Source organism: Thrips palmi, unplaced genomic scaffold, assembly GCF_012932325.1.
Source record: "Thrips palmi isolate BJ-2018 unplaced genomic scaffold, TpBJ-2018v1 HiC_scaffold_3, whole genome shotgun sequence".
In the NCBI taxonomy this organism is placed as follows: Eukaryota; Metazoa; Arthropoda; class Insecta; order Thysanoptera; family Thripidae; genus Thrips; species Thrips palmi.
The window spans coordinates 2081638-2354539 of record NW_023144630.1 but is presented as its reverse complement, the minus strand read 5'-3'; the positions used below and the strand labels follow the sequence as shown (position 1 = coordinate 2354539).

At 55.5% G+C, this 272902-nt stretch overlaps 17 protein-coding genes, 1 long non-coding RNA gene and 2 other non-coding genes across 40 annotated transcripts; 9 read left to right on the top strand and 11 right to left on the bottom strand.

The window, feature by feature from the left end:
* Window positions 1–30530: 30530 nt before the first annotated feature.
* Window positions 30531–69466, top strand: LOC117648027 (insulin gene enhancer protein ISL-1). 3 transcript variants are annotated; one of them, XM_034390169.1, is made up of 8 exons: window positions 30531–30942; window positions 39579–39617; window positions 44080–44269; window positions 47762–48045; window positions 54860–55164; window positions 60939–61145; window positions 67488–67718; window positions 68250–69466. In XM_034390169.1, the coding sequence occupies exons 1-7, from the start codon at window positions 30864–30866 to the stop codon at window positions 67713–67715; spliced, it is 1332 nt and encodes a 443-aa protein (XP_034246060.1). In that variant the 5' UTR covers window positions 30531–30863; the 3' UTR covers window positions 67716–67718; window positions 68250–69466. The 3 variants fall into 3 exon arrangements, with proteins under 3 accessions (XP_034246060.1, XP_034246059.1, XP_034246061.1); XM_034390168.1 differs by having other exon boundaries at window positions 60924–61145; XM_034390170.1 differs by lacking the exon at window positions 39579–39617 and having other exon boundaries at window positions 60924–61145.
* An 843-nt stretch (window positions 69467–70309) lies between these two features.
* Window positions 70310–71835, top strand: LOC117648030 (pyroglutamyl-peptidase 1). 3 transcript variants are annotated; one of them, XM_034390175.1, is made up of 5 exons: window positions 70310–70527; window positions 70658–70862; window positions 70959–71191; window positions 71281–71499; window positions 71598–71835. In XM_034390175.1, exons 2-4 carry the CDS (start codon window positions 70659–70661, stop codon window positions 71483–71485), a joined length of 642 nt encoding a protein of 213 aa, XP_034246066.1. In that variant the 5' UTR covers window positions 70310–70527; window position 70658; the 3' UTR covers window positions 71486–71499; window positions 71598–71835. The 3 variants fall into 3 exon arrangements, with proteins under 3 accessions (XP_034246066.1, XP_034246065.1, XP_034246064.1); XM_034390174.1 differs by having other exon boundaries at window positions 71581–71835; XM_034390173.1 differs by having other exon boundaries at window positions 71281–71835.
* LOC117648031 (dolichyl-diphosphooligosaccharide--protein glycosyltransferase subunit DAD1) lies at window positions 71834–72991 on the bottom strand. 2 transcript variants are annotated; one of them, XM_034390178.1, is made up of 3 exons: window positions 72677–72991; window positions 72400–72537; window positions 71834–72175 (listed from the first exon to the last, which is right to left on the bottom strand). In XM_034390178.1, the coding sequence occupies exons 1-2, from the start codon at window positions 72882–72884 to the stop codon at window positions 72407–72409; spliced, it is 339 nt and encodes a 112-aa protein (XP_034246069.1). In that variant the 5' UTR covers window positions 72885–72991; the 3' UTR covers window positions 71834–72175; window positions 72400–72406. The 2 variants fall into 2 exon arrangements, with proteins under 2 accessions (XP_034246069.1, XP_034246067.1); XM_034390176.1 differs by having other exon boundaries at window positions 71834–72154.
* A 252-nt stretch (window positions 72992–73243) lies between these two features.
* Window positions 73244–76277, top strand: LOC117648028 (G2/mitotic-specific cyclin-B2-like). 2 transcript variants are annotated; one of them, XM_034390172.1, is made up of 9 exons: window positions 73244–73442; window positions 73913–74079; window positions 74156–74340; window positions 74415–74536; window positions 74612–74770; window positions 74847–75086; window positions 75164–75282; window positions 75362–75506; window positions 75588–76277. In XM_034390172.1, exons 1-9 carry the CDS (start codon window positions 73416–73418, stop codon window positions 75696–75698), a joined length of 1275 nt encoding a protein of 424 aa, XP_034246063.1. In that variant the 5' UTR covers window positions 73244–73415; the 3' UTR covers window positions 75699–76277. The 2 variants fall into 2 exon arrangements, with proteins under 2 accessions (XP_034246063.1, XP_034246062.1); XM_034390171.1 differs by lacking the exon at window positions 73244–73442 and adding an exon at window positions 73456–73542.
* A 1337-nt stretch (window positions 76278–77614) lies between these two features.
* Window positions 77615–101442, top strand: LOC117648647. 2 transcript variants are annotated; one of them, XM_034391294.1, is made up of 7 exons: window positions 77615–77872; window positions 86345–86639; window positions 96079–96186; window positions 96355–96519; window positions 97200–97297; window positions 97414–97642; window positions 97776–98455. In XM_034391294.1, exons 2-7 carry the CDS (start codon window positions 86471–86473, stop codon window positions 98048–98050), a joined length of 1044 nt encoding a protein of 347 aa, XP_034247185.1. In that variant the 5' UTR covers window positions 77615–77872; window positions 86345–86470; the 3' UTR covers window positions 98051–98455. The 2 variants fall into 2 exon arrangements, with proteins under 2 accessions (XP_034247185.1, XP_034247186.1); XM_034391295.1 differs by lacking the exon at window positions 97776–98455 and adding an exon at window positions 99307–101442 and having other exon boundaries at window positions 77616–77872; window positions 97414–97573.
* On the bottom strand, window positions 101435–104409 carry LOC117648650 (ADP-ribosylation factor-like protein 1). The gene is made up of 5 exons (XM_034391297.1): window positions 104225–104409; window positions 103612–103711; window positions 103419–103535; window positions 103224–103335; window positions 101435–103129 (listed from the first exon to the last, which is right to left on the bottom strand). Exons 1-5 carry the CDS (start codon window positions 104226–104228, stop codon window positions 102920–102922), a joined length of 543 nt encoding a protein of 180 aa, XP_034247188.1. The 5' UTR covers window positions 104229–104409; the 3' UTR covers window positions 101435–102919.
* Window positions 104410–106364: 1955 nt separating this feature from the next.
* Window positions 106365–143235, bottom strand: LOC117648651 (ion transport peptide-like). The gene is made up of 5 exons (XM_034391298.1): window positions 143163–143235; window positions 138114–138132; window positions 109140–109405; window positions 108843–108963; window positions 106365–108166 (listed from the first exon to the last, which is right to left on the bottom strand). The coding sequence occupies exons 3-4, from the start codon at window positions 109403–109405 to the stop codon at window positions 108843–108845; spliced, it is 387 nt and encodes a 128-aa protein (XP_034247189.1). The 5' UTR covers window positions 138114–138132; window positions 143163–143235; the 3' UTR covers window positions 106365–108166.
* A 6952-nt stretch (window positions 143236–150187) lies between these two features.
* LOC117648648 (peroxisomal leader peptide-processing protease) lies at window positions 150188–151953 on the top strand. The gene is made up of 5 exons (XM_034391296.1): window positions 150188–150339; window positions 150530–150639; window positions 150751–150916; window positions 151202–151549; window positions 151672–151953. The coding sequence occupies exons 2-5, from the start codon at window positions 150568–150570 to the stop codon at window positions 151758–151760; spliced, it is 675 nt and encodes a 224-aa protein (XP_034247187.1). The 5' UTR covers window positions 150188–150339; window positions 150530–150567; the 3' UTR covers window positions 151761–151953.
* Window positions 151954–153528: 1575 nt separating this feature from the next.
* On the bottom strand, window positions 153529–181029 carry LOC117647974 (guanine nucleotide-binding protein G(o) subunit alpha). The gene is made up of 8 exons (XM_034390005.1): window positions 180433–181029; window positions 170965–171007; window positions 169867–170008; window positions 166910–167070; window positions 160595–160723; window positions 159727–159856; window positions 157220–157373; window positions 153529–156973 (listed from the first exon to the last, which is right to left on the bottom strand). Exons 1-8 carry the CDS (start codon window positions 180548–180550, stop codon window positions 156786–156788), a joined length of 1065 nt encoding a protein of 354 aa, XP_034245896.1. The 5' UTR covers window positions 180551–181029; the 3' UTR covers window positions 153529–156785.
* A 2869-nt stretch (window positions 181030–183898) lies between these two features.
* LOC117647913 (ran-binding protein 9) lies at window positions 183899–189372 on the bottom strand. Of its 2 annotated transcripts, none has more exons than XM_034389888.1 (11): window positions 189180–189372; window positions 188063–188227; window positions 187787–187977; window positions 187490–187674; window positions 187292–187404; window positions 187027–187178; window positions 186707–186938; window positions 186460–186633; window positions 186224–186375; window positions 186002–186113; window positions 183899–185918 (listed from the first exon to the last, which is right to left on the bottom strand). In XM_034389888.1, the coding sequence occupies exons 1-11, from the start codon at window positions 189370–189372 to the stop codon at window positions 185785–185787; spliced, it is 1803 nt and encodes a 600-aa protein (XP_034245779.1). In that variant the 3' UTR covers window positions 183899–185784. The 2 variants fall into 2 exon arrangements, with proteins under 2 accessions (XP_034245779.1, XP_034245780.1); XM_034389889.1 differs by lacking the exon at window positions 189180–189372 and adding an exon at window positions 189036–189053 and having other exon boundaries at window positions 185785–185918.
* Window positions 189373–189807: 435 nt separating this feature from the next.
* Window positions 189808–191580, bottom strand: LOC117647916 (SAP30-binding protein). The gene is made up of 5 exons (XM_034389893.1): window positions 191435–191580; window positions 191036–191213; window positions 190676–190957; window positions 190394–190600; window positions 189808–190317 (listed from the first exon to the last, which is right to left on the bottom strand). Exons 2-5 carry the CDS (start codon window positions 191192–191194, stop codon window positions 190078–190080), a joined length of 888 nt encoding a protein of 295 aa, XP_034245784.1. The 5' UTR covers window positions 191195–191213; window positions 191435–191580; the 3' UTR covers window positions 189808–190077.
* Window positions 191581–192017: 437 nt separating this feature from the next.
* LOC117647915 (DNA-binding protein D-ETS-4-like) lies at window positions 192018–212559 on the bottom strand. Of its 2 annotated transcripts, none has more exons than XM_034389890.1 (5): window positions 212344–212559; window positions 203289–204003; window positions 196059–196213; window positions 194127–194340; window positions 192018–193840 (listed from the first exon to the last, which is right to left on the bottom strand). In XM_034389890.1, exons 1-5 carry the CDS (start codon window positions 212389–212391, stop codon window positions 193473–193475), a joined length of 1500 nt encoding a protein of 499 aa, XP_034245781.1. In that variant the 5' UTR covers window positions 212392–212559; the 3' UTR covers window positions 192018–193472. The 2 variants fall into 2 exon arrangements, with proteins under 2 accessions (XP_034245781.1, XP_034245782.1); XM_034389891.1 differs by lacking the exon at window positions 212344–212559 and adding an exon at window positions 206310–206421.
* A 2049-nt stretch (window positions 212560–214608) lies between these two features.
* Window positions 214609–226179, bottom strand: LOC117648284 (mucin-5AC-like). Of its 7 annotated transcripts, XM_034390728.1 has the most exons (12): window positions 221848–226176; window positions 221290–221346; window positions 221140–221205; window positions 219394–219474; window positions 219108–219320; window positions 218869–219024; window positions 218581–218712; window positions 218082–218270; window positions 216420–216560; window positions 216064–216330; window positions 215783–215872; window positions 214609–215022 (listed from the first exon to the last, which is right to left on the bottom strand). In XM_034390728.1, exons 1-12 carry the CDS (start codon window positions 225232–225234, stop codon window positions 214912–214914), a joined length of 4890 nt encoding a protein of 1629 aa, XP_034246619.1. In that variant the 5' UTR covers window positions 225235–226176; the 3' UTR covers window positions 214609–214911. The 7 variants fall into 7 exon arrangements, with proteins under 7 accessions (XP_034246619.1, XP_034246620.1, XP_034246617.1 ...); XM_034390729.1 differs by lacking the exon at window positions 218082–218270 and having other exon boundaries at window positions 221848–226175; XM_034390726.1 differs by lacking the exons at window positions 214609–215022; window positions 215783–215872; window positions 216064–216330; window positions 216420–216560 and adding an exon at window positions 216643–217130 and having other exon boundaries at window positions 217353–218270; window positions 221848–226179.
* LOC117648398 (uncharacterized protein PB18E9.04c-like) lies at window positions 226138–227531 on the bottom strand. Its single transcript, XM_034390905.1, has 6 exons — window positions 227523–227531; window positions 227273–227470; window positions 226819–227040; window positions 226616–226741; window positions 226205–226357; window positions 226138–226155 (listed from the first exon to the last, which is right to left on the bottom strand). The coding sequence occupies exons 1-6, from the start codon at window positions 227529–227531 to the stop codon at window positions 226138–226140; spliced, it is 726 nt and encodes a 241-aa protein (XP_034246796.1).
* Window positions 227532–229558: 2027 nt separating this feature from the next.
* On the top strand, window positions 229559–229630 carry Trnah-gug. The gene has a single exon. It is a non-coding gene; the product is annotated as a tRNA-His (tRNA).
* Window positions 229631–231409: 1779 nt separating this feature from the next.
* Window positions 231410–231481, top strand: Trnah-gug. The gene has a single exon. It is a non-coding gene; the product is annotated as a tRNA-His (tRNA).
* Window positions 231482–232194: 713 nt separating this feature from the next.
* LOC117648520 lies at window positions 232195–255501 on the bottom strand. Its single transcript, XR_004587905.1, has 3 exons — window positions 255323–255501; window positions 234582–234719; window positions 232195–232291 (listed from the first exon to the last, which is right to left on the bottom strand). It is a non-coding gene; the product is annotated as an uncharacterized LOC117648520 (long non-coding RNA).
* Window positions 255502–256328: 827 nt separating this feature from the next.
* LOC117648010 lies at window positions 256329–257856 on the top strand. 5 transcript variants are annotated; one of them, XM_034390083.1, is made up of 5 exons: window positions 256329–256426; window positions 256634–256712; window positions 256821–256967; window positions 257079–257216; window positions 257331–257856. In XM_034390083.1, the coding sequence occupies exons 2-5, from the start codon at window positions 256662–256664 to the stop codon at window positions 257484–257486; spliced, it is 492 nt and encodes a 163-aa protein (XP_034245974.1). In that variant the 5' UTR covers window positions 256329–256426; window positions 256634–256661; the 3' UTR covers window positions 257487–257856. The 5 variants fall into 5 exon arrangements, with proteins under 5 accessions (XP_034245974.1, XP_034245978.1, XP_034245975.1 ...); XM_034390087.1 differs by having other exon boundaries at window positions 256353–256426; window positions 256634–256698; XM_034390084.1 differs by having other exon boundaries at window positions 256357–256423.
* Window positions 257857–258423: 567 nt separating this feature from the next.
* LOC117648044 lies at window positions 258424–260147 on the top strand. Its single transcript, XM_034390200.1, has 5 exons — window positions 258424–258629; window positions 258704–258828; window positions 258967–259113; window positions 259228–259362; window positions 259443–260147. Exons 2-5 carry the CDS (start codon window positions 258802–258804, stop codon window positions 259605–259607), a joined length of 474 nt encoding a protein of 157 aa, XP_034246091.1. The 5' UTR covers window positions 258424–258629; window positions 258704–258801; the 3' UTR covers window positions 259608–260147.
* Window positions 260148–261321: 1174 nt separating this feature from the next.
* On the bottom strand, window positions 261322–270529 carry LOC117648043 (1-acylglycerol-3-phosphate O-acyltransferase Pnpla3). Of its 2 annotated transcripts, none has more exons than XM_034390198.1 (10): window positions 270021–270528; window positions 264222–264334; window positions 264018–264137; window positions 263746–263934; window positions 263567–263650; window positions 263121–263473; window positions 262527–262769; window positions 262248–262431; window positions 261996–262155; window positions 261322–261803 (listed from the first exon to the last, which is right to left on the bottom strand). In XM_034390198.1, the coding sequence occupies exons 1-10, from the start codon at window positions 270178–270180 to the stop codon at window positions 261565–261567; spliced, it is 1845 nt and encodes a 614-aa protein (XP_034246089.1). In that variant the 5' UTR covers window positions 270181–270528; the 3' UTR covers window positions 261322–261564. The 2 variants fall into 2 exon arrangements, with proteins under 2 accessions (XP_034246089.1, XP_034246090.1); XM_034390199.1 differs by having other exon boundaries at window positions 261670–261803; window positions 261955–262155; window positions 270021–270529.
* Between the last annotated feature and the right edge of the window lie 2373 nt (window positions 270530–272902).

Here is a 272902-nt window from a genome sequence, read left to right as displayed (position 1 = left end):
GACCCCACCTATGCATTGCTCTCCGAACGAGGAATCCATTGGTGGGGTCACACGCTCGGTTCCAGTCCCGTTTAGCAACTCTGGAGCTCAAAACGCGTCTAGAGTTTTGGCCGCCTCAGCCGGTCTTCTGGCCCACTGGGCAACGCGGCCAAGTGACAGCATTGGCGGGACATTTCAAACGGCCACCAAACTCGATTTTAAATCGTCGACCCACCATTGTTGACGTGTAGCGCGCGAGTGTGTGTGTGCGTGCGTGTGTGTGTGTGCGTGCGTGCCGTCTAGGTCCAGGCGCCAGGGCCAGGGTCAGGCGAATGGGGCCCAGAGGGGCCGCTCTGATAAGGACCAGTTCACTACACGACTCCACCCGTCTGTCCGACTGTCTGTCTGTCTGTCTGTCGTCTGTCTGTGCCTTGTTCTCTACATGCTCCTTTGCCAATGCACGTCTCGGTGTCTTCGTCCCGATACTCAGGTCTCGGCGCGCACAGAAAAAAAAACGTCCAAGAAGAATAAAACCACAAATTCGCTCTGGTTTTAAAGAATACTGGCCCATTTCGACTCGCGATTTTTAATGCAATCGACATTTATTTTCCGAGTCCTGTGAATGTGGAAACATGGAGAATATTCTCCATGCACGAAATAACGAACAATCGCGTCTACACTGTGAATTCGATGTATCGATAGATCGATTCGATAGATCGACTTGATAGATGGATGTGTGTGGCGCGCACACGCCAGGCGGCGGTGATTTGCCATTCCGTGTGTGTTGCGGGGCTGCGGCCTGGCTGTGGCCACGCGGCGGCACGGCGAGGCACTCAGGCTGCCCGAACAACGGCCGAACATCGTTCCGATATTCGAACGACGTCCCAACTTAAGCTCGCACTGATCAGAGAGTAAGAAAAGTAAGTAAAAAAGAGTAAGCTCAAAGAAAAGTAAGTAAAAAAGAGTAAGCTCAAAGAAAAGTAAGTAAAAAAGAGTAAGCTCAAAGCACAAGGATGGACCAGGTGAGTCGAAAGTACATAAGTACTCACAAGGTGGTTGAAAGCACGTGCATGAAGCTGAATGTCGGAAAGTAAGTAAGGCCGGGAAAAGGTAAGTACTTACAGCGCACGCCGCGTCTGCCTTGCCCGGCGCCTCAATCCGAACTTACATGGTCGTAATTTTGGTGCGTTCAGTGCAGCTGGAATGCAGCTTATCGAGGCCGGGCAGTGTCCGTCCACACGCCTCGCACACGCCTCTCTGACGGCCGCGCTGCAATCGTAAAAACGGCCAGGTTATGACGCCTCTGGCGAATGTTGCCTTGGCGACAATATGCGCGCCGCCATCTTGGCCGCGGCTCCGCCAATGGCACCGCCAATGGCACCGCCAATGGCACCCATGGCACCGCCAATGGCACCCATGGCGCCGAGGGAGATAAGGCCTTATCTAGCCTGCGAGCCCGCGCAAGGCCGGCGGAGGCGGCCAAAGACGCGTTTTGAGCTCCAGAGTCGCTAAACAGGACTCGAACCGAACGTGTGACCCCACCAATGGATTCCTCGTTCGGAGAGCAATCCATTGGTGGGGTCACACGTTCGGTTCGAGTCTCATTTAGCGACTCTTTGCATGAGATTTCTGCTGATGCGCGCCTGGCGTTGGGTGTACACACGCTAAGTGTCAGGTCGAAATGACGGAATCGTTTTCGAGATCTCGAGGCGGGGTTCGAGGTCCTCGTGGCGCCAGCTGGCAGAGCGGTCTAGCCAGCGGTCCACGCGGTGACACCAGAAGATCGACCGGTGACAACACACAATGAAAACAAATACGATTCCGGGAAGGCGGCGCGGCAAGTATTAGCGGCTTCAAAAAGTGTTTGTAACTCTACAAAGAATCGGAGCGGACGGTGCGGCTGCGGCGACAGCGCGGCGGCAGCTGGACCCGTTGGGTGTGCAGTGTGCACCCGAGCGCGCTGTGGTCACAACAGAGCTGTCCTCGCAGCGACGCAGCGCGGCAGCGCCAGGTGAAAAGGGAGCATCAACATGCAGGCTATCTGCAAGGCCATTCAAAAGAAACAACGCGCAAGCAACCGATCCTTGGCGGCCCCAAACTGGCCAGCGCTCTCAATTACAAGTTGAATTGATGATCCGTGAAAGGGAAAGGAAACGTAGAAAGCCAAAAACTAGTATTCTCCCCGAAACGAAAAAACTTAACTTGAAGGTGATTTTATGAGACCAAAATTTACTGTGATTTTCTAGCGGGCAACGAGGTTTCCATTCGCACACCCGGGGCTTTGAATGCCACATAGACACGTGTAAACTAAAGTTCTAACGAGTGCGATATTTTCCAACAGGGTAGGCCTCGCTCGCTATAACACACATCATGCATCCAACTACAGCGCTTTGATCGACTGTTTACTCGAAGCGCGCGCGTCCCGTATGTCAAAATGATAAACTCGTGTCTCGGCCGGGCCGTCCGGTACAGCATGTTGACAGAGTGGCCGTGGTCGACGACGGCGCGAGGGGGCGGGGCGGGGCCTGCTCGGAACGCCCTTTGTCGCCGTCGTGGCCAAGATCGAGTCGAGGCGAAACATCTCGGTCGTCATTCGGTCGCCTTATTGATCGTCCGATAGCCCCGATAATGCATGAGGAGTCCCTCGAAGTTACAAGTCAGCGACTAATGCAGGTCGTGACAGGCCGCTCTGTATTTTGGCAACAAAGCTTTTGCGGCTGAACGTTGCGTATGCACGCCAAAAAAAATGGGGGGGCAAACTAGCCGCGGGCACAGAGGGCCGCCTCCGCCGGTCTTCTGGCAAATCCACTGTGCATCGCTCACCGTTAGGACACTTGAATTTGACTTACGTTTTCAAAAGTTGGTACTCGAGGATTTTTTTCCCCGCCTGTGGAGGGAGCAGGGCGGCTGTGTGGCCGCGGTGTTCTACACGGGCTGCGTGCGCGGCGGTGGGGCGGGGCGGGCGGGCGGGGCGGGGCGGGGGCGGACGCGGCCCGCGGGGTGGCTGCGAGACGCTGTTTATGTTCTATCGTCCAGATAAGACTGGCGCGCTGGCGCCCACTTCGGGGTCGTATAAAGGCCCGGCCGGCCCGGCCAGCCCATCGGGCCAGCCTCGGCTTGCCTGCCCGGGCTTCAGGTGGAACCTGTTCCGAAAACCGTGGAACAGTAAAGCCTGACTGTCAGAGCGGCCAGATTGCGCGTCGCGACGCGTCGCCACGGCCAGTCTTTTGTTTACATGTGTCGCGCGGCCGGCCGGGGCGTAATTGCGCCTTCTACAATGTTGCCATCAAGGCCGTGCGATTAGGGCGCGATTCGCTGAGAGAGAGAGAGAGAGAGGAGAGAGAGAGAGAGAGAGAGAGAGAGAGAGAGAGAGAGAGAGAGACAGGTAAGATAATAAGAGGAAAATTTACTCCGACTCCCGTACAAGTAAACTTTTCCAGCCGATGCGGAAAGTGGACGAAGAAAAGATGGCCCCTGCATGGTTGACGCTCGGATCGCTCTTGAAACGGCGGGGCAGTCGACGCGAGCGAGCCCCCCTCTCTCTCCCACGCCGGGCAGCCCGCCGGCCAGGCCCCTCCTCTCGCTAGAACCCGCCCAGTTGCGTAACCCGCCCAGGAAAAGAGACCCAAAAGTGCACAGGTGTTAATTTTTAATAACGCTCCCGGTCGCGACTGGAACCGGTGAGAGACTGCTTTGAAAGCTTTATGTTAATCCCCGTGTTTTGTTGAAATAATAAGGCGTTGATTGGTTGGCGCGGCCTTGCACAGTGGGTCCAGAAGACCGATGGAGGCGGCCGAAACTCTTAGACGCGTTTGGAGCTCCAGGGTTGGTAAACAGGGCTCGAACCGACCAAGTGACCCCACCAATGGATTGCTCGTTCGGAGAGCAATCCATTGGTGGGGTCACACGTTCAGTTCGAGGGTCATTTAGCGACTCTGGAGCTCAAAACGCGTCAGGGATTTTGACCGCCTCCACCGGTCTTCTGGCCCACTGTGCCTTGGGCGTGGTCCACCGCCTTCCTCGGCGCGATGAACCCGATCGAGATATCGAAGGGATTCCGGTAGCAGTCGCCGAAAAGGCGAAAAGGCGGTGAGGTGGACGCGATTAATTGCTTCGCTTGAGTAGAAGCGTGCCCGGCTATCGGATCATGCCCGCGTTTTCACCCGAGTGACTTGTCTGTCTCCCTCGCACTCGCGCGGCGACCCGCGTGCGTGCGAGAGAGACAGCGTGGCGTTCCCGAAGCCCTGGCCAACATGCCGGCCGTGATGGTGGCCAACACGTCACAGGGGGCCCAACCAACCCGGCCCGACCCGGCCTGGCCCACCGGGGCCACTGGAAATGGATTTTGTGCAAATTCGCATTCGGCGACGCTGACGTGCTGACAGCTACACGTACTGCTCAAAAAGTTTCTACTCAAATTTTTTTAAAATTGAGAAAATTTGAAATAAGTGGTGCTTTGCAGTCCGCGGATGGCGCGGTGGGGATGGGCCCCGAAAAGCGAAGAGTCTGACGGATGGAAACTGCCGACTAGTCGGACAGCCGGTCTGCATCATCGATTCCTCTCTAATCCAAGTCCAATCCGTGGCGGGCAGAGCCCGGCTCTGTATCGGGCTAGCCCTGGCGTGCCTCTGGCTGCCTCGCTGGCTGCTCTCCCTACATCTCTCGCCTCTGCTCTCTCTCTCTCTCTCTCTCTCTCTCTCTCTCTCTCTCTCTCTCTCTCTCTCTCTCTCTCTCTCTCTCTCTCGCACTCACGCGGCGTGGCGCACAGGTGCGAGAGAGACTGCTCCTCGCGCCGCGTCATTGCCTGTCAGTCACGAGCCGCCACTTACAGTGCAGAGGCTGCGTGGCCGCGCCGCCGCGCCGTGCCCCAGCTCTCACCGCGAGCATGCCCAAAAATGCAAGCGGGAAAAAAAAATGCGGCTTGCGCTGTGCTAAAGGTCATTCGGTCCGCGGCTGCGGCCGAAACTCCAGACGCGTTTTGAGCTCCAGAGTCGCTCAGTGGGACTCGAACCGAACGTGTGACCCCACCAATGGATTGCTCTCCGAACGAGGAATCCATCGGTGGGGTCACACGTTCGGTTCGAGTCCTGTTCAGCGACTCTGGAGCTCAAAACGCGTCTTTGCTTCGGCTGCAAGTGGCGCCCAGCCTTTGCCGAGGGGGAGCGGAGCGCATCCTCGTTGACAGAGCCACTTACATCTCCGTCGACACCGGGCCGCTCCACGCCACTGCTGGCGCCACGGCCTTCCACCCCTCCTTTCCTACTTCGGCGTGTGTGAGTGTGTGTGTGTGCGTGTGTGGTTATTCGGTGTGGTGATTTATTTCAAACACAACGCGGCGGCTACCAGCGAAAGCCGGGTGCGTCGTAAAAAGACGCGCCAGGGATGAGCGGAAGGAGGGGGGGGGGCTGCTTGACACTCGGAGAAATAAAATAAAGTACACGCGTAAGGCGCGAGGCCGCGACTAATACGCCGTTGAGGCGCCCCTCGGCGTGTGTGTGTGTGTGTGTGTGTGTGTGTGTGTGTGTGAATGCGCCGGCGAGTCCAAAGGCAGGGTTTTGATGCAGTGTGTGCGCCTTGCGACAGCCTTTGCGACAGTCTTGCGTGTCTGCGGACGGCGGCGTCGCCGATTTTCTCCTCTTTTCGAGGCCGCACTCTTCCGGGTCTGCGAAAGGGTGCGCGGAGTAGTGAAAGCCTGGCCGGCATGCCTCTCCATCTACCCATCCATCTGTCATGGTACTCGGAGCGTTGCGTCCCTTGGAGGGAGGAGGGCAAGGGCACACGCTTGTGCAAGGGATATTTAAAGCGTTGAAAAAGTTTGGCTTTGGGTGGCGCTAGGGTGGCGGCCCCTCCCGCTGCCCCGGGGTGCCCCCGCAGCCCCCGCAGCCCCAAGACACAACACACACTTCAAACACGGCCCGAGACGCCACCCCAGAGGCCGCCACAGGCCGCCGCAGGCCCAGGCGACCGACGCGTTTTCAGCTCCAGAGTCGCTACAAAGGACTCGAACCGAAGGTGTGACCCCACCAATGGATTCCTCGTTCGGAGAGCAAGCCATTGGTGGGGTCACACGTTCGGTTCGAGTCCCATTTAGCGACTCTGGAGCTCAAAACGCGCCTCGAGTCTCGGCCGCCTCCACCGGTCTTCTGGCAAATCCACTGCGGCCGTCTCAATCGGAAGGATGGGTAATTGAATTGTGCGGTTTGCGTTTTGATTGTGTTTGTGGGACGTAGGAGCCGTGGACAATGGCTCAGCGGGGGTTGGGGGTGGGGAGGGTGCAGTGTAGGGTGGCTCGACCGGCGCTGCGCTGCACTGCACTGCACTACAGTGCACCCCCGTTCCCACAGCCATTGAGACTTCACGGGGATCACGCGATTCGGACCGTGTCGGGACGGTAACGCGGAGGGCGGCCTCGCTCTGTCTCTCTCGCACACTGCCGGAGCGCCCCGCGAGTGCGAGAGAGACAGAGGATCTCTGCACGGCGAACGCGTGGGAGTGTCCTGTTGAACTCGGTTCCGGCTTGCGTGTACTCGGTGCTCGTTGTGGGGCCAACCTCAAGGCATGCACGCCGGCCCGGTCCCTCAGGGGGTGTCGCGACACTGTCGGGGCCTTGTCTTAGAACGCGCACCGCGACGCTGGGGCCGCGACACCGGGGCCACGGGGGCACGGCAACACGACGCCTTGAAGAGCGTGCCCCCGACGGGACCCCGACCTCACCACCGACTTATGCCTCCCTGGGGCCGCATCAGCAGGGCCAGCCTCGCCTAGGCAATGACAACCACACTGGATTTGCCAGAAGACCGGCGCAGGCGGACAAAACTCTAGACGCGTTTTGAGCTCCAGAGTCGCTAAGCAGGACTCGAACCGAACGTGTGACCCCACCAATGGATTGCTCTCCGAACGAGGCGGCGGCCTCCGCCAACCCTAACCCTTCCTGTCAGTGAGCCCTGTCAGCCCCTTAGCAGCCCTGCCCTTGAGCATCAGGAGGACAGAGGGACGACCAAACGCTCCCCAACCGTTGCCTACTTACTGGGGCACAAACTGGGACCCTGCGCCCACCTTTCGGGGGACACACAGACGTATACACGCGCGCACACACACGCTGGATGGCTCGGAGTGGCTCAGAATGGCGCTCGGTACAAAACGAGCGCACACATTCGCTACTGAGTGCGTATTTATTTTTCACGCAGTGCACACACAGCGTGTGCTTGTGTGTGTGTGTTATATGATGATTGCGCGTACTTGTGAATTCATCGCGGTGTCGAGCCAGTCTGAGCACTCTGATGCGGAAAATGCGCTTCTTTGGCCGCGGCCGCGCGCGGTTTGCGTGGAGGGTCCGCCGTTTCCGACCGGCCGTATGGCGGGGCGGGGCGGGCGGCGGGGCGGGGCGGGGCGGGGCGGGGCGGGGCGGGGCGGGGCGCGCCTCGGGGCGGGGCGGCGCGTGCCTCGACTCGTACGCCTCAATACAGCGGCACGGCCGTGGCTGTTCTCCGCTCTGCTCCGGTGCCGCCCGCCGCGTGCGCACGCGTGCACGCCGAGCCATCGACAAATTCAGTCGTTGATAGACTTCCGAGAGCGATAAGGGTGACCGCTGTAGTAGTGGCCCATCCGATGTATGGCGGCAGTGTAGTGGCCAGCCGGGAAGCGCCCTGCCTCTGTGTGTGTGTGTGTGTGTGTGTGTGTGTGTGTGTGTGTGTGAGTGAGTGAGTGTGTGTGGCGTGCGTGTGCGGTACGTTTGACACAGTGCTGACACGAGTCGACATGGCTTCCGAAAAATACAGCGAAGATTTCAGTAGCGCTGACGGAAAATTTTGAAACATTCAAAGTTATTTGAGGTCGAACTGCAGCATTTATGTGTCAGCTGATCAGAGTCTTTTTGATTGCGGTCAGTATAGGTTTTCACTGGTCTGCCTAGCCCGGGAAATTTTTTTTCCAGTGTCTGTCATTTTTCACCGGCGCCATTGAGCGCCGACACTGGAATGTGCCACGCCACGCCGCGCCACGCCACGCCGCGCCACGCCCCCGCACGCGGCACGCCGGCCCGGCCACGCGCAGCACCGCGCAGCACGCATCACGCGACGGCCGCACGCCAGTGTGTTGGCACACAGCGCGGCGGGGTGCTGCCTGCCTGCCGCCTGCCTGCCGGCGCGCGGAAGGGAGGTTAGAAAGTTTTCCGGAGGGAAGACCGCTTCCACTGCACTGTGGGCCAGAAGCTAGGCGGCCAAAACTCTAGACGCGCTTTGAGCTCCAGAGTCGCTAAAGAGGACTCGAACCGAACGTGTGACCCCCACTTATGGATTCCTCGTTCGGAGAGCAATCCATTGGTGAGGTCACACGTTCGGTTCGAGTCCCGTTTAGCGACTCTGGAGCCCGAAAAGCGTCCGGGGTTTTGGCCGCCTCCACCGGTCTTCTGGCCCACTGTGCACTGCCCTGCTCCTAATTGAGCCATTGTGCTGCACGCGACCTCGCTGCGTCGCTGCGTCGCGGGGTGCGACATGGATACCCTGGGAGAGGGTGGTTCCAGGACTCGAAATAATCGGCACCCTCTCCAGCGCCCAAGTCCCTCGCAGCCTCCGGGCGGCTGCTCTCACGGCGCCTGTCTCTCTCGCTCTGTCGGCCGGCGAGTGCGAGGGGGAGCGAGAGGCAGGGTGCCTTGCTCGGCCTCGCTCGGCGCGCGGGGGGTGGCGGCGCGTGGCGGCCAGCGTTCTCTGGGGAGTGCAGCAGGTGGCGGCTGCGGGGTAATCACTGGCGACTTGCTTATTCGCACGTCGAGGCGGCCGCTGGGCCATGAAGGGCTTATTGGCAGTCCCACGGCGCCCGCCACGCACAGTGGGCCAGAAGACCGGTGGAGGCGGTCAAAATCCCGGACGCGTTTTGAGCTCCAGAGTCGCTGAACAGGGCTCGAACCGAACGTGTGACCCCACCAATGGATTCCTCGTTCGGAGAGCAATCCATTGGTGGGGTCACACGTACGGTCAGGCTTTCGCAGAAAAATTCCCAGGTCAGATCGGTCTTGCGAATTTGAAGCTTGATGGGCGGTGCGTGCGCGGAATGCGCGTCATTTGATTAGCCTGCCGCCGCCCCATTTCTCAAGGGGTGGCTGGCCTGGCCAAGCCAAGCTCGGGGTTCTCGGGGTGCGGAGCCCGGGCCGCGCGGCACGTGACTTTAATGATGAACCTTGTGATGCGGTTTACGATCGGATCACAAGTTTCACAACAACAATGCCTCTCTGTGTGTGTGTGTGCGTGTGGGTGGGGGAGAGTTCACACAATTCGATTGCCAGAACAGGAAAAGAGCAAGGCGCTGTGAGGATTCGACCCCTAACCTAGTGAGACAGTGTCCTGTTACAAGGAAACTCACTTTTCTCGAGGCATTCACCCTTTTTTTTCTTGTCTCCGCATTACACTGTAAAAAATTAGTTCGTAAATTTACAAACAATTTATGGGTAATTTCGTAGCACAAATCAATTGTCTGTACACTGTAAAAAATTTTTGTGAATCGATTCATACGAGGTTCTTCGCTTTGGCTATGCAACTTATTTTCTCTCAATAAGCGTTTCCCTTTCACATTCAACTCAAATTATTTTCATGGTTCGGAAGTACTCTCTTGATTTGCGTGACGTCAATTAGTTCGATCCGTCCGGTATGATGACACATTACCTAAACTGCTGTGCCTGAACTCCTTCTACGTTTTTTTCTTTTTTTTCGGGAAGTCTAGTGGCGGCCAGTCATGCGCTGGCGGTGATGGTTGGATGTGTGCTTTTACAGTGAAGCTGCAGTGTCACGAGGCCCTCGCCGCCTTGCCGATGGCAGCCACTCGGGGCCGGACAATTTGGTGCGGCAAGAAGCAAGAAAGCGATGAGGCGTGGCGGCTCGGCCCCAAATGTGGGTGTGGATCTCGAAGAGCTCTCGGATCGCGTCAGGGGTGTGTGTTATTTTAAGGAAGAAGCCGCACTTACCTGCCTTTGCGGGGCTAGCGCCGCGCAGTGGGCCAGAAGACAGGCCAAAACTCTAGACGCGTTTTGAGCTCCAGAGTCGCTAAATGGGACTCGAACCGAACGTGTGACCCCACCAATGGACTGCTCTCCGAACGAGGAATCCATTGGTGGGGTCACACGTTCGGTTCGAGGCCTGCTTAGCGACTCTGGAGCTCAAAACGCGTCTCGAGTTGGCCGCCGGCGCCGGTCTTCTGGCCCACTGGGGCTGATTGAGTTTTGTCATAGAGTGAGCCAACCCTGGCGGACATGTGGGAACCGTAAGAGAGTGGCGCGACTGGGCGGGGCGCGGCGGGGCCCGTGATTAGCCTTATTGGGGTAATTATAGAGGTCCGAGCAAGCCAGAGTGCTACTGGCTGGGCCGGCCGGCGGCCAAAAGAGGACCACGGCCTGCTTTTAAAATAATGGATTCGAATCGGCTTTTACTTGCCGCCTTTGCCACTTGTGACGCGATGCGGGGCCGGGCGGGCACACATGCACTCCGGCAGGTTGAAATGCTCAGGCTGTAATCAAGCGTAGTGCACGTTTACAGCCATTTCAGGCCGAAAAAAGCTCAAAGTAACTCCCTCATCGGTTCGAGGCTCTCAAAGAACTCGGGTCCAGCACCATGAGCTGGTCCTCGTTGAAAAGGGGCTGCATTGGTACCAACATAGGTTTTCGTCCAGCGCTTTCCGCGAGAGGGAGTATTCAGTCTTATTCTCCATATTCACACTTGGTCCAAATCTTTCCAAGTATTCGGAAGTTTATCTGGATTGGGTGCAGTAGCCGCTCAAAGTTAGCGAAAAGCCGCGCAACATCACCGAAACCTGGTGGAATGGAACCGCCGTGACAGTCCACCTCACTGACGCCCCGGCGTGGTGGGGCCCACGGGCCCACACTGCTCGAGGAGGCGGGGCCACACGCGCTGTGATTGGCTGCGAGTCCGCGGGCCGGCCAACGGAAGTCGCCAACGCCTTTCACACTCAGAAAAAACAATTTATGCGGACGCCTTTTACACTCAGTAAAATAAATTCGTTGAAATAAGAAAATCTTCCTTGGAACGAAGGGAATGAATGGTTACTTGATGGCGACGCAAATAAAAGTAAATTTGCTCTTTTCCATGTAAATTTCTCTTTTTCCAAGTGAATTTTAGCATTTCAAGAACTTTTTTTGCCAGTGCTCTCTCTGCTTTGCGCACAGGTCACTTGATGAGCATTTCTTGGCGGCGTGCTTTGAAATCTGGAAAGCCCCTCGGCGACGCGTCGAGAGTTACAGTGATGCGTGCTCGCGGTTTCGGGAGCTGAAGTGCGGCCGGGGGGGGGGGATCTAAGAAGTTTCTCAGGCGCACACACTCGGCTGTAGTCATAAATCGTGGCGTCTTCAGTCGCTGGCGCCGCGCTGCGCCGCGCAGCGCCAAGCGGCGTGGTTACAGGCGCCACCTCGGGCGCCACCCAGGCCCGCCCGGCGGCCACGCCACTAGAAGGGCCGCCTATGCCGGAAGGTGTATCCGACACAGGAAGCCCCGACCGTCGCACAGGCTGTCACTTCTTGCTGCGCAGTGGGCCAGAAGACCGGTGGAGGCGGCCAAAATCACGGACGCGTTTTGAGCTCCAGAGTCGCTAAGCGGGCCTCGAACCGAACGTGTGACCCCACCAATGGATTCCTCGTTCGGAGAGCAACCCATTGGTGGGGTCACACGTTCGATTGGAGTCCTGTTCAGCTCCTCTGGCCCCGAGGCCGGTAGGCAGTCCTGTCGAACAGGGCTGTTCCAGACTGCCTACCCCGCAGGCGGCAGCCCAGTCTCCAGTGGAGCAGCTATTGCTGTTGCTGGATCACATCACTGCGGAATTCTGCGATATGCATGATATAACTTGCCAACCTTTCAAAATTCTGCTTCCCCAAGCGAACTACTTTGGCACCAGGTTGCGACTCCTCGTAATCACCTCAGATATCCCGGCGTTGAGTGAATCGCAATACGAACCGACTCTAATCAAGTCATAAACTGGTGTGATTGCTGCTGTGGAAACGGGGAGCCGGAGAGCTCGCGTGCCCGTTTCTACATTTTCTTTAAGAAAAACACACTCTCCGGTTTGGGTCGCCTTCTTCTTCTTCTTCTTCTTCTTCTTCTTCTTCTTCTTCTTCTTCTTCTTCTTCTTCTTCTTCTTCTTCTTCTTCTTCTTCTTCCGGCCCTGCTTGTGAGTGACACTGATGCAAAATGGTGCGGTACGTACTTCCTTTGGATCGTCACCGGCTGTGCAAGCGCTGCTGTATAGCTCTGCTAGCGCGACCGTTTGTCATGACACCGTGTGTGTTTTTCCCAGACGTTGCCACCCCGCGGGCCCCTCAGGCCTCACCTCCCCTGGATGGACCTGTTTGATAAATATCCGACATCAGCGAGCCGTTTGAATAAAGAGGGGCGGATGGGGGGGGGGGCGAGCGGAGTAATGTCCCCCACTTGCTTGGGCCGATGCAAATGGGGGGGGGGGATGCTGCGGTGCTCCCACGAGCGTGACGCCGGCGTGGCAGTGCGTGACACGCCGGCCACTGTCACACTCGCGCCGTCTTTCTCACAGTGGGCCAGAAGACCGGTGGAGGCGGCCGAAACTCTCGACGCGTTTTGAGCTCCAGAGTCGCTAAATAGGACTCGAACCGAACGTGTGACCCCACCAATGGATTGCTCTCCGAACGAGGAATCCATTGGTGGGGTCACACGTTCGGTTCGAGGCCTGCTTAGCGACTCTGGGGCTCAAAACGCGTCCAGAGTTTTGGCCGCCTCCACCGGTCTTCTGGCCCACTGTGAGAAGGCGCGCTCCAGTTGGAGTGGCGGCGCCGAGTCACGACTCGGCTCGCGACGCGCCGCGGCCAGGCCCCGGCCGGCTCACGACGGTCACGTGACCAAAAGTCATCCTCATTTGAATGGGCGCGTCAGCCAGGCGTCAGCCAGGCGTCAGCTGGCAGGTCCTTGCCCCGAGGCCAGCCGGCGTGACGACTGCCCGCCACACCATTTCTCCACCAAGTCCGTCCAGGTTGACGGAATTTTCAAAGTTTTCCCTCGGACCATTTTCTGTGTATCGCGGTACAGCCCTCCATGTTCCCAGTTGTACCTCCCAGGCAAATAGGCCTGGACAACCGGAAGTCCCGCCAATGTACCGCCGCTAATGGACCTCAGGGCTGTAATTTGCCCTCGGATGAGGTAAGTTTTTTTTTTCGGCCCGCCGCTACCGTGTAGGGTGAATAGTGCGGCGCGATACCACTCATGACTGGCCACTTTTTCCAGTTTTAATTACTGTAATTTGGATTCGATCGCACTCTGGTCGTGTGACGCAGCACCTGCCGGCCGCGCAGCCACTTCCCTGCGAATAGTGCACCGCGGAAAGTCGCGGCCTTTTCCCGCCAAAACTGAAAAAAATTTCGCATGCAAACCCTGCGAAAGAGATTCATTTTTCGCTTTGCACGGCGAGTGTGCCGCGAAGGGGAACTGCAAAAGTATAGCTAAACGAGATAGTCGGGGCGTGGTGGGGCGTGGCGGGGCGTGGCGGGGCGGGGCGGCAAGGTGGAGTCAAATGGGGTCTGCGCGCCATTTCACGGCTAAAAGGCGGCACCTCAAGTTCCTCCAAACTGCCCATTCCGGGCGGCCTGTGCCTTTGGCCTGGCTTTGGCTGCTCGGCCGACGCCCCCGCACTCCCCGGCGGGGCCGGGCGGGGCGGGGCCCCTCTCGAAAGGAAATTTTTATAATAAAACAACACAGCGGCCGCCATTTTGAGCCAACGCCGTCTGCGCACAGTGGGCCAGAAGGCCGGCGGAGGTGGTCAAAATTCTGCGACTTTAGTTTTTTTTTTTGAAGACGTGTTGGTACGCGCGTCATTAGGTGAAGACAGTCCGTGGTGTGAGGTGGCTGCAATGTCTTTCTCTCGGAATGGTGGTCGGGCTGGTCGTTGGGTGGAGTGGCTCTACTCGTGTCTGGCCGCTGATTGACCTTGGTCGTAACGCCCTTGTGAGGCATTTTGTCGCTACATGGATTGGGTAGTTCACTCTGGTCCACCCACCCGGCCGCCCACGGCACACCTTGCCGGCCGGGCCGGGCCCCTGGTGGGGCCTGGGCGGGCCCCCCGGCCCCGCCGGCCCCGCCCCGCGCGCCTCGACCAACCGAAAAAAAGCTTTTGGAGCGGCAGAGCGGCCGGCCGCCAAATTAGAAAGAGGAGGCGCGCGATGACTGCCCCGTCATGCCCCCATGCTAGAGGGAACACACAGTGGGCCGGAAGACCGGTGGAGGTGGAGGCGGACTAAAGCCTAGACGCGTTTTGAGCTCCAGAGTCGCTAAATGGGACTCGAAGCGAACGTGTGACCCCACCAATGGATTCCTCGTTCGGAGAGCAATCCACTGGTGGGGTCACACCCTTCGTTCGAGTTCCATTTAGCGACTCTGGAGCTCAAAACGCCCACCTGTGCGCAGGTGAAACCAGGATGTCGCCACTTTATTTTGGCCCTGGTTGCAGGCGCTTTGCACACTCGTCGACGTCCTCCCCGCCCCTCTTTTTCGACGTGGACGACGGCGAGTACACGCCGACTCCGCGCGGCGGCGCGGCCGTGTCAAAAATTCAGCAAACAACACCTGAGGTGCCGGGCGGTCTCACCTGCATCTCATAGTGCAGGGCCTGGGCAGGGCGGCCCGGGGCTGTGCTGGCCCTACACAGAGTCGGGTAAAAGCTTTTTTATACTCGGGGTATATGGCCGGTGTGTCATCTCACACCGCGACGCCGCCGCGCTCTACGTGCCCACGCTGTGATGCAAAGTCGGCGAGGCGCCTTTTGAAAAATGGATCGAGTGCGGTTTTGGGAGTGAATAATTTTGGAGCTGCGCAGGTGTAAAGCCGAGGGGCAGAGCCCGGCAGAGCCCGGCAGGGGAGAGAAAATATAGGCTGGTCGATATTTGTGGTCCGGCCTGGCGGCTTTTCCAAAATGACTTCTCAATTAGGTTATTTATTGTCTCTCCTGCCTCGTTATTCCAGCGACCAACGAAAAGAAGAGAGAGTCACTGATAAGGCGAATACGGCCTCTCTCTCTCTCTCTCTCTCTCTCTCTCTCTCTCTCTCTCTCTCTCTCTCTGTGTCTCTCTCTCTCTCTCTCTCTCTCTCTGTGTCTCTCTCTCTCTCTCTCTCTCTCTCTCTCTCTCTCTCCCCCCCCTCTCTCTCTCGACGGACAGTCCCTGGACCACCTGGAAGACAATGAATTTGATGCCCCATATCGCGAGGCCAGCGCAGACAGTGTGCTGGAATCAAATAATCCAACTCGTCGGACGGGCCGAGACGGGGCCTGCTGGTTATCGGGTGTCTCCGTCCCTGTGTGAGTGAGCTGTTAAACCAACGACACGGCCTGGCCTGCGAGTGTAGCGGCGCTTGCTCTGGGTTCGAAAATCTGTGCGTGGCCTCGCGCCACGCGGCACAGTGGGCCGGAAGACCGGGGGAGGCGGCCAGAATCCCGGACGCGTTTTGAGCTCCAGTGTCGCTAAATGGGACTCGAACCGAACGTGTGACCCCACCGATGAATTGCTCTCCGAACGAGGAGTCCATTGGTGGGGTCACACGCTCGGTTCGAGGCCTGCTTAGCGACCCTGCAGCTCAAAACGCGCTGTGTGGTGCGTGGTTCCGCGGTCGTCGACAAATGCTGCAATTCACCGTGATTTCACTAAAATGTGTGAGTAGGTAGCTGCCATCTGGTGGCGGGGAGCCTTCCCCACACTCCCCACTCAGAGTCCCCACCGCAGACTGCAGCGCCACAAAGAATATAATTAATGGCGTGTGTGGACATTGCGTCAGGCCCCGCCAAATGAATCGGGATTATTTACATTTTTTGGTAGTTTGTCTGTTTGCTTGGCGTTGCAATTTTACGCCGAATAAACCCGAAGAAAGCGCGCGTCGTGCGGTCTGCGGTGCTGGTACACTGGTGAGGCCGAGAGACGCGACACTGTTGCTCTATCCAAGGGAATAGCTAGAAAATCTCGTCCATTTTGGGAAATTTCGACTTTAACGAATGCCGTTAGGCCTACTGTAAGGTATGTAAATTGATGGCATAAAAGTCCATAGCAAAGAAAAAGGAGGGAATGGCGCCTGGGAAATCTATCCACGACATTGACCCCAAACCCGGCCCCAAATTAGCTTCATTCTCTGTTTGTTTGGCCCGTTTGATTGATTGACTGAGCACGGCTTCACTCCACTTTATACTCAGCATGTGTTTTGCACTCGGTGAACTTGGTGCGGCCGGGCCGGGCCGGGTCTGGCCTGACGGGGAAGGCCCATGTCGCGTGCCGACTACACTGGCTGCCGCTGCTGCCACTGGCTGCCACTTGGGGTCACATATTGGTCGCTTCGTCCGCTCCGATGCACTGCACATAATGGGGGTAATCGCATGAGACAAGTACCGAGCCGGAGCGTGCCGGGCCGGCAAGGGGAGGGAAAAAGTGTGACGGGTCGGCGGCGGACAGTAGCTTGTGTAACTGCGAGTTGAAGGAGTACAAAGCGAGAGACGTGCTTTTTATTGGCGTGTCTGCGAGTTTAGGGCATACGGCGATGCACTTCCTCGTCGACTGAAGAGTCTCTGATGACAAGGTTTCAATTTTGGTTGCGGTGCGGCCCGCAGCTAAATGGGACTCAAACCGAACGTGTGACCCCACCAATGGATTGCTCTCGGAACGGGGAATCCATTGGTGGGGTCACACATCCGGTTCGACCCCTTTTTGGCGACTCTGGAGCAGGCTCGGACTGGCCCCCAAAAGGCCCCAGCAGATCAGACCGCAAAAGGCCCCCGATCATCATTATATTTTTACCCTTCATGACCAACTTTGTGAGGCTACCGCTCCCAAACTAGTTGCGGTCAATAGCCTTCCCGATACAGGGCATGAAAGAGTAGGGTCTGAAGAATACTAGGGCGTCGAGGGAAGCCTTTTACGGCGACTAGATTGGACACAGTGGCCGCCCAAAGTCAGCAAATTCCCGAGATTCGACCACTTTTTGTCCAACTTGGTCGGAAAATCGTTGCTGTCAAAGCCAAAATCGTTGTGGTCAACGTCTTCCCGATACAGGGCATGAAAGAGTAGGGTCTTAAGAATACTAGGACGTCGAGGGAGGCCTTTTACGGCGACTAGATTGGACACAGTGGCCACCCAAAGTCCGTAAAATCAGCAAAGTCCCGAGATTCGACCACTTTTTGTCCAACTTGGTCGGAAAATCGTTGCGGTCAAAGCCAAAATCGTTGTGGTCAACGTCTTCCCGATACAGGGCATGAAAGAGTAGGGTCTTAAGAATACTAGGACGTCGAGGGAGGCCTTTTACGGCGACTAGATTGGACACAGTGGCCGCCCAAAGTCAGTAAAATCAGCAAATTCCCGAGATTCGACCACTTTTTGTCCAACTTAGTCGGAAAATCGTTGCGGTCAAATCCAAAATCGCTGTGGTCAACGTCTTCCCGATACAGGGCATGAAAGAGTAGGGTCTTAAGAATACTAGGACGTCGAGGGAGGCCTTTTACGGCGACTAGATTGGACACAGTGGCCACCCAAAGTCAGCAAAATCAGCAAATTCCCGAGATTCGACCACTTTTTGTCCAACTTGGTCGGAAAATCGTTGCGGTCAAATCCAAAATCGCTGTGGTCAACGTCTTCCCGATACAGGGCATGAAAGAGTAGGGTCTTAAGAATACTAGGACGTCGAGGGAGGCCGTTTACGGCGACTAGATTGGACACAGTGGCCACCCAAAGTCAGTAAAATCAGCAAAGTCCCGAGATTCGACCACTTTGTGTCCAACATGGTCAGAAAATCGTTGCGGTCAAAGCCAAAATCGCTGTGGTCAACGTCTTTCCGATACAGGGCATGAAAGAGTAGGGTCTTAACAATACGAGGGCGTCGAGGGAGGCCGTTGACCGCAATTTGATCGGACGCAGTGGCCGCCCAAAATCAGCGAAAACGGCTACTTTCTTCCTATATATACTAGGACTCTTTGACCAACTTTGTGACGTTGCTGGTCCCAAACCCGAAAGGCCCCGGCAGATTTTTCTGCCTGTCTGCCCTGGCCAGTCCGAGCCTGCTCTGGAGCTAGAAACGCCTCTAGAGTTTTGGCCGCCTCCACCGGTCTTCTGGCCCACTGTGCAGCCGGCCCAGGCCGGCCCAGGCTGACCAATCGCACTGCAATCAACCCCAACTCGCTTAGCTCTCACGAGCTCTCCGTGGCCACTCCGCGCAAACGCAGTTAGGCCCGCAGTTTATGCGAAACACGGAACCAAATTGTATTAAACGACTGAGAGGCAGAGGCACGCCCTCCCACAGCGTGTTATGTATCACGGCAGCGGTGGCAAGTCGCACTGCCGGAAAACCGCGGAAAACTCTTGGAAAGCGGAAATGCTGGTTTTCGTTGGCCGGCCGCGGGGGCCACTCGAAATGTAGGCAAGGCCAGGCTTTTCACAGTGTGCTGCTGATCTGGGTTTAACCCGACAGCAGCCGTCGCTGCCGAGAGATGAAATTGGAGCATTCAACACCAGCAGCGGCACCAGCGGCGAGTTGAGGTGGAAAATCTGTGTGTCGTGCGCGCGTTCTGATTTGAATAAAGTAATCAGACACGAGGCGCCTTCTCATGTTTCTCGCAGCGCTCTGTCGACCACACACACACCTACACACACACTGACGTTTTTCAGTGAACTCGAAGGGGGAGGTCGCTGGTTCAAATCCAGCTGCAGTCCCGCTGTTTTTGTTTCCAGGAGGGGACTCGCGAAACTCACCTTTTGGACGGGTGTTATTTTGTTTTCGGGATGCGCCATGTGAATACGATGATTCCGTCTCGCTGCACCCTTCCTCGTGTTGGCGTGGCGTGGCGTGGCGCGATGCTCCCCTCCGGACCTTCCTCCCCTCGCAGTCATCATTCCACTTCGTCGCGATATTTTCGGCCGAATCCGCGGCGTTTTACGCGGATTATTCAACCGTCACCGATTTTCACCAAGTTGTCATAATGATGAAAAATGTGTCGCCCGATTCCCGTTTTTGTCGCGCATCGCGGGTCCTTCGGGGTAAGTGCGCGGCAAAGGTGCGAGCTGTTTGCGCAGTGGGCCAGAGGCCCGGTGGAGGCGGTCAAAATCGCGGACGCGTTTTGAGCTCCAGAGTCGCTAAATGGGACTCGAACCGAACGTGTGACCCCACCAATGGATTCCTCGTTCGGAGAGCAATCCATTGGTGGGGTCACACGTTCGGTTCGAGTTCCATTTAGCGTTTCTATAACGCGTCTAGAATTTTGGGCGACTCCCACTGTGCATCGTCATGTACTAAATAAAGTATTAGTCCACTTTTTAAAAAGAGCTTAAGGAACACTCTAAAAAAAAAAAATTTGCGCTTGCGATTGGAGTGACGGTGGCAGTGTAGGTGACACTTTTTGTAGTTTTCCCGCCGGGGTGTGCGGGTGTTCGCGGTCGCCCGATGAGGCTGCGTCGCTATCTCGTTACGGTAACTAGTTGTAGCGCTTAATGCGCGGGAAATGGCAAGTTGGCAGGCCTGCCTGGCCCCGCCTGGCCCTGCCTGGGCTGGCTGGATTGCCGGGGGTTGATTCTGGGGGCGGCAGGGTGGCAGCCCTGGCCCGGCCCAGCCCGGCCCAGCCCGGCTAAACGGGACTAATGCCGCTGGTGTCACGGGGGAAACTCTATAGCCACTACACCCTGTTATGGCCTCAAGTTCGCCGTGGCTTGCGCCTCGCTGCGCCTCGCTGCGACGGTCCTAAGTGGCGCGCCCCAGCAGTAACAGTTCCGTACCTCGGCGGACGCGCCGGACGCAGTCGCCTTGGCTTCGAGGCAGCCGGGCAACCCGCCTGACTCGAGCAGCCAGGCAACCTGCCTCACTTCGAAGGAGGAATACGTAGACGCGTTTTGAGCTCCAGAGTCGCTTAATGGGGCTTGAACCGAACGTGTGACCCCACCAATGGATTGCTCTTCGAACGAGGAATCCATTGGTGGGGTCACACGTTCGGTTCGAGTCCCATTTAGCGACTCTGGAGCTCAAAACGCGTCTGGAATTTTGGCCGGCCCTACCGGTCTTCTGGCCCACCGTGCGGTGTGTGCCTGGCCTGCCTCCCCGGATGTGAAGCAGTAAGTCAGCCAGGAGTTGACATGATTCAATAACACATGGCGCTGGAGGGTCGGCTGGCCGGCCGCGCTCGCCACCACGGTCACCCCATGGCCGCCACCAGTCTCGGGGAGCGGCCACTGCAAAACGAAAGCACCGAGAAGCTGAAAACAGTCATCGCGGGAAATTTTCAAAAACGATTTCTGAATAGGCCGCGGATGAAAAACTGACTTTCTTGCACCATAAATTGAAGGAGAGTCGCTCCGGGTCGCCCACGCCGCCGTCGCCACGCCGCCCCTGCAAAAGCCACCCTGTCCTGTCCGTGCCCGCCCCGCCTGGCTACGCGGCCCCACGCGCCGCCCTCCCCGGCGCCGGGCCCGCGACGCTCGCTGCGGTAAACTCGCGCTGACAAGCGTTTAGCGCGCTGGTGGTGGGGCACCGTCGGACGCCCGGGGGGAGAAGGGGCACAAATTTGATTTACAGTCCGTTAAAAAATGTCTTAAATAAAATTGGTCCCAATCGAGTTACGCGATGAGCATTTTGCAGAATGGGTGGTCGAGTCGCGATGGCTGCTACTTCCATTTACGAATTCGGTTTTAACGAAATACTGGAAAAGCATGAAGAGAAAAAATAGCAAGCCAAATTGCGGCATTGACAGCACAACGGTGAGTGTCCACTCTAAATGTTGCACAGTGAATATTCTTCATATTATGGTGGAGCCACGCTGTTCGAGGCTCAAACAGCCACGCTGTTCGAGGCTCAAACAGCCACGCTGTTCGAGGCTCAAACAGCCACGCTGTTCGAGGCTCAAACAGCCACGCTGTTCCAGGCTCAAACAGCCACGCTGTTCGAGGCTCAAATCTCCACCATAGTTGGTGCAGCCTTTCACCGTAAGACATTTACAGTGCCGTCGCGAGCGAAGCTTCCAACAGGACCATTTTCGAGGTGGTTGTTGTTTTTTGTGGACGGCTGGAAGTGAGCCTTGTGGTGACCAACAGGCTCGCCTGGACGACACAGCTTCGGACACACTGGCCAGCACAGCCCGGCCACCGAGGCCCCAGCCTGCCAGCCCCGCCAGCCTGGCATAAGTGCTGCGCGGTAACGCTATTATCATTTTTCTTCCCCGGGGGTTGTTCAGACAGGGAGGGGGCTGGTGCGCTGGAAAAGAGAGCGCTGCCCGGGAGGCACCATGAGGCACCACAAGGTGGCCCCAAATTTTTCTTGGACCGTTCGAAATAGTTTTCTGCCGTTGTCACACCGCCGCAGCCTACATCGCGTAGACACGCCTCGTGCACCCAAAATAATATAAAATGAATTCAAACCGTCGAAATGTTTTACGTTGGAAATTATTGTCGTGGTATTTCCATTGTAAATAGACACCCAAAATTTGAGTGAAACTTTGTTTATTCCATTGTCACGCAGCTGGAACAGTGGCTTCGCGATTTTTCAAACCATTTTTTACCCAGCCCAAGGGTCCTATCTTGTTTCAACGGCCCTCGCGCTGCTCCACCTACAGGGAGGCTTTCCCCGGCCCGGGCCGGACCCGAGTGGATCTACATGAAAGTAAACACAAATAACCCGGTTAAGGGTCGCCGGTCCAGTTAGGGATGGTGGACGTCGCAGTCCCCGACGCGGTCCTCGCGCACCTCGCGGTCACCTTCCCTTTTTCCCTTTCTTCTCTCGCCCCTTTGGCGGCCTGGGGCTGCCCTTTTGGCCCTTCGGTCGCCACTTGGCAAGGGCAGCGACGGTGTCCGCTGCGACAAGTTACTGGACGTGGTGAGATGTAGGGGCGCGTTGGCGGCCTCTCTCTCTCTCTCTCTCTCTCTCTCTCTCTCTCTCTCTCTCTCTCTCTCTCTCGCTCTCTCTCTCTCTCCTCCCCCCGCCTTCTCTCTGCCTCCCTCCCGCCCCAAAGTGGCCAGAAATGAGAGGGAAGAAGACTTGGCAACGGCAAGAAATGAGAAATTTATCGGTGCCGAGGCCGTTCTTCAGAGTTTTGGCATGGCAGTGCGGTGTTGTTTGAATTAGCCGCTCCGCCCCGCCGTTTGTACACGACACTGGTGTGTTTGGGGAGAGTTTTTTTGGCAGTGTGGGGACCAAGTCGCCCGCCAGGCGTTATCAATCCACGCGCAGTGGGCCACGAAGACCGGCGCCGGCGGCCAAAACTGTGGACGCGTTTTGAGCTCCAGAGTCGCGAAATAGGACTCGAACCGTACGAGCGACCCCACCAATGGATTCCTCGTTCGGAGAGCAATCCATTGGTGGGGTCACACGTTTGGTTCGAGTCCCATTTAGTGACTCTGGAGCTCAAAACGCGTCTACAGTAGAGTTTTGGCCGCCTCCACCGGTCTTCTGGCCCACTGTGGCTGCATTTCTTACATCTTTTCGGGGGGGAAACGAAATGATGTCATTTCCGAGGCTTGTTTGCAGTGCACTGCATGACCCCGTTTCACACAACGCGTTTGCACAGCGGGTGGGGATGAGCAGGCCGCGACAATGTGAGCTTGTTTGGTGTGTATAGGTATTTAGGGATTATAGGCAGGCAAACGCGGCGCGGCTCGGAACATAGACGTGTGTGCCCGCTTAGCCCGCCGGATTGTGCTTTTCGGTGTGTGTGTGTGTTGCGGCGCTCGGAGGGTGAATCCATGTGTGTGCCTGCGGCTCTGGGCGGTGCCACTTGCATATAATGTTTTGATTGTGATGAATACCGCGACTTGGCATGTAGCAATGGCAGCCACTACAGCGAGAACAAGAATAGTTTCTCGTATTTTTCGCGTCCCCGTTCCGCGCAGGTAGTTTCCCTGAGTCATTTCAGGTGCGGTTCAACCCCTTATGGAGGAAACTCAGGTTGTGTGAAGAAGAGGAGTTTCAGTGGTAACACAAACTCGCAGTCACGAAACGATTTTTACCTAATTCGCTGCTGACAATGGGGATGGGGGCTTCCGAAATGTTTTCGATTTTGCCGAACGGGTCACATAGTTGTTTTTTGTGTTGCTTCTTTTCGGCCGGGGATGCACGTCGCGTCGCATGAAGACGCCTGACTGCACGCCACGCCACGCCACGCCACGCCACGCCAAGCCGCGTCGGATCAGCGACAAGCAGGCCGCCGAACTTCCACGAAGCCAGTCTATCGCAATGTCGCACTGCCGAAAAGGCTGCTGCGCGACGTTTTCGAAAATAAAAATAAAAATTAAAAAGCAAACAGGACAATAACCACACCCAGAAAAAAATTTACTTTTCTTTGGTTTTTGTAAGAAGGAAAATTCTTGACAAGAAACCAAAACTCGTAGGCTCTCCCGACAACTATATTTCATCTAGTTATTCGGTTGTTTTTTTTTTTTTTGCTACACCTTGCGACTGATTTTTCAACCCCTTTAGACTGAAGGACACGGCGGGGTCTCCTTGCGGCTTGTTAATCCGACTGTCGGCACTTCTGCGGCATGAAGTGCTTTGAGGCTCCTGTTACAATTGGGCCGCGGTCTAAACGGACACCTTTGCCCGGCCGGCCTCTCGGTAAATGAAGGGAAGGAAGACGTAAGGCGATCTTTGCGCGTGTGTCGCTGCTCTTTCGTCTTTTGGCGTGTCGTTGCGTGCAATGAGACCGTGCAGACGCACAGTGGGCCAGAGGACCGGTGGAGGCGGTCAAAATCCCGGACGCGGTTTGAGCTTCCAGAGTCGCTAAATGGGACTCGAACCGAGCGTGTGACCCCACCAATGGATTCCTCGTCCGGAGAGCAATCCACTGATGGGGTCACACGTTCGGTTCGAGTCCCATTTAGAGTCTAGAGTTTTGGCCGCCTGCACCGACCTTCTGGCCCACTGTGCGACGCCGCTTTGCGAAGCATTTCTCACACCGCTTGTTGCTCATGTGTGCCTTTGACAGCTGAAGGACGGGCGACAGGTGCTTTCCTCGCTGTGTGTGTGTGTGTGTGTGTGTGTGTGTTTCAAAGGGCGCTAGCTTTGTGGCCGCAAGGCTTTGCGAAGGGCCAAGGTCTCGTCGGCACACTGAAAAAGGCTCGCGCCGAATCGTCGCGGCCGGCCGCCACCTTTTTTCTATCTTTCTCTATCGGTCGCAAAAAAAGAGAGAGACAAACGATCTGATAGTGCAGCGCGGGTGCCGAGCTAATGACCTTGACATTTCGCAACGGCAGATAGCATCTGCGGCCAAGTACGACGTCCCTCCGCGTCTTTTTTTTTTCATTCTCTTCCTGAAGCGCTTTCTCTGAACAGTGACCGTCTTTATTTTGTAGTTTTGACGTGCAATGGACGTGGGGGCGACGGCGGGCGTGGCCGAGGGCGTGGCGGGGCGTGGCGGGGCGTGGCGGGGCGTGGCGGGGCGTGGCGGGGCGGGGCCTTGTCCAGTCCCACCAAAACAAACAGTGCGATTGTCCGATAACCTGCGATGCTGCACTCGCGGTCGGCTGGCCTGGACTTTCTAAACCGAAGCCTAGTGATGCTGTCTAAAAAGTCGATACAGCGGCGACTTCTCCTGGGGGGGGGGGAGACCTCGGACCCTGCGGGTTGCCCGAAGGAGTCAGACGCCCCCGACACTCCAGCGAATCATTTCTTTCCAGTCCAAATCAGAGGCACCGGCGGCAAGCAAAAAGCGTAAATAAGAGGGACTTGCTCGCGAGGACAGGCTCGGCCTCTCCTGGAGGTCCAAGGACCCGAGTCCTCCTGCCAGGTTGATGGCTTGGCCGAGCACTGCGCTGCCTTGCGCTGCCCCGCACTGTGGTGGCCGTGTACGGGTTGGCTTATCGTGTAGTGACGACCGGGACCCCACCGGAGCCCCACGAGGGGTCCACCAACCGGCGCCACGCAGCCAGCCCGTCGCGACGCAACAAAAAAGACCGAAATGAAAGCGCTCGTTAAAAAGATTGGGAAGGTCATTCACATACGAAATGAGGCTATTTTAAAAGACTAAAGTTTTGAATTTTTCAATGAAAGTGCCTGTTTTTTTGTGAAAGTTTTCCTCATAGATTGGAGCTACACAGTATTACGTACGAACGCAAGGAGGAAGACTGGCTAGTCGAGGTGACGATGAAACAGATGACCTTGACGATGGAAAAGATGACCTTGACGATTGGGCGCACGGCTGCCGCCGCCTGCAGCCTTCAGAAAGGCCCAGCTCAAGCGGGCTGCTTGCGAAGAGTGCGTAGCGGTGCCGGAGAGACTGGGCGACGAAAAGACTCTCCGGGGTCACTGCGGGTCAGGCGGATTTCGAAGCATTTGTTCAGGCGGTTGAGTTTACTCTAACATTTTTAGGTTCCTAACCCTTTGTCATTTTGTGCTCCTCCTCCTCCTCCTCCTCCTCCTCTTCCCCCCCCCCCTCCCCTCCGCCGTGATGTCCACGCAACCTCGCGTGAGGCAAATGGAGCTACAGCCCAAAAGTTGACTGAGATTGCAAAGCCAATAACCACCGTGGACAGGGCGGGGCGGGGCGGGGCGGGGCGGGGCGTGCAGCGATTCGGGGTCCGTCGCCGTGGCAACGCGGCCACAACAACGCGTAAACAGGGAGAAAGATGGCGCGCCGTAACGCCCTGCCTGGCCCTGCCTGTCGCGATGTTACGCCCCACGCCATCGCGTGATTTGTCACGCCTGCGGTAATTGTGCCGCACTTTGTGTGCGAGTCAAGCATTTCGGCCGGCCTACAGTGCAAAGACACAGTGGATTTGCCAGAAGACCGGAGCAGCGCGGCCAAAAACCTAGACGCGTTTTGAGCTCCAGAGTCGCTAAATGGGACTCGAAACGAACGTGTGACCCCACCAATGGATTGCTCTCCGAACGAGGAATCCATTGGTGGGGTCACACGCCTGATTCGGCTTCGATTGCGCATTCGGTTCATTCGCCGATGCCGCGCGACACGCACGCTCGACGCGCAGGCGGTGCCATCCCTTGAACGTGATTAGCATGACCAGATCCAGATAGGTGGGTTGATTGATAGTGCGGAAGGGAGAGCGTTAATAAAGTTTTATCATGCTGCCGTGAATTAGATTAGCCGCGGCGATACGAAATGGGACTCATCGTATTTGTCCCCATTCCCCGGTTTACAGGTCGCCCGCCCCAAACTGCGTGCGTGTGAGTGATACAGCAAAGGGCCCTCGGCTTGCCGCGGCTAGACGATCGATATTCTTCATTTTTGATTGGTCATTCCATGCCCGCGGTTGGGAATATAATTAGTTAACGATGTAATATTGTTTTCTCCTTTTTTGTGGTTCGGTTTGGTTGAAAAGAGGTGCTCCCGTGCGTGGTTGCGCTACGACCTTGTAAGTACATTGTAGGACCGACCGCCGACGGTGCGGAATAAGAGAAAAATAAAACTATTTTTGAATAATTTTTTTTTAGGGTAGCTGCCTGCACCGCTGCACCACCTTGATGGTTACTTCATATCACCATGGAAATCTATGCGGCACGGCACGGCACGGCACGGCACGGCACGGCACGGCTGCCAGGCAACATAATGACATCGGCTGGACGTCGGGCCTCCTCATCCTCACCTCGCCGGTACAAAATGGCTGACGGGACTCAACTTTTTTCATTGTGCTCCCTCCTTGTGTTGAGCCGCGCTCTGCTTTATTGTGAGCCGCCAGCTCGGTCTGTCCGGCCTGCCTGCCTGCCTGCGAGGGGTCCGACTCATCCTCAAGATGGCGCACAGTGGGCCAGAAGACCGGTGGTGGCGGTCAAAACCCCGGACGCGTTTTGAGCTCCAGAGTCGCTAAATGGGACTCGAATCGAACGTGTGACCCCACCAATGGATTCCTCGTTCGGAGAGCAATCCATTGGTGGGGTCACGCGCCCGGTTCGAGTCCCATTTAGCGACTCTGGGGCTCAAAACGCGTCTAGAGTTTGGCCGCCGCCACCGGTCTTCTGGCCCACTGTGTGGCGGCGTGGTGTGTGAAATCCCTACCACCGCTACGCCAACCGAGCGACCCGAAGGCAGAAGGGTCGTTGTGTCGCCTGTCTCTCTCGCACCCCTACGGGGCGCTCCGCGAGTGCGACAGAGACAGACGAGACACCCTTTGATCCGGGGCTCCTTTGTGCCGTTCAAAAGAGCAACACGTTGGCAACAGTCCGTACAAGCGCTCCGCCGTGCCAGAGCTTCAACGTACCAACCGCGCTCTCCGCCAAGGTTCCACCGCGAGTCGCGGAAAAAAAAAAGCGGTTTCGTCTTTTGCGACGTGTGTTTACTCCGTGTCACAATTAACAATTTACTTGCGGTGAATTAGGGGAGTCTGCTAATCCATCTCCGCTACTCATATCTCATGCAAATGAGGCTCAAGGCGGTAGGCCTACTTCCCTCCTGCTTCCCCCAACCGCGAGGACCTCAACAACCCTTTGACGATCTGCGCATGCAGTGCCTAGGCAGTAGCAGGCAGTGCCCCCAACGAGGAAATGTATGCCTCGAGCAGGTGCCAGTGTTCTTCATCTTGCTGGTTGAAATCAAGCAGTGTAGCTGTCTCTCTCGCACTCGTGCGCCGCACGGCTGGGGAGCGAGAGAGACGCACCAACTCACGGACCCAAAAACAAGGCCCGGGATGATTTATCTGTCTCTCGAACTTGAGCAGGGCCAGCACACTGGTTCCGATGAGTCGTCTCGGCTGCGGCTCTGCCTCTGTCGCGCTCACGGCGCTCTTTGGGCGCGAGGGAGACAGAAGGCCTGAGGCCGAAGGCTGAACTTGACGAGGAAGCTCCTTTGAATACGGCGCCCTTTGTCCGTCGCCCCTTCCGCCCGCCCCGCCCCGCCCCGCCCTTGCGTCCTGGCCCACAGTGGGCCAGGAGACCGGTGGAGGCGGACAAAACTCTAGACGCGTTTTGAGCTCCAGAGTCGCTAAATGGGACTCGAACCGGGCGTGTGACCCCACCAATGGATTCCTTGTTCGAAGAGCAATCCATTGGTGGGGTCACACGTTCGGTTCGAGTCCCATTTAGCGACTCTGGAGCTCAAAACGCGTCCGGGATTTTGACCGCCTCCACCGGTGTTCTGGCCCACTGTGTGGCGGCCTGGCCTGGCCCGGTGCAGCGCGGCGTTGGCGCGGCGCGGGCGAGCGCCCACCGCGGCCACCCCGCCCCACCCTGCCGGCCGCTCCCTCCCCTCCCGCGGCGCGCCCACCAATGGCAGGCCGCGCGGCCGGCGCGTGGTGGGGGGCGGGCCCGGGCGGGCCGCCTGGGGCCTAGGGCCGGTGTCGGCGGACAAGTGTACCCCCCGGCCCAGGGAACCCTCGGGTACAACTCGCCTAGGACCAAGGTACCCGGGGGTACACAACGCCTAGGCTCAATGTACCCCGGGTACCTCAGGTCTGGGGGGTACACTGAGCCTAGGCGAGTTGTACCCCGGGTACAAAAAGCCTAGGCGAGTTGTACCCGGGGTACAAAAAGCCTAGGTGAATTGTATCCTCCCTCATCCGAGGGGAGGATACAACTAGCCTAGGCGAATTGTACCCCGGGGTACAAAAAGCCTAGGCAAATTGTATCCTCCTCCATCCAAGGGGAGCCCGTTAGGTTTGGTTAGGAAAGGTTGTACGATTTCTTTTGAGAATCAGATCTGTCGCGAGTAGAGTAAGATCTGTCACGAGCCCGTTAGGTTTGGTTAGGATTGGTAGGACAATTCAGTTTTAGAAGTCTTCCGTCGGTTCAATTAAAAACCAACCATTGACGCATCACAATCCTGCCGGGGAAGAATATAAATCCCCTCGTCTTGTTGCATCCTCCCTCGGCGAGAGAGGATACAATTCACCTAGGCTTTTTGTACCCCGGGTACAACTCGCCTAGGCTTTTTGTACCCGGGGTACAACTCGCCTAGGCTAGTTGTATCCTCCCCTCGGATGAGGGAGGATACAATTCACCTAGGCTTTTTGTACCCCGGGTACAACTCGCCTAGGCTTTTTGTACCCGGGGTACAACTCGCCTAGGCTCAGTGTACCCCCCAGGCCTGAGGTACCCGGGGTACATTGAGCCTAGGCGTTGTGTACCCCCGGGTACCTTGGTCCTAGGCGAGTTGTACCCGAGGGTTCCCTGGGCCGGGGGGTACACTTCGCCGCTTACACCGGCCGTCGAGCCGCGCGCCCGTCGGGCGGGGCTGGCTGCCTGACTGACTGTCTGGCGGCGGCCCCGGCCACACCGCGTCCCGTCGCGGCCGCGGTGTGGGGACACGGTGTGGGGACTGCCTCCGACGGTTTGGCACTCTCGCTTTTTGGACGCGTCGACTGCGTGTTTGCCGGGCGCACACAGAAACCAGAAACACAGGTGGCTTTGCGGAACACTAGTTGAGCAATTTGCCGCGTCCTTCTGACTCGATCCGACCCTTCCTACCCGTTTCCGCGACCCTTTCTGTTTCCGTGGCTTTTCCTACCCGTTTCTGCCACTTTTCCTACCCGTTTCTGCGACCCTTCCGACCCGTTTCTGCGACCCTCCCTACCCGTTTCTGCGACCCTTCCTACCCGTTTCTCCGACCCGAAATGATGAAAGGACCGGACGCTGAGCTTGTGTGAACTGTTCGGAATCGAATCCGATCAATTTCAAAGCGAAAGTGAAATAATCGAATCAGTTTCCGCCTACGAATCTTTGGTCGCGAAATGGCTTAATCCGATTCGAGTAGAGCCTCCTGTCCAGGAGGCCCTGAATAAGAAACATCGCTCGCCAGGCTTATACTCCTTCCGGGTCACGTAGTATGCCTCCTGCTCTCTCGTACTGCATTTTATTTTTCCAATGTTTCATTTGGGATTTGTTTGAGTGTTGAAAAAACTTCGCCTCCGGTGGCAAAGTGATTCAGAATCGAACTTGGCGATGCACTTCGGTGCACTAATTTTACGAAAGTTTTACGTTTCGAGTGGGGTGGAGACAGGGAAGACCACGGGCGTGAAAATAGTCCTGATCGGAACGAAACTTCAACGCAGAGTGGGCCAGAAGACCGGCGCCAGAGGTCAAAACTCTAGACGCGTTTTGGGCTCCTAAGTCACTAAATGGGACTCACTCGAACCACCACCAATAAATTCCTCGTTCAGAGAGCGATCCATTGGTGCGGTCACAGGTTCGGTTTCAGTCCCATTCAGCGACTCTGGAGCTCAAAACGCGTCTGGAGTTTTGGCCGCCTCCTTCGGTCTTCTGGCCCACGGTGCAATGGGAAGTGACTGAAGCAGGAAGGCAAGCGAGGGGTAGGACGCACATTCCACGCGGCATGCCAGCCTCGCCGCCCCATTTGACTGCTGAGCGTGGCGGGGCGTAGCGCGGGGCGTAGCACCCTCACCCCTTCCTTGGCGGCGCGTGGGGCGTGGTGGGGCGCGCAGGGCCCGGCAGGCGCTTGCGCACAGCTCCGCCCGCCGCGGTGGTGGGGGTGGCCATCGAGCTGGCCGAGCGGCGACGGAGGGGAGGGGGAGCGGCGTTGGAGGAGAGGGGGTGGCTGGCCTTATGCGCGGCCACGCCCTCCCCTCGACCCCCACCACGGCGTGCCGCCTGCCGAGGCGCCGCCGCTCGCGCGCCCAGTAGCCGTGGAGCTGTGGTGGCGGACGCACCGGCCGTGTCGCCCCGCGCCGTATGCCCGAGCACGTCGTGTAGTGCAGTGCGTTGCAGTGCGTTGCGGTGCGTCGCGGTGCAGTGAACCAACAAGAAGGTCCTGGAGGCCTCCACGCCGGCCTCAAGCTGCGGAATCCGCGGAGGGGGAGCCATCGGAGGAGGCCGTCCCTGACGGGGTCCCTGACGACGACCCTCACGACGTCCCTGACGGCGTCCCGGTGCGGCGATACGGCCACCCTGTCCGTCCAGCCGTCGGCCCCCTTCTGCGAGCGGGTGTCCCCTCTGCTGGGGCTCCCGCCAAACCTGCCCTCCTCCATGGTGAACCTGGGCCCGGTGCGGAGCCTCAAGATCTCGCCGGTGAAGGCCGAGGTGCTGATGGACCGGCCCCACCAGGGTGAGTTCGAGGCCGGCGTCGTCGGCGTGCCGTGCCGTTGTGCAACGGACCGTGTCTCGGAACAGTGGAGTGGCGCTCGTCAGGGACTGATACACCGCGCCGAAGACAGCCGAAGCCCCGCCGAAAGACTCAGGAATGGGCCGAAACGGCAGGGAAGGGTTGGAGTGGCACGCTGTGCAAATTGGGCAACATCCAACTTGGTTTCTTCTCAATCACCTCTGACTTGTCATCGTGGAACACACACCGCTCGAAGAGTTACTTGTCGTACAGTTGTAATTCCAAGAGAAGGCCTCAAATTGCACTGCCGTTTCACCCCGCGTGACTGACTGACAGACGTCCCGGGCAAGGGTTGGTTGTCCGGCCACCCAGACGGCGCGCTTCTCTCTCGCACCCCTGCCGCCGCCCCACGAGTGCGACAGAGACGGAGCGACACTGTGCCTGGTACCGCCTAATGTGATGTCCTGGTCCCCGAAACAAGGAGCCGGTACCTCAGACGGAGAGAGAGGGACAGCCAGCCTCGGCGCCGTGGGGCCGGGCCGCCGCGTCGCCGGGCACCCTGCCTTGTCTCCGGGAGAAATAAAAAAAGACAAAGCCTATAAGAAAACGTGTCCACCGAAATTCATTGAGGCTCTCGAGATTTGGCCCAAATTCACGACAGACGCGGTGGAGCAACCTCGAAAGCATAACCTCGAAATAAGTCGACTGACGAAAAGTTTCTGCACACCAGTTTGTTGCGTGCGTCGCCGCTCCCTTGTGCTGAAAACTGGTGTGGTTTTCGACGCGCGCACAACGGCGTCTAGTTATGCAGTGCTGTAGCCGAGCTTTTCGAAGAGGGAATGCAAAGATCCTGATTATTAATAGTAATGTCCCGCGCGTGCGTCGAGGCGATGTCTGTCGTGGGTCTGGGGATTTACTACACAGCGTAGTGGCTGCCGAGTAGGACTCTAATTAAGCAGCGCGGATAATCAGTACAGTACTTAGAGTGGTACCGAGAAGCGTTCGGGGTTTTGATGTCGAGAAATGGGATGGATGAGTCACACAACCACGCCCATTTTGCGTTTTATCTGTAAATAAAGGAAAGGGAATGTTTCATAAAATCGTTCTTTTGGTATTGTGTTGGGATTGACGGGAGCCGCGACGTCATCTTTGAATTAAAAGAACGAGAAACTCGTTCTCGTCTCCCCTTCCCTCCAGTGCCCTGAGTGATTACTTTTTTAATTGTATTGTTTAATTTCCCTCCTTGCGAGCTTTGCGTTTCCCGATATACCGTGCAAATACGCGTCTCTTGATGTCACCGCCGCTTGCAAACTCCGTCTCTCTCGCACCCCCGCCGCGGGCACGCCGCCCCGAGAGTGCGAGAGAGACGGAGACACCGTTTGGTGCGCAAATTGGCGGGCGTGCGTCAAATTGGCTGAAGCCGCTGGTTATTTGTTTTTCATTAGCGATTCCGAAGGAGCGTTTCGTCTCTGTCGCACTCGCGGGGCGTCCCCTAGGGGTGCGAGAGAGACGCCACGGCCCTTCGCTAACCCCACGACCGCCCACATAGGGTTGCCACCAACCCTCTCTCTCGCCCTTGGCGCCGGGGCACGCCGGGGCACGCCGGGGCCGGAGCTAGAGTTGCCAACCGTATCCTCCGCGGCTCGGCCTTGACAACCCCCGGGTCACCCCGGGTGGGACAGCAGGCTCGAAATTGTGGCCACCCTATAATGACTCCCCCCGGGCGTGCCGCGTGGCGTCGGCGTGGCGTCGGCGTGGCGCGCACGAGTCCCGAATCGGGAAACCAAAACAATAATTCCGCCCGATCATCCACTCGCACAGTATCGCTTCTTTTTTATGTCGCACTTCTTTCGCAGTGTCTTGTGCGGTCCTCAAAAAACAATATATATTTAAAAAAAAAAATTGGTGTGTGTTTGTGTGCCCGCTGAAAGTGACGGCATGACGGTTTCGTTTCGCAAGATAGTTCGCAGTGCTACTACGAGTGCTTGAGACGGCAGTCGCACTGTGCGTGCACTGCAATACATCCGCCGAAAATTTTTTCTCCCACGATCCGTTTGGAATCAAAATAAATTTTAGTGTTAGACGCACCCGGCCTTTTTGGAATATTTTCGTTTCGAAAAAGAGTGAGAGGTCGACATCTTTTCGGAAAACGACGCGCGGCGCGCCCGGCGAGAGTTGCGCTTCCGGGAAAGCTTTCGCTGCGTTCGGTACGTTGTCCGTCAGTCCGTCCGTCCGCACGGTTCTAAGCTTACAGGCGAAAATTGGGGGTGTGGTGGGCACGCTTGGCACGGCACACAGTGGGCCAGAAGACCGGCGGAGGCGGCCAAAATTCTAGACGCGTTTTGAGATCCAGAGTCGCTTAACAGGACTCGAACAGAACGTGTGACCCCCACCAATGGATTCCTCGTTCGGAGAGCAATCCATTGGTGGGGTCACACGTTCGGTTCGAGTGCCATTTAGCGACTCTGGAGCTCAAAACGCGTCTAGATTTTTGGCCGCCTCCGCCGGTCTTCTGGCCCACTGTGCAGTGGCACGCACACACGCTTGAATGTTGTCGCAGACGTCGCTGACCGGGCGGCGCTGGCGGCGCGCCCCGGCCGCCTCGTCGGAGGGGGAGGGGGAGGGGTGTCGCTAGGCGCCAGTCTGCACGCCCGGCACACCGGCCGGCTCCCCGCCACCGGACATCTTCCGACCAGACGCGCATCCCTCCGGCAGGGAGAAAAAAAAAGATAAACAAAAACAGGTCGACTTTGGAATTAGGTGATGTGTTCTCTGGACAGCTCAGTGAGACGGCCGCCCTTGGGTGTCTCGGGTCGGGGCGCGAATAAAAAAGGATGGACTCCGTTGGGCCGGATTCGCAACGTAAATCGGCATTTTGGCACGGCGGCCTCAATTTTATTGGTTCAAACCATTTTGCTGTAACGCGCCGCCACCTCACGGCCCTCCTCTCGTCGTCCTTGTCCTCGTCCGGGAACATCGCCGAGCTGCAGGGTGCTGCAGGGTGTCTGGCCTTCGTCACGCCGGCGTGCTCAACAAGTGCACGCCCTCGGAGAGGAGCTGCTTATCGCCGCCACCAGGCTGGCGCACCTCGGTGGGCCAGAAGACCGGTGGAGGCGGCCGAAACTCTAGACGCGTTTTGAGCTCCAGAGTCACTAAGCAGGACTCGAACCGAGCGTGTGACCCCACCAACGGATTGCTCTCCGAACGTGGAATCCATTGGTGGGGTCACACGTTCGGTTCGAGTCCTGTTCAGCGACTCTGGAGCTCAAAACGCGTCTAGAGTTTTGGCCGCCTGCGCCGGTCCTCTGGCGCACTGCAAGTACAGCAAGTAGCCAGGCAGGCGTTCGGCGAAGGCGCGCGCAGCAAGTCCCTGCCTCCGGGAAGGCGTACCGCGCCCTGTCCGTCCGGCCGGGGTGTCCCGGCGCCCCGGGTCGTCGTCGCGGTGCTCGTGGAGCCAGGCAGGTCCTCGTCGACCGCCAGCACCTGGCCGTCGACGGCCGGATTACGCTGCGATCAGTGAACCCAGCCGGCTGGCCGCACGCGTCCCGCACACTCACTATCACTCTCGATTAGCGAAGGCGCTTCCGCGGACTCGGATTCGAGTCCACCGGTTTCGGACCGTCGCTCTCGGAAAGCGCTTCCCGGATCAGTCTCTCCTCGAGCAGACGCATTCTTTCTCGCTATTTTTTCTCCCGTTGGCTTGTTACAAGGATCTCACGCGGTCGTAACGGCGCGTCTGGAGGCTCGTCTGGAGGGTGGGCTGCGACCTGGCCGGCTGGCTGGCTGGCTGGCTGGCTGGCTGGCGGGCCGGCTGGCCGCGGGGGTGGCGGGGTGCGTGTAGCTGGATAAGGCACCGGGCCGGCATGCCTGGCGAGGCCCGGCGAGGCGAGGCACTGCGCCGCAGTGGCGCCTGCTTTTACAGCTCTACTCGGGACGAGTCCGGCTTGGCTCCCGTTAGTGTCTGGCGAGGCCTGCTGCCCCCGGGCCGCCCCCGGGGGGCCGTCCACAAAATGTCACCGGCCACGCCCGCCCCCGGGCCGCCCCCGAGCCGCCCCCGGGCCGCAGCCCCGTCTCTCTCGCACCCCTGCGGCCCTGCGGGACGGCCTGCGAGTGCGACGGAGACGGAGGCCCTGAATTATTTGGCTTCCCAGAAGCGCGAACTTGAGACCGACCCACATTTCCGAGGCGAGGGATTCGACCCGGGACGAGACACGGACGAGACGAGGTGACAAGTGTGGGTGTTCGGGAAGGCAGCATGACTACGCTGCGGAAAAGGATAAGGGCTGTTTCGCAGGAAGCATAAATTTAAATTGCACCAGAGTCGCTCCATGGGACACACGTGTGACCCCACCAATGGATTGCTCTCCGACCGAGGAATCTATTGGTGGGGTCACACGTTCGGTTCGAGTCCCATTTAGCGACTCTGGAGCTCAAAACGCGTCTGGAGTTTCGGCCGCCTCCACCGGTCTTCTGGCCCACTGTGCGCTGCCCCTCCGCCAGGTTGCGCGCCGCGGGGGGTCACGCCTGGTCGGGCCTGGTCGCGCCTGGTCACGCCCTGGGAAAGCGGGCTGCTGATTGGTCAGCCAGGAGATCGGCCCGCCAACCGCGAGTCACTCGGCAAAAAAGTCGCTGCTGGTAAAATAAAAATTGACGTCATTTTTGTTGGTTCCTATCTTTGCTCTTTCTGAACATTAAAAATAGAATACTGTATTGTGCTAGCCGTGCAAATGGATGGGAAAGGCGCATGTCGCAATCCGGAGAAATCGGGCAAAACTGCATATTTTTCGGTCGAAAATGAACCTTGTTGAGCTTCCTGCAGAAAACATGGTCCAAACAAGACAAAAATTGAAACTTGTTAAAATTAAAATTTGGCGAGCGTTGCAAATTAAAAACGAAACCCGGTATCCAAAAAATGAGGATTGAAAAGGTGTTGGTCTGTTTCGCGTGTAGCGGTCTCATTAGGCTGGATTGATGGGTCTCTCCACTAATGAATTCTTACATTGCCGGCTTCCGGTCAGGGCGCCTCTAAGCCGCCCCGCTCCGGAGACGCGTTCCGTCGCTCTGTCTCTCTCGCACTCGTGGGGCGTTCCGTAGGGGTGCGAGAGAGACAGAGCGACGTTCCGGCAGCCCGGCCGGTCGGTCCCGGACGGACCACCGGCAGTGCGGCGGCGCGGCCGAGACTCGAACCCGGGACGGGACACCTTGGGGGACACTGCGACCATGTCCGGGACGGTCCGGGAAGGTGTCTGGGCCTCGGCCGGGGCCGGAGGCAGATGCGCGTAGAAGGGGGCTTCCGTGGGGCCGTGGGGCCTCGTGCGTTACCTGCCCGGGGGCCCCACCCACCCGGCGAGGCGAGGGCGAGTTTTTCCCCGCCGCACAGTGGGCCAGAAGATCGGCGGACGCGGTCAAAATCCCGGACGCGTTTTGAGCTCCACAGTCGCTAAATGGGACTCGAACCGAACGTGTGACCCCGCCAATGGATTGCTCTCCGAACGAGGAATCCATTGGTGGGGTCACACGTTCGATGCGAGTCCCATTTAGCGGCTCTGGAGCTCAAAACGCGTTTAGAGTTTCGGCCGCCTCCACCGGTCTTCTGGCGCACTGTGCGGGGTTTGGCTGGGCCATCAATCAGTTCCCTTTTGGCGTGGCCGCGGCCTCGGCTGTCTAGCAGTCCTTCACACACTCGTCACTGCGCGGCGGCGCGCGGCGGCGCGAGGCGGCACCGGGAGGGGTGGGGGGCAGTTCATAAACCGAAGGGGTAAGTAAACAAGTTGGGCGGTTAACCACGTGTGGCTGTGTGTGTTCGGCAGCCTCTGTTGCATCAACGCCTATTTCCAATGACGTTGGAAAAAGAGAGGGGGGAATCGAGGGAGAACCGAGTGTTTCTGCAGAGAAGCGCAAAAACGAATAAACAGTAAACATAGATTCATGTCCAAAAAATAAAGTAAAATACAAAAAAAAAAATACAGAAAATTTTTAAGAACAGTGCTTAGCGCGGAATAATTTTGGCCGTGCACGTGCAGAATGGATGGACGGCTTTACTGGGCGATGCGCTAAGGGTGTGTGTGTGTGTGTGTGTGTGTGTGTGTGTGTGTGTGTGTGTGTGTGTGTGTGTGTGTGTGTGTGTGCGTGCGTGTGTGTGCGTGTGCGTGCGTGCGTGTGCGTGCGTCGCCTGGCGGCGGGCCTCCAGCCTTTGGGTCCAGTCCCTGGCGCCTGGCTTGCCTGGCTCCACAGGTTGAGACGATGTCACTGCCCCCCTCCCCCCCTCCCCCTCCCCGGCGCCGGGTGCCGCCGGGTCACACCTTGCCCGCGTCGCCACACCTTACTCACGCCGTCTCGATGTTGTTGTTGTTTTTGTTGTTGATCATTTTGTTGTTGTTTTTGTTCCGTGTTTGCCTTTTGTCCTGTTCGGCCGCGCCGCCGCTGTCTTTCGGTTCACTCCCTTATTTACATTTTTTTATCCCCTTTCTTCGTTGCGCCTCCTCGCCGCCGAAATGAGTTTGCCGCGGTCCGTTTGTCTGTTGCGTTGGTTTGGCGAGTCAGGGCGCCGCCCAGCGCGGGCTTTTCTAGAAGTTGGCTGCAGACGGCGTGTGTAGCCGAGCATTTACATATCCTGTGCCCCCCCCCCCTTCCCGGCGCTCCCCTTGCACACGCACAGTTAGACAGACAGACAGACAGACAGACAGAGGGCCGAGAGACGCCGCCGCCTGTCGCCCGGTCGCTGATTAAATTGAAACATCGAGATCTCCGTGTTCGCCGTCGATTGATCGCCCTCATTACACAATCTGGCTCATTATCAAAGTCCGGCCCGCCCCGCCCTGCCCCGCTCGGCGCGGCTCCCGCGTGTCACATTTGTTCTCGCTGCGTCAGGGAGGCGGCCCGGCCCGGTCCAGCCTTGGTCGCCAAGGCTGGGCAGCTGGACCGGGCCCTAATTACGGCGTGGCCAAACTGGCGCCAGCGTTTTGGCTTCCGTCGGCCGCCCTCGAACCGAACGTGTGACCCCACCAATGGATTCCTCGTTCGGAGAGCAATCCATTGGTGGGGTCACACGTTCGGTTCGAGTCCCATTTAGCGACTCTGGAGCTCAAAACGCGTTCGGGGTTTTGACCGCCTGCGCCGCGACGCCGCCTTGTTCGGAGACCTGAACGCAGGTCGCGTCGGCAAGCGCTGTCTGTCCCCGCCGCCAAACTCCGTCACGAACAAACGGAGCCGAACGGCCGAACGGAAGGAGTGTTTGGTTTTCTTGTCATTCCGGTGCCTTGATAAGTAGCCGGATCGCTCGGCGACCACTTGGACTCACACCTCTCCTCCAGTCTCTCCAGCGGGCGACCGTCGGGCGGGGCTGTGGCGGGGCCCGGTGGTGGTGTCCTCCCGGCCGCGCCGCCGCCTGGCGCCGTACAGTCGGGGCCAAAAGAGCGCTTCAAGTGGAGCGGCATCGAATCTCTGACTTGACCGTCCCGAACTCTCCTGCGGGCAAGCCAACAACCGCCTCAGGAAAAAAAAAAGAACAAAAAAAAACACCTCCCAAAAATTTAATAAAAACTACAAGAAAAAGAAAATCAACTTTTAACTGTCGTCAATAAATTGCAAAATGACGAAAAATGATGAAATTTGAAACGTCTAATAAAACTGTTTGAAAAAGTCAAGGTGTGAAATGTGACGGGAAGTGCCTTTTAAAATGTTGCACAAAATTATTTGAAACCGTTATCCCCTCGGGTCGTGCCCTTCGGTAGTTCTTCGAGATGCCTTCGAGAGCTCTTCGAGATCCCTTCGAGATCCCTTCGAGATCCCTTCGAGATCCCTTCGAGATCCCTTCGAGATCCCTTCGAGATCCCTTCGAGATCCCTTCGAGATCCCTTCGAGATCCCTTCGAGATCCCTTCGAGATCCCTTCGAGAGCTTTTCGAGATCTCTCCGGACGCGCAGCACGCGTCGCGGCGGCGCCAAGAAAGGGCCGAAGCGGGAATAAAACGACACGACGACATGGAGATTTTAATCTTTTATGTGAAAACTTCGGCTGGGGCGACTTTGAGGCCTGGGGGCCTTGCCTTTGGTTGTTGTTGTTGGTCTTGTCTTTTATCCCTGTGCGCCTGCTATACATAGAGCCGGATTCGAAAAGAGTCTGAATGGAGCGAGGAATGTTGTCGCGATGTGCGCTGGCAAATGATACCTCATTAAATACGAGTGTTGATGCCACCCGAAGCGATCCCGAGCGCGACCCGAGGCCGCCCGAAGGTACCCGAAGGTACCCGAAGGTACCCGAAGGTACCCGAAGGTACCCGAAGGTACCCGACTCTTCTCCACGTCAAGGCGGCCTCGACTCTTTCAGGAAGTGCAGTGGGCACACAAAAGAAAGGAAAAATATGGTATGCAAAAGCCAGTATTTGAACCCCGGACGGCGGCGGCGCTCTGTTTGAAAATTTTATGCGCGATGTAACGGCATATTGACATCGGCGGCGCGGGCAGCATTTCTGCACGCTCGGCCGTAAAGAAGCGTCGAGAGGGCGGCGCCTTGGCCTCACAGTGGGCCAGAAGGCCGGTGGAGCCGGACGGCCGCCTCCACCGGTATTCTGGCCCACTGTGCCCCTCGCCGGCGACGCAACGCGTGGCAACGCAGTAAAATTGCTCTCTCTGTTCCAGGTAAGGACGTGACCTTGTGCCTGTCCGACAATTGGCCCGGTGAGTTGAACCTTCTTCCTGCCTTGTGTGCACACTGCTGAAATCGCGGAATCGAACCGGCGAAAAACGTCGTCCCGTTTTCCATCCGCCGTTCGTGCCAAGTGAAACGCACTACAGTGTAACTGATCCGCAAACCTTTCAGGCGTTCGTCTTTTTGATTCTGCTATTTCAGCAGTGCACTGTTTGTACTACGTAATATCCAAAATTTTAGTTTCCAATCCAAAATCGGGCAACGTTAAGCGTCACTGCTGAGCTGCTTTGCCATTTTTTTATTTTTTTATTTAACCGTTTCGATTCCTATTGTCCCGTGGAATAAATGGGGCGTGCGACCAGCGTCCTTAATTATTTGGAACAATTATTAGCCGGTGTGGAAAGCGCGGCGAGCTGAGAGAGAGAGGGGGAGGGAGGGGAAGGACCTCGCGAGGTCGATATTCGATTCGAGATATCGACGGGAAGGCGTCCTGGTCGTCGGCCACCTCGAGAGGCGGCGGGGCGGGCCCCGTCATTCACACCGCCATGATGACACGTAATCGAATATGAATATATTAGGAGCCCTTCGCCAGCGCGCCAGCGCAGTGGCTCAGGGCCTCGCCGATCCAAAATGGCCGCGGCCTGGATTTGAACAGTCCGAGTGGCCGACTTCCAACGCGTTTTGAGCTCCAGAGTCGCTAAGCGGGACTCGAACCGAACGTGTGACCCCACCAATGGATTGCTCTCCGAACGAGGAATCCATTGGTGGGGTCACACGTTCGGTTCGAGTGCCATTTAGCGACTCTGGAGCTCAAAACGCGTCGAGAGTTTGGCCGCCTCCGGCCCTCTGTGCCCTGGCGGCCGGGGCCGCGAACCTGGACCGCGACGCGCTGCTGCGCTACAAGCTCTGCCCGACGGGCGGCGACGGCGATCGACCCTCCCGGAGGTCATGTAAAGCTCTCCTAATAGACCAATAAAACTGCTCTGGGCCCCTGTGCGGGGAAGGGGGAGGGGGGCGTTTAGTGGCCCGGCAGTCCATGGGCGCGGCGGGACGGCGCGGTATCGGGAGGGGCGCCGCGCCGGCCGCGGCGGACGACCGAATACATGAAAGTTTTATTCAGTCGGAAGGACGGAGACAGAGCAACAGCAGCCGAAGGGCGGCCTATAGGGCCCTTGGAAATGATCGCGCTGTCTCTCTCGCACCCGTGCGTCCGTGCGCTCACGCCCCGTGAGTGCGAGGGAGACAGAGCGCAGCGCCGCGACACGCCGCCGGGGAGGTGGCGCCACTGCGTGAATCACTTCTCTCGCTCCAACATTGCTCCGGAATTAGTCGGGAGATTAATTTTGGTCGCGAGACTCCCCATGTGTGTGTGTGTGTATTTTTTTCTGATTTCCCCCTCGACGAAGATTATTTGACAATGTCGGCGCCTCGGCGCACGGTGTCCACTTGAGCCCCATGGCGCCCTGGCGGGGCGGGGTGGGGCGGGGTGGGGCGGGGCGGCGGTTTCCTGCGTGCCAGCGACGCCAATAAATGGAGCCGGGTTGACTGGCGGCCGAAAAAAAGAAGAAGAAGGAGAAGGGGAACACGTTTTGCTCTCTTTGCGGTGTGTCTGCGTCCTTTTGGCCTTTCGGCCTTTTGGCGGGGGAAGTCCGAGTTGCCTACTGCGGGACAAGCTTCGCCTGGCTTGCCGTCCACAGTGGGCCAGAGGTCCGGTGGGTGGTCAATACTCTAAACGCGTTTTGAGCTCCAGAGTCGCTAAATGGGACTCGAACCGAACGTGTGACCCCACCAATTGATTGCTCTCCGAACGAGGAATCCATTGGTGGGGTCACACGTTCGGTTCGAGTCCTGCTTAGCGACTCTGGAGCTCAAAACGCGTCTAGAGTTTTGGCCGCCTCCACCGGTCTTGGCGACTCCAGTGCGATGACTCATACAGTGTAATGCGGGCGAGACACTGCAGTGTCATGCGCTCTGTGCGCCACTCCGCGCGCGGCGCCGCGGTCAGCCGTCTCTCTCGCACCTGGGCGGGCCGCGGCGGTTCGCGCCGAGAGAGCGAGAGAGAGACGGAGCGAATCGGCCGGCGAGCCCTTTGAGAGCGCGCCGCGCCGCCACCTTGTCTCGGTACACTGTGCGCTGTGCCGCCGTGCGCCGCCGTGCGCCCCGCGAGAGTGGCAACTTGACATCGAAAGTCGAGGTTCCATCCGCTTCACAGTCGATTTCCTAACGATTCAAAGCCAAATCGATGGGATTCCCATTTGAAACGCGCACGTGCTTCCACTGCCTCAGCCTTGGTGGACCGAAACGAAACTAGAAGTCGGCGCACAGGTGCAGGCTCTGTCTCCGCGGGTGTACTAGCACTGCGTGGCACTGCGTAGCACACGCTGTCGGACAGTGCGGGACGGGACCGGCTGGGCCGCCGGCCAGCCAGTCAGTCGTCGGAATGTGTACGGCGCGGCGGGCACCGCGGGGAGAGGGGCATTATCATATGGATTCGGCAGCCAGGCAGCCGCAACCACCGCGCCGAGGGAGGGGCGTGGCGGGGCGGGGCGGGGCGTGGCGGGGCGTGGCGGGGCGTGGCGGGGCGTGGCGGGGCGTGGCGGTCGAGGCTGGTCCCCCATCGACCAATGAACTGTGGGCGCTGGGCCGCGCTGGCTTCACCGGCTTCGCTGGCTGTGCTGCGCTGGGCTGGGTGGCCCCCGGGACGCGTTGGGGGGAGGGGGTGGGGGACTCCGCGGGGCACTAAACGGCCTCAGCGCCCTTCTAGTGCGGAGCGCCACGGAGCGCCACGCTGCGCCGCGCCAACGCGGTGGCCTTGAGCATCGGCGACCTGGAAAAAAAGAGAAATGTCGCACTTGTGCCAATATGCAAGAGATTGCGTCCGCGAATCGACCGATGCGCGATTTATCAAGGTGTGTCGTCATCGACTGCTGGGGCATCTTTGTCCTCTGGCGGCGTCCTCTGACGGCGTCCTCTGACGGCGTCCTCTGACGGCGTCCCTCTGACGGCGTCCTCTGACGGCGTCCTCCGACGGCGTCCTCTGACGGCGTCGACTGCGTCCTTTGAGCACGCCGCCGATCCGCGCCGATTCACGCGCGTTATCGGAAATCTGTGAAGACCCCGTGGTCAGTCTTGATTATGGGCGTCGTCGCGCGTCGCGTCAAAGGCACCGCTATCGCTGTTGACACGCCGTGTGTTTGCTCCAACCAGATTTGTCCCTCCTCCCCTCCCCCTTCCACGTCTAGGCCAGCCCGGCTAGCCCGCGGCCGGCGGTGTCTTGAGGCCGTCCCAAACTGGCCGGGCGGTTCGCGGACGAGGGCCGTTGGCTGATTGCGAATCGACATCATGACTTGCGTCTCCGCGGGCTGTCTGTGTTGCGCCTTCACGTGCCGTTGTGCGAGAGAGACTGAGCGGTGCCCTGCCAGACCGTCGGGCTGCACCTATTTTTTATATATCTTATCAGAACCCCCTCCCCCTGCTCAAACTGACCGACAGTGTGGGCGTGAACGGAACGGGACGCTTTTTGCGGACTACAGCACGTTTTAGGAGATTGCCAAAAGCCTCTTCGGGTCCCAAAAGGGCTCCCGGCGTGTTCCAACCGTCCAGCCGTCCCGGTTGCACTACTCTTGCCATGCCCTGGACGCCCCTGATCCTCGGCGTTTGATTTGCAGCACTGGCCTTATTGAAATGGAAAGCTGTTTATTTGACACCTGATAGCTGCAAGTGGCGGTGGCCTGAGCCCTCGTCCTGCAGGTTTTATTGGCGGGAGTGCTTGTACCAAAACGCAGAAGCAAGCGGAGCGAGTGCCTTTTGGGAGAGTCTAGTTTCAAGTGTCGCCTTGGCTGGAAAGGCTGGTGCACTGTAAGTCCTTTGCCCGGTGGCGCGAAATTCAGAATCCCTGCGGCCCTTTCCCCATCCCACGTCCATTATAGATCGAGAATATCGCACGGCAGTAAACGCCGTTTACAACCCTTGAGGGACGAGTTGGCCTGTTGACAACATTTGCCTGGCGAAGTACCTCTGGGAATGTCTCCCGAGGCGGATCAAGGCGACGTTGTTTATAGTGTCGTGTCGCGTTACCTCACCTGCCAGTGCCTGCCTTGATCCGCGCTCTTGGCAGATGCCGTTTCAACAGGTTCATGACAGCATAGTTGCAGTTTTGACGCAGACTGAAGGGGGATGAAATTTTGACTGTTCTCATGTGTTTCGTCTGACAGACAGCACAGTGGGCCGGAAGACCTGTGGGCGGCCAAAACTCTAGACGCGTTTTGAGCTCCAGAGTTGCTAAATGAGACGCGAACCGAACGTGTGACCCCACCAATGGATTCCTCGTTCGGAGAGCAATCCATTGGTGGGGTCACACGTTCGGTTCGAGGCCCATTTAGCGACTCTGGAGCTCAAAACGCGTCTAGTATTTTTGTCCGCCTGCACCGGTCTTCTGGCCGACGGTGCGCAGGGGAGTGAATTTTGACCGAGTCCCTTGCTGTTTTCCAGAGAAGCGGCGCATGTCCCTGTGCGTGGGCTGCGGCGCGGGCATCCACGACCAGTTCATCCTTCGAGTAGCGCCCGACTTGGAGTGGCACGCGGCCTGCCTGCGCTGCACCGAGTGCCAGGTCTTCCTCGACGAGAACTGCACGTGCTTCGTCCGGGACGGCAAGACCTACTGCAAGAGAGATTACGTGAGGTGAGTCCAGACCGCTCAGCGTTGAGGCTGATGGGAATGCACAGTGGGCCAGAAGACCGGTGGAGGTGGACAAAATTCTAGACGCGTTTTGAGCTCCAGAGGCGCTAAACAGGACGTGAACCGAACAAGTGACCCCACCAATGGATTCCTCGTTTGGAGAGCAATCCATTGGTGGGGTCACACGTTCGATTCGAGTCCTGTTCAGCGACTCTGGAGCTCAAAACGCGCCTAGAGTTTTGGCCGCCTCCACTGTTTGTTGTTTGTTTATGACAACATCGTCGATGACATTTTCATCATTTGAAAATGAAGGCAATAAATTGCTCCTATGGCACTCACTACGCCATTGCATGGGCGCGACAATTATGCCATAAACTGGTTTGATGGCATTCTTTGCGCGCGAGACGAGCCTTGAAATCGGCATGAGGTGACAAAGCCCAATTTTGACAGTGGGGCGCCAGGCCAGTCGAAGGACGAAGGCTGTGGGGGTTACTGTCCTCTGCTAAGTGGCTGCCTGCCCCGTCTGCCCGGCTTCGGTTCGGAGGAGATGCGACCGCGCCATTTGCAAATCTAATTCGCTCGCGCGGCACCACGCCGTTTCCGGCGCTGCGAGCGCGCCGAGCGCGGCGCCAGAATTGTTGTTATTTTTGAGTAGATTTCATCTTGGCGCGCTTTTGCCGTGATAAGCCGGAGTGGACTGCTCCCATTATGTCGAGATGTATTTTTTTACGGTGCTCCTTTGCGGGAGTAAAATTGCGATAGTATAACATGTGTAAGCACTGGCTCGACCTGTGTGTGCGTGAGGCTCTCTTTTAAAAAAATGCGCGCCGCCGGGAAGTTTGCTTTTATTCTTTTTTTATTCGTCTTTGCTATCGGGGTTGGCGGGGACGGAGGTTTGAGGTGTCCTCGAGGATGTTTGGGTCCCACGGTAAGGCCGTGCGCACACAGAGCGCCGCTCTGTCTCTCTCGCACTCGTGGCGCGTCGCGGAGGGGCGCGAGAGAGACAGGGCGACGAGGGCCCGCCCGTGCCCTGCCCAGCCAAAGGATCAGCTACTTACCAAATCGGCGCTTTGGGCCCGGTGGGAGTCACAAACTGTCTCAGCTGAAAAAGTGTCAAAAATTCAAGTCTCTGTGGTGCTGTGCTCCTTCAGGGATGCCACCGTACTGTACGAGAAATCACGAAATCTCAACGATGAATTTCTCATCCAGTTGTTGGTCGCTTTGCGCGCTTTGCGCGCTTTGCGGGGGCTAATTGATTCTGGCTGAAGTGAAGACTATGCCGCTCCCCCTCGTTGGGGTGCTCCAGGGCCTCCAGACCCTCCCCTCCCTAAATCATCCCGAAATATTATCGGCGGCTGAATTTTTCATGGCGGTTTGTCTGTTTTGGGGTGCCGGGCAGTGCCGGCAGTATGCCGTGCAGTGCCCGGGCCACCCCCTGCGGGACCTATCAGGGGGTGGGGGAGTGTCACTTCGGCCATACTTAAAGGGGAAGGCTCGTTATGCCTGCCCGGGGCGTGGCGGGGCGGGGCGGGGCGGGGCGAGGCGGGGCGGGGCGCGGCGCCCCCACTACGCCCCGCCACCCAACGGCACCGCCCCACGCCTCGAGTGGTCGATAGCGCGACGGCCCCTTCTCTGTCTGTCTGTCCGTCTGTCTGTCTGTCCGTCTGCCCGTCCGTCTGTTTCCATATTTGTTCCTCCGCTCCACCAATACCGTGGCCGCCCTTTGCGCCCTGCGCCTCGCCCTGCGCCTCGCCCTGCGCCTCGGAGCGGCGAAGGGCCGAAGGAAGGGAGCCAACAGAGCGGCCTCCTCGCGCTGGCTTCCATTTAGACACCCTTTCACAATGTAATGTGGCTTCAGATTGCACTGGGATGGGAGCTTTATTTTTGACGCTCCCTGTTTCCGTATTTTTTGTTTGCAAACTTTCGCTTACGCCAAACTTGCTGCAAAACTGGCAGTTCTCAAAAGGCCCCCGATCATCATTATGTTTTTACCCTTCATGACCAACTTTGTGAGGCTACCGCTCCCAAACTAGTTGCGGTCAATAGCCTTCCCGATACAGGGCATGAAAGAGTAGGGTCTTTAGAATACTAGGGCATCGAGGGAAGCCTTTTACGGCAACTACATTGGACGCAGTGGCCGCCCAAAGTCGGCAAAATCAACAAATTTCCGAGATTCGACCACTTTTTGACCAACTTGGTCGGAAAATCGTTGCGGTCAAAGCCAAAATCGTTGTGGTCAACGTCTTCCCGATACAGGGCATGAAAGAGTAGGGTCTTAAGAATACTAGGGCGTCGAGGTAGGCCTTTTAGGGTGACTAGATTGGACACAGTAGCCACCCAAAGTCAGCAAAATCAACAAATTTCCGAGATTCGACCACTTTTTGACCAACTTGGTCGGAAAATCGTTGCGGTCAAAGCCAAAATCGTTGTGGTCAACGTCTTCCCGATGTAGGGCATGAAAGAGTAGGGTCTTAAGAATACTAGGGCGTCGAGGTAGGCCGTTGGCCGCAACTAGACCGGACGCAGTGGCCGCCCAAAATCAGCGAAAACGGCTACTTTAGGAGATTCAGTCACTCTTTGACCAACTTTGTGACGTTAGTGGTCCCAAACCCGAAGGCCCGGCAGATTTTTCTGCCTGTCTGCCCTGGCCAGCCCGAGCCTGGCCGGGGCGACGCGTGCCGGCCTCTCGTTCCGATTTAAACGTTCTGAATGGCCGAGCAGGCAGTGCTTTCGTCGCTCTGTCTCTCTCGCACTCACGGCGCGCCCCGTGCAGGTGCGAGTGAGACACGCGAGGTGGTTGCATCCTCGTGACGTCGTCCCGTAACTGTTCCAAGGGTCCCCGTGGGGCCCCGCGGGTCGAGGGGTCGGGGCCCCGCAGGGGGGTCCCCACAGGGGGGTCCCCAACGTCTCGTAAACAAGACGGGCTAATAAGGGGCGTCTTGTGGCCACATTCAAGCCCAAGTTTAGCCCGAATCGCGGAGGGGGTGAGCCGAGCTGAGCCTCGTCACCCTCCCACCTTCGCGGCGGAACGGAAAATAAGTTATTTAATTATTCTGTTAAAGTTTGCAGCCGCGGTGCTGCGGTGTCTGCCTGCCAGTCACCCTCCCCCTCCCCTTCCCCCTTAGACACACACACACACACGCACACATTCACATACGTAGAGGCGTTATCATGAAATCGACCGAGGCTTGACGCAAAATGAGAGTAAAAGTTGGAGGCGCAATTTTTCATCCTCTTTCTCCCCGTAGGATGGCAGGGCCGTTTGCAAGTTGGAGTGAGATGGCGCGCGGCAACTCCGTCAGGGCTCATAGCAGTGTAGTCCCGCCGAGGCAGGCATTGGGAGCGCGCCGAGTAAATTACGCCGAGTGTCCGAAAAGCGGTTCAGAATTGAGAATTTTGACAGCAAGTCACACTGTACTGAAAGTTGGTCCTACTCGAATTGGCTCAAATGTTTTGTTTTTCGGTCTAATCTAAGGGGAATGGTTTGTGTTGCAGACTGTTTGGCACCAAGTGCGACAAGTGCGGGCTGTCCTTTAGCAAGAACGACTTCGTGATGCGGGCCAAGACGAAGATCTACCACATCGAGTGCTTCCGGTGCACGGCCTGCGAGCGCCAGCTCATCCCGGGGGACGAGTTCGCGCTGCGGGACGACGGGCTGTTCTGCAAGGAGGACCACGAGCACATGGACACCAAGCCGCACCCGGAGAGCAACAACAACAGCACCACCGCCAACAACAACAACACCCTCAACCACCACAGCAACGAGGGCTCCAACTCGGGTGAGTGCGAGTTGCATGCAATGCAATCGATCACGGTGGAGGCGGCCAAAACTCCAGACGCGTTTTGAGCTCCAGAGTCACTAAATGGGACTCGTAACCAACGTGCGACCCCACCAATGGATTGTTCTCCGAACGAGGAAGCCATTGGTGGGGTCACACGTTCGGTTCGAGTCCCGCGTTTAGCGACTCTGGAGCTCAAAACGCGTCCGGGGTTTCGGCCGCCTCCGCCGGTCCACTGTTGTCGTAGGCGTCGGGTGCGCAGCCCTCGCCGTCCACGAGATATGGGACTCTTGACATTGCAACTTTTGTCGGTCGCTCCGGGTGGGGGTGGGGGGTGGGGGGTGGGGGGCTCCGCGCGGCTCTTGCGCCCCTGACCGGCCGGCCAGCGGGCCGAGGCGGGCCGAGGCGGTCCGAAGTGGGCCCAAGCGTCTCCTTGCGACCGTCTTTTCCACGGCACGGCCCGCCGGCCGCCCAGTCCCATCCGCACCGTCCGCACCGTCCACCAAGGGGAGATAATATTTGCTTTCTGCCCGCAAGGACAGGGGGCCGCGCCGTGCCGGCCGTGCCGCTCGAGTGTGTGTGTGCGTGTGTGTGTGTTTACGTGCGCGCATGTGTCGCGGCGGGCCCCTGCTAGATCTTCCCCGCCGGCGGCCCTAGGCCACCCAGGCTGGCTAGAACGCGGCTCCGAGGCGGCATCGATAAGGAAGGGCTCCTCCGAGTCGGGGCACACGCCCGCCGGGTGGGGCTCAGAGGGCCGGTGGAGGCGGCCAAGACGCGTTTTGACCTCCAGAGTCGCTAAACGGGACTCGAACCGAACGTGTGACCCCACCAATGGATGCTTGTTTGGAGAGCAATCCATTGGTGGGGTCACACGCTCGGTTCGAGTCCCATTTAGCGACTCTGGAGCTCAAAACGCGTCTAGAATTTTGGCCCACTGCGGGGTGGTGGCCCGGCCCGGCCCGCCCACCACATCGGCCACCCCGTCTCGGCTAATGGCGGCCGCAGGTGGGCTGGCTTGGTGGGCGCTGCGCTAAACGGGCTCGGTGCGCACCTGAGTTCGCCCTTCCCGTTCGGCCCCCTTGCCTATCGTGCCCATCATCGGTACGATAGGGGTTGCCTCCCGGGTGTTTGTCGCGCTGTCTCTCTCTCTCTCTCTCTCTCTCTCTCTCTCTCTCTCTCTCTCTCTCTCTCTCTCTCTCTCGCACTCACGGCGAGAGGGACAGCGGCGCCGCTAACGACTGGATTATTGCGACACTTCTGGAACACCGCGAGGGTGTGGCCGCTCTCGCTCGCTCACTCGCACGCGCGGCGCTCTCCCTCGCCCTCAAGCAAGCCTATGGGCAGGCCTACGGGCAGGCCGCCCCCTCTCGGTGATCAGTAGCGCCTACAGCGAGTACACCGTCAGGCAGACAGGCACTGCCTTTGTGGGCCGGCGAGTTTAATCTCTTTAAAAGCCGACTTGGCCGGGCGGTGGCGGAGGGTGGGCAGTGGCGTGGCGCGGCCCTTCCCTCCCCCCGGGTCTTAGTCATTCGGCGACACGCAACAGAGCCATGCCGTTATGCTTGGCGGCATTGCTGGGCAGCACTAGTCAATGTCAGACCGGCGGAGGCGGCCGAAACTCTAGACGCGTTTTGAGCTCCAGAGTCGCTAAATAGGACTCGAACCGAACGTGTGACCCTACAATGGATTCCTCGTTCGGAGAGCAATCCATTGGTGGGGTCACTCGTTCGGTTCGAGTGCCATTTAGCGACTCTGGAGCTCAAAACGCGTCCGGGATTTGGGCCGCCTCCGCCGGTCTTCCGGCCCACTGTTGGAGGAGCACGGACCCTAGGAACAGGCTCGCTGGGAGTGTGACAGAGACAGATGCATGGCTGCGCGTGGCGCCCTGCTCGGGGGTCTCGGAGGAGGGGAGGGATTGGCGTGGCGTTGATGCTGCCTGAGTCGTTCTCGTCGCTCTGTCTCTCTCGCACTCATGGCGCGTTCCGTGTGGGTGCGAGAGAGACAGCCGATTCCGCGCGGGTCCGTGTCCGCGTCGCACCCCACGGCCATTCCATCGCCAGGCCTGCACGGTGGCGGCCCGCCTGGCTCGCCCCGTGAGTGCGAGAGAGAGCGACGCACCGCGGCGCGACGGACCGTGGCGCTGTAAATTGAATTAGCGCGGCCCGTCCGACTATTGGGCGATTACAAGGCGGTGACAGAGTCGGCAGCTGAGCCGAGAGGGCGGTGCGCAGTGGGCAGGCGGTCCAAATCCCGGACGCGTTGTGACCTCCAGAGTCGCTAAATGGGACGCGAAACGAACGTGTGACCCCACCAATGGATTGCTCTCCGAACGAGGAATCCATTGGTGGTGGGGTCACACGTTCGGTTCGAGTCCCATTCAGCGACTCCGGAGCCCAAAACGCGATGAGGATTTCGGGGGTCGGTGCGCGACGGTGGCGAGGCGTCAATCAAGGGAGTGTTTACTGGCGATTATTTTGGTGTGGTGTTGGTGGGTGGCCGCCGAGCCGCGCCATGCCATGCCTCCGGCCCTCGTTGTTGCTCCACTGAAAATAGCGCCCTTGCAGGCCGCCGCGCTGCCGCGCAGCCCTGGCGCAGCCACGCGGCGGACTGCTGCCGAGCGGACCCTCTCTCTCGCTCCCCGCGAGAGAGGAGAGGGAGAGAGAGGGAGAGAGCGACGCCGCTCGGAGGCAGCCCGCGCCGCGTGTTGCAGCACTGAAAGGCTTTTGACGGCCGCAAACGGGTGCCCCCCTTCACGCCTTGTCTCTGAATCTTTTAGGCGCATCCCCTGCGGAGCCCCGAGCAGGCGGAGCAGGCCCCGAGCCTGCTTAGCGCCACCCCCTCCACCGCCCGGCCAGCCCAAGCCCCGCCACCCTTTAAATCTAAGCGCGCGGGGAAGAAGGCGGGGCACAGTGGGCCAGAAGACCGGTGGGGGCGGCCAAACCTCTAGACGCGTTTTGAGCTCCAGAGTCGCTAAACAGGACTCGAACCGAACGTGTGACCCCACCAATGGATTCCTCGTTCGGAGAGCAGTCCATTGGTGGGGTCACACGTTCGGTCCGAGTCCCATTTAGCGACTCTGGAGCTCGAAACGCGTCTAGATCTTGGCCACTTCCACCGGTCTTTTGGCAAATCCACTGTGCGACGGGCGCGTCGAGCGAGGCGCGACTGTGTGACGTCATTTTGAGAACGGCCCGGCTCCTCTATTTGCACAACGCTCGCTCCAGCCGCTTCTGCCGCTTGCAGCCGCCTGCCCGTCCGTCTCTGTCTTTCTCGGCTTTTTCTCCCTCCTCGTCCTCCGTTTCGTTTTCGGATTCTGTTTGGACCCCCTGTTTGAATACCCCTCGATGGCGGGCCGCCGCGGCGGAGGGGCTGCCTCACTGTAAGCAAGGGACACTGCGAGAGCGAGAGAGCGACCCTGCCAGGAAGAGGCCAAAAGTCAACTGGGAACGCGCTCCGCCGCGCCAAAACAACGGCCTCTCAACTGAACCACTGCAAAAATAAATTCTGTGTGAAAACAACTGCCCAAATATTGTTAGTTTTTAGTCGTGTGGAGTAATCATCCGTCTAAGTTCAAGAAAGGGCAACCTAGTACAAAGTTCTCGTCGGTTGCACAGTGGGCCAGATGACCGGGTGGAAGCGATTAAAACTCCGGACGCGTTTTGAGCCCCAGAGTCGCTAAATGGGACTCGAACCCAACGTGTGACCCCACCAATGGATTGCTCTCCGAACGAGGAATCCACTGGTGGGGTCACCCTTTCGGTTCGAATCCCATTTGGCGACTCTGGGGCTCAAAACGCGTCCGGGACTTTGACCGCCTCCACCGGTGTTTGCTTGCGTTGCGCTGCCGGGCTTTGGCCCGTGTTATGGTAATGCCTAATCACTTTGCGATGACCGGAGGACCGGAGGACCGGACCGCGAGAGCGGAGGGGAGCTTGGTCCGGCAAACCGGGCAGGCCGGGCCAAAGCCACGCAAAGCCACGCAAAGCCAGGCCGAAGTGTGAACTACTTGGTAAGTGGGGTCACGGGGTAGTTAGCGGCTTAGCGTTCGGTGCACCGTGAAAAAAGATTTCGCGCCACTCGGTGAATTACCCAGGTACAGCAGTTGGGGAAAATCTATTTACTACTTACTCGGAAACAAGGTCAAAGCGGGTCAAAATTTTTTCGCAAAATGCTTTTGCGAAATTAATAAATAATCGAGTGGTTTGAACACTAAAAGCGATTGGTGATTGCGAAGGGAAGGGGTGGGGCCGGCTATACTAGTGCGAGCGAGGGAGAGAGAGAGAGTGCCAAGTGTTGGCCAGCGGGCTTAGTTATGCACAAAGCTTGGCCGGGGTTGGTCTGGCTTGGCCCGGGGGTGCTGGACATTACATTAACACATACACTGGCAGTGTTTTACTGAATTTGAAATTACGCCGCCTCGGACCAGGGAGGTTGGGGGGGGGGGACCCTGTCGCGTGGCAGACACCGCACCGGGCGCCTCGCCTCTCTGTCGCCGCATTCTTCGGACCGACGGCCTCTCTCTCTCTCTCTCTCTCTCTCTCTCTCTCTCTCTCTCTCTCTCTCTCTCTCTCTCTCTCTCTCTCTCTCTCTCTCTCTCGCACACACACACACACACACAGCGAGCCGGTCGCCGACAAAGCTTCGCACCTGGGCGTCAATGAGGCTCATTCCCTCATAAAAGCGAAGGGCTGCCGCACGCTGCCGCTGCGGCGTGTGGCTACACTGGCTACCGCGTCTTGCAGTGTACGGTACAGCCCGCGCCAAAAGTCGCATGGCGCGGTGGGTCGAAACTCTAGACGCGTTTTGAGCTCCAGAGTCGCTAAACAGGACTCGAACCGAACGTGTGACCCCACCAATGGATTGCTCTCCGAACGAGGAATCCATTGGTGGGGTCACACGTTCGGTTCGAGTCCTATTCAGCGACTCTGGAGCTCAAAACGCGTCTGGAGTTTCGGCCGCCTCCACCGGTCTTCTGGCCCACTGTGCGTCGTCCTTTTCGCCGTGGCTGATCGGCGAGGCGGCGAGACACTGCACTGCGAGCGACGCAGAGCGACGCCCCCTCGCTGGACCATGTGACAGTTCCCAGGCCCGGCTGGCGTTGCCTGGTTGTTCCCTCGTCACGGGGAAGGAGGCTCTGGCAAGGCGGTGACGCGGAAGGGTGGGTGGCCAGGCCCGGCACGCCACTGTGAGTGAGGGTGAAGCAGAAAACGAGCTTGTCGTTAGCACTGCAGCCAGTGCAGGCACGGTGCAGGCACTGCCAGGGCACTGCAGCCAGCCCAAGCCAGCCACCACGGCCAGACCGGCGGCGCCCGAGGTGTTCCGCCTCACAGCCCGACCCTACACTGCCACAAGTTCGGCCAGGAAGACTCCACTCTTTGGAGAGGGAGAGACGAAAAGGCAGGCGTCTTGCAATTCGCAGTAACCAGTGCAGCGGATGGCCGCCGAAGCTGGGACTGCAATTGAAAAACAAAGTCATCTTTCCTTCGCTGCTTCCAGGAGCGGACGCAACCTCGTCAAATTAGCGGTCTCAGGGCCGAACTGGGGTTCCGCTTTAGGGACGCTCCCCGCCACGCGTCACGTCTCAATCCACAGAGTAATGCGACAATCCGACGAGGGGTCGCGCCCCGCCCCGCCCCGCCCCGCCCCGCCCCGCCCCGCCCCGCCCCGCCCCGCCCCGCCACGACACCGTGCGCCGGCATGCCCAGTGGCGCTCAGCTGCCGACTCGCACGCCCTGCGTCGGAGGACCGATTCGGGGCAGCGCCTTCTGTCTCCCTCGCACGCATGGGGAAAGCATTGGCGGCCGTCTTAACCACCCTTCCGTAATCTCTCCCCGCGCCGCCCCGCCGCCCCGCGTTGCACCCCATTGCCACCACTATGGCGGCGATGGCGTCCCTCCGCCGCGCCGAGAGTACTTCCGGGTCATTCATTGATTCATTGGTTCATTAGTGCGAGTGATTCATCCATCCCGCGTGCATGCGGACCGCAGCGGATTTGCCAGAAGACCGGCGCTGGCGGCCGAAACTCCAGACGCGTTTTGAGCTCCAGAGTCGCTGAACAGGACTCGAACCGAACGTGTGACCCCACCAATGGATTCCTCGTTCGGAGAGCAATCCATTGGTGGGGTCACACGTTCGGTTCGAGTCCCATTTGGCGACTCTGGAGCGCAAAACGCGTCTGGAGTGCCGGTCTTCTGGCCCACTGTGCGTGCGTGCCGTCGATGTTGTTGTTGCCGCCTCGCAAACACGCGGCGTGCGTCGCCATGGCGTCGCGTGGCGTCGCGCTGCGCGGGCTTATGCAGATTATACACGTGACACCGTCGGGCCGCGGAGCCGTGCAGGCGTCGGGGTGGTGCTGACCGCACCGCCCGGCCACGCCGAGCCACGGCGAGCCACTCATTTGCCCGCACCCCGCGCCACGCCGGGCCTACCGGGCCCGTGGGGGCAGGGGGAGGGGGAAGGGGGTGACATTAGTCCCGAACCTGTTGCCGCGCCGACCGAGGAGGACGTCGTCGGTGGATGATAACCAGCAGGGACTCGCGCGGTAATCCAGTATCGTATTACCTGGAGTACCATAATATTGTCGTCGGTCGTGATTTTCTGTGTGTGTGTGTGTGTGTGTGTGTGTGTGAACGTGTGCGCTCTCTGTCTGCCTGTCTGTCTGCCTGTCTGTCTGTCTGTCTGTCTGTCTGTCTGTCTTTATCTGTCCAACCCCGTCCTTCTTATCACTTCGATTTTTTTTAAAAATTTTGCATTATTTTAGATTTTTCTCTCTTTTTTTTAGTCGTTTGACAGTGTGCTAACTGTGTGTCCGCAGATTCCTCCGAGTCGGGGTCCCACAAGACGTCGCACGGTCGCGAGTCCGGGGGCGGCGGCCGCGGCTCGGGCAAGGCGCCGGGGGACGGCAAGCCGACGCGCGTCCGCACCGTGCTCAACGAGAAGCAGCTCCACACGCTGCGGACCTGCTACTCCGCCAACCCCCGGCCCGACGCGCTCATGAAGGAGCAGCTGGTGGAGATGACGCAGCTGTCCCCGCGCGTCATCCGGGTCTGGTTTCAGAACAAGCGCTGCAAGGACAAGAAGCGCGCCATCGCCATGAAGCAGCAGCAGCAGCAGGAGAAGGTAACGGATCGAATCCCCGCCAACGCCGGTGGAGGCGGCCGAAACTCTAGGCGCGTTTTGAGCTCCAGAGTCGCTGAATGGGACTCGAACCAAACGTGTGACCCCACCAATGGACTCCTCGTTCTGGAGAGCAACCCATTGGTGGGGTCACACGTTCGGTTCGACTCCTGTTTAGCGACTCTGGAGCTCAAAACGTGCCTTGAGTTCTGTCCGCCTCCGCCGGTCTTCTGGCCCACTGTGCACTGTTCGCTGTCACCGAGTTTGCCTCGAAGCGTAGCCGAAAGCCCCTACCGCACCTTGATTAGTGATTAATCGTCCGCCTACCACTTTTACAGTGGCGACGCTAGACAGCGCGAGCCACTTGCGTGGCCGGGCGTCGCATCGGGGGATGCTAGGAAGGGGTAGCGACGGCCCGACGGCTATCGGGTGTTGGGCGGGGCGGGGCGGGGCGGGGCGGGGCGGGGCGGGGCGGGGCGGGCGGGGCGGGCGGGGCGGGCGGGGCGGGGCGGAGCGGGGCTATTTGCCCAGGCGCCCACACTGCTGTATTATCCGTGCAGCCAGCCAAACAGGGTAACCCTATCTGGCGGGGGGAGCAGCCGGCCCAGCCCAGCCAGCAGCCGCGCTGGTCCAGGTTGGGTCCAGGTCGGGTCCACAGCCGCGGTCCAAAATGGGTCCGACCTTGAGGGAGGCGGAAGCGCGGCACAGGGCTGCCATGCCGTCTCTCTCGCACTCGCAGGACGTTGCCTGGGGGCGAGAGAGACAGCGCCACGAAGCAAGGACTGCTCGGAATGGAAGGCGCAGTTCGCCTGTTTTTGGACCAAAGTCTTGTTTTGAACATTGTTGGCGACTCGAGGAGGTATTTGGGCTGGCGGGCCGTTGGTGCCGGAGCATGCCGGCTTATCGGGGTCCGCCAGGTCGAGCCGGGTCGAGCCAGGTGCACCACAGTGGGCCAGGAGTCCGGAGGAGGCGGCCAAAACTCTCGACGCGTTTTGAGCTCCAGAGTCTCTAAATGGGACTCGACCCGAACGTGTGTCCCCATCAATGGATTGCTCTCCGAATGAGGAATCCATTGGTGAGGTCACACGCTTGGTTCGAGTCCCATTTCGCGACTCAGGAGCACAAAACGCGTCTGGAGTTTGGGCCGCCGCCTCCGGTCCTCTGGCCCACTGTGCAGGTCGAGCCAGTGCACCACCTGTCCGGAGGCGCGGCCCGCGGTCCGCCCAGCGGGTCCGCCAGTGTCGGGGATTTGGTCGTTATCTCCCCTCCAGGCCGTCCGGCCTGGTCTGGCCGCCATGACCGTCGCTCCGTCGTTCCGTCGTTTCGTCTCGTCACGCATTCTTTTATTTTTGGCCGCGCGCTCATTCGCGAGGCAGTCTTATCTCTTATCAGATCGTTTTGTTTTTGTTCCGGGGTTCCGGGCCGCGCGGCTGCCACCGCCTGCTACCGCCGGCCGAGACCCTGGCTGCCCCATGGGCCGGGCCGCCGGGCCGCGCCAATTTTCGCGGAGAAAATGGCCCTTTTCGCAATTTTTTGGCGGTCAGGAAGCGTCTTTTATTGACGGAATCAAAGTCCACTTTCGGTAGAGAAAGTCTGTTTCCCGCCAGTTTCCCGCGCAAAAATTACCCTCAAAAAGCCCGTTTACATTTTTTTCCCCGCGCGAGATCTTTGGAAAAATTGTGATAGCACCGTTGTTCTGACGGGCGTCTGAATTTTTGACCAGCACACTTTCGGGTCGCTTTGACGGGGCCTTCCGGCCGCATGCACGCCCTGCACCTGCCAATAGCGCGCGACCAGTGTAGTGGCCGAACACGAACGCTGCTGCATTATTGGCACGGCACTGCCAGTGACGTGGCCGTTGACGAGTCAATGACGTGTCAGTGACGCTGCCAGTCACACAGTGTGCCACACAGCGCGCCACACAGCGCGTCGCGCCGTGTCACCGGCACGTCGGCAAACATCGCGCGTGGGTCGCGGGCCGCCCCCGCCACCCCCCGCGCCGCCCCCGCCGCCCCCAGCCACCCCCAGCCACCCCCTCGAAGGCCCCGTGCGCTTTAACGCAGCCAGAGTTTTGGGGGTATAACAAGGATGCTGAGGCAAACAGACTTCTGTGTGTGTGTGTTTGCGTGCCCCTATGTTTGTGTGCGAGTGTCTGCGGGCGTGCGTTCACGCGCGTGAGTGTGTGCGTGTGTGTGTGTGTGCGTGTGTGTGCGTGTGTGTATTCTCTTGGGTCGCGGCGATCCCTCACCCCGCCTCGCCTCCCTTCATAACGGTTCGTGGCCGAAATTGGGTTGTAAGCGGCATGTCCCCGCACACATCGGGGCAAAATAATAATGCTGCTTTTCAAACCAGCAGCGCGCGCGCGATGCGCATGCTACTCCCCCGCTTGTGAGTGATAAAAAAAGAGTAAATTGAATTGACCGAAATTATGTATTCTTCAGTATAATATTAAAAATTTGTCAACAACAAAAACAAAAAGTCAAAAAAACGTGCAAAAACGCTGCAGCAGCCATTGCACGGTGGGCCAGTAGACCAGGCCGTCGGTCAAAACTCTAGACGCGTTTTGAGCTCCAGAGTCGCTAGTTGGGACTCGAACCGAACGTGTGACCCCACCAATGGATTCCTCGTCCGGAGAGCAATCCATTGGTGGGGTCACACGTTCGGTTCGAGTCCCATTTAGCGACTCTGGAGCTCAAAACGCGTCTTGAGTTTCGGCGAGTGCCTCCACTGGAGTCCTGGAGTGCGTTGTCCAGCCGGAAAGGCGCCCCGCTCCAGGCGCTCCAGGCGCTCCAGGCGCCATGTCCTGTCATGGGAGACTTGCCACCGACAAAGGCCACGCCAGGCAACGCGCTCCGGGACGACGGGGACGGTGTTTTCTCGGTGTAGCAGCGCACAGCGACGCAGCCCGCATATCGGCCGGTGCGGCCGGACTTTGAATTGGTCCACGAGTTTGTCGCGTTTTTCTGTTCCTCGGCGAGGAGGTGGCCTACTGTCAGGCGCGGATGATGAACCTCTGGGCTCATGTGTCAGTTCGTGTGTGTGTGTGTGTGCGTGCGTGCGCCGCAGCCTTTCTCCCCGAAGCGTGTCGTCTGCAACATTGGATGAGTCAAGTCGCCGCGTTTCAGGAAAAGACGCATTGCGGCGCTTACACTGCACTTCCCAGTAAAGCCCGGAGAGAGGCTCGCACCTGTCTCGGTGCGCCCAGTGGCGTGGCCAGGCCAGGCCGTGCAGGCCATGCGGGTGGAGGGACGCGAGGGAGCGTAAAGGACGTGGAATGTGGGTCGCCGTGCGTTGCAGCCAGTGCATCCAGTCCACAAATTTTGAAGAGAGACAGAGGGGGTGAAGCCATGCTTTTTACCTACCTTGACGCGTAGCCACTTGCCTACCTGTCGTACGCAGTTGCTTACGTACAAAGTTGCTGGGACTTGGTCCGTTCCGACGATTCGCGGGCGGCGGCATCATCGCTAGCCTTGCTGGCATGGCCCGGACGGACTGCGTTCGGAAACTCGTCTTTTCGCTCTCCGAACGCGCCCCGCTGGCATCCCGTCCGTCAGGTTCGTCAAATCCGCCTTCATTTGGTCTGGCCCGCCTGTCTCTCTCGCACCCCGACGGAGAGGGGGAGAGAGAGAGAGAGAGAGAGAGAGAGAGAGAGAGAGAGAGAGAGAGAGAGAGAGAGAGAGAGAGAGAGAGAGAGAGCGTCGACAGCGCAGGCACGGCTACTGGTGTTGCCTCACTGCCGTCCGGACGGTCCGGACTCCAGGCGCCTGCAGCCTCCAGCCTCCAGGACTGGACTGGGCGGACAGGGGATTGGCTGGATTGGCACCGGGAGCACCGTGAGCAGGAAGGCTGCAGCAGACCGAGAGTCGTTCTCGTCGCTCTGTCTCTCTCGCACTCGTGGGGCGCGCCGTACAGGTGCGAGGGAGACAGAGCGACGAGTCTGCAGGCAGGTTCGCACCTCGTAGCGACGGCTCGGGTCAATCCCAAGGGGCAGGCACTGGAATAAAATGGGTATACAGTACACTGGAGCCAGCGGAGCCAGCACACTCGAAGCTGCTTCATGAGTTCATGTAATACAAGGCTGTCTACCAGTGTCCGTGCAGGCATGCTGTACCAATCCAGTGTGCTGCGTACCCTCGAGTAGAACTGGCTCTACTTTCGTGAGTTCGTCCAAGCTCACGATGCATGCAGGGTGGTGGTGATGCTTTGTTCTGGAAAGTTGAAAAATTTGGATTTGGCCGCAGCATACCTATTGATGAAACAAAGCATCCGTTTTCTCTGTCTGTCTGTCTGTCTGTCTGTCTGTCTGTCTGTCTGTCCGTCCGTCCGTCCGTCCGCCTGTCAGTGGCCGCCTCGCCCTTTGCCGTCATGTCTTTACCTCGAAGTCCAGACCGTCCAGACGACGTTATCGAGACATCGGTGTTCACGTCGAGGGGCGGGGCAGGCAGTGGCATTGCCTAGCTACTGGGCCCGGACGTGCGTCTGTCAGAGCGGAGCCGAGTCGAGCAAGCCCCTGCACAGTGGAGGCGGTCCAAAATCCCGGACGCGTTTTGAGCCCCAGAGTCGCTAAATGGGACTCGAACCGACCGTGTGACCCCACCAATGGATTGCTCTCCGAACGAGGAGTCCATTGGTGGGGTCACACGCTCGGTTCGAGTCCCATTCACCGACTCTGGAGCTCAAAACGCGTGCGGGATTTTGGCCGCCTCCACCGGTCACCCGACCACAGCCAGTAGAGAGCCGGGATCGATTCCCGCTCGAAGCGTGAAAAACGAGGCCGTTTTCGAAATCCGTTTGTTTGGCGCGCATGGTTTTCATTCGTCGGCGTTTGACTGATGGTCGCCTTCCGGTCGCGCGGCCACCTTGGCAGTGTGCGAGGCGCCCCCCTCCCCCCCCCTCCCGGCCTGGCGTAATGATTTGTCTGGTGCGACACGTTAGGCCCCTCGATCGCCTCGCCGATAGGCCGGCCCCATCAATATCCCCAGTGCGCTTCGTCGCTCTGTCTCCCTCGCACCCCCTGTGGGACGCCCTGAGAGAGAGAGAGAGAGAGAGAGAGAGAGAGAGAGAGAGAGAGAGAGAGAGAGAGAGAGAGAGCGTCAGGAGATGCACCCCTGGTACCCTCCTGGTAATGGAGCAGTGATGGGCAGCGTCACCGAATGTCGCCCTCATTAGGCCTTGGGGCGCGTGCGGACCTTGTTGTTGTTCTTGTTGTTGTTGTTGTTGCCGCCGCGTCGTTTCGGCCCTAATGGCCCGCCCCATCAATTTGTCCCATATTTTGACTCCCCTTTTATTTCACTACCTTCCCTTGTTGCTGCTGATTGGTTTCGCTCCTAGACGCGCCGCATCGCGGCGGTGGCATCTGGGCAACGACCCTCGACGATTTCCCCCCCCCCCCTTTTTTCTCTGTTTGCTCGTTAGGAAAGAAACACGGGTTTCCGAATTAGGAAAGCAGAGATTACACTGTGGCGGCTTGAAGCGCTTGGAGTTCCCACGCGGAAGCATTGATTTCGGATCTAACTTCTCGGTGTTGTTCGAAAAGGTGCTTGAAAGGGGTTTTCGGCGAACCTTGTGAGGCTGAATGACAAAAGAAAAATGACTTCTTAGATTTAAAAAAATAGCCTTTTTTTTTAAAAGAAAATGTTTCTTTATCCAAACTTTTTTTCTTGTATGCAGAAAAATTTTCTTGTGTTAAACTTTTTTTTTTACAACAAGCAAGAAAATGAAAAATGAGGAAATGAGGGCTTGCCAGTGTCTAACGTGCGTAGTGCTGGGTGCTGCAGGACGGCCGCAAGATGGGCTACGGCTCGATGCAAGGCATCCCCATGGTGGCCAGCTCGCCGGTGCGGCACGAGTCCCCGCTCGGCATGAACCCCATCGAGGTGCAGTCCTACCAACCGCCCTGGAAGGCGCTGTCGGACTTCGCGCTGCACACGGACCTGGAGCGGCTGGACCCCACCACGCCGCCCTTCCAGCACCTCGTCAACCAGGTGAGCCACTTTCCAGGACACCGGCGCAGGCGGCCGAAACTCTAGACGCGTTTTGAGCTCCAGAGTCGCCAAATGGGACTCGAACCGAACGTGTGACCCCACCAATGGATTCCTCGTCCGGAGAGCAATCCATTGGTGGGGTCACACGTTCGATTCGAGTCCCATTTAGCGACGCTGGAGCTCAAAACGCGTCCGGGATTTTGACCGCCCCCACCGGCCTTCTGGCCCACTGTCACGGGTTCTTCCACCCCCACTGCATAGGGCGGCCTGCGACTTGAGTCGCGACCGCAGCGCGCACACCCATGCCCCTGTGCCCCACACTGTCACTCACACACACGTGCGCACACACCCCTTTGGCCCACCCCGACATATGATCCATCCCGGCCATCCGCGAGACCCACCGGGACTTCTGCCCCTCCCCCTCCCCGTCACCCAGACCAAAACAAACACACGGCTAAACAAACTCAGCATGGGCGCGGTGCGGGGAGGTGCGGGGAGGTAGCCCCCACGAGGGGGAAAGGGAGCGAAAGAGAGAAAGAATCTGCAGAACACAGCCCTAACTCAATAATTCACCATTTATATCTGATTCACAGAGGGGAGGAGAGCTTCTTACCGCGCTAACTAGAACACGGTCCGCGCTGTCCCCTGCATATTTCAGGGGCCAGTCTCCTCGGCTCGGCTCGGCTCGGCTGGCTGCATTGCCGTTCGTGCTTTGTCGAACACGGGACAGACGTCGCGGCGTCGCAGACAGACGACGGAAAAGCGAGGAGGCCCCCGCACAGTGGACCAGAAGACCGGTGGAGGCGGCCAAAACTCCAGACGCGTTTTGAGCTCCAGATTCGCTAAACGGGGCTCGAACCGAACGTGTGACCCCACCAATGGATCGCTCTCCGAACGAGGAATTCATTGGTGGGGTCACACGTTTCCCCAGCGCGTTCGCTCGGCCTTCCCCCTCCCCCTTTCATTCGAAAATGTGATTTTCCGAGGAAAGCGAGGTGGCCGCGCCGCCGGAGCAAAGTAGTACCCCAATCGCACATCGCGGCATTTTAACAGCGTTTGGAAGAGCGCCCGGAAAACTTTGGACCTGCGAAGGCAGTTTTCCGGCTTCCCGAATCGAATTTCCCGGTGGAAATCAAACGAATCAGGGGCGGCAGGCAGCCAGACCAGCAGGCAGCCAGGCAGGCAGCCAGGCAGGCAGGCCCATCTCTCCATTAGAGAATGACGGACAGTCTTCTTCCCTTTGGCTCGTCTCGATAACCCCTTTTTCTTTTCGTTTTTTCTTTCTTCTCTTTTTTTTTGCTTTTCTTTTTCTTCCGTCGGCCCGGGCCGTCCAATGAGTGACGGCCTTTCACGACGGGAACGAATGGGAGGCCGGCGAGGTTAGGTTAGGCGGACAAACTCGCGCCAGAATTTCTTAGTTACTTTTTGATTTGTGCTGGGCGTTTTCAAAAAATTGTTTCAGTTGTTTTCTCTTTTTTGTTGGCCTTTTTTTTCTGTGTGTGTGGAGGTAACCTCGCTGTCAATACTTCCCCCCCCCCTTTTCCCCTTTTCGGCGGCGCGTCGCGAGACTGAACTCGAGGCTGTGTGCTCTGCTCGCCACACAAAAGCCCGACGAGGCTAGCAGCTCTAGGCCTCCGTGCCGCGGAGCCTGGCGCACAGTGGGCCAGACGACCGGAGGCGGACAAAACTCTGGACGCGTTTTGAGCTGCAGAGTCGCTAAATGGGACTCGAACCGAACGTGTGACCCCACCAATGGATTCCTCGATCGAAGAGCAATCCATTGGTGGGGTACTCGTTCGGTTCGAGTCCCATTTAGCGACTCTGGAGCTCAAAACGCGTCTGGAGTTTTGTCCGCCTCCACCGGTCTTCTGGCCCACTGCCGGAGCCGCGGTCCAAATGGCCGCTCTGCGCCGCCCCGCGCGTCACGCTCACGTCCCCGGCCTCTGTCTCTCTCGCACTCATGCAGCTCGCCGGCACCGGCCGGCACTCCCCAGGAGTGCGAGAGAGACAGCAGCCGGGCCCCTTTTTCGGAACGTGAAGGCGATTCGTTTGAGGCTGTGCCGCCACTGCCGCCCGGGCCGGGAGGGCCCGCCGGCCTACCAGTACCGGTACCGGCCTACCGGGCAGGCGCGGCACGGCGCGGCAGACTCGGCGCCGCAGCGGACGGCGGAGGCGTGACCCGAATGCACCCGACGGCCAAAACTCCCGACGCGTTTTGAGCTCCAGAGTCGCTAAATGGGACTCGAACCGAACGTGTGACCCCACCAATGGATTCCTCGTTCAGAGAGCAATCCATTGGTGGGGTCACACGCTCGGTTCGAGCCCCATTCAGCGACTCCTGAACTCTTCTCCCCGCCGTGAGAGGGCGCCACTGGCGGCGCGGCGTGCGGCGGCCCGTCCACCAGGTGCAGGGCACTGGCAGGGCACTGGCAGGGAACTGGGTCGCGTCTTCCGCCGAGGGGGTGGCTGGCGCTGCCACACTGCCTGGCTGCTGGGTCTGGCCGGCTGGGTCGACCACAGGGGCGGCAAAGAAGGGGAAGGGGGAAATCACCCTCACTCTGTTTGCAATACCCGCCCAAATTAGATCGCCTCGCTGGCGTGGCGTGTTGACTGTCCGTTTTTTGCCGTTGCCGCCCTTTTTCGCGACGGACAGCCCGGCGCGGCCCGGCGACGCGCTGCGCCGCACGATTAGTCTTTCATACCGGAAACGGAACGGCACGGCCCACGCGACGGGGCGGCCGACGGACTGACGACTGACTCGCTGACACGCGACTGACACGCGACTGACGTGCAGCTGACAGGCCTCCAAGCGACCCACTTGCGCCCTGCACCGGCAGTGCTTCCGTCTCTCTCGCACTCACGGGGCGGCCCGCGTAGGTGCGAGTGAGACAGAAGTGGTGACCGCGTCGACCAGGAGGAAGTCTCGACGCCGTGGGGGCGGGGCACAGTGGATTTGCCGGAAGACCGGTGGAGGCGGACAAAACTCTAGACGCGTTTTGAGCTCCAGAGTCGCTGAATGGGACGACCCGAACGTGTGACCCCACCAATGGATTGCTCTCCGAACGAGGAATCCATTGGTGGGGTCACACGGTAGATTCGAGTCCTGTTTAGCGACTCTGGAGCTCAAAACGCATCTAGAGTTTTCTCCACCTCCGCCGATCTTCTGGCCCACTGTGCGGGGCCCTGTGACGGGGTGGTTACCTCGCTGTGACGCTGCGTGACTGTGCGGCGCGGCTGACGGGGTGGTGACGGTTTCGGACACGGCGGGGCGGGGTAGTCCGTCCTCGCGGGGTGTGTCTGTGAGAGTGAGTGTGGGTGAGGGGGATGCCCGTGTGTGCATATGCATGGGCTTGAGGGAGGGAGGGGGGGGGGAATCCGCCCTGCCAGACCTTCCAGGGTGACTGCGGGTTGCAGCCTCCCTCCATTAGGCATGAGCTGCCCCGGGCGTATAGCATCAAGCCTCGGAGTTGAATTCGTGCTTCGACGGCGCTCCATCGGTGCGCTGACACCACAACAGACGCGAGTACTTCTGGCCAGAAGGACACTCGGGATTTTGAGCGCCTCCACTGGTCTTCTTGCCCACTGCGCGGTGTCGCGGTCACGCAGTGGGTCTTGCAGTGAGTCACGCGGCGCGCGGGGCAGCCAACACCTGGGCTTGGGCGTGGCACCGCGGGGCGGGGCGGGGCGGGGCGGGGCGGCCGTCTGGCGGCGTCTGGCGCGTGTGCCTTTTTTCCACCAGCCACCCTCGCCACGCTCACCTCGCTCTGCCCCCCTCGCACCCTGGCTGCGAGTGCGAGAGAGACGGGCCGCACGCGCGATGCATTATCGTATTCTGTTTCGGTTAATTGTTGGCCAGTAGCTCTGTCTCTCTCGCGCCGCCGCGGCCCGCGGGGCGTGGTGGGGCGCCCCACGAGTGCGGGAGAGACAGAGCTAGGCCTGCAGACAGATGGCGCGGCAGCGCGGCAGCACGCGGTGTAGGGATGGATGAGTCGACCGAGGGTGGAGGTCGGGGTTCAAGCCGGGATGGATTTTCTCGCAGGAAGGCAGCCAGCACCAGGCCGCCCTCGGGCAGGTGGTCCTCTACGCCTTCTCCCCTCTCACTCGCACGGCGGTGCGCCTCGCGAGCAGGATTTTTGGGAGTTTTTCGTTCCGTGCTACGTTGTTTGTGGACGGCCATCACTGGCGACGGTGATGGCGTCTGGCGCGGCTCGGCGCCCTTAGGCCCCTGCGGCCCAGACGGCCTCGGAGCCAGTCCTGCGGAGCCCCGTCCGGCCGGCCGCTCTCCAGACCGCCTTATCACTGTTCAAGTGGCTCTGGTCCCGCCGGTCGCGCCGGTCGCCGCGCTGGAGCCAAGAGAGCCAGGCAGGCAGGCCTGGCTAAGTCAGGCCTGGCGCAGCCACACTCCAGGCTCGCTGGCTCGCTGGCAGAGGTAGAGGCGCCTGGAGCCTGCGCTGGAGAAGTTGGAACGCCGCCAGGACGGGTCCCCCACCCACCCCCCACCCGGCCGCTCCGCCGCTCTCCCGCCCCCTCGGACGTCGCCGCCGCTCGAATTTAACATGACGCCGGCCAGGCCGAGGGCGAGGCCGAGGGCGCACAGTGGGCCGGAAGACCGGTGGAGGCGGCCAAAATCCCAGACGCGTTTTGAGCGCCAGAGTCGCTAAGCAGGACTCGAACCGAACGTGTGACCCCACCAATGGATTGCTCGTTCAGAGAGCAATCCATTGGTGGGGTCACACGTTCGGTTCGAATCCCATGAAGCGACTCTGGAGCTCAAAACGCGTCTCGAATTTTGGCCGCGTCTTCCAAATGAGGCCCTACTCTCAGAGTGATCCGTTTTTCCTTGGCCGTGCGGCGGGTGCGGCGGGGCGGCGCGACGGGGCTGCCGCAAAGGCGGCCGTGTCTGTGTGTCCACGCCGCCTGGCTGCCCGCCGCACCGCCGCCCCGCCGTCCGCGAACGCATGTCGTCGACCGCACACGATGCGCGCACACTCACACACACACAGACACACACACACTCGCCGTCTGCCCTTCCCAGGCCGCGGAGGCCGCGCTGGAGTCAGGAGGCGGCCGGTCAACGAATTGGTTTAACTCGGCGACTACTAGAGGCTGCATGCATGCTGCCCTCCCCCCCCCTCATTCCCCGCGGGTTTAGCCGCCGCCGCGCCGCCCTTGTTGTTTTATGGAAGCAACTGATAAGCTTGGCGCCTCCGAACGTCTCACCTGTCTGTGCCTTGTGTCGGCCGGCCCCGTCTGTCTGTCTGTCTGCCTGCCTGTCTGTCTGTCTGTCTGTCTGTCTGTCTGTCTGTCTGCCTGTCTGTCTGTCTGTCTGTCTGTCTGTCTGTCTGTCTGTCTGTCTGTCTGTCCGTCCGTTGTGCCCTGCTGGCCGGGGTACCGCCGCGCCGGCGTCGCCTTTGCGTCCCGCTTGGCTTCCAGTCCTTCCAGTGCACTACCAGCCTTTTCCCGCGCTTTTCCCTTTCGGGCCGAGGACCCCGAGGACCGGGGAATGACCTGCCAGCGCCTGCCAGACCGACGGCCGTTTTACAGTGCAGACGCCGACACGACTTTGCCGCGACAATACGTCTTGAAAAATTTTGAAAACAAGCCCAACCTACTACGTAGCGAAAAATCGAAAATTGGACTGCAACTCTTTTTTTGCAGCGATTGCTCGGCGGCAAGGTGCGCACACTCACACACACGCACAGTGTGTCGCATGTCGCCGTGTACCGTGACGCGCACGTGCGCGCGGCACCACGCACAAACACACGCACACACTCTCACACACGCACGCACGCTGAGGGTCTTAAGAGTCGAATAAAAAGACTAAAAGAAAAGAGGCGGGGTGGAGGGGGAGGGGGTTGGGGAGTAACGGCCGTAAAAGAGCAAAAGAGGGAGCGGTGCGTGGCGGGCAGGGCCGGGCAGGGCAGGGCAGGCCGCGGCATGGGCGGTATGGCAGCCTTCGCGAGATTCCCCCGGAGGGAAGGCGCCGAGAAGCCCTCTTATCTTTATGGCGCCCACCTCCTACCCCACCTCGCCCCACCTCGCCCCACCCCCACCCGGGCCATTCCACCGGCAAACCGCCCCGCCGCCCGCCGCCCCGCCCCGCAAGGCGTCCCGCCGCAACCCCACCGCGCCCCGCCGCCACACCCTCGCTGGTACAGTACGGAGTACGCCCTGGTGGGCGCCCGCCTCGCCCCCCGCCCCGCCCCGCCCCGCCCCGCCGCCCCAAGCCACGCCCGAGCCGCCCCAGCCCCGCGCCCCAGCCCGCGCACCGCCCGCACCCACGAGTACGTGCTCCACTCCACGCCACACGCGCTAACGCCCGGTCTGTTCTCCTTGTTGCAGATGCACGGCTACGACGTGCACGGAGGGCCCCCTGTCCACGGCCCCCCGCTGGGCCACGCCCCCGTCCCCGGGCCCCCGCCGGGGGACTGCCGGCCGCACCCCCTGGGGGGCCCGGGGCCGCACGGGCCGCTGTCCGCGGACATGGCGCACCCCGACTCGACGGACTCGTACGTCACCTACCTGGAGAGCGACGACTCGCTGGGGCAGCACGAGGCCGCCAGTCCATAACAGGTAAGCCTCGGGCCTAACCTAACCTAACCTAACCTACCTGGAGAGCGACGACTCGCTGGGGCAGCACGAGGCCGCCAGTCCATAACAGGTAAGCCTCGGGCCTAACCTAACCTAACCTAACCTACCTGGAGAGCGACGACTCGCTGGGGCAGCACGAGGCCGCCAGTCCATAACAGGTAAGCCTCGGGCCTAACCTAACCTAACCTACCTGGAGAGCGACGACTCGCTGGGGCAGCACGAGGCCGCCAGTCCATAACAGGTAAGCCTCGGGCCTAACCTAACCTAACCTAACCTACCTGGAGAGCGACGACTCGCTGGGGCAGCACGAGGCCGCCAGTCCATAACAGGTAAGCCTCGGGCCTAACCTAACCTAACCTCGGACCTCGCACAAGTTGGCTCGCGCAGCAGCCAGGCGCTGCAGGGAAAGCCCTGCGGCTCGCCAGAAAAGGCTAGCTGAAACACCTCTCGGTTCTACCATCTTGAATAATTGTGTGGTTTTCCACGTGTAACGTTTGTGCTTTCGTGTTGCAGGCTGTCGAGGATAAGGAGATGCCATGCTGCCCTGGACGACCATCCACAGCAGAAGCAGTTTCGGAAGATGTTAATTTATTATTATTATTTGAGAGAAAAAATGTGTGTAATTTTAAATTGGGAATAGAGATATTCTGAGTGATGTATAATTTATAGCAAATTCTTTCAGTTGAAGAAACAGATAGTGATTCAGCTCTGAAGAGTAGTGTGAACCAGTTTAAAAGTTGCTAAAATATTTGTTGGATTGATACTTGTTTAAAGAGTTGATTTCACATGTCATCATCATACCTTTGACCAAAAATTGCGGCGATGACATTTTGTTTCTCTGAAAGGAAAATTTCTGTGATGCCTTGAATGTAAAATGTGAAGAAGTTTATTTGTTAGTCTTTACTTGTACAGGGGATCTCGTCCCGTGAACCTAATTAGTTAGGAGTGTGTAGCCTCTGCAGTTTGGCTGGTGATGTTTCTGAAGGCTCCCTTGTTTGTTTCTTTGTTTGTTGGTTTGTTTGTTTCCTTTTTGTTGTTCAAAATTATTGTTTCACTTGTCTTACAACGTGGAGTACCTTGGTCTATCAATTTTGGGCAAGGCCCACCCGTTTTGACAAACCCTGTTGAAAGCAATGCTAGCTACATGTATTACCCCTTTGAAAGTTGCTCCATGCTTGGCGGCTTGGCTAGTGTTGAAATTGGAAATGTTTTGTGCTACGTGATACAGTCTGCTGTCCTATCAAGTAGAGAGGGGCTATGAGGCCTGATGAAGACACCTCAGTGCAAATGTTTGCCTGTCATCAATATCATGTATGACCATTCTTACTGGTGCTTGTTTCAAATGCTGCTCTGTTGTTGGGATTTTATAGCAGTCTATTTTGCACATCCAATTCCACATCTCCAGGGAAAATGAACCTAAGTCATGTGAGACAAATGGGCTGTTAAGACTATATCAGAAACTTTCAACAGCTATTAGGGGGAAGCATAGAAACTCATGTAAATATGTAAAGATGTACAAGCAGGTGATTACGAGTGATGAAAAATTCTTTGAGTTGTTGATCACTCTTTCATTTTTGTTGTTTTTGTTGCTCTCTATTCTATGCGGACTTTGTAGTGTTGGAGTTACTGCAATTTGTTACCACAGTTATGTCATTTCTCCTTTTTTACCCTATTGTCTTAACACATCACGAGTTATGGCATGACCCTTAATAAATGTTGCAGAAATTTAATCATTGGTTGTTTTTATTCCTACCCTAAGTTACATGCAAAGACAATTTAGAAAAAAAAGTGAATTTCCGTCGGGAGACTATAGGCAACCCATCGAACAGAGTGGCACGGTGGGTTGCCTGCCCGTTAGGGATCCTTTTCTGTCATCCCAATTCATTTAAGAAGTGCATACATCTTAGAGTGGCACCTTTTCGAAATTCCTAGCTTGCACTAACTATGGGTATCCTAAATAGGACCCTCAAACTTCCCCGACCTAAAGAAAAGGGGGATCGTCAAAGCCAAGAGAGCAAAACACTAGTTCGGGAGGTGGCCACCAGAGGCAGCACCTCCCGGCGACGGCATGTCTGCCAGGGGCCATTGGGCACCGGGACTCAGACCATTAGCAACCATTTTCGTCGAAAAAAGGCTAAGGCTAATACATCATGCTTTTTTCACGGTTTGGGCAAAAATTTTAAAATACTCCAAATTCGAGTATATTGGGCTGGAGCACTCCCTGAGCACTCCTGACACTATTTTCAGGGCCATCACGGCCCTAAACAGTCTTTTCTGGGCGAAAAACTATTTGTACCTATGCCGGGTAGGTAGGCAACACATATATAGTACGGCACAACGTAAGAGTTGGATCGCCGCCGAGGTAGGCAACCCATCGTCGCGTGAGTACGTTGGGTTGCCTACCTCATCGGCGGTTGTCAGACTCTTACGTTATGCCGAGTTTCTCATATACGACTGCAGAATAGCCTCGTAGCATGGAGCACTCGGTAGTTGTCGGATGGGATGCCTACCTACCAGGCGGCTAAACGTTATCTAACGAGTGCGGAAGGCTTGGAGGCTAGTTTAACGCCGTCGGTATGAGAAGTTCACGTGGCAAAAGATTTTGCCACTTGCTCCTGCTAGCTACTATGGTGGGTGAGGGAAATGTAAACATTGGCAGACGAACAGAGATCAAAGTACAGCTCTTAAAACAAGAAACTTATTTTGCCCAACCTGAAATTTATGAAATCATCGCTGATAATTCCCGATAACTGCTTTAACTTGGGTAGCCAACCTTTGCGGTTTCGCCCAGGTTTGTTATCTGTCAAAACTTTTATGCTTTAATTTTGTGTCTTATCTTTTGAATGGCTCATAGTCCTCAATGTCTATTTAATTCCTTAGAAGTTGAGGATATCCATGCATTTGTTAAATTTCCCTTCCAGCATGTCTGCCAATAAGAACACTGTCGTTGTAACTGGTTTTGGACCTTTCGGACAGTACAAAGTCAATGCTAGCTGGGAAGCTGTCAAGTTAATTCCGAGTCTCTTGGACGAGACAGACATCAATCTCATTATCGAGGAAATACCAGTTGAATATGAAGAAACGTGGACCAAAATCAGTCAACTTCAAAAAGAACACACACCAATCGTAAGTGCTTTACCGTTTTTGTACTTTGAAGTTTATTTTTTTGCAAATATTCATTCTTAATGCACATTATCCTTATCTTGTAATTCAATTTTTTAGTTGATGATTCACGTCGGGGTATCTCACAAGGCAAAAACGCTGACTTTGGAAACCTGTGCTTCTAAGAATGGATACAGTAAGCCTGATGTAAAAGGGAACATGCTACCTGAACAGGAATGTTGTATTGGGAGTGAGCAACGTGTTTTCACAAAACTTGCAGTAGAAAGGCTTGCTGAGGACCTGAACAATTTAAGACTTGGAGTAAATTTTTGCACATCCAATGATGCTGGTTTGTAAGTAATCTTTGTTAATTTTTTAGTCATAAACTTTTTCTATTGGCTATCACACTTGTTTACCTTCCCTTTTGGTGTTTATTTTTTAGGTACCTCTGTGAATTTTCTTACTACACATCATTGTGTGTGAATGGGCAAAGCAGTTTATTTGTTCATGTCCCAGACATTGGCAAGCCTTATTTTCCTGAACAAACCGCCCAAGGTATTTGTGAAATTATTCGCCTCGCTGTTGCCCAGATTAATGAAAACAACTGTGATAATTGTAAAGATGTCATTAACAATATTATTACATGATCATTCTGCTACTTGTAAGTGTTCTGTTTTAGTTGGTACATACCTGAGGCATTAGTTATTCTTCAAGGACCACTTTTCAAAAAATTTTGAAACAGATTTTATCGCATTGTAGAGGTTTTACTGAGACTGCAGCAGGTGGTTCCACAACTGCCCAACAGATTGCAAGTGCCAGCCTGCTGAAAGTACTTGAGCTGAATCACATACCATACTTTCAATCTGTTGCTAGATTTTGGAGCCTCCTCTCCATGAAGGCAGGCTTGAATGTACAGCATCTGGTTTCCAAGCTTTCTCAACAATGTTAACAATTTTTTTTAAATAAAAAAGGATTTTTATGAATATTTTACAACAAATTTATGTATGTTTATTAATTCATATATATATTTTCAAGCTTTACATACACATACAAAACATTCCACAGACAGAGCACATTAACAGAAATCAAACTGTCAAAAAATGCTTTTATATTTGACATGGTATATCACAAAGCGCCAATGCATCACATGTGCCTCTATAAATCTAAATGTGTTGATAAAAATCGCATTTGTGAGGTGTGCTAAGCAATTAATTAGTTATAGAAAATTTTTTTCTCAGAATGGCTGCATGTCCAGAGAAGTTCAGCACCAGTATCAAATAATCTCTGTAGTTATATCCTTAAGTATTCCATTTTCCCTACAAAGGAAACCAAAACATCTGTATGAGCAAGACAAAAATAAATGTATTGCTAAAACAGAAACTCAATAAAATCCAACACAGATCATGTAGATGTTCATGATGGGCATGGTACTGCATAATAACTGGGCAAATTACTCTCTTTTGACAATCTTACATTTGTCAAAGATAAGGGCAAATCAGACAAAGTACCAGGAGCAAGAGCCTGTCCTGTGAATGAGCTTTAATAACATGCGAAATCTTACCTCGGTATCAACCAATGAAATTCATAACAACCAGATGCAGAATAACATGGGCAAAAATGAAGTCTGCAAAAGCTCTCTCTGGGCTCACGCTGTAGAACTGATTTTTGTTTTCAGGATTGACTTGAAGTCTGAGACACACTGTTAAACAAAAAACAAGAGTATCATACATTATGTCGAGCAGAGAGAGGTTAAAACATTAGACTTGACTGAAGCAAACTGAGCTAGAAGAACGGTTTCAGACTGTAAAACCACGCATTGAATTTTAAAAGCAAGTTACCTCCGAGCACGAAGCAGCTCACTGTTGATATGAAACCACTCAAGAAAGAATTAAATGGAAAAGTTCCAACTAAACAGCAGTAGACAAACTGAATGATCCCCGTGAGGAGTACATAAAGCAAATAGGCGTCGATTATTTTCAACTTCTTAGATGTGTGGCCAGTGTACTCATTATAGAACTTGGTCAATACAGAATTTAAATTAGCCATCGTTATCTGTAGTCTAAAACTGCTTTAGAACTCAATTTAAGATCTTTTCACGAGAATAACACTGTGTTTGCCGGCTGCTCTGCGTGGCACGGACGAAAACTGACAACCTGACAGACAAATGACAGCTCCACATCACCAACATGGTTCTCGTCAGTAATTTCAATTTTACGTCAACTTACAGTCCAGTTGCACATCTCCTTATTGTCTCATCTAGTTAGTTTTCAAATTCCCTTTTAAATGTCTTCTTATTTTCTTTGGCTGATTTAAATTCAAACTCACCCCATGCACGTCCGAGATTTTGTGCGCGACTGTTGGCTAAACCTACCCTCCGTCGATCGTGTTTTGTTGAAGAAGAAAAGAAGAAGCTCTCGGCCAATAAGAGGGCGAGTTGACAAGCTCCTTTTAAATTTTGGTGTAACGACTTCGGGAACGGGACCGGTTCACGTTGAGACTGCCTGAGAAGCGAACGGGGATCAACAAGCTATCCTTCGCGAATTTCAATCAATTTACCGCGCCCCTTCAAGCCCCAAAATGTCTTGGCACACTCGGGTAACGCAGGTACGTTCCGATTCGGTCGTTTGCACTCCGGGTGGCGATGACCCTCCAAGTCTCGACTGTGCCTCAGCGCGCCACATTTGGCTCCTGTCGTGTTTTTGCTGTGGGTTTTAGCTTTCACGTCCAAGTTTTGCTGCTGGCTACTCTTTGTTTGTGCGCCGACACTGCAATTTGTCTTTGGCGGTGTGGTGGCCTCCCTCGCGCGGAGTCTCTGCCAGCCCTCACGTCATCTTCATTTTCGTCTTGTTTCCATTTTTTTCGCTCGCTTGGCGTTTTCCTTAACATAATCTTCTGTTTCGGAGGGCAAAATTATTCAGCTGCCATCTCGAATTTTTCTATTTTCCGCTGTCCCGGCATGATGCCTGAGTCACTAGTATGCTCAGCTGATTTGTCAACAATGGAGTCAGTGACTCCTAGGCCACTTGCTTCTGTCGGGTTCAACCTATTTCACTTTGTGTTTTTGCTGTTTTCAGGTGAACGGTCAGTCCGAAAACCTCAATGGTATCAGGGTTAAGAAGGCTGTCACGTCAACAACTACCCTTGGTGTCAAGCGCTCGGCTTTGGGGGAAATTGGTAATAAAGTAGTTGGGCGCTCCAATTCTGTGGCTACTTTGAAGCCTGGTGCCCTCCCAGGGCAAGGGTAAGTGTTAATTTCATACTCAATTCACTTCTCGTGCTTATAAAATTAATTTCCCTTGATGTCTCTGTTTGTGTAGGGAATTTGTCAAACCTATTCAGAGATCCAACTCAACTCGTAGTATTATAAATGTAAAGCCTCCCAAAGATTTTGTGAGACCGCTGCCCAGACCTAACATAACATCAAGAGTCAAGCGCACAGTCAGTAACACCTCAGTGGCATCGGTTGTACTGCCTGCCCCTCAATCCCAACCGTCTGTCAAAGGTAAGCGGCCACAAGCTTGTTTTTGCCTGGAGTAAGTGCCTGTTAGACTGACATTACCTGGATTCTGTTTGCAGAGGAAGATGCTGCAGTGCAGCGTGAAGATTTCATTGAGGATGTTGACAAAGCAGATGAAAACAACCCATTGTTAGTTGCTGACTACGTATTCGAAATCTATGAGTACCTGTACTCCCTAGAGGTAACTTCTTCCCCTTCTTTGTATATTTTTCTTGCTCTTAGATATGTCACTTACATTTTTTTCCTGTGTCTGTAGGAGAAGTATCCTATCAAAAAAGGCTTCTTGCACGAACAAAGTATTTCACCTCGAATGCGAGCTGTATTGGTTGATTGGCTTGTAGATGTCCAATTGCAATATCACTTGTTACAAGAGACACTTTACCTTGCTGTTCAAATACTTGATAGGTATCTTCAGGTGAGTTTTATACAATTTATTGTCCATTATTCCTGTCCTGTTTCACCTAATTTTCAACTCCTTTTTTGAATTTTAGGCCGTCCCAACTGTTGGCAAAAGGTACTTGCAGTTAGTTGGAGTAGCTGCCATGTATGTGGCTTGCAAGTATGAGGAAGTGTATATGCCTGACATTGGTGACTTTGTTTTTATAACCGACAATGCTTACGACAAGCAACAACTTCTTTCCATGGAGGTTCAGATTGTAAAGACTTTGGAATTTCAATTCAGTCGTCCTATTTCTCTTACCTTCCTTCGCCGGTTTAGCAAAGTTGTAGAGGTATACATCTTTCAAGATAATATTGATTGTTTTACCTTGCAGCAAACCTTACGAATTGCATTGCTTCTCTGCTGCAGGCCAACCCCATTCATCACTGCTTTTCCAAGTTCTTCCTTGAACTTGCCATGATGGAGTATTCTCTCTGCCACGTTCGGCCCTCTCTTATTGCTGCTGCTGCCCTCTACATTTCTCTGTGGTAGGATTTTTGAAAATTTGCTGCCTTTTCTTTCTTTGCCTCGCGACTTCTACTACTACTTTTTCTCCTTGCATTGCAGCATTTGTGAGTTGAACAAAAAGACTGGCCCGCAGAATTGGGATGCCAAGATGGTACACTACTCCACCTACAAGTTGCCACAGGTGGAAGAATGTGCAAAGGCTTTGGCTGCTGTGATTGTGCAATCCTCAACCTGGAAATATGAAGTGAGTAGCCACACGAATCTTGGAGCTGACTTTGGGCCTATAATCTAACCTTGATGTTAAAATTATCTTTTTTTCTTTCAGGCTGTTAAAAAGAAATATTCAAATTCTAAAATGATGAAGGTTGCTTTACGACAAGAGTTAACATCAGAGTGCGTGATCCGTCTTTCAGAGGGCAAGAGTCCATTCCCTTAACTCAATTGACTCATCCTCATTTGCATGTTATGTTCATGTCCGAACTGTGTGATAAATTTTATTTTAATTGTGCTCTGCACAAAGACATGCATGTTCTTCAAGATCTCGAGCAAGACTGAGGTTTTTAAGTGATAAATGATATGTTTCATTAAGTTTTAGTGTAGTGATGGTAACCGAATGTTCCACTTCAGTGCTCCATGGTTTTTTGTAATGCTTTTTAATCACATTGACAGTTATGCGTTGCCTGTTTCGTGCAGTGTCTATCTATACTGAACTTATCAACTGATTCTGGACTTAAAACTGTACTTCATATTAATATTTTTCTGCATGGTAAGATTTCAATCAGTGAACATTGTCAGCTATTAATATGTAGGTTTGTAAGAGATGTCAATTGTTTGAAGACTAGATTAAGATTGCTCAAATTTTATAAGTTCAGATCCCTTCTCCAAAAGCTACATTAGGTTTTTTTTTGTATTGATTATGGTGTGATGTCAAATAATTATGTAAATTATCCAATTACCTTGGCCTTGTAAGGTGTTTTTCTAGCTATTAAAAGCTTTTATACTAATTTTATAAATCTCCTCTGTAGTTTCTTTTTTACTGTTTTTAATTTCACCCTTGATGTAGCCTTCTTGAAGCTGTGTGATTCTGGAAGTTTGTACATAAACTGCAGGAGGGTGAGCCCAGTTCTGGCTTCCTGTGGATGAGGTGTACATATGACGCTTGTTGTTCCCCGTAATTTAGCGTAGTGATACAAATTAATGTAAATTTCTCTTGCAAACCCGCATGGACCTCATGAATGTGATTCATTGCAGTATAGTGTAATTGTGTTTGTTACAAAATAAAAAGTCTTTGACAGTGTATCTTTATTTTTCATTTGAAATTCCTTATCAAGACCTACGGTACTTTTGCAACTTTCGCCTCCAATTAGATCAGGGTAACATTATGAATTTTAAACTGAATAAAAGCAGCACTGCTTTTAGAGGATCGGCACTGAACAGTGGGCCAGAAGACCGGTGGAGGCAGTCTGAATTCTAGATGGCTGAATGTGACTCTGGGGTTCGAAACGCGTCTGGAATTAGGGCCACCTCCACCGGTCTCCTGGCCCACTGTGCACTGGAGGGAGGAGTTGGATGGTAAGGCCTGGGTCTGTCCGCCGGTGGGCCGGAGTCGACGTTACTCCGCGCGTGTGTGCAGGACGTGGTCATCTGGGCGGTCTCTTGCGCACGGAGTATCGCCAGGGTGGTTCTGTGAAAAGGCAGTACCCCGTGCGATGAGAGTCTCTCGCGCGGAGTATCGCAGGCTGCCGGCTCACTCCCCCCGCTCTCCTGAAAGCCAGTAGCCGCCCCATTCGGACAACGAGGCAAGGGGGTGTCGCGCGAGCGCGAGGACCCACTTTCCCGGTTTCCTCACCGGAAGAGGGAAAAAGGGCGGGAAACGCGTGGCGGGAAATTCGCTTTTCCTCCTGAATGTCGCGCCGCGTTCGCTGCGCGTGTTGCGCCTGAGAGCCTCGCGCTCGGCGCGGCCGCAGCGAGCGGGGCAAGCGCGCGAGCGGTGAGAAAGAGAGAGGGAAGAGCCTCCTGTGCCGCCATGCGCCGCGCCGTGCCCGCCGCGCCCCGCGCCTCGCCGCCGTGCTCCGCCGCGCCGCGCCTCACCGCGCAACGGGTACGGGACGGGCCTGGCCTACGGGCCGAGCCGCCGTGCCCGCGCCAGTCAGTCGACCGCCGCACCGTGCCGCCTCACGTCGCGTCGCCCCGTGTCCGAAGCGCCGTCGCGCCCATCCTGGCCGAGCAGGACGTGGAGGACGTGCAGGGCGTCCACCTGGCGGCCCCAGCCTCGGCCCCAGCGGCACCAGCCCGCCGGCCACCGCGGCGCGTCCTGCCCGACGCACTTGTTGACGGCGCCCCCGTCCCGTGCCGCCACCGCGGCGAAGCGGCGACGCGGCAGCCAAAAGCACAAGTGCCGCCATGTGCGTGACAGCGCGGCCGCCGCGGCTGCACTGGTAGCACCGGGCCTGGAGGTCACCGGACAGGAGCCGAGCTAATAACGCTAGTGGAGTGTGTAGTTGGCGTACGCTAGTGTGTGAGTGAGTGTGTGTGAGTGTGTTCGCGGACCAACGTGGATATAACGCATCGCCCGGATTGGCCACCTGCCTGTACCCTGCAGTTACCCGGGTAAGTCCCGGAAACGACGCACTAGCCAAACGAGCACTTGAATTAGCGGTGTGGCGGCGGCTTGCCTGTGTCCAGCGCGCCGAGGCCCCCCGGCAGGTAGGCAGCCCGTGGGGCCTCGGTGCCCGGCGGGCCTGGAACGCCAGCAGCATGCAGCAGCACTACGCCCTTTTTGCGTGAGGCCGAACGGCCGGCCGAAGGGCTCCCGTTCCTTCGGCCGTGGACGAACCGATCCAGGTTTTTGGCAGTGGCTCGGCGCTGGCCGCCCCGACTGTCTTGACCGGCCGGCCGGGCATCGCCTTGCAACTCCCTTCTTTATTGCCCCGATTATGCTCGCCAAGGACTCATTGAGATCGATTTATTAAAAATCCATGCGCAGCGCCCCGGCCCGGCCGCCCCGACTAGAAACCATTTCCAGTTTGCGCGGGAAAAGCTCCCCTAGCGGCCGGGCAGACGCCTAGACAACACCGTTAGTCAGCTTTCCAGGACACTGGAAGGACTGGAGGCACCAACGTGACACCGTTCGGCCCAGTGTCGCGTCGGGGAGCCTTCCCGGACGAGCGGAGGGACGAAAACAAAAACGCGGACCGGCCCACAGTGGGTCAGAAGAGTGGTGGAGGCGGCCGGAACTCTAGACGCGTTTCGAGCTCCAGAGTCGCTAAGAAAGACTCGAACCGAACGTGTGACCCCACCAATGGACTCCTCGTTCGGAGAGCAATCCATTGGTGGGGTCACACGTTCGGTTCGAGTCCCATTAAGCGACTCTGGAGCTTAAGACGCGTCCGGGATTTGGCCGCCTCCGACCGCCCACTGTGGGGCGTGCGGACGAGCGGGCGAGCTTGCCCCGCCAATTGGCTCAAGATTCCCGCAGCGTTTTTACCGCGGCTCTGCGCTGCCGCGTCGGCCATTTTGATTTGCTGAATGTCACCTCACCTCGCTGCCACGCTTACCACGCTTGCGACACCGCGACACCGCCCTGCCTGCTGAGAACGCGTGCCGCCGTGCCACATTTGCAACGCCACTCTGTCTCTCTCGCGCACACGGCGCTCCGTGGCGTTCCGCGGGCGGTGGGAGAGAGACAGAGCGACCGAAGCGCTGACGACTCGCGAATACTCCTCGCTGCAAGCGGGCGTATCTGCTGACGGCCTCCGCCTCCGGGGCAACGACTCCCACACTGCCAACAACAACAACAACACCAAAGGGTTGGAGCCACGGGCTACGCACCAGACACCCGGACTTCCCCCGCGCGCGTTCCAATGCCATGCCGCCGGTGGTCAGCTGCCGTCGTCGCTCTGTCTCTCTCGCACTCGCAGGGCGTCCCGAAGGAGTGCGAGAGAGACTGCGCCCAGACTGCTCCGGACCGCCACAATGCACGGCGTACGTGAACACGCCCGCCGTAGTGGGATTAGGCCGTGGGCGAGCTTACGGTGTAGGTGATCCAACCCCGCCGAGCCACGCCGAGCCACGCCCCTCCTTCGGACCATTCACACTGAATACTGAATACTCACCGGTGCACAGTGGGCCAGAAGACCGGCGGAGGCGGCCAACTCCCAGAACGCGTTTTGAGCTCCAGAGACACTAAATAGGGCTCGAACCGAGCGTGTGACCCCACCAATGGATTCCTCGTTCGGAGAGCAATCCATTGGTGGGGTCACACGTTCGGTTCGAGTCCCATTCCGCGACTCTGGAGCTCTGAAACGCGTCTAGAGTTTTGGCCGCCTCCGCCGGTCTGGCGGTCTGGCCCTGTGCAGCCAGGTTGGCCACTCGGCCGGCTTTTCGTCGCCTTTTCGAAGCTGCTCGCCGTCTCCGGCCGCCTCGCCGCGCTCTAGCTGTCGTGGCCGTGGCGGCCGTGGCGGGCTGCCGGGCCGTGGGCCGGGTGCATCCGAGTGAAAGTTGTGGCCGGGCTGGCTTCGCTGGCTTGCTTGCTTCACGGCTGGAGCAGCTCGTGGAGCAGCAGGGGGCTCGGGGCACTGGCAAAAGAAAAAGACGGGCGGACCAGCGCGTTTTCAGCTTAACCGTTCCTCCATTGATTTTCCACACGTCTCTCTCTCTCTCTCTCTCTCTCTCTCTCTCTCTCTCTCTCTCTCTCTCTCTCTCTCTCTCTCTCTCTCTCCTGAGAAGCCAGTCGCCTTGCGGCGCCTCTACGGTGTAGTGGTGGACTCTGTGTGTTTTATCGACCGCTGAATAGGAAAAGAGCACTGCATCGGAGCAACGCGAGGCACGCGAGGGGAAACCAATCATTGGGCAAGGTTAAGGATGGCCTCCACACCACGCCAAACACGGCATGGTGCAGTGCGGAAAAACAGCGACCACATTGTAAAAAGAAAACTTTACTCGGATGAAAACCGCTCTACGTGGCTGCTTTACTGTTGGAAAACTTTTGTCGCATAAACTTTTGACGTGTGCAAGAACAACCATTTTTTGTTGTGGTGTAAAATGTTGAGTGAGATGATTTCGATGGCGCTTGGTTGCTTTGCCTTGCAAGTGCTCCCGCTGGGCGCGCGCTCACGCGGCCCGAATCGAATCCCAGTGACGTCGTGACGAAGTCGAACCGAAGCCCGAAACCGAACACGCGACTGGCTTCGGTACGTGCCTTCGGTAGCGCCGACGGGCCGACACTGCCGAGGCCCGACGTCCGAAGGCCTGACGGGGAAGCGAAATTCTCAAGTGCCTCCGCGAGCCCGTTGGGCGTTGCTGGTGTTTGTCCTTCTTCCAGGTGCCCCCCCCCTTCCCCCTTCCCCCCTTTCCCCCCTTCTTGCCCCCAGTGACACGGGTCATTGTTTGCGCCCCAACATGGTGTCAACAACGTCTCGCTACACGCCTAGAAGTAAGCGTCCGATGCCATTTGTTGTTGCTGTTGTTGTTGCGAATTTTCGTCCGTGATCACAGTGGGCCAACAGACCGGAGGAGGCGGCTAAAACTCTAGACGCGTTTTGAGCTCCATAGTCGCTAAATGGGACGCGAACCGAACGTGTGACCTCACCAATGGATTGCTCTCCGAATGAGCTATTCATTGGTGGGGTCACACGTTCGGTTCGACTCCCAGTTAGCGACTCTGGAGCTCAAAACGCGTCTAGAGTTTTGGCCGCCTTGCGCAGGGTGTGCGGGAGTAGGGCAGGCAGGGAAATCCGGGAATGCCAGATTTCGTTCTCTTTCTGGGCGTGTCTTTTAAACACTTCCAGCGTCGCTTGTTTTCCTCATTGGAGGCCGGCCGCGCTCCCTGCTCCCCCTTCGGCCTTTCAGCGAGCGAGAGAGAGAGAGAGAGAGAGAGAGAGAGAGAGAGAGAGAGAGAGAGAGAGAGAGGCGGAGACTGAGACGAGGCGGTTGACCCCCGCGGCCGGTGCGCGCTGGGGCTCGCGGATGGGATGGGCGACTGGGGGGGGGGGGGGAGCTACGCTGGATTAACTTCCAGTATGCCCGCGCGTCCGCTGCGCCCACTGACCTGGGTCACCCCGGCGACCGACAACACCTCGGAGAAAAGTAGAGTCGAAGTGGTGACTCTGTGACCTCACGTCGAGCGACTGCACTGCTCAAAATTCGGCCCATTTCGTCGCGAGAATGGCGCGTCATGACGTCATTTCGCCGTGATTTTGACGGGTTTTGACTTCCGTGTTCTCCTCGGGCTTTGCACTGCACGGTGTGTCGGATACTCGGACGGTGAGTCGGTGCGAAATTCAACGAGAATGCAATGCGGTGCAATGCGGTGCAATGGATGCAGTGGGTGCGATTCAATGCAATGGCTGCATCCGGCCGAGCCGCTGGCTTGCCGCTGGTGCAATGATGCGCAGCGAGCCCGGGCTGCCTAGGCTCCAGCCGCTCCAGCCGCTTACACTGCAAGCGGCCCTCGATTCGCCCAGACACTGCCTAGTTCGTCGAGTGCGGCCCGATGTCTCGCGCGCGTGGGGCTTCGGGTTGGCGGCGGTGGGACAGTGCAGGGGAAACTAGCCCAGGCTTTCCTGGAAGTGACTTTTGGGGGAGGCGTATGAAAAATGGATGTGCGGGGGGGCCTTCATTCATGTCATCCACCAAGATAGACGAACACACGCACACACGCACACACACGAGTGGCACCTGTTCCCACGCGAACGCACGAGCCACTCTGAATATTACCGTCCTTTCTCTAAGAAAGTTAGTGGTGATGGTAGCGGTAGCGGCCGCTCCACGGTGGGCCAGAAGACCGGTGGAGGCGGCCAAAACTCTGGACGCGTTTTGAGCTCCAGAGTCGCTGAATGGTACTCGAACCGAGCGTGTGACCCCACCAATGGATTGCTGTCCGAACGAGGAGTCCATTGGTGGGGTCACACGTTCGGTTCGAGTCCCATTTAGCGACTCTGGAGCTCAAAACGCGTCCGGGATTTTGGCCGCCTCCACCCGTCTTCTGGCCCACTGTGCGCCTCGCCCCGGTGTCGCAGGCGGCTGACAAGTGCGAAGTGGACTCGTGCTTAGTTAGCGCTGGCGCCATGTGCCACTAGAGCAGAGCACACGGACTCACACACTGCAGCTGTGCTGCGAGAGGCTCCAAATCCCGACTCGCCAAGTCCCTGCTCTTCTCTGCTCTTCTTGACGCTCAAATCGTCACTCATCTCACAAAATTTATAGAAGGTTTAAAAATCTTTTTGAAAACACCTCCGGCCAAACGTTTGCCAAATAAATATCTAAAATTAAAAAAAAAAAAATCGAGAGAAATGAAGGGAGCGAGGAGGAAGTGAAAACTTAATCGACTATAATAAAAGGAAGAGGAGACAGAGAAAAAAAAATTAAGGGGACAGGAAGGGGAAAAGACTTGTAAAGATTGGGGCGTAGTAGAAGTGGCACGGAAACGTAAACACGTCGAAGGTGTCGTTAATGACCCAGTAATTGTGCCATCTCGACGGTCTCGACGGTCTTGATGGCGACGATTGGCAGGTCAAGGTCCGTCCCGCCGTCAGTGTGTCACAGTGTGTGCGTCGCCGTGTCACTGCGTCGCCGCGTCGCTGTCCTCTGCCACCGCGTCGCCACCGAGGCGTCCCTTGCACTGGCCCTCTAATAGCCAGTGGGCGTCTCTCTCTCTCTCTCTCTCTCTCTCTCTCTCTCTCTCTCTCTCTCTCTCTCTCTCTCTCGGATGGCGGTCCCACCGTGGGGCTCACGCCAGTGCAGCAGTTAGTGTGTGTTGGTCAGTGCGCGCGTCGGCGCCAAAAAAGAAACGCCGCGTGAAACGCACGGCTAATTGCGTTTTCTTGTTGTTGTTGTTTTCTAGTTTTTGATGAAACACACTCCCGAATGGCATGGCCCCTCCAATCCACCGCCTTCCAGACGTGCCTCGCAGTGCCTTTGCAGTGCCCCGCCGCTCGATGCGCGCCGCACGCCACTTTTCACGGTCGAGGGAAGGAATTGACCGAAACATTAGTCGGCCGCACAGTGGGCCAGAAGACCGGTGGAGGCGGCCGAAACTCTAGACGCGTTTTGAGCTCCAGAGTCGCTAAATGGGACTCGAACCGAACGTGTGACCCCACCAATGGATTCCTCGTTCGGAGAGCAATCCATTGGTGGGGTCACACGTTCGGTTCGAGTCCCGGTCTAGCCTTTCAAGTGCCCGCAACGCACTGCTGTTCGGCGGGGCGGTCTACCCGGCCGACGACGGGGGCTCCGAGACCTGCAGTGCAGTGGTGCGGTAGCGCCGCCAACACCCTGCTAGTTTGCTACTCACCTGTGGGACTGGCCATCTGTCTGTCTGTCTGTCTGTCTGTCTGTCTGTCTGTCTGTCTGTCTGTCTGTCTGTCTGTCTGTCCGTGCGGCGCCTCACGGGCCGCTACGCTGCGCTCGCTGCGCTACGCTCGCACGCCGCCACGGTCCGTCGACCCACATTTTGGCCGTGTGCAGTGGTGGGCCTGGTGGGCCCAGTCCCTCGCAGTGGGCGCGCGCGTTGGGCCGTGGCGTGGCCGCCGTGGACTTCCGTGGGCGCAGTGGAGGCGCCGAGGCCCAGAAAGCAGCGGGGCACGTCCGAGACACGGCCCCAGGTCCAGGCCCTCACCACAGTGGGCCAGAAGACCGGTGGAGGCGGCCAAAGACGCGTTTTGAGCTCCACAGTCGCTGAATGGGACTCGAACCGAACGCGTGACCCCACCAATGGATTCCTCGTTCGGAGAGCAATCGATTGATAGGGTCACACGTTCGGTCCGAGTCCCATTTAGCGACTCTGGAGCTCAAAACGCGTCTGGAATCTTGACCGCCTCCATCGGTCTTCTGGCCCACTGTGGCGCAGGCTCCTCGTTCGAAGGGCCTCCACGACCATCGCGAGCTTGAGTCCTAATGGAGGGCGGACGCGTCCCGGCAACGGCCCTTGAAAAATGTACCAGTGTAACTGGGCTCCGTGTCGATACCGTTGGGCCGTTGGAGGATATAGCACGCGTTCACACACTGCAAGCGAAGGTAACGGCGAGGACGTGGGAACCGTCGCCGTCCCTCCGCGTCTTGCTGCCCGAACGCTCCCCGAACGCCCTCGCACCGTGGTATGAGGAATTGGTGCAGGGGGCTCCGCGAGGCGAGCGCGGCTCGGCGCGGCACGGCAGCGCTGGTGCACCGTTACACTTTTTAAGGGGCCAAAGTCGGAGTGCAGTGGGACATCAGTGAGCCGGGCCGTGCCACGACACTGCCAGGACACTGCCAGGACACTGCCACGAAAAGGAAGGAAGAGGAGGCAGCGAAGTGCGGGACGGACAATGGAGCGCCAGGCGAGGAGGGTGACAGGACTTTATTTTTCCACCCGTTTCGTGTTACAAAATTATCGAAACGCCGTTTGAAAATCGTCCGCGGGGTTTGGGGGCTGCGGAAAGGCAGAGCCGAAGGGCCCCAAGGGCCCGAACGCTTGCCGGAGCGCCTCATGCATATGGACGCTCACAGTGTGTGAAAAGGGACGTCTTTATCCAGGCCAGGCCCTCCGTCGCCCTCCCTGCTCAAGGCGGCTCCCACGGCCCTAGCCGATGAATTTGTCGGATTCGCCCTGACGGCGGCGCGGAGCAGCGAAGGGACAGGCCTTCCCGGCCCCAGCGGTGTGATTGCTGGTGAATGGCAGCTTATATTGAAGGGATCGCCTCCCCCCCCCCTCCCTCTCCACCGCTCACCGTGCACCGCCTTCGCTACCCAAACCGCGCGACACCTGCCGTCGCCTACACCGCAAACCAAGCAGTACCCGCCACAAAATCTCGACTCTCCTGTTTCTCACCGACTAGCGCACAGGCGCCGGAACTGCGCCTCAGAAAACGCCGTGCTGTACCGAGTTTGTGTGTGTGTGTGTGTGTGTGTGTGTGTGTCCGCCCTTTTCTGGCTTCATAACATTACTGAACCGATCGAGACCGTTTCCGGCGTTTGACGCTCGTCGAAAGTAGTCCCACCGTCCTTTCCACTCACACACTCCAAACTGCGTTTGTCGTTCTCCGCTTTTGCTGTCATTGATAGTGAATCCGAGTTTGTTCTTCCGTTTTTTCCGCCGTGTTTGCCTCGTCACACGGCGCTGCTAAATGGGTCAGTAATTAAATTGGCCTCCTCTTGCCGCGCCGTGCCCCGCGGGTTCCCCTCGCCGTCATGCAACGCTGCACCCTTTTGAACCCCTTTCGGACGACGTCGCCGCTCTTGTGCACCACACTGTGCACCTCGTGCGGGACGCGGCCGGCTGGCCCGCGGCACCGTGCCTACAGGTGTTATGGATCCGGCCGGAGTACAGTCTGCGCAAAAGTTTTTATCCAGCGTCGCTAATTCGTTGTTTTTTGTGCGGGTGAGAGAGGAGTTGTTGTTTAGTTTGAAGTTGTTCCCCGGCTCCGCTTTCCCGCGCAGTTAGGCGGACTGTCAGTGCTTCTCCTTTTTATAAGAGTTCTGAAACCAACAAAGTCAAAATGCGGACTATACTATAGCTGGTTTTTACCGCAGTCTGTACCAAATGAGGACCAAATTTTCAAATTCGGCCGTGCACAGTGGGCTAGAAGACCGGCGCAGGCGGCGAAAAACTCTAGACGCGTTTTGGGCTCCAGAGTCGCTCAGACCGACAGTTTGAACCCACCGGAACCCACCAATGGAATCCTCGTTCGGAGAGCAATCCATTGGTGGGGTCACACGTTCGGTTCGAGTCCCATTCAGCGACTCTGGAGCTCAAAACGCGTCTAGAGTTTTGGCCGCCTGCGCCGGCCTTCTGGCCCACTGTGCGGCGCACGACGCGGAGGAATGCCCGACGACGCCGTCCTCGTGGATGCAGCGCCCCTCACGAACTGGCCCCGCCCCGCCCCGCCCCGCCCCGCCCCGCCACAATGCACGTGTCGACGTCGTCCCCGAAATAATAATAATGACCGCGATAGGAAGACGGGCCGAGCCCTTTGTCTCTGTACACTGCAACAATCCTTTCTTCATACCGAGCTTTTTAGTGCATTGTTTGTTTTTCAAGATTGTTTTGATTGACTGTGTGTCTTGCCAGGAGTGGTCCGCCAAATGCCCGTCTCTGTGTTGCAGGCCGGGGATGCGCGGCCCGGCGGGGCGCTGGCTGAGCGCTGGCTGACGCCAGGCTGACTGCCGGGCCGAGGGCGCGTTGACGGCGTTGACGGCGTTGACGGCGTTGCCGCTGACGATGCGGTTACGATGGCCAGCCCACCGCCCCTGTCCCTGCCCGGGCCGCCCGGCTCGTCCGGCAAGGCCCAGAGCGGCAAGGCCCTCTACTCCACGGGCGTGGCGTGCCTCGGCTTCGTCTGCTTCGCGATGGGCGCCACCGCGGTAGGCCTGCCGCTCTGGGGCTACTTCGACAATGACGGTGAGTCCCGGGTTCGACTACCAGCGTCTTCCCACATTTTTTTTCTCGTCCCGTTCGCAAAAAAGGGTAGGGTTGCATATCTCAAACTGCCTCTGGGCTTTGCTAGTTACTGGTACATTGCCGGGAATTTTCGCCTACTAGTGTGGCAACACTGCCCGTTCGCAGTGAATGCGCTTGCCCCGAGCATCCCAGCTGTTGAATCCCCCCCCCCCCTGAAACCGGAGCCCCCGGCCCGTCCAGCCCGAGTCCAGCCGCCCCGCTTCTCCGGTGGCTCGTGCGCGTCTGGAGTCTCCGGACTGTTTCCGGCCAGCCCAGCCCGGCCCAGCTGTCTCCACCGAGTGAAGGGTTTCTTGTGCCGCTTCCAGTGGCGCACAGTGGGCCAGAAGACCGCTGGCGGCGGCCAAAACTCTAGACGCGTTTTGAGCCCCAGAGTCGCTAAACGGGACTCGGACCGAACGTGTGACCCCACCAATGGATTCCTCGTTCACGTAATACTTGAACGGTTCGTCGGTGCGGAAATGAGCAGGCAGCGTCTGCACGTCTCGACGGCGTCGCGGTGCGTCGCGGTGCGTTGTCGTTTTCGTTTCCCGGAACGCGGATTCCATAGCGCTCCAGCGCGGCTCCAGCGTTCCAGCAGACGACCCGTAATTGTTTCCTGCACACCGCGAGGATGTTGTGTCTGCCTCTCTCTGCCTCCAGACTCGCCGCGCTGGACTCCGGGCCTCTTCCAGCAGTGGTGGATGCAGAGCTGGCCTGGGGGGGGGGGGTAACAGCAAAGTAGCACCTCGAGTAGCACGTTTCGCGCACTTACAGGGGGCAATGGGTTGCCGTTTGCCTACCTGTCAGGCGGCTATCGAGGTGAAAATTGACCCCCCCCTTCCGCTTCCTCCTGGATCCGCTCTTGTTTATCCAGCGGAGAATAGGTTCGCGGCTACTGTACCGTCCCTGAGGCGTTGTAAGGCAACTCCACTGTGGCGTCCGCACGCACACACACACACACACACACACACACACACACACACACACACACCACCAGCAGCAGATGTGGGTGACGTCTAGCGGGGTGAACGGCTGCCTTGAATTGATTTTTCGCTGCTGTGCGAGCTGACGGCGTGTCTGTCCGTCACTCCAGCCGCAGACAGCTGACAGACAGACAGACAGACAGACAGACAGACATTGATTCCGCGGTGCTGCGCGAGTCGCTTGTAGTGTACTGACGCCTGTTCCCGAGCGCTTCTGCCGGTTGAAAAGTTTTCAGCGGCAGCTCTAGGGCGCGTCGCGTCGCTCTCGGGACGTTCCCAGGACTCTCTCCCAAACGGATGCATCCTGGAGGACGGCCGGGAGGACCTGGCCGGCGCGGCGTGCCTGGAGCCTTCCTGGAGGGGGCGGGGCTCCGATGGGAACATCTCTTGGGAAGTTGCTCTGCTAGCGTGCGCGCCGTGCGGTATCGCCAGGAAGCCTTGATGGCAGCCCGGAGGCCCGGCGCACAGTGGGCCAGAAGACCGGTGGGGGCGGCCAAAACTCCAGACGCGTTTTGAGCTCCTGAGTCGCTAAATGGGACTCGTACCGAACGTGTGACCCCACCAATGGATTGCTCTCCGAACGAGGAGTCCATTGGTGGGGTCACACGGTCGGTTCGAGGCCTGTTTAGCGACTCTGGAGCTCAAAACGCGTCTGGAGTTTTGTCCGCCTCCACCCGTCTTCTGGCCCACTGTGCGGGGGCCAAGGCGGCGGCCCCGGGCAGGATAGTGAGTGCTCCGCGCAGCGTATCGGCTTCGCGTACTGGGGGCTGTGGGCCACGGCGATAGCGACACACGTGAGTCGTTACAACCTCCCACACCACAGTGGGCCAGAAGACCGGTGCAGGCGGCTAAAAATCTAGACGCGTTTTGAGCTCCAGAGTCGCCAAACAGGACTTCGGAACGCGTCGCGCGGGCGCACGTCCGGACGGCGCGTCGAAGAAGCGGCTCTCTTTTAGTGTGGTCCATTGAGGAATGCCGTTGGGGAGGGGGGGGGGGAGGGCCGTGCCTTACACATCCTGCGCCGAGCGGGGGAGGGGACGCCTGCCAGGCAGGCAGCCGCGAGCCATGCGTGTCGGTTGGTTGCCTATCCACTGTCGGGACAGGGGCTAAGACCGGTGGAGGCGATCAAAGTCCCGGACGCGTTTTGAGCTCCAGAGTCGCTAAATGGGACTCGAACCGAACGTGTGACCCCACCAATGGATTGCTGTCTCAACGAGGAATCCATTGGTGGGGTCACACGTTCGTTCCGAGTCTCATTCAGCGACTCTGGAGCTCAAAACGCGTCTAGAGTTTCGCCCGCCTGCACCGGTCCTCTGGCCCACTGTGGGGCATCGGCCGGCATCGGCCTACCGAATCTACGCGGTCGCCTCTCCCACCGCAGCGCCGACTTTGACCTCCAAACGAACCGGAAAAAACAAACAGCAACCGAATTCTCAGCAGTGTATTAGTGTAAGGTAACGGGATGTGGCGTCGTGCGCTTACCTGCAGCCACACCGCCTGCACGGAAATTTATTTTGCATTCACGGAACGAATTTGGAACGCGGAATAAACGCTCTGACGGCGGAGAGAATCTACTGCAGGGCAAGTTCCCCCGGGGTCGTTCAAATTGAGCTATGAGCCAGCAGGCGGTGGCTATCGAACGGTGCATGTAATAAAATACGGACTATCGTGGCAAATAATATTTAACGCCTTTCTGGGCGGAGTGCACTTCTAATCCTTGCCATCGCCGTCGTGGCCGGAGAGAGAGAGAGAGAGAGAGAGAGAGAGAGAGAGAGAGGGGGGGGGGCAATCCGATCTGGATGCGAGAGCCGCCCGGCCGATGCACGCACCGAGATCACCTCGTTTAGAATTACTCAGCCGGCTTATAAACGACTTTGTCTCTGGCCGCGCGAGTCGGCACCGCGTCGATACCCCGCGCTGCAGGCAGGCGCTCCCCGTGCGCCCGGCGTTCAGGCTCCCTCGCGCGAGGGGTAGCGGCAACCAGCGCTCCGCGGCGCTACCCCGCGCGCGAGCGACCCCTGACGCTGTCCCGGCAGCCAGTCCCTGGCGCGCGGGGTATCGTTTCCTCCGCTTGCGCACGCTTGCGCGGCCGCTCGCCACGTCACCGCGTGTGGACGCCGAGAACGGCGAGACCGCCAAGCAGGAAAGCAAGCATCCCAAGGTCGCGGCGCCCAGCGCTGATGCACTGCAAAGTGCACCGCCTCAAGCAGGGACGCCGAAATGAGAGAGGAAAGGCGGAATCGGGATCGGGGGCTTCGTGTCCGCGTCGTGTCCGCGTCGTGGCCGCGAGGCAGGCCCCACTTACGTTGCATAAGTCGAGGCGAATCCGTCACAGTGGGCCAGAAGACCGCTGGAGGTGGCCTAAACGCTAGACGCGTTTTGAGCTCCAGAGTCGCCAAGTGGGACTCAAAACGAGTGTGTGACCCCACCAATGGATTGCTCGTTCGAAGACCAATCCATTGGTGGGGTCACACGTTCGTTTCGAGTCCCACTTGGCGACTCTGGAGCTCAAAACGCGTCTAGAGTTCCGGCCGCCTCCACCGGTCTTCTGGCCCACTGTGCAGCGCGAGGCACGGCCGTCATGGCGCCTGTCGCACACCGCGCACGCCCCCAACCTGCCACAAAATAAAATAATATTAATTCAGAAACAAACGTTGTGTTTTAGAAGGGAGACAAGGAACACACTCCGTGAGACAGAGTACTTCGGCGAGTTGCCGCGGTAGCGACTGCGTGCGTGCACGTGTGTGTGTGGAGCATGCTCAGCCAATTACCAACACACCGACACGAAATTAGAGCGGAATGCGAGGTGGCGTTCTGGCTCGGGCTAGGCATTGCCTAGGCAGCCCTGCTTAGGTCGTCTTTTAAGTCGAGGATTGAGGCACAGGCCCTGCGTGAATGGCAGCCGGGCCGGGCGTGCCGTGCAGAGGTACCAACTTAAACGAGTTTCCAAACTAAAAATACTCAAACAAACTCCCTACCATCTTTTTTTTTTTTTGCCAAGTCGAAGCGCAATTTCCTTTTGATAAAGTTTTTAGCGAGAGACTCTCCGCCGCCGGCCCCCCTATCCTGTCTCTGACAGTGGATGCAAAATATTTGGCAGCCCACCAACCAGTCCACTTCTCCTCCATGGAGGAGTCCGACCTACGCGCCTCTGCGGCCCCGGCAACAACAACAACAACAACAACAACAACACCACCAACAACAGCGAGCGGCATGCACCGGTCGACCACCTCCCGGACTGGCCTCGGCCACGGCCACCTCCACTGCTAAGTAGTCCGATTGGAGCCGGCGACTCGAAACACGAACCCTTGCGACCGTCAGCCCGCTGAGCCGCACTCAGTACTTCAATTAAAAGTAATTGAACGCGAGTGCGCACGAGCGATCAAAAATTAAAAATTGAAAAAAAAGGAAAAAACGGAGAGAGATATTTTGCCGTGTGCAGTCCGCGCAGCAGTAACGCCCTTTGGCTTTGCTTGCGACCTCACGGCCCGGGCCGGGCCGAGCCGAGCCGAGCCGAGCCGAGCCATAGTCTTCCAACCGGTTCCATTTGACTGTCCGCCTTGCTACGCCTTGCCTTGCCGCCGGCTGGACACTGGAGGGGGAAGTGGAGGGGGGAGTACCCGCGCCGCTCCAGTACCCGCTCGGTGGGGTACCAGATGTACCCCCCTCCCCTCCCCTCCCCCTTCCCCTCCTCCTTTTCCTCATTGAGGCGCTCAGGTGAGCATTTTGCCGTTCTTGCATAGAAGGACCATTATAAGGCCGTCGCGCGGATTCGCTTGGCTCCCTCCTGGAATCTCCAGGACCTCGTTTTTTGATTTGTGATTTTACTGTAACGCTAAAATCTTGGTTAAGTGTGGACTTTTTTTCTTTGCAAGATCAGGCATGTTGTTTTTGTTTTTTGTTTTCATTTGAGAATGAGCTGCTCATCGAAATAATTTTTCTCTTTACATCCTCGTTTATTATTAAAGAGTGCACCCCGAGCAGCTCTTGCGTGACCTCACATCGGACACTGGCTTTCCCGCCAAGACGGAAAGAAAGGGGGGGGGGGGGGAGCGCCCAGTCGAAGAGGGAGGATGCTCTGCAAAAGGAAACAAAAACACAAACAGCGGACTGACCTTGACCAAAAAATTGGCGGGAGAAGCTGAGAGGAGCCGGCAGTGGACCAGAAGACCGGTGGAGGCGGCCAAAATTCTGGACGCGCTTTGAGCTCCAGAGTCGTTAAATGGGACTCGAACAGAGCGTGTGACCCACCAATCGATTGGTCTCAGAACGAGGAATCCATTGGTGGGGTCACACGGTCGGTTCGAGTCCTGTTTAGCGACTCTGGAGCCCAAAACGCGTATAGAGTTTTGGCTGCCTCCACCGGTCTTCTGGCCCACTGCGCGGCGGGCAAGCAAAGCAAAGATGGCGCGTCTCGAAGGGGCTTGGAGGAGGCGGGAAACAGTTTTGGCGACGGTCTGAAAGGCTCAGTGCTGCTGTGTTGGCTGCCGCTGAAACGGAGCCTCGGCCAGGTCTGTCAACGCCACGCACTCTGCCGGCACTCGTCGCTCTGTCTCTCTCGCACCCCCAGGGGTCCTGCGGGGCGCCCCATGAGTGCGACTGAGACGGCGGACGAAGAAAGGGCGCTTCGGGAGTCTGCAGCTGGCTGCATCGAACGGCTGGCAGAGTGGCGCCGCTACAAGAATCTCTCTCTCCCTCTCTCTCTCTCTCTCTCTCTCTCTCTCTCTGTCTCTCTCTCTCTCTCTCTCTCTCTCTCTCTCTCTCTCTCTCTCTCTCGATCGCAGAATAGATAGCAAGTCCGCCCGCCAAAACGGCCATTTGGTTGTTGTTGCTTCCGCCGTTGTTGTTATGCCTTGCTAGCTCCCGGCCCATGCGGCCCATGCGGCCCATGCCCTTCCCGTTTTCACCTGATGTACCGTTCGAAATGTAGGCCAGGCCGTCCAGGCTCTGGGCCTGGCTGCTCTCCTGCCACCGAATCGGCACCAGGCTTGCAGTGGGCTAGAAGACCATTGGAGGTGGCCAAAATGCCGGACGCGTTTTGAGCTGCAGAGTCGCTAGATGGGACTCGAACCGAACGTGTGACCCCACCAATGGATTGCTCTCCGAACGAGGAATCCATTGGTGGGGTCACCGTTCGGTTCGAGTCCCATTTAGCGACTCTGCAACTCAAAACGCGTCTAGAATTTTGGCCACATCTACCGGTCTTCTGGCCCACTGTGTCTGTGTGGCACCGGAAGCAAAAACCGCATTTCCGGTGGCCGGCAGTCATTTCGAACGAGGCGAATAGACAACACAAATTGGCGCCTTATTTCGGTCTGTTCGAACGGGGGAGGGTGGTGCCTATTTTCGGGGTGTGTACGGAAGGGTTGTTCCCGCGCGTAATTCTCCCCCCTCTCCACCTTTCCCTCCGCCGGTCGCCATAGTCGCGTCTGATTGGCCAGGGTCAATATCACCCCGAAATAGACGGCACGGCGTCGCGGTCGCCTAGACGTCACGCCCAAAGTGGTAAGTAAGGTGCAAAGTGGGGCAGGGCTGCCAACCCAAGCAACGCCCAAGCGCGGGACGAGGCGGTCTTGCAGGGCTGCCAACCTTGCGGGAAGCAGGCCCGACCAAGCGACGAAAAAGAAAAACACTGAGAGGGAATCAAAAGACTGTTTGATTTGGCGGTTCTGGCCGTTTCTGCTGGGCTCCGTTCTCCTGCCTCGAGTAGCGCACCGAAATATCCGATGCTGCAGACTCATTTTCGTAGCCCTGCGTCTCCCTCGCACCTATGGGGGCTCCTTATAGGTGCGAGAGAGACAGAGCGACGACTGCTGCGCCACGCCACGCCGTCTCAAGAGGTACAATGGCCAGCAGGCCCCTCGCCCCCGGGCCCCAACGGCCGATCAAGCCAAACGCAGTTGAGCGTCACAGCTTCGGGTTCGCAGCTGGGAAGCGACGGCTTGGGCGAATTGAACGAATTGAACGCGCGTTCGGACAGTGTGTCTGACAGTGTGTGGGGCTTTTGCGGGGCCGATTCCGAGACTCGTCGCTCTGTCTCTCTCGCACTCATGGGGCGTCCCGTACAGGTGCGAGAGAGACAGAGCGACGACTCTCGGAATGCGGTGGCGGTAAAGGCACGGCCATTAGACGTGGAGTGGACGACTGCCGTAACGAGATACTATAGCCCCGCCATTTCGCGAGTCCGGAAAACTTAAAACCGTACTGCAGTGTGGCAGCGAACCGACTATATCGGGTACACTGTGCAGCATCGCCCCAGCCAGCTGCAGCCAGGCCGGGCTGGGGCGACCGAGAGGGAGGGAAAGAGAGAGAGGCTCATGGCGATACGGACACAGCCGAGGTCCGTCACGAGCCACCTCGGCACCGTAAAACACCTTCCCAGTGCAGGCGCAGATACGGGGATGGACGGGAGGGAGAGGGAGGAGAACGAGTGTGGGGCTGTGCTCCCTTCTTCGCGATCTCGCTGCAGTGCATCAGATATCACAACGCGAGCCGCAACGTGACGACGCGCCATCGCTTGACGAACGTTAAGGGGTGCCGTCTGTCTGTCTGTCTCTCTCTCTCTCTCTCTCTCTCTCTCTCTCTCTCTCTCTCTCTCTCTCTCTCTCTCTCTCTCTCTCTCTCTCGCCCCGATGGGACGCCCCCGTGAGTGCGACAGAGACAGCCGGGTGTCGCAGCGTGATCCCCACCTAGCGTCGCATCATCTGATAGGTGTGTTGTGCCCCACATGCAGCAGCTGCTGCCCTTAACAAACTCCCTCTGCCCTGCCCCGTGCCCGTCCCCGTCCTGTCCACTGCCCAGCTGTCCAGCCTGGTGACCGTTTCCCGTCCATTTTTACGCGTCCAATTTCCTCTATGACAAAAAAAGAAAAAAATGCTTCTAATCCTCTGCTTCTCCCCCCCCCCACTTTTTTTTATTCCTCCCTCTCGCATTCCCCTGCAACACCCATACCCTTCGCCTCCAAGCCTCGACGCGGACAACGACGTGTCGCATTTCGACTCGCCAAGTCATGGCGGGGCGGGGCGGGGTAGGGCCGTGAGAAAGCAGGTTGCCATGACAACCATTCCCGTTGCGGCTTGGAACACACACACACACACACACACACACACACACACACACACACACACACACACACACACACACACACACACACACGAGATCCGAACCGTCTTATCCAGAGCCGCCCCCCGCCCCGCGAGCCGTTTGCGGATGATGGAATCATACGGTGCAGGCCCACCTAGGTCTAATTATGGCCGTCACACGAGGTAACAGCGATCGTCGGGATGCCCAGTGGTGCGTTACCTGCGTTACCGCGACGCTGTGATTGCGTTTATTTTATTGGGTATTGTCAGCGGGGCGTGGCGGCGGACGGGCGGACAGACAGACAGACCGACAGACAGACAGACAGACAGACAGACAGACAGACGTGCAAAGCGCCTGCGAACCCCAGGGTAGGCTGCCACGCAGCACAGCACAGTGTTGCGGCGTTGCCGATGCTCTCCATCACAGGGGCTCCCTCCCTGCGCTCCTCAATTTCAAATTTACAACTTTGTTTATTTTTATAAATTTCCTTTTTTTTTAACGTTCCGTCGGGACGGGGAGTCGAACCTCCGCGCTCGGCATCGCCGCGGCTCTGACCTCTCGCGCGAGGCGCGTGTGGAGTGTAGTGTCTGCCCCGCATTCCTGTCGCGCGGCGAGCGAGCGAGAGAGACAGAGAGGGGGCACCAGCGGACACTTGCCAGAGGATTCAATTTGTGACAACCATGGATGATTGGTCCGATGCGAGCGCTGGATGCGAACAGTAAACCGACCCATTTTGCAGACGGACAGACAGGCAGACAGACGGACAGACAGGGAGGCAGACAGACAGACAGACAGACAGACAGACAGACAGGTGGCAAGACAAACGTCCAGGGAATCAAAATGGCGGTTGATTCAGCCCGTGTGCCGGATGTTTATTTCGTTCGTCTAGCTGGCCGGAGTCCAGCCAGCGCCTCGCTGCGCAAGCGCACAGCGCCTAGCCTAGCCGGCCTAGCCTCGGAGCCTACCGAGTCGAATCCTCTTCGTGAGTCACTGCGCGTCGCTCTGCGTCGCTCTGCGTGCGTTCCAAGTCCCACTGACGCGCTGCACTGCAGAGGGCTTGCCCACTAGGCAGCATGGGGCTTTTTCTCCCAAAGCCAGGCAGGCTGAGGTTGGCAGCCCTTTTCGGCGCATCGTGGCAATTTTGGCCCACTTGTGTGGCAACACTTTTGGCCGCCTCCACCGGTCTTCTGGCCCACTGTGCCGCGACCGGAGAGCGGCAAGGTCGTGGCGGTGCTTGGCAGTGTGGGTGAAGGACGCTGCGACTCTGTCGCGCTTCGCCGGGCGGGTAGGCAGCCCACCGTACACTCACGCAGGATGGTCTGCTGTGTCCGCAGGTGGCTTCGCCGTGGAGAGGGGCTACTTCGGGCCGTGGCAGGTGTGTCGGCAGCTGCAGTACGAGCGGGAGCGCTGCGGCCGGAATGTCTCCCGCTTCCAGCCGAGCGGTAAGTCCTGGGTTCGAATCCTGCCTCATTCTTCATTTTTTTAAAATTTTTCATTTTTTTAATTTTTTTTTGATAATTTTTAAAAAAATTAAAACATTTTTTAAATTTTATTTTTAAATTTGAACTTTTTAGATTTTTTTTTAAATTTTCGTCTTTTTTTCTCTGCAGGTGCGGTGTGGGCTTCCGGCGTGGTGGCAGCCTTCGGCGTGGCCATGCTCGCCGTCTTCTGCTTCCTGTCGGTGCTGCAGCTCGCCATGGTGTCCTCCAAGGACAAGGTCCTGCTCAAGTACAGCTTCACCGTCATCATCAAGCTGGTCCTCGCCCTCATCGCAAGTAGGTTCATTCTCCATTTTTTGGAAGTACTCGTGCGAGTATACGTTTTTGACAGTGCGTTGCCGGGCGGTCCTTGCCCGTGGCTGCTGCGTGCGTCGGAATCGACGAGTCTCAATTTCGCTTCATGTCAAGGACCGCGTCAAGGGCCACGCAGGAAAATTTCCGAAGGGTTAGCGGATGAGGGGGACCACAGTGGGTCGGAAGTCCGGTGGAGGCGGTCAAAATCCCGGACGCGTTTTGAGCTCCAGAGTCACCAAATGGCCTTAGAACCGAACGTGTGACCCCACCAATGGATTCCTCGTTCGGAGAGCAATCCATTGGTGAGGTCACACGTTCGGTTCGAGTCCCGTTTAGCGACTCTGGAGCTCAAAACGCGTCTCGAGTTTTGTCCGCCTCCACTGTGTAGTGCAGTGTGGGTCGCGGCGTGACACGGCACGGCACTGCGAGTCGGCTCGCTATCGCCGCGCTGCGCGGAACGAGCGCAGTCTCGAGCAGTTCGGAACACGACGCCAACGTCCGCCTCTCCGACGTTACTTTTCATGTGCCTCGGCCGCCACTTGGGTTCAGCTAGGTTGCATTGGGCGGCAGTCGGGCCGAGTCAGGTTAGGTTAGCGTCTCCAGTGCCCTCCCTTTGGCTCGCTGACTGCCCTGTCCGTGACGCGACTGGCCCACTGTTGCAGCCATCCTGGCCATCGTTGCGGCCAGCCTCTTCGCGGTGCAGACGGACGACCGGGGAGCGGGCTTCCACGTCAGCCGGGGCGAGGCGTTCTACGTGCAGGTGAGAGAGGGAGAGAGAGAGAGAGAGGGAGAGAGAGAGAGAGAGAGAGAGAGAGAGAGAGAGAGAGAGAGAGAGAGAGAGAGAGAGAGAGAGAGACTGATGCCCTTTTCCGGCAGATCATCCTGATCGCCCTGGACTTCCTGCTGTTCGTCATGTCGCTGTACGACGTCATCTTCTCGCGGAGGCTCGGCGGCGACCCCACCATGTCGACGCGCGACCCCCGCGGCGACCGCGCCACCACCTTCAACAACCCCGGCTTCCAGGAGCGCATCAACGGTCAGTTGAAGAGGCTTGGCCACACCACGGGCCAAACAGTGGGCCAGAAGACCGGTGGAGGCGGCCCAAACTCTAGACGCGTTTTGAGCTCCAGAGTCGCTAAACAGGACTCGAACCGAACGTGTGACCCCACCAATGGATTCCTCGTTCGGAGAGCTGTCCATTGGTGGGGTCACTCGTTCGGTTCGAGTCCCATTTAGCGACTCTGGACCTCAAAACGCGTCCGGGATTTTGGGCTTGGCGCCTGCCACACGCCGGGTAGGCTGTACCGCCGCACGCGCCTGTTCGGCAGGCCGGCCTACCTCGCACTTCGCAGGCGCTCCCCCTTCCTCTCTTCTTCTTCTTCTTCTTCTTCTTCTTCTTCTTCTTCTTCTTCTTCTTCTTCTTCTTCCTCTTCTTCTTCGTCCTTTTTCTCGAACCGTTTCTGGCGCCGCAGCGAATCGATCTGCAGGCGACGTTATCGGAAAACACACCTGACATAAACCGAGGACAAAGGAGGCGATACGCACACACACACACACACACAATGGCGCCATCAGCATGATTGGAGCGGGAGGCGGGCGCTATCGCGTTTCCTTCCGAGAAGCGCGTTCCGTTCCGTTCCGTCTTGGCGCCAAAATTTGAAATCGAGACGCGTGCTCCCGGTTTTCTGAAGACGCGCCATTTGTCTGAAAGAAATTTTCGCGTCTTCAGCTTTCCGGTTATTTATTTAAGTTTGAACTTTTTTTTTTTTGTGGCGCTCCTTGGACGTGCGCCCTGCCATGCCTCTGCACGTGTCCGCACGTGTCGGGCCCGCCCTGGCCGTGCCTTGGCAGTGCCTTGGCCAGGGTGTGGCCCCGTCCATGCCGCGCCCCGCCGCACCTCCCACCTTCCCGACGCGACGCCCCGAGACAAGGACGCACAGTGGGCCAGGAGACCGGTGGAGGCGGCCGAAACTCTAGACGCCCGAGCTCCAGAGTCGCTGAATGGGACTCGAACCGATGGACAGCTCTCCGAACGAGGAATCCATTGGTGGGGTCACACGTTCGGTTCGAGTCCCATTTTGCGACTCTGGAGCTCAAAACGTGTCTCGAATTTTGACCACTCCACCTGTCTTCTGGCCCACTGTGGGACGGGGCGCGACAGAGACAGAGCGCACACAATCGGCCGCTGTCTCGCTGTCTCCGGATGTAGCCCTAAAATCTTTAGCGCGAGCGGCTTAACCAACCAATGGCACTTCCCCCTCCCCCTGCACCTCGTGACCTTGCTCTCCAAGCAGACGCTCATTCCGAAAGTCGTTTTCGTCACTGTCCCTGTCGCACCTATGCGACGCGCCGTGCGTGCGAGAGAGACAGAGCGACGAACACCACTGTCGGAATGGGTGTGCGGAGGCCCGCGGCCCGCGGGTGTCCGGGCACGTTTCGTGTGGCCGCGGCAGTGCGGGCCGCGTCGGCACACTTGTAGGAGCGCGGCGCAATGGGTAGGCCGACCGCCGCGACTCCGACGCACAGTGGGCCGGCCGAGGCGGCCAAAACGCCAGACACGTTTTGAGCTCCAGAGTCGCTAAACGGGACTCGAACCGAACGTGTGACCCCACCAATGGCTTCCTCGTTCGGAGAGCAATCCATTGGTGGGGTCACACGCTCGGTTCGAGTCCCGTTTAGCGACTCTGGAGCTCAAAACGCGTCCGGGATTTTGACCGCCTCCACCGGTCTTCTGGCCCACTGCCCGACTAACCTGTGTTGTTGTTCCAGGAGGCGGCGTGTCCGTGACGGACGCCAGCGGCAAGCCGTACGCGCGCGGCCACGGCGGCCACGCCAACGGCAGCATGTCCTCGGTGCTGACCGGCCACACGACGCTGTCCTCCAACGGCGGCGGCTCGTCGGTGGGCTCCGTGTCGGGGGTCTCGGTGACGCGCAGCCCGCTGAGGTCGTCGCTCAAGAAGCCGCGGCCGCGGCCCGCCGACAACGGCATGGGCATCCAGAACCCCGGCTTCAGCGGCACCAGCCCCACGCTCAGCCGCAACGGCAGCGTCAAGAAGGTGCGCATCCAGACCCACAGCACCGCCGTGTAGGCCAGTGTAGGCGCGTCTCGCAAACCCTCGCTGTGGAGGGCGAGGCTGGTTCCAGAACACTCGTCGTTGTGGTTGCTCCCGGCTGAGCTCGCGATGGAGGTTCGAACACCGCAAGAGCGTGACTACTTTCGCCCCTGCTGGCCCTGCTGGCTCGAGCGTTGATAAGGGGACGCGGCCCCAAGCGGGCGTTGCGTTGCCCGCCAAATCCAGCGACGCTCGGATGAGTGTGTTGGACCGACCGCTGTGTTTTCAAACAAATGTTGTACCACCGTGGCGGGGGCAGGCTTTCTGGCAGCTGATGAAAGCCGCCGAAAGCAGCCTTGCTGCATGGACCGTGGAATGGGTGGCTGTGAATTATTATTGTGTAAAATAACTTTATTTTGGGATGCCTTCTGTTGCAGCCGTTTGGCATGCAAAGCTGACTTAGAAAAACACAGCTCATTTTGAAGTGTTTTCATTTCTAGAGTAGCAACTGCAAATGAAAACAATTTCTTGCAGCTAGTTTTTCCAGCTTTGAACTTGGAGGATATCATCTATTTAAGCCCCCTTAAAGTATTATCAATCAAAAATCTCAGTCATTTTGCGCAATCTGTGGGTATTGTACTATGTATTTTTAGAGATTGTGTTTTAACTTTGACTCGAAAATGGTAGCTATTGAGCAGATAGTTTTGATTATTTTGTTAAATACTCTATGTAATATGAATGTATTATTTACTGATAGCCTGTGTATATTTTTATATTTTTTTTCGTTTTCAAGTTATTGTTGAATTGATGTACAGTATTCTCAGATAGTTGATGTTATTGAAAATCAATTTAAAGATAGAAACATGAAATGTTTATTTGGGATGTTTGATACAAAGGCAGTAGCTTGGATTACATTGTAATTGCATCATTCTGCAAACGTCAGCATTACTTATGTCAGTGGTGTACCAAAGAATCAATTAAAGGAACTGCCTAATCAAAGCCAGATATGGACAGTCCTTTTGGTCATCTGTGTGTTAATGTAGTGTCACTATGTAAAACAAAACTTCTTGAGGAAACTGCACTGAAGAAGTAAATGTTGATGCCATATGTTTTCCTTGAGTTGAGATCTAGACTGCATCTGGCTAGTAATTAGTTCAGTAAAGCTTATATTTGGACTTGTGTCAGATATGCACTAACAATAGAAATCAAGTCACCGCAGATCTTTCCGTCCTACCAACATTGGACATTATTTAAAATGCCTTTGTAATATAGAAATAAGTATATCATGTGAGAAGTGTAGTATTGTAGGATGAATGTAGATTTTTCATAGGTAGTAATGCAGTGCCAGGTAAATTTTTGAACAAGCCCTGAAAAATGTGTATGACAAAAAGACACTGTGATTACATAACTCATTGTATCAAGCAAACCTACGCTGTCCTGTTACCCCACTCAGATTTTAAAACTCTTGGGCTTTTTGTTTCATTTTACATCAACTGTCTTTAGTCTCAAAGCCAAGCTGTTGACAGTTCGTATTTATTTAGTAGTGTATGCAACCTCTTCCATTAATTTTGAAGTGAAGTTATGACAGTAACCATTGAGGAAAAATTCTAAATGAGTTTGTATATTTTTGTGTACATGCCATGTTTTGTTAAATTGTTATCAGATTTTATGAATTTTATGGAATGGAAGAATGACAAATGGAATAACATGACTGGTTTCAACAGGTCTGGCCTTTGTCATTTAGTTATGGTAGCTATTACCTTGTCCCTTCTTGCATTCTTTCCACTTCGTACTTGCGAGTGCAAAAAGTACCTGCATTTGATCTGTTGAATAAAGCTATTATATTTATGTTTTCATCTTGAATTTATTTTCCATACAAATTAGATTATTGAACAAACCACATGAATTCTACAGCATTTCATACTGTAGAATATTATTCTGTATTTATGATTCACTCTCAGTTTAAGATATCATTGACAACATTGGACTGTGAGGATTAGAAACTGCTTCCTTACATATTTCAAGAACACAAAGAGAAGGCAACTGATATGCTAAAAAGAGAAGTCTATTCCATAACCCATAGCAAAATGATCAGCTCTGCATTGTGAAAGAAAGCTGTATACATGTACAGTCCAAACAAACAGCTATGAACCTAGTACCATAGAAAATTGAAGAGAGGGAAAGAAAAGATTCAAAATTTACCTAGGCTCTTCAAATTTTTCCCGCATCCCCTTCCAAGCATAGAAGACAAATATAACTCACAAGCTCTATGATAAACGATCCATCAAACAGTGTTCTCAGATACTCTTGCCAGTAAAGAAGGTTGAATAAGAATTCAAAAGAAACAACAATTTCACCGAATCGTGTCAACAGATCTCAGTGGGTTTGCATAATACCAGAGTACTCCACGAGTACCAGATTCATTACCTGTCAGCGACAAACTGAGATTTGTTCTTGGTATTTTGAGAGTCGAGTTTGTACAATAGGATGACTTAGATATTTTTTAAATTGTAACAATGAAGTGAATACATTAAAATTCTGAATGTACAAAAGGCACTCAGTATATTTTGATAAATTAAACTCAAATATTTACAACAAAGTCAATGAGACAGTAAGACCGCTGCAGAACAGGTTTTAGTCTCTCACAAGGAGCACATATACCACAACTTCAAAACAAATCAATTAAGAGGCGAATCTTGAGAAAAGTTCCATAATTTTGAAGTGCAATTCATCAGGGTACCTCATAATAGTAAGCAGCTCAGATAGATTTACAGCAATGATAAAAACTGGGTAACATCTTTAACTTTGGAATTCATTTGTTTCTTAATTCAAGTTTCCTTAAAACTTCCAGCACACACATTCCTTTTAGATATTTGCACAAAGTCCCAACCAGTTTGACATATACTGGTAGATTACAGTTTCAGCTCCCGATTTATCCCAAAATAAAATGTTTAACTTGAGCATAGAAATAAAAATGCACCATTTGCTGCACTAAATGCACTTAGGTATTTCTGGCAACCAGAAAACAAGACAGACTTTTAAATTAGTGAATTCTAGTTTAACTGAAGAAAAGTTGATAGGTGTAAAATTAATACATTCACATTTGCTAGTCAACAGAGCTTACCAAACTACAATCACTTTGATTAACTTCTATAGACCAACACAAGAATAACACCAAAGTACATTGAAAGAAATTTGGTAGTTATAGAAAAACAGGTCTCAATAGAGTCAAAAAATATTGGTTGGTACAGTTTAGTGAGAAATAGACTCACTTGATAGGTATTTCCAGTCTTAAGGAACTTAGTGCAGAAGGCTTTTGACCATTAAAATTATTTACGGTTTTGAAGAGCATTGGATAGCCAATCCATTGCTGAATCTAGCCCCTCACCTTTGGTAGCAGATGTCTTGAATATCTGGAAAGTACGGTTTTTTAGAGCTTCTAGGCCAAGGGCTTGATGAACTTCCGCTACGCTTAGGCAGCCCTCCATGTCTTGTTTGTTGGCAAGAACCACCAGGATTGCTCCTTGAAGTTCTTCTTCCTGAAAAATTAAGAAGTAGGTAAAATCAAAATTTTTGTGTGCAAATAGACCATTTGAGATGAACCTAAAATTTTTTGAAAGGTAAATTACTTACTCTGAGCATAGCTAGGAGTTCATCTTTGGATATACCTATTCGGTCGCGATCAGCTGAGTCCACAACATAAATAATAGCATCTGTGTTGGAATAATAGCAACGCCAATATGGTCTGCAAGTCAAGTGTTACCACAAATTAGTCCGATATAGGTAACTTACAGCTTGATGATGTATTCCATTATTTTCAAAACATACCTTATACTTGTTTGTCCACCTAAATCCCATACTTGGAATTTGAGGTTTTTGTATGTCACCTGCTCCACATTAAAACCGATTGTCGGAATTGTAGTAACTACCTCACCCACTTGTAATCTGTAAAAGGATTGGAAGTAGATGGAAGAGAAATGTAAGCAGCATAATTTATAATGCAATGGATTTTAGTTCTTACTTGTATAATATAGTAGTCTTTCCTGCTCCATCTAAACCTAAAATGAGGATTCTCATCTCCCGGCTCCCCAACAAATTTCTGAAATAACTTAGTAGACCACCTGGAAAAAAAAATTTGCATTTGTATTACATGTGATACATCCTACAAAAATTAAAGCAGTTTCTGGAACATAGATACACAGTGAAATAGGGGTCTGACACTAGAACAGAAAGTTCAATCAAATCAAAAACAAATAAGGGCGATATGGGGTGGTGAGTCATATGCTCATCATGTGCCGAGCAATCGCATGTCCAAAGCCATACAGTAAGAGTAGGCAAACTGTAAGTAACAATGTTTACAATGTATTTCTTTAAAAGGCAAAATAATGATGGAAAATATTGATAGCATAAGGGTTACATGGGTGCAGTCTAAGGTAGATAACCTTTCCAAACAAAATATTCCAACACATACATTATGTGGCTAGAAGAATTTTAAGCCGGTTTAAGTGATTTGAGCACTCCCGCATAATGCAATAGAATAAATAACACAAATTGGCGTCAAGTTTGACATTATTGCAAGACATCACCGTTGTTGACAGACACACTATGACGTAAGTACTTCTGAAACTACTCACCCATTGTGGTGTAATCTGGTTTTAAAATAAGGTAGCTCCTTCCAGAATTCAATCACAAGAATTCAATCCGGGATTTAGGGCCTGCCGGTAGCCTAAATTCATTCATAACATGAATTTGACGTGTACCTTATGCGCCCTATCTCTTTCTCTCTCTCTACTCCTCTCTCTCTTTCACGTGGTGCGCCTTGTCGAAATCGCCAGTTCGAACTCTAGCGTGCGCCATCTGGCGGTGGAAGAGCGAAGTATATTTGTAAACACCAATGTCATCCTGTCGTCTGCTCCACATATCTTTTCTCCGACTGTTTCCCATTTTCCCAGTTTGTTGCGTGTCTTGCCAAGCCTTTCATGTTCCCTTCTCACCCCGGTGCCTCGCGCTTTCTCCATTTAAAGGGATTTCAACCCGTGTAAGTAGAAATTAAATTTGGTTCGCTCGGTTTGGTTAGATAACAACTAGCGGCTGCAAACGTTTGCTGTTTTCTTGTTAAGATGAAAAGGGAATTTAAATGAAGGAAAATATGCGCCGGTTCCCGGTTAGAAACTGCGCTTTTCACCATCCAAGTCAACTCAATTGCCAACAAATTGTCTTTATTTTCTTTCGAAAAGCGGGAGTTGACCAGTGCAATGTCTCATTGATAGGAGTACAGTACTCTTCAAAAATAAAGGGCATTCAACCAAAAACAATGTAAAGCAGACATTCTTGAAGAGTTGTTTGTCTTGTTTATCAAGTAAAGATAAGTACCGGGTCTTTCTCTTCAGACGTTTTGTGTGGATGCTGTGCAGAACTTGTGTTCAACTTGTCGTGAAAGGGAATTTTCAGTAACTAGTAAGTTTACGTGGGTACCCAGACTCATGCTTCTCGCTCTGACCTTGTTTGTGTCTGTCATTAAAATTTCATACCGAGGTATTTTTTACCGCAATACTCTAGCCAGTTTTCCGTTCTTCATATCAATGCACTGGCTTCTCATGAACTGAGTTGAGTGCAGCCTGGTGCAGCCTCTTTAACAACGCTATTTATGTTCCAGATCAAGACCTTGCCAGCATCATTGTCGCTACTCTAACGCTGCTGAAGCTGCTACTTTTCTGGCCTGGGTGAGTGTAGAGTGTCACGTCATTAAAGCCTCTTGTTGTGTTGGTGCTGGTGATGGCATTTTTGTCCTCTGACCTACTACAACATGCAAATGGCATATGTCTGTGTTTCGTCTGCAAACTGTTACTCCATAATGTGTCGTTATAAGTTAGAGTTTAGTCAGAACTTGGAAAAGCCCAATCTCCTTCTAATAATTATTACGTGCTAATAACTTAAAGATTTCTATCCGTTTATCATCAATTCGTTTCCCAAGCGCCATGTCAAAGAACCTAGAACTTAGAAAGCCCTGGTGCAAATTTGAATTTGTCATAATCGATTGTTCTCTCAGTGAGCTTGAGAGTCTCTTTGCCGGGTCTGGCGTGGTCTGGCCTGGTCTGGCGTGGTCTGGTGAAGCGGCCTCGTTGACGCCAGAGCGGCCAGAAGGCAGCCAGGCTGGCAGCCAGGCTGCTGGACCTGATCAATTGATTGCAGGCCATGCCGGCCCGCCAGGCCAGGCCGTACTGCGCAGTGCGCGGCGCGCAGCTCACTTCGAGTTAATGTGCCGTTCTGCTTGTGAGTCGCCATGGCGTCGCGTCGCCTGTCGCGACCGATTCGTTGGTGATTTGTGTGCGCCTTGCCTCGCCTCGCCTCGCCGCGCGCTGCGTGTGGCCATGTGCCACTCGGGGGACTTCCCGTACTTCCCTGCTGTGTCACGCCACAGTCTCGGGGTAGTTTTGCCCCGTAAAAAGACAGATTTTCTCACGATGCATCAGTGTCGAAAGGGTTGCCGACCTCAGGTATGACCTATTAGGCAGGCTTAGGTTGGCAACACTTTTGACACTGGCGACGGTGACGGTGTCTTCGGGTCCCAAAGTTTAGGACAGTCTCTGAGTGAGCGCCTGTCGGCGCCTGTCGGCGCCTGTGGGGTAGGCGGTCCCGCTGGGCCCGGCGGCGCGAAGGGCGGCCTACCCCGCCGGGCGCGCAACCTAGCGCACCCAGCCATTAGCACCTTGTCCGCAGTGTGATGAGCGGGTGTGTTTGGAGGCCGATCCGGTGTGAAAACAAAAACATGACTGTTTATTAGAAAAAACTGCTTTATATTATTGTCGGCTTAGCTCTTTGGTCACTTAAACATGATGAAATAAAAGGAACTGCTACGGGTGGGACAGAGATTGGAATGCTCATAGACTTACAACAGTTTATCCCACCCACATCTTACATTCACTACACACAGTAAAAAGAAAGCACACGATGCTTTTAACTTAATCCGATTTATTGAGATTGTTTTGTAATACTGAGCGTGACCGTCCGTTGGGCATTTCCTTCGGCTCGGCCACAGCCACACGGCCAAACTCGAAGGAAACTTACTTTCCCAGGGAACAGAGCTGGTAGAATAAGTGTGCCGCACTTTCCTTCTCGGCGAATAAACGTTATAAATTTTTTTTTTTGTTTCGCCGTGGGCTAAATAAAAGAATGTGAAAGTGACTTGTTTTACCGCGAGTCAAATTTTGCAATTAAGAAATCAATCCTAGCTTTGCCATTGCACAAAGTAAAGGCGATTAGGATTCTAAGGCGGGTCGTTTTAACTTTCACCATTTTATAAGCTTCATCAGGTCTGTAATGGTTGTTGAACTAGATCGTTCTCGAAATATTTTTAGATGAGGTTAAATATTCCACCAGCCCTGTACATTTTAGCTCATAAAAGACCAGAAGGACACTAATTTACAATCATATAAAAATGCAATAATAAAATAACAACAACAAAACATGGTTGTTAAGTGTGAGGCTGTCAAATAAGTACCAAATGAGCCCATAGCATTGTTACTAGAACGAAACTGAATTTTTTATATCAAAGCTGGAAGCTTAAGGTTTGATGTTACATCGCTACTATAGTAGTGGACTACTGTTGTGACTATAGATTTTGCTATTTTGTAGTAAAAAGAGTGGTGTTGCTGTGCAACATAGCTCTTTCTCTAAATAGCACCTCTTCCAGCTGACAGTCACTGCTGAAGTTGAAACTATTCATTCATCGAGGAAGCAGGGACCTCCAAGCGAAATTCCTGACGCCCTCTATTATTAAAAATAAACCATTTTCTTAGATTAGTTTACAAGACTATAGCTGAAACGTATACAGGTACAGTAACCACTTAACGCACACGTAATTCGGTTCAGATGTTTACTAACATTATGATCAGTATTGAAGCGACTAAAACACATTAGAAAACTGTTGAAAAAATTTACACTTTTGCATACATTCCATACGGACCGCCATTCAAACAAACCCTTAAACCAAACTCGAACCTTAATTTAGACATTACATTTGGCTCTCGAAGAGCTGTTGGTGGACGATTCACTGATACATTCACACAATCCTATTTTACATAAACAAAATTTCAACTTTCGCTGCGAGTAACATGAGTCAGAGGGATCGGGAGGTTGCAGGAAGGCTTAAATAGCTTTGCATAAGCTCGGCAAGATAAAGGTAGGGATGATTCATTTGTTGTTCACAAATGCAGCACTAGTTAGTTTGTACGCAAGACCTTAACAATCTTATAAACATTTTATGATATAATACTAATAATAACTATAATAATTAATAATTTAAATAAAATACACTGGGTGAGCCCAATTGAGTCGCATTTTGTTCACCATCTTGAGGACTAGAATAAGTTTGTAGGGTGTCATAGCGTCATAGCGGGGTGGGCGTGGTGGGGATAGGTTAGCTTGCTACTGGTACTACTCTTGACTTGAAAGCGAGGCCGCTAGAGGCCCGTCCGCTCAGATATTCAATCATCCCATCGAGTCTGGCCTCCTCCTCCGTCAACATGAGAGCCTCTAGGCACCCTTTGAAGTATTCGGTACTGTAGCACTCGTCCCTGAAACAAAAATGCAACACTTGCTACAACCATGTCAAGGCGTTGAATCCATCAAAATCGCAGAAAAAGAGAATAAGTGTCGTTCAGCAGAGTACCAAAAAGTGTTTGAGACAAATTTAAAAAAATATCATAAAGAAAGAAGGATTTAATTTATGGATCTGAACTTATTCTCGTTTTCGTGCATTTGGTCTATCGTGGTATGCTGACGCGCAGCATAGCAGGATAGTCCTCACAAAAATAATTAGCTGTTAGTTTCCTCGAAAAAAGGAGAAGGCAGAGGGAAAGGAGATGCAGGTTCCTGCGAAAATTCAAAAACTCCTAAAGGGCAAAATGTTCAAATGGAGCATCTTTTCAAAAAAAGTCAAAGAGCACCGCTTTACAACAGCATTCAATCACACTGTCAAAAAACCAAAGTATCCGTTAAAGGGATTCAAAAAGTTTTCCCCAGATAAAAGAATACAAAAATAATGGTTTGAGAAAAATGTCGAAAATTGTGAAAAAAATTAAAGAAACAAAACCAAAAAACGAAATAATGCAGAAAACAAATGATGAGAAAAGACAAAAAAAAGTATGTCTTCGGTAAAATAAGACGAAGTCACAGGAAGGAAGGTTGAAGAAAGGAAAATATCAGAGAGAAACAGGAAGAACAAAAAATAAAATGAAAATTAAAAAATACCTAAACCCCTGGTTCCGCCCCGTGTAACTGTTTTATCCAGGATTGTATGTCCTCCATCTCATCCTGAAGTAGCAGCGCATCCAGGCAGCCTTTGAAGTAGTCTGTCGTGAAGCAGCCTTTCCTGGAAAACAAGTGATTACTGTAAAAACAATAACTTAACATCCAAAACTACCCTGACAGTTCATGCTGGAAAACTAACTACGATTGGCAAACAAGTTGCTAGAGATGTCTCTCAATGAAAAACGCCTAGAAGAAAAACGTCTAATTGGAGCCCTTTCTCGGACAAGACTTGTTTACCTGCATAGTGAGTGCAGCTGCGGTTCTCTGAAGAGGTTGTAGCAGTCCTCGCAGATGCGGTCGAGCCTCGCGAAGATGCTCTTGTCGTAGACGCCCTTGCACTGGATGTCGAAGAAGGAGCGTTTGGACAGCGGGTGGTGGGCTACGTGCCCCACGTAGTGCCCCAGCACCATGGCCGAGCACGGGGCTGGCGAGCTCAAGAAGCAGCCTAGGAGCGCCACGCACGCCAACGTACACGCCCACGAGCGCACCACTAGCGGGGGCATCTGGAACACAACGACAACGCAAGTTAGCACAACCAAAACACCTTGCAGACGGCCAACACTTTTCCCTCCTTCGATTCATCAGAGTTCAACGACTGCAATCAAAGGACTGCCATCTCGTTTGAATTGGACGTTCGTTTTGTTTCTGTCAGACTTTTGACTCTCTAGTATTCCTACATTCTTCCTGGAGCTTCCCGCCCACCTATTGCACTCATCAAAGCAGACGCTCTAAAGATAAACGGATTTTTTCTTTGTTTTTGTTGGGCAATTAAAGTCCCCGCACAGTGAAAGTGCGGCGTCGCGTCGTCGCCATGTGGCGTGTCTCATCGCCATCAAGCACAGCGGCCCTTTTTGCTCTCGGTTGCGTCTGTTGCAACAGCGATTCGTGGAAATATTGTTTTTTAAAGTGCTTCCTTTAGGAGAATAAATAACAACCTAGATGGTTATGAAAACTTCATGGCAGTAGCATCCAAGCATGCAGCACCGTGGGCCAAAATACTGGTGGAGGTGGTCCTCTGGAGCTCAAAATGCATCTAGATAGTCTAGGCCGCCTGCACCGGTCTCCTAAAGAGCTTCCCTATTGGTAATTTGAGCAAAACCAGGCTTAAATGCCGAAATAAAACGGGTGAAGATCGACCTATCGACTCCAATCACGGTGCCCATAACTCCCTCCAGCCAATAAATTAAAGGAGAGGCCACCCGTTGCGCTGGCGCCAATGAGAGCGGACAATTGATTGCCAGTGTGTGGCCACACTGTAAATAGGCTTTGCAAAACAGTTGCGTGTCTGTTTGACTGTGTGTGTGTGTGTGTGTGTGTGTGCAAGGCTGCCTCGTGGGATCCTGAAGTGCGGGGAGGCCACCGCGGTGTAGTACCTTTGATGTGCACTCGCAGTGTACCGTTTCATAACAGCGAGACCGCTGCTGACACGAAGGACAGCTGGGAAGAAAAATTAAGCGCGGTCACCTGGCTCGTCCGGCAGCTTGTCCCGTCACCTCGTCCGTCAGCTCATTTTCAGCTAGTTCGTCAGCTCGTCCGTCAGCTTGTCCGTCACCTCGTCCATCAGCTCATTTCCAGCTAGTCCGTCAGCTCGTCCGCCAGCCCGTCTGCACTGGCCAGCCAATTTCAGTAGCAAGCCAAAGGGTCCTGATCAGCTTCCTTGTGTTCCGGAAATGGGTGCCCTGCGACCACTTTCATTTATCATTTAGTTACATCGCTGCATATCGTGCTTGTTAGTGCGTGTCTTGTGAATGTGGCGTTCGTGTGTGTATGTGTGTTGGTATGTGTGTGTGTGTGTGTGTGTGTGTGTGTGTGTGTGAGGAAAGGGTGGGGGGAATGTGCGTACGCATGTGTTGCGAGTCTCCCACTCGCAGTGTATCTGACGCAATGAGCCCTGGACAGGGCGGGCTGGGCTGCGCAGGCGGCTCCAGGCGGCTCCAGGCGGCTCCAGGCCTCCTTCACGGCCGAGGTCGGTCGCTGGCCTGTCCACGGCGCCTTCCTGGACTACACTGCGATCTACCGAAGGCACCGAATTCCTCAGTGGTGCAGGTCGAGATCCCCGCCGGAGACTCGTCGGAGGGTGTGGCCGCGTGGCCGGGCAACATTCCAGCCAGCTCAAGGCCAAACTTTGAAAGCCTACAAACGACTCAAAAGCGTTCCACATTGCCCGGCAACTCGGAAAGGATGTTTCGTCATCGCCACGAGCTCCATGTCCAGGTTGACTTTCTAGACAGCAAGGGGCGGAACGACGCGTTCTTTGCGGACTTTTGGAGGCAGAGTCGCTGGTGCTGTCACCTCGTACAGTGGGCCAGAAGACCAGCGCAGGCGGCCAAAACTCTGGACGCGTTTTGAACTCCAGAGTCGCTCAATGAGACTCGAACTGTACGTGTGACCCCACCAATGGATTGCTCTCCGAACGAGGAATCCAGTGGTGGGGTCACGGGGTCGGTTTGAGTCCTGATTAGCAAGTCTAGAGCTCAAAACGCGTCCAGAGTTTCGACCGCCTCCACCGGTCTTCTGGCCCAATGCGCAACGCCTCATTTGCTAAACAGATAAGTTATGCCAAGCAGTTACTGACTTAAGGGACCTTGAAAGTGTATGTTTTTTCGGTCTGGAAAGATGGGTTGCAAGGCAAACACATTTTGTTTCCTCAGTCCGTTGAGCATTATCGAGGTCAATATTTGACTTCGAGGCTGGGCAGGTAAAGGAAATGAAGAAGGAGGTTAAGTTGGCATGAAGTGGGAGAAGTGGGGGTTGAGGGAATGTGAAGCAGAAGGTAAAGGGAAGGTGGCTTAGATTCCCCGTGAGAGATTTCCGGGTCGGTAAATGCATTCGACTTTCACCCCGATTCGACCCGAAGGAATGCAGATCAGTGCAACCATGGTGCAGCGCAGTGCGAGTACACTTTCGGAAAGCTGAAGCGCTTCTCCCATTCTCCGTCTAGATCTGCGGAAGGGTGTCTCCGACTGTTCGAGTCTGCCTGACACCAAGCCGAAACGAGCCGCTGCGTTTCCCATAAATGTTCGCAAAATATCGCGTTTCAAATTTTTTTGGAAGGGGCCGACAGGCCGGGTGGGTACCCAGTGTACCCACACCACATTTCTCCGGTCAGGAATGCCGAGTCTTTATTGTCTCTTTTAGTCTCTCTCGGACGCGCCGTGGCTTGCTTACTTTAAACAAAAGTGTTTGTGTGCGCGCTCGTGTCGTGTGTGTGTGTGTGTGTGTGTGTGTGTCCGAGCGCGCGCGCGTGTGTCGAGTGTTGCTTCGCAGACCGATGAGACCGCTCTAGCATTATTTATTTTCAGGTTTATTAAATGTGAATCTAGAAAACCTAGAAGGATCAATCCAGTTTGTACGTCCATTCACGACCTGGCGGCCTCTGCTCGGCTAGTAATCTTTTTCCCCCTCAATTAGACTCTAAAAAAAAAAACTACTGTTTAGTTTTTTTTTTTTCGGGGGTTCGCAATTAACTGGCGATGCTCGTCTATTTCGGGCGCGGCTCATGACTGGCAACACTTATTTCGGGCGCTATTGGCAGGCGGATGGACATCGGGCCATCGGGACTTCGTCATCGGCAAGGCCGGCACCGTCGGCCCCTCCGCTAGGCTCCCACGCAGTCGTCAAAACAAACAAAAAGATTGGCGGCGTTTACGCGCCAAAACCGAGATTGAAAGTTTTTGTCCCTCTGTTGCACCGTAGTGCGGCGACGTTGCCCGCCAGGCCAGTCGGATGACTGTTGTTTGTTTTTGGTTTTCCCGCCAAAGACTCGTCCAATGGGTCGCAGTTTCTCCTGCAGCCGGCGCCACTGGTTTGGCACGCGCCGCGAGGAAGGCCAAAGTCGGAAAATTTTCCGTCACACTTTTCAGTCGCAGGGCTACTCTCGACGATTCTGCCCTCTCTCGCGTTTGCCACATCAATCCGCCCATTTCGACTGACTCGTGCCTATGAGGTAATGGACTCCTTCTGGCTGAAGGACTGTCACAGGACTACTTTCTCTCTCTCGAGATGTACCTCAATGTATTGTGACTCACTGGGGCATGTGAGACAATCAACCGTCTCTGATCATAACTACTCAGACTCAACAGTGTGACACTCTTCTGATTGAGTACCCGGAGCGTTTGTTCTTGTGTGGTGCGTGCCTGGGGTAGTTCCAGGATGACAGTAATTTAACGAAGCCACGTCACTGACAGTGTAGTCACGCGTCGGGCGTCTCGGCGTAGTTCCCTAGACGACCCGGGCCATGAGACTATGCGGCCAGACAGCACATGCCTAGACGACACACACACAGATACAAAGAGAAAGAGGAGGGGGGCGGACACACAGTCTTCGCCAACTCTGTCGCAGGGACAGGGAACTCACAGAGAGGTCCCATGACCGTTCGTTCGGTAACCTCGATTTTTTCCCCCATGTGCACCGTGCGATTTCTCCCATCGGACGTAGAAGCCGGCAGACAGGCAGGCGCGCGCAGACATACACCGACAGAGATGCCCTATGACATCATTGACATCGTGCCTGCCACTCAAATAAGTCTGTCTCTCTCACTCTAATTGCCGAGGCGTCTTGCCTTTTGACGTCAATATCGTCGTGCGGCTCAACTCGCGTTTTTCATTTTTCTTTTTCGCTTCCGGATTTGTTTCCCTTGAAAAGGGTACTGACCACACGTTTTGCCGTAAAATGGAAAGTCGTCGACATGCATCAGGTCTTCCAAGTGCCCCGTTTTAATTTGATTAAAAAACAAACAAAAAAAAAACAACAAAATTGAAAAGGACACACTGGGAGCGTCGCAGGACTCCACCTGGCCAGGTCAGTTTAACAGTGTAGGACGATAACGGGCCTTATCAGACCATCCACAGCGCGGAGCGCCGCAGAGCTACGCAGAGCGCAGGCAATGCTGGATTTGAGAGCCACGGCCAGAGCGTCCCAGACAGTCCAGACAGCGGGCCGAACCGCCTCGCCAGGTACTCACGGCTGGTCGTCCGTCTATGAGGCGTAATGAATGGTAAGCCGCACCGGACCTACACTATTTAGCACCCCCGTGGCAGTGGCGGACACGCCATGGGTACAGCCATAGCCTCGTCATGCAACCGGACCTATGGCGCTTGGATCGCCAGGGGTGGTTGCCGACAGCCCTAACCCTGGCGCGGCCCTCGAGGGAAGGAAGGAACATGCCGATCGGAGAGGGACTCCAGGAAGGCGTCGGTGTCCTGGAGGAGGCCGAGGCACAGTGGATTTGCCAGAAGACCGGCGCAGGCGGCCAAAACTGTACACGCGTTTTGAGCTCCAGAGTCGCTAAATGAAACTCGAACCGAGCTTGTGACCCCACCAATGGATTCCTCGTTCGCAGAGCAATCCATTGGTGGGGTCACACGTCTTGTTCGAGTCCCATTTAGCGACTCTGGAGCTCAAAACGCGTCTAGAGTTTTGGCCGCCTGCGCCGGTCTTCTGGCAAATCCACTGTGCGAGGCCACCGTCACACACACTGCTCTCGACGTACCCGACACAGCGGTCGCAGCGGAAACCGGAGTAATCCAAAGGGAAATCCAAAATCGAAGATCGGCTCGTGGACGCGGTTCGAGGCTACGGCTACGCGGCTCGGCACACTGTGAGCGGACGACGCGAGCAACACGCGACTAGTCGGGGCGACGGTCGAAGCCAGACTGGAGCGGGGCCGGGCGAGTGCGGGTCTCTTAACACACACACACTCACACTCGCACCGACGGGCCGCCGCCTCACACACACACACGTTGCAGAAAGGAGATGACGTCACCGTTCTCCACCAATAGCGTGATCCGTTCTGCCTCCCCCCTCCCGGGGCGGATCTCGAGTGCATGACCACACACACACACACACACACAGCCGGGTATCACCGAAGCCGCCCGAAGCGGTTTCGCCAACTGCTCTAGTATCACGGCGGCGCGCCGATTTAATCGGATTACGGTAATTTCGAGCCGATCGCGCATCTTCGACAGTGTAATTGGCATCACTGTAGTTGGCGTCGGTTTGCGCGGGAAAGCGATTGAAATTCTACGAGCACGCGCCAACGCTCGGCCGGGCTTCGGCCGGGCTTCGGCTGGGCGGCTGGGCTTCGGCTGGGCGGCTGGGCTTCGGCTGGGCTTCGGCTGGGCTTCGGCTGGGCTTCGGCTGGGCTTCGGCTGGGCTTGCGAACACCCGTCGCGGCATGCCTGCTTGGCGATGACTCAGAAGGAGTTTAAAGGGCCAGGCTCCGAGGCAAGGCTACCAGATTATCGGGCCGATCTCATTTCGATTGGGGGTGCAGCGGCAAGGCGGCGGTGCTGCGGCCTGGCATCCCCGTGTCAAAGGGTGTGACACTCGGTTCAAACGAAAAAGGTTAGGCCGTCGTCTACCCGCCCCTTGCGTTCAAGTCGCTGCTGCGTGCCAGGGCCCTGCCTCGCAGTGGGCCAGAAGACCGGTGGAGGCGGACAAAACTCTAGGCGCATTTCGAGCTCCACAGTCGCTGAATGGGACTCGAACCGAACGTGTGACCCCACCAATGGATTCCTTGTTCGGAGAGCAATCCATTGGTGGGGTCACACGTTCTCATTTGGCGACTCTGGAGCTCAAAACGCGTCCGAGGTTTTGACCGCCTCCACCGGTCTTCTGGCACACTGTGTGCCTGGCCCTGCCAGGCCCAGTCCAGCTCGCCGGCTAACCCTTCCACCGACATTCCAGTGTCGTCTGCTGCTTGTCTCTACCCTGCCTTTTCCATAGCCACCAACATGACCTGCGTCAACCGCACTCTCCGTCTGTCTGTCTGTCTGTCTGTCTGTCTGTCTGTCTGCCTGTCTGTCTGTCTGTCTGTCTGTCTGTCTGTCTGTCCGTCCGTCCGTCCGTCTGCCTGTCGTGTGTCTCGCTGTGTGTCCAAAGGGATTCATGCATGCTGTTTCACTTTCCTGCCGCGAATCCCAAGCGGCCGTGACCATGGCTTTGCCTCGCTTCATCTCTCTCCCTCAAGGTCATCAAGTTTTTACTTCTCTCTTTAGCTTATTATCATTATTACCGACCATTCCGGACACGCATACTCTCGCATTCGCTCGGCGTCCCCGTTTATTCGCAAAAAGAGTGGGAAAGGGCGAGTTGGAAAGCGGCATGGCTGGAATGAATAGTTCTTGGTTTCGGTGAAATGAAGCCCGGCCAGCGCGCACAGTGGAGGCGGCCAAAACTCTAGACACTTTTTTAGTACCAGAGTCGCTAAACAGGACTTGAACTGAACGTGTGGCCCTACCAATGGATTGCTCTGCAAACGAGGAATCCATTGGTGGTGCGACACGTTCAGTTCGAGTGGTGTTTAGCGACTCTGGAGCTCAAAACGCGTCTCGGGTTTTGGCCGCCTCCACCGGCCTTCTGGCCCACTGCGCATCGTGGCGGTTAATGCCCCAAAAATGATGCGTTGATTCGTGCTGGCCCCGCAAATATGCAGTTTCTGCCTCGGCCGAAGCTCTAACTGCTTAATGGGGGTGCGATTACGAGAACAAGAGCAAAGCCGAGTGGACACTGAACCCTTTTCCCCGCCGAGCTGAGGCAATAGGATGCAACCTTTAATCCGAGCACGCTGCCAGAGGCTCCATTACCCGCAAATTAAATGAGTCAGCTGTTTTTTTTTCGTGAATAACGTCGCATGTTTGGGTAACTCCAGTTTTTGCTACGGTTTGCAACGATGGGTCAATGACGCATCATGATCGCACAACTCTCGGATGAGACATTAACACGCAAGCGTGCTTTAGGCCAAAGCTTTGTTGCCCAGTTTCCAGAAAGTCTAACTTCGGACAGCAAACAGAAAAGAGGGTCAGCTTTCAAAAATCTGCAGACATAAGAGGGTCGATACACCTTCGGCTGTTGTGGTGCGAATCGATGGAATGCGATTATTTTTTCGAGATTTCTCGCCTCCACCGCAAAGTCGGGATGATAGATACTGCTTCGGATCCACCACGTGGAGTTTAGCGCACAGTGGGCCAGAAGACCGGAATTCTAGACGCGTTTTGAGCTCCAGAGTCGCTAAACGGGACTCGAACGGAACGTGTGGCCCTACCAATGGATTCCTCGTTCGGACAGCAATCGATTGGTGGAGTCACACATTGGGTTCGAGTCCCTTAGCGACTCTGAGCTCAAAACGCGTCTAGGACGTAGGCCGCCCCCACCGGTCTTCTGGCCCACTGTGTAGCGGGCCTCTATACGTGACCCAGTGAGTGTTTTTTTTTTCTGAACCATAGGCTGAGTCATGCCGGACCCTTCGGGGAGTTCCGAGAGGGAAACGGAGCCCTAGCAGACTCTGACGTCATCGGCAGCCCCGTGCTATTAGACAGAAACAACACCCTTTCGGTACGAAGAGCGACAAAGAGCGAACAGAACCCGGTTGCGGTGAGGTTGGGGGCGTGGTTGTCATGCCAGCTGCGCGAGAGAGATGGGGAGAGTGTTTTTAACCGCAATGTTGCTACATCACCTGACGGGTGTAAGCGCTCAGTTTATAGTGACTGAAGACGCCCCGGGTGGCTGTGGCAGATTTCTCGTCTCAGATTCCTTTGTCAGATTGCTCTTTACGGGCCTGCACACGTGTCACAGACCTTACCTGCCCCGCATAGGGAGGGTGCACCAGTCACAAACCACCCGCCACATCTCCTCGTCACCCTTGTCACGACAGCCCTGTCGCTAAATGGGACTCGAACCGAACGTGTGACCCCACCAATGGATTGCTCTCCGAACGAGGAATCCATCGGTGGGGTCACACGTTCGGTTCGAGCCCTGCTTAGCGACTCTGCAGCTCAAAACGCGTCCGGGATTTTGGCCGCCCCCACCGGTCTCCTGGCCCACTGTGTGAGGCCCGGGTTCCCCCGCACCCTGCCCACGCAAGGGGTACCCGATCGGCCCCTTATTTCTGTGAATGAAATCCACTTGCGTCAATAGTGTCCTCCTCAGCGGGCAGGGGGAGGGGAGGGGAGGGGGAAGGGGGTACTTCCAAACGCGAGCACGCTATACCAGGGCGCGGCAGCCTTAGGCAGCCTCTCCCGGGAAAGTTAATTTTACAGCGTGACGTCACGGGGCGTCGCGGGGCGTCGCCGGGCCCTGAGGATATTGAGCGATGCGCACGCCTGTCCGGTGTCGTCACTAGAAAAAAAAAGCCCGATTACTGTTCCGTTTTCCTCGTAAGGAAGGCAACCGGAGCGAGGATCCGCGCAGCATCCCGCGAAGGTGGACACTGTTAAAAAGACCGGCCGAACTCAGTTCAAACCAGGACCGTGCCCAAATGACGCCGGTGTAGTGGCAAAAGTTCTTGACGCGGGGCTCCAGAGTCGCTGAATGGGACTCGAACCGAACGTGTGACCCCACCAATGGATTGCTCCCCGAACGAGGAATCCACGTCCCGAAAAGAAACAACAAAATGGTCAGCTTTTTGCAGTGTTCTGGTTATTTTAAAGTCCCCGTGGAAGGCTGCACAAGGCCGGCCAGTGGACCCCCAGGGCCTTGCCAGCCCGCCAAAGGGCCCGGCCAAGGGCCCAGCGACCGACTGGCAGGCACCACACAGTGGGCCAGAAGACCGGTGGGGCGGCCAAACCTCTAGACGCGTTTTGAGCTCCAGAGTCGCTACATGGGACTCGACCCGAACGTGCGATCCCACCAATGGATTGCTCTTCGAACGAGGAATCCATTGATGGGGTCACACGTTCCGTTCGAGTCCTGTTTAGCGACTCTGGAGCTCAAAACGCGTCTAGAGTTTTGGCCGCCTCCACCGGTCTTCTGGCCCACTGTGCACCGCCATCGCACTGCCAGGTCAGTGAAAGGTACACCTCGCTGCCTCGCCGCCATGCATTGCCTACTTGCCTTCCGCTCCTGTCTGTCTGTCTGTCTGTCTGTCTGTCTGTCTGTTTGTCTGTCTGTCTGTCGGTCTGCCCGTCTGTTCGTTCACACGTTTGGCGGAGGAACTGAGCTCGCCAGTTGCCTACCTAAACGGCGTCACCAATGTGCCGCGCAGAAACTTCCAGAAAAGCAAACTAACAAATTATTAAATTTTTGGCTTAGGTACTTGGCATAATTTTTCGGTGATTCCTCGCTTAACCTACGTGTGGCACGTTGACGAAGGAGTGAGAGGAGGAAGGGGAGAGGAGGACGAGCGTGAGGCACACAGCGCACAGTGGGCCAGAACACGGTGGAGGCGGCCGAAACTCTAGCGACGCGTTTTGAGCTCCCAGAGTCGCTAAACAGGCCTCGAATCGAACGTGTGACCCCATCAATGGATTGCTCTCCGAACGAGGAATCCATTGGTGGGGTCACACGTTCGGTTCGAGTCCTGTTTAGCGACTCTGGAGCTCAAAACGCGTCTAGAGTTTTGGCCGCCTCCACCGGTCTTCTGGCCCACTGTGCAGCGGCAGCTCTGCTGTCCAGCTTAAGTGAGGGGGGCAGGGCCGGGCAGGGCCGGGCAGGGCCGGGCAGGGCTGGCCTGACGCTGCGCGGTGCCGGCCTGCCATCCGGTTTGGACTGACCAGTCCATTTCCTGTCATTCCCTAACTGGGACCGCTGAGGCTGGCCGAGGTGCGGGCGTCGCTCGTCCAGAGTGTCAGATTCCACACACTTTTTCGGTGTCCCGTGTCACTGCCGCGCGGACGCGCTGTGCACTGGGCGGCCGAAAAATATTAAAAAAAAAAAAAAAATGGAGCTTGACTTTGCAAAACGCAAGGAAGTAGCCCGGAAACAGTAGACGTGTGCAAAAAATTTTTGCCATCCAGAAAAAAAAAATTAAGAAAAAAATTGCTTGGAGAAGAAAATGCGAGTCCCCCCCCCCAGGCGGTCTTGCCAGCTGTTTTGCCTACCGACTCACTATACTACGCCGCTGCGGGGCCGCGGGGCCCACGGCGCGTCCAAGACACATCCTCTTGTCATCCGAATTCATCCGCTTGGCCACGCGAGGCCCGCGCGGTGCCCGTGGCCGTGCCCTGGCAGTGCCCTGGCGATTCCAAATTCGCCGTCTTGTCTCTCTCGCACCCACTCGGACCACTCGCGGCGCGGCGTGCGTGCGAGAGAGGCAGACTGCACACTGTACGCGCGCCAAGGTGCGACGTCCCAGCGACTGCCTCCAACTGCCGCGGGGCGGTTTCGCGCATCGCCTTGCTGTGCCTGACAATGACCCGTTCGCTTTCTATTTCTGTTGCAGTGCTGCCAACCAGGCGGTGAGTCACGCCCTTTTTGTTTTGATTGGAGAACGGTTGCCCAGCCTGCCCAGCGGCCGCACAGCGAAGACCGCCGGAGTCGGTCCAAATTCTAGACGCGAGCTTCGCAGTCGCTAAATGGGCCTCGAACCGAACGTGTGACCCCACCAATGGATTCCTCGTTCGGAGAGCAGTCCATTGGTGGGGTCACACGTTCGGTTCGAGTCCCATTTAGCGACTCTGGAGCTCAAAACGCGTCCGGGATTTGGACCGCCCCTGCCGGTCTTCTGGCCCACTGTGTGCTGCGCCTGGGAGGTGCCAAACCGTTTTCACCAAACGCCCCCATTTCGTCGCTTGGTTGTCTCACTGGTGCCAATTGCCTTCGGTATCAGTGCTCCCTCCCCTTCCCCGCACCTCCCGCCCCTCTCATTGGCCGAGCGTGCCGGCATGCGCGGTCTATGGCGGGCCTATGGCGGGCCTCTGGCGGGTCTATGGCCGGCCTATGGGTCGGTAGGTCTCGAAGTGAAGAATGCCCTGTAAAGTGGCAGCCGGTACTTTTCCATCGTTTTATCCGACAGGCTTTTAGCAGCGACACGGAGTGACCGATTGAGCCGCGCGTGTCCCGCCTCGCTCCGTCTCTGTCGCACCTGCGCGCAACGCGGCGCAACGCCCCACGAGTGCGACAGAGACAGAGCGACAATCCCGTTGACACGATAGGCCTGTTTCCGCGGCGGGGACCAAATAGACATACACCGAGGCAGTTCGCGTGGGACTCCCAAGTACTGCCAACTTGACAATTTACCCAAGTGCTGCCAACTTGACAATTTATCCAAGTGCTGCCAACTTGACAATTTACCCAAGTGCTGCCAACTTGACAATTTACACCTCGCATTGCGTCGAGACATGTTCCGTTTTCAACCAAGTTTTGATTTTTAGCACATGATACCTGAGCCTACTTTCAAAACATACCTAGAACAATACTAGACACTTAAGGGTGTCAGCTAGCTTTTATCTTGTGCACTCGCGTAGTCTAAAGTACGCTGTCCGTTCAAAACATACTCTGTAAAAATTCCCATCGACGAAAATCAATCGTCAGCCGGGATAATCCCGTCTGAAGAGGTGTTCGGAATTTTATCTGCCTCTGACTCGGCGCATCTTAGCTTATCTCAGAAGGAAGCCCGCAGATAAAACATTTCGCAAGGAGCTTTGCCCTGACAGGCCTAGATTCCGCACACGCCTCCAAACGCGAGATGCTTTTAATGCCTCCGTCAGCATCCTTGGCAGTGCACAAGCAGTGCCTACGTGACTCACGTGACTGCGTGCAGCGCCGGGTGCCCCACTGTACAACGACTGCACAGTGGGCCAGGAGGCGGGCCGAAACTCTGGAGGCGTTTTGAGCTCCAGGGTCGCTAAATGGGACTCGAACCGAACGTGTGACCCCACCAATGGATTGCTCTCCGAACGAGGAATCCATTGGTGGGGTCACACGTTCGGTTCGAGTCCTGTTCAGTGACTCTGGAGCTCAAAACGCGTCTGGAGTTTTGGCCGCCTCCACCGGTCTTCTGGCCCACTGTGGACTGCTTCTAGAAATTTTCGGGAGACATCAGGGTACCGCCAGAAGGTGAAATCTGTTCTTAATCGGAAACGGCTCCGGGTACCTATTCCTAAACCATTAGGTGAAAACGTCGCACCATCAGTAAACCAACCTACAAAAAAAAATTGACATAAAATTGTGCTTGAGTGCTATAAAATAAAGTACAGAGAGCTCCAATTGAATCTCACTAAACCCCGCACAATTTTACGTCAAAAATAAAATAAAATTGGTCGCATTCGACGAGAGTTGATACCAACAGGATCCTCGAAAAAAGAGACACGGCTCAGTTTCCGACAGTGTGGTGGCCGGGCCAGACCCGCCGGCGCCGCGCCTCCCTGCCCGCCGTGCCTCGGCCGTGCCTCCAACAGCAGTCGCTCTGTCTCTCTCGCACTCGTGGGGCGTCCTGTGCAGGTGCGAGAGAGACAGAGCGACGACTCTGCAGGTTGAGGCGCATGAGCCGTTTGAGCGACGCCCGAGTGTTTGGGGTCTTCCCTGCGGGGTCAGGGCAAACGAAGAGAAATTTGGACATTAGAGTCCCAAGTAAATGGCCGGGGAGAGTTTGATTTAGAAAGAGAAAACGAGAGAGTCCAGAGATGACACGTGGAGATATGCGGTGTAATTATCGCTCAATGCACCAAGTTCGCTCTTACGTAAGGTTACTACTGTCGCAGACTTCGCCATTTGAACCCGGACTCGCTCTTCTCACTCATGACTCACTCACTCACTCACTCACTCACTCACTCACTCACTCACTCACTCACTCACTCACTCACTCACTCACTCACTCACTCACTCACTCCCAACAGTGCCGGCGCGGTGCACGCCATCTCTGCTGGCCAATTTGGCCGGGTAAATTCCAGTAGGCTCGGAAGGTGCACCGTAACCTTTGAAAAGTATCGGCGGAGGTTGTCATTTTAATGGCCGCGCTTTATGGGCTTTTATTCTCCGGGATCCGGCAGCGCAACGAAGGTGCACAGTGGGCCAGGAGACCGGTGGAGGCGGGCAAAAATCCCTGACGCGTTTTGAGCTCCAGAGTCTCTAAATGGGACTCGAACCGAACGTGTGACCCCACCAATGGATTGCTCTTCGGACGAGGAATTCATCGGTGGGGTCACACGTTCGCTTCGGGTCCCCTTTAGCGACTCTGGAGCTCAAAACGCGTCCGGAGTGAAAAGTGTAGCCCCAGCCTAAGGGGGACCGGGACAGGCCGAGGGGGGCGCACGGGTCTTTGACCGCGCCGTGCTGCGTAACTCTAACGGCTGAAATGCACCTGCAAGTCGCAGTCAAGTGCATCAGCGCGTCGCATGCAACATTGGGCGCGGCCGGCACGGGGGAGGGGTCCAGATATGATGTCTTATTTCTACACATCCTCCTTGGAGGGGGGGGGGGGCACCTCTTGACTTGGCCTGCGTGCCAAGCTGGCGTGGCACGGCACGCGGCGCATGCATACTGAGGTTGACGGGGACCCCGTCGACCGGCGCGCACGTCTGGCGGTGCCGCCGTGCCGCGGTCTCGGGGGGCATCGCCACGGCATCGCCATCGCCGCCTCGCGCGGTGGGCCAGAAGACCGATGGCGGCGGTCCAAGTCCCGGACGCGTTTTGAGCTCCAAAATCGCCAAACAGGACTCGAACCGAACGTGTGATCCCACCAATGGATTGCTCTCCGAACGAGGAATCCATCGGTGGGGTCACACGTTCGGTTCGAGTCCCACTTAGCGACTCTGGAGCTCAAAACGCGTCTAGAGTTTTGGCCGCCTCCGCCCACCGTGCCTCGGTGCAGTGGACTCCTGTTCGGGGGACCGGCGGCGGTCCGTCTTCTACGTCGCAGATCGGCCGGCTCGGCTCGCGCCGCCCGCGCTTACGCAAACCAGGAATCGTTCCGGTGGCCATGCTAATTGGCGAGCCTAGAGAGGGGAGGGGACGCCGCGACGCGACGCGCCGCGACGCCGCGGAGCCCCAAGTCGACGAACGGCCTTGGCGGCCCACGCGTCTCGCCGGCGTCTCGACGTGCACCTGTCTCACACAGTGTAATGCTCTGCAGACTGATTCCGCACAGAGAGAGGGAGAGAGAGAGAGAGAGAGAGAGAGAGAGAGAGAGAGAGAGAGAGAGCGACGAAAGCGGGCCTCGTCGTGCTCCGCTGTGCTCCGCTCGGCTCCGCTGGTGCACCTTGTCCACACCCCCTCCCTCTGCAAAAAAGCTGCGAAGAGGAGCATGGTGGCTAATATTAGCTGGGAATACGGCGTATGGACCTAGCGCGCGGCCCCGCCCCTGTGCCCCCCCCCCCCTTTGCCCTTCGCCCTTCCAACAAATCGTAAAGTACATCGCCGTCGAAAACGACACATCGCCGTCCGTGGCATTTAATAGTTTTCATGTTTTAATGGACACCGTTAGGCAAGGGTCGACATATTTGCCGGTTTCCTAATGTGAGCCGGCAGCCTCAGCAGGACGGAATTTTGTCTGCCAGTCGATATGGCATTTTCAGAACAAACGGAAAGTGGCGACGAAATGGGTAAACGCAAGTGCGAACTGTTGCAAACGCGGAAGCCCTAAGCTGTTTCTTCTCGTTTTAACGGACCCACCTTCGTCCCCCTGCACTTTCATTACGAAATTTTTTTTTTCTAATTATTATTTTGTGTTTTTTTTGTCCTCGTTGCACATAAATAAAACTACGCACGTGCGGCTGCGCCTCGGCCGCCTCGGCTGTGTCCAGCCGGCTCATTAGCACCTAACATTCGCTGGGCGAAATATAAATGAACGACGAGGGAGTGCGTGGTATATTTTAGCCGGCATGTCCTGTTAAAATTGTTTTAATTTGCGCTGTTTTTGCTGTGCTGGGCCTGGCCGGGGAGGGTCCCGCTCTTCTAGAAGAGGCGAGTGTATGAACTCACCTAATAATTTGGGCTTCGTTTTTTTTAGCTGCGGACATGTCTACCTGGGAGCCAGTGCCAGGACTTAGTGCCAAGGCGTCTGGCATTCGCTTTTTGCAGTGAGGTGTCGGCCCCCGGCGCGGCTGCCGGATTCGCGCTGCAAAACTAGGGCATGTCACAGTGGGCCAGAAGACTGGTACTGAACGTGTGACCCCACCAATGGGTTGCTCTCCGAACGACAAATCTATTGGCGGGGTGTTTAGTTCGAGTCTCATTTAGCGACTCTGGAGCTCAAAACGCGTCCTGAGTTTTGGCCGCCCCCACCGGTCTTCTGGCGCTCTGTGACCCGGGTGTCAAAGCCGTGTCAATTAGCGATGGCTTCCGCGAAAAAGGCTTAAGTTAGTCGGAATGCCACGTGGAAGTCCGAGTTGCAGACAGTCTACCTGTTGGTCACGCATTTACCTACTCTGCTAAAAATACCCTGACTCCCTATCCCTGCACATAGCCAAGCGGGGATTGATTCTCGCGATCCAAGCAAGAAAGACGGAAATTCAAATCAAATCTCTATTGTTTTTTTCTTCAAAGTAATGCCGGCTGCACCGCATGCACTGGCGTCTTGACGTCGTGAGCTACTTACGCAAGAAACTAATGGGCAGGCGTCTTTTTTGCATTATGTTTTTTGATGGCTTTGTCGAACGGCTTGTCTGGAGAGTAGCCTTGGGAGGCGAGTCTTAAAAGTGAAACCCAAGCCCGACCAGCACCCCGCACTGTAGTGGACGCGGAATCCGCAATTCACTTAGTGAAAAGAAAAATAAAAGATTTTTATTTCAAGTGGCGGGGCAGACGTGAGGCCCAGATTGAACTCGTTGAATTCATTCCCGCTACTCGAAACAAAAGGGTAAAACTTTGCCGTTACCACCTGAAAGAGTCTCGGAAACTTTCTGTTGGCTGTGTCCTTTTTGTTTTCACTCAGATAGCATGGTGCGCTAAGGCCTGGCTACAGGCTGACTCCGCACCGCGCCCTCTCTCTCTCTCTCTCTCTCTCTCTCTCTCTCTCTCTCTCTCTCGGAATGAGACTACTGGCGGCGCCGAGGACAAACACAGGAATGCTTTCGAGACCGGACGTGGCCACTACTAGTGCAGTGACAGCACCCGGCTCTTCCTCGCTGGGTGCGAGAGAGACAGACAGCGGGCAGGTGCATTGCGCTGGCGCCACCTGAGGCCACGTCCGAGAGAGAGAGAGAGAGAGAGAGAGAGAGAGAGAGAGAGAGCGTGCGAAGCGCGTTGGTTTCCGCAGTCGATCTACTCGGCGGACGAACTGAACCAGTACCGGCCCCCCAGGACACGACATCAAACCAATAAATAAATAAATAAATATGCCTTTGAATTTCAAGGCGGCTCTTTTACCGGCCACGCTGGGCGACGCTGGGCGACGCTGGGCGACGCTGGGCGACGCCCCTGCCTTCGTCCGGATGCCTCTCAATTGAGGCTCCCCAGCCTAGCCAACGCCGCCACCGCCGCCACTACCGCCGCCGCCGCCGCTCTCTGGAGGGACGCAGTGACGTCACAGGGATCGCCTTGCGGCCCAAAAGATTCCATTTCGGTTTGGCCCTATTTATAGAGCAAGTGCCCAGCGTTGGCCAGCCCACGCACTAAGGCCTCACTTTCGGACGGCGCCCCGCCCCGCCCCGCCCCGCCCCGCCCCGCCCCGCCCCGCCCAAGCGAGTCGCACCTGGCGAGCGCCTCACGGGGCTGAAATGGCGGGACGAGTACTTGGTTCTATTTTAGTTTCAGATTCCCGGTGCTAGGCCGCGCCTATTTCACACACTGGCTAAACTCGTACTGATGACAAATTGGCAGGGGACTCACCCCTTTAAGAAAGTGCGTACATCGCGGGGAGAGAAGGCACACCAAGCCCCAGCCTTTTAGACATGCCTTTTGCGCGCGCGCGCACTGGATCGGGAGAGGGGTCACGTTTCTACTGACCAACCTGACCCACGGCTTGCTAGTCTTTTAAATTTCTCATTCCGGCTGAGGCCGAGCCCCAAGCACGCTCCATGATATGACCAGTGTATGACCTGCACGCCCCGCGCGCCGAAGGCAAGGCTGAAGGCCCCACGCATCGAACCGGGCGCTTGTTGCACTGCCTTTCCATTTCAGGGCCAAAGATACCAACACTGTCACATCGGTCATATGTAGGTCATGCTGTGACGTGGTGGCGCGTTGGGTTGCGGATCTCAGTATACACACACCGCCCGGCCGAGCCTGCCGCGCCGGGCCGAGCCTAGGCAGCGGTTATGACACAAGGTTGTCGACAGGCTGCAGTGTGGGTGCACCACCCTTGCCTGGAACCCTTGCCTGGACACCGGCGCAGGTGGCCGCCAAAACTCTGGACGCGTTTTGAGCTCCAGAGTCGCTAAATGGGCCCCGAATGGAACGTGTGACCCCACCAATGGATTGCTCTCTTAACGAGGAATCCATTGGTGGGGTCACACGTCCGGTTCGAGGCCTGTATAGCGACCCTGGAGCTCAAAACGCGTCTGGAGTTTTGGCCGCCTTCACCAGTCTTCTGGCGCACTGAGAGCCCGACCAAGGCATGCCAGCAGGAGGGTCGCTCCTACCAGCGCGTCGTGGGCTCGTCCAACAAGTGTCCGACAAGTTGTCGAGCGTCGAGCTTCGGGCCGCCAAAGGCATGGCTGAAGGCGCGCGAAAACGAGGCAAGCTGTAACCTTGCCGGCTCTGCGCAGGAAGCTGCAGCACGCCGCTTTACGGGCTGTGACGACACGGGCTGTTGTGCCACGACTAGTCACAGCGTCGTCACAGCCTCGTCACAGACAGGCGGACCGCCCAATGGCCACCGTGACAGACACTGTCACGCACCACTGTGACCGGCTACAGTATGACACGACGCACGACTGCAACAGGCAACAGTGTGACTGGCAACAGTGTTACATGCAACAGTGTGACGGGCAACAGTGTGACACGACACAGCACTGTGCCAGGAAACAGAGTGACAATGTGGCAGGCACCGTGCAGGTGACCTAACCTAATGCGACTCCTCTGTAACCCTTCAAAGCCCCTCTCCTACGTGCGACTGGGGAGGGGGGGGGGGGGGATCGCGAGGCGCAACGTGCCTGTCGGATGAACACCGGCACAACCCTGACGCGAGCCTCGTGTCATTGACGCGCCGCGCTGTTGCCTGGCCTGCCTGCACGGTCGTTTTCGCCGCTCTGCCTCTCTCGCACTCACAGAGCGTTGGGTGCGAGAGCGACGAATGGGACTCTGCTGGCTCGCGCTTCAACCTTGGCGGGTCGCGGGTTCGCGTCGCGGCGCCGGATTTTTTCGGTGCCACCGCCACGTACCTAGGAGCACGGACGACGTCGAGGGCGGGGGCGATGGGGCCTGGGAACAGGCATAGCGTCGATCGCGGTGTTGCTGGGGTTGGGCACTGGGCTGGTCCTCGCTGGCGTGCTGGCTGGCGTGCTGGCGGGCTCTGTCCTGGACGTCCTGGCTAGGTGCCTCGCGGTCCGCTCGCGGGCAAGGGCTTACTCGCGTCGTCCTGCGTCAGGCCTGCAGCGCGCCCGTCTCTCAACTGACGTCTCTGCCATGGCAGTGCCAGTGGGACTCCCCCTCCCCGGGCCGGGCCTGCGGGCTGCGGGCCTGCGGCGCGCTGCGGCCTCAGGCCAGCCAGGCGGCGCGCCCGAGCTGCCAGCCACAGCCTTCTGCAGCGCGGCACACTGGACACGGCACGGGGGGCATTTGACTGTAAGCTCGCTGTGAGCTCACTGTAAGCTCGCTGCAAGGGTGCCACCAATGTTCAGCCGTTCGTCTGCTGTGGTTATTTTTGCGGTGGCCGTAGCGTGACATTGCATTTAAAAAACACAGGAAAAAACTTTTACGACAGTTTAGATTGTTTAGAAATTGTCAAAACGCCGTGAAGTAAGTGGACGCCGTCAATAAAATATATAGGAAAGTCAAACCCGATCCCGTGGCTCCGGTTCAATGGGTTCAAGGTTCAAAGGTCCAAGGCTGGGCTTTTAACAAACGGACTGTCAGGCTTGAGCTTGTTACGGCTCCCTAAATCTTTTTCGGAGGGTACACCTTTTGCGTGTGTCTGGCGCCAGTAGCGTCCGGATGGCCGGGGCGGGGCGGGGCGGGGCGGGCTGGCGCCGCGCGCACAGGTACACGTCTCGTCGCGTCGCCGCACCCACCCTGGACCCGCCCGACCCGCTCAAGGACCCCGTCGCCTTCAAGGCCTTCAAGGTCGCCTTGAAAAGGGGGAACGGAGGGGGGGGGCGACTGACTGCGGGGAAACCCCACCGAAAGAATAATTTTGTGCGGAAATGAAACACGGTTCGATCAGTCGCCGAATATAAATATATTTTGTCATTGGATGGAAGATTGTTATGGAATTGACAGGCCAAGAGTTGCAAGGACCACTCGCAGGTGGGCAAGGCCGAGATAGTGGGGACAAGAGAGATGAGTCACCGCACTAGTTAAAAAAAACTAAAATGAAAAAAAAAAGCGAGTTTGGGGCAAATTTTGTGGTTGCCGCAGGTTCAGGCCCGCCTTGTAGTGTAAGTCGACCCTCGAGGGGGGTTGATTTAAATCGGAATTCATGTGGCGCGCGCCGCGACGCACTCGTCTGCGCGCTTGTGTGTGTGTGTGTGTGTGTGTGTGTGTGAGCGAGCGCGCGCGCGTGTGCGTGTGTGTGTGTGTGTGTGTCGGTGCAAGGCAACGCATGTAGCCCCCGCCCCCTCGCTTGCTTGAGGGCTGCTCTGCCCGCCGAATCAGTCCGTCTCCTTACCGTTTCCCCCCGGGGAATCCCCCACACTTTGAGGCCAAGGACCCCTCGGACGAAAGGGAGGACCTCTCGCCCATTTCTCAATTTCTCGATCGGCTTTTTTGGAGACGACGAGCGAAGGCGAAGGGTGGGCGGACCTTACGGTAGGGCGCTTACCGCACGCAAAAGAAAAATGACTCCTCGGATCAAGAAAAAATTAACTTTTCTTATGGGTTTTTTCAAGAAATTTTCGCTTAATCCAAACTCGTTTTTCTTGTATACAGGAAAATTTTCTAGTGTCAAGACTTTTTTGTTATAAAAACAAAGAAAATCAAAAATTAAGAAACCATTTTTCTGGGTGCGTGATTACTGGCAAAAAAAGTTTACCGCACGGAAAAAACCTAAAAATTTATATTTTAATTTAAAAAAAAAATCCCACTGTGACCGTTGTTGGTACAAAGTACTGCACAATGTTCCGCAAAATTCTCCATCGCCCGGTCCGGGCCGGCTCATTGCTTGCATTTCAAGAAGCAGCACTTTGCGGGCTGTCGAGCCTCTGAAAGCATTTCGACGCCTCCTTTTTCAGCGGCAGCCGATAGCCGGCACTTCAGCAGCTCGATTCAGCACAGCATGAGAAATTGCGCTCAGTCGCCTTTGTGTCTGTCTGTCTGTCTGTCTGTCTGCCTATTGGTCTGTCTGCGTGTTGGTCTGTCTGCCTATTGGTTTCTCTGTCTGTCTCGCATAGGAGTGTCCGGCGGAGAGAAATGAAGTGATGCACTCAGTGCTTTGCAGTGCAGTGCCTTGCAGTGCAGTGCCTGATTGGCGGGGGGCGTACTCTGCCAACGCCGTGACGCACAACGCTCACGCCACGCTCATCGCTGGTCCGCCACGCCACGCCTCGCCACGCTCGGCCACGCTCGGCCACGCCGGACGACTAAACTTAGCCTTCGGTCTGCCTCGGCCTGGCTCGACCCGCCACCCCTCAGTCATAGAAGGAGCCGAAGGAGCCCCTTGCCTCGCCTCACTTCCTGAGCTGGCCAGCCAGAGTCCGAGGGGCAAGGCGGCCAAGACGCGTGCAGAGCTCCAGAGTCGCTAAACAGGCCTCGAACCGAACGTGTGACCCCACCAATGGGCCGCTCGTTCGAACGAGGAACCGGAAATTTTCATTGCAGTTCATCCGCTTTGGTGGTTCCCGCGACCTACGTATTACTATTTCGAGCGCTTCTTTTTGATCACTTTGATCAACAGGGCCTCTCTCTCTCTCTCTCTCTCTCTCTCTCTCTCTCTCTCTCTCTCTCTCTGAAAGGGTATTTGCGGCCTCGCGGTTTAATATTGGAGGTTTGTTTTGTCCCTTGGGGGCGCTAGTGGTGTCGCGGGGCGACGAAAAAAAAACGGGTGTGTGTGTTTGTCTTAAGTCAGCCAGCTTCTGGAGGGAAGCTGGCTCGATCTCTCGCGACAACAGTTACTGCATCGATACAGTCGAGGAGAGGTAATAACCTGTACGCTGAATAGGTGAAATTAGCTTGATAGAAAATAAAAGCTACTTATTATGGATGCTAAACCTAAAACCGTATAAAAAAAACATCAACAATTATCTGAATCAAATCACACCGCAATCATAGAGCTCGAAAAATTTCCACTCGAAAGAGGAAAGGTTATTTCAGTTGGTGGCTGGGTTGCTAAGCGCAGACGGATCGTAAACGACGACAACCATAGTATACACTGAAAAACCAAACGTGGTCTAGACCGCACCAACTGGTGTGGTCAAATGGATGCCATTTTGACCGCATCAGTTGGTGTGGTCTAGACCACGTTTGGGGCGTTAAGTGTGGTCTAGACCACACCAAACGTGGCCAAACGTGGTCTAGACCACACCAACTGATGCGGTCAAAATGGCATCCATTTGACCACACCAATGATGCGGTCTAGACCACGTTTGGTTTTTCAGTGTAGGCGTGGATTTTTAAACGGTTCCCCTTGCTATAGTCTCGAATCTCTCCGGGCATAGTCCTTCCCATGTTTCGATAATGGTGTGTGCGTTTACGGGCCTCGGCTGTTAATCGGCCTATTGCAAATTGGCGGGTAGGTGCAGGCGTGTGTGTGTGTGTGTGTGTGTGTGTGTGTGTGAGTGTGTGTGCGCGTGTGTGTCTCGGTTTTTGGGGGTGGGGTGAGGCCCGGGCGCCAGGCAGTCTAGCTGTCATCGCGGGGCACTTTGGCTAGACGCGACGGCGTCGCGACGCCCCGCCGACGCCCCGCCGACGCCCCGCCGACGCCGCCCCACCCGTCGGCGTCGACGTCGTCGCGCAGTCTGGCAGAGAACGCGCGACCGCAAACGGAGTGGGGATGAGGCCCACGCACCACTTTGGAACGACCAGGCGGTCACACACTCTCACGCACACGCACACACACATACACACACACGCACACACACACACACACACACACAAACACACGCAGAGCGCCGTTTCCGTGGGTATCAATTTCTTCCTCGTTGGGCCCCTGCCCCCTTCCACGTGCCCGCCACGTGGGTCCCCTCTCTTTGCGTCATCCACCAAATCAATCCATTTTCCACTTGTGCCGATACATTGTTTTCTAAAAAAAAAAGCGGTTTTATCCGAGTCAAAAAAAGTGCAGATGTTGTTGTTGTTGCTGCTGTTGTTGTTGTTGCTGTTGCTGCCGTTTGCAATAGCGCCGCTGTGAAATGCCGGCTTGCAAAACGGCGCGCCTTACAGAGTGATCCGTCGAGTGGGATCTCTCGGCGAGATTTACAACGACTACTTCGACGACTTCGATGAGCTCCCAGTCCCCGTTGAATAATTCAGGAGCGTTGTTTAGTTGCTTGTTCTTTCGAAAACGGTTTGTTTTGACTGGCGAGGTATGAGGCTATCGATTCAAGGTGCAACCATGCGCCGCTGCCACCGGACTAACTTATAAATTTGTTCGCTGAATTTTCGTACCCCCTCGAAAACGAAACGAAACCTACTGTCTGCCTGAGCGCAACGCGAAATCCCTCAGCGGCGATTACAACACCGCGAGGTACTCTCGGACAGAGATAACATCTCAAAGTGACGAGAAGGTCGATGGCGGCGGGCGGGGCTGTCAGGAGACATCCACGTGCGTCGCCGCCTCCACCCGGCCGGCGCACAGTGGCTTCTGGCCAATCCACTGTGCGACGAGGTTCGAAGACGACGGTACTCACCGTTCCCTTCGTTTTGCCACAGCCTGTACTCCTTTTCCAGACGGACGTTGGGCCAACAGTGATTCCCCTGCAAAGGCCAAGGCTGCCGCTCTTGGCTTAGATCGGTACTGTTCCAGTGGCGTTCCAGTGACGTTCCAGGGGCATTCCAGAGGCGTTCCACAGGCGTTTCAGAGGCGTTCCAGAGGCGTTCCAGTTTCAGAGGCGTTCCAGAGGCGTTCCAGTTCCAGGTCCGCCGGTGGAGCCGATGTCAGAGCGCGGCGCGCGGGGGCTGGTCCGTGGGCAGTGGGCGCCAGGGGGTGGAGAGCCCTGGGCAGTTGGACATCCTGGAGCGCTCCTCGTCAGCAAGGCGCACGCAGCAAGCAAAGACTCCACGCGATTCGAGTTCGGATTGCGATTGGCGAGAGCTCCGATCGGCTCTGCGTTTCCCGCGCAAAAGACCGAGCGCGGCCGAGCCAGCGGCCGAGCCAGCGACTGGCGGCACCAGACCGCGGCGGGACGCCCAGCCGCTGCCAAGTGGAAGAAAAAAAAAAGAAAGAGAGAAAAAAAGGCTTTTCTCACTCGCCACGCGCCCCGCGGAGTGTTTTCTATTTTCTTTTTTCTCGTCGAGGCGAGGGTGGCTGAGGCTAATGAGAGCGTGGATTTCGGCAACTGCTGTTCGAAATCGGCATGTTTCCGGTTTCTGGGTTACCCAACCTGTTCGGCCGTTCGGCCCGCCCTGCGCCGCCCTGCGCCCGCCGCCCCGGGCGCACGTATTTTTGGTGTGGCCAATTATTTACGCCGATTATATTGTCTTTCGCTGTCTTCGCCCGTAGTTTTAGCACACTCTGTGTGTGTGTGTGGGGGGGGGCAGGGCAGAGAGAGGGAGAGACGGTGGGTGAGTCATGCTGGACCGACACGGGGCTAGCAGACCAGATGCTGATCCGAAACATCGCTAAGAACTGGTCCCGCTACCGCAGCACCGCGTACCCACTCACTCCAAGGTTTAAGTTTTTGCGGTCCGTCATCAAAACTTTTAGTTTGGTTGTTTAGTGATCATGAGAGCGACGACTTAATTTGAGTTCAAGTGTGGCGATAGCGCCGCACAGTGGGCCAGAAGACCGGTGGAGGCGATCAAAATGCCGGACGCGTTTTGAGCTCCAAAGTCACTAATGGTAGTCGAATCGAACGTGTGACCCCACCAATGGATTGCGCTCCGCACGAGGAATCCATTGGTGGGGTCACACGTTCGGTTCGAGTCCCGCTCAGCGACTCCGGCGCTCAAAACGCGTCTAGCGTTTTGGCCGCCTGCGCCGATTTGGCACTGGTGCGGCGGCGCGGCGGTTCGAAATAGAGGATTATTGACCTTTGGCGGGGAAGGCCAGGGAAGGGCGTGAGGATGGAGTGGTGGGGGTGCCGCTGCAACGAGTGGGAGCGAGAGCGAAGACGAGGCGGTGGAGGGGGTGAACTGCCTGAGTTCAAGGCCCAGTTAATGCATTGCAGTCGTCGAAATCTGAGTGAAAAAAAGACTCAAGAAGGAACTTCGACACAATTGTAACGGTGTAGTGTGGTATCTCGCTCCCACTCATGACATAAGCCACGGGGAAGACGAAGACGACATCTAGTCGGAAGTGCCCCCTTTACAGTGCAGGTCACGAGAAACCAATGGACGCCTCGAAAACAGTCTGGGGAGGGGGGAGTCTTGGCAACAGAGTCCGTGAAGAAGCTGATCTTGGCTGCATTGAAGTCTCACTTTCATATCAATAGGCGTGGCTGGGCCTTGGGACTCGCAGAGTTGAGTCTTTTTCAACTGCCGCGTAAGACCAGTGAGTTGAATCAAATAATCGACATACGGCAAAAAAAAAAAAAAAAAAAAAAACTGTTTTTGCTTTTTCTATAAGTACCGCATTGTAAAGACATAGGTGATTTCCAGGAAGCTCCTGGGAAAACTAACCGTGCACATGGACGTAGTCTGTCATTCCAACGTGCACATTCTTTTCACATATGAATGAATTGGTCGGGCTGCGAACCGCTGCCGGATTTACCGTCTCGAATTAACAAGCGCATCACCGTTTCCTACGAAGCGAACGCCCCGCGCGCGTCATCTGTACAGACAGGACTCTCGCTGGGTCGCGTGCGCATCAAGGAATCATTCGAAAAACTAGGGAAAAAATATTTTGAATTCTTTTTGAACTGAGAAACAGTTCAGTTAGAACGCCGTTTGAATCGGCAGTGACCCTGTCGTAACTTCGGTCGGTCTGAGGCGTGCACGGTGTACCACCCACACGTCGCACACACCGTCGCACGCCTTGGACTTATCTCAGTTTGGCGGTGGTCCGCGCTATCTCCGCGCCACCCCGCCCCTTGCCCCGCCCTGTCGCTCTGTCGCTCTGTCTCTCTCGCACTCGCGGGGCGTGCCGGAGCTGGACCGCTATAGTCTGTCTGACAAAGATTGTCTGTTATCACGTGACCAAACCATTTCATCGGATTTTCTCGAGAACCCCACCCAAGCGATGCGCGATGACTCCTCGTGTTCGCGTTATAGAAATCCAACCCAAAGCGAAAACAAAAGGTCCTTCAAAGGAAAAAAAAAATTCTTTGTACTTGTTAAAACTTTCCACGTACGCAAACGCATTGGAGTCCGTGCCTGTTCATAAGTATGCACCACATACACACACACACACACACACACACACACACACACACACACACACACACACACACACGAGGGGCCGTGCAAGGACAATGTCCATGCACATTTCCATACGACTTCCACTGCCGCTGAAATCCTCCCGGAAATGTCGCGCCGCGCTGCCGGAACCCGAAACGCGACATAAGTCTGCGGAATGTTTCGAGTGCAGGCACACACACAGTCACGCGCACACACAGACGTAAACGCATGCACGCACCAAAGCGTTTAGCCAACTTGAATTCATTTTATTTTCAACAAATGCACTCGGGAGAAACTTATAGTTTGTTCGTACTGCGTAGCCAGGCCTCGGCCTTGGTGGTCTTCATAAAGTGTGGCAAGCTGTTGCACTGGTGTGCATGCGTTTGGGACGCCAGGCGACGCCAGACGACGCCAGCAGCGCCACTGTGGGGGCAGCGAACGTTGCGCGGATCCCGAGACGTTTCCGAGAGTCTAGAGTGGGACTCGGTTCACCCGCACAGAGGACCGGTGGAGGCGGCCAAAACTCTGGACGCGTTTTGAGCTCCAGAGTCGCTGAATGGTACTCGAACCGAACGTGTGACCCCACCAATGGATTCCTCGTTCGGCGAGCAATCCATTGGTGGGGTCACACGTTCGGCTCGAGTCCTGTTTGGCGATTTTTACTCTCTTTCATGTGTTTCTCAGGCTGAAAAAAGTCAACCAGATCAATCGATACACCGTCAAGCCTTATGGCGCTTTCTCTAATGCTCGCCGAGCTACGTGTAGTGAATGCTCTGCCGTTCCGAGCAGCCCCGCTGCACTTCCGACAACACGTGTGTGTGTGTGTGTGTGTGTGTGTGTGTGTGTGTGCGCGCGTCTTAAGTGTCACTGCAGCTGCATGTAGCTGTATGGCTACAATGATGTATGCTGAATTTCCAAATGCACTCCACTCTCACTGAGAAGAAAAATGCCTCTTTTACTTGTATTTTAACTGCTTTCCATTTTTGGCGGTGCATTTACTTGTCCCGGCTGTCCTCATATCTTTCCCCTAATAACTGCCGTGAGCGTCCAATCTCGTGCTTCATTTTCTTCCGATTAGTCGATTAGCCCGATTCTGGGGAAGGTCCTGTCGCCCCAATAATCCTGGGAGAATGATTCGTCATTTCGGAAATGCCATAAAGTGTGGTCAGGCTGTCAGGGCTAGCTGCGGCAACTGGCGGGCCGCCGCCTCGCGGTTACGGCGGTCCACTACAGTGTGGTGCAAGCTCGGCCTGATTGCGGCCCTGGACGGGGCCCTGGACGGGGCCTGGGAGGGTCGTCCGTCAGCCCCATTATCACCTAGGGCGTTTAGCCCCGGCGTTTTCCTCCGGCGCCACCAGTGCACAGTGGGCCAGAAGACCGGCGCAGGCGGCCAAAGACGCGTTTTGAGCTCCAGAGTCGCTAAACGGGACGCGATCCTGACGTGTGACCCCACCAATGGATTCCTCGTTCGGAGAGCAGTCCATTGGTGGGGTCACACGTTCGGTTCGAGTCCCATTTAGCGACTCTGGAGCTCAAAACGCGTCCGGGGTTTCGGCCGCCTCCGCCGGTGCCGGTCCGACTGAGGTGAAAGGGAAAGGGAAGCATGAGTCATCGGCCGGCCCGAGGGATGGCCGTGGATCACAAGCCCCGCCCGGTGATTGAAAGAGAGAACAATCAGCCTCCAATTTGAATAACGAAATTGATAATAAAATGCGTCTCGTGACAACTTTTGGTCGAAAGCCGAGCTGGGGAAACTAATGGGGCCTTGTAAAACGCAGCGTGTAACAGCGCCCGAATCAAACGTTCACGTAGCTCCGCGTAGCTCGGACTCTAGCGCACGTAAGACTTGCCAAGCGAAATATGACGGGAAAAAAAGAGGAAAACGGCTACCTTGATTATGATTCCCCACCAAACGCACCTCTTTTTGTCTGCCTGTCTGTCCGTCCGTCCATTCGGAAGGGACCGTCCTACCGTAGTACGCGCGGGTACCCGAAGGTACCCCTTCCCCGCGCGGTGGATGTTCGAGGTGGCGAGGTGGCGTGTTCCCGCGCTGGACTCTGATTGGCCAGAATGTGGGCCAGGGAGCGTGCCGTGCAGGCCGTGCTTGCCAGCGGGGAGGGGGAGGGGGCACGTGCCACGGGGAAGGGGTTACTGCAACAGGTGTGCATTTCGAACGGCGGGGTTACCTCAACGAGTCATTCACAGTGGGCGCGTTACTTTTCTTCCTTTTTTTTCTGCCGAACTTCTGGACGAGAAAAGGCTCCAGTATTGTTTTTTGTTGTTTTTTTGGTAGAGTTTGTACGGGGACCCCGTCGCTGTTTGCTGCCTCAGCTGGCTTCTGTGTAGGCGTGTGTGTGTGTGTGTGTGTGTGTGTGTGTGTATGCGTGCCGGAGCCTCGAACCCATATCCCATTGCTGTCGCTCCGGGCGCTCAGCCCATTTTCATGGCCGCCGTGCCGTGCCGTGCCGTGCCGTGCCGTGCCGTGCCGTGCCGCGCCGTGCCGTGCCGTGCCGTGCCGTGCCGTGCCGTGCCGTGCCACTGACTGGACTCGCCTGCGTGACCTCCCGTTCCTGTTGCCATAGTTACATGTGGCGGAAACGGACGAAATACGTTGCCGAAACAACAGTATCCACCGGGCGCAGTGTGCCTAGTGCGTAGAGGTCACCCGCGTCACTCACACTCTCACACACCTACACACACACACATACACACACACACACCTATACACACACACAGCCAATCCATTCCGCGTCAATGATAAATATTACCGTGAGATCAAGTTTTGGTTGAAGCGTTTTGGTCACACGTTCAGTTCGAGTGCCATTCAGCGACTCTGGAGCTCAAAACGCGTCTTTGTCCGCCTCCACACTGTGGTTCACTGACCGGACTTCCCTCCGCACAGTGTGCCGCCCCAACCTTCGCCCAGGAGGGACTCGCTCGCGGCGGCTTGAGGCGTTTTCTACTTACCTCGCTGGCGGTGTTCCGGCTGCGGACGAAAAAAAGAGAAAAACGGAATGAATCAGTGTGAGTAACGAGGAAGGCGTTCAGGAAGACCGGAATCTAAACTGCTTTGGGCGAGCACGGAAACGCTTCCAAAAGGCGCGCGAAACAATCAATCTGAACCAGAACTTGACACTTTTGCGACTTTTGCAGTTGACGATTCGCTAATTGCTTCATTTGGGTTACCAAAGATTGCAGCATTTTTTTTTCGTTTCGAGTCGCTGTAGTGGTCCACCTGGAGTCGCAAATTCTTCATCCTTAGTTCCATTGTTTTTTTTTTGTTTTTTTTCTTTTTTAAATTTTTCTGAGGTCTGTGGGGGCATAGGAAGGAAACTGACTGGCCCACTGTGCCTCGTCATCATCATCGCCACTCTGGGAAAGATCTGGAAGCGCGGCCCAGTCCGACGGCCGGACGGCAGAGATCGAATTTCGAAAGATGTGGAGTAGTTTCGGAGCGAGGCTTAGTGTCAGCGCTAGAGGCAGCGGCGGTGGAACCGGCTGGGAAACATGGAAACTGTTCCGTTTTGGTAAGCTGCTTTCAGGAAGCTGCGATTTTTTTCAATTTTGAAGGATTTTTTTACGATCAAGGGCGCAACTGTTATTCCTTTCAGAAATTCTGTATTATTTTCCACGCACGACGGGTAACTGTTGTACGAACCCCAACCGATAGTTTTTGGCTTTTTCTTTGTTTTGGTGTTGGCGCCGCCGCCAATCTACCGCCCGTTGCGGTGGTCGGCCTGCACCTCATGAAGTGACCATCCCGCTGATTGCGCCGCGGGGGTCCACAGTGGGCCAGAAGACCGGAGGAGGCGGCCGAAACTCCAGACGCGTGCAGAGCTCCAGAGTCGCTAAATGGGACTCGAATCGAACGTGTGACCCCACCAATGGATTGCTCTCCGAACGAGGAATCCATTGGTGGGGCCACACGTTCGGTTCGAGTAACATTTAGCGACTCTGGAGCTCAAAACGCGTCTAGAGCTTTGGCCGCCTCCACCGGTCTTCTGGCCCACTGTGACTCGCCAGTCCTCCTCTCCCACTATTGTCCCGAGTCCTTCCCCGTTCCCTCCCGGAGGATGCAAATGCTGCCCGTTTTCCGGAAGTGTCACTGCGGGGGGCGTGGCGCCGCGCCGCCTCGATGTCTCGCTGACCACCATCATCCTGGTCGATTAAACCGCGATATCGATTGATGTATTGCCGGCGAGCGGCGCGCCGGCCAAACGCTCATTTATCGGTGTGACGGAGCGGAGTGCGCAGAGCCCGTCCCTTTCCCTCTCAGTCAGCCTCTCATTTTCCGAGCTTTATAAACTGAATATATACAAAACGAGACTTTTACTGCTTTCGGTTTGAACTATTCATTTTTTCTAATTTTTTTTTTTTAATTTTTGAGCACGCGCCATTTTTCGGCGCGCCTTTTCTGTGCTTTCGAGAACGACGAGACGGTCGAGACGTACGGTCGCGACACTGTCGAGACGGTCGAAACGGACGAGACAGTCCGACACACTGTGAGCGAGACAGTGTGCGCGGCGTGCCAAGGGACAGTGCTCACACGCCAAGAGAAAAAGACTAATCTCTGGGTATCTTCGCGAATTATGGTGTATGTGTGTGTGCGTGTGTGTGTGTGTGTGTGTGTGTGTGTGTGTGTGTGTGTGTGTGTGTGTGTGTGTGTGTGTGTGCCCGAGCGACGCCCAGCTGTCTAGCCCGTCTTGGCCCGCGGCCATTGGGCGAAGCAGCAGAGCACCCAGACGGGTACGTACCACCCCACACCCCTACCCGTCTCCCGCGCCGCGCCCGCCGCACAGTGTGCCAGAAGACCGGCGCAGGCGGCCAAAGACGCGTTTTGAGCTCCAGAGTCGCTAAATGGGACTCGAACCGAACGTGTGACCCCACCAATGGATTGCTCTCCGAACGAGGAGTCCATGGGTGGGGTCACACGTTCGGTTCGAGTCCCATTTAGCGACTCTGGAGCTCAGAACGCGCCCAGAGTTTGGCCGTCTCCACCGGTCTTCTGGTCCAATGTGAAACGTGCCGTCGGGTACGGCGAGGAATCACAGTTCACAGAAACTTACTGAAATTCATTTCTTATTTCCCAACAATTTTCGCGATATTCTCTGAGCTTCCTTTTACATTTGCCCAGGACTAAGTTTTTCGTGGCGACTTCTGCACGGGGTTTCCCGCGTGAATCGCAGCGACGGCCTTTCAGGGAGCGAGTCCGAAATACAGGCCAGGTTGCCGCCCCTCGAGGTGCCCGAGGTGCCCACACTGGCCGCACTGCCGCCGCTCCCATTGGTCGGCGCGGATGGTGCGACCGGCGGGCGGCCTTCATAGTTCTGGGCCACGGGGCCGGGCTCCTCGTTGCGATACTCCGCGCCAATTTTTTGTTTTCTGCCCCAAATGAAGGACGAAAAGGGGGCACAGTGGATTCGCCAGGCGACCGGCGGAGGCGGCCGAAACTCTAGACGCGTTTTGAGCTCCAGAGCCGCTGAATGGGACTCGAACCGAACGTGTGACCCCACCAATGGATTCCTCGTTGGGAGAGAAATCCATTGGTGGGGGTCAGTCATGTTCAGTTAGCGACTGTGGAACTCAAAACGCGTCTAGAATTTTGACCACCTCCACCGGTCTTCTGGCCCACTGCGAGGGCTAAACCACAGTGACATATGCAAATGAGGAGCCAAGTGGTTGTTTCTTGGTTCCAGTCCGGCTGATGGACGTGGGAACGTTTCCACTCGCTTGGCTACACTGGATACAAGCTAAGCGCCCCAGGCGTCTTGTGCAAATGAATCTGCTAGACTTTCACTCGGGAGCTGATGGCATTGGCAGCCAATAGGGAGCCGGCCGCAGCCCCGGCCAGCGAATCAGAGCACGCGTCGGTGATGTCACGACCGACCAGTGCCGGGGCCGATTTCCTGCCGTCAACCAATCGGCGAAAATGCGATGCTCTCATTGGACGGGCAAGCAGCGAAGAACTGCTCGTACCTCGCGATCGGTGGCCGTTACAGACACCGCACAGTGGGCCAGAAGACCGGCGCAGGCGGCCAAATTTTTAGACGCGTTTCGAGCTCCAGAGTTGATAAATGGGACTCAAACCTGAAGTGTGACCCACCCGACGGATTCCTCGTTCGGAGAGCAATCCATTGGTGGGGTCACACGTTCGGTTCGAGTCCCATTTAGCGACTCTGGAGCTCGAAACGCGTCCGGGATTTTGGCCGCCTTCTACGGCCCACTGTGGCCTGGAGTGCTTCGCGTTTTGGCGCGCTTCGCTCCGGTTGGCCCTTGCGCCGACCAATGGGAGCGCAGCGCGGCCCGCCCCGACCAATGGCGGCCGGGGAGGTCTATTTCCGGGGCTGACGTCACTGACGTCACGCCAGGCAGGTGAGGGCGTCATGCCCGCTCCAGGGATGTCGACAAGGACGGCCTGACCCGCTTAATGCACGAACAGGAGAGAGAGAGAAAGAGAGAGAGAGAGAGACCCGCGCGTGTTCGGCACTCAATTAGCGATTTAATCGCCTTTTGATAGATGTGTCGTCCTCGCGGTCCATCCGTCGTAGACGTGAAAATGATTAAGAGGAGCAGAACGCTACATGTTTTGTTTTTTTGTCTCTGTACATTGGAATAAAAAAAGTGCCAAAAGCGGCCTGATGCTTGATAGAAGTCGACAAGTGAACCACTCTGAGTGACGGACAGCGTGGACGTGGTACCCGGTGGTACCCCTGGCACCTCCCGGTCCTCTCGGTCTGAGAGTCGTTTTCGTCGCCCTGTCTCTGTTGCGCCTACTCGGGGCGCCCTTGAGTGCGAGAGAGACAGTCTGGCTGGGCTCGACTCCGCCACTGCCGGGCGCCTGCCATCGCACGGATAGGCAACCCGAGCGCACAGCGGCGCTGCGGGAGTGCATCTTTTGTGAATCAGTTTGGTCAACTAGCGAGGCCGTTTTCTTTTTTTTTTGCGAGGATGTAGCGGTGTTTGAACCCGCGACTGCGCACTGCGAGGCGTCGCGCTACTGCGTCAACGCCGCCGATATTTTTGTGGGTCGAACCAATTGGCCGAAACGACGCGGCCAGGTCTTATGGGGCTACACTGCCAAAACGTCTCGTAAAACCATTTCACGACGTCCAAGACGGCGCCTGCGAGAATGGCGAGAACGGAGAGCGATCAATGAATGAATGAATGAAAGGGTGAAGTACCGACGTGGGAGGAAAGGGCATTGTATCTGTGGAGGGCTCGAAAGGACGCTCTCTCTCTCTCTCTCTCTCTCTCTCTCTCTCTCTCTCTCTCTCTCTCTCTCTCTCTCTCTCTCTCTGTTGTCGAAAAACAAGGAGCAGCAGGACAGCGGCCGCTGCTGCCAACTATTTTTTCCCTAGAACAACACTGACTACTGTCCCAGACAGCGACTCATGGGAATCGAGGCTCGCTGTGCAAAACGTGGGGTCGAAACAAAACTGTTTTCTCGGAAGAATATATCTATATATTTACTTATTTATTTCAAATAATACATGTCCAAAGAGCATGAATCCCTGTTGTGAACTCTGAATAGTTTACAATAGTATGAGACTATTATGAGATAGAAAGAATATTTTTGAGAGATCTGTCCCGAGTGGGTGGAGGCACGCTCTTTGCAGGTGGGTGGGCTAACCTGTTGCACGCGTATGCCGCCCATGCGGCTTGGAATTCGAATCTGAATAAATTTCCTGGAGAATTTGGCCAGAATTGGGTTTCCTAATATCAAAGTTCGGACCGAATTTTTTAACCCCAGTCTTTGCATTTCTTTCTTTTTTTTGTTTTAATTGATCACTGAGAAAACTTTACAAACTATTTTAGGCCTTACAAAGAAAAGCAGTTTGGTATAACAAAGTATTTTGAGCATACATAAGTTTATAAAGAAAATACTTCGCAATTTAAGAACTATTTCTTCGTGTGACAAAGTAAATTAGTTTGTATTATGTGTGCTCAAAATACTTGGTAAGGTTTTAACGTGATGCTTTTAAGCAAGGTATTGTTCTGGAAGTGAGGCATACTCACAGTGGCCGTCTGGCGTGGAGGCTGGCGCGGGGGCTGCTGGGATGTCTGTCCGGGGGCAGCCGGCGGCACTGACTGCCCGGTACCACACGGCCACCCCCGGCCTTCCCTGGCCTCGCCACCCTGGCCACCCTGGCCTCGTGGAAGAGGAGGGGGCGGGGGCACGGACCGGGGCACGGACCGGGGCAGGGGGCGCAGAGGAGGAAGATGACCAAGAGGATCTAGGGAAGGAAGAATCAGGGATCTCTTGAAGGAGCCGGTGGAAAAAGGAAGGAGAGGATCAGTGACCACGCGGGAGGGGATCGTGAACAGGGGAGGGGAGGGGGTGGTCGGGATCGAGGCCAAGGGGATGGGGCTGGTGAACTGCACCCCCTCCAAGACCGCCTCCAAGACACGTGGAAGGACAACCGCGTAGCCCTTGCCTCGCGTAGCCCAGCCAAACGGGCCTTATCGAGTTAGTCAAGTTGTTGGCAGCGGCCTTTGGCTTCGAGAAAACGCGCAGTGCCCACCCTGCAGGCTGCCTGCAGGCTGCCTGGGCCTCGCGCAGAAGACCGGTGGAGGCGGCCGAAACTCTAGACGCGTTTTGAGCTCCAGAGTCGCTAAATGGGACTCGAACCGAACGTGTGACCTCGCCAATGGATTGCTCTCCGAACGAGGCATCCATTGGTGGGGTCACACGTCCGGTCCGAGTCCTCTGGCCCATGGTTCACCGTCTGCGCCCTGCATATTCCCTCGCAGCTCATCGAGTCTTAGGACGGAGGGCCTGGAGGGCCGCAGGGTGGGAGAGGGGCGGCCGGGGCGGCAGTATCCGCTTTACGAGTGCATCTCCACTGTAATGACGCGCGTATTAGAGAGATTCTGGCGCGTCGCAGTCGGACGCGTGTGGAATTCCTGGACGTGCACCGCCTGTTGTGGCGCCTCATGACTGCCCTGCCACTGCCCTATGACTGTCCAGCACCACGTGGACAAGAAATATCTCTCTCTCTCTCTCTCTCTCTCTCTCTCTCTCTCTCTCCTCTCTCTCTCTCTCTCTCTCTCTCTCTCTCTCTCTCTCTCTCTCTGAGGTAGGAAATGACGGTCGTCGCGGAACTGCGACAATAGTTTATTTTCGCCTCCGGGATGCCAAATGGCAAAGGGGTGAGGTTTTCTGTGTGTGTGTGCGTGTGTGTGGGGGGGGGGGCGTGGGCGTGCGGTGCAGTCCGTGACGTCCACGCCGCCCCCGCCTAGCCTTGTTGCGTCTGGCCTGGTCTAGCCAATGACAAGGTGGCTGTGTCCTGTAACTGCGCTAAGGCGCCGGGGCCGGCCGGACCGCCCGGCGGGGGCAGTCTGGCAGTGTGGGCCCCACGCCGCCCCCGCCCACTCGAGGGCCTCGTCCACCGCCGCAGTGGGGACACAGACGTCACTATGCAAACCACTAGGACTGCCCAAAGTCAACTGGGTCACGTTTTTGGCTTTCCTTTTGTACCGACGCGAATGCTAATTTTTCTCTTGTTTTCTTTTCCAGAGATGCCGCGCGGACCGACCGAAGCGCCGTCGTCTGATGCCGTTGGCTTGAAGGACTTGAAGGTAGGCCCCCGCTGGTCTCGCCCGTCTCGCCCGTTCCGTCGCTCTGTCTCTCTCGCACCCCGCCGGGCGCCCCACAGTGGGCCAGAAGACCGGTGGAGGCGGACAAAACTCTAGACGCGTTGTGAGCTCCAGAGTCGCTAAACAGGCCTCGAACCGAACGTGTGACCCCACCAATGGATTCCTCGTTCGGAGAGCAATCTATTAGTGGGGTCACACGTTAGGTTCGAGCCCCATTTAGCGACTCCGGAGCTCTGCACGCGTCTAGAGTTTGTCCGCCTCCACTGATCTTCTGGCCCACTGTGCGCCCCGCGCGCCACGGGGCGCAGGGCGGGGGAGGCGGGCGGCTTGACACACATGGAGGCAGGGCGGGCGGCTTCCAAGGGACACGCGTGTCGCCAATCATGACGTCATGGGGTCGGCTCCACTGGCAGATTCGGCCAGGGCGGAGTGTACTAGTGTACAGCCTGCAGACTGCGGAAGGATGCACAGTGGCCAGAAGAAGAAATCCCGGACGTGTTTTGAGCTCCAGAGTCGCTAAATGGGACTCGAACCGAACGTGTGACCCCACCAATGGATTGCTCTCCGAACGAGGAATCCATGGGTGGGGTCAAACGCTCGGTTCGAGTGCTGTTTAGCGACTCTGGAGCTCGAAACGCGTCTGGGGTTTTGGCCGCCGGCGCCGGTCTTCTGGCCCACTGTGCGACTCTCGACGCCACGCGCCGCCGGAGTACACTCCACCCAGGGAGTGTGCTGGCCCCGCCGCGCCCGCCGGCTCGCCGTGGTGGCCGAGACCCCCGCTACGCGCTCCGCTCCACGTGCTGGCCGTGCTGGCCGTGCTGGCCGCTGGCGCTAACCTTTGGCCTGAAGGAGAAATCAGGGGCCATTCATGTGGAGTGGACGCCCCGTCCCATGACGCCGCGACCCCGTGCCCGTCACACGTGCACTACTCCCGTTTTCGCTCCGTTTTTTGCGGTGTGCTCGCGATGGAGTGCTAACGTCGCCTTAATAAAGCGATGGCGGTTTTCCTGGCCGTAATGGGCTCGCAGTGTGCTAGCAGTGTCTCGTCGAAGCGATACTGCGGGATTAACAACCGCCTGCTGTACGCGTCGCTACTTGCCTTCGCTGCCTCGGGCTGCCTCGCTACGACCGGCGGGGCGCGGCGCCCCACAGTGGGCCAGAACACAGTGGAGGCGGCCGAAACTCTGGACGCGTTTTGAGCTCCAGAGTCGCTAAACGGGACTTGAATCGAACGTGTGACCCCATCAATGGATTGCTCTCCGAACGTGGAGTCCATTGGTGGGGTCACACGTTCGGTTCGAGGCCCATTTAGCGACTCTGGAGCTCTAAACGCGTGTAGAGTTTTGTCCGCCTCCACCGGACTTCTGGCCCACTGTGCGCCCGTTCCTGTTTCGTTGGAGATATTTCCGCAAACGGCGATGGCCGCTACACTCGCCAGTGACATCATCGGTCGGGGCAAAAAATTGGATCGGAGGGGCCGAGTTACGAAGGCGCAGGATCAAGGTAGCATCATCCTTGTTGTTGCTTTTGTTGTTGTTTGCCTTTTCTGCAATTCAGTTTTGCGCGCGTCCTTCTTCTCTTGCTTCGTTTGGAGTGCGTTTCGCGTGTGTGCGTGTTGGGGGGAAGGGGGGAGGGGATGAATCGGACGAGTTTTGCACTCCACGAGGCTAGCCGGGTGGTCCACGCAGGTCCACGCCGCGGCGCTGCAGCGCGCCGCTGTCGCATCCAGCCAGCCCGCTTCCTGGAAGCTTTTCTTGTCCGCCACCGCCGCGCTGTCGCCGCGCTGTCGCCCGATCGAATCAAAATCGCTTCGATGTCGCATGTCACCGCCGCGGCGCCGCACAGTGGGTCTGCCAGAAGACCGGTGGAGGCAGCAGGAGACGCGTTTTGAGCTCCAGAGTCGCTGAATGGGACTCGAACCGAACGTGTGACCCCACCAATGGATTCCTCGTTCGGAGAGCAATCCATTGGTGGGGTCACACGCTCGGTTCGAGTCCCGTCTCTCCTTCGCAGGGTAAAGCCTGCATTTGTTTTCCGCCGCAGTTAGTGCTGTCCTTTCCTTTTATTTCTTCTTATCCCTCCTGCCAGCACTGCCAGCAGCAGCGTCTCATCATCTCGGTTTCTCCCTCTCCTCGCTCTCCTCGGACTCGGAGCAGAATCTCCCAGGTGGTCGCTAAAACCGGCTCCGATGCAGAGGCTGCAAAGCCACCGAACAGACCGGCCGGCCGGCCAGGCGGAGGGTCTCCGTGCCTCCAGCGGACTCCAGCACTCCAGCGCCGGGCAGCTGTGTCCAGACTCATTCCGAGAGCTCGCTCTGTCTCTCTCGCACTCATGGGGCGCTCCCTTTTGGCGCGAGGGAGACAGAGCGACGAAGACGACTCTGCCGATCCTAGCCGCACGGCACGGCGAGGCACGCCACACCACCGCCGTGCGTGTCCAGCGATGGGTCTTTTTTATCGGTCGCGTGGAAGCGGAGCGAGCCTGGTTGGCTAGGCAGGCCGATACCCGCCACTTCTAAAATTCGAATTCAAATTCAACTTCGCGCCCGAACGGAGCCAGCGTCCCCATCGGGCGGGCCTTACTCCGACGTCAGTGCCTTTACTCGCCAGAGCAAAAGTTGCACGAAAAGAAAAGGCAATTTCCATGACCTCACTCAATCTTACCTCCTGGCCGTGGAAAAAGAAAAGTTCATTCGCAATGGAAAAATGTTTGTCTTTGTGTCACGAGGCAAATTCGCCCGAAAAAAAAATGCAGGTCAACTGGACCTAGACACACTCTCAATCAAATGTTCCCCATTTTCGTTTTCCTAATTGTAAATTATTTTAGCTCGCAGTTCGAAGTCCTGTCGAGTTTGGTCCGCATTGTCAATGTTATCTTTAAATTTTGTTCGGGGTTTTAAACGAGGAGGCCTTTAAAATGGAGATGAAAAGTGTTTTTGTTGCCCGGGCGCGGATGTGCCACTGGTTGGGCTGGCGGCCGAGAGGTGGCTCAGACAGCGTGGCGCTCGCCCCCTCCCCTCCCCTCCCCCTCCCCCTCCCCCTCCCCCCTCCCCTCCCCCTCCCCCCTCCCCCCCCTCCCCCCTCTCCCCTCTCTCCCTCTCTTTCTCTCCCTGTCCTTGTTCCTCCTCCTCGCTTCCTTCCCCTTTCTTTTCGATTCCTCTTTGCCTCAGAGTGCTGCCAAATTTTCCGCTCACCTCTTTCAATAATTTTAAAGAGGCATCCGCGAGGCACAACACACATTCACACACGCATTCAGACTCACACTCACACACTGCTCACACACACACACCTACAGACACACACAGTCGGGCAGGGTGCCATGTTATAAAGTCCGAAGAACCTAGGGAGAGGAAACAGTCCGCATAAAACTGAAACGCATTTTATTTTTGTTTATTTATTGGCTGTTTATTGCCGTGAAGGGGGACAAGACACGATTCGGTAACTGTGATGAATTCGGTCCAAGATTCGGTCGTGGCTCGACAGCGACAGAAGACCGGCGCAGGCGTAGGCAGCTAAAACTCTAGACGCGTTTTGAGCTCCAGCGTCGCCGAATAGGACTCGAACTGAACGTGTGATCCCACCAATGGATTCCTCGTTCGGAGAGCAATCCATTGGTGGGGTCACACGTCCCGTTCGAGTCCCATTCAGTGACTCTGGAGCTCAAAACGCGTCCGGGATTTGGACCGCCTCCCCCACTGTGCGCTGCCCTGCCTCTGGCGCCTGCCCTTGCGCGGCGTAGGCACGCGGGGCCACGGAGGTGGCAGTTGGGTTGCCTACCCTACAGGCGGCGCGTCTTGCTGTCTTTGCTCGGTCCCGCCCGTTGGTAGGCAGCCCAGCGGACAGCGATTCTCTCGGCCTGCCTTAGCCTCTAGACGCGTTTTGAGCTCCAGAGTCGCTAAATGGGACTCGAAGCGAGCGTGTGACCCCACCAATGGATTGCCCTCCGAAAGAGGAATCCGTTGGTGGGGTCACACGTTCGGTTCGAGTCCTGTTTAACGACTCTGGGTCTCAAAACGCGTCTAGAGTTTTGGCCGCCTCCGCCGGTCTTCTGGGCCACTGTGCCACCTCCCCGAGCGGCCCTGCTTGACCGCCGCATCCTTCTCCGCTTGCAGGTGATGGAGGCCGCCAGCCGCAGCGCGTTGCTGGTGCGCTGCGGCGGCCGGTCCACGGCGGGGCTGCTGCTGGACGGCGGCCTCGACGGCGGCCTCGACGGCGGCCTCGACGACGGCCTCGGCGGCGGGGCGTGGCGCGGGGCGTTCGTCCTGGCCCCGGGGCTGCTGCTGTTCGGCGTGGACGTGGAGGACGTGACCGACGTGGCCAGGACGGCCGCTCGCGTGCCGCCCCTCAGCGTCGTCGTGCGGCGCGGCCGCGCCAAGGTGAGCGATTCACTTTGCACAGTGGACTTGCCAGAGGACCGGAGCAGCCGGCCAAAAACGCGTTTTGAGCTCCAGAGTCGCTAAATGGGACTCGAACCGAACGTGTGACCCCACCAATGGATTCCTCGTTCGGAGAGCAATCCATTGGTGGGGTCACCCGTTCGGTTCGAGCTCTGCTAATCGACTCTGGAGCTCTTAACGCTTGCAGGATTTTGGTCGGCTCCTCTGAGTGTGCTCTGCCTCCGAGTACAGCTGGGCCTTTTCATTCTGCCCGCAGCCTGCCGCCATCTCCACCATCGCGCCCGGCGCCGGGTGCGCCGTGACGTCGGTGGTGACGTCGGCGGCGGCCAAGGCCTGCGGCCAGCAACGCGGCCAGCCCCCGCACCCCGACGACCTGGCCGAGGTGCCCGCCAAGCTGGTGGCGGCGTGGCGATGGCCCGCCCTGGCCAAGGCCCTGCCCCACGTGTTGGCCGAGCTGCGTGTCGAGGCGGAGGACGACAAGCAGGCCGACAAGCAGGCCGACAAGCTGGCCAGCAGGCAGGTCCGCGACCTGCTGTCCGTGTTCGTGGTGCTGCAGCTACAGCCCGGCGCGGCCGACGGTAGGTTTCACTCTTGTAACGTTTTGAGCTCCAGAGTCGTTAAACAGGACTCGAAGCGAGCGTGTGACCCCGCCAATGAACTCCTCGTTCGTAGAGCAATCCATTGGTGGGGTCACACGTTCGGTTCGAGTCTCATTTAGCGACTCTGGAGCTCAAAACGCTTCTAGAGCTTTGGCCGCCTCCACCGGTCTTCTGGCAAGTCCACAGCCTGCTTGTTGCAGCCGCCAGCCTGGGCGACGCGCTGCGCCGCGCGTACCGCCGCGTGCCCGCCGTGCCCCCGCGCGGCACCGCCGTGCTCACGGCGTCCGCGCCGCTGGGCGCCGCCGCGCTGCTGGGGGCCGTGTGCCGCGGCGTGGTGGCCGGCACCGCCCCGGGGGGCTGCTCACCCTCACCGACGCCAGGGTGGCGCCGGGCGGCGAGGGCGCCGGCGTCTTCGCCCAGGACGCCGCCGACGCCCTCCCCTTCGCCGTCGTCTTCTCGCCGCTGACCTGGTGGCGCGGCGAGGCCGTGGGCTTCACGCTGTGCGTCGGCCTGCGCCGCCTGCTGCAAGACGCACTGCGCCACCTGCCCGGCCACCGCGGCCAGCCGGACGTCCCGCTCGCCGAGGAGGCCGACCAGTGCGGTACGCACTGAGCAACGACTCGAACCGAACGTGTGACCCCACCAATGGATCCCTCATTCGGCGAGCAATCCATTGGCGGGGCCACACGTTCGGTTCGAGTCCCATTTAGCGACTCTGGAGCTCAAAACGCGTCCACTGTGCGGCGCCGTGCTCGCTGTCCCGCCGCTCTAACTCGCTCTGTCTGCTGCAGGACTCGACCGCAGCGTGCTCCTGGTGCGGTGCGCCCACATGTGGGGCTCGGGTGTGGTCGTGGACAAGGAGAAGCGCGTCGTACTCACTTGCGCGCACGTCCTGGCCGAGGTAAATCAATGAATGGAGGAATGATAAATATCAATGAATGAATGGACGAATGAATGGACGAATGAGTGGCCGAACGAATAAATGACTGGGCGCATGAATGGCATGTTCCAGGACGAGCCCGTCTCGGTGTTCTGGGGCGGGCACTCGGTGAAGGCGTCCGTGCTGTGGCGCTCTGCCGACGGCGTGCCCTACGACGTGGCGGTGCTGCAGCTCGCCGACGACGCCTGCGTGGCCGAGCTGGAGGCGCTGGCCCTGGACACGAGGCCGCCCCGCGTCGGTGAGTGTCTGTCCCCCCAGTGGGCCAGAAGACCGGTGGAGGCGGTCAATATTCTAGAAGCGTTTTGAGCTGCAGAGTCGCTAAACAGGACTCGAACCGAACGTGTGACCCCACCAACGGATTCCTCGTTCGGAGAACAATCCATTGGTGGGGTCACACGTTCGGTTCGAGTCGCATTTAGTGACTCTGGAGCTCAAAACGCATCTAAAATTTTGGCCGCCCGCGCCGGTCTTCTGGCGCCTGTGCACTGGTGCAGTTGTCTTTACTATGTTTCCGCGTCTGCAGGTGAGCCGGTGCTGGCGGTGGGCTACCCGCTGTTCTCGGAGCGCTGCGCCGTGCCGGCCGAGGCCCTGTCCGAGCACCGCGTCGTCCGGCCCCTGGTGTCCCGCGGCGAGGTCTCCGGCTGGTGGCGCTCGTCGTCCAGCCAGATCTTGTCCACGTGCTGCGTGCAGTCCGGCGCCAGCGGCGGCCCGCTGCTCCGCCTGGGCCCCACTGGACCCACCGCCATCGGCGTCCTGGTGTGCAACGCGCAGCTGGGCTGCGGCCGCGACGCCGTCGTCTACCCCCACGTCAACTTCGCCCTCTGGGCGGACACCGTCGCCGGCCCCATCAACGAGTTCCTCGCCTCCGGAGGTCAGTGGCAGGCTCGCGCAGTGCGCCAGAAGACCGGTGGAGGCGGTCAAAATCCCGGACGCGTTTTGAGCTCAGAGTCGCTAAATAGTAACGTGTACTTTCCCATTGTCCAACTGCTCCAGACGCTGCCGTCCTAGCGGGCCTGCAGTGCGACAGTCCCTCGGTGCAGCGGCAGTGGAAGTTGCAGCCTCCGAAGATGTGCAAGCTTTGAGTCTTTTCCTCCATTCAAGTCTGTGATATATTTCCTCTTTTGTATTCCATTTATATCTGTATTTTTTGTACATGTCATACCAACCGGGCTTGGAACGCTTCCCGGGCCTTGGATTATAATTTTCGATTACGTTAAGAAATTGTTATTGTTGTTGTTGCTGTTGTTTACGGTATTAAAACTTTTCTTCTTGAGACCCTGGCCGCTTTCCTGAACTACCCCTTCCTGCACAGTGTGCCGTCGCAGCCGCCCCCGCCGCTGTTCTTGCAGAGCCCGGTCTTGCAGCAGTGTGGGGACCCCCTGCAGTCCCAGCGACGGCAGTTGTCCTGATGAGTAAAGTGGCTTTCAGGCTCTCTCTCTCCCTCTCTCTCTCTCTCTCTCTCTCTCTCTCCTCTCTCACTCTCTCACTCACACACGCAGCACGCACACTTACTCTAACACACACACACACACGACAAAAGCAAACCTGGAGGCCGTTGCGCTTTTTGCAGGAACACCCACTGTACAGGTGACTGGCTATCAGCTCCCTGGAGCGCACCTTGAGAGGCTCCGGCAGCGGCTGCGGTGCGGAGCAAAAAAAAGATTCGTCGAAAAAATGTTAATTGTTTTTTTCAGTTTTTGGCAAAAAATTAAAATGGTTCTAATTTGAGTGCTGGAGCACTCCCTGATAACTCCTCACGCTATTTTCGGCTCTAAACAGTGTTTTTGCCGCGAAAAGTTGAAATTATTGGAGCCTGGCAGGTCGTCGTCCCACTCACGATGACGTAGTTCCAGTCGTCCAGGCCGCGCTTGCGGTAGTCGGGCTCCGAGATGAGGGGCGGCACGGTCTTGCCCGTGGGGAGGCGGCACGCGTAGGCCCTGGGGGCCTTGGGGGGCTGGGGGGCGGCCGGGGGGCAGGGCGCGGCGCAGAGAGAGCGGCAAGCCCTGTCGGGGAGGAACCCTTCGCTCGGCGATACCCCTCGCCAGCAGTGGCGCCGCGTCGCGCGGGGTAGCGCCGCCGCGTCGTCCGCACGGCGCTGGGCGTCGCACAGTGGGCCAGAAGACCGGTGGAGCGGCCAAAACCCTAGACGCGTTTTGAGCTCCAGAGTCGGTAAATGGGCCTCGAACCGAGCGTGTGACCCCACCAATGGATTCCTCGTTCAAAGGGCAATCCATTGGTGGGGTCACACGTTCGGTTCGAGTCCTGCTGAGCGACTCTGGAGCTCAAAACGCGTCGAGAGTTTTGGCCGCCTCCACCGGTCTTCTGGCCCACTGTGCGTCGCGACGCCTCCCCTTCCTCCGCTCCGCCATCGATCCACTCGGGGACCATTCATAAACCCGCAGGCGTTTCCAGTGGAGGGTGGCGGGGCGGGGCGGCTCCATCGGGCTCATCTTAAATACATGAGGCGTGGCACACTGGCATGGCGCGGCGCTGACGGCCCCGTCCCTTACTTGTCCTCGTCGAGCTCCCGCACGATCCCCTTCAGGACCTCGACCAGCTCCTTCTTGACGCTCACCGGGCTGCAGGCCTCCAAGGTGGCCATCGCGACGACACTGGCGAATTTGGAAAATGAAACGAAATGGCGGGGACTTTAGAGTGTAGGGCCGAGAAGTGGTGCTGGGGCTGTGTTGGGAACATTGTTGGGGGATTGTCGGGGTGGCCAGTGCTGCCAACTCACACACGGACGCGGCACCTGTAGGAAAACACACACAGCAGGAAATAGGACTGCCCCTACCTCCGAAAATAATAAGTTTGATGTTTCTGTTGTTGTTGTTGTTTTTTTCAATAAGGTTTACAGTATTTACTTCTTTATTTTTCTTACTCACATCACATAGAAACATACATTTAGCAGAGAACAACATTTTCCGAATGTTTATACAATAATAATCATATAATTCATTCTACAGTTATTTTTTCGAAACATGAACTTTTAATTTTATATCTTAAATGTAAACATTATTGTTATTCTCTTCGATTATTTTTTTTTTCACAACAAAGCAACAATTCAGAAGAAGTGAAACCATATGTGCAAGTTAATGAAATGGTAATACCCCAAAGAGGACATAATGAAATCTTTATTACAGACTGTTTACAGGTTTGTCGAACGACATTTTATTATCTTTTTGGTCTGGCGGGTGCGGGCATTTTGGCATTGGCTATGGACTTCGCATTAGTGGTGCTTTTCTACCCACATTTATCCAAATAACTAACAAAAACGATAAATAAAAAACAGTTTGTTAATACAAAGATACAAAACAAGCCTTGGCTGTCTTCAATAACTATGGAACACTGTCTTTGACACGCCCAGCCAATGCCGCCTAGAAGCCTAGACCCGCGCAGACGAAAACGGCACCCTTAGGACACTCTCAACATGTCTATACTCACTAGATATAAATACAGGACTGTACAAAGGAGCACTTTAAATAAAATAACCTACCGAAATTTGAACAGACTGTCTATTGTTTGGAAGATTAAAAGGAGGGAGATTAAAAGTGGGGACAGGGGAGTAAAAGTAGGACACTGTGTTTAACACGAACCTTAGTTTTGTTTTGCAGTAGAAACAAAATTCCACACCCAGCTAGAGGCCCTCCACAAAACAAGACAGCAAATAATATATAAAAATATCAACCAAAGCTATAATGGATTGTGCAATGTTATATGGAATGATGTTCAAAAATATATATTATGTAATCAGACATGTATTTTCAAAATATATTTCAAGCTGAAACACTCAATAAACACTGTACAGAATAGGGTTTCTGTCAGCCAATAAGGGGAGGCCCTGCCCGGCCGCGAGAAAGCCTCGTCACGCTAAATGCAAAAAGTTGTGCCACAAAAACGCCGAGCTGCATCCGAGAGCAGGGTCTGAGGCCCTTACCCGGACGCGGCCTTCGGTCCTTCGTCACTGGGTGCCACTGGCTGCCCCTGGCCTAGCTGGAGGCCCCGCTTCCACCACACCGCAAGGGCCGAGCACCAACAAACTCCTCAGTTAAATGAACGAAGACAACAACGATATTTCAGATCAGCCGTACCATCGTTCGCATTACGGTGAAAAACGAGAAAAGAAATCTGTGCACAGTCTTACATATCGAACAAAAAACAAAACATTATGACTATAAGGCTTTTTAAACTTGTAAAGTGGCTCAGCGAAAATTGAAAATTGGGTTTCAGCATGAAATACACAAAATAGGCAGTTTAGCGCATCACTACCGCCATCCTTTTGTATTGCTACGGAACGGGTGAACTCGTCTCGTTCGTGCCGTCCGGAGTGTCACAGACTGGTCACAGACCTGGTCACAGACTGGTCACAAACCTGGTCACAGACTGGTCGCAGACTGGTCACAGACCTGGTCACAGACTGATAACAAACTGGTCTCAGAATGGTCACAGACTGGTCGCAGACAGGTCACAGACTGGTCGCAGACCTGGTCACAGACTGATCACAGACTGGTCACAGACTGGTCACAGATTTAACCTGTCGGCGGGTCGCCTTCCGACAAGGAATGAGTTCGGAACGCTTTTTGATAACAACTTCGTTCTATGCGCGACTTCCTGCTTCAAAATCCCGGCCGTCTGAACGCAAAGAGGAACCAAACAAAAACATAAATACAACATCAACAATAACACGAAGCCAGTAAAATTTGCACTTTTGTACGCTTCCAGAAAGTAAAACATTTTTCCGAGGGGAAATATAGTTACCAAGAAAACAATTTGCGCACACTTGGTGCGCGTTTTAGACAACACGTGAAGTGTTGCAGGGAAAACAAGGATAGAGAGAGTGGGCGGTCTTGCAGGACACACCCATTTGACTAGATCCACAATAATATGACTTAGGTACTAACTCTAGGATAACATAAGAAGGATATCCTCTCATCACGAAGCCGCAAAAGAAACATGAAAAATGATGACTTTTTAAAATATTTTCTATGCGTTACAATAGCAACAAAATATAACTTACTACTATGTACAATGATTGGACAAAACCTTTGACAATTGTACGTATTAATGTCTGCACGTAACTTTCCCGGTTCCCGGCCTGCAGTCGACATCGGCGACCCGGCTCGAATCAGATCCGAGCACGCCGCGATCCAGCACTTACAGTGACACAAATCTTGGCGTGAAATTATGGCAAATCATGGCAATGGTGTGGAGAAGATGCTAGTTACAAAAGGAGGGGGGCGAGGAAGTGATAACTCAGTGACTGTGAGGACGAGCTACCAACATAGTGACTTAATAAATTAAAAAAAATAATTTAAAAAAACGCCGTGGCGACAAAGAGGCTAAGCCAGGGAGAGACGATGGGGGCGTAGAAGCACCCACGTCTCTGGACCGTCTCTGAACGCGCTGACGGCTCTAACTGAACACGCATTGGCACTTCACTCCTTGTGGTACTACCAACCGAACAAAACTGTACAACACTAGTGTTCCTCTATGCTCGTCTTGAATTGGACTAGAAAAGAGAGAGAGAGAGGCCATTTTCGGGGCCCGAGTCGCGGAACACTAGATTTGACACGGAAAGAACAGTGGCAGTTTTCGAATCTTTCACAATTATTAATTAATTGTAGTACTTTATAGTTAGAATAATGGCTTTTGCTTTCTATGAAATTTACAATTTGTTTCTTTTAATAAATACATATCAAGAGATATAGCCGCCTGATAGGCGCCACGCCAACTTTTCTTTAAGAGAGAAACTAGAATTATCAAATGTTTGCAAACGACTGGCAGGGCCAACGGAGTACCTGGCCGCGGCCAGCCGGCCGGCCGATTGGTCCGTAACGTTTTATTGCATAGTCAAACGAAAGAAAAGGTGTCCAAAGCAGGGAGGTCGACACTAAAAAAGACACGTATGTACACCACCCAGACCGCCAAGTGTCTGGCTTCAGAGGAAACAAAAAGGAGTGATCTAGTAGGAGAAGCCAGGAGAAACTGCGCGAGACCGCGCGGCGACCCGACGGACGGGCACACTGCGCACGCTGCGCTCGCACGGCTTGCACTGCCCAGATGGTCCGAGAGTCTTTGCTTACAAAATACAGTGAGCGCCCCACCCCTCAGTAGAGGCCACAGCCCCGCAAGTTGTTGGCTATGATGACGTCTGTCACCGCGTCGAACACGAACTGGATGTTGTTGGTGTCCGTCGCGCAGGTCATGTGGCAGTAGATCTCCTTCGTCGTCGACTTGTTCTTGGCCTCGAACTGCGCCTGGATGTAGGCCGCCGCCTCGCCGTACTCCTGGGCACCTGCGGGACGACCAAGTGGTGAGGACAAGAAAACCACCAAAACAAACCGGAAATTCGCTGAAAGTGCGTTTTGAAGCTCTGCTGGAATTCCCTAAGGCTTCGCCATTCAAACAGGTTTTCTGAACTATACCTGTTGGAAACTCACTCAAAATAGCCCCATTAGGTTTTAGAATTTTCTTAAAGATCAGAGGCATTTTTTTTTCAAACAAGTTCTTTGGGGATTTTCAAGATCTTTTTAAAACTCACCTCCGTACTCCTGGAAGCATATGGTCAGGGGTGACTTCTTAATCTTGTCCTCGAACAAATCTTTCTTGTTGAGGAAGAGAATGATGGAAGTGTCGGTGAACCATTTGTTGTTGCAGATACTATCGAAGAGTTTCAAACTCTCCTGCATTCGATTCTGTAACAGGCAGGAAGAAAACACAGTGAGTCATCAGGAGCAAGCAACAAAGAAAAGACCGTGGAAGCAAATCTCCTGGTTAATTTTTTTTTTTTTTTTTTTTGCTTTGTTGAGCACTTTATTCGTACATTGACAACATGTTCTTGAAACCAACAGAACCCTTCGAGGTGAAACGGTGAATGGCAGTGACTCTCCGTTCAACATGTTATTGTTTTCGTGTTTTCTGGAGGGGGCAAGATGGCACGGGGTCCAGGGCCACGGCCTTGGTGGGCTGGGCCCCGCCCCGCCCCGCCCCGCCCCGCCCGGCGCGCCATTTTCAGACGGAATGCTCCTATTTCCAGGGGCGGGCGCTGGGCCCGCTGGGCCCGCTGGGCCCGCTGGGCCCGCTGGGCTGGCCCGCGTTGGAGAGTCTCCCAGCCACGGTGACGACGCCTGGCGAGCGGGCGGGGAGGCCCTTCCCCGCCACCTCCAGCACCCCCTCCCCTCCGCCGCCCGAAAAAAACTCGGGCGTGGTGATCAACACCAGCCCCTTGATGGAGGCAGAGAGACACGCGTCCCCAGCCCCGCCAGCCCCGCCAGCCCCGACAGGTGAAGCAGTAAGAGGCCTGACTCTCTTCTTCTCTCCCTTTCTCCTTTCCATGTTTCTGGCGAACAGATTGTGGTAACCATGGCGACGGCCACGGTGGGGGTGGCGGGCAGGTTGGGCTGGGCCCCGTCACGGCCCCGGGGAAGGGGCGGGACGGGGCGGGGCGGGGTGGCCGGTCGATATTACAAACGAGGGCCGAGGCGGGGTGGGTGGGGCGGGGCGGGGTGGGTGCGGTGGGGTGGGGCGGGCTCCAGGCCTGGCCGTGTCGTGCCCGCCACGCCAAACCCGCCGAGCGCGCGGGACGCGGGGCGCACAGCCTGGCCTACCTGTGGTTCCGTCCCAAAGAAGGAACCGGCCGCGCGGAGCAGAGCGAAGCGAAGCAGGGGACGTTCGTTCCCTTCCGTCCCGTTCCGTTCCGCGGGGGAAAATGCGCGTGGAAGGAAGACGGACAGACGGTGCATCGCATGGCGGTGTGGCGGCATCGCCGCTGCCGTAGCGCTCCGTAGCGCTGGCGTATCGCCGGAGGCTGATGTAGGTCATTCCTCGCCTTGCTACGCCTCGCCGCGCCTCGCCGCGCCTTGCCCACCCCCTCAGGACCCTCAGGACCATCGCGAGCGTCACCCTGCCCAGCCCGCCTCCCCGGCCCCGCTACAGTGGGCCAGAAGACCGGTGCAGGCGGTCAAAATCCCGGACGCGTTTTGAGCTCCATAACCGCCAAACAGGACTCAAACCACACGTCTGACCCCACCAATGGTTTGCTCTCCGAACGAGGAATCCACAGGGTCACACGTTCGGTTCGAGTCCGGTTTAGCAATTCTGGAGCTGATCGCCGCAAACCGCAAAAAATAAAACTTTGCTTTAAAAGAGGGCAAAATTGTCTCATTCCCAGATGGCGGGGTCCACGAGCGCGGCGTCCGGGGGATTCAATTCCCGACTGGCCGGCGAGGCCCCTCGAGGCTCGGGGCTTCCTTCTGCCATCCGACGCGTCGTCTGCACCGGAAATGGAGAGGCCACGGCAGACGGGGAGGCAGCGCCTGACAGGTCACGGACCGTCACGGACTGCCCAAGGATTCACGTGGCAGGGCATAGCTCCCTGCTTCTACAACTGACGTGGTGATCCCAACGAATAAACACCTTCATTGATTCATTAATGAAAAATTTTGTTTTGAATTCAGTGTGGAAGCCACACTGCAAAGCCGGGGCGCGCGCAGTCCCTTAATGGTAATGGGTGCGACAGGGGCAGGGTAGGCCGGCCCGCCATGCGCGGCAGTCGCCGGGTTGCCTAGGCCGACTTCGCAGGCGCTACCCCGCGAGTCGCACTGCCTCACAGTGGGCCAGGAGACAAGTGGAGGCGGCCAAAACTCAAGACGCGCTTTGAGCTCCAGAGTCGCTAAACGGGACTCGATCCGAGCGTGTGACCCCACCAATGGATTCCTCGTTCGGAGAGCAATCCATTGGTGGGGTCACACGTTCGGTTCGAGTCCCATTTAGCGACTCTGGAGCTCGAAACGCGTCTATAGTTTTAGCCGCCTCCACCGGTCTTCTGGCCCACTGCTGGGCGACGTGTCGTGCGTCCCTTTGGCGGCCCGGCAAGGCGCTCGCGTGAGCTGCGCAACGGCGCAGGTGGCAGCCCTCACGCCACCGAGAAAACAACTGACTCGGGTTCGATCCCCGACATTTTCAGTTTTTTTTTTTTTTTTTTTTGTGCGGAAAAACTTTTTTTAAAAAAAAAACACAGAGAAATTGTGGTTTGCCTGGCTTACTGACCGTGGTCTCGTCTTCGTGTAGGACTTGGTCGTACTCTGACATCGCCACGCAGAAGATGATGGCCGTGACGTCCTCGAAGCAGTGGATCCATTTCTTCCGCTCGGACCGCTGCCCTCCGACGTCGAACAATCTGCGAGGCAAGCACAGCATGAGAACCCGTCGCCCTGCACCCCACACAGTCTAGCTACTGAGAAAAAAAAATAGAAAAAAAAGCAGGCACGCTAGATGATACTCGGCAAGACTTTGACGTGCTTTGCGGTTTTTAGAGACTAGAGCAGCTACAAGTCGTGCTGCTGCATCAGGCGGCGTTTCGACCCCTCAAAGTCAAAACACACGCCCATTATGTTACAACTCTGAGAAGGGTGAAGATCGTTATCAAGCCCGCCAGCCAATTTAAATTTGACCCCGGCAATAATGAAGGGAGACACAAGTCCAGGTGTTGAGAAGCTCGTCAAGACTTTGGAGAGGATTTTGGAAGAAAGGAAGACTCGACAACTTTTTGACAGTCCACGCGCTGAAAGCTGGGAGAGTCTATTGTAGTTCAGGGATTGCGCAACAAGAAGAGAGGGCAGAAAACAAAGACGGGGAGAAGCGGGTGGCAGAACAAAAAAAAAAAGAAAAAAAAGGGAACAGCCAGAAGGCAGGCATTCATCGCGCGGACAAACAGACGCCAGGAAGATTTGTGTGAGGCGAGATAAGTTGGTACCCCTGGAGCGTTTGGAGCAATCTGGCGTCTCTCGCCCCCACTGGCAAACACTCGGGGCGAAAACTACAATAATGGAGTCAGCAGAAACACAACACACGCAGGTAGGCTGCCTCGCCGGGTCAATGTTTCTGTGCTGCGTTTCGGCAAGCGACGTTGACTTACTTGAAATTTAAGTTTTTAAAGGAGAAGTGAACTTCTACTATGCCGGTGGTCTTGACTCTCGTACGGAGAATGTCTTGTTCTGTAGGCTGATAGTCTTTGGCTCCCAGCCGATCCAAGTCATCCAGGAAACTGAAAGCACACCAGGACGTGATTAGAACCGACGGTACACTCTGGAATGGAACAAAACAAAGACTTTGCCGCATCGCCCGGGCAAAACTAGGAAAACAAAAGTAGTACTAAATGATGAAACCAGAAGAAAACGAAACAAAACTGGACAACTCAAAAGAACTCGAATAGAATGAAACGGGAATGAACGCACCTCTGATGTCCTTAACTAAGAAATGATTAAAAAGAAACGCAACAACCTAAAGGCGTTTTGTTACTGATAAACATGAGAAATGTAAATAAATTCGTGCCTAGAGCTGGTAGCTCTCGTCGTTTAGAAGAAGGCCCCTGGCAAAATCTGCAATTCCCACTGTGGGAAAAAATCACAGTAAATCCTGTAGTGATTAGTACAGCTGTCACTGTAGTTCAGAGTACAGGATTTACTGTACTTTTTTAACAGGATCTACGTACTTTGTACGGGATTTACGTACCACAGGGGTGGAGTACGGAATTCCTGTACAGGTACAGTAGATACTGTAGCAGGCACGGTAAATCCTGTGTTCTGAACTACAGTAAATCCCGGCAAAAAAATTAACGGGATTCACTGTGGTTTTTTCGCACAGTGCCGTTAACTTTCCGCCGAACAACCGTTATCAAAGTGGCAGCACGGCCAGTCTTAAAACTTGGAAGGCTTTCTCATCAAGTTCCGGGCGAGAGCCCCTCCCCTCCATTCAACGCGAAAAATGATTTCATGCATTAATGATCTCCATTGCGGAAGAGCTGCAGGGAGGCCTAGGGGTGGGGGCTGCACAAGTGGGTCAGCACTGGAAGTCAGGGAGGCCGTCTAGTCCAGTGGGCCAGAGGACCGGTGGAGGCGGCCGAAACTCGAGACGCGCTCTGAGCTCCAGAGTCGCTAAATGGGACTCGAACCAACCGTGTGCCCCCACCAATGGATTGCTCTCTGAACGGGGAATCGATCGGCGAGGTCACACGTTTAGTTCGAGTCCTGTTAGTTGACTCTGCAACCAACAGGACTCAATGAACGCACCCGGTTCAATTTTCGCAAGTCCTGCTTCTTTCTTTGGACTTGACATTTCATGTTTATCCGCCCTTGAGGCAGCACGCGTTTTGATTCTTTTATTTGAATGGCCTCTATTTCGGGATTGGCTGTAGGAAGGCGAGGGGGGAGACCAGGGTGAAACTTGAAGCTGGAGATGTTTCGCATGAGACCCAGCACGGTGTCAACACGTCTTCTTTATCTTCCTTTCCAGCCTCCCTGAAGAGTTGGTCCTCCGAGAGTAGTTCCGTGCCACCTTGTAGAGAGCTCTCAAGATTTGCACATGTTTTGCACAGATGGAAAAGAATGAATCTCTAGTATTACTGGCTCTGATAATGTAATGTTTCAACACAGATTTCAATCTGTCTCAAAATTTGGAAACTTTCTTTGAATTCCTTCATAGTGAAATGCCGAAAAATGCTAAATCTACATCTCAGCAGAAAAATTTTAATGCACTGATTTACGGGTGGCGGATTCTAAAAACATTGTGGCGTCCTCTAGGAAATTTAATCTTGGGCTTCGTCTGGTGGCTCCTCGTTGTGGCTGCAGGAAAAAGCGTTAAACGAACACAACAGTCACAACAACACATAGCACAGTTTGGGCCACAGCAGGTGTCTCCATGTTGGTCGAGCGTCAAAGTCATGTTTCACATCAAGTCATCAGCCTACGACATTTTCACACTCACACACACACACACACGCGCGCGCGGAGAAAGACAGTTAGATGTATAGCTGTGCATTCCATTTACCCCCCCAATCGAGCGTGGTGTCGATGCCCTGTGACGTCAGCACACGTCAGCAGGTATGAGGACGTCGCAGCGCGCGATGCACAGTGGGCCAGAAGACCGGCGGAGGTGGCCAAAATTCGACACGCGTTTTGGACACCAGAGTCGCTGAGCCGGACTCGAACCGGACGTGTGACCCCACCCATGGATTCCCCGTTCGGAGAGCAACCCATTGGTGGGGTCACACGTCCGGTTCGAGACCCATTTAGCGACTGTGGAGCGCAAAACGCGTCCGGGATTTTGGCCGCCTCCGCCGGTCTTCTGGCCCACTGTGCGATGGTGCCTGTCACGGAATGGCAGCACGAAAATAACGACCCGCCCTCCCCTGCCAGAGTGTCATAAGCAACAGATACAAAAAAAAAGAAAAGGATTACGACAGATGACGCAAACAAGAAAACTTTTTCCCTCTCACAATTTCAAACTTTTTTCTTTCGGATTGAAGTCTACATTGGGAACAACTACTGTTGGCTAGCCGCAGACCCTCCCTGGGCGAGGGGGCTTGTGTCTACTGGAGAGAATCGCACAACGCTTCAAACTGACTTTTTGGCAGTTCGGCGCCAAACAGGCGATCAATATGCATGGCTGGGACGTGACGAGGCCCGTCACGGCCCGTCACGGCACGTCACGGCCTCGTCGTCACGGGACGGGCCAACGTCCCTTCGGCACTAAGGCCCTAAGGTCGAAGACTGCCCTTGCCAGGGCGATGCACGATTAAGCGGGGGATCAATGCTCCAGAAAATGACCCGGTGATCCACCGCCAGACACGTGTTGTGCCACGCGTTTGTGGCTGAGGTAAAAACGAATGGGGAGGAAAGGTAGTTGTACGAAAGGTCAAAGGTAGGGCCGGGCGAGCCCCCCAGCCCACTGCACCCCGGGGCCACCACCCGGGGCCACCACCAGGGGCCAACCGACCGCCCACGGGCGAACACTCTACCTTCAACAGGTTCCCAGGGCCCACTCCGCCGGCCCGGCCGACAGGCAAGAGAGATAGGACGAACACGCAAAGGGAGACGGAGGGAAAAATGGCCCGTGGCAGGATTCGAACCCGAGATCTAAAATCACCACCACGTGAAGAGTGCCAGAGGTGAAACGCTACGACACACTCGTGCTCCGCTACGGGGCACTTTCTCGCGGTGCTGATTTGGAGAGTCCCAATAAAATGCACTTTTACGAACAACAAACTAGAAAGACAGCACGGGGCGCCTAGTTCAAATTTTGAAAAACTACACCGAAATTTTTTTAATACCCCGCGTGCTGGAAGGTGCCTGCCTACGAGTGAAATCACAAACGAGTGCTACAAACGTGCTTGGGGTGAACAGGTATTGACAGTTATAAATGCACGTCTTAGAAAATCTTGGCTCCTTCATCTAATCCACTATGTATACTTGAAAAAACACAAAGACAGACAGAGCCCCGGAGAAGTATTGGCTCGGGGCGTTGGAGCATGCAGACGACACACTAACACACAGGACGGCACACACACACAGACAACGCGTGGAGAGTTCGCAGAGCGCGGTTATACGCTTGCGCTTGGTTCGCTTGCGCAGTGTTTTCGCTTGCGCTTGGTTCGCTTGCGCGATGGTTTCGCTTGCGCAGTGTTTTCGCTTGCGCTTGGTTCGCTTGCGCGATGGTTTCGCTTGCGCAGTGTTTTCGCTTGCGCTTGGTTCGCTTGCGCGATGGTTTCGCTTGCGCAGTGTTTTCGCTTGCGCGATGGTTTCGCTTGCGCAGTGTTTTCGCTTGCGCGATAGTTTCGCTTGCGCAGTGTTTTCGCTTGCGCGATGGTTGCGCTTGCGCAGTGTTTTCGCTTGCGCTTGGTTCGCTTGCGCGATGGTTTCGCTTGCGCAGTGCACTCTGAAAACTTTTCATCACTTTATGACAAATGAAATTAATAACATTTTCATCAAAGCTGTACTTGTTGCATGGACGAGACAACAATGACATCAATTGTTTTGATGATGTGAAAAAAAATTTGCCTTGCAATTGTCATCAAGTGACGACTCAAATTTTCACAATGTGTTTTTGCTTGCGCGATGGTTTCGCTTGCGCTTGGTTCGCTTGCGCGATGGTTTCGCTTGCGCTTGGTTCGCTTGCGCAATAGTTTCGCTTGCGCTTGGTTCGCTTGCGCTTGGTTCGCTTGCGCTTGGTTCGCTTGCGCTTGGTTCGCTTGCGCTTGGTTCGCTTGCGCTTGGTTCGCTTGCGCTTGGTTCGCTTGCGCAGTTTTAGGCTTGCGCTTGGTTCGCTTGCGCTGGGTTTCGCTTGCGCTGGGTTTCGCTTGCGCTTGGTTTCGCTTGCGCTTGGTTCGCAGCGCGTCGCCAGCGCACACAAAGAGAAACAGAACACACACGGACTAACTACAACAGAGCTCTAGGAAAGGACAGACTACAGAAGAGACTAGTGCATTTTCTACCGGGTTTTCCCGCTTTTTCTTTTGTTTTCTCACTGTGGACGCAACTCCACTCGAGGCTCCGCTCCCATTTGCTATGAAGCCTTCAACGCTCGCGTGCGGCACTGCCGGCGGCACTCGGCTAATTGCTGACTCGCCCCTTCGGGCCTTCGCTTCGGGTGCGTTCGGGTGGCGTTCGGGTACCTTCGGGCTGCGCTCGGAGGGCGCTCCACAGTGGGCCAGAAGACAAGGTGGAGGCGACCAAAACTCGACACGCGTTTTTTTTAGCCATAGAGTCGCTAAAGAGGACCCGAGCCACCGTTCTTCTGGCCCACTGTGGGCCGGCAATCCCAGTGTAGTCTAATGAGGGTGTGGCACCCAGCCCTCGCCTCTGCGCGGACGCCGGAAAGGCACCAACCGGAAAGCGACCTTCGCGACCTCCGCCAAGAATAGCCCCAGGGCGGGGCACGGCAGGCACGGCCAGACCTTTGCAATCAATTTTTGTCCGCACAGTGGGCCACAAGACCGGTGGAGGCGGTCAAAATCCCGGACGCGTTTTGAGCTCCAGAGTCGCTAAGTGGGACTCGAACCGAACGTGTGACCCCACCAATGGATTGCTCTCCGAACGAGGAGTCCATTGGTGGGGTCACACGTTCGGTTCGCTGTCGCTCCTTGCCCGCGGCTGCCACGGGAACGGCATGTCAAGCGTGTTTCGTTTGCAAGCAACGAAAATGTTTTCTTCGCCACGCGGACGACCCTTCGTGTCAGCTGGCGGGGGGCTGGAGGGGCAGGAGGGTCGCAGGGGTTGGAGAATCGATACCTTCGTGACTCAAAACGGTCATGAAACGGGCGCTGCGGCACCGCGGCGCAGGCAGAGACACGTCGCAGCCATTTCCCGCCTTTTCGTCGCGCTAGTTAAAAAGTAAAGGCGCGGCCGAGTCAACTGCTGTCAAGGAGCAGGGGGCACACTGGAACTATGGATTTCCTCGTTCGGAGAGCAGTCCATTGGTGGGGTCACACGTTCGGTTCGAGTTCTGTTAAGTGATTCTGGAGCTTAAAACGCGTCTGGAATTTTGGCCACCTCCACCGGTCTTCTGGCCCACTGTGGTCCGAGTGCACGCCGAGGGGGTGGGGTAGTGAGGAATACAGTGGGGTAGTGAAATTAGGCGGGGGTGAGGTTTGTCTTTGACTAATTGCAGCACGGGCTATTCCGAGCCCGTTGCGTCAATCAAACCGAAGGGAGGCCTTAGCAGAGAAACGCCGCGTCATCTAGAACCCTCTGCAGTGGTGGCGCAGATGGCTGAGCTGGGGCCACCCCATGGCGCCCATGGCCCGCAACGTTCTCAAGCCCTCCCCCCCCTCCCCTTCTCTCTCTCTCACACACACACAGACACACGGCCGTGTTCAGGAAGGGAAGTCGAGTCTCGTGCAATAGGTCGTTCATGTTCATTCGTTTGGTATACAGTCTCAGAATACTGCTGTGACCCACTGGCCTTTCAAATTAATACTTGGGCCGGCTTATCGCGGCGACCCGCTTCCAGCCTTCTTCCTGGAAGGCGGTGAAAAGAACCGCGCCGTTCTGAATAAGAGGGCGGCGGTGCCGGGCGTTGTTGCACGCCAGCGGAAACGTCCCGCCATAACCCCAAAAGCGTTTCTTTGTGCTCCCTTGCCCTCCCTCATTCGTAACCAGATAGTATGCAGCTAATCAAAAAGGTTTCTTTTCCGTTTTTTTAAAATGATTTTCGCAAGCTGACGCGAGGCACGCACTTAATATTTATGTAGAATTCTGTACGGTGTAACTTGCACGATTCCGTGCATGCGTGGAATTTGCTCGAAATTATGCGTCTAAGTGCATAAATTTATGCGAATTTCGGGCACAATTTCGGGCAAAACGTCACACAGGATTTAAAATCGTGCAATACCCGTACAATATTGCACATAAACATTGCAGCCGGTCGAGGCGGGGGGACCAAGGGGGACACTTACTACTTGGCCGAGTCGTTGAGCTGGTATTCGTTCGACCGCTGGAAGCACTGCTGCATCCCACTATCACTCCACAGACGCTTCATTGCTGCTAGGAGTTCCTCACTAAAGGCCTCTGTGTCCTCCATTCGCTGGATGACGTCGAACACCATCTTGGCGTCCGTCTGCAACAAACGTTCAGTGTCAAATTTCTTCGCGTTTTCAGGGCGAAAAATGTAAATTTCTCACGCAGGATAACCTTGGATTCGCCACATCATCGATGCGCACGTGCACACACACACACACACACACACACACACACACACACACACACACACACACACACACACACACACACACACACACACACACACACACACACACACACACAGAGCTGGGCTAGGAGTCAAGGCTTCAGCTTACGGCCGATTTAGCGAACGTTTTACTGCGTGTTTTACGATGACCTGCTGCTTGCCGCTTTCAAGCAAGGCAGGAAGGAACAGGGGCCTCTCTGTCTCTCTGTCGCACCCCCTGCGGTCCTGCGGTCCTGCGGGGCGCCCCGTGAGGGCGAGAGAGAGACGGAGCGCGGCCTCAGCCCGCGGGGTAGGCCGCCCGGCGACAGCCGTGCGCGGCGTGCTGGCCCGGCAGCAAGGCGTTCCGGCCCGCCAGGCCGGCCGGGCTTACAGTGCACGCGGCAGCGCGGCAGCATGCGGGTCCGGAGCTACTCCCCGCGCGAGAGACTCTCCACGCGAACCGTGTGGGCGGGCAGAGCGGCGCCTGGGGTATCTCCCGGCCACTTTCTTTCTGAACCGACAGTGACCCGCACCCAAAACAGGCGCTTCTTGAACCGAGATAATGTACTTGTCATAAGGGAATTTTCTTGGATGTGTCAAGAAAATTCACTTATGGCAAGTACATTATCTTGGTTCAAGAAAACGCCTTTTTTGGGTGCGGGGAGAACAAGGGCAGGCAAAACGATGCCGACAAGACCTAGTTCAACTCATGATGACGCCATTTTGACGTATCAAACTGATTTGGACTGACCTCGTTGAAAAAACACGGGTGAGAAACAGCGATGCAAAATTTAGAGTTACCGCTTCGTAACAAATTAAAGGCTAATTTTTCTTACGAGAATGCCATTACGCTTTGCACATGATCCTTGATGACAGTCATCAAACATGTCAAACGGCCAACCATAATTTTGTTGGAAGAAAGTGACAAGTTTTTAAGTCAGCTTGCTCGGAAGGCCCAGTCTTTGGTGACAGTTTTCACTTGTGTTTTGATGAGCGATCTATTTTACCCAACCTTTTTGCTTTCTCTAGTTTCCATGTAAAAAATGTGTTTTGAACCGAAAAATCCGGAGTAAAATTTGAATTAGCAAGGGATGCTTTTGGCCCACGTTTTGTAGGCGACGCGCAATTCATCGTTCCAGCCCCAACACTAGAGCGCTGGGTCGTGACCGATCGCGGCACACGCACTCAGGCGGCGCCACGGTGCCACAGGCGCCACAGATGGCGTGGGCGCTGTGGTCCCATTCCCGCCAGGACGGAGGGACTGAAGGACTGAAAGACGACCTTGTCGCGACCGCCAGAGGCCACAAAATGGGCGGACAAAGGAAAACACAAGGAAAGAGAGTGGAATTTTGGAGCGGCGGCCGTTCGGGCGATTTGGATCTGTGCGTGCTAGGCCCCCGAGCCCGGCTCGCATCGACCGTCCTAGCTGCACTTGACAAAAGCCCACCGAAAAAAAAATTACAAAAAAAGGTAAAAATTTGATTGGCTGGAAATGACAGAAGAGCTTTCCGTTCGTTTTCGAAGGGGTTTGAGAGGAGCAGCATGGACTGGTCAATTGAACGGAGTTGAGGTGAGATTGCGTTTGGACGAAGTAGAGTGAAATTTTAATTTTGAATTAAATTTAATTTTGAACTTTTAACCGATTTTAAATTGAGGCTTGTCGCGTGCGTTTTCAAACACACGCGTGTCCTCTTGAATTGAGAAACCACTGCGCGAAGGGGTTCGCCCCACTGTCATTGCCAACCCACCGAAAGTGAAACGCCTTTCTAGCGGACGTGTGGCAGCCTGGCGCAGGCTGGCAGGGGGCACGGCGCGTCACGGGCGACACCGGTCACCAGCCCGCTGGGTTGGTACCCCTTCTCTACGCCCCTATCCCGGAGTCCTCTCCGAAAAGCCAGTGTGCTGGCTGTACAGCGGCAGGCAGGCAGGCAGGCGGCCAGGCAGGCAGGCAGCCAGCCGCGCCCCGCCAGATCAATACCAGGCTGGCTGGGCGCGGCCGGCTCGGCTCAGCGCTGTGTAGCCCGGCCAGCCAGCCCAAAGCGAAAGACAGAGACGGGCGGAGAGGGCCGAGAGAGAGAGAGAGAGAGAGAGAGAGAGAGAGAGAGAGAGAGAGAGAGAGAGAGAGAGCGGCCGCGGAGGCAGTGCCGCCAGACCTCAGCATGTTGCTCGGCTGCACCACAACACTCTGCAGTTCAATTGGCGGCGGCAATTGGATTTATCTCGTGGTTTTATGATTATTTTTTGCCTTTTTGCATTTCTCTCGGTGCTTTGTATCCCTCAAACAAGCGACTTTGACAACAATAAATTGAGATTTTCATTGACGTTTTTGGTCAATTTCGTGTCGTACACCGAGGTTGCTGAGATTCAGCTAGCACCTCGCATCAAACCTAAAACTTTTCTTAATTTTTTTCGAAACAAAATTGGGGGAAAATTGCGTGTTGTGTCTCTTTGACAGAGGACTGGCGCTGGAACCGGCAATGCAGTAATGACTCAATTAATTAAGGAGACGGATTAAGGGACAGACAGACAAGCAGATAGACAGACAGACAGACAGACAGACAGACAAACAGACAGAGATGCAGGGGCAAGCTTTTTTCAAGTCGATCGACCACACACACACGCACACAGACACGCACACAGACACACACACACACTACGAGGCAAAATGTAAACGCAACGATATCTCACCTCTCTTTCGTTGTTAGCGAAAGCGATACCTAGGTTGGGCATGGCCCTTAGAATGGCGACCAAGGACTGTATTGTGTTGCTGTACACCACTGGCCGATACTGCTTGAAGTCCTCTGATGTAAACCCACTTTCGTGGATAATCCTGGAAGACAAGACGAGAACGATTAGAGTGGAAGACCACAAGACTCGCACTTTCCGGTTTGCTCGCGTGAAACGAGAAGTGTTGCTTCTATTTTTGCCCTCTACGTCCTTCCCCCACCCCTCCCCCGCGCGGCCCTATGGCGGCCCGCCCTGGAGGACGACGCAGCGAGGTGCGGTGACACATTTTGGTTATCGGCACGTTCGTCCTCGACCCCCCCCCCCCTGCCTTCCGCCTACAGTGGGGGGCCGCGCTGCCTCGCACTGTGAATAGTGCGTTATTCACAACCAACGGCAGTGCCGGAACACACTTGAAATACAGTGTACAGGGCAAAATTTTCACTGGTAAAAAAGAGAGCATTTTTTTGCGCAAAAAAAAATTAATTATAACATTTTTAATTTTTAAAACCATCTGCATTAATCGAGTTTCATTTTTATTTATTTATCTTTTGTGGTTGACGCCACACTGGAGGAAGTTGGTGCGGCTTGCCAATGCAGAGCCGTGTTGACAAAAAGAGGATCGGGTTGGCCAACACTGCAATTGCAGGGGGAGCTCAAGCACTGTTTACAAGGTGCTTACGCCCTAGAGGGGCTTCCCAGCCGGCAGGGCGCGGCCAGGTCTTCTGAAGGGAGAGAGAGAGGGGCTCGATGTCGCATGAGTGGCTCCACTTGCCTTGTCTCGCCAACAGGTGAGTGAGAAGCACTACGTGAGTCACTGCGCTACCCGGTGCTACGCGGGCAGAGACCGGCGACAGCGCGAGTCGATTTAGTGGCTCAGATTAGTGGCCACACGGTAAAAACGGTTCCTGGTTTTCCCAGGAACCCCCCCTGGAAATCGCCTGTGTCTTTACCATAGGCTTCCTGGGAAAACCAGGAACCGCTTTCAACGTGCACCAATAACCCGCCAAAGAAGACCCAGTTCGAGACAAAAGAAAAAAGGCACGGCAAACGGATACTTACTTCATTTGTTTCACTATAGTACTTTTCCCCGATTCTCCGGCACCTGTAACACACGAGAAAAAGGTGCGTCAGTACACTGGTAGAGCTGCAGGCTGCCCAGGTCGGGCCTTATTTTTGGACCAGGTGAGCAGGGGCCAGCCACCACTGCCTTTCAAAATGCTGATGGCGGTTTCTGACAGTGCAGGCGCGGTGTGACGTGCTGCGGATGTACACTGGAAGGCGGCCGCCACCCAGTGAGTCACTCGGAGGATTCGAACGAAAGCCTCATTTTCTCGGCCACTGGTTTGTTCCAGCGACGCACAGTGGGCCAGAAGACCAGTGGAGGCGGCGGAAGCCCTAGACGCGTTTTGAGCTTCAGAGTCGCTAAATGGCACTCGAACCAAACGAGTGACCCCACCAATGGATTCCTCGTTCGAAGAGCAATCCATTGGTGGGGTCGCACGTTCGGTTCGAGTCCCATTTAGCGACTCTGGAGCTCAAAACGCGTCTAGGGTTTCGGCCGCCTCCACTGGTCTTCTGGCCCACTGCTGGTTGGCAGTGCAGCGCTGACACGCCGAGCCTCGTCGTGCCCCGTGAGTCCGTGGGCGTTCGCCGCGTTCGCGTGAGAATGCCTTTGTGTGCCATTCAACGGCAAAATGACAAAACAGAACGAAAATCCTGGCGCGCCACTAGGAAAGGGCGTGCATCAAAACAGACGCAACGTTAGAGTGAAGCAGGGCTCGTCGGATTCACTGCATCGTTGTCGCCGCTGTGGCGCGAAGCGGCTGCAAGTGCAACCCGAGCGTAGTGCATGACTCCGTACGTGCCGACCGGCCTGGCCGCGCCGGCGGTGGGCGGCGCACCCTGCACTGCAAAGAGGATTGGAACGTGTGACCCCACCAATGGATTCCTCGTTCGGAGAGCAATCCATTGGTGGGGTCACACGTTCGGTTCGAGTCCCATTTAGCGACTCTGGAGCTCAAAGCGCGTTTACAGGTTTTGGCCGGCGGCGTCTGTGCGTCTTTGGATTCCAGGAGGAGCCTAGCCACGGCGTTCTGGAAGCGCTCGCTCCAGCCGCACTCCTCCAGCCAATCACAGGGCGCGTCCAGGGGCTCCAGGATTGCTGGAGTCGGCTCTGGAACGGCGTGCGTCCTCCCCCGGGGCCCAGCGGGCCAAGGGGGCCCCAGCCGCAGCCCAGTTAGCCCCGCACTGCCCCGCACTGCCCCGCACCCCAGCCGAGGGCGTGGCCTGGCGCACTGCAAGCCCTGCGGGGTCCTGGAGGGCCCCTCCTGGAGTCCTGGAGTCCAGGGGCGTCCCCGGGGGCCCTCTGCGGCGAGCCATCAGCGCATCAGCACCTTTTGGCTGTTACGCGGACGCCGAGTCACAGAAAAGGAGCCCAAATGTAAGTGCACTGCAAGCGGTATCCGCGCACCGAGACTAACCGAGACCTGCCCAACGTTTTCGCTCCCCGCTTTTTGTTCCCCTTTTCCTCCGGGTTCGCGTGACCGAAAAATATCAGGGCGATGTGGAAAACGCGGCAATGCATACCACACTGCAGTGGGCGGGCAGGCGGCAGTGGCCCGGCCCGGTGCGTGCTGCCGGGCTAGCTCAACCAGCCTCGCATGGCGATGACAAGCCTCTCTCTCTCTCTCTCTCTCTCTCTCTCTCTCTCTCTCTCTCTCTCTCTCTCTCTCTCTCTCTCTCTCTCTCGCAAGAGCGCCATGGGATCGCCGCGTCGCGTGGTCGAAATAGATGTACCATCAGGGAAAGGAAAAAGAAAACGAAGCGCAAATTCTTCACTTTGGATAAAAAGAAACCTTTAAAAACAAGAAACGGTTATTCTTTTTCTTGATCCAAGAGGTCATTCTTCATATTTATTTTTTTTTTTGGGTGTGGTGATGTCTGAGACGGGCTATCGACCACCCCTGCGCCCTTCCGCGGCTGTGCACCTTTTTCCCGGACGCATCCCGCCACGCCGTGCCACGCCTGCCCTTCCCGCGAGTGAGTGAGTTCATGCGGGGTTAGGTAATTCGCCATGCACCTTTGCCACGGTTGGCTTGCAGTGTCCTTGCAGTGACCACGGCGGCGGTGCAGTGGGGCGTGGCGGCGGGCGGAGCTCTCGTCGGGAACAATAATTATGTAAGTTATTTGTCGTTGCTGTTTTTTTTGTTTGTATTATTTTTTATTTGGACAAAACCGAACGTGTGACCCCACCAATGGATTGCTCTCCGAACGAGGAATCCATTGGTGGGGTCACACGTTCGGTTCGAGTCCCATTTAGCGACTCTGGGGCCCAAAACGCATCCGGGATTTTGACCGCCGCCGCCGGTCTTCTGGCAAATCCACTGTAATCTCGCCGTCCTTGTCCCACATTGGCGGCCAAGGTCGCGCCGTTAAACACCTATCTCGCTGGCCGGAGAATATTGGCGATTTGGCAGTGTCTGCTGCGCCGCGCCAGCCAACCAGCTGCGGCCTGGCTGCGGTCCAGTCCCTTCCAGCTTCCAGTGTGCTTCCAGTGTGCGCCCAGCCCTCCAGCCCCCACCCTGCCTTTCTCCTTCTCTTTCCCTGACGACGCCACGGCGTGCCTCGCAGTGCCACGCCACCCACAGCCTCTACAGCCGCGCGAACTTCGCCCACGCGTCACCCGCGTCCTTCCCCGCGCTGTTTACCGGCAGTTACAGTGGAGCGGCTCGATACCGCAGGTCGATGGGGTCTCCTTTCCGTGCACCTTCCATCCACAGTGGGCCAGAAGACCGGTGGGGCGGTCAAAATCCCGGACGCATTTTGAGCTGCACAGTCGCTGAATGGGACTCGAACCGAACGTGTGACCCCACCAATGGATTGCTCTCGGAACGAGCAATCCATTGGTGGGGTCACACGTTCGGTTAGAGTCCCATTCAGCGACTCGGGAGCTCAAAACGCGTCTAGAGTTTCGGCCGCCTCCACCGGTCTTCTGGCCCACTGTGCCGCGCTCCTTCTGGTTTGGAGTGCAGCAGGAAGCACGGCGAAGTGCAACACGGGCTCCTTTGTGTTGCGAGGCGCCTGCCTGCGGGCTCGGTCCGAAAGGCCGCTTTTGTCGCTCTGTCTCTCTCGCTCTCGCGGACTTTGTCAAACGCGGCGCGTGTCGCTTCGGCCTGCCTGTTTTGCATGAGTCCCCTTTTGAGTCACTTTTGCCGTCACATCCCTAAAGGTCGCCCTACTCCCACAAAAAAAGAGCTCGAATTTATTTTTCTCATTTTTAAAATTCATAAATTGGAGGCGGACAAAGCTCTGGACGCGTTTCGAGCTCCAGAGTCGTTAAAAGGGACTCGAACCGAACGTGTGACCCCATCAATGGATTGCTCTCTGAACGAGCAATCCATTGGTGGGGTCACACGTTCGGTTCGAGTCCTGTTTAGCGGCTCTGGAGCTCAAAACGCGCCTAGAGTTTTGGCCGCAACGAATCGACCAATGGATGCGCGGCGTTTGGTTCCAGAACTCGATTCCCAGACGGTGTGCCGGTCCGAGGCGAGCGCATAGCCAAGCGTGGCCAAGCCACGTGGTCTTCCCTCTCTCTCCCTCATTTTCTGTTTATCACCCCCACAAATAGCACAAGGGCGTGTACCCTGGGCGGCAAGGCGAGGCGCCGCTGAACGGAAGTCGGCGGGCAAGTGCTCTGACCGTTCGAACCAGCCTCGTACACAAACAGTTTGTTTCCAACTGGCCCAGACGACAAGGCAGAAGTCGATTCTGTCGCGCAGTTTGGGCGAAAATTCTTGTGTCGACACAAAATGGAAGTAACAGTTTGAGTCGTTTTGCATCACCAGTTTTCACAGTGTGCGGAGGCCCAGGGGGCTCCCCCCAACAGTGCATGCGATAACGATAATACCGCAATTTGGCTTTGGGTCTCCAACAGGTGGCGAGTCCCTGCCAGTGTAGGGGACCGCCGGTGTAGGAAGAAGCCCTCCACACAACGCACTACCGACCAGTCCAAGCCTCGGAAGTTGAGACTGTGACTCGGAGCCCCAACTTGAACTTAACACGGAGGCAAGACAACCGCCGCAAGACACCGCATTTCCAGTGGACCCTTGAAAAATGAATGACTACATGGATTTAGAAAAAGTATTTTGAGGTTTGGAAAAATATTGAAATTCATTTTTTTTTCTACTAAAATATTCCTCCATTGGGGTTTGTTTTTTTTTTTTTCAAACAAATCAGAGAAAATAAACAAAAAACAAGAAATCTTTTCCGAGGTGTGATCAGCTTGTCGAAAAACTTTTCCCGCGGTGTACAGTGTACGCCACGCATGGAAGGCAGGCCGCGGCTCGGTCGGGCTGCCTCCAACAAAGTCAGTCTGGCCAGCAAAAATAGGCTCACTCTCAGTGAGAGGGAGTCTGGGGGATAGAGGAAGCGACCCCCTCCCCTTTCCCCTCTCTCTCCCAGCGGGGGGGGAGGGGGGGGGGCGTGGAGTGGATGTTCACTCCGTGCACACATGTGGGTGCGGGGGGCCGACCGGGCCGACGACTTAAACGGCCCGACAAAGCGGCGTAACTGCGCGGCCAGGGGCAGCGACATACGGCGCGCGCACCCGCACTGCAAGCCAGCACTGTACGCAGCGGCGGTGCTGGCGGATGGATGGGAGCCACTGTGTCAGGCAGCCAGCCAGAAGCCAGCCAGCAGGCTGGAGGAATCGAGGAATCCACTTCGGCAGGACAGCCGGCCCTGCTAGCCACCGAGGCACAGTGGGACAGGAGACCGGTGGAGGCGGCCAAAATTCTAGACGCGTTTTGAGTTCCAGAGTCGCTAAACAGGACTCGAACCGAACGAGTGACCCCACCAATGGATTCCTCGTTCGGAGAGCAATCCATTGGTGGGGTCACACGTTCGGTTCGAATCCCATTCAGTGACTCTGGAGCTCAAAAATCGTCCGGGATTTTGAATGATCAATGTGGCGAATTTGAGAAGAAGCCCACGCGCTGGTCCACTGCAAAGCTTCGATAGCACCAGATTCCTTCTTATCGGCTGCCCCGTGCGACGAGTGAGTGCTCGTGCGTGAGTGTGTGCGAGAGTGTAGTGGTCAGCGACTGTACAGAGACCAGTTAAACTTTCGCCATCGCTGGTCGGATAATTGGCCATCCAGCCCCATCCAAAGACAGCGTGCCACTCTAGACTCTAGACACTCTAGACTCTAGGCAGACCAGTGCAATTGGCGACTGTACCAGACAGAGCCTAGACCGCCAGGCCATCTGGGCCCCATCTGGGTGCTTTCTGTGTACAGGCCCGCGGGGGCAAGGCACATTTAACTCCATTTTCACGTCGTTTGCGACCAGGATTGCCGTCAAATCAAAATAAGTCCGCGGAAAAGAAAATAATCAGCTAATGACGCGCTTCTGGCGCAGAGGGCCCCGAGGTCAACGGGAACGAGGGGCGTGGTGGGGCTGCGGGCAGACGCACGCCCAGCACGCCCCGCACGCCCCGCGGGTCACTCAGAATTTTCCCATTCCTGCCATCGTCCGAGTGTTCACACCTGTCCCAGGACGCACCTCGTGGGCGGTCCCTTCCCTTCCCCCGGCGCACAGTGGGTCTGAGGGTCGCCAGGGGGCCAGGGGGCCAGGGGGCCAGGGGGCTCCGTCTAGACGTCACGGCAGACTGACGAGCTCGGAAGGGGGAAGGGCACAGTGGATTTGCCAGAAGACCGGTGGAGGCGGCCAGAACTCTAGACGCGTTTTGAGCTCCAGAGTCGCTAAACGGGACTGCTGCACCCTCAGCGCTCCCTACCCCTTCTCCGTCACCGGCAGCAATTCCGAGAGTCGCTTGCGTCTCTCCCGCACCTGTAGGGGACGCCCCATGAGTGCGAGAGACACAGAGAGACGAAAATGACCCTCGGAATCGACACACACACACACGCACACACACACACACGCACACACACACACGAGCAGCACACCTGTGTAATCAAGGCCCTTATCGTAGGGGTGGCTTCGCTGGCTTCCCGCGACAGGGAGAGAGAGAGAGAGAGAGAGAGAGAGAGAGAGAGAGAGAGAGAGAGAGAGAGAGAGAGAGAGAGAGAGAGAGAGAGTGTTTTTGGATTTCACGTCGGGTTTGTCACAAGGCGGAAAAGGGGGTGCCGTTTCGGCAATGGGCACTGCAGGCCCGGGCCTGGCCGGGGCCGGTCGGCCTGAGAGTGGCGGAGGGGGTTGGTTAAGGGAAAGCACACACATGGCCTTATCTGCAGCTACTGCCCTCTCACGCACACACACACTACAGCGGCACGCGGACACCCAACGACACACACACGCATTCGCGCAAACACACCGCTGGTCGATCCGGTGGAGGAGTATACAGTGCGCGCGATATGGAAGCACAACTCGTTTTGTTTGTGGCGAATCCAATATCACCTACCAAGCAAGCGTCCCCCCCTCCCCCCCCCCCCACACACACACGCGCGCGCGCGCACACACACAGATACACACACACACTCGCAAGTGCGCAGTGCGGAGGCAGCCCTGGGGCGTTTGCGCCTAACACACGTAGGGGTGGTAATGCAGTCCCCCCCCCCCCCCCCCCCCTTTCCCCCAGGCTGCTGCAGACTGCAGGGTCCAAAACGCGGCGGAAGAAGGCGGTCGAAACCTCGGACGCGTTTGGAGCTCCAGAGTCGCTAAATGGGACTCGAACCGAACGTGTGACCCCACCAATGGACTGCTCTCCGAACGAGGAATCCATTGGTGGGGTCACACGTTCTGTTCGAGTCCTGTTCAGCGACTCTGGAGCTCAAAACGCGTCTAGAGTTTCGGCCGCCTCCACCGGTCTTCTGGCAAACCTACGGCGTCAACGACCGCGCCCGCCATAATAACAGCCGAAAGCGGCAGAGGTCGGATTCGAAAACGATTAGGCCGGAAAGGGTGGCACACTGGCACCGCGGCGCGATAAAAGTGACGCGGACAACGTGAACGACGCCATGTGTTGACACATTCATTGACCTGGCTTAACCGCGGCAGGGCGAAGCAGGGCGTCCCACAGTGGGCCAGAAGACCGGCGGAGGCGGCCAAAACTCTAGACGCGTTTTGAGCTCCAGAGTTGCTAAGCAGGACTCGAACCGAACGTGTGACCCCACCAATGGATAGCCCTCCGAACGAGGAATCCATTGGTGGGGTCACACGTTCGGTTGGGGTCCCACTTAGCGACTCTGGAGCTCAAAACGCGTTTAGAGTTTTGACCGCCTTCACCGGTCTTCTGGCCCACTGTGCGTCCCCCGCCCCACTGCCGAGGGCGGCCGGGGAAGCGAGAGGGAGCGCGAGAGACCCCCGCCAGTTGCAATAAATTATGAGATGCAAGACGAGCGGTCCCTAGACGTAGCTCGCTGGCGAGCGCGCGAGCTAGCGCCACAAATTAGGAGCCATTAGACAAGCGTGCAGTGGAGGAGCGATAAATTATTTCACGGATTGTTCATGGCTCACTTTGGCGATGCCTGGCGAGGCGCGACGAGGCTGACCAGTGCAAGCGACCACCCAGCCCAGTTCACCAGTGCTTGCCTCTTGCCTCGTACAGTGGATGGGCCAGAAGACCGGTGGAGGCGGTCAAAACTCTGGACTGGACGCGTTTTGAGCTCTAGTGTCGCTGAGTGAGACTCGAACCGAACGTGTGACCCCACCCCACGAACGGATTGCTCTCCGAACGACAGCTCCAATTTTCATCGTTTATTTAGCAATTTTGACAGTGGCCCGACTCTAGTTCCGTGTAGTGATGCGGGCGCCGCCATGCGGACAGGTCCACGCAACGCTACGCAATGCAGCGCCACTGCAATTGATTGACTCTGATTTAACGAGAGGACGGATCGGCTCACACGTCGACCGGCCGAACGAACGAACGGACGAACGAAGACTCATGAGAAAGAAAGAGCTAATGAGCAACGCGAAAGTAGCATGAAACATTGGAATGAATGAATGAATGAATGAATGAATGAATGAATGAATGAATGAATGAATGAATGGATGGATGAATGAATGAATGAATGAATGAATGAATGAATGGATGAATGCCAAGAAGACCGGTGTCCTTTGCCACGTGGACGACGCGACTAGTGTTGTTATGGCGGCCAAAAGTCATTCACCTGTCCTGCGCGCCGCGTCAAAATGGGCCCCAACCACCACACTGCCACTACTCGTGTGCCGCGCTGCCGCAATGTGTGCCAGAATACCGGTGGAGGCGGTCAAAAGTAGCGTTTCGAGCTCCAGAGTCGCTAAACGGGACTAGAACCGAACGTGTGACCCCACCAATGGACTGCTCGTTCAAAGAGCAATCCATTGGTGGGGTCACACGTTCGGTCCGAGTCCCATTTAGCGACTCTGGAGCTCAAAACGCGTCGAGAGTTTTGGCCGCCTCCACCAGTCTTCTGGCCCACTGTGCCTGCCCAGCCCAGCCGCAGCCTCAACAGCCCCGGTGATGAACGCAACGGCCGAGCCCGTCCCGCGCCTAGCCCGCCGTGGCCGCCGTGGCCGCCGTGGCCGCCGCCCCACGACCCAGCGGCACCCCGCCCGGGCGTGCGGGCTCGGTGCGGGCGCGGGGCGGGGTGGGCGCGGGGCGGGCGGGGCGGGCCCCGCCCTCACGCGTATCGAGCCTCGTCCCTCCCACCCCCAAGACCAGCGCGGGGGCGGCGGGGGCGGCGGCGCGGGCGGCCGGTTGGAGGCCGAGGGGTGGCGGCGGTGGGTGGCGGGGACGGACGAGCCTGGAGACGGACACACTAGACACACTACACTGTGCGCCAATAATTCTGCCAGCACGTTAGCACGTGTGGACCCTGGCGCACCACGGTGCCACCGCGACCGCCACCATGCACGCCGCCACGGTGAACTCGGCCGACTCGGCGGACGCGCGCGTCAGAGGGAACGGAGGGAACGCCCCCTCTCCGCGGGAAGGCGGTGGAGGGGGAGGGGTTGCTTTTAGGTTGGCACAAACCGGATTCACCGCGCCCCCGGTACGCCCTGCTACGGTACGCCCTCCGGTACGCCCTCCGGTACGCCCTCCGGTACGCCCTCCGGTACGCCCTCCGGTACGCCCTCCGGTACGCCCTCCACTACGCCCTCCGGTACGCCCTCCGGTACCCCCTCCGGTACGCCCTCCGGTACGTCCAAGGCCCGCGACCTCTAACCTGTCCACTCTAAGCCTCCCCGGGCTGGCGCGGCCGGCCAGCGGGTGCCAGCTGTCAAACCAGCACCCGGCAGGCCATGCAGGCCATGGGCTGGCCACGGGCAGGCCTAGCCCGCCAAGGCGGGTCGCGCGTGGAGGGCGCGGAGGGCGTGGAGGGCGAGAGCCGCAACCGCGGCGCGGCATGGCAGGCTGGCCAGGCAGGCCGAAAAGGCTGCTGCGCGCTGCGCCTCGAGAGTGGTCGTCGGCGATGTGTGGGACCCACTGTGGGTGCGCGCGCCCTCGCCGCCGTGCAGGCCTGCAGGATGCTGTGCCAGCTGGACGGCGGGGCGCGGCGGGGCGGCGGCATGGCGCCGCGATACTCACCTAGAAGTAATAGTTTGATATCCTTGGCCGCCTGTATCCCATCCTCCTTGAGGTTCTTCTCGATCTGCTTGCTGCGCGCCAGCGCGGCGCGCTCCTCCGCCGACATAGCACACCCCATCTTCTTGATTCCTTGCTTCACGAACGTGACGGAAGCTGGTGGGGGACCCCGTCCCGGGTCTCAACCGGACATAAGGGAAAAACTAGGGCCAGGCGAGGGCCTCTGAGCCGTGTCCCCTGCGGGGGCTGCGGGGGCTCGGGGCCTTCCGCGGGGAGCCTTGCGCCCTGCTTCAGCCCGACGAGAGTAGGGGCCCCGCCCCACGAGCCGACCGCATGCACCCCAACGGGTAGTCCTGGTCGGTCCAGCGGGGCTCACTCGGGCAGGCCCACCACACCCCACAGCACCCCACAGTCCCACACCGACACGGCGTGCTCGGCGACGCGGGTACTGCCTCCGGTATTCCTCGGCCTCGGCCTAACTGTCTGCGGGCACACCACTCGGCGACGCCACGCCACGCCACGCCACGCCACGCCACGCCACGCCTCGCGAACGACACCTCACGTGCCCTGCGACGGCTAGCTCCGGTGAGGCCTCGACTCTGGGCGGCGAGCGACTGTCGAGCGCGGCCCGCGGCGGCGCGCACTCGGCTCGGCGCTGGGCGGGGCGTGGCGCGGCGGGGCGGGGCGCGGCGGGGCGGGGCGGGGCGGGCGAGGCAGCGGCGTAGTCAGGCGTACCGCTGTGGGGAGGCGGCTGGCAAGCAGCGGGGTGCTCGCTGCCGCCGCTGCCGCGAACCGTACCGACGCAGGGGAGGGGAGGGGAGGGGTTCGAGGCAGAGGCGGCGGGCGAAAGGCGAGCGGGGCCTTCCCTCCCCCTCCCACCAGCCCAGCAGCCTAGGCGAGGGGGAGCGGAGGGGAGGGGAGGGGGCTTACCGCGAGCACACAGCACACTGTGCGGCGCACGCAGCGAGGCTAGGCGACCGTGGCGACCTCTGGATCCCCGGATCGCAACCCCTCTCTCCAGAGCCGCAGCCGCAGCGTCTGGTCCGTGCGCACCCCGCCCCGCCCCGCCCCACCCCGCTTGCCCTCCGTCAACCCCTCAACCCTCGCGGACGACGTTCGCTTTCGGCCTCTCGGTCGTATGGCCATGGAGGCCTTGTTGGCGACGCCACCGGCCCGCCATTCCCCGTCATGTGCTGTCACTGTCTGGCTCGCCCCTGGGTCCCCTGGGCTGGGGCGCAGCGGGCACCGGGTGCAGCATGGCGGCGGTGGCGCAGGTTTGGGGGAAGTCCCACCGACGCGGCCGACCGGTTCACGCGGGCGGGTCGCGGGTGCGGTGAGGTGCAGAGGGTATTCAAATATGGCCCTCCCTCCAGAGTGGAATTCTAGTGCGGTGTAGTGTAGGCCAGAAATGAGAACGAGTTTAGCTGGCGGAACCCACCAGCGGGGATTAAATGAAATGACACGCGTTAGATTCATACTTTTATTATTTAAAAAAATCATAATCGTACTTTACAATAAAATCAGAGAGAGACCTAGCTGTCTAATTTCATTCTTGTATCAAACATGTAGCTTAATGCTTAATTAATCTTTCACATAGAACAACTCTAAGCCATTGTTAAACAAATGCTAGTACAGAACACATTTTGATAAAATCAAATTCAAACCCGTCAGGCTCACACAACTGTTCATCAGACAGGTTTTGATTTGGACGCTTAGTTATTACAAACATGACATCAAATGACTACCTATCATTTCATTCATGCAGAATCACTCAGATTCGTCTTGTGACAATGTTAAAAATAAAATACAACCTACTTTCACTCTATATATACTTCCCTCATTAAATGGATGAATAGTCAATCCCAACATGAACTTGTACGGCTAGACCAAAACGTCCTTGCGCATTTCAGTTCTTATGATATACATAGTGCATAAATTACAATCCGGCATGGCCATTATAAAATTGAGAGGAAAAAACAAAGCATTATTTTCTCATCCATTCACATTCTTCCTTTCCAAATACAATATTTACAATGTCTTGCTCACGCATGAGAAAGAATACACATTATTCTTTTCAACAGAAGCATCAAAAACCAGTGCTCATAATGAAAAGCTTGCAATTCATAAGCTACTTCGCACATAGCTTTTACCAACTTATCACAAAAAGTAATGCCCTTTTGTATATTATTCCTCCAGCAAGCTTCTTTTCTTTACAACAATAACCAAAAGCCACTTGTCATATTCACTCTCTGTTGGAGACTAGAGTTATCAAGGTGAACTACATTAGAGGACACTAATGGAGGTTACACCTTCTCCTATCTATCCATGCTGACATCTTAACAAAAAGGTTTTGATATTCCATGATGGCTTGGTTCAAGAAGGAATCAATTCTACATGCTTACTTATAAGAAAATTCAACTCATTTTGGCCATACCTGCCTACCCTGGCTACCAGTTTCACTTTAGACCATGGCAATAATGAAATGAAAAATGTCAATATAAGCCTATGATACAGCTGTGTATTGGGATTATTTACTGAAATGGACCAAAATTGAGATGTTTTTCAATTCCATCACTCCAACATCTCTGCACTCTGCACCTCAACCAGAAAACAAGTCAGGCAGAAAAGCAAAAACCACTGCTTAACTCTCAATGGCGCACAGCAAGCTACTTTCCATTGCCGCCCATCCGTCAAGAGCATATCACGGTAAAAGAGACACTTTTTCCTTGAAGGAAAACTCCTTGAAACCAAAGTATCACATCAAAAGAGAGATTGACTGAACAAAGAAGTCAATTATCTGAGCCAAAGATCCAATACAATTGAAGGAGGACTGAAGATGGTTCTTCTCGTTAGCCACATGCTTCTATGGTATAATGGTGATGCAATGAAATTGATAGAAATAGACACCTTACATTGCGGAGCCAAGTAAAGAGGCATGAAAAGGTCTTGGGCTACTTTTATCACAGATAGTGCAAGAATTTCATGAATTGAATTCAATCATTAGAAATGAATCATTTTGAGACAGATGATAAACTCACATTTCTGACCAAAAGTTCTTTGTTCCCCCATTCATGATTTTCTACATCAAATATTATTGGAGTGATGCCCAACACATGTTCCCACCTCAGTTGGAAAGTAATATTTAGATATATCCATTGTATTAATTAAGACAATGAGCAACTGAAAAAATATGTACCAAGACATTAAGCCTCAACTTGGGTAGAGTTACAGCACAAAAAAATTGGATTGGTCCAACAAATATTTTTTTTTTTAAATAAGACGTTGCTAGTATGATTAAGAGACCAATAAATAAAACTTGTGCAATGCACAAAGTTCTACCATTTAGAGAGCCATGAGGTACATTGATGGCAGTGTGATTGTTCATTGTTTTTAGTAGATAATCACTCATTCAAAGCTATGGAAAATTTTAAAAATTTCAGCTAAGTTTTAGTTAAAACCACTAATAATGTTTATCAGCAAATGCACAAAATCTATTTTTCATAAAGCCTAAGCAAATCACATATTTGACGATCAGCCAGAATATATCACAAGATCATCAAGACTAAGAATCAAAATGTTTCACTTAAGAAGTACAGTACAACCGCTTGAGTCTTGAATTAAGAGACAATTTTCGGCAGTATTAACAGTTCTTGCAACACTTTGCATGAATAATTTATTCCAAAAGTCTAAAGACAATTAGAGGAACAACCCTAGATTCATTTTTAGCTGCATGACTTGTTATAAGAAAAGTCATTTCATTAAATACATAGGCACATGTAACATTTAAATTGAAACTGCCATTTGCCCATAATTTTGAAAGTGTTAATTTCAGAATAGAGAAGAGCATCACATAATTTCTTGCAGAGTGAGAGCTTTGGTTGAGAAAAAATGATTATCTTACACAAAATGTGAATTTGAAAAAAGTTTAGGAGTACATTATAAAAAGAAGTGTCATGCAGAGAAATGTTACTCTACTTGTTTGTCATAATCCTTGAGCACAAAGTACATAATAAGAAAGGCAATTTTTTATTAAAAGGAAACATTTTGTGAACTCAAAAGAATGGATGGTTAGGATCAGGAAGACATTGATGTGTTTAGATGTCATATTCAGATGGAGTCCCACTAAAAGAAAAAGAGCATCCTAAAAAAAAGAAAAAGAAATAATGCTGAAGTATGAAACAAGGGGAATGATTGAGAAACAGCAATGAACTAAGAGTTTACCTGAAATAGGGGTGAAACAAACTTGGAAAACATTTTGAGTATATTCACCGAACTTTTATATTTTTTACCATGCTATGGAGTTTTTGTAGCAGTTACACTGTTTCTTATAAATTATGTTCATAAAAGAGATTATTGAATGTGTACAACAACCTTTGATGAATACAAGATCGGTCTCCTAGCAAAGTTGTCAAATAGATATGGGAGATGCATCCCAGGACATGGCTTAACTGCTGCCGGCCAGAAACAAAACCAACATAAATAAAAATAGAACTTCTCAACATCACTGAAAATTATGCAAACTATACATCCATTACAAACAATCAACATGGTCACATAAAATCATATTCATTTAAGAAATAAAAGAAATCCAATTATTGAAAAGAAATTTATCTATGTACATACACCATAGCACAAGAATTGATTAATTAGCCCTCTATCATCCTTATGAACCACAATCTATTCCGAAGTTAATTAAAGGCAGGGATGTACCAAAACTCCAGAAGTAAACCAAGCAAGATTGTACTCCAGAGAACATACAGGAAAGTTTGCTTCATCAAATGGTTTCTTGGGGAAACGTTAAATCAGATGAGAAAAAGAGAAGAAAGCTCAAGCTCTGTGGTACATTATAATGGTTAAAATTGATCTCTTGGTTCACAATTGGTGTATTACCAGCATAACCCTGTTGTTATATTACTACCTATAGCGTGAGATCTTTGGGCGTGATGGTGTCGTTAGAGGGAAGGGTTGTGACAAATCACAGCCACAGCTCCACAAATGCAACTGCTAAATTGACATCTAAGACTGGCTTACATTTCAAGTAATAAAGACGGAAGAAAAAGAATTACCATGGGCATATCCTGTACAACTTTCAAGTTTCAAAAACAAAGTCAACTTTGGTCACAAAAGAAATCAGGGTAGGGAAGATAACTATGCATCAAACTGAAGGTAACAAACTTTCCTTACTGACAAAATTAAATTACTGAAAAGCAAAACTCAAATATTGGTTGAGACACAATAACATTTGGATTTATTTAAAAACTGTGAAACAATTACTAACAACCCACTTTTTGCCAATCCATAAAAGTCTATTAAACAGTTACATATCATACACAGAGTGGCCGGCAGTACTTGCAGCTAGTGTTGGAGCAGGTCATCGACACTAGCAAAAGCGCAGGATCCAAGTCCTGAGCGAGACATAAGGCGCACCACTTCACGGGCGTGTGCCACAGCAATTTCTAACGGCGGCCTTCTTGGAAGATTGCTCGCTTCTAAAAATCCAAGAGAGGAGAAAATATCTTAATTTACTTGTACTAAAATAGAAAATTTTGTTAGTGGATTGAAACAAACATACCTAAAATTGCCGAATTTAGGGCAGCACAAACAGTTTCCCTCTGCATTGGGTCCAGCTGCCAACCTACAGGACTGCTCCAGGGATTCGAATAAGCCAACAAACTGAATGCATCCTAAAAGGAAAAGAAAACAGTTTAAGGAACAAGAAGTGAAAGCTTTAACACTGGGATGAAATTGAAGGGTAGTCCTGGGAAACATAACATTCAGTGCTCGCTTGACTTACTTGCAGCATTTTCTTATTGGCTTCATTATTGCCTTGTTCCTGTCGCAAATGAAGACTCATGTTGTACAACTCCCGACCAAATTCCAGCATTCTTTCTATTGCAGGTTTGCTTCCTCCACAAAGTTGTCGCTTGCCAACAGGAGGATCAACTTCTACAAACAAAGACAAGGAAAATTGGGAATGAGGCTTAAATTTTATTTTGTCGTGCAAGAATGACGCCTTTAAGAGACTCTTACCCATGTCTTCCATGTTGTCTGAATTTTCAACCTCATGCTCCGATGGATGTGAACCCCCATTCTGGTAACCATTTGATGTGGCAGGTGAAGTTGGCTTAATGACTCCATTGGAGGTGTGGCCGTTCCTCTCTTCAGGCACTTCCATTTCCACATCATCATTGTCATCGCGTAGGCCTGGTTGTTAAGATAAGATTAAATTGTGAAAAAGTTTAAATGACCAGAACCAAATGGGGAGTGAAGTCCTTACCATGCAAGTCTGGCTTGATGAGTGGTGTGGCTTCCCCCCCTCCATTCATTGCAACTCCACTGTTTGCCATGTTCATATCCTCAACGGAATGAGTTGGGTGTGGGGTACGACGCTGCGCCTGACCTTTGGCATGGTTCTTACTTGAAGTCTGAGCTGGGCTACTTGGAGGAGGACTCGAAGGACGAGGCGGTGTTGCAGCGTGGTTGATACGTGGACAACGGGGAGGATTTACCTGCATTCAAGAAACCGAAAACACGAAGAAGGGCGTGAAATAACAATTGTGGTGGTGCATTTAACCAATCACAAATCATGCTACACACCTCTGAGTCACAGCCATTCACCATTTCAACAAACTGTCTACACTTTAAAAGAAAGAGCAGGTTCTGATTGTGTTCTAATAGACATGGATACAGCCTGCTTGTCATTTCAATTGCTTCTCCCATTCTACCAGCCAAGACAAGCTTCAAGATTCCTAAAATAGGAAGCAGAATTAACAATCAGAACTATTGATATATTTTTGCAGCAATACTCATTTGTCAGGATTCATACTATCCCCTAAACCTAATGATGAAATGAGCAACTCACTTTGTCTGTTTTTTATCGATGTTATTTCCTCTTCAAACATTTGCCCTGTGCTCTGGGCAAACGCCTCTGCTGTGGCACAGTATCCATGGTGGACTAGGTATGTAGACACCATTCTGCAACACAACATAAAACGAGTTATGCAAAGAGTCAACACAGAAAGAAACATGAAGGACAATGAAGGAAGAACAAAGTCAGTACTTGTGGAGAACTGCTTGCCAATCCCCTGGATTTTCAGGCACCGCATAGTTGAGTATTGATAGGCGAGTTCTAGCTCTCAGTTCCTTCATCATGTCTTCAATGTCAAATACAAAAGGTGCTTGACCAAAATTTGCGTCAACAACTTCCCCAGGGGTCTGAAGACCAACAGTGGGGTACAAATTGGGCTGAAGAAAATAAAATAATAGGAAATTAGTGAATATGTGTGAACATAAATATAAAATCAATCAAAATAGTGGAATCAATTAAATGTTATAAAAGGTAAGAGGGGATACATACCGGTAGGTCAGTAAAAGCTATGCCCAAATTGTGTCCGTTTTTAGTATAAAAGCATGTATTATCAATCAGATTTACTCCACAGCCAATGACGTCTCCAGTTGTAAAAGTAGGTCCATATGGTTGTCCAGATCCAGAGGAACAAAATGAATGACCATCATCACCATGATATCCATATGAGTGTTTGTCCCAGCCTGCAGTTGAGAAATAAGTTAAACACACATCCAAACTAGTTTCAAAAGAACTGAAAAAGAACACATATCCTCAGAAAATACTGACCTGGCAATCTGTTCATGTTGACACCTTGGCCAGAGAGGCCAATGCCCATGTACCCATCTCTTCCTTTGCTAACAATTTTAACTTCGAAGTAGTACAAGCCACAGGCTGGAGGTATAGAATGGGTGGCTCTTACACTTGCAGCATCTTTGTGGGTTTTTCCATGACCTACAAACAAAACCATACAAAAACCAGTCTTAAATTTTTTGTTACAAGCCACTTACATAGAAGATTTTTAATTGAAGACACTTAAAATAGATACTGATGAAGAAAGGGTATAAATTAACTTTACTGGATAGAAAGCAAAACTAATACTGAAATTTGTGTTTAAAATGAGGTAAACAGAGCAAATTAGCATGTCATTATATTTGACCTAGTGAACATAACCTTTTGAAAATTAAAATGAAATACAATGGAGGTCTTTACCAGAGTAAATGTTAAAGGGGAAACTTAAAAAAAGAAGTAAAGCACAGTAAACTGGATGTAATAAGAAATTTAAACTGTTTAAAATAACAGACCTAGAATCTAGTTCAAAGGTCATAAACAAAGCTGGAAAACAATTTTTTTTCAGGCAGGACAGCAGAAAATAGAGCAGCAAGAAAATAGGGGCAAGATATCTGCTCAATCTGAATCAATTCTTCAAAAGAAGAAACAACCAACCAACCATACAAATAAACAAACGTGCGTGCGAACTATTTTTAGAGTGCCAAGTCTTGAGCCTCGGCCACTGCAAGGCCTAAATATTTCAAGCGCGAGATTAAACCACAAAAAGGACAGCGAAGAAAATTAAAGCGAAAATCGAGATTCTGCGCAAAACATCTGTTGAACCGAGGGAAGGACCTGGATAGTCATACAGATGTTTTGAAAATTACGTCATGACAAGGGCTGATCAGCTGATTTCTTTGTTTGGATTCAGCTCGAAAATATGCATCCTTGTCAGTCCACGACAGCAGTGTTGCCAAGGAATGAAATTTACTTCAGAGACACAGGTAATAATGCTCCTTTCTAGATGCGCACTAGATTCTTTTAGCCACCACTCCAAAGTGGCCAGAAATCAAATCCTCGACTCGACGTTGAGGGGATCAGATCCATAACCAATCCTCCCAGCGAAATGTCCTACCTTTGTAATGAACTCGCAGATTATTTTGGGAGAGTCCAATGTAGTTGTACTTGTCCTTGGAGCTCCAGGAGCGAGGCAGTGGGGTCTCCTCTTCATTTACCATAGGGTACAGCAATTTGAACCTATCTGTAATATTGTTTTGAGGTAAAATAGGAGGCTCCTGAGAAGCTCGTCCATTGCTGGTGGCCGCCATCTTTGAAACTGCTTGTGTGCTTGCTACGTCACTGGAGTGTACGAGTATGTGTTTGCGCGAGCAGGAGGTAGGGGGCAGCCCGTTCGCCACTGGTTTCCATGGAAACCGGAGACGCTACAGCAGTGCATTTCCATTTCATCATTGCCCACTTGTTCATCTCTTCAGCGCACAAATTTTTCGCCATTTCGTTTCCCATTGTAGCTGAATGTCATTAAGAGGGCTTAGAAAGCTGATGCTTCTCCGTGAAACAAAAGCAAAGAGAATGTGTGTACTGTGGTGGTACAATGCTAAGTACAGTAGGATTCAAAAGTGATCCTTGGGTCCTTGAGGTCATTCCCCCCATCCTGGGTGCGCATGTGAGGGGATCAGTGGTTCCGTCCGGGTGGTTGCTTTGGGTCAGTCATATATGAACAACCAAAAAATCAGAAACCACAATAAGTAAAAAATAACATTTATTTGTGAGTTCAGGCATCAATGAAGAATCAGATGAATTACAAATTGATCATTGTTTTACAGAATATTTCAAACTTTTTTTTCTGTCTCAATTGGTTGGAATGAACTATGTACATACACAAAGATGTCTTGGCTTGTCAGAGGGGGCCAGATTACATTTATAACCATCGGATTTTAATGTAGAGACAGAATGCTTTGATTTGTATACCAAGGGACCAACGCACAACTCCCTTTGTCATGAAATTGAAAATACTATGTTTTAGGTTTCTTTGGAAGAGAACCAAATGCTGATATGACGGTTCCTTTAGTGCCTGTGGCAGAGGTAGTGAGAGAAGGTTGTTGCATTAATCCAACAGGTCTCAGTAATGGCGCAGACACTCCACCACCGGCCCCACCAACTTGGTCCCATTTTGATTTCCTCCGCTTGGCTTCCTCTTCAGCAGAAAGGCTAACTCCAGCAGTCCGTTTTGCTGTGCCTGACACAAACTCAACCTGAAAGAAAATTTATAAAAGATTACCAGTCAATAGACATGAAGCATGAGCTAGAGGGAAAACTAAAGCAGCTTACTTTGGTTTTTTCTTTCCTTTCCTTTTCTCGTCTATCAGTGTCGTCCTTCTGAGCTTTAGCTAGTGCTTCATAGTATGATTCTTTACCCCACATGAGAGGGTCATATATTTCAGGAGGGTAATTTGTACCTAGTTCATTAATGTCACAAAACTGTACTAACTTCTCATAAATACTGGGGTTGCGAAAATCTTTCCTATCTTGTATAGCCTGCAACATAAAAACCATTTAAGACGGAGTGAAGGAGCCCACAGATAAAGCCAAGGATTTTGAATTGATAATTACCTTGTTCATATTGAAGTTGGTATTGCTCTTGATTCTTTCATGCAGCCTTTTAATTTTTTCCTGTAATGCCATTGAACAATGACCTGGGGGTTCAGGGGGAAGTTTTACACCATCAGGAGCCTGTTCTGCTAACTCTTCTATGGCGATTTCTTCTTCAATCTTTTCCTCTTCCTTCTCCTCTAAATCCATAACTTCGTCCGAATCTGCACCTCCATCTCCTTCCTCATCTGAGACAACAGTGTCATCGTGATACGAAACAAGCTGCGCTAGTCTCTTGGCATTCTGTGGAAAAAAAGGAGGAAAATATTAGTTGAAATGACAAATTGCATACACTTTCACAAACAAATTAAGAAAACTTACTTGTAGACGAACTGAAGGCGACACAACAACAGCAACAGAGGCGACTGGTTTAGGTTTCTCAGGAGAGGGACTAGAAATATCCCCTGCTTCATCTTCTCCTTCTGAATCGGTGTATGTTGCTGTAAGTGATGCTAGACCCGAAGAATTCTGAACTGACATATTGCCAACTGAAACCAATCTGAAAGGCCCCAAAGAGAAAAAAATACAGTAACTGTATGGGAATAAAATTTCATGTGAAAATACAAGAAGCAGAGACGAATTCTTGACGTATATAAAGTGAAATTAACTATTTGTAAGTCAAGTTTCTAGGTTAGAGGCTTCAAAAACAAACCAAGGGTTATGTTTTGTCCGGAGTGAAAGAACATCAAGTAACTTATTCCTAAACTAGACCAAACGTACCTAAACGACCTAGAATTCAAAGATACTGTATGACTTCAGCCACAAAATACATAAAATTAGTTGAAAATATTAATGAATGTAGCCTTGATTGATGTTGTTGTTGTTTCGTTTCTCTGGGAGAAGTGCCACCTTTTGGAAACAAAAATAGGTCCCGATCCGATGAAAATTATGTTGTAGCTTACCCTCGTAAACTTTAAAATTGTCTGTCTCAAAAAGGTAAAGATTTAAATTTGAAAATAAATGCAAGTCGTAAAGGACCGATTTTGAAACCAATATTAACGTCAACATTTTGAATTTGAGAGGGTTATGTTGGTACCTTGGTGGCGGTAAGCTCAACCTCTGTGGAGGTACGTGGACGTAGCGTCCTCTCGTAAAACGAATTTATTCATTTTAATCGGCGGAGATACGGAATGACCAGCCGATTTTGGCCTCGTAGTGGCCGTTGTGCGGTCTGGAAGGCCCGAAACGCCGCTTTCTATCCCAACGCCGTGATACAGGGGCGGGCAGCGGGGGCCTTCCCTCCCCAAGAAAAGGACCGGGGGGGAAGAGAACAGGGTCAATAATGAGGTTTAATAAAGTAGGGTTTTAAGTAAAAGCGTCTTTTATTTCACATTTGAGCACATTTCCAAAACACATGGAACAATGGATGGCACCCCTGAAGAAAAAAAATCATTTTTGACAAAATATTTGATGCTCAGACTTTCTGGCATGAAAAAGGAAGCAAAGACATTTTGTTGCAGTCGAGGAGATCTTAAGAAGGGAGCTCTAGCTTCTGAAGGTCTTCTTAAGTGCAAAATCTTCACAGCGATGACATATCTTGTGTTCAACAGATTTTTCCTTTGAAAAGTGGATGCTGCAATTTATGTCAAATGTAAGTGTATTGAGTGTGCCACATGCTGATATAAATATATAAATACAACTTAACGCCATAAATGTCATTTTCAGCCGAGCTAAAACTACAGCACATGCTACATTACTTAACCTATCATCGTCACCTCATAATCATAAGTCACCATTCAAACAATTGTTCTAACAATTGGAATAAATATCATGTAAAATATATTAATTATAAATATAAAAGGTACCATAAATTATTACAAAAGAAAATATCTCTAGAATGAAAACAAAAAGCTAATCTTGTTAGTTCCAAACTTTAACTAATATGAGATAAGATTGCATCATACTATATGCTGCATTTATGGTTACATTATCAGTAATACTCAATAACATAATTAAAATAAGAACATTAAGGAGATCACAAACATTCTCAGGAAATACATAACACTCACATACATAATTCTTCTCACACATAAAGACCGTGCACTGCACGTGTCCTTACTCTCTCTCACACACACACACACATGTACGCACACACACAGATAGCAAGGGAATGCGCATTCAGAAGAGTGTGGGTCCGACGACGTAGCGCCGGCCCCGGAAACATTATTGGGGTTTGTTCATAGAACGTACTCTCAGAAATATATCATAGATATATGGGAACAATAAAAATCACCGGCACACCCCGGGACAGCGCGGCCCAGTCCGGCGGCGGCCGCCTCGCCCCCGACAAGCTTCGCAAGCTTCGCAAGCTTCGCAAGCTCCGCAAGCTCGAGCTCAGGGCAGAATAAGTACCCCACCCGAGCACCGAGAGGGGGGCCTGGGCGGCCTCTCCGCGCGGCCCGGGGACAGCGCCAGCAACACAAGCAACACCGCCACCGTTTACAGTTTACAGGTTGGGACCGCGCAGCCGCACTGGAAATTACCTTCCTCCAGCGGCGCGGGCCTCGTATTTACAGTGCATGTACAGGGCGCGGCCGTGGCGTGCGCGGACGCTAGCGGACGCGCTGGGTAGCAGGCGCTACGCGCGCGTCGCGGCGCGTCACTAGCCGCCACGGCCTCGCACACTCCAGCCAAGTCAGCCGGCAAGTCAGCCGGACGGACATCCAGGACACCGTCCAGGCCGGTTACTCTACTTACCCCCCTCAAGACCGCCGTTGTCCAGCAACGAGGGAGAGGGGGGCCGCGGGCGTGGCAAACTCTACAGGCTGTACGGGTGGCAGAACTGGTAGACCAGCCGCTGCGAGCGCTCCGTCTTCTTCATGATGCCCTTCTTGTAGTACTGCCGGATGGAGCGGGACAGCTTGTCGTAGTTCATGGCGGGCCTGTTCTTGCGCGCGCCCCACAGCCGGGCCACCCTCACCGAGTCCTCGATCTTGAAGACGCCGCCGGGCCGGTCCACCCAGCGCACGCAGCTGCCGTGCACCTGGGGCGCGGCCAGCAGCTCCTTCAGGAACTGCCACAGGTGGATGTGCGAGCCGCGCGAGGACGGCGACGACGACGACGCCGACGACGAGCCCGGCGTGGCGGCGGCAGCGGAGGCGGCGGCGTCGCAGTCCTCGTCCTCGTCTGCAAGAAGGAGGCCTTGTGTTAGGTCGGCAGCAAACAGTGTGGGTGCCTCCTCTGCTGAGGCAGCGGAGCACAGTGGGCCAGAAGACAGAAATCCATTGGTGGGGTCACACGTTCGGTTCGAATCCTATTTAGCGACTCTGGAGCTCAAAACGCGTCTAGAGTTCTGGCCGCCTCCCCCGGTCTTCTGGCCCACTGTGCAGAGCCAGCCTGGACGCAACCTGCTTAGGGCAGGCACGGAGTCTTGTGCGAGTAACGGGAAGAAGAAGAAGGAGAAGCAACTGACCGTCAGAGGTGTCCGCCGACGACGCGCTGGAGTTGTGCTGGCTCTGCGGGCTGCACGCGCTCTGCTCCGACAAGAGCGTGGGCGCGGTGGGGAGGGTCGCGGCCGGCGCCTCCAGCTGGTGCAGCAGCGGGGCGGCGGGGGGCGGGGAGACGCCCCTGTCCTCGACGCAGGCCGCCTTCCAGATCTCCAGCTGGGCGAACAGGAGGGAGCCGCTCTGCAACAGGAGGGACAAGGGCGGTTAGCTTGGCGCCGAGCTTCGACTCTCTCCATCGCCCTCGTTCCCCGTTCGCGGCGCCGGCGGCCTCGCTGACCGCCTCGGCGACGGCCTTGGCTGAAGGACGAGCGGCCGCGCCGCCACCGCGTCGCCACGCCCCCAAGGCCGAGTCCACGGCCGCCTAAAGGAGGACTGCCAGGACTCGAACCTCGGTCCACCCGGCGAAACAAGCGTGCCTGGCACTGCCTGGCACTGCCTGCTCGCTGCACGTGGGTGATGGCATGGTCCTCGGAGCCGCGACTCCCTGGTTTTTGTCTGTGCCGCAGACTCACTCCGAGAGTCTCTCTCGCACTCACGGGGCGTCGCCGCGTCGCGTACAGGTGCGAGAGAGACAGAGCGACGAGAAAGACCTCTCAGTCTGCTGGTGGCTGCCTGGACCGGTGGGCCGGGCTTCGCCTGGCTTTGCACGTGGCAGCGATAAGGCAGAGTGGAGACAGCCGAAGCGGCTCGACCGTTTTCGGACGCGCGACCGTTTTCACCACTCGCTGCAGACTCACTCCGAGAGTCGTCGCTCTGTCTCTCTCGCACTCATGCGGCGCCCCGTGTAGGTGCGAGAGAGACAGAGCGACGACTCTCGGAGTGAGTCTCGCTGACCGGTCCGGCCAGATGGGCCCTCCATGATGGCACTGCCCAGGCAGCCCAGGCACCGCGGAGATTCATCAGCGCTTCGTCTCTCTCTCGCTCCGTCCCCTCGCGGGACGCTGCACGAGTGCGAGAGAGACAGAGCGACGAGACCACTGCGATGGTTGATCGTACAGTAATGTCGCGCGGAGCCACAAGACTGAGCCGCAAGGCCGACTTTGGGCGCCAGATTCGAATCTATTGCCAACCTACCCTCCGCGGAAAAGGACCGAGTGCAAGGAGCCGAACCGACTATGACTCCGTCATTGATTCTCTTGGTTACCATCATTCTGGCCAGGAGAGTGAATTCTTCGCAGTCAGAAACACGAACATAGTCGATACTGTGTACTGTCGAGGGCCGCGCTAGTGGAGCTCCCTTCGCGCCATTTCAAAGCCAGCGCGTTCGAAAATTGAAGATGGAAACAAACGGCGTAGAAATGCAAACAAGAAAAAAATCTGCGGGCGTTGGCAGGCGTTGCCAAGCGGGCAGTGCGGGCCCGCCTTGCAACACGCGGGGAAAGTGCCTCGAACCACCAGCCAGCCAGCCAGCCAGTCGGCCGGCCTGGCCACTGGCCCCACTGCCGGGCGCAGCGCGCAGCCAGGAGTCTCTCTGTCCTCGTCCCACCCCCAAGGGGGCCTGCTGGACTTGCTGCTGGACGTGGGTGGACTGCCAACGCTGCCTCCACTTCACCCCGAAGGTTTGCTTGCACCTTTCAATTTAACCCTCACAGCCGGAAAGAAAGCATCATGCAATTTGCTAGTTTCGGATAAATGTGATGAACTTGAAAAGAAAAGGCCTACCTGATCGGTCTGTATGCCCGTCGGTCCACCTGCCTGCTGTCTGTCTGTCTGCCTGTCTGTCTGCCTGTCGGCTGCGTCTTAATTGCCCGGCCATCCCAACCCATTGACGGCATCGCCATCATCTTGCCTCCTATTTGCCACTTTCGCGGAGTGTGCTCGTCCTCGCTCACTCCACTCTGTCTGCCTCTGCGGCCTACTTTCGCTCATGTCGCATGATTTGGTAGCAGTGTCCTCACCTGGGGCGCGCGCTGAGTCAGCTCCACCTCGCTGAGGTTGGCCAGGGTGGCGCCCTCCATGTCGAAGAGGTGCAACTGCACGCTGGGCAGCGAGAACTGCCTCACGGTCCACATGATCCAGGCGCGGACGTCCTCGCGCGTCCACAGCGCGGGGTCTGAAACAAAAACAACAACAAGAGTCAAATGGAGCCTGAAGTCAAACCGACCTAGCTTCGTCAAATGGGGCTTCCTTAAGGCAAGGGCGCGGCAAGTGCGAAAAAGGTGAGCAGTCGAATGGGTACGCGGCAGTCAAACACAAGAGACCGAGCCTCGTCAAATGGGGCCGTGTTGTGGCACGCGACGGCTGATGCCCGCTGATGCCCGCCGTGCGCCATTATCCAGGCATTATCGCGTCCAATCAGATTCCGCCTTCATTTCGCCGAAGCGCATAAGCGTACCTGGGCGCGGCCGCACCACCCACTGGAGGCTATTTTTAGCCTGATCCCCCCCTCCCCCCTTTTTCCACACACACGCGCACACGCACGCACGCACACACTTTGACTGGACCGGATTTCATAAATGTATTTTGAAATATTGTTGTTTGTCGTAAACACCTGAGCCGGCCTCGGGAGGATCAGTGTCACCGCGCGTCAAACTCCCATTCCACTCCGCTCCACGCGCACAGTGGGCCAGAAGACCGGTGGAGGCGGCCAAAATTCGAGCCGCGTTTTCAGCTTCAGAGTCGCTAAATGGGACTCGAACCGAACGTGTGACCCCACCAATGGATTGCTCTCCGAACGAGGAATCCATTGGTGGTGTCACACGTTCGGTTCGAGTCCCATGTAGCGACTCTGGAGCTCGAAACGCATCTTGGCCGCCTCCACCGGTCTTCTGGCCCACTGTGGAGCACCGCGCGGCAACGTGCGAGGCGACGGCTTCGCCATGGCTTCGCGGAACCGCGACGCCACTTTAAAGTTTGAGCCACGCCGCGCAAAATGACTGGTATTACGGCTGCGTCGGAAAATAACCGGCACGCACACGACACTATGAATCACTCGCCTCTCTCCGTCTCTCTCGCACGCCCGCGAGCCGCGGCGCGGCGCCCCGTAGAGAGACACAGAGCCACTGGCAGTGCTCTGCAGCCCTGCTGTCGATTATGTTATGAATAACACGACATCCTGGTGAGCAGTGCAGGCACGCCGGAGGCACGCGCGATCAGGGACCGTCCGTAAGCCTCGCTGTGGCTTCAATAGACAAAAGCGCATCAACTTTTGATTGGACGCACACGCCCTCTTGAAGTTATAAAAAAAATCTCCCTCTCAAATTTTTGAAATTTTTGTTGTTTTGCGTGTTTTTACTTTGAAAGCGCAAAAATGACACGGTTTGAGAGACTTTTTTTTCCTTCTTCACACCTCTTTGACGGCGCTGCGCCGCGCTGGGCCGTGCACTGCCCGAGGTGCCACCGCCACAAAGTGTTCCACGTTGCCGGTTTTGCCGGCATTGCCGCATTCCGAGTCGCAGAACCAAGTGTTGGCTAACTGCGTTACACGATCTATTCGGGGCTGCACCCCGCCCCGGCGCGAGGCTAGCCTTTCCACAGAAAGTCTCCCCGACAGTGTACCCCGGAACGGCCGAGCGACGGAGCGGCCTTGGCTTACGGGGACTTATGTGTATCGGGCAGTGCTATTTATAGTGCCTATTGGCCAAGTGCGGCCAGACCGGCCTAGAGGGCTGCCAGGCCGTGAGGGGGTCGTCAGCAAGCATGGATTCCTCGTTCGGAGAGCAGTCCATTGGTGGGGTCACACGTTCGGTTCGAGTCCCATTTAGCGACTCTGGAGCTCAAAACGCGTCCGGGATTGGGGCCGCCCCGCCCTCAGCCTGCGAATGGCTGGGTAGGCATGCCCCCCGTACTGCCGTGTGTTGCGGGATGGCCTGCCTCGGGCCTCGCAGGCGCTAGGTGCCTGGCTGTGCCGTGCCGCCACGGGGCCGCGCGGCCGTTGACGTCAGGGAGTAGGGGCGTCGTCGGGCACCTTGCAGTGTGTCTCCCCTCCCCCCCCCCCCCCGCCTCGGCAAGGACGCGGCCCCTCCAGCGGCCTCCAGCGGCGTCGCTCGCAAGCGAGCACATTCTCCAGGAGAAAGCTCCCCGCCTGATTGGGCTGGCCGTCCAAGTCGATGGCACGGAGGCACACTGCAAGTCCTGACTAGTCCGCCAGGACGCCGACGACGCCGCCAGGACGCCGCCAGGACGCCGCCAGGACGCCGCCAGGACGCCGCCAGGACGCTGACGACGCCCAGCCTTTGTTCTCAACGGCCCAAACGCAGCGACCTGTCGGCAGGCTGACTCGGAAAAATGCTTGGTCGCCCTCTGTCTCTACACTCACGGGGCGTTCCCCTGGGGTGCGAGAGAGACAGAGCGACGACGCACTGCTTGGAATCGGGAAAGGCAGAGCCGAGGCGAAGTCACCACGGTCACGCCCTGCCTCGCCCTGCCTCGCACAGCCACGCCACTGCTTCGCAGGCTTCGCAGGCTTCGCTTCGCACCTACAGTGGCGTGCTCTGCGGAGGCAAACACGTTATGCAATGCGGTAGGACGCGCAGGGCGCGACGTGCGAGTCGAAAGAAAAGGACCACCCGACAAACTGAAAACAACTAAAAAACTTCTGCAATGAACTCCTTCGTTTTGACGTTCAAAAAAACCTCCATGTGTTTCCATTGTCTGAGGTCAGGAGCGACGAGTTTCTTTCACTTTGTCGTCTTTATCTTCCAATCCTTACTGCATCACTTAGAGTGTAGATGCAATGACGTCATTTTCGAGTGTCGGTGGAGCTACACTGCAAAGGAAGTGACGCTCGGCGGCATTAAATTACGTAACGCGTTGCACCACGGGCGTAGCGCCCGGTAGCGCCTCGCGTGGCGATCGGAAGGATGAAGAGTCAACAAAGACAAAGACAGAAACACACGGTGGCGGCGTCTCCCCCTCGGCGCGCTGGCTAAGTCGCACAGTGGGCCAGAAGACCGGTGGCGGCGGCCAAAACTCCAGACGCGTTTTGAGCTCCAGAGTCGCTAAATGGGACTCGAACCGAACGTGTGGCCCCACCAATGGATTGCTCTCCGAACGAGGAATCCATTGGTGGGGTCACACGTTCGGTTCGAGTCCTGTTCAGCGACTCTGGATCTCAAAACGCGTCTAGAGTTTTGTCCGCCTCCACCGGTCTTCTGGCCCACTGTCTTGCTACTCGGTGACGCACTTGTCGGGCTTCTCGGAACGAACGGGGAAGCGCGACGGCGGCGTCCTTGTCCCCGTTAAGCTCCCCGAGATCCAGCACGGCCGAGTGGCGCGTTGGGCAAGCGGCGGCAAGCGGGCATTCCCCCCATACTGCACCCCAGTGAGTCACTGCCGGGCCACTGGCGGGGCTGGTGGGGCTGGCGGGGCTCGGACCGGCAGTGGTGGTCATCGCGACACAGCTGTCCGCTAGCCCACCTACGGCACTCTCGCATATTTGCATCGTTCGTCAGGGCTGCAGCGCGGTTAAAAAAAAAAACAACGAAAAAACACCCGCTCCCCCCAAAAAACGCTTTTACGCACACTCAAACACGCACACACTCATCGGTCAGAAATGAGTTAGCTCCGCTCTCTCGTCTAGTACACTGTGGGACGTTATCGATCAGCATTAGTTGGGCCGGTATGACAAAAAAAGCCTCGCGCGCGAAACCGGTGTCACTTGAAGATGATAGGTTTTATACCGCTGCTTTCACCGGCTAACGATCAAAGCCGGCGGTCGTGATGTTTTGTGACTAACACCTTTCTTGCGCAATGTTCCCCCGGTGTAGTGGAACGGGGCCAGAGCCGGGCCGCAGGATTGGCAAGGAGGTGGCTGGCCCGGCGAATACTTCCAGGAACATCCAGGATTTCCAGGCGTTTGCCATGGTTACCGAGACGCGTTGCGCAAAGCAGCGTTCGTTGGTTCGGCCGCTCGGAACGGGGTCGGGCGCACAGTGGGCCAGAAGACCGGTGGAGGCGGCCAAAACTCTAGACGCGTTTTGAGCTCCAGAGTCGCTAAATGGGACTCGAACCGAACGTGTGACTCCCACCAATGGATTCCTCGTTTCGGAGAGCAACCCATTGGTGGGGTCACACGTTCGGTTCGAGTCCCATGTAGCGACTCTGGAGCTCAAAACGCGTCTAGGGTTTTGACCGCCTCCACCGGTCCTCTGGCCCACTGTGGGGCGGGGCCGACGTCGAACGGACACCATTTTGACGTCCTTTCGACGCCGCGTGGCCGTCGCTGTGCCGCCCCGTCAGCCCCGTCATGGCTGCGGCGACTTTGAAATCTCGGAAAGGCGTCCGTTGTCTTTCGGCGCGGACAAGAACAACGCCGCCACCCCCTCCCACGCCAACGCCCCGGTCCGCCCCGGTCCGAGCACAAGACAATAGGGCGCTAGCCAGTCACCCCGACGCCCCGCTTCGACGTGAAGGCGGTGGAAAAAGAACGAAACTCGCGTCCAGCGAGCCAGGGGCGAGCCGCGGTGCTAGCCTGGGCGGGCAGACGCGCCGACAGGACTCCAGAGACTCCGGAGGAGCCATTTAAATGGGTTGGGGCCCGGCCAACATTCCTGCGGGATTTGTAAGGTGACTCGGCCAAAAATGTGTTCAGCCATAAAAGTGGCAACGACAGTCGCGGAGCCCAGTGTTGCCAACGGAGTCGGTTTGGAACGTTCGAGTTTGCTTTCAGTGAACCACAGTGCGAGCAAAGAGTTTTGCTTTTGATCTTTCTACAGTGTGCTGGCCAAGTAACAGCAGTCTTGCCATAGGAATAGGGTGAAAATTCGCCCGAAGGTGCCAGACGCCTGCTTTGCCTAGGCAACATCTCCGTTCTGTACAAAATACCTCGTTCGAGAGGTCTGTTGCCTTTTCGCCTTCTTTTTGGCCTCCTTGTGGCAACGCAGGCGGCACTGCGTTTCAGCCTTCCCGTCTCTGCAGTCGGCCCTGAAGCCGCCATTGTGTTTGGCTTATCTGCTCGCCGCACGACTCGGTCGCTTTATTCCGATCGACGCGATTCGAGATTCGATTCGATACATCGAATGGCGAGCGAGGTCGATCTCAATCACGCGCGGAGCGCAATGAAAATAAATCAAAACCCGATAAATACCGAAACACTTTGTCTCTGCGAGCTGACGCTATCGTCACTGCGTCTCGGGGGTGCGAGAGAGACAGAGCGACGGAGCGAACTCTGCGCAGACTCGTGCGTGGGGGTCTCCGAGTCACGGACTCCGCGCGCTAGCGTCGCAGCGCGGCCGGCGCCTCCAAGTTCGCCTGCTTTGATTGAGCGAGAGAGACGGAGAGATGCCGGAAAAAGAAAACCAGGCAAAACGAGACGACTGTGGACAATGCGAATGCAGCTCCAGAGAGAGAGAGAGAGACGCAGCATTCAAAGTGAGTGACTGCGCGGAGAAAACCAGAGCACCGTTTTACAGTTCGATGACAATGCCGCGCGAGACGCACCAAGCACCAACGGCGTTTTGCAGTGAAACAACAGTGAAACACGGACTCAACTGCTTGCCTCGTTTTCACCGCGAAATAACGCACGAGAACGATGAGTTGAGTTTCTGACGCCTCAACCAAAAAAAAAACTTTTAAAATTATTTTTTGTTTGCGGTGTACGCCAAAGCAAATAAGGAAGGGGCCTGTTGTGCCGATAATATCCGAAAGCAGCGGGGATCGAACCACGGACCACGCCCCGCCGGGGTGGCTTGGGCGTGGCACCGGCACCGCGTGACGGCTCGCTCATAAAGGAAGCAGAGCGCGCGCCTCCACTGGAAGTGCGGCACACCAACAAGTGGCCAGCACTGCCAACCCGACAACAAGGAAAGCCTCGTCTCGGGGCGCGTTGGGGATGCGGGCCGTGGAGCAAGGCCTCTGTTTCGGATCGCCATCGAACGTCAATCATACGCAACTACCAAATCCAGTACCAACTATGTACTCTACTTCCCAATTTATTTTCTTCTTTTTTTTTTCATTTTGGCTACGATATTGAGTTTGACACTATCGCCGCACTTCCCCACCAGGAGGCCTTCAGCTTGCTGCCACTGCTACACTACTGTCAGCCTCAGGGCTCAGGGTCGGAATAGCGAAGCGCGTTGCCAAGCCACCAGAACACCAACACAACAACAACAAACTCACACACACACAACGCTGGAGAGAAAGCTGCCCGGCCACGTTCGAAAAGCGCGCGCCGAGCCCGGAGCGCTTTCGGGCGCCGCCACTGGAAAAAGGGGGAGGGGGGGGGAGGTCCAAGGACGTTCAAGGCCGCCGCGCCAACCGCGAGCATTTCGTGTGCACAATGAGGAGAGAAGAATTAGTACTTGTGCGATTTACCCTTTCGAACGCGGAAGGCGAGCGGCACACGCGTGACTGGAAAAGCGGGGGAGGGGGGGGGAGCCCAAGGACGACGCCGCCGACTTCTCGCGCACTGAGCGTACCCTTGATCTGATAGAGGTAAACAACCAAACAGGTTTTTCACTTCGTCCTTTGTTTTTTTTCAAGTGCCAAAGAACAATGCGGTCTAAAATCAAAATGGTGCAAATTTCAAGGCGGGGAAATTGAGCAGGTGCGCTCGAAAGCACGGCGAGACCGCTTATTCGCGCGATTCGATTCGCGAGCGCCATTTTCTTTTCCAGTGGGGGATCTCATTAACCCGGCCGGCTAAAGCGGCGGAGCGGCGAGCAATCATTTTTTGTCGCGGGATCGGCGATTGGCCCGGGGAGGTGATCAGTCGTAAAAAGACGGCGGGATGTCGGTGTCGCTCCGTCTCTCTCGCAGCCAGCGACGCCAAAGCGACGCCAAAGCGACGCCAAAGCGACGCCAAAGCGACGCCAAAGCGACGCGCAGCGAGTGCGATAGAGACCGCGCGACGGCCTGCCTTACGAAATAAATCTCGGACGCGTGAGTACAGGAGCCGAGGAGACTTCTAGAACCACGCGCGGCCCATCAGGGTGCCGACGCGACGCGACGGCGCACAGACCGGTGGAGGCGGCCAAAACTCTAGACGCGTTTTGAGCTCCAGAGTCGCCAAATAGCACTAGAACCGAACGTGTGACCCCACCAATGGATTGCTCTCCGAGCGAGCAATCCATTGATGGGGTCACACGTTCCGTTCGAGTACCATTTAACGACTCTGGAGCTCAAAACGCGTGCAGAGTTTTGGCCGCCTCCGCCGGCCTTCTGGCCCACTGTGTTGGGACTCTACTCACCGGGCGCGATGCCGAGCATGGAGCACGTGCTGCCGATCTCGTTGCGCATCTGCTGGATGGCCAGCGAGATCATGGGCTCGATGGCGTCCTGGTCGAGCTGCTGCAAGTCCTCCTCGCCCTCCTCCATCTTGACGGCCTGGTTGGAGGCGCCGCCCGAGAGCGTCCTCCGCAGCGGCGCGGCCCAGGGCGCCGACGCCATCTGCTGCAGGTCGAAGGGCTTCAGGTTGAACTTGCGCTGGAAGCTGGTGTCCTTGAGGACCTCGCGGAGGAGCTGGTGGTCGTGCTCGGCGTCCTGGACGGCGTCCTGCATCTGCGGCACGCTGGCGTCCTCCTGCTTGACGGGGAACAGGAAGGCCCGCTGGTTTTCCCAGCACAGCTCGGGCTCCGTCTTGACCTTCTTGAGGAGGGGCTCGTCCTTGGCGGGCTTGGCGTCGGGCTTGGCGTCGGGCTTGGCGTCGGGCTTGGCGTCGTCCTCGGCCGGGAACATGGGCGGCGGCTCGCAGAACAGCGACATGAGCTGGCTCACGCTGGTGGGCGAGTAGGGCACCTCGCTGTCGGACAGCGCGCCCCAGGCCGCGGGGCTGCACGTGCTGGTGGCGAGGCCGAAGGTCGGCCCGAACGTCGGCGACGGCAGAAGCGACAGGTCGAACGCGTCCGCCGCGAAGTCGCCGAACTCACAGGGGTTGCCGCGAGGGCTGGGCACCGTCTGCGGCATCTGGAGGGAGAGAGAGAAGGCATCAGTGTCTGAGACAAAGCAAGCACTCCGTCGCGCCGTCCCAGCCGGCGCCGGCGGCCAAGACTCTGGACGCGATTTGAGCTCCAGAGTTGCTAAACAGGACTCAAACTGAGCATGTGACCCCACCAGTGGATTCCTCGTTCGGACAGCTGTCCTAGTGGGGTCACACACTCGGTTCGAGTCCCATTTAGCGACTCTGGAGCTCAAAACGCTTTCGGGATTTTGACCGTCTCCACCGGTCTTCTGGCAAATCCACCGTGCCTTTCCAATGCACCGCGTTTTCCAACTACCACACTGCGCGCGACGCCAACACGCAGACATGGCCGTGCAGCGAGTCGGTGTGCACGTGGGAGGGCGTGCTGCGTGCACACACACGCACACACACACACGCACACACACACACACGGCCGTGCATACGCACACGCACGCACAAGAGTCAGCCTTGACATTAGCGCGGCGACAGGTAACAACGGCAGTTACGCCCTTGCAAACCGCAATACTACGCACACACGCGCAGGGTGGCAGGAGGAGGGGGGAAGGAACAAACCCGCGCGCAAGTGGCGGGGTGGGGGCAGGCGCGGCAGGCCCGGCAGGCCGTCGACGAGGCTCGTGTGCACTTTCACCACGAAAACATTTGGCGACGCGCGGTCCTGTGGCAGTGCCGTGGCGATGCCTGCAGCAGGGCGCACTACGCTTCACCCAAGTGCACAGTGGGCCAGAAGACGGGTGGAGGCGGACTAAACTCTAGACGCGTTTTGAGCTCCAGAGTCGCTAAATGGGACTCGAACCGAACGTGTGACCCCATCAATGGATTGCTCTCCGAACGAGGAATCCATTGATGGGGTCACTCGTTCGGTTCGAGTCCAGCTTAACGACTGTAAATGTAACTGAAGATCAACAATCGATTGAATTTTGCAAGGAAAGAGAGTCTGCTTGGCGTCGTGCAGTACCACGACACGAGAGCCTTCCCTTCACCGAGGACCCAGAAAAAGAAGGAGAGAGAGAGAGAGAGAGAGAGAGAGAGAGAGAGAGAGAGAGAGAGAGAGAGAGAGAGAGAGAGAGAGAGAGAGAGAGACGGAGCGAGCGCACCCACGGGTGACTTTCGTCTGCTGGCCTGCCGTGCCGCGGTGTGCCGGCCGCTCGGCGCCCCGCCTTTCCAGCCCACCGCGAGATTTACGAGTCGAGAAAATGGAAAACACAGCGAGTCCGTCTCTCTCGCACTCACGGGCCGGGGTGGCCAAACCGCAGGGGGTGCGAGAGAGACCTCACGGCGCATTAACGTTTACTCTACGACTTTGGGTTTTACTGTTTTACTGTTTTACCGATGCTCCGGCGAGTCGGCCTCGAACCAGCGAAGCGGTGAGGCAGATCGATCGGTCGATCTATCGATCGCAAGCGAGAATTTCTTTCCGCGCCACCGCAGCAGCGAAGCAGCGACTAGCTAGGTCGCGTCTAGCATGTTGCTGTTGCGAGCCCCGGCGAGAAACAGGTCCACACCGTTCCCCCTCCCCCCTCCCCTCTCATTCGCTCGCTCCATGACCTTGAAACGAAGAAACTGCTTCGGCGTGCTCCGCGCTGGGGCCTGGCTGGGGCCTACACTGGCCTGGCCGGCCTGGCTGCGCTGCCGCGCTGCCTCGCCAGCATGCTCCAGCAGAGCCGTCTCTCTCGCACGCGACGCCCCGCGACGCCTTGTTGCGCCTACACCATCAACCGCGCCAAGTACCCGAAAAGGTTTTCAATGTCAAACTCAGGGCGGGGAATTTCCCCCGCGAGGGCCCCTCCGATGGGAGCGAGAGAGACAGAGCGAAGCGAAATGACTCGGCGACTTCGGCGGGCTTCACGCCTCCCAGGCCCTATCGGCATATCCGACGTTGTCACGCCAAAACGGAGCCAGAGTGATGGCAGTGCACTGGCAACTCACAACACAGTGGCGAAACAGACCAGATTGAAAATATGTCAGCGGAGAAGAGAATATCTGCTCGCGCCAAGGCGTTAAGGTTACTGATACACTGGACCGAAGGGACTCGAACCGAACGTGTGACCCCACCAATGGATTCCTCGTTCGGAGAGCAATCCATTGGTGGGGTCACACGTTCGGTTCGAGTCCCATTTAGCGACTCTGGAGCTCAAAACGCGTCTAGAATTTCGGCCGCCTCCAAGCTGGTCTTCTGGCCCACAGCGCACGGGCTCGCAAAAGACACCACTCGCTAAATGGTGAACCACCCGGACTACCACCAGCTACGCTACCCCTCGCTGTCCACCGCCACACTGCAAGTCGAACCTACCACAATCCGGGCTTCGTTGCGCTGCGAGCGACCAGTGTGCCGTCAACCTCTCCAACTCGCTGCCGAACTTGGAGGGCACCGCGACCCATGGCGGCGCGCGCGCGACTGCCGGCCGACCATTGCCGGTGCAGCGAGTGGGGAGGCCGTCTTATAGGCACCGTGGCTGGGCCTACAGGAAAAATTACCACGATACCCGAGAAGTTTTTCACTGTACACCTCAGGCGGCAATTTCCCGGGGCCCCTCCGATTTTGGGCAGAACGAGCGAAGCGCAATGACCGGCGACTTCGGCGGGCTTCACGCCTCCCAGGCCCTATCGGCATCCGACGCGCAAACACGGAGCCAGAGTGATCAGTGCACTGGCAACTCACGAAACAGTGGCGAAACAGACCAGCCCACCCTTTTTAGTGCCGGGATCCTGCTCGCGCCAAGGCTTAGGTTACTGATACGCTGAACCGAAGGGACTCAACCGAAACGTGGACCCCACCAATGGATTCCTCGTTCGGAGAGAACCAATTGGTGGGGTCACACGTTCGGTTCGAGTCCCATTTAGCGACGTGGAGCTCAAAGCGCCGGGAATTCGGCCGCCTCCACGGGTCTTTAGGCCCACAGCGCACGGCTCGCAAAGGCACCACTCGCTAAATGGTGAAAGGACGGAACTACCGCGCAGGTTGTTCCTTCGCTGTCCACCGCCATGCTGAAGTCGAAAAACAAATCCGGGCTTCGTTGCGCTGCGATGCCAGTGTGCCGTCAACCTTCCACTCGCTGCCACGTTGAAGGGCCGACGACCATGCTTTTTTCGACCGATGCCGACCATTGCCGGTGCAGCGAGTGGTGAGGACGTCTTATGGTGCACCGCGACGTCATCGGCCACGCTACGCCCTCGCGACACCGCGGCCGACGTCACCGACGCCACCGAGGTTGCCGAGTCCGTCGAGACAGACCGCCGTGGGATTTCCACCGCCTTTTCCAACATTGTGCCGCCGGCTCGGTGACCAGAAACCATGAACGCAGTCATGAGCGCGACCAGCCCAAGTCGTCAATCATCTCAGGCCAGGAGGCCGGCGGAGGCGGCCAAAACTCCAGACGCGTTTTGAGCTCCAGCGTCGTGGCTGACTCGAACCGAACGTGTGACCCCACCAATGGGTTGCTCTACGAACGAGGAATCCATTGGTGGGGTCACACGCTCGGTTCGAGTCCCGCTTAGCGACTCTGGAGCTCAAAACGCGTCTGGAATTTTGGCCGCCTCCACCGATCTTCTGGCACACCGTGCGCTAGCAGTGGCGTGGCGAGTGACGTCACTGCGCCGGAAATGCCTCCAGCCAGCCTCCAGCGAGCTCCCGGCTCTAGCTTCGGTGACGTACCCACACTGGCAACATGCCGACAGCGACCCACGGCCAATCCAGCGGATAGGGCCTCGTTTCCGGGGCGCGATTACATTTACTTTAAAAAATTTATCAAAATTAAAAATGCAATTTTTTTTTTTAGTAAAATTCAAAATGAAATGCTTTGAGTTGAGGGATACCTTGTTGCCGATGAACGGCTGTCCTCATGAAATTTCCATTTCTCTCCCATCATTTTTGAGAGCTTGTTCTATTTTGGAATTTGGCTACGTTTACGGCGGCAGGTTCCAGGGTTCGATTCTCCGCAGCAAAAATTTTGCAATTTTTTTTTAAATTTATTTTTGCGGTTTCGGAAAGCGGAAAGCGCGCCTCGTGTCCACGGAAAGGTCCCGCGAGGCTTGCGTAAGTGTTTGTTTTATCGCGGTCGGCGGACTGATTCGTCGCTCTGTCTCTCTCGCACTCACGGGGCGTCGCGGCGGGGACACCGCAGTGTCGTGACGGACGGGCTTGGGCCAGCGGCGCCAGCGGACCTCCCCGAGTCTAGCGCAATTAAAGATCACAATCGAACTTCCAGTGGGGGTCCCCCTGCTCCAGGACGGCCACCTCATGGACCGCGTCATGGAGCACGTCATGGAGCACGTCATGGACTCGGAGCGTCATCGGCTCGCTTCTTCGGGTCGCTCTTCGCACACAAATCAAACGCGCTTAACGATGTTCAGTCGTTGAAGTCCAAGCAACAGCTGGGAATACCTCGCGGCCTCCAACATCGGCGATTTGATGAAGATTGAAAGTCGCGCCGGCGGCACGGCCATCGACGCCCTCGAGTATACGCACAGTGGGCCAGAAGACCGGTGGAGGCGGCCAAACTGATGGAACACTACCACACTCATCACCGGCAGGCCGGCAGAGGCTCGGTTTCGCGCGAAGTGGCGCCAAGTGGACGGAAAGAAAACAAATGGACCACGTGGGAATACCGCGCTCGAATCACGAGAGAGAGAGAGAGAGCAAAAGAGACGTGTCCCCCCCAAGTGCACCAGTACTGCAATTTGGCGAGTGGAAGATTCGGCACGGCTGCCAGTGTGGGCCCCTGCAGATCGTGACGTAGGCCACCCGCCCCGCTGGCGTGTGCTAGGGTTGCCTACCCGCACCTCGGCAGGCGCTCCGTCCGCACACACACACACACACACAAACACAGCCGTACTCACGCGCGTGTCGCTACCACCCCCTAGGCCGCACTATAGCTCCGTCCCACCGCGCGTTCCCGGACGAACTGACCGAGCCGGCCGGCCCTTGGCGCCGCGGCTCGCCGGCGACGACAGGAAGTGCATCTCCGTCGACCCTAGAGGCCGGTGCAACGACCACGGTGGAACAATCGGATGGAAGGGCGAGTCCGTCTCCATCCACTTTTCCTCTCGGCTGAGTCCCAGTCAGAGCAAAAGGAGCACAAATAACCTACTTAGTGCCGCGGAGGATTGTTTTACGCGGAACCGCTCGCAAAGTCATTCCACTTCGAGGGGTCCGAAATGGGCAACGGAGAGTTGTCAGGAACAGGGAGAAGGAGGGAGGAGGAGGAGGAGGAGGAGGAGGAGGAGGAGGAGGAGGAGGAAGAGGAGGAGAAGAAGAAGAAGGAAGGAGAAGAAGAAGAAGAAGAAGAAGAAGAAGAAGAAGAAGAAGAAAAAGAAGAAGAAGAAGAAGAAGAGAAGAAGAAGAAATCGTCATTTTGATGCTGTCCGATGTGGGCGAGAAGTTTCCCGAAGATTGGGCCCAAGGTGAGGGTCGGTGGCGCGCCATGGCGGTGGCAGCCTTACAGTGGCTTCTTCGCTAATTGCCGTTTTTTCGCGCGTGGGTCCTCTTAGCACCCGCCTGCAGACTCATTCCGCAGTCGCTCTGTCCCGGTCGCACTCGCGAGTCGTCCGGTCGGGGTGCGAGAGGGACGCAGAGCGGCCCCAAGCACGCCCCAAGCACGGGGCGAGCGAACCAGCCTCGTGCCAGAGGACCGGTGGGGGCGGCCGAAACTCTGGACGCGTTTTGAGCTCCAGAGTCGCTAAACGGGCCTCGAACCGAACGTGTGACCCCACCAATGGATTCCTCTCCGAACGAGCAATCCATTGGTGCGGTCACACGTTCGGTTCGAGTCCCGTTTCGCGACTCGGAGACTAAAATAATTCGAGGGTCACTAAAAATTGCCGGTGATGAACCAACGTACTGGCATGGCCCAACAAAAATTTTAATGCGTGTGGCTGCATTTTCCGTCGCTAGACGTTGCGACTCCAGACGCAACTAAACAATGTCACACACAACATGTGTAATTTTTGCTCTCCGCGAATCCCCATTTGCGCAGCACGTCGTGAAGATAATTTTTGCGGGGACTCGGAGCTCAAAACGACTCGTACTCCAAATCGCGACGCGATGATGGAATCCCCAACGACGGCATCCAAACAAAAATTTTGTTTGCGTGTTGGCTGCATTTTCCGTCGCCAGCCACGTGTGCCGACCACAGACGCAACAAACAACAACAACATGTGTGTGTTTTCATCCCGCGCCCCATTTGCCGCGCCGTCGATGAATGGATGAATGGACGCGAGTCGCGGTGACGCGCGTCTCGGTGGCGTGTGACTTGGCCGTTCGTCACACTTCGTCACACTTCGTCGCGCGTCTTTGTCACGCAAGTCATTATTATTGTTTCTATCGCGGAGGATGAACGCCCTTCAAGGGTGTCACCCTGGCAACCGTCTATAGTGTATACACTTAATTGTTTGAAAGAAAATGCATTATTTTTCTCGCTATAAAAATAAATGCGTTTTTTTAAAAAGAACTCGTCTGCTTTTTTTCCGTCACAAAACCATTAAGTTTTTAAATTGAAAACCTGAAAAAGAACGAGGTTGTCTTTTTGTTGATGTGAGCGCGACGTGCAGTAGGCCACGGAAGACAAAACTGACCAAAGAGGAGTAAAACGACGGGTAGAGTGGAGATGGCTGGAATCTACCAAGACCGGGTGGGCACTATTAGCCCCATTCAGTGCTCGAGTATCTCCACCACTCGCAAAAAAGTTGCCCAGCCAGAGCCGACATTTCCTACTCGATCTTTCACCGTTTATTTTACGTAAGTTTACAGGGAAATTCCTCTTTTGCTTTGCTGCTCGCTTCGATTTCCCGAGGCGTTGCGTCCGTCTTAGGACAGCCACCAGCGTTCAAGTCACCCGACAAAAAAGGTATCGGGGAATCAGCACGCTCCCGTCGCACAGTGGGCCAGAAGACCGGTGGAGGCGGCCAAAACTCCAGACGCGTTTTGATCTCCAGAGTCGCTAAATAGGACTCGAACTGAGCGTGTGACCGCACCAATGGATTCCTCGTTCGGAGAGCAATCCATTGGTGGGGTCACTCGACTCGAGTCCTATTTAGCGACTCTAGAGCTCAAAACGCGTCTGGGATTTTGGCTGCCTCCACAACCTTCTGGCCCACTGTGCGTCGCCCCCCCCCACATTACTTTCCGTGAAAAAATGAGAAGAAAAGTAGAGAAAAAGTGCAAAACGACGGTGCTTTTATAAGGCAGGGTGGGGGCCGCGGCGGCCTTGGCTGGAATGCGAAAGCCAAAAGCAATCGAACGAACCGCCCAGGAACAAGTCGTGCTGATTTCACCTGGACTTATCTCGGGTAGCAACAACAAGCGGGCAGCCTACACTGCCAACCGCCGGCCCGACCAACGCACTCCTTGCCGCCAACCGCTGCTTCGGAAACGCGCCGCTTTTGCCATTTTTCGACGGATTTCCGTGATCATGTACGGCGTAGCGAAAGAATTTTTGGGAGTCACGTGGGTCCAATCCAGAAAGGGGGAAGGGGAGGGGGCGGACGCCGAGCCCCAGTGTTGCCCAAAGAGGGTGAAACACCCCATGATGCACCCATGCCCCGAAAGGGTTGCCAACCTCAGCCTCTCTAGGCAACTTCCAGCCAGACTGAGGTTGGCAACCCTGTGGGCGCGTTGCAGAGTTCGGTGAGCAAACTATTGGTGGGGTCACACGTTCGGTTCGAGTCCCATTTAGCGACTCTGGAGCTCAAGACGCGTCCAGAGTTTTGGCCGCCTCCACCGTTCTTCGTCCCGAGTCCGTCCCGACTCGACTCGGAGCGTCGCCAATTGGCCGATCGGCGAGACGGCGGCCATCTTGTTTTCCCCGACAGCGATAGCGGGAATATCGCGAAAAAAAACCCTCGAAAGAAGATTGATATCGCGTCGCGGCGGTCGTTCGCTCGGAAGCGCTGACGTCCGACTTGGGAAAAGAAACAAAGAGGCGTCAAATGGGCCAATTTTTCGATCGGGCGTCTCCGCGCGGCGCAGTGGCCGTTCGAACCTTCCGCAGTTGTTGTCTTGCAAAACAAACACGTATACGTTTTAGAAAAATAGTTCTGTAAACGTCTACCGTGCGCCAAATTGATTGAATCGACGTACAAAAGAAAATCCACCAGGGGATTCTGGACCAAAGCTGTCACCCGATCAGCCGAAGGGTTTCACGGACCAACAACACGTCAGTTTTGCTTCATTTCCATTCCCTTCCCTGACCCGGTCCACAAAGCCCGTCCAGAGACAGCCAATTCGCAAGGAGCAACAACAACAACCACAACATCAACATCATCAACAACACAACAACAACAACAACAACAACAACAACAAGAGGGTAAGTGGAGCAGGAGGTACCCACCGTCTCCCGCAGGTTGTCGGTGTTCCTCATGAACACGGCAGCGCTCATGTTGGCCGCTTTTCCCGCTTTTCCGCTCCCGATGCAGTAGTCCACTGGATGCACAAGACACGCGCGCTCACTTGTCGTTGTGGCACTAGCAGCGCGGTTCACATGGGGAACGGCAGGGGGGTCTTCTGGGCGGCGCGCGCTGCCGTCTGGAACGAACGTCGTGGGGGCTTTCTCGAGACTGGGGCCCGCCTGGCCGCCGGGCCGCCGCCTCTCCTTCGAGCCAGGCCCCACTGCTGCCAGCCCCCCTCTCTCTCCGTCCCGACGCCCCCTCCCCTCTCCTCTCTCTCTGTCTCGCTGTGTCTATCGCGGTATCCCCTTCATCGCGCCTCCCTCTTCCACTTGTCTCTCTCGCAAGAAACTCGTTTCGCGCGGTCAAAGCAACACGAAAACAAGAAGAAAATAAAGTTACACACACGCGCGCGCGCGCGCGACAGAGTGGCCAACCTAAACAGCGGGGTTGTTGCGAGGACTGACCGGGGTTTCCCTCCCTCCATTTTTAATTTTTTCGTCGCCACTAGTTGGCCGGCCTGCTCCAACTCGCCACCACATGGTGACTGTTGGCAACCGAAATCACGGCGCTCGGCGCGGTAGCGCGGTCCAGCCCAATTCGTCTACCTAGACCGTAAGGTTGGTAGTCCGACCAGAAATCGGCCGGCGGAACAATCCTCGATATTCGGGCTTCCGAAAAATGTTCCCAATTTACCGAAACAAACTCTCTGCTCGACGAGCTTGTCGAAGCACTTGCGTGTAACTGGTGGTGGTTGTGGTTTTGTCTCACTACCGGAATGTGCTTTAACGACATGCTAAGGTCATAGGAACGTATATTGGTGGAATGTTGTGCTCTGAGGTTGTTCGTACTGAGCGTGCGTTGCACTTAGGGCTTCCCCATTGCAAAGGCACCGGATTGCTTGGCCCCCCAGCCAGTCTGTCTCTCTCACGCCCAGCAGGGCAGCACGGGAGTGCGAGAGAGAAAGAGTGGGCCCTTTGAGATGGCTGGACTGTTCATAACAATGACGTCATGCGTACGCCGATCTGGTTCAATCGCTTTTTGGGCCGAGCCGCCTTGCTCTGCCTTTTGTCCGGGGCGCTGGCCAGAGAGAGAGAGATGGAGCCAGCGGCCTGCCAGCGACGCAAGGCGGAACATCATGACGTAATATGCTGCGTTTTAACTCCCCCTCTCGCTCCCATTCTCCCCCACCCTTTTTCTGAGGCATTGACGTCAGAGAACCCTTGGGTGTAGGTACGCCGTCTAGTACACTGGAAATAGTTTCATTCCTTCACAGTGTGTGCCATTGATGAGTGCATGATCAGGAAATAAGAAAAGATGGAATTAATATTATAAAATTTTATTCGTCCTCTTGCGGTGGCTCTGTGAGCCTAACACAGTCCAAGATTATTAACCTCCACATCACTACTACAATTAAAGTCCAGTAAAAAAATGACACACAGATAGTTCTCTTACAGAGACAAACACACATACTCACACTCGCACAAGCGCACTCACTCACACACACAGAGACATGAATTACATAGCTACCTAATAGTATTTACACGCTGTCGCTACTTGGCGTCGATTTAACGTACTTGTCCCTCATCTTAGAGACATATCACAAGAACACAACGCAAAAAACAACAATAAAAATAAATAATAAAACAAACAGGCTTTGTACATACTATCCATCATTGCGGAGGAAATAAGCTAGAACCAAGTCGTGCATGTAATTCTTACGTGAGCGAGAAGGAAAAAAAATAGTTCATCCTTAAACATTTAACAGAACAACAACGCTGAATGAGCAACTCAACTAAATTCAGTCCTTTGACGTAGTGCACTAGGCTCGGAGTCCTTCCGCGCGAGCGATATCCTACATCTGAGACGTGACTAATTTGTCTTAGATGATTTTTTTTTCAACTTCCCGCCTGGCGCAGTTTCGCAGTGAAACTATTGTTCAGTTTTTGCGGCGGCACTTGAAACTGCGGTCTCGCCAGTTCCTACCCGCGTACAGCTAAGATTGCCACCGTCCCGGCTCCGGGGCGATGCCAGGCGCGGCAGTAGTATGGGAGACCCATAGTTACTGCCAGGCGCGGCAGTAGTATGGGGGGCCCATAGTTACTGCCAGGCGCGGCAGTAGTATGGGGCCATAGTTACTGCCAGCGCGGCAGTAGTATGGGGGCCCATAGTTACTGCCAGGCGCGGCAGTAGTATGGGGGCCCATAGTTACTGCCAGGCGCGGCAGTAGTATGGGAGGCCCATAGTTACTGCCAGGCGCGGCAGTAGTATGGGGGGCCCATAGTTACTGCCAGGCGCGGCAGTAGTATGGGGGGCCCATAGTTACTGCCAGGCGCGGCAGTAGTATGGGGGGCCCATAGTTACTGCCAGGCGCGGCAGTAGTATGGGGGGCCCATAGTTACTGCCAGGCGCGGCAGTAGTATGAGAGGCCCACAGTTACTGCTCGTTGCGTACTTTCCCTACGATGGGCTGAGCACTCCCCGGGAACTCCCTGGACTCCCTAGGGATGTAGGCTAGCTAGTGTAGCGTCCGCCAGCCGTCCCGGCCGTCCCCCAGGTGGCGAACAGGTTGGCCAGCCCGCCGGTCCGCTGCCGCACGAAGTTCTGGAAGGACTGCGCGGCGCCCTGCAACACGTTGGCCAACACACTCAGGCAGGGCAACCCAACCAAAGCACCTCGTCCGAAGCTCACAGGTTTCGGGGGCCCTATTCGATCACAAAATGCGTGGAAATTGACCACTCAACTCGCTTTGAACAGCAACAAATTCGGTTAAAATTTTCTATTTACAATGGGTTTGCATGCTTTTGTTTTTCGCGGGCCCCGAAAGTGCCGGCCTAACATATGCTTCGGACCTCGACAGCTAGCCGCCGCTAGCCGCTGCTCGCGCTCAGCGCGTTCACCAGCGACGCGAAGCCGCTACCGCCGCTACCGACGGGCTCCGAGTAGCCGCCGGAGCCGGCGCCGGCCGAGGCGGTGGCCGACACGGAGCCACTGGAGTGAAAGAGCGGCTTGAACGCCCTGCCGATGCCCTGCAACACACACACAGCCCAGAGGCGCTTCAGAAACCAAACCCGCACCGAAAGCCCCCGATGGTTTAGTGAGGTGGCTGTGATTACTGGGCACGCCGGCGAAAATGGAATGAGCAATGATGTTTTTGAATGGTGATGATTCGCAGCGTGAACACACCCAAACACACCAAAACACGTCAGAACGCATCTAAAATTTACGGGGTTCAGATTTGTCTTCAAAAATTTCATGTTTTTGGCTTTTTTGGTAATCCCGCAAATCTCAGACAGTCCCTCGACGGTGACACCACACCCAGAAAACGCAAGCTTGGCTCGGCGAGCAAATCAAAAACTACTGTACAGGGGGGCACACTGCTTACCTGGATGACGAGCCCCATGAAGGTGGAGACGGCCCGGGTCACGTTGATGGCGGCAGACACCAAGGGCTGGTCCCGGGGGGGTTCCTCCACCTGCAACACGGGTACAGCGTCAGACCGCGCCGTCGAGGTAGGCAGCCCAGCTGGCGTTGTAGCGAGGCACGCCTGCCAGGCAGGCAGCCCATCACACTGCCCCTCCGCGGACCAGGCAACCCAACGCACGCCGGGGAGCTGGGGGAGCCAACGCGGCCGGCGCAGTGGGGGTGCTACGAGGCGGTACTCACGCTGGTCTGCGCCTGCCCCTGGAACCCGAAGAGGCCCCTGAAGTCGGACGGCCTGGGGGTCGTCGACGCGGGCCTCCTTCGCTTCTTCTTGGTGACGGGCGCCTCCGAGGTGGTGAGGTCGGGCGTCGTCGAGTTGTCCGGCTCCGTCTCGCCCGTGTTCGAGGAGCCCGTGTTCGAGGACGGCGTGGTGGTGGTGGTCGTGGACGTCTTAGTCCGCGTCCTTTTCGGGGGCTTCTGCTGCTGCTGTTGCCCGGCTCGGAGCAGCTCCTGAATTGTGACGAGCGACGAGCAAAATGAAAACCTCAGCGGGTGTTGAACCCACGAAAAGAATCCTGTCTCGAAGGTTGGAGCCTGACCGTGATGAGGATCTGGTCCCGGAGGGTTTGCTCGGTGGAGCTGACGGGGCGAGCCTCGAATGGCCCCCCGAGTCCGTGACCGCCTCCCGCCCCGAGCAGGGCCTGCAGCAGGGCGGCGTCCGCGGCCGGCGACGGCGAAGGCTGCAAGAAGGGCACAAGGGAGTAGAGACGCGCCTTCCTCGGAACGCACTGGCCGCATGCCCGCCGAACACAACAACCCATCTTCTGGTTTCCCAAGACACAGGCTGCCCAGCCCCCACCCACTCAGTGAGAGCAGGAAAGGACGGCCTCAAAATAAGCCACTTTAGAGAAAATTTGGTCCAGAATGACCGCAATTTTCGGTCGAATCTTTTGCTGTCCTCTTCTGCTTGGGCAGGGCAGATGGTAGCCTGCGATCGGCACTGCAAGTCAGACGAACGTCAGGCTGGGCAACTCAAATTTGTAAGGTTAAGAACTGTTAGTTGTAGGTTAGGACACGGAGCAGGAAACAGAAAAAGGTTAGGTGAGGTTAGGAAGGGCCATCTTTCTGCGCTGAAAAACAATCGCCGATCGGCTGCAGAGAGAGAGGGAGGCATAGTGAGACCGTCAAAGAGTGAAGGGAGTGAAGCTTGCCTTGTTCCTCGAAGGCGCAGTCTGACCGCCACCTGAAGGGCCGGCAGACAGCAGCGCCCTGAGGAGCGCCGCGTCGCGCGCAGCGGCAGCGGTCATGCTCTGCAACAAGGCGAACAGGGACAGTCAAAGCCAAAAGGAATCCAAGGACAGTCCACCCCAAAAAAGAAGCGGTTTGCCACAGTTTCACACGAAGCAAGTTAGAGCAGGTGAGGTTTTGTTTCCAGCAGCGGATAAGCCGATTGCATGAAGCTGTTTTCGGCAGTTGAAAGTGCAACCGGGTTGCGATCTCGAATCCGGTTGCATTTTCCCTGCCAGCTCTACCGTGGTGGGGTCAGAAGCGGGCGGAGCAGGGGTGGTGGTGGTTGTGGTGGTAGTAGTGGTGGTGGTGGTGGTAGTAGGGGTGGTGGTTGGGGTAGCGAGGGTGGTAGCGGGGGAGGTCGCAGGGCTGCCACCAAAGCGCTCCCTGGTGCGCGCCACGACCAGCGCTGCCAAAAGCGCCGCCGTGCGCTCCTTGAGCTTCTCCTCGTTGCCGCTGCCCGCGAGGGCCGCCTGCAGAATCTGCAGTTGCAGCGCCTGTGCCGAAAGCAAGGGTAAATTTAGGCAGATCGCAAAGGCGGTGGACGCACCGGTAACCTTCGCCGTTGAAATCAAATGAACATTGATTTTCGCGGCTGGCCAGTTACACCGTGCGAAGCAGTTAGAAGGCGTTAGGAGGTACCGGCGGCGCGTGCTCCAGGGTGCCCCCCGTCCCAAGCAGGGCCGTGAACAGGGCGGCGTCCTCGGCCTCGTGGTGGTGGTCGCGGTGGTGGTCACGGTCGTGGAGGTGGTTGTCGTCGTGATGGTCGTGGGACTTGGCGTTCTTCTCGGGGAAGTCCTTCTTCGGGTCCTGCAAGCACCAAAGCGGGGGCACGGGGCTGAAGCAACGCGAAAAAGCGAACGGTCACCAAGCAAAAGCGTGTCTGCAAAGCTCGGCGGGGCGGCAAGTCTTGGCGCAGCAGGTTTAAAATGATTGCGATGAAAATGGAGGCGGAGATGGTGATGAAGCTGTACCGTGTTTTGACTAGAAATGGCGGGTGAGAGCAGACCAATGGGGAAGTCAGAGCCCAGGATGTCGTCCGCTGGTTGTAGCAGCTTGGGCCTCGGAGACGAGCTTCCCCTGCCTCTAGAGCCGCCCTTTGAGCTGCCTCTAGAGGCAGAGGGCCTGCTCTGAGGCCGCGGCGCCACTTGGACCTCAGTCACCTGGAAAATGGTGGTGGTGAAAATGAGCGGTGAGTTAATGAAATGCATGGTGAAAATCAACGAACAATCAGGTATGAAAAGGTGAAGAGCGTTGGCCACCTCAAGGCATGTGGAAGGCAATGAGATTTCAGTCAGGTAAACGATCGATTGACAAATAAGCTCCGTTTTGGTTTAAAATATGGTCAGGAATGAATGACACTGTGATTTGAGTCGGCATCGCAAAAGGGGAAACAAGAGAAAACCAATAAACCGTTCGCGCGCAGGCTTGTCAAAATGCTTCAGGCGGAAATTTCAAAGTTTGAATCGGTACCCTATCATCTGGTGGCGTGGTGTAAGAGAACTCATCGTCGTCCTCGTACTCCGGTTGCCCGGAGGGTTTTCCCTGGGGCCCTGCAAGCGCTAGAATAGCTCCCAGTAGTTTGGCGTCAGTCAATGGCGGTTCCTGCAAATATTTACAATCCAGCTGTAAACTCGGAGAGAAAATATCACTGGCTTCCTCGCGCGTTTCAGTGAACGCCATGTTGGTATTTTCAGAAGAGATCAGCCATGCCCCGTCCCAACTTTAAATTGTTTTTCGCGGAAGTGCTTCCCGACCTACCTTGACGCCGGGGGCAACCTCGTCGTCCTCCTCCGCGTCCTCACCGCGCGGCACCACCCACAAGGAGATCTTGCTGCCCGGCTTGGAGGTGGACGGCTTCGGCGGGGAGTCTTCCTCGACGGGCACACCCAGCGGGATGTCCAGGGGACCCTCCGCCTGCAAACAAGTCAAAATTAAGAAAATTATGAAAAATTCAAAGCGACAGTACCGCAAAAGAAAACATGCTTCGAGGGGCTTGCCTCTGGCTTTGGAGTTGTTGTCGTCGTGGTGGTTGTAGTGGTGGTGACTGCTCTGGGCGTGGCCGATCTGGGCGTGGCCGCTCTGGTGCTGGTGCCCCTCATCGTGGTCCTCGAGGGCGCCTTGGTGGTTGTCGTCGCTGGCGTCGTCGACGTGTCGTTGGCGGTAGGCATGGCCGTTGACGTGAGGGCGCGCTCCAGGGCGATTTGCACGATCTGGTGGAAAGAGAGATGTTGAAGCAACGCCACGGGGAAAGGAAGCCAGGTCCAGGTTGTCTCTCTCCCTCACCCTGCTCGCCAAGGTCTCCCCTCCGGACGCTGGTTTTCGTCCCATGGTCGCCTGGACTGCGGCCTGCCGTTCCATCTCGATCTGCAACCAAATTTCAAATGGTAAGAAAAAACCTGGCGCTGGTACTCGAACCCGCGTCCGTCACAACAGACCAGACTGCTGGGTTCGAATACCCGCCGCTCGGAACCTTTTTTAGACCCTGGTCCATCCATGCTTGAAACTACAAGTTAATTAAGTTTTGATTACTGATTCCACCCGAACGTAAATGGTCCCGCAAGGCATGCCGGGACACAGCATGCAATCAAATCAATGTGTTCTCATCAGATGACAGACAGTGGAAGAGAAAAAACGGGGCGCGCACACCCGCCGCTCCCGGGCCGCCACATGGCCGCGAAGGGCGCGCAGCAACGCGCAGCATGCTCCAAGAAAAAAGTGTCCCGAGGGGAATGAATGAGATGGTTTATGAATGACGACCGCCAAACTCACACGCTTTACCTGGGGTAACAATTCGCACGAGGCCGGAAGTCACCTCACTGCACTGCCTACTAACCAAGTTGTTGAGGAACGAGAAGTCCTCCGGCAGCATGGGGATCTCCTTCGTGACCTTCTGCACGTGCGTCGTCCTGGAGGTGGACATCTCCTCGTCGTCCGGCACCGGCGTGGTGGCGGCCGAAGCGCGCGTCGAGGCCCTGGTCGTGTCGCGTCTGGTCGTGCTGCCCGAGCGGGGGGTCGTCGGCGGCGTCAGGGGCCGTGGCGCGCCCGGATCAGCCAGCTGCTTGCCGGACCGACCAGACGGCCTGGCCGTCATCGTCAACATACCCATGGTCGAGGTGCTGGTTGCGGTGGTGGTGGGGCGTGTGGTAGTGGTGGTAGTCGTTGTTGGGGGCATGGTAGTGGTGGTTGTCGTTGGGCGCATTGTAGTGGTGGTTGTCGTTGTTGGGCGCGTGGTAGTGGTGGTTGTCGTTGTGGTGCGCATGGTAGTGGAGGTTGTCGTAGTGGGGCGCATGGTAGACGTGGTTGTGGTTGTAGGGCGCTCGGTAGTGGATGTTGTGGGGCGCACGGTAGTCGTTGGCCGCATTGTAGTTCTTGCCGGGGCCAGCGATGTCGCCACTGTGGTCGTGTCACGCTTCGTGGTCGTCCTGGAGGCCGTCATGTCGTCGGTGACCCCGGTCGTCGACAAGGTCAAGTCCGCGGAGGTCGGATCCAGAACGGGGTCTGGTGCCATCGTCCAGCTGGAAGTCGTCGTCGTGTCGCTGCTGGTGGTTGACGAGGTGGGCGAGACAACAGTGGTGGTGGTGACCTGCTCGGCGAACACGAGCATCGGCGCCCTCGAGGACGTCAAGGGCTCGTCGAACGCCTGCCGGGGCGATGCAATGAATGGAATGACATGAACAAGGCGACAGGGAGGGAAGAAATCGAGTTACCTTCACATGCACATCAGCTACGTTCATGCTCGAGATAAGCCTACAGATAGTCGGATGTCAAGATGTATTCACCGCGTGTCACACTTTAGAACAGTTCAATACAGTTCGTTATCGTTTCAGAGAAACGTGGACGTCAACGATAGATTAAAAGTAAGGGAAAGAAACAATGACCAAATGTGAGCAGTTAAAATAGTGAGGAGGGAAGCGGATGAACTATAGCATGTCAACGCCATGAATCAAAAAGATTTGTATCCATTTCAACATGTCCCAATTACTTTTAGTAATCATTTTAGTCCCGATGAAAGGAAAACAGCTAACTTACCACCAGAGAACGCCCTCTCGGAATAGGAGCAGGTGGCAAGGCCATTTCCGTCGTTACTGCATCATCCTAATAAAAACAAAATTGAACATTTTATTTTTAACATCACCAACAAAAATTAAAGCTTAACATTTTACTTCTTACGATACGTACAGCACTTCCGAATACCGAATTGAGGTCTTCCGAAGGGCGAGACGTGGTCGTTGCAACCTACAAATAACAATATTTATTAGTCGTGTTCAAATTTGTGATAGTCGTTTAATAAAATTCATACCAAAAGCCTTTCAATGTCCGCAAATGTTACTTCCACTGTGTTAGAAAAATGAAGAAGTCTTGAGGACTTTCATTTAAAATGGTTTAAAACACTATAAGCTGTTTCATACATTATTTACGAATACAAAAAAAATTCTAGTTAGAGAAACAATACAAAATATTATTCCACATGCCACCGTTTAGTCTGACAAACTTTACCTACCCATGTACACTGCGAAATATCTACACATACATTGCAAAGGAGGTATTTTAGCCCTCACCACACAACAGTAGTTTTTTTTCTGTACAAATAGTTTACAAATTGCCAAAAAAGCATGCACACGCAGGTTAGGATTAGTGTATTAGTATTTACAAAAATTCAACAGCGCAGCATGCCAATCCACGTGCTACGGCCAGGTCCCTGACCGCCACACAAACAAAGAGATAAAAGAGGTGTACCGTCGACGCCGAGAGTGCAGGTGCGGGTGTGTGCGTGGACGCGTTCCGAAGCAGGCCCAGCTCACGGAACTCAGCCATCTGGTCGGAAGTGACCTCGCCGGCCTGCGCAACGCCCTCGGGGATCACGGTGCCGTTGGGGTACTTCCGCACGATGGTGTTGTTGGGGTAGATGCCGAACACGACAAACGGCGACGTGAAAACGTCCTCCGCGTTCGGGTTCTTCCGTACGACCGTGTTGTTGGGATAGATCCCGAACACCACGAAGTCTTTGGTCGGGTCCGTCGAGGACTCCGTTGTGGTGGTCGCGGGGCTCTTGGTTGTGGTGTCCAGCATGTTGTCGAACAGGGCACGCCCGGACGGTGGCTTGAAGAAAACAGCCCGGGCTGACGTGCTCAACACTTGCTCGGTCACCTCTGTACGCGAGGTTGGTGGCTCTGTGGTGGTCGTAGTGGAAGTTGTCGTCGAGGTCGTGCTGGGCCTTTTTGTGGTGGTAGTGACCTTTGGCTTGGGCTTCTTCGTCGTGGTCGCGCGCGGGGCGGGTCGACGAGTCGTTGCTTTGGGTTTCTTGGTCGTAGCAGCCGGCTTTCGCGTTGTTGCTGGGGGTTTCTTCGATGTGGTCGTGGTTGACGGAGTGGTGGTCGTGGTCGAAGGAGTGGTGGACGTCATGGCCGGCTGCATCGAGGTCTCCACGGTCTCAGACAACATGGAACGCACCCCGATCTCATTCAGAGGTGTGTCAGTGCCCACCACCACGTTCACATTCTCAGTTGTGGTTGTGCTGGTCGTGGTTGAACCAGGAGTCGTGCTGGTAGTGGAAGTTGTGCTAGTTGTAACGGAGGTTGTGCTCGTTGTTGTAGCAGGTGAGGTGCTGGTTGTTGTTGTAGCGGGAGTTGTGCTGGTTGTTGTAGCGGGAGTTGTGCTGGTTGTAGTTGTTGTGGGAGATGTACTGGTTGAAGCAGGAGTTGTACTCGTTGTGGTTGTTGTAGGAGTGGTACTTGTCGTACCCGGAGTTGTGCTGCTTGTAGAGGTTGCCGGCGTTGTACTAGTAGTAGAGGTAGCCTCTGTCATTGCGCTTGTGGATAAAGCCATACCTGTGTCCATCATTGCACTAGTCGCGGACAAAATGTCAGTATCTAGAGTTATACTTGAAGAAGCCGTATCCATGGCTGTACTAGCCGTGGTCCCCAAAGTGGTTGACGTGGTTGTTGCCGGCTTCTTTGTAGTAGTGGGTGCTGGTTTCTTCGTAGTAGGCTTTGGTTTAGCAGTTGGTTTTTTGGTCGTGGGTCTTCTGGTAGTGTTAGGCCTCTTGGTTGTGGCACTGGGCTTTTTGGTTGTTGTGCTTGGCTTTTTGGTGGTCGGCTTGGTAGATGGTTTCGCCGTTGTCGTGGTGGTGGTGGTGGTGGTTGTGGACGTGCTGGAAGGCTCAACTGGCACTTCACTTGCCATGTCTACTGTGGTTATCACATCAGTGGGAACCACATCGGCCATGTCTGTGGGCGCCACTGAGATCGGAGCATTCTCTAATTCTTTAATAAGTCCTCGTTCGAGTATTTCTACCACCGGAGCGTTCGTAAAGTACGTAACCTCAGTGGTCGTTGTCGGAGCCGACGTTGTAGTAGAAGTGGTGCTTGTAGTTGAGGTAGTGCTTGTAGTTGTGGTTGTAGTAGTGGTCGTAGTTGTTGTCGATGGCTTTTTGGTTGTAGTTGCAGCTGGCTTCTTGGTGGTGGCCTTTGGCTTCGAGGCTGGTTTTCTCGTAGTTGCTGCTGGCTTTCTAGTAGTTGGTTTTGGTGGTGGCTTTTTAGTTGTGTTGGGCTTACTGGTCGTTGCAGGCGCTGGCTTTTTAGTCGTAGTGGTTGAAACAGGAGCGGTAGGTTGACTTGACGGAGTCGTGCTATTAAGTGGGGTCGATGTAGTTGAGGGCGATGGAGATGACGCGGTTTCTGTGCTGGGCCTGGTCGTGGCTTCAGTGCTGGTTGAAGTACTCGACGAACTCGATGTTGCCTCGGTGCTGGTGACCGTAGTTGGCGGGATTGGGGACGCCTCGGTGCTGGTCGACGTGGATGACGGTCTCGTAGAGGACTCAGCCAGGTTGAGCGCGCGGGCCTTGACGTCTCCGACAGGCAGGTCCGTAGCCATCATGCTCTGAGAAAGAGTCGTGCCCGGTGAGGAGTCGTCAGGAGTCAAGGCGACAGTGCTAGCAGGAAGAGTACTTTGTTCAGGGAGAAGGGAGGCACCTTGATTCAGTGAAAAGGAGGTACTCTGTTCAGTAAGCCAAATAGGGGGTGAGGTGCTTTGTTCAGCAAGCAAGGTTGATGGCGAGCTACTTTGTTCAACAAACAAGGTGGTTGGTGCAGTACTTTGTTCAGCAACCATGGTGGTAGGGTATGTATGTTGTTCAGCAAGCAAGGTAGTGGTTGAATTACTTTGTTCAAAAAGCAAGGTAGTAGTGCCTAAATCATTGAACAGGGAAGCACTGTCCTCCGACTCAAGGGTGGAAGTTAGCTCGGGAGGCAAGGTTGTTTGGAGAGTGCTGGAGGGCATGTTGGTAGGCACAGTGGCTGCAAGCGTGCTGAAAGAAGGCAAATCTGTCACCGAAGCAGGAGTACGAGCAGACACAGGAGGCATGGTAGAAGCGTCTGTTGGGAAGTCTGTGGTAGTCAGCTCAGTGTCCAGCAACCGACTAGCTCTATACTGTGATCCGGTTTTTGGAGAAACAGTTGATATTTCCAATGTATCAGTTATCTGTGCAGTGGTAGGATTAGCAAAATCTGTAGGCGTGTAGTCAGTGCTTGGGAGAGAGGAATATGTTGTCGTTGGGTCATTAGTGGTAGTTTCAAGGGTGGAACTTAAGCTGTCTGTCACATGGTCAAGTACTTTCAACGTTCGAGAAACGTCTTCCCCGACTGTCACTGTTTCCACTATATCCGACAGCATTGTCGTTTGACCCGGCCGCACAGTCGCAGTGACGTCACCATTCATCAAAGTGCTAGCATCAGTGGTCCTCTCCGTGGTTAAATCAGAGGATGGGAGCAAGGTTATTTCAGCACGCGGGGTGAGTGAGCTTTCGGAACTAAACTGCGTTGTCGGTTCTGCATCAAAGATTGTGGTAGTAGGGGCTGCAGTGCTGGTGGTCGTGGGGGATTCATTACTGGGGACCGTCGTGAAATCATTAACACTGGTCATAGTGCTGTCGGGACTTTGCATTGTGGTGGTTTCAGACGAGGTGACCGTGCTTAGAGAAGAACTAGTCGGTTGTGGTTGTTCCGTGTCAGTCGTACTGGTGAAATCGTCCGAGGCCGTCGCAACGGTCGTGGCTGAGGCCGTGGTCGTCTCAACGTCAGTTTCCAGAGACCGAGCGGGAGGCTTCAGCGACGGCCCCGTCACCATGGTAACGCCTTGGACTTCAAAGTCCACCTCGTTTTCTGCTGCTCCTTCCGTCGTGGGAAAGTTGTCCTCATCCCCCTCCTCGTCACTCTCGTCGGACACTGAGCTGCCCGACTCCAAGTCCAAGTCTGTAAAGTCTGCAAACGGGTCACGAGTGGCAAGCGGAGAGTCTGCTGCAGAGTCTGAAGGGGACTGCTCCTGCAAGAAAGCACGATACAGCGCTCATGACTCGAGGCTTGACAGCAGAGCTGGGCGGCACGAGGACGTATTTACAAGCCAACGGCAAAGAAAAATGCGCCTAAGGACAGTTTATGTTCAAGAAAAAGCTAAACAGTCATCATTTGATATTGAAAAATAGAAAATAGTTTGTGGATTCCGCCTGACTGGAACCATGCATTACTTTGAGAGTTGCAGGCTTAAAAAATAAGGTGCGACAGACTTTGAATAATTTTCGATTAAAACCTAGAAGAACAGGTGGAGGGGCGTGGGGGACGCCATCTCAAACGCAGCAGATAAGCTTCCGGCTCATGCAAAGTGGATAAAATCGAAAAGAGACGAGGCAAAGAAACGTAGTGCTAGAGAAAAGCCTGGACTAAAGCACAAAGCAGAAATCTTGCTTTGGTAAAAAACAAAGAAGGGACTGTGCGGAACCAAGAAGAAAATAGTCATGGTGCAAAAGGACGAATCGCCAAAATCCTGACCGGTATCAATTTGCAAAATAATCTGGCAGCGATTTTGTTGATTACTAAAAGACAAAAAGGTTGCACTGCGAGTGAACACGATCAAGAAATCAGAAGGACTAAGAAGACAGCCGCAGTTAAATTTACATATGTACAGATGTACACTGAAATAAACTGCTTTCATTTTTAAATCTAGTTTAGTCCTATGTACAGAACTCGCCGCTAGCTAAACTTGCTGGAACTCCTATTCTAAAAAATTAAATTTTAACACTGTGCTGCAGCAACGTGCTTACCGTCGTCGCCGTGGTTTCCTCCGTGCTGTCCTCGTCGTCGAAGTCGCGGCCTCGGGGCGCGGGGGGCAGGGCTACCGCGGCCAGGATGTAGTCCGTGTTCTTGATCCTGGAGCTGAAGCGGTGTCGCGGCACGGCGGTGGCGGACTGGCCGAACTGCGTTTTCAAGTCGGAAATCTGGAATTTACTGATGGCCAGCTCCCCGGGCGGACTGCCGAACAGCTTGGTGGGCAGGGTGGGCGCGGCGGCGTCCGGGCCCGTCACCACCGTCTCCGTGCGCTGTGAGGCGGCGGTGGACAGGCCGCGCCGGCTGCCCCGGGCCGCCGTGAAGCGCGCGCTGAACTTGGAGGCCGTCGTCGGCGAGGGCCTGGTCGTGGCGGTCGGCGACGACGTGCTGGCCCGGCGCAGCGGCACGTAGGCTGGCCGGGGCCGGATCAGCGGGGTGCGGGTGCTGCTCGGCTCGTCCGAGGACGCCGTCGACGGCGGCGGCGACGCGGACGGCGTGGACGAGGAAGCCGGAGAAGTCTCGGTGGACGAAGTCTGTGGAAAGAAGACGGCGTAAGCAATGCCCTCCAATTGCCACATGGCCGGGGAGTACCGACGGCGTGGTGCTTCACCTCCGCGCTGTCCTCCGCCACGGCGACGGTGCTGGTGCTGCTGCTGGCGGCAGGCAGTGAGTCCGCGACGTCGAGGGCCTCGTTGGTCCTCTCGTCGACGTTCTCGCCCGAAGTGGCGGTGGTCGCGGTGGACGGCGTGGGCCTGCCCAGCTTGAAGCGGTCCTTGTTGGCCAGCACCGAGGCGGACACCTTGTAGCGGTCGCGCTTGGCCTCCGCGTCAAGCTGAGGCCGCGGCCGGCCGGCCAGAGCGTTGGCAGCGCTTTGGGCCTCGACGGGGGCCTCGACGACGGGCAGCTGGAGCGGCGGCGTGCCGCGGGGACCCTGGCGACGCGTGTACTTGCTGCGCTGGATGGACTGCGGCACCGTCGCGGCGTCCTCCTGGTTCAATATTAAAATTGACGTAAAGTTCTTAAATGGACTTTCGGCTGTCGCGTCGTCACGGCGGGACTCTCACCTCTGGCGGCGACCTGGTGGCCTTGCTGCGCGGCACGAAGCTGCGGACGAAGGGCGTGGTCGGCGGTGGCGGCAGTGTGGGCGACGTGATGGGCTTGAAGCGGTGGTGCGCCACCTTGGCGGGCTGCGAGGGCGTTGTCGCGTCGGCCAGGTCCTCGGCACTGAGTGGCAGCGGCGGCGGTAAGGTGGCCGCGTCGGGCTGCAAGCACAAGTACACCACCACCCTGTACACCACGCACGCACACACGCACACGCAGCATGCAGCACACCCCCCACGTACCTGTCGGCGGGCCAGCGTGCCGAAGCGGTGCGACAGCGGGCGCGCGGCCAGCGTCGCGGCCCTCGACGGCGTCCTGGAGAGCGGGCCGCGCGCCAGCACGGCGGGGACCTCCCGCTGCAGCGCGTCGCCGCGGACATCGTCGTCCTCGCGGGGCGCGGCGGGGCGCGGATGCGGCCTGAGGCCGGCGGCGTGGAGGCGGCCGGCCGGCAGCCGCGGCGGCGGCGTCGTCCGCGTCGGTGAGGCGTCCTCGTCCCTGCGCGGCCCCTCGTCCAGCGCGTTGGCCTGCGGGTCCTGCGGGTCCACCGGCGGCAGCTAGAGCAAAACGACCGTCTTCATGTTTCAATCGCAGCGCGAGACGAAATTAGACATTGCCGCGCCTTCGTGGGAAAAGCAGCGCGCGGCCCCCGCCCCTTCCCCGCCACATGTGCGCGCTGAGCGGCGCGGAGCGGCGCGGAGTGTAACGCATCGGCCTGTGAAAGTCCGCGCGCGACGCTCCCGTCAAACAGTCGGCGGGGGCGCGGCGTGACGTCACGAGGAAAGAAAATGACAACAATCTGTCAGAATCAACGGCGTTCATCACGCCTCCCCGGCGGCAGGGAGAGGGGGAGTGGCTTCCCGCGTCGTGGGACAGTGCTTTCCTCGCGCGTCGCACAGTGGGCCAGAGGACCAACTCTAGACGCGTTTTGAGCTCCAGAGTCGCTAAACAGGAGTCGAACCGAACGTGTGACCCCACCAATGGACTGCTCTGCGAACGAGGAGTCCATTGGTGGGGTCACACGTTCGGTTCGGAGTCCCGTTTAGCGACTCTGGAGCTCAAAACGCGTCTGGAGTTTCGGCCGCCTCCACCGGTCTTCTGGCCCACAGTGCGCTCTTGTCGGAGACGCGGCAGTGGAGGCAGGCAGGGCTGGGCGTGGACGGCGACTTCGACCGCAAAATGCTGCCAGAGCTCGTGCGCGTACGACTCGGTGCGCGGAGGGTCCGCGGGCCGCAGCCGCGGCAGGAGGTGGCCGTGAGCGCGACTCGCGGCGCGGCCCGCGAAGCGCGAAGCCGTCGCGAAGCCGAAGCGCGGCCCCGCGGACGGAAGCCCAGCCTGCGGGCGAGACCGCGCGGTGTGCGAGCGGCACCCGGCCAGCACGCCGCCCAGGAGGTGGCCGCGCTAGCCGCGCTGACCACGGCGTCCACCGTCCGCGGCCCCCACCACGCCGCGGCCCCAGTGCCGACGGCCTGCCGCGCCGACGGCACGGCAACGGCCCTGACCACTGGTCAAGCCGCCACCTCCTGGGCGGCGTGGCCGCCGCGTCGCCGTGGCCGTCGTCGCCATCGCCACTTCCACTCGAATGTCCGCGAAATAGCGACGCCGCGCCGCGCCGCCGCCGCACTAGAAGCGCCGCTTCGTGGTGCTGTCTCGGTCGCACTCACGGGGCGTCCCACAGGGGCGCGAGGAGTCCGCTGACCAGCCGCGCCCACCGCGGCGGCACGGCGGCGGCCTCCGCGCCCGCGTGCGGCCCTGGTGGCGGTGGCCGGCAACACGCACTCGAGGGGCAGTCCGCGCACGAGGACCGCGGGGACGCCCTGACCAGTTCTGACCAGTGTCCGAGCGCACCTCCTTGACGGCGTGGCCGCCGGGCCGCCAGTCTCGGACAACTCGCGCTCCACCGTCAGCGGCAGTCCGTCGAGAAGTCGAGGCAGACCGCAGTCGAGCAGCCCGCACAGTTGCCAAGTCGCGGAGAAAATGTCTCGAAGAACCCGCGGTGTGCAGTAAGCAGCGCCGTGCGAGTAACACTTGTCTAAGCCCCCCTCCCCCCACCACCACCACCAAGCCCCACCGGTCGTCTTTGAATTCTAGTGTCCACGCCAGACTCCTTTTCTTAGACTTCTAGTAGGAGGGAGGCAACAAAAGCGCCACTTTTAAATTCACGGCGCGAAGCGTGAAAGACCCCCCTCCCCTCGCCACGTTCTCACTGTACTGCCTGGCGCCACTCGCGTTGCCGTCGAGCGGTCAGCGTAGCCGTGATCGTATAGTGGTTAGTACCTTGCGTTGTGGCCGCAATAACCCAGGTTCGAATCCTGGTCACGGCACTCGACCGTCAATTTTTATTGAATCTGGGCTTGGTGTAGCCCACTGCTCTTGCCGTATTTGTTTTTCAAATCAACTTGTTCTTAGGAACTTACCGGTTTTATCCCTTTGCGGATGTCGGCCGACCCTCGCAGTGGCGTGGTCAGGGCGGGTCGGAGCTTGGTCGTGGCTCGGGGTTCGTTCGAGTTGGTGTCCGGTAGCTGCGCGGGGCGGCTTCGTCCGGGGAAGCTCGGCAGCTGGGGAAGGAAAGCAGCGCTCAGTCTGTCTCTCTCGCACGCGACTCGCAAGCCAAGGCGCCAGGGGCCGCTCCATGAGTGCAACAGAGAAGGCAGGATGCTCACTCTCGTCAGCTTGGTGGGCGCGTTGAGCCGCTCCTTGAACTCGGCCGGGTAGTTGTCCGACTCGTCGACGCGTCCGGGCGAGGCCGGCGAGGCCGTCGCGGAGGCCACGTCCTTGGAACTAGGCCGAAACCTGTGAAGTCCTCTGGGCAGAGGAGCTCCAGCCTGCAAATCGAGCACTCGTCCCGTAAGACCTAGTACAGTGGTTCTCAACCTTAGGGTCGTGGGGTCGCGAAAAAATTTTAAGGGGTCGCGGCGAGGTAGCTGGGGTCGTGTTTTGGGCCGATTTTAAGCAGCCACTGCGTCTGATCCGAGGCGGGCATTTTGCTCCCTCAACCGGCAATTAGTCTTTGAACCTTCCTTTAGCATGCCTTTGTTACGGAGTGTGATTATCAGTCTTAGTTTGGGAGCAGTATTGTCTCAAAGTTTACCAAAACGGTCAGAAATGTCTTTGAAAAATCGTGTTTTGGGCCATTTTAAGCAGCCACTGCGTCTGACCCGAGGCGGTATTTCGTCCTCCTTCAACGGGCAATTGGTCTTTGGACCTTCTTTTAGCATGCCTTTGTTACGGAGTGTGATTATCAGTCTTAGTTTGGGAGCAATATTGTCTCAAAGTTGGCCGAAACGCTCAGAAATGTCTTTGAAAAATCGTTGTGCCTGTTTTGGTCAACTTTGAGACAATACTGCTCCCAAACTAAGACTGATAATCGCATTCCGTAACAGAGGCATGCTAAAGGAAGGTCCAAAGAACAATTGCCCGTTGAGGGAGCAAAATGCCCGCCTCGGATCAGACGCAGTGGCTGCTTAAAATCGACCCAAAACATGATTTTTTTAAGACATTTCTGAGCGTTTTGGCCAACTTTGAGACAATACTGCTCCCAAACTAAGACTGATAATCGCACTCCGTAACAGAGGCATGCTAAAGGAAGGTCCAAAGAACAATTGCCCGTTGAGGGAGCAAAATGCCCGCCTCGGATCAGACGCAGTGGCTGCTTAAAATCGACCCAAAACATGATTTTTTTAAGACATTTCTGAGCGTTTTGGCCAACTTTGAGACAATACTGCTCCCAAACTAAGACTGATAATCGCACTCCGTAACAGAGGCATGCTAAAGGAAGGTCCAAAGACCAATTGCTCGTTGAGGGAGCAAAATGCCCGCCTCGGATCAGACGCAGTGGCATGCTAAAGGAGGGGTCCCGTGGGGTCGCGAAACTTTTCCTGGGGGTCGCGGAAATTTTTGGCTACAAATTTGGGGTCGCGAGCCGAGTAAGGTTGAGAACCGCTGACCTAGTAAGACCGTGGGCCGGCAGCGGCGATACCCCGCGCGGACAGCGCCAGCAGCCAGCCGCGTCGCTATACCCCGCGCGCCGAGAGACTCTATCCCTCCACGCTATCCCCACCCAAAAGCCGCGCCTCGCGCGTCGCTGCACCGTGGTCAGGGTAGCCGTGATCGTATAGTGGTTAGTACCTTGCGTTGTGGCCGCAATAACCCAGGTTCGAATCCTGGTCACGGCAATCGACCCACCCTTTTTTTGACCGGAGTCACTTTGTTTGCACTTGCTCTGCAGTCTGACGTATGTGGAATGCGGGAGGAAACTAATGTTTCAGAGTGATGTGACCCACCTTCTCCTTGTCCTCGGGGGCGGACGGCGGCAGCGCGTGCAGCGCAGTGGCGGCCTCTAGTGGCGGCGCCTTGAACTGGCGGCCTTCCTGGGGCGGTGCCGGCCTCCGCCTGTACGTCGGCGACGTCGCCCTGGGGCTGCCGTTGACGGCGTCCTCGCCGGCGGCCGGCGGCGTCCTAGACCGCGTCCGCGGCTGGAAGTCCCTGGCGCGCGCCGCGTCGTCGGCGTCCTCGTCGGGCCTGGCCCTGGCGGCGTTCTCCCGGCGCCGGAACGTGGGCGTCGACGGCGGCGTGGCGGTGGCGTCGACGGCCAGCCCCTCACTTGGCCGTCGTCGCGACGGTGGCGTCCGCCGGCCCGCTGCCGGCTCCACGGACGCCTGCTGCTCCTGGTCGGGGCGTCGACGGCCAGGGTACGAGGTGGCGGCCGGGGCCGGCGGCGCCGACGTGGCCGTCGTCCTGGGCCTGTACCTGCTCTGGAAGACGGGCGCGGCCGGCGCGGCAGTGGTGGTGTCCACTGCGTCCTCGCCGCGGGCGCGTCCCCGACGGTAGCCACTCCTTGGGGGCGGCGGGGGCGGGGGCGGCGCGGCGGGGGCGGCGGCTGGCCTGGACGGCCCTCGCGGCACGAACCGTCGCATCTCCAGGTCCACCGCCGCGGCCGCGGAGTCATCGGACAGCGCCGAGGGGCCGAAGTCCGACACGGCCTCCTGCAAACGAGGAAAGCATCAAAGCATCCTCTCTCCAGTGTCGGTGCGGCAACCGAACTGTCGTTACGTATAATGAAGGCATGCCCGCTGCGCCCGCATCCTCCCTCCCCATCCGGCTCCCGCTTTGCGTAGCTTCCCATATTGTGCGCTCTGATTGGATCGCCGTCTCTCTCTTTCGGAAAGCCCCGCGAGGCCGCGAGAGCGTGAGAGAGACAGAGCGATGCAGGTTGCGGTAGAGAAAGTCGATCATCTCGGTGGGAATGGGCGAGACTGGTTGACAAGTGTTACGTCACAACCGGACTCCACCTGTGTCTCTCTGTCGCCCCAAATGTCAAGGTGACTGGGCTAGGGACCCCCATAGGGGACCCCCACGAGGAGCGGCCTGCGGTTGGATCCCTCTGTCTCTCTCGCACCCCTGGGACGCCCCCCGTGCGCGCGACAGAGACAGAGCGTCGAAACCACTCTTCGGAACGGTGCGGTCTCCCAGTGGGACTAGTTTAGGTGACAAAGCGCACTGAAAAATGAGTGCCTCTTCCGCAACTGAATCGGCAACTCGTTTTCTTGCTCCACCATTCTCGCGTTTTTGTTTGATCTCGACGCCTTTTTTCCCGCGCTATCTGATGGATTTCCGCTGATTTACGAATTGGTGGGCGTTCTCTCTCCGGCCCTGCTAATCCCCGCGCCTTTCGTTGAGTCATTTCGTGAAAGGGGCAATCAACAAATCCAGCTCAGGCGTCGGAATATCAGACTGGCACATCGGTGCACCGGTGCATCTGTCTCTCTGGCACTCACGGGGCGGTCCGTAGGGGTGCGAGAGAGACAGAGCGACCGTCCGGCAGCAGCCTGCAGGGTGCAGCCGCTTTATTTGGGGATGTCCGTGTGGCAACCGCAGACATCAGATCGGACTTGTCTCTCTCGCACTCAGGGGGCGCTATGCATCACAGTGGGCCCGAAGACCGGTGAAGCGGCCAAAATTCGAGACGCGTTCTGAGCTCCAGAGTCGCTAAATGGGACTCGTACCGAACGTGTGACCCCACCAATGGATTGCTCTCCGAACGAGGAATCCATTGGTGGGGTCACACGTTCGGCTCGAGTCCCATTTAGCGACTCTGGAGCTCAAAACGCGTCTCGAATTTTGGCCGCTCCACCGGTCTTCTGGCCCACTGTGCGCTGTCCGGCCGTCCTTTGCCGGCCAGGCACAGCAGCGCAGCGTCACGTCGGGACGGAACTCCGGACACAATGGCTTCAAAAAGGACCGGCCAACGGATAATTCCGGCCCTGCAGGGAAAAAAAGTGATAAACGTTATTCTTTTCTCAGTCTGCCACCGTCATTTGGAAAATTCCACCTCTTGGCAAAGGCGTCCTTGCTCGGGCAAACTGTCACGTACACAAATAATTTTTATTTTCAAAATTTTTAGGAAGACGTTATGCAGAGCATCATTGTTCTTTTCATTTTAAAATTCCTGAATATCAGATGAGATCGGCCTTGGGTTTGCCAAAAATAGTTTAGGTCCAAAGTAGACAGATCTACTGATATATACCGAACTCCCTGGTGGTTAGGGATTTTTTTTCGGGTTGCAGAATTTTAGGATCGGAATCCTTTTACCCGTTATGCTCAGGCATTGTCGGTTTTCTTATTTATAGATTCATTGACTGCGGATTCCTTATCGCGCGAAAGGGCTGCATGGCCACTGACCACAGCCAGTGGCGCAGCCAGGGACTCTATAAAGGGAACAATAGCGAGCCAGCGCGGAGATTGGAGGAAAGGGTTCCCTTGGCTCCGCCGGGCATGAGTGGAAGCGGCTATAGGCGCTTTGCCCGCCTTTGCCGATCACCGACTTTTCTTTATGGCGCGAGTAAAGTCAGATAAGACTTCTTGCAACTAACAGACCCCAGGGCCTGGAATACAAACAAAATTGCCCAGAGAAAATAATGACGAGAATAATGTCGGTGTGTCCGCAAAGTGACGCGCACGTTGCTGGTGGCCTGCTCTTGCATACCACCGCCGCCCCCGTCGACTCGTTCTACTGGCTCCGGAAGGAGGCGCGCCACTGCGAGCGCACTGCAATCTGAATGTGAATCTTGAGGCGTCGTCGCCAGGCTTGACTCGCTGCGGGTCGCTGCGACGCACAGCAACCGGGTAACCGGTTCGCCCAACAGGGGATGCTCTTTGGAGGCGCGTACTGCATACGTACTGCCTGCCCTCTCTCCGGCTTCAGCCTTTCCAACACACAGCTCAAAGTTGTCAAAGTATTTCCCTTTCCTGGAGGATACAGCAGAAGACACTCACCTCTCTCCGGTGCTGCGTCCTCCTCTGTGCGTTGGCGGGGTCCACCAACCCTAACTGCAGCAGCACGAGCAGGGCCAGGGCCACCCTGCCCCACCCCATCCCCCACCCCCTCCCCAAGTGCGCGCCCATTCCACCGTCCTGCAACAGAAGAGAGAGACACCAAATTAGCACAGCTTTTCCAGAAGAATTTAGCCCAATGGCAGCATTTCGCGTGATAAAATAACATAACATCACATCCTAACCGAACCGAACCGATCCGAACCGAACCTAACCTAACCTATCCTGACCTAACCTATTCTAACGTAACATATCCTAACGTAACCTAACCTAACCTAAACCTGACCTAACCCATTCGAATCTCGGTGCTTCGGCAAGCTTCGGCATCGGCCGAGCGCGGCGCCACCGTCGCGTGGCGGACACAAAGGGGAAAGGCTCCCTCACGACGACAAGAAGATATATAAAAAAGGGAAAGAGAACGTTCGGATTAGAGTGAAAGGTTCAAATTGGCGCGGGCGGTCGGAATGGCGGATGGGTGTGAGCGAGAAAAGAGACTCGGAAGATGAATAAAAAAAACGTAATGGCGCACTTTGCGAAGCGTTGGCCAACGACTGCGTAATGTATAGCCGCGACGATGACTTGGTTTTTACGCATGTACTTTCATCGCCCGTCCGTCCGCGCCGCGTCCGCGCGTCTCGCGGCCCGCGGAGAGGCAAATCACACGTTCGATGCCCGGCGTCTGCATAATTTTTGCACCGACCGGGCAATTGCTTTGCGCACACGCCGCCGAGCAACAGTCGTTTACGAAATTCCCGTTGCTTTCGAGAAAAGTCGGTAACTCTATTTGTAGCGCCTTTTTAATTCACGCACGTGGATGTACGTGCAAGAGGCCTTCGAGATCTCGTTCGAGATTAGAATTGGCGCGATGGAACGCCGCGGCACAATGCGGGGCGACAACATCTCAGCATGACAACACGCTCGAGTAATCCCTGCTGGAACTACCTACATGAAAAAATAAAAATAAAAAGTGATAAAAAGGCTACTTTTGGGCCGAAGACGGGAAAAGGGGCGTAGAGACTAAGCGACAGAGAAAGTTGAAAACTAGTCGTCAACGTCATCTCCTTTCGGTGCCGTTGTGTAATATTCCTGCGTGTCATCCAACGAGAAAAAAACATGTTAAACCGATTGGTATTTGAACCCCGTTCAACAGATGCAATGCGAATGCGACTTGACAGAGACTAATTGGCTAGGCAAGAGTTATGCGCGCTGGGTGCGACACCAGTGTGACTGCAGCGCCATCTGGCCCGCGGAATCGGCCGGTACTAGGGCTGCCCTGCCCGGCCTGCCATGGCATTCCCCCTCCGAGGAGCGCGCCCCAACCCATTAGCAATGATGTAAAAATTTCGGCCCCCGCCCGGGATTGAACCCGGGCCACTCGGGCTAGGCGTGTCCGGCGTGACAGCCAGGAACTAACGAGCTCTGGACCCAGTATTTGAACCCGCGACCCCGGAGTGCGCAAGCTCGTTGGACCGGCCAGTGACTTGCAAGCGCGCGTCACTCATGAGTTCGATAACTTGCAAAGCGCCACCCGCCAAAACAGAGACTTTCAATTTTTTCAGGGTCTTCGACTTAAATAGTCGCAGGCCCTTGAAAAAACGCGTCCGTTTTCACAGTGCAGCGTCGTCTAAGGCGAGTGGCCGTTTTGGCCGGCAGCCAGAGCAGCGGCGTGCTTGCGAACTATGCACACACGGCGCGCGGCCGGCCGGCCACCGCCCTGCTATGAAATGACATAACTGACATAATCTTTGCCGCCATCCGAATGCATTATCATCGCGGCCTTTTTGGAGGGAACAATGTTACCAAACTGGGCCCAAAAAATAAATTAAATTTTTTTAAAATATGGGGCAAAACATCAAGCTTTCTACACATTATTGCGAACATTGCTTCGATAGTTTTATTTTTGCCATGGTTCATGACGCCACCAACGAACACAAGATCAGCAGATATCTTGTACGTTCCAAGTTTTGTCAAGTTGGCACTCGTTGAAAAACGACAGCAGCGGTAGCTGCTGAAAAAGTAACTGAAGTGTGTTTATTGCTCCAGTTCCAGAGTCTCCAGGAAGCGGCGGCGCGGCGGGCAGGTGTTACTGACGTGCCCTCGACTTAGCTCCCCAGGCACTTGTCCAGGCTGGGCAACAAGAAAGAAACAGTAAACGCCGCTGCGTCGACAGGCAGAAAACGTCCTCCAGCAGGCGCTGCAGCCAACTTTATGGAAAAAAAAATTAAGTTTAGGTGTTTGTATCTTGACGAGTGCCTTACGAAAGCCACGCGCTGAGTGCGCGGCTAAGTGTTAAAATTAGGAAATCAAATTTTTCAATCAGCTTTATCTTAATGAGGCTAACGCTTACAGCTCCAGAGGCACCGCCTTAAAGTTGGGTTTTTTGGGTTGTCGCGTTGGCACTACCGGACGACCACCCGCCCCGCTCGCGCGCTTTCCAACGCGTCCTTTGAGTCCGCCATTAACCTATTCCTGCTATCGGTCGGCCAGGCTCAATTACTGCAGCGAGGACCTTAGCCGGACCGCAACTGGAGCGGTTCAGTCCGTACAGTCCGTTCAGCCGACCGATTCCGCGCTGCTGGGGCTGTTAATCCAGCGATTGTCTGACTGCGAGAATAAATCATCCCCTTCGCCCTTCGGCCTGCTCCGCAAATACACTCTTCAAAATGGATCCGAAAGATAACAAAACAACAACTTTTTTTGTGGTTATTAAAACTGCACGCAGAAAAATAACTTCTTGGATCAAGAAAAAAATTGACTTTTCTTGTTTTTTCAAGAAAAATTTTCTTGATCCAAACTTTTTTTTTTGCATAAAAAAAATCTTGTTACAAGTTTTTTTTTTTTCATTTAAAACCGAAGGAAATTAAAAATCGACATACCATTTTTCTGGGTGTGTCTTTGAAAATGAATCCTCCTGCTCTAATCCATAATCCCAAGGATGGTACCTAAATGCGATCAAAATGCGCCACGCGAAAGTGATCATGCATTATTCCGTTCGAGTGTACCGAGAACTCTTTTCACGGCGAGGTCTTTGGAGGGTTGCACTCGACGGGCACTGCCTCTGCCACTTTGAATTAATCGGCCGCTAATTAAAATTAATTACCCCCACTCGCGACAAATGCAGCATTTTCGCACAAGTTGTTCCTTCTTTTTCGCGTCTGGCCGCTGGGTGCTTATCGCATATGGAGCAGGGCCTTTGGGCTCGGATTAGAGGCATTCGTTGCGGTTTGGCACGGCGCGGCACGGAGCGGCACGGCACGGCACGGCGCGGCGGATGTCCTGCGCTGCCCGCTCTGCAGTCCGAACTTTCTCTCGCATTTACTGTAAATTATTCATTTTCCAGCCAAGAGAGTGCCGCCTCGGCCAGCAGGAGGGGGTGCACGATGTCGACCGGGATCGGGGCCGCGATCATGACCGCGGGGACCATGCAGTGGGCCAGAGGACCGGTGGAGGCGGCCAAAACTCCCGACGCGTTTTGAGCGCCAGAGTCGCTAAATGGGACTCGAACCGAGCGTGTGACCCCACCAATGGATCGCTCTCCGAACGAGGAATCCATTGGTGGGGTCACACGCTCGGTTTGGACAGTAGGAAGAGAGTCGACTGCAAACCAATTAGGCGAGAGGCCGGCTGGAAGGATGGCCTGGCGCTGGAGCCTCGCTGGAGTGGCGCGGCCAGTGCCGTTGACGCAGCGGTCTGCATGTTCCATTCCAGTGCGAAACGCCTCGCCCCGCCATCGCCCCGCACATTCGGACAGCTTACGCAATGGCACTGACCACTCCACCGCTCTCCAGCACAGCCGCTCCGGCGGTCTGCTTCCCGACGGCGCTTTCTGTCTCTCTCGCACCCGTGGGCGTGCCGCGAAAAGGAAGGGGGTGTCCAGTTTGGCGAGCGCTCCAGGACGGGCCAGCGGACAATGACGACTGCCCACGCCATCCAACGCCATCCAAATACTATCTTTAAATTTTGTTTTAGTTTGAAAAATGTGCGAAAAGAGTCTGAATTAAAATCGAGTCGAATTTGGTGCTTTGAAGCTCTGCCCCACGCAAAGTGCGGACTGGTCACAGAGATTCTTCTTGACAAATAGTATCGAAGAACGGTTTTTTTCCGCACTCCTCTAAAGACGGAAACGCGTTTTCCATCCCTGCCGCTCCGCGGGCTCTGCGCTCCGCCCTGCAGCCAACAGCCTGGAAAGCGGACCGCCTATGCGCCGCCGCCGTGCCAGGGGCAGCACTGTAGGAAGGAAGCTCAAGACGCGTTTCGAGCTCCAGAGTCGCTAAACGGGACTCGAAACGAACGTGTGACCCCACCAATGGATTCCTCGTTCGGAGAGCAATCCATTGGTGGGGTCACACGCTCGGTTCGAGTACCATTTAGCGACTCTGGAGCTCAAAGCGCGTCCAGAGTTTTGGCCGCCGCCACCAGTCTTCCGGCCCACTGTGCGCCACTCGCTACACGCCCTGCCTCAAGCGAGTCCGCCTCGGCCGCACCGGACACACCGGACAGTGTCCTTGACAGGGCCGCCCTGCGGCAGGCTGCTCCGAAATGCACCGGCCGGCCTTGCCAGGACAAAACGACGAGCACACTGCATTTTGTTCACCCGCACTCAGAAACACACACACACACACACACACACACACACACACACACACACACACACACACACACACACACACACACACACACACACACACACACACACACCGCGGCCTCGGCCTCGGCCCAGATGATCAGCGTGCAGTACTCCACATCGACCCGAGGCGCGTTTCGAGAGATCGCCGAAAGCGCTTCGAGATATCGAAGTATGGTGTCGAGAGCGTCGGTCGAGTCGAGTAGCGGTGAATGAAAAGGAGCCAGCGCTGCAACAGTGGTGCGGAGGAGCGGAGACGGTCAAGTCCGGCATGCAGGACAGACGCCGCGCCGGCTAGACGGACTGCTTGCCAGGGGGGAGAGAGAGAGAGAGAGAGAGAGAGACAGACAGAGAGAGAGAGACAGAGAGAGAGAGATGCGAAAAAATAAAGAGTCGGGAAACAAAGTGGGGCTGGCCTTACTGCATGACGTGCCAATAAAATTATTATAAGGCCCCAGAGCGGCGAGCCGAGCTGCCGGCCAGCCGCAGACAGCTTGTGCTCTGTCTCTCTCGCGCGCACACGGCGCACCTCACGAGTGCGAGAGAGACGGAGCGAGACGGCCGACGCGGGCGGGCCGAACCGGATCGAATGGAATCGATAGAGTCGAGAGCAGCTCAGCAGCGGCCGGCCCAGGTCCACCCACGCCAGCGGGTAGACGCGGGCGGCGCGGCGGCGTAAGCCAGCCTTGGCCGCGGCCCTGCCGGAGTAGTAGTTCCTGTCGGGTTCGCACGCCGGACCGCCAGGACGCCGCCAGGACGCCGCCAGGACGCCGCCAGGACGCCGCCAGGACGCCGCCAGGACGCCGCCAGGACGCCGCCAGGACGCCGCCAGGACGCCGCCAGGACGCCGCCAGGACGCCGCCAGGACGCCGCCAGGACGCCGCCAGGACGCCGCCAGGACGCCGCCAGGACGCCGCCTGCGGCCACGCCCTGGCCGGCCTGCCGGCCTCCAGACGTCCTTGTGACGTCACTGTAATGGGGCGGCAAGCAGCACGCCGAGAAAATGCAGCGTCCATGGCGGGAATCGAACCGCTGACTCGCGGAAAAAAGGCGCTGACGGTTTGAGTGATCGACGACAGCACTGCAATCCGCTTGCCGAACAAAGGGTGCGCAAAAGTGCACGGACCCGGCCGAGGCGGAGAGGCGGAAGTGACTCTCGAGACTCTCTACGCACAGCCAGTCTCTCTGACTGCAATGCCAGAGTCTCTCTAACTGTCTCTAACCGTTAGAGAACCTTTCTAGGACCTAGTCAAGTTGACAGAGGACCAAGTCTCTCCAGGTAGGACCGAGTAAAGGCTGTCTATGCGTCAGGAATCAAAGTAAACGTCTCTCTAAGTACAGTCACTCGCGCAACAAAAATAACTCCTTTCGCAGTGTGGTGGGAGGCTTGGGGAGGCAGTGCAGTGGCAGTGCAGTGGCGGAGCACAAGGCGGTGCCCGGTGCGTAATCCAGTCGTCCTTGCCGAGCCGGGGCGGCGGACGGGGCGGGTTCCTACAGGATTCCACCAATGGATTCCTCGTTCGGAGAGCGATCCATTGGTGGGGGTCACACGTTCGGTTCGAGTCCTGTTTAGCGACTCTGGAGCTCAAAACGAGTCTAGAGTTTCGGCCGCCTCCGCCGGTCTTCTGGCCCACTGTGCGTAACACCGCGCTTTTCAGTTTTCCCGCCAAAATGGAGCAGGCCCACGGACTGGGCCCCGCTAGCCCCGATTCCCGCAGCGGGCCCCAAAAGCAGCGGCGCGTCTGACCCAGCTGCCCCCATGCATCCACATTATAAAAGGCCAGTCTTTCCAGTTTCTGCTCGCACTACTTGTGGTGGAGCGGCGCGGCCGTGGCGTGGCCGGGCCGGGCAGGCCAGCGTCCGGTAGGCCTACCTTCCTCCTTCCTCGCGTTACATGCGGCAACGCACTGCAAGGCACGGCAACGCACTGCGACGATCCGCCTCACTCACTCCGCTCACTCAACGCCAGGCGCCATAAACCAACACACCTGCCGGCGAGCGCGCTCGCGCCTCGAAACATTGATGTGTGAGGCCATGGACTCCATAAAGCGGACAGCGCACCAACGCGCAGTGGGACAGGGGACCGGTGGAGGCGGACAAAACTCTAGACGCGTTTTGAGCTCTAGAGTCGCTAAATAGGACTCGAATCGAGCGTGTGACCCCACCAATGGATTCCTCGTTTGGAGAGCAATCCATTGATGGGACCACACGTTCGGTTCCGAAGTCCCATTCAGCGACTGCAGCTGCAGGCCTGCTCTCTCTACTCGGAAGGGGCGGAGTCAGGATGCTGGCAGCCAAGGACGCCGTCCTCGCGAAGGTGCAAGGACACTGCAAGGACACTGCAAGGGCAGGGTGGCGTAACCATGGTGACCGGCGGGGCAGTGCTGACCTGGGGGGTACACTGCGCCGCCGGTACTCCTACGTCGACGACCTGTTCTGCAGTGATGTAAGCCGCCTGGCGACCAGCCCCCCCGCGCGCCACCGCCGCCCGGTCGCCGCGTGACCACGCGCCAGCGTCGCACAGTGGCCCAGAAGACCGGCGGAGGGGCCAAACTCTAGACGCGTTTTGAGCTCCAGAGTCGCTAAACAGGACTCGAATCGAGCGTGTGACCCCACCAATGGATTGCTCTCCGAACGAGGAATCTATTGGTGGGGTCACACGTTCTATCTACTGAGCGATTCGACGCCATTCCGACAAGATACCGAATGGACATCATGCTCGAGAAATTCCAGCGTGGTTGCAGAGCTGTCCGGCATTCGGCACGCACCAACCAGTCGGCACACTGTTACTTGCATTTCTCGACCGAACTAACATTGTCCCGATTGGCCCGGAATGCCCTGCGACCGTGACCACACTCCAGCAAGACTCCAGCAGTCTTCTGGCCCACTGCGCGGCGAGCCGCCGGCCGCACCGCTGGACAAATAATAAAAGCCGGCCAGACTGCTTGCGTCAAAAACAAACCTCAATGACCCGCCTCGCGACCTTCCTCTGCAGGCGTCATTAATGCGTCGCGCCACCCGAAAAGGCTCGGACCGCTGTTACAGTGGGTTACAGGCCGCCGGGCAGGCCCGCGTCCCCCACACTGCCACAGTCACTGAATAAAAATCGCTCACGAAAAAAAACATCGCAACAGATAAAACATGCGTTCAAATCGACGAGCTATCTTGAATTTTCGTGCTAGCAGCCACCCGCTTCGTAAAGCAGATCAAATTACATAGCAGAGCCCAGGACTGCATAAACAAAATTAGTTCGCGAATGTTGCACTGACGCAACGCTAGTCCGCTAACTCTTCGCACTGTGGCGGTGCCGTGGGGCGTAGCGTGGCGGGGCGGGGCGGGGCGGGGCGGGGCGGGGCGGGGCGGGGCGGGGCGGCCACGGCTTTGCACGCGACGCCGAGCGGACCGGTAGCTCTAATACGGGATGAGTGGGCCCGGACCCGCAACAAGACCAACGAAAACAAAAACAAAAACAAAGGCAACCGGACTGACGATTAAATTTGGACGACCTTGGCGGGCGTCGCGCCGAGAACGGATAAAACGGGTCCACGAAAGCGAGAGTCGCGCAGACAGGCAGGCAGGCAGACAGACAGACAGACAGACAGACGGCTTCTGGACCCGAGCGCCCGGCCGGTAGGCAACTTCCGCACATCGGAGCGTCGCGGGCGTGCCTACTGCCCGGGCGTCCCAGAGGACAGTTTTTTCCTCCTCTCTTTCCAAGGACAGCGCTCTTTCTTCGCGTCGAAACCAAGTCGGACGAAGTCGGACGAAGTCGGACGAAGTCGGACGAAGTCCAAGGTGCAGCACAGCAGTCTCCAGCTCGCCATGTGGGCCAGGTCCGCCAGGTCCGTCAGGTCGGACGAGCCGAGAAACGATGCGAAAAGGAGCTCTAGGAATATTCAAAGTGGTGCCCGAATTAAGCAGGCCTCGTTGAACTGGGGCGCGGTCTGGAACGCCGAATACCCGTTGCCTCCCTCGTCGGCTCGCTAACAAAGGAATTTGGGCTGTCGGTCTCTCTCGCACTCACGGAGTGCCGAGGAGTGCAAGGGAGAGAGAGAGGGAATCCCGCGGCCGATTTTGGGGCGGCCCGATCTCACATGGCGATAGCTGGATTGTTCTCGCCGTGTCGGCCGAACCGCGTCTTGGCCGTGAAATTTTGCTGCCCACTGGATGCTCTGTCTCTGTCGCACGGAATCAGACCAGGGCGTGAAACGGGCGGGGCACAGTGGGCCAGAGGACCGGTGGAGGCGGCCGACACTCTAGACGCGTGTTGAGCTCCAGGCTCGAACCGAACGTGTGACCCCACCAATGGATTCCTCGTCCGGAGAGCAATCCATTGGTGGGGTCACACGTTCGGTTCAAGTCCCGTTTAGCGACTCTGGAGCCCAAAACGCGTCTTCGGCCGCCTCCGCCGGTCTTCTGGCAAATCCACTGTGCCCCGCCCGGCCTTACTCCCACCGAGCGCGGTGTCGTTTGGGAAAAGGAGCGGCAATAAGCGACTTCCGTTGTTGACAACGCGATGGCCATCGTCCCGGGGTCCCGCTACCCAGCGGAATTCGCAGCGAGATGCACTTCCAGTGGACTGTCGCGGAAAATTGAAAAAGGTTGCCAACTTTCGAGCAGAAACGGAAACGAAAATTAACAATTATTTCATGCAGCACTTTTCCCCCCAAAATCGTATTTTTATAAAATTGTTTCGAATTGTTCTCTGGGCCCAGACCGGTGCGATGGTGTCCGTTACACTCTATTAACACAGAGGGCAAAGAAGACACAGCGCTGCCACGCGTTGCCATGGCAGCGTGGTGGGAACGCGGCAGCGGCGGCAGCAGTGTAGTGGCGTCTAACAAGGGTCACATCACATCGCATCTCGGTTCCCAGAATCCCCGTTCCCAGCGCCAGGCGGCGCCACTGTCAGTGCCACTGTCACGGTCTCGGCCGCTTCCGGCAAGCACGGCTGGGAAAGAAAGGCCCAGACATTTAAACTGCCTTTCCAACCCACTGCTCTTAATTGAGACAGTGCACCTCCACTGTGGATCGCTCTGCCGACGGTCAGTGCGTCGCTGTCTACTAGTCATCCCGAGCGGGTGCGAGAGAGACAGGCAGTGAGCGACGGGGTGTGTCAGGCTGCCTGGAGGGGCATCTATTTCCAAGATTAGTGTAAGCCACCAACGGTGACATCTCCATTGAAAGGACTCCCCCCCCCCCTCACGTGGTCCGGCAGCAATGCGTCGACACTTTCGTTTTTGATCCGCCCGGGCAGCAATGCGCAGCAACGCCTTGTGTGGTCATGGAGGCGTAACCAGGCTTTTAGTACAGTCAGCTCGTCAAAACTACACTGTAAAAAATTCCGTACTTTTGTATGGAAATGGTACAGAAAAATATAGTACGGAGGTACGGAGAAAAGTACGGAACGTTCCGTACCTGCTCCATATGAACCCATGTAAATGGGTACGGAAAAAAGGTACGGAACGTTCCGTAGTTGGCAAGTACGGACGGTCCAGGCAAATTATTGACCAGACATGTTCCGTACTTTTTCCGTCCTTTTTTCTCACAGTGTAGCGTCCTGCCCGGGCCACGGCCCCACCCAATGCCCCCCGCTTACGCGTCCTCGAAGATAAACAGAGGGCGTCGCGTTGGGAAATGATTCCGATTCACTTTCGGATTGACACACTTTCTTTGGCGCCGCACTCTCGGGGCTCTTAGGCACGAATGCCCGCGAGCTGCACATTCAGATTCAGATGCTTTTTTTTTTGCCTTTCGAAACCGCCGCCGCCCGTATTGCGTTGGCATTTTCTGCACTCAGATTCATATTCGTATTTAGAGCGGGAACTAATATGGCCGCAGCGCAGACTAACGGGGTAAAAACGCGGACAGTGCGTGATCGCTGCATCAAACCCTGAAAAAAAAATTCTTTTTCAAAGAAAAGGAAATACTTAGAAACGGCAGGGAGGGAGGCCTCCACGGGGGCGTCATTAAACCGCGTTTAATTATTTAACTCGGCTTGCACGCTCGTCGGTAATCACACTGCTCCTCTGCGATAACCGTCGCATAGAGCGGAGCATGGCGGGGCGGCGCGGGGCGGCGCGGGGCAGCGCGGCGGGGCGGCGCGGGGCAGCGCGGCGGCGTGCACGTAGGGGGGCGGGGTCGCGTCATCACGCGCGTGGCGCAGCACCGCGTAGCATCGCGTAGCACCGCGTAGCGGACACCGCGCCACTCGCCTGACCCCACGGGGGCAACAACACGGCTCAAACGGGACACATTTCATTTCATTTTATTTTTTTTTGAGAAAAAAAAATTTAAAAAAATATTTTGTTTGAAAAATAAAAATTTGCGTTTTGAAGATTTTTTTTAAAAGTTAAGGCGATTTCAAGATTCTTTTCCCAAGAATTTTTTCAAAATTTTTAAATGATTTTTAAGTTTTTTTTAAACAATCGGCTAGTTTTCATTCTTCCAATTTTGATATTTTTTTTGTGAGGAAATACTGGATTGCGATCCGATTGGCCGAAACCGTTCCGGTTAACTTGTGTCCAGCCACGCGTTCCAGGCCTTGCTTGCAGGCCTTCCAGGTTCCAGCGGTACGCGTGCGGCCAGCGTGCTGGAGCAGGAATCCGCCCCGCCGTGCCGCCCCGCCGCCCGGACTGGAACTCCCCCTGGAGTCCAGCTGGAGTCCGGCCGGTGTGTCTACTCGTGTCCTTCCGGTCTCGCCCCACACGGCACGGCGCGGCACGGCATGGCGACCACGTGGAAAGCAGCATGAATGAGGCCCCTTACGCAACGCGCTGTCACACGCTGGTACAGCACAGCCCGCAAACCGCGCACGACTCAAGTCTAATTGTCGCAGCGGCGGTGCACTCATCTAAACCAAAAACTAATTAATCAAATTTGTTATTGTTTTTTTTTGGAACACGATTTTTTTTGCTGACCAGCTCTGTGAAAATACACTTAATGTCGTGTCATGTGATAACAGTGCAAACCCCCTCCCCCCCCCCCCCACACACACACACACTCACACACGATAGACTCATTTGCGTGGTGCCCCGAATTTCGGCCCGTTCCACGTCGTGGGCCCCGCGAGCGACTCCGAGGCACGCCTGTCCCATTATCTCATCAATGACTCGGGACCGCTGCACCGCGCCGCGCCGCGCCAGTCCACGCCACGCTAACAAAGTCGTTCTTTTCCAGTTCCGGTTTCACTCAGAGACTGCATCATTTGTGCGCTCTGCTGCGGCCCGCTGGAGTGCGTTAGATTGTGTGTGTGTGTGTGTATGTGTGTGTGTGTGTGTAAGTGCGTGTACTTAAGGTAGCAATATCGGCCACTGGAGCCGTCTTGATGAAGATTAATATCGATCTGACGCCGGCCACACACACACACACCACAGCGAAGCCACTCCGTTAATCACCCGGATACCTCAACAAAAGCATCCCTCGCCGGCGACGTGCGTGCGCCATCCCTCTCCCGCAAGTCTTCCAGTGTGCCCGGCGTCGAGCTGCACCCCGATCGCCGGCCCGCCCCGCCGCCAATCAGCAGGCAGGGTGGTCGCGGCAACGAGCTTAAAAACCGGGAATAACGAGGGCCTTGTGCTGCCGGTCGTGAATCGCCGGGGCGGGGCGGGGCGGGGCTGTCCAACGTACCCCCGCGTAACGGCTTTATTCTACGAAGCAATGCAGGGCTACGGAACGCCCCACCCCACCCTACCCCACCCCGCCCCACCCCGCCCCGCTCCGCCCCGCCGCGGCATGCCGTGCCTTTCTCCGTCCGGCCAAACTCATTTACCACTCAATGGCAACGTGACAATCGCCTCGCGGTGCCTTCGGGTGTGACTTCGGCCGCCTTCGGGTACCTTCGGGTACCTTCGGGGACGCTTCGTGGTCACGCGACGCCGTGTTACTTTCGCCCTCGTCTCGTTTCCGCCACCGACGGACACCGAGTGGACGCCTAGCCTGGTCACAGTGGACCGGCGCCGGCGGCCGCAATCCTAGACGCGTTTTGAGCTCCAGAGTCGCTGAACGGGACTCGAACCGAACGTGTGACCCCACCAATGGATTCCTCGTTCGGAGAGCAATCCTTCGGTGGGGTCACACGCTCGGTTCGAGTCCCATTTAGCGACTCTGGAGCTCAAAACGCAGGCGGTCCTCGGAGCGCCTGCGACACACTGGATAGGCAACCCGGTGCACTGGCGAGCCGAGTGGTTGCCTACCCGCGTCCTGGCAGGCGCTCGGCTTGTAGAGTAACCCGCACTGCCAAGTCGCCGAGGTTGAATCGACGAGTCTATATTTACTGCGATAATTGACACGGCGCAACGTCCAGCACAGAGTCGTCGCTCTGTCTCTCTCGCACCTGAACGGGACGCCCTGTGAGTGCGGTAGAGACGGAGCGACGAAAACGACTCTCAGTGTGCAGCATGCGAAGCTAGAACGCCCGGCACGCTCCAGTCCAGCGAGAAGTCAACCTGACGGCAACGACAGCTGCGGCCGGGGTCAGAATGATACTCGCCAAGCCGCCATTGCGTGAAGTAGTGACAGTCCGCGACGCTTTTCAAGACTCTGCTATACCTTCCCAGACTTTTGGAAAACGACGAGTGACGGGATTCTACTTTCAAAGTCGGCCCGCCTCCGCGTCGTTTGACATTTCAATCCGTCCGCAGGTGCATGAAACCGCGTGATTTTTTAACGGTTCCTCCACGTCGGGGATCAACACTTCGCAATGACCCCTTCCACCTGTCCCCCTCGCGTTCTAGACACACCACTGATATTTTTCTCCTGGATTCTCGAATCCCCCAATAAACTTGTGCAACTTCCCGACCCGAAATGGGCTGGGCCAGGTCCACTCCCGCCGCCGTCGTGTGTGTGTGTGTGTGTGTGTATGTGTGTGTGTGTGTTTGTGTGTGTGTGTGTGTGCCAATCCCATCCGGCATTTTACGACGAGATTCCATTAAAACAAGTAGAGACCTGGAATAATATGCGGGCCTAGTGCCACCGTGGTGCCTGGTGCCGCCCTGTTGCGAGGACAGCCACGACATTTGGGGCGTTTAAACGCGCGAGGTGCCGACTGCCGGGCCGCACTACGGCGACCCGCTCACCACTGGTTGACTGGGTGCCCGTGCGTCATCCGTCTGCTGATCTGTCTGTCTGTCTGTCTGTCTGTCTGTCTGTCCGTCTGTTCGCCCGGGCCGTCTGCGACGCGACGACCCGTCGCGTGAATGCACCGCCATCTCGTAGAGCCGTCCCCCGCACGCGGCCGTTCGCGAAAGGTTTCCGTACAAGGCGGTGAGAAATCGCTCATCCAACCAAAATTCACCAATGCCCCCCTCCCCCCCCAAAAAAAAAAAAATTCGGACGGTCCATCAAATTTATTTTAAAAAAAAATTAAAAAGGAAAAAAAAGTAAGTTCAAAACGAGTAAACACTGCAAAAAAAAATAATTTTCGTGGTGTTGAAATTACTAGTTTGTTATTAAAAATTAAAGCGCGCGAAGTGCTTCCCCCCGGGTCTCTTTTTTCCACCCCTTGCCCGACACAGAGACCAAACTGTCCGTTTTTTGCCGTCCGCGCGAGCGGTTTCACAACGCACGCGGCACACTCCAGGACTCCAGGACTCCAGGACTCCAGGCTGCATGATGCGAGATCCGCATCTTTCCAGACCAGTCCCCCCCCCCCTCCCCGGCCCTGCCCGGCCCTGCCGCCACGCGTCGGGACGCCTAGCCTGTAAATATCACCATTGCTCCATTATACCAAAGGCCCGGCCAGTCTTTCATGATGGGTTGCCTACAAATTTTTTTGCGACACAATTCACGCACACACCGGAAAATTTTAAGAATTATTTGTGACTTCCGCGTCGTGCGAAAAGAGATAGGGACAATTGGATCATGACGACATGCGTGTGCATAGGTGCAAAGGGGTTTCAATGGAAAAGAAAAGATTAAACAGTGTGGGGAAAATGGGCGTTCGGCATAATCCGCCGAAAAGGTTGGCCGTGCGAGAGGAAGGACGGAGCGCTTCCGCGTGGAAGCGAGAGCGAGCGAGACCGAGCGATGGGGAACAAGGATACGGAGATGAGGCTCCGCAGGACCCGGCCGGACAGTCGGACCGCTGGAGGCGCTAGCGGGGCGGGGCGGGGCGGGGCGGGGCGGGCTGCGCTTGGCTTCGCGCTCTGCTAAATATCAAGACCACGCACCGCGCCGCGCCGCGCCTGCCCGCGGTTCCGACGCCCCGACGTTCCGACTGGCGATGCCCCATTATAGGCGTTGCGTCACGTGACTCGGACTGCGCCGCCACACTGGAGGGGACACCTCAGGGAAACAGAGCGGCGGCCGAGGCGTGGCAGGACTCGAACCGAACGTGTGACCCCACCAATGGTCTCCTCGTTCGGAGAGCAATCCATTGGTGGGGTCACACGTTCGGTTCGAGTCCCATTCAGCGACTCTGGAGCTCCAAACGCGTCCAGAGTTTTGGCCGTCTCCACTGGTCTTCTGGCCCACTGTCATGTCACAGTCCCAACCACCCAATGCGTTAAATGTTGGCCCCAAAAACAACCTGCACTTTTTGATTCTCAAGCACTCCCAGAGGAATTCGGACACGGCTTTTACCGTTTCGGGTCTTGTCCTATACTGGGTGATTGCGACCCTGCCGTTCAAGATAAACAAAGTGGCGGCCTAAGCGGTCCCGCTCGCCGAGTCCTCCACGGGGCGGGGCGGCAAAGTGCGGCGAGGGGCGGCGACGGCAGTAAAAATAAAAGCTGTGCTTACGAGGGATCAATACCCGTGACCAACGAGGCAGCAAGCGGACTAAGACATTTCTGCCCTCTGAAAAAAAACTTCAGAAAAAGAGAAAAATTGCGAATCGCTTGGTTTTAAATTTAAAGAGGGAAAGAAGATAGCAGCGCTAGGGATGGAAATGCAAAGCTCTTTTCGGGCGCTACTACACCGTTTCTTTCGTGACGTCACCGAGGTTGCAGGGACCGCCTCGTCACACCCCCGCTCGCCGCGAGTTTCTAGTGCGCGGTTTACAAGCACGTGATTGGTGGAGCTGGCGGAGCGCGAACCGAACCGCGCTCCGAAATTCGTATTTGCATTTCAATACACAGTGTGCACTCAATCCCAGCCCGGCGGCCCGAAGCCACAGACTGCAGTGCAGTGGCAGGGACCGCAGCAGAGCAGGGCTGGCCGCTCCAGCCGCTCGACCCGTTTTGGCGCCAAGTTCGTCGATCCGACTTCGGTTTCTAGTACCGGGAAGCCGCGCAGCACGGTGGGCCAGAAGACCGGTGGAGGCGGCCAGAGACGCGTTTTGAGCTCCAGAGTCGCTAAATGGGACTCGAACCGAACGACCCCATCAATGGATTCCTCGTGCGGAGAGCGATCCATTAGTGGTCGGTGTTTCCACGCAGAAAAGGGCGGTCAAACTAATAAACCCCGGTAATCGATACATCGAAAGGGCCTATCGAGATCTCGACAAACTCGCCACGCGATTCCAATCGCAGGCCTTATCGGCAGCAACAAGAATGGAACGACCGGGTTCCGACCAGAGAGGTGCCCGGGGCGCGTTCCTGGCGGCGCCGCCCCAGGCAGGCACGTTCCTCCAGCAGGCGAATGTGACCGGCGAGCCGCGCGGCCGCGGGCCTCGCGCGTGCCTCGAACGTACCGCAGTGGGCCAGAAGACCGGTGGAGGCGGCCAAAACTCGAGACGCGTTTTGAGCTCCAGAGTCGCTAAATGGGACTCGAACCGAACGTGTGACCACACCAATGGATTCATCGTTCAAAGAGCAATCCATTGGTGTGGCCACACGTTCGGTTCGAGTCCCATTTAGCGACTCTGGAGCTCAAAACGCGTCTAGAGTTTTGGCCGCCTCCACCGGTCCTCTGGCCCACTGTGCGTACGTACCCGGGTGTAGCTCACAATTAGCGCGGCTATCTACGGCCGAGCTCAAAAACACAGCCAGCCCGCCAGGCCCAGCGCATGCCATTCGCACGGTGGATCCGCCAGAAGACCGATGGAGGCGGTCCAAGTTCCGGACGCGTTTTGAGCTCCAGAGTCGCTAAATGGGACTCGAACTGAACGTGTGACCCCACCAATGGATAGCTCTCCGAACGAGGAACGTACTTTACGAGGGAGTGCGCAACTTTTCTGCAACAGGTGGACAGACGCCAGCTCCAGCGGCTCCAGCGGCTCCAGCGCACCCCCACTGGAACCCGTTGTCGCTCTGTCTCTCTCGCACTCCAAGGGGCCACCCCACGAATGCCAGCTCACGTGACCTTGAGTCCCTGTCCCCATGGCAACGATCATCGTGCGGTCAGCCTCGCCCCGCCACGCCCCGCCCCGCCCCGCCACGCCACTGTCCAGCCGGTCCGGCCCCACAGTGCCCCGCAGTGCCCCGCAGTTCTCGGGAGTTCGGAATCGCCCTGCCCTCGGCCCGCAGCTCCCACCGTGGCTCTCGCGGTTTCAATCAGTTCGGCCAAAACTCGAGACGCGTTTTGAGCTCCAGAGTCGCTAAATGGGACTCGAACCGAACGTGTGACCCCACCAATGGATTTCTCGTTCGGAGAGCAATCCATTAGTGGGGTCACACGTTCGGCTCGAGTCCCATTCAGCGACTCTGGAGCTCAAAACGCGTCCGGGATTTCGACCGCCGTCACCGGCCTTCTGGCCCACTGCGTTCACGTTGAGCAAAAAAGTGATTCGCTTTTTGTTTTGTTCGAGGAAGGGAGCAGACTGCATGCAAGACTGCAGTCCGAACGGCAGTCCGCCCTGCTCAGTCGGTCCGGCAAATTGATGCAGGCAACGGGGCAGCGGCGGCCTGGGCACAGCCTGGGCACAGCGAACCTCGACGGCAGTAAACTTTTATCTGCCGGGCATCTGTTACAAGTCGTTTACAGTGCCCCCGAAACCCGGGCGAGATTGTTCGGCTCCTTGGTTCCGGTGTGGGCCCCGCAGTGCCATGGGAAGGGCCGTTTAGCCGCTACACTGGCCGGTAATGCCATGCACAGTGGGCCAGAAGACCGGCAGAGGCGGCCAAAGACGCGTTTTGAACTCCAGAGTCGCTAAATGGGACTCGAAACAAACGTGTGACCCCACCAATGGACTGCTCTCCGAACGAGGAATCCATTGGTGGGGTCACACGTTCGGTTCGAGTCCCATTCAGCGACTCTGGAGCTGAAAACGCGTCTTTGGCCGCCTCCATCGGTCCTCTGGCCCACTGTGGCGTGCCACTCGGCCCAAATAAGCACGCCCCCAGCGGCCCGGCCCGTTAGAAGGCTTTGTTTAAGACACACTGGTTGGCATAATGAGGGGCTGCAGTGGCACGGCATTGCACGGCATGCTGATTAAGAGACTCCGTTAGAGCTCTAGCGGTGCGGGAGGTGTGAAGCGGACCACGTATTTAACGGTGGCGTTGCAGCGAGCCAACGCTTCGGAAAAGATTGGCCAGAGCGTGCGATGCAGTTCTGCGAAGCGTGCTAGTACGATTTTTTTTTGTTTTGCCTTGCAGTTTTTACATGCGACACCGTGAGAGAACCTACCCCAACCGCACGCAGCGCGACGCAGCGTCCGTCCTCATGGCCACGGCCACACGCTGCCTTTGCGTGGCACACCCACCGGCAAAAAGGAGAGGCGTGGGTATTCGAACACGCCTCCGACCACCCCGACCGCACCCTGACCGGACTACAACGAAACCGTTGAGGGGCAGACCGCGGGCGGCTTCGGGCTTCGGGGACCAGTTTGGAAGGTCGACGGGGTGGTGCCCGAAAGGGCGTGGCCGTGTGTGTGTGTGTGTGTGTGTGTGTGTGTGTGTGTGTGTGTGTGTGTGTGAATGCGCACGCGGCCGCCAACCTCGCGCGATCGCCGAAAAAAAAAAGTCACCCCGCGACAAGATCGCGCTCCAGTTTCGCTCCTTTTTTACGGTGCAGCCAACAACAAGTGGGTGGCCGTCCGCCAGCGATCAGCGGCGTGGGTCGCGGCGCGGGTGGCCTACCTCCCGGGCGCACGCGGCCAAAACGCGTTTCGAGCTCCAGAGTCGCTAAACAGGGCTCGAACCGAACGTGTGACCCCACCAATGGACTCCTCGTTCGGAGAGCAATCCATTGGTGGGGTCACACGTTCGGTTCGAGTCCCATTCAGCGACTCTGGAGCTCGAAACGCGTCCGGGGATTTCGACCGCGTCACTCATTAAACATCGGCCGCAGTGTCGATGACGGCGAGCGAGTAACTCGGTCATCCGGCCAGCTGGGCCCGGCTCGGCCGGACCGGGTGGACCGGGAAGGGGGTCCCCAGGGACCGCCAGGGACCCAGGGCGGTGCTGCGGTGCTGCCCAGGGCGGTGGCGGCGGGGCGGCTGCCAGTGTGCCAGGCCTCGGTCATGCTGACCACCGGCCCAGACCAGTTACTCAACATGCGCAGACCCGGCGCCCGGCTTCGGCTTCGGCCAGGCTTCGGCTCGTGTTCGGTGGCCGTTCGGGTCCACGAGAGGGTGAGCGAGAGAGAGAGGAAGCCACACAGCACATGTCGAAGGCAGGCTTTGGGCACCTGTCCTGCTGTGGGCAGTGGAGCAGCGTGCCACCACTCCCCGCGACAGACACTTTCGCTGCGAAGGGAATGTTGGCCATGCTGGCCATGCCGGCCACTGCTTTGCACTGCTTTGCTGACCTTTGCGACTGACCCATCGTCCTTTCGCTCATTACATCCAAGTGCGTGCTGTCGGGCTGTCAGTGCACCGTCAAAGCGGCCGTCAAAGCGGCCAGCGGATTATGACAACACCCCGGGCTTTTTTCCACTCCAGCCTGCTTTTTTTGCAGTGCTCTTTCTCAACGAGTGGCGATCGGGAGCGTCCCCGCGACGCATCGCGCCTCGCGTGGCCTAGCACGGTCTAGCCTGGCCTAGCAGATCGTCTTCTGCCGGACGAACTGGACCAGTCGCTGACGAAACAGCCCGCAGGACTCCGACGGAGCGGAGCCGAGCCGAGCCCCGACCACGTCACGACGCCGGCTAGGTTGGGTCCGAGACTGGCTGCCGAAACTAATCTAATGGAGGACCTAAACGACACGAGGAGAGAAGTTAAGGGTACACTCACCCGGTGGACAAATGCGTGCGGAAGCTGCACTGGCCGTGTCTGTCTGTCTGTCTGTCTGTCTGTATGTCTGTCTGTCTGTCTGTCTGTCTGTCTGTCTGTCTGTCTGTCTGTCTGTCTGTCTGTCTGTGTGTCTGTCTGCAGAGTCTATCCTTCCCCGTAACGTGAGTGACGACTAATCACATGCATTTGCTACCAAAGCTAGGGGAATGTGGAGTAAAACCAGTCCGGCCTCCGTCACTATGGCAACAGCTGCGTAGAGAGACACACTGGCACACAGACAGACAGACAGACAGACATACAGACAGACAGACCGACAGACAGACAGACAGAAAAACGAATGCAGAGCGGGTCGGATAAATCCCCTGCAAATTGCTGGCTGCCGACACGAAAGAGAGCCGGCAGCTTGATTCCCGCCTTAACACCGACTCGTGCGTTCAAGTCCCCAGCGCCCGACCCGACCAACGGGCAGACAGTCAGACAGACCGACAGGCGAACAGACAAACAAAGAGACAGTCAAACCAACAATGCGGCTTTCTTCCACGTTTTGCTTTGCTTTTTTGCCTCGCTTTGCTCGGCCCCTCGTAGCGGCAAAAGCGTCCACCAGCCCACGCCCGAACCGGCCGACTGCACTGACCACGCGCAGTGGATTTGCCAGAAGGCCGGTGGGGGCGGCCGAAACTGGACGCGTTTTGAGCTCCAGAGTCGCTAAAATGGGACTCGAACCGAACGTGTGGCCCCACCAATGGGTTGCTCTCCGAACGAGGAATCCATTGGTGGGGTCACACGTTCGGTTCGAGACCCTTTTTCTTGCACTTAATTTGAAGGACTCGAGCAGCAGGCACTGGAAGGTGGCCGAGACCGAGGTTCGATCCTGGGCTTCCCTCTCAAGTCCAGGCTGGCTGACCCACACCAGAATCGCCCACTGCCAGTGCGGTGTCGGCAGAAAGACACGGGTGGGATTTTCCACGAAAGAGAACCACGCTCCCTCCGAAACAGCCAACAGCTTACTCTTTGCCGGGGCGATGGGGGTTGCGTCCGCGACGCGACGAAGCCGAGGTCGTTTCAGGTATCCTTGTCAAATCACGCCGATGCACCCATCACTTGGACACACACTGTGTGACACACTGCACAATCACTGGTCGCGGCGCTCAACGACCGCCGCGGAGGGCGTACGACGGCGTGCTCTGAGGACGGCGAAGGCGCATGGCGGCAGCCTGCGGCAGCCCGGTTGGCTGTTGGAGCGCCCTGCGAGCCCTGCGCCGGCGGGTCGGCGGGTGGGACGGCGGGCTGGACCGGGGCCTGCTTGGCGGTGGCGAGCGCGGCGCGCGGAACGGGTCTGGACGTCTGGACGGTGTGGACCCCACGACAGGCCCGCAGCGCACCGCAGCACCGCGCTGGAGGGTCCGAGCTCGCCGCCAGCACACCGCCAGACACCGCGCGGGGCCTAACTTTGGCGGGGCGGCGGCACCAGGGAGGCACCCCCACCCCGGCAAGGCTCGCTGGCTCCGGCTGTAGCCCCGCGCGCCACCGCCGCGAGGGTGGGGGCGGTGGGGGGGCGCCAGCCAACCGCGGGGCCGCGGAGCCGCGGAGCCGCCTTGCGCACGGTACTTCCCTGAGTCGGGGCCGGGGACCGCCGGGTGTGCACAAAGCACGTAACGCTGGGTGTGCATACCACGAAACGCCGCACAGTGGGCCAGAAGGCCAGTGGATGCGCCCCAAAACTCTAGACGCGTTTTGAGCTCCAGAGTAGTCGCTAAATGGGACTCGAACCGAACGCGTGACCCCACCAATGGATTGCTCTTCAAACGAGGAATCCATTGGTGGGGTCACACGTTCGATTCGAGCCCTGTTTAGCGACTCTGGAGCTCAATCCGCGTGTAGAATTTTGGCCGCCTGCGCCGGTCTTCTGTGCGCTGGGTGTGCACGAACCACGGCTCACTCTTTAGCCCTGCAGCCGGGCGCCGGGAGTCAGGCAACCCATCGCACTCGCCCTCGTCAGCGGCCGATGAGCGATGCCGTGGCGCCATCTAGCGGTGAGGCGGCGGACTGCTTCGGCCGGTGGAACCGCGCGAACGGAAAGGATGGGTCTGCTGTTTCAAGAAGGAGCAAGTGGTTCGTACACATTACATCTAATCTTTCTGCCCAAATGTTGACGACTATCCCTCAGACGTCGAGCTAATTATCTCCTTCGGCGATACGCATTCTGCTCCCGGTCTGGAGAAAGTGAATCATGTGGAGCAACCATGCAGACTGACTCCGATCAACAAGTGGGGCTAGGTTATGAGGGTCCATCGGTATTTGTTTTTTTTTCTGTTCCAGGTGAAGATATCTATTGGATGTGTGTAAAATGTGTGAAGCAGGAGTGATCAACAAGGCCCAGCATGGTAAGACCAAAATGGTAAGCTACCGTGATCCTCGCATGTATTTTTTTTCAGTATTAGTATTTTGGCTCCTCTCCTTTCTCCTCTTTAGCTAAGTTTTTTTTCTGTAATTGTGTTCTGAATAGGATGCTGAGGAATCAAATCCCTTAAAGGCTCAGGTCATCAAATACGAAAAACAGTTGAGAGAAGATGCCAAAACAATGCACCGCATTATGCAGGAGCTTATGGAACGCAGCTCCTCACTGCTCGTCGATCGTGAAGACCTTGACATGGTAAGTTCCATTATTTTGTTTCACTGCTCCCATGTTGCTCCAATCCAACTACATTCCAAGAAATAAACCCCAATTTTATCATGTTTGTGTATAAAAACATTGTGCCACCAGGATCCGGCAGAATGTGCTCAAGTAGTCGCTGAGATTGATGAACTGGACAAGAAGAGAAGAGAAATAGACATGAGGACAGACCGCATTACGAACAAAATACTTGCTCTTTTAATTTCCGTTTCAAAAGATAAAAGAAAAGTAAGCTATATCAACGCTTGAGTTTCTTTTTCTCTTTTTGCTTGGTTTTGGCGGTAGTTCCCTGGTAGCACCTGCTTGTTTCTCAACTGTTTTATTTCTTGTTTCTTTGAACAGGATGATGCAGAATTTTTGGAATTAGTAGATCAGTTTGCGAAAATTTCTGAGCAGCAGAGAGAAGAAAACCAAGTTATGGACCACTTTATGCAAGAAATGTCAGCTCACTGTTGCTCACATTTGGCCTTAGTTTTTGAGTTTTTACTTGAAGAATAGTGATAAGACAATGATGGAAACATGGAATGTCAGCATCTTCTCATCATTGTGTGGATATGACCACTTCAATTTGAACGATATGACTCGTTACCATAAATGTTTAATTGCAACTGCAAAGACTGATTTCTTTATGTTTGTTAATGTGGATTTGTATTTAGTTTTAATGTGAATGCGTGTATTGTCCGACATGCATTGTTTGTACCTTAGCTGCTCCAGGCCTCAATTCAAGGGGAGCCAATGTATATTATTGTAATGGAGGAAGTCAAAATATCATTTTACAATTGTTTTTATTGTGGTGTGAACTTTGTTCAAATTGTAAGTATTTTTAATGTGAATGGACAAATAATGACGTTAAAATTGTAAAACATGATTGTTTCCGAATTTATGAACCCCATTCACCACAGATAAAAAATTTGAAGAATTGTCAAAGTTGCGCGCTCCGGCGGCGAGGGGCAGGCTGGGCGGGCCACTGACCAATGGGGTGGGAAGCCCGGGACTTCCCTCCGTGTGCTGCAAGCCACCAATGACTCTTGGCCCTCGGAGGCACGGCAAATGACATCCCAAGTTGCAAGTAGGCAAAGAGGTGTGCCGTCCTTCGACAGCGAATACCTCTGGGTGGAGCGCCTAGACGTAGGCAACCCATCGTACTCGGTCAAAGGCACGTCGGATGGGTTGCCTATCTTCAGGCGCCCGCCAGGTCCCACCAGCGACAGGAATCCATGAGTTGCATCGCGATGATATGATCTTTTTGTTTTCGTCGGAGGGCTCCCGAAGGTAAGCTGATCTTGACAAGTATCTAGGTGGCGAAATTGACATCTCGTAAACGTGCTTGGGGGTGGGAGTGGAGTAGGTAGTGGGCGGAGCAGCGAAGGCACGGCACGGCGCACCATAGCGCACGCGCACGGTGCCGGCGGCGAGGCGGGGGGAAGGGGAGAGAGGAGGGGAGAGGAGAGGAGAGAACCAAAACAGAACAGAAATCGGTTTTCTTTCTGTTGCTGAGCAGGTGGCAGTCAATCACTACACCGTTTTCCTGGTGCTGAAAGTTTCCCTCGGTCAACGGTCGTCACTCATTGGATTACAAACATTCTGTTCCTGAACGTGGACGTGCAAACCGACGACTCGGGAGTATTTTACGAAGACTAGGTATGTTTCAGCATGCTGGCCTAGGTTATGATTCTGCGTACATCTCTATTGATTGTTGGTTCGCATTGTTGCAGTGGTTGTTTGGGGGCGCCTGCTGTCTATGTGTGAGTACGTGATGTCGCTTTCGACCGCCTGAACAGGAAATATCTCATCCAAAGCCGACCGCTGTACCATGGACCACCAGGAGGGCACAGAAATGGTAAATTCACATCAATAATCCTTGTGATATTCTGTGCCAATACTTTCTGATATGCATGCAGAATGTAGTGGAGTTCAACACTGGTAATTGTAGCCTAAGTCCATAACTCAGTTTTCTGTCGTATTTTACTCTTTTCAGGAGGATGCAAAGTCTGCGAGGATAAGGGCTGAAATTTTGAATTGTGTGAATGAGCTTGAGCAAGGAATCACAAGGATTGACAGCATTTTTAGGCGGCTTACAGACCACTGTTCATCTCTCTTTGACCCTCAAGAAAACTTAACAATGGTAATTAAACATTAAAAAATAACTATCCAGTATTAGTATTTACATCCAATGGTCATGCTGCCACTACACCTGTGCTATCTTAGGGTGTTTTTGACATTTATGTTCTCTGTACAGGACTCGGCAGAATCTGCTCGACTTGTAGCTGAGATTGATTTTCTTAATGAGGAACGGCGAGAAGAATTTGTGAGGGTAACCTGCATCATACAGCACTGTTCTTCATTGTACGCCGAGATGAGAGACACAGAGAAGGTAATTTGCCAGGGTGAGCCCTAATAACACCTGACCCTCCAACAGTGTTTCTTAGTAATGTCTCTTCTGGTTTGTTCCAGTTTGAACAGCATGCTGAAGTCTATGCCAAGGGGATTGCTGGCCTGGATCATGTTAGCAGAAAGCAGAAGGAGGCAGTGAAGAGGCTGGAGTATGTAATGAAGCAAGTCACCGATTACTGCAAGTTACGCTTTACTTCCCTTTTTGACATGGTGTTTGAAGAATAAGCCATCACAGCCACAATAGCTATGATGTGTCGCTTTTTCTTCTTTTTCAAATGCTCAGTTTACTGCCAAGACTACTTTCCTTTTCTGTGTGCGTGTGCCTGCACATAATAATTATTTAACTGTGTCATCCCTGTGGTACTCAGTCTTACTAGTCTTTAAATAATTTAAAGTTTACTTTAAAATTTATATTATTGGCAGCCAAATAACGAATTAAGTGATGACGTGGGGCCCCTGTTGTGTTCTTTGTGTGCACTAGGTTCTAATTATTTACGTGAAATGGCAAACATTTCAAATAGGAGAAAATGAGTGAGAAGAGAAGCCCATTTCTGATTATTATTATTTCCATATGAATGCACAGTTGCAGTGGCAAAGACTGATTTTTTTTTAAGTTGATTCTTTTTAAATCTGTAAATGCATAGATTTGTATTGTCTTCTAGTGTGTGTGATGTTGTTTGTGCTGAGCCACTTATGGTCTGGGCCTCCATGCAGTGGCAGCATACATTCAGGTAATGAATAAAGTTCATTTTGATGTTGATAAAATAGTGTGCTCATTTTTCCAATTGACTTTCTGAGGGTAGGGTGAGTTAAGAGAATCACATTAGAAAACAAGATGATATATTAATCTGCGGCTTGGTTAAGAGCAATTAAAACAAAAAAAAATACAAGTTGATGATACTCCATGAACACAAGGACAACCATGAACAAACTGATTTTTTTCAATAATTATTCATGTCTAATACAAATTCACCACAATCTCTTAAGAGAGCTTAAAATTTATCTTTACATAATACTTCAACTGCATGATGTGCAAGACAAGCCAGGAAAATGTAGACAGGAGAAAATATGCCACAGCTTTCTCTTATTACAGTTGTCTGAGAAAAATGTGTAGTATTCATTATGATTTACAAACATACCTTCAACAGGCATCGAGAACCGCCACAAAGCAAAGATAGATTTCAGTCAGGTACTTAACTGCTGGGCAACTTAATTTTGAAAAATCCTATTGCCCCAAACCAAATTAGCATTCAGGATGCAATGGAAAGCACAACAAAGCTCTGCTATTTGAACATCTTGATCCCCAACCTTCATCTAGGAAAATGTTATGCACTAAACGGTTGATCTGTCATATTTTCAGTACACTATACCCTGCAATCTAAAAGTTTACACACTCTTCACAGCCATTAATATGTTTCTAAATTTCAAAACACTTAAAATGGAAATTGTTCTCATAAAACAGCCTTTAGTTGAAAAAAATATACATCAAGCTTGAAATCAATCAGTTCAACACATGAAGTGAACTCTTTCTTTCCAACTCTTCACGGTGGGTATTTACAGTTTCTTTGGTTTATAGTTTTATTTACTAATAATTGGCATTTTTAGTCTCAGACTCAACTTAGTATTACACTGGTCTGAAGTTAATATAAAAGTCTCCACAGTAGGATGCATTTTAAAATTTTGAATCCTTGGAGGGTCTGAGAATGCTCCAGGATAGACCCTCACATGGGAAGCATTTGCAAATTAAATAATTAAACATAAAACCAATACTATAGAATTTACAATAACTTCAATCACATAACTTACTAAATATTTAAAAAATAAATAACTACAAATAAGGCAAGTGAAAAAAAAAGGAATGCAATAACAACTTTTTTTTCTTCTTTTTGTCTCTTTTCTCTTGGCAAAAGCATTTGCATTCATAAATAATCTTCCATTGCAATATCTAAAGATCAGTCAGTCGTTTTTTTTTTCTAAATAAAGGCAAGAACACACATACTTATGTACTTCTAAGGTACAAATGTCAGTGTTCATCTAACATGGTCAGCTATGTAACTCATAACTACACAGGGATGTCACGGCCCACGTGGTTAAAAGCAGTGATTGCTACCATGAAGTTGCCCGATCAAAGTAACTTTGAACAAGATTATTCACACATCACATATGATATATCCTGAGTCATTTAAGGGAGTTTCCTTGGTGGAAGGCGAGTGGTTCTTGATGCTAACTGTTCAGACTCTGGACGTGAAGAGAACCCATGCCGTACAGGAAAATCTGCTTTGGTTGGCAAGTCAGTATGAGTTGTGGATCCCCTTATCCACTCACTCTCAGGATCAGAGAAAACAGCGCTGGAGAAGTGGCGGTCTGCGTCGTCTTCTTCAGTTGAACTAACACTGCTGTCTCCGTCATAACCATCTAAATCTGGAAATGGAAAATCCCAAAATTACTGAAAAGTAATTATGATACAAAACACAACCTAAGAGACCAAAAGCTTTGAGAAAATTTGTTTCAAGAAATGAATTTATCCACCACCAATTTGTACAACAGACATTAAAAAATGTGTCATACTTGCCATTCATTTGCAGCCATAATTTTGATCATGAATGTACACACCTTCCTCTGCCATAGATGGTTGTGCTGACATCCAGGACCCAGTAATAGCTTCGTCCCAGTCGTCATCATATTGAAGCTGCGTATTCAACATCTTCTCCTCAGAGTTCAGAAGGACACTTGAATCAGCATCAGTGACATCAAATATTTCAGTCACTTTAACCTGTGGACCAATTCAGACAAATTTTATGATTTTCATCTAAAAATTTTACTTTATTGGATATTATTAGTCAGCTTCATCTTTCAGAACCATACCTTGTTATTTTCATCCATATAATAATATGCCATGATAGCCTCATGCTGGGCAGTTACTTGAAGAATGTGCTCAAATGTATCATCATCAACATTAGAAGTCTCAGCTCGACTGACTGAGAAACTACCATGTCGTGATAAAATTTTGTTAGAAGAGAATCTCCTTGATGGACCCTTTGTCTCTCCACTGAAACAAGTACATATTATAAATAAATGAAAAATGTTTTAATACAGCTTTTTTGGAGGAGTTCATGCAGGGGGACTTTTTTGAACTCTGCTCACTTTTCATCAAGGTTTAGGGTGAAGTTGAAGTTCATTTTGTTCTTCACAGGCACAGAGTCGCATTCATCTTCTTCTGGGTCACAAATTCCACCGTATTCAGTGATGGCTAGCTGGCAAGTGATCTGGGCACTCATTTCTCTGCGGTCTTTGTTCATTCGCTTGAGGAGCCGTGACACTTCGTCCATGATGAACTTGCTCATCAAGTAGAGGTTGTTACCCATACGTGGAGCTAGAGCGATCAACCTGAAAAGAACAATTACATTAAAACAAGTTCCATAAGACCACATAAAAGGAAACAGTAACGCATCCCACACTAGACAAAACTGTACCAATTTACATAAGGACATTGAAAGTATGAATAGATAAGGGCAAGAAGAATAAGTTCAATGCAAAGAAAGTGGAAGCTAATTATAATAAGAGGTTCTAATCACCAGACAAACAAACATGTAGGTACAAACAAACACAAAACAACACACTTCGTAATCATGCAATTCGGTAGGTTTTTGCTTTGAGAAACCAAGAACCCAGAACAGTTACCAGATAGATACTTCAGATAAAGAAGAAGAAATAGAATGACAAGTACACAACACTCACTTCGTAAAGGTGGCATACATGAGGTCTGCAGGCAGAATGTAGGGGAGACTGAGGACAGAGAGGAGCTTCATGCCACGGTGTTTGAAAACCCAGTTCATAAGACCCTTGTTGGCAGAATCAATGGCGTCTTGGAAAATACTCAGCACTGTGTCAGGCAAATTTGCTACTGCAGCTTCTTGGCGGTGCACTTTGCACTCTTGGCACTGTGGATCGTATTCAAGGCTTTCATCAAGAGTGTCTTGAACAACAAATGTTGATTGAACAGCAAGACAACGAGTACAATTGATCAAGTTATTGCGGTTTAAAAATCGGAGTGCATCATCAAAGCCTTGTTTACACATGTTTGATAGCACCTAAAATGAAAGAGAAAGAAAAAATTAAATTTGCGTTAGTTTACACCTTATGAAGGATAAAGTTTTGAATGTTATAGTCTCATTAAGCAATACCTCTGGTTTGGGTGGAAACAAAATTCTAGTGAATCTATAGATATTTTGTCTTGATAGCTCAATGCTAGTATTAGCTACGTTGATCTAAAAATGAAAGGAGGAAAAAATACATTATCAGCTCACTCATTTAAAGCCTTTCTGTAAACACCTGAGAATGAAAGAAAAAAATGAATACTCACATGAAATAGTTGCAAAGACAAGTCTCTAGGACAAATATCACTTTCCCCACAGAAAGGACTGACTGTGATGGTATTCTCGTCAAGCGTTGGCAAGTTGTCACTAAATCCACCATCCATGTAGCGAATACCATGGAATTTGGGGGGCAGGAATCCGGAGAAAATTGGAACAAAAGCACTTGCCATCAAGGCCTGCAGACAAAAGAGACATTCCGTTCAGGTAAGCGAGAAATACTAACTACACAATTAGAAGCAGAAATCCGACGTAAATTTACCTGGAGGAGGTCCTCTTTGCTGTTGAAGTGAGACACAATGACGTTCTTGCCGTCATAGACTCTTGTGAGAGAAATGTGCAGCTTGCCGCTGACACGAATGTGGGCATCCTCAGGCAAGTACTGTGAAAGCAAAAGTACGATTATAAGACACTGAGAAGATGACGGCAAGAGCACGACAAAAGAGGCAGTGACAGGCAAGTTCACCTTCTCGAGTCCCTGCAGCAGGATGTCCTGCACACTGAAGGACGGGCTGAAGGGTCCAAGGGTCCTGCATCGCGCCTCACGGACGATGTGAAGCATGTCGGAGGTGATTTCACCTGCAACACAATGCCAATGGCCGTTAGACGAGAAATTGGGGCGTATTGGGGTGTTTCAAATGGCCATTTTGGGAGCAAAGGAAAAAGGAGAGATGGAGGCAAATCAGACTGGCAGGTACACTCTAAGGAGCAGACGGAGGGTCGAGGATCAACAGTGCGCTATCTCGGTGCAGCACGGTCAAGGTGGCCGGAAGGGTGGGGGGGGGGGGGGGGGGGCAACGACACAGACTGCGACAGTCTCAACACGAGGCAAAGCGAGAGGGAAGGCCCTACTCGGGGCGGCAACCACACTGACTGTCACAAGTCGTTACTTGTTCCTTCGAGTGTACACACGAAAGCTGCGAACGCACACACCTGGGCCGCCATGCGTCACACGGGCGGCAATCAGACTGTCGGTCCGTGGGGGGGATTAAGGTTCAAGACGAAAAGGACTGCGGCAGGCGGGCCTGGCGCGCCTTGGCGGGCCTTGGCGACAGGGGGGGTGTACGACCAGCAACAAGTGGGTGCGCAAGGGCAGCTCGGAGTACATTCGCTCCGGACTTCAGGCTTCTCCTCGTTCCACTCGAAAGCCATCTCTGTTCAATGTGCATTCGCCGAGGGGGGCTTGCACAGTGGGCCAGAGGACGACCGGTGGAGGCGGTTCGAATCCCAGTCGCGTTTTGAGCTCCAGAGTCGCTAAATGGGCCTCGAACCGAACGTGTGACCCCACCAATGCACTGCAAGGTGACTCCTGAGGCCAAAGCCGAGGGACAGGCGACGCGGCCAGCGGTCGGCCCGCCTAAAGTAGCCTAGACGACTAGGCGAGCCTCCTGCATCCTAGACGAGCCTAGGCGAGCCCCCTAGAGCGACCGCATCAGGCCACCGAGCCTGATAGAGAAATGGGTCAGTCGCCGACACGCGCTGTGGCTCTCTAGCCGCGACGGGCCCTGACCAAACGTTACGTAATACGCGAAGGACAGGCCGTCCACTTATCCCCAAATGCACAACTCTCGAGCTTTTTTGAGCCCGGTTCGAGTCCCATTTAGCGACTCCGGAGCTCAAAACGCGTCTAGAGTTTTGGCCGCCTCCGCCGGTCTTCTGGCAAATCCACTACGCAGGGGTCCGCGCCTTGGGTCCACGTCCGCCAAGTTGAGCACGTGCAGCACGGGGTGACGCATCACCCGAGTGGAGGCATCGAGATGATTACAGTGCCTCAGCGTTGGGCCCGCGAGAGACACGAGAGAGACAGCGCGAGCCAGGCTGCAGGACGGCGGTAACGTTGTAGCAATGCCTGCCTTATCGTTTCGGTATCTCTCAAGAATGTTACGCCCGTTTCGCAACCGTTATGTTTTCGCTTCCGCCTGAGTGACAGGGAGTCGCCGACTTGGAATTCCAATCCCGGAGGCGTGTCTCGAGAAAGACCGTCGAAATCCGCAGGGATCGAATTCGAAAGCCGAGGAGTCACTCGAATGTGAGACGGTTCTAACGCCCTTTGGGAGTCTGTGGCGGCGGCACACTGTGCGGCCAGGTCAGTGAACGGCCGGGCAGCCCTGGCCGGCCGGGCACTATCACGCGGTACTTTATCAACCAGTGCCGTGCCGCTGTGCGTTCCCATGCCGTGGAGCGCAGTGCCACGCAGTGCCACGCAGTGCCATGCCATCGGCAGGCGCGCGGTGGATGCTGCAGGCTGGGGCCAAAGACCCTCCACCTGCGCTATCTATCTATCTATCTACCTACGCACAGTGGAGTGGATTTGCCAGGCGGCATCTCAAACGCGTTTTGAGCTCCATAGTCGCTAAATGGGACTCGAACCGAACGTGTGACCCCACCAACGGATTGCTCTCCGAACGAGGAATCCATTGGTGGGGTCACACGTTCGGTTCGAGTCCCGTTTAGCGACTCTGGAGGTGTGTATACACTGCTAGTACAGTCAGGTGCACCAACCGGTCACCCCGTGCGGTATACAACACAAAAGAAGAGACCGGCGAGAAGCAAAGGCAAAAACCTGGGTATTTGAACCAGCGAACCCGTACCCACGACAACGTCGCGGCGCACTTCCGACGCTGAGTCAAAAGCCTCCTCCCCCTCCCCTCCTCCCGCGCACGGGGGGTCCGGGGGCCCAGCTTATCGAGGAACAAAACAATCGCCTTATCACTTTACTTTCACATCGCTGCGACAACTAACGCCGCCAAGAGTACACGCACAAAATTACTTTCTTCCTTTCCTCTTTTGAAAAGCTCGGCCGCGCCGCGCGCCTGCCGTGCGTGTGCGCGAGGGAGAGGGAGGGGTGGGGGCGGTCGCGCGCTGGTTGGTCGACGCTGGCTCAGCCGATTCGCATTCGAAGGCAAAGCTCAGCGCGCTCTATCTGCGCGTGGTGGGCGCTAATGGAACTACTCCAGAGGTCCGTGGCGACTAACCCCAACACAATTTTCACTTTCTTATTTCGCTTTGTCACTTTAAAATCACTCTCCAGTACAAATATCTAAGTCACCGGTATTGTGAAAATGCCTTTCACTTAACCCAGTTTTAGGCTCTTTGCGTTTTTTGACGCTTTCAAGTCTAGAGGTCCCATGGTGACGTCACAGCCGACGGTGCCGCGCTCTGACGCCTTCGAATGCGAATCGTCACCTCACGCGCCTCTCTCTCTCTCTCCCTCACGCTGTCCCCCACCGGTCCTTTGATTTAACCTACTTCGCGCTGCTGCTGCACTGGGGCTAGTGCGAGGGCGGCTAGCGCTTTCGTCGCTCTGTCTCTCTCGCACCCACGGGGCACACGGCGCGGACCGCAGGGGTGCGAGAGAGACAGAGCGGCACACAGTGGGCCAGAAGACCGGTGGAGGCGGCCGAAACTCTAGCCGCGTTTTGAGCTCCAGAGTCGCTAAATAGGACTCGAACCGAACGTGTGACCCCACCAATGGATTGCTCTCCGAACGATGGTGGGGTCACACGTTTAGTTAGAGTCCCATTTAGCGACTCTGGAGCTCAAAACGCGTCCAGAGTTTTGGCCGCCCCCACGGGTCTTCTGGCCCACTGTGCGGCATGCGTGTCAAGGCCGCCGAGGACGCCGATCGGGCCAACTCGAAACAGAAATATACCGCCGTTCTGACGTTACTGACGCAGGCGGCGAGATGCGCCGGGGCTGAGGGGTCGGCGGCGGTCGGCGGGGCCCCGCGGGGGGTCAGGGAAGACCCAGGAAGGGGCGACGAAAACAAGCGGACTCTCTTCCTCGTCGCTCTGTCTCCCTCGCACCCAACAACGCCCCGCGAGTGCGAGAGAGACAGAGCGACGACTCTGCCGCGGCAATCCGTGTCAATTCCCCAACGGATAGCCCCGCGAACGCACTCGGTCACCCCACCCAAAGAGCAAAAAGAGAGACGAAACACTCTTGCTTTGACGAGTCTTTGCCGACGGGCGTACACTGGTACACAACTCGCCTTTGAGTGCCGCGGGCTGCCAGCACACACCAATGAGGAATGCGTGCATCGATACCTTATCACCACACACACACACACAAATCAAAACGCCGCGCAGCCGCACCGCGCAACGAGGACTCTAGTGCGCCCGCTAGCGGAGGCAATGATGCAGCCAGCCGCACAAAGCTTGAACAAACAAAAAGAAAATCGAAAAATTCAATTTTTTTTACAGTTATTTTGAGTAACAAGTTCCAGTTTAATCCTGTTCTAATTTTTTTCTTGGCACGCATTGAAAGGCCGACATAAGGCACGGTTCGGAAGACAGTGAAGTCAGTGCATAAATTTCACGACGCGTCTCTCTGTCTCTCTCTCTCCCCGCGGGGCTGCCTGACAGGCTGACCCCGACAGTCGCTATCTCTCTCTTTCCGCGCGTTAATGGGCGCACGCTCCCAACCAGCTGACACTATCAGTGTATCGGCCAATCAGGGGCGACATACATCGTGACATTGTCCCGACAGGGTCACTTGCGAGGGAGGAGAGCAGCCTAATTGGTGCAGCTTGCGCAGCGCCTCGCTCTGTCTCTCTCGCACCTCAACGTGTGACCCCACCAACGGATTGCTCTCCGAACGAGGAATCCATTGGTGGGGTCACACGCTCGGTTCGAGTCCTGCTTAGCGACTCTGGAGCTCAAAACGCGTCCTTGGCCGCCTCCACCGGTCTTCTGGCAAATCCACAGTGCAGGGCCTGGTTCGTTTCCACGGCGGTCCCTATTGATACAGCAGCCGCTCTTTTATTCCGACTTGGCAAACACGGGACGCAAGTCAAACACACGGCCAGCCCGCCACTGCACTGCCGGCACTGCCAGTGTGGGAACGCGGTCATTATCTGCGGCGCGGCTCGCCAGTCTGTCGTGCACCACAACATTTACCACTTAAAAATGAAAAAGGAAAAATCGAGCCCTTGACGGTGTTCGAACCCACGTCAAGAAGAAGGAAGGAGGTTGCTAGCGCACAGTGGGCCAGATGACCGGCGGAGGCGGCCGAATCCCGGACGCGTTTCGAGCTCCAGAGTCGCTAAATGGGACTCGAACCGATCGTGTGACCCCACCAATGGAGTCCTCGTTCGGAGAGCAATCCATTGGTGGGGTCACACGTTCGGTTCGAGTCCCGTTTAGCGACTCTGGAGCTCAAAACGCGTCCGGGGTTTGGCCGGCTGCGCCGGTCTTCCGCCCCACTGTGCGGTGACGTCACGCCGCGCGCCACGTGCCGCGGGGGCTCGTCAACAGGCCGCGCAGCCGCGCGAACTGAACTGCGACGCGAAAACAGCAAACAGCGCGCAGCCAAGCCAACGCCTCCAACTGTCAAGGACGTCAAGGACGGCTCGTCGCATCGACAGTTCCGCTAGCTGCCCCCCCCTCCCCCTCCCCCCCCTCCCCCCTCCCCCTCCCAGCGCCCGGACAGTCGGTGCAGGAACAAACATGCCCCCTCCGCAAGCAGTGCAGCTGCAGTGCAGCACCGCGGTGACGTCACCGGGGCCGAGACCCTGCTGACGCTCATCCACATGATTGACAGGCCTCGCCAAAAATTGCCGTCCAGTGCCCAAGCAAAAACATAACAAAAAACACAACAAAAAGGTAACGAAAATACATAAGAAATTTCGGGACAAAGGATTAAATCGGTATAGTCGTGTAACTATTTTTAATACGTAGTTTTAAATTTCAGCAATTTTTGTTGTCACTGTATTTTTTTATTTCTTTTAGAAAAAAATTTTTAGTTACGAATGTGGATTTGAAAAACAGCGGCAATCGAGCAAGTTGCAGTAGACTCGGTGGCCCGTTCACAGTTTAGAAAGAAAGAGAGAAAGAAAGAAAGCTCTCGACGAACGCCCAGGAATGCAGGCGAGCTGCTCTTGTCGCCGTCTCCCTCGCACTTGCACGAGGCAGCCAGGCAGCGCAGTGAGTGCGAGAGAGACAGCGCGACCTGCGCAGCTTTCCCGCCAGAATGCAGCCGCTGCAACAAGTCCTGCGGGACGAGGAGGGGGAGGGGGGGGGGGAGAATTGAGGTTATGTTGCCCTTCCCGGGACCGGCGTACTACAGGCCGTTTTACAAGGTTTTGAGGATTTCAGAGAACACCCTGGCGGACGAAACTCGAGCTGAGTGCGCCCCGGGCAGGATTCGAACCCCAGACAGCGGTGACACAGCGATTCGGAGGCAAGTCGGAGACGTATTGACAGCGAGCGAGAGAGCGTCAGTGACCCGAATGCTCGGAAAGTGAAACCAAGAGCGCTGCTCTTACCCAAGGGCAGGTCGCAGAGGAGCGCGCAGGCGGCGATGGCGCCGGCCGACGCGCCCGAAATCTTGTTGAGCAGCAAGTGGGGGGCGTACTTCTTGAAGCAGACGGCCACCCCGACATGGTAGATGCCGAGGAAGCCGCACCCGGCGAAGGACAAGTTCATTTCTCGCTTCTCCCGGCCCTGCCGGACCAGACGTGGGACTAGATCGGCACGGACACGACTATCGCGACGAGTCGCCAACGAGTACGACAACGACGACGCGTTGCTGGCGCACTGGCGGACGGGGACACTGTGCTGCTCGCACGGCGGCTGCTTATCGACTGAACAGGCCGCGGCCGCGGAGGAGCTTATTTAAAGTGACAGTGTGGGAGACGAGACGGCAGCAGAAGACACGAGATAAACAAACTTCTGGACGAAGACGCGACTTGCTACCGCACACCAAGCGTCCCGCACGTCCTGACCTCAACTGACTGACAACTCTGTCTGACTGCCCGCCCGCCCGGCGCCCGGCTGGCCGCTAGCCGCGCAGCGCGCAGCAGCGGTCTGCTTCTGCTGCTACAGTGTAGTGAGGCGAGCCAGCGCCATCTAGCGGCCGACGCCTCAACCGCCTCGCGCCTCGCGCCTCGCGCCTCGGACTATGAGAAAGCAATGTGCCCGCAGTGCGCCTCTTAGAGTCCTAAAGGCGCCTCTCTGCGTCCAACCAGGGAAGCCCACAGGGTGACGGAGTGGCCTCTGTGACCCTGCACTGCAGGTGCGAGGGGCGCGCAGTGGGCCAGAAGACCGGCGGAGGCGGCCGAAGACGCGTTTTGAGCTCCAGAGGGGAGTTGTTCATTTCTCCTACCTAAATGTTCGCCTACCTGTCTATTTCGCCTACCTATATTTCGCCTACCTAATAAAAATATTGAATAAAAATATTCAATAAAATATTGCCATTTTTCGCCTACCTATAGTTCGCCTACCTAATAAAAAAAATTAAATAAAAGTATTCAACAAAAAAACGAAAAAATCGGCGGCAAAAAGTGGCAATACGAAAGTCTCAAGGAGACCCGCCGATCAGCTTCGGTGTTCTTATGGGAACCGGGCCTTCATCCGACGCTCCCTGCCGCGCAATTCGACAGATTAGTGGGTTCGTATTGGGCTGGCCCACCCGAAGTGCGCGCGGTTTCTGTGGTACAGTGAGAGTCCAGATTCAGAGGCCTTACCTCAGAGGGGTCACATTGGGTATTTGAACCCGCGACCCCGAGTGCCGAGTCTAGTCAACTCCTCTACCCTGACCGCTCAGCCACCGAACCAGCTTGTCGGCGGCGATGTCGCAACTCCTCTTGAGCTGCCGTTCGAGAAATCTGGTCCCGAAAAAATGGTAATTTGAGCGGTCTCGAACCCGGGACCTGCTGCTTCCCACATCATGCTCTTAACCACTGAGCCACCGGGACGCCATGGCACCCGCCCTGCCTGCGCTGGTACTCAATCTTCTCTGGATATACCTCCCCAAGCAATTGGTCGCCGAAAAAATTGTGTATACTACCGGTCCCGAACCCGGGACCTGCTGCTTCCCACATCATGCTCTTAACCACTGAGCCACCGGGACGCCATGGCACCCGCCCTGCCTGCGCTGGTACTCAATCTTCTCTGGATATACCTCCCCAAGCAATTGGTCGCCGAAAAAATTGTGTATACTACCGGTCCCGAACCCGGACCTGCTGCTTCCCACATCATGCTCTTAACCACTGAGCCACCGGGGCACCATGGCACCCGCCCTGCCTGCGCTGGTACTCAATCTTCTCTGGATATACCTCCCCGAGCAATTGGTCGCCGAAAAAATTGTGTATACTACCGGTCCCGAACCCGGGACCTGCCGCTTCCCACATCATGCTCTTAACCGCTGAGCCACCGGGACGCCATGGCACACGCCTTGCCAGCGCTGGTACTCAATCCTCTCCGAATAAACCTCGTCAAGAAGTCGGTTGCCTCTGCCGAAAAATATGGTCATGGTCCTAGTCTCGAACCCGAGACCTGCCAGTCAGGAGCGCAGCACTCTAACCACTGCGCTACTTGGTTGCTACGCACAGCGCTCACCCCATCGCCGAAGTTATTATTTGTCCAGCATCAAGCAAGATGGGTGGCTATTGAAGTTTGGCGCTAGGTTAGTGGCGTGCATAGCAACCTGGTAGCGCCGTGGATAGAGTGCTGCGTTCCTGACTGGCAGGTCTCGGGTTCGAGGCTAGTGCCATGAGCATATTTTTCGGCAGAGGCAACCGACTTCTTGACGAGGTCTATCCAGAGAGGAATAAGTACCAGCGCTGGCAAGGCGGGTGCTATGGCGTCCCGGTGGCTCAGTGGTTAAGAGCACGATGTGGGAAGCGGCAGGTCCCGGGTTCGGGACCGGTAGTATACACAATTTTTTCGGCGACCAATTGCTTGGGGAGGTATATCCAGAGAAGATTGAGTACCAGCGCAGGCAGGGCGGGTGCCATGGCGTCCCGGTGGCTCAGCGCTTACGAGCACGTTGTGCGAAGCAGCAGGTCCCGGGTTCGGGACCGGTAGTATACACAATTTTTTCGGCGACCAATTGCTTGGGGAGGTATATCCAGAGAAGATTGAGTACCAGCGCAGGCAAGGCGGGTGCCATGGCGTCCCGGTGGCTCAGCGCTTACGAGCACGTTGTGGGAAGCAGCAGGTCCGGGTTCGGGACCGGTAGTATACACAATTTTTTCGGCGACCAATTGCTTGGGGAGGTATATCCAGAGAAGATTGAGTACCAGCGCAGGCAGGGCGGGTGCCATGGCGTCCCGGTGGCTCAGTGGTTAAGAGCATGATGTGGGAAGCAGCAGGTCCCGGGTTCGGGACCGGTAGTATACACAATTTTTTCGGCGACCAATTGCTT

Excerpts from the sequence above, each read along its gene's own strand:
- LOC117648027 (XM_034390168.1), top strand. The coding sequence starts at position 30,864 with ATGGTGAACCTGGGCCCGGTGCGGAGCCTCAAGATCTCGCCGGTGAAG. Across the intron at positions 48,046-54,859 it reads CAACGAGGGCTCCAACTCGG|ATTCCTCCGAGTCGGGGTCC; the intron begins GTGAGTGCGAGT and ends GTGTGTCCGCAG. Across the intron at positions 55,165-60,923 it reads AGCAGCAGCAGCAGGAGAAG|TGCTGGGTGCTGCAGGACGG; the intron begins GTAACGGATCGA and ends TAACGTGCGTAG.
- LOC117648030 (XM_034390175.1), top strand. The coding sequence starts at position 70,659 with ATGTCTGCCAATAAGAACACTGTCGTTGTAACTGGTTTTGGACCTTTC. Across the intron at positions 70,863-70,958 it reads AAAAAGAACACACACCAATC|TTGATGATTCACGTCGGGGT; the intron begins GTAAGTGCTTTA and ends TCAATTTTTTAG. Across the intron at positions 71,192-71,280 it reads ACATCCAATGATGCTGGTTT|GTACCTCTGTGAATTTTCTT; the intron begins GTAAGTAATCTT and ends TTTATTTTTTAG.
- LOC117648031 (XM_034390178.1), bottom strand. The coding sequence starts at position 72,884 with ATGGCTAATTTAAATTCTGTATTGACCAAGTTCTATAATGAGTACACT. Across the intron at positions 72,538-72,676 it reads GAGCTGCTTCGTGCTCGGAG|TGTGTCTCAGACTTCAAGTC; the intron begins GTAACTTGCTTT and ends TTTGTTTAACAG.
- LOC117648028 (XM_034390171.1), top strand. The coding sequence starts at position 73,480 with ATGACCCTCCAAGTCTCGACTGTGCCTCAGCGCGCCACATTTGGCTCC. Across the intron at positions 73,543-73,912 it reads GCTCCTGTCGTGTTTTTGCT|GTGAACGGTCAGTCCGAAAA; the intron begins GTGGGTTTTAGC and ends TGCTGTTTTCAG. Across the intron at positions 74,080-74,155 it reads GGTGCCCTCCCAGGGCAAGG|GGAATTTGTCAAACCTATTC; the intron begins GTAAGTGTTAAT and ends CTGTTTGTGTAG.
- LOC117648647 (XM_034391294.1), top strand. The coding sequence starts at position 86,471 with ATGGCCAGCCCACCGCCCCTGTCCCTGCCCGGGCCGCCCGGCTCGTCC. Across the intron at positions 96,187-96,354 it reads CTCCCGCTTCCAGCCGAGCG|GTGCGGTGTGGGCTTCCGGC; the intron begins GTAAGTCCTGGG and ends TTTTCTCTGCAG. Across the intron at positions 97,643-97,775 it reads GACCGGTGGAGGCGGCCCAA|ACTCTGGACCTCAAAACGCG; the intron begins ACTCTAGACGCG and ends TCCCATTTAGCG.
- LOC117648650 (XM_034391297.1), bottom strand. Across the intron at positions 103,536-103,611 it reads AAGACTACTATATTATACAA|ATTACAAGTGGGTGAGGTAG; the intron begins GTAAGAACTAAA and ends ATCCTTTTACAG. Across the intron at positions 103,336-103,418 it reads GGTGGACAAACAAGTATAAG|ACCATATTGGCGTTGCTATT; the intron begins GTATGTTTTGAA and ends CTTGACTTGCAG.
- LOC117648651 (XM_034391298.1), bottom strand. The coding sequence starts at position 109,405 with ATGCCCCCGCTAGTGGTGCGCTCGTGGGCGTGTACGTTGGCGTGCGTG. Across the intron at positions 108,964-109,139 it reads CAGCTGCACTCACTATGCAG|GAAAGGCTGCTTCACGACAG; the intron begins GTAAACAAGTCT and ends CTTGTTTTCCAG.
- LOC117648648 (XM_034391296.1), top strand. The coding sequence starts at position 150,568 with ATGTGGGGCTCGGGTGTGGTCGTGGACAAGGAGAAGCGCGTCGTACTC. Across the intron at positions 150,640-150,750 it reads GCGCGCACGTCCTGGCCGAG|GACGAGCCCGTCTCGGTGTT; the intron begins GTAAATCAATGA and ends GGCATGTTCCAG. Across the intron at positions 150,917-151,201 it reads CACGAGGCCGCCCCGCGTCG|GTGAGCCGGTGCTGGCGGTG; the intron begins GTGAGTGTCTGT and ends CCGCGTCTGCAG.
- LOC117647974 (XM_034390005.1), bottom strand. The coding sequence starts at position 180,550 with ATGGGGTGTGCTATGTCGGCGGAGGAGCGCGCCGCGCTGGCGCGCAGC. Across the intron at positions 157,374-159,726 it reads TACACGAAGACGAGACCACG|AATCGAATGCAGGAGAGTTT; the intron begins GTCAGTAAGCCA and ends TGCCTGTTACAG. Across the intron at positions 156,974-157,219 it reads ATGCTTCCAGGAGTACGGAG|GTGCCCAGGAGTACGGCGAG; the intron begins GTGAGTTTTAAA and ends GTCGTCCCGCAG.
- LOC117647913 (XM_034389888.1), bottom strand. The coding sequence starts at position 189,372 with ATGGCGGCCACCAGCAATGGACGAGCTTCTCAGGAGCCTCCTATTTTA. Across the intron at positions 188,228-189,179 it reads TCTGCGAGTTCATTACAAAG|GTCATGGAAAAACCCACAAA; the intron begins GTAGGACATTTC and ends TTTTGTTTGTAG. Across the intron at positions 187,405-187,489 it reads TGGCAAGCAGTTCTCCACAA|AATGGTGTCTACATACCTAG; the intron begins GTACTGACTTTG and ends GTTGTGTTGCAG.
- LOC117647916 (XM_034389893.1), bottom strand. The coding sequence starts at position 191,194 with ATGTCAGTTCAGAATTCTTCGGGTCTAGCATCACTTACAGCAACATAC. Across the intron at positions 190,958-191,035 it reads CGCCTTCAGTTCGTCTACAA|AATGCCAAGAGACTAGCGCA; the intron begins GTAAGTTTTCTT and ends TTTTTTCCACAG. Across the intron at positions 190,318-190,393 it reads AAAGGAAAGAAAAAACCAAA|GTTGAGTTTGTGTCAGGCAC; the intron begins GTAAGCTGCTTT and ends ATTTTCTTTCAG.
- LOC117647915 (XM_034389890.1), bottom strand. The coding sequence starts at position 212,391 with ATGAGCGCTGCCGTGTTCATGAGGAACACCGACAACCTGCGGGAGACG. Across the intron at positions 194,341-196,058 it reads TGACTCAGCGCGCGCCCCAG|AGCGGCTCCCTCCTGTTCGC; the intron begins GTGAGGACACTG and ends CTCCTGTTGCAG. Across the intron at positions 193,841-194,126 it reads GTCGGCGGACACCTCTGACG|ACGAGGACGAGGACTGCGAC; the intron begins GTCAGTTGCTTC and ends TCCTTCTTGCAG.
- LOC117648284 (XM_034390725.1), bottom strand. The coding sequence starts at position 225,234 with ATGGTGACGGGGCCGTCGCTGAAGCCTCCCGCTCGGTCTCTGGAAACT. Across the intron at positions 221,206-221,289 it reads ATTCGGTATTCGGAAGTGCT|GATGATGCAGTAACGACGGA; the intron begins GTACGTATCGTA and ends TGTTTTTATTAG. Across the intron at positions 218,713-218,868 it reads AGGTTGCCCCCGGCGTCAAG|GAACCGCCATTGACTGACGC; the intron begins GTAGGTCGGGAA and ends AAATATTTGCAG.
- LOC117648398 (XM_034390905.1), bottom strand. Across the intron at positions 227,041-227,272 it reads CCACCAGGTCGCCGCCAGAG|CTTGACGCGGAGGCCAAGCG; the intron begins GTGAGAGTCCCG and ends CCGCGGCCTCAG. Across the intron at positions 226,358-226,615 it reads TCCGGCCCCGGCCAGCCTAC|TTCGGCCAGTCCGCCACCGC; the intron begins GTGCCGCTGCGC and ends TTGAAAACGCAG.
- LOC117648010 (XM_034390083.1), top strand. The coding sequence starts at position 256,662 with ATGTGTGAAGCAGGAGTGATCAACAAGGCCCAGCATGGTAAGACCAAA. Across the intron at positions 256,968-257,078 it reads ATCGTGAAGACCTTGACATG|GATCCGGCAGAATGTGCTCA; the intron begins GTAAGTTCCATT and ends TTGTGCCACCAG. Across the intron at positions 257,217-257,330 it reads TTTCAAAAGATAAAAGAAAA|GATGATGCAGAATTTTTGGA; the intron begins GTAAGCTATATC and ends TTCTTTGAACAG.
- LOC117648044 (XM_034390200.1), top strand. The coding sequence starts at position 258,802 with ATGGACCACCAGGAGGGCACAGAAATG. Across the intron at positions 258,829-258,966 it reads ACCAGGAGGGCACAGAAATG|GAGGATGCAAAGTCTGCGAG; the intron begins GTAAATTCACAT and ends TACTCTTTTCAG. Across the intron at positions 259,114-259,227 it reads CTCAAGAAAACTTAACAATG|GACTCGGCAGAATCTGCTCG; the intron begins GTAATTAAACAT and ends TTCTCTGTACAG.
- LOC117648043 (XM_034390198.1), bottom strand. The coding sequence starts at position 270,180 with ATGAACTTGTCCTTCGCCGGGTGCGGCTTCCTCGGCATCTACCATGTC. Across the intron at positions 264,138-264,221 it reads TGCTGCAGGGACTCGAGAAG|TACTTGCCTGAGGATGCCCA; the intron begins GTGAACTTGCCT and ends TTGCTTTCACAG. Across the intron at positions 263,651-263,745 it reads TGTCTTTGCAACTATTTCAT|ATCAACGTAGCTAATACTAG; the intron begins GTGAGTATTCAT and ends TTTCATTTTTAG.